This window comes from Agelaius phoeniceus, chromosome 19 (genome assembly GCF_051311805.1).
Source record: "Agelaius phoeniceus isolate bAgePho1 chromosome 19, bAgePho1.hap1, whole genome shotgun sequence".
Lineage (NCBI taxonomy): Eukaryota > Metazoa > Chordata > Aves > Passeriformes > Icteridae > Agelaius > Agelaius phoeniceus.
Window position 1 is genome coordinate 716,947 of NC_135283.1, and position 224,167 is coordinate 941,113.

Below are 224,167 nucleotides of genomic sequence, written 5' to 3' on the forward strand. Positions count from 1 at the left end.
GCATCCTTCATTATAATTAGGTTAGGATGGCTGCCAAAAGGAGCCCGAACGCTGCGCAGCGCCCTGCGGAAGGTCCTGGAAAGATAGCAGGGCTCTGCTCAGGGCTGGGCCAGGGCTCGCTCCCAGCACCCTGGTTTTGGGGTGCCAGGAAGGCCCCAGCACCCACCGTGCCCTGTCTGATTCCAGAGGACACCTCCCTAGAGGAAGATGCAAACCCAAAGCCTGGATGGGGCTGGACCCCCTTTGCCCTGCCCCAGCTCCGCTGGCTCAAGCCCCGCAAATCCCCGCTCCTTCCCTCAGGGAACAGGATGCTTTCTGGAATTTATTTCTTTTTATTACTTCTAAACAAAGAAAGCAACAAAACGGCCCCTTCATCTGCAATGCCGAGGCAGAGCCTGCCCGGGACTCCCCCAGCCGCAGTCGGAGCCCCCTTGTCAGTGCGGAGGGAACGCTGGAGAATGAATTGTCTGGCAAAGGGAGTTCCCAGGAGCTGGCAATCCAGAGGCTCTGGGGATCCGTGTTTCAGTAATCCTGCTCCTTAGGTAGCTGAAATCCACCCAGCCCTGCCTGCCCTGGCCCCAGCCTCTGCCACCCTCTCTCCCTCTCCCCTGGAAGTCCAGGCCAGGTTCCACCTTTACTTTACACCAGATTAAGGAGATCGAATTCCTTTTCACAGGGAGGAACAATCCCGCTGAGATCAGGGTCTCAGCTCCACGACCTTCCACAGGTCCCGTATAAAACTGACCGAGACAGAAAATCTCTGCATGGGCCCCTTTCTTATGCCAGAGCCAAAAAATCTCCCGCGTGGAGCGACACCAGTGGACACAACTGGGCAGCAGAGCCAGGCAGGTGCTTTGATAACCTAAAAATAAAATCTGCAGAGTGGCACCAAAACCTCAGTGAAGTCTCTCTGAATTCAATATTTTACTGAATAAACTGGACGTCCCCATCCCCTCCTCTGCACACAGATCCCCGGCAATATTTATACAGAAATCTGCCTTCTCCAACCCCGAACCTGTTTCCTACACCCCACATCTCCCACACCTCAGGCTGGCAGCAGAGTCCCGCAGGTCCCTGAAACCGGGGCTGCAGGAACACGCAGGGATGTTCCCTCCATCAGTGCAAGGGGTCCCCCAGGCCTCCATCAGTTCAGAGCAGGGAGGTTTCTCCAGCTGGGCCGAGGCATTCCCAGCGCCCCAGCTCCCCGTTCCTTCGGGTATTTCATTCCCTGGAGCTCGGGGCATTGCTGTGAGGTCACCAAGCCCCTCTTAGAGTCCCATCCCTGTCATGTATTGCTCAGAACAGTAATTTGGACTTGGAAACAGCTTCCAAATGTAGGAGCCTGTTTTAAAAGCCAAATGGCTTCGGATGCCCTGTTCGGGGGGCAGGAGGGGCTGGGCAGGAGGGTCTGCTCTGCTCCTGGAGCCGTTTTTCCCTGGATGAGCCCCCGGCAGCATTTCCCAGTCTAAGCTGCCTGCTCCGTCTGCACCCGCCCAAACGAAGCCGTGGTTTCTGTAGGGAAGCACACAAATAAATCAAAGGGTTTGACAGCGCTGCCACCCAGGATCGCCCCTGTTTTCCTGGAATATCTGGGAACCGCGGCGCTGCAGCGCCTGGATCCACCTGCGAGCTCCCGGCAGTGCCTGAGCTGCTCCGGACAGCCCTGGCTCCTCTCCTGGCTGCTGGTGTCCCGCGGCTCCGCTGCAAATAAATCAAATATTACTCACCGAGCTTCCCAGCCCGCCCGCCCTAAAGAAAACATTTTGCAAGAGGAAATATAGTATTCCGGAGGCTTATCTCACTTGGTGGCAATTGTGGGTGTATAATTGAAAACCGAGTTGATCATTAGAGGTTCACAGAGATGCTGAATAGCCCAGTGTTCAGTGGTCTCCGCCAGCCACGGCCAATTTACATTAAAGGCTTGATTCCTTCTCCAGCCCACTTCTCAGCCCCTGGGAAATCTCCTCGGTGCTTATTCCTGTTTGCAAGGACTGTCTAGTGCGAGGGAAGCCTTGCCTGCCTCTGCTGCCCAGGCTGAGCCGCGATGTCCCTCGCTGACCGTGGGCGTTTGCAGGGGATTCAGCATCAACCCCACGGCCAAAACTGAGTCAGGCTTGGCCCGCCGTTCCCTAAACGGTTACGTTTTAATGAAAAATTCCTTCCATTCTTTTTTTTTTTTTTTTTCTTTCCTATGAATGAGAGGAGCCAGAGGTGTGGTCTCCCGGGAACTGAAGAGAAAACTGGATTAGGGGCCAAGGAGCTACAAAGCGATCGGGGAAATTACACTTGTTTGGGAGCAAAGCGTAAATATTAGAGCGACAATAATAACAATAACTGCCTGCCGGGAGCCCCAGAGCTTTAGGGTAGAGGATTAAATGTCATGTGCAAATGTTGTCATCTGTGCTGGCAGAGAGACATCAGTCCGGGAAGAGCCAGAGGTGCCTTTTTCCCTAATTCCCTCGGAGCGGGTCTTTCTCCCCTTTCTCCGCGGTGTTTCTGTGACCCTCCAAGCCAAGCAACGCGAACCGAGTTAGGGATCAGCATCCCTGCACGATCCCTCGCCCTCCCCTTCCCTCTCTCATGGCAAAGGCGCGACCGGCTGATCATTCTGGCATCCCCGCGGCGGCCTTCGGAGCTGCGGGAATTCGGGAATGCCCGGGGCTGGCTCCGCGGCGGCTCAGCTGCCGATAAACCCCTGCAAACGGGTCCGGCACAGCGGAGCTGCTGCTCCCTGCGCTGCGGGACCGGCGCGGGGCTGACCGAGAGTCCCCGGGACGGGAGCGGGGAGAGCCGGGCAGTGCCGGAGGGGCCGCCGGAGCCGTGAGCGGCACAAGCGGCCTCAGCCCCGCTTCAGCCCCGCTTCAGCCCCGCTTCAGCCCCGCGCGGAGCCCGCCGGAGGTGCGGGATGCGGCAGCGGTGCCGGAGCCGGGCCAGGGGAACCGGAGCGGGACCCGCGGCCTCTCCTCGCTCGCTCCGCCCGGCTCCGGCCGCCGCTGCCCCCGAGCGAAGTTTGGGGGGTTTGAGGCGAGCAGCCCGGGCCGCCCGCCGTGCCCGTGTTTAAAAGATCACGGAGATATTTTCACACCTCAAACCGCCGCCCCCCTCTCCCCTCCAGCCCCCATCGCCTTGATTTAGCCCTTGGTAATTAATTTGGCATTTCAGAATAGCTACTGGGCTGGATAATGGCCTCATTCATCTCCCCAGCCTAATCTGAACAGAATCTGGAAGAAAAGCTTTCAGAAAGACAGAAACTGCCATTCGGCAACCGCTCAAAAGAACTGTCACTCCAGGGGAATAAATCGCTCCTGATTATTTCAACCCGGGTCTTCTCTGCTTTTCCAGCCGCTCCCGGTCCCGCCGGGGAACGGCCCCCCGAGAGCCGAGCAGGAGAGGAGCCGCTCGGGCTCTCCCCCTCCCTTCTCCGGGCCCGGGCGGTGCAGGGGGAGGTGGGCGAGCAGCAGCGCATTGTTCCCGGCCAGGAGGACGAGCTCCGGCGCCCGAAGCCATTTGACTTTTAAAACAGGCTCCGAGCGCCGGGGCCGCCTTTCCCGCTGTCCCCGGTGCGGCTGAAATCAAACCCTTCCCGCTTCTCCGGCCCCGGGGCTTCTCCCGGCCCGAACGGGGACGGCTCCGCTCTGCCCCAGCTCGGCCCGGCCGCTCAGGCCCCGGGCCCGCACCTGGGGCCGGCCGCGCTCTCGGGCAGGGACTGGGGACCGGAGATGATGCCCCGGTGTGGGCCCAGCGGTGTTTCGTTCCCGGTGTAGGCTGTAGATGCTCCGGTGCTGGTACCAGCAGTCTGATACTCCTCGGTTCTGGTGCCAGCGAGGCTCCGGCCCCGGTGCTGGTACCGGAGATGTTTCGGCGTCTCACCGGGGCTGACCTGGGCAAGGATCCGTCCCCTCCCGAGGCAGGACAGGGCCGGGACTGACTGGTGCTTCAGGACAGAAAATCAAATTGGAGCTGGGGCCGATCTGTGGAGGGCACGGCCCCGTTCCCCGAGCATCCCCGTTCCATCCTCCCGGGACAGCCCCGGGCCCTGCCCCGAAGGGCCCGGCAGACTCGGGCCCGGGCCCGGCGAGCTGCGCCTCGGTCCCCGCCGAGCTGCTTACATGCATTTAATAGCTCGAGGGCGAGGTAATTAGAGGAGAAAGCCTCGGTAAATCACGTTAATGACCGCAAGAGCCATTACAAACCCCGGGGGTTGTGAAACGCCGAATAAACCCAGCGAGAAGGGCAGGAGGGAGGCGAGAGCCGCAGCCCCGGGAACGCCGGCGGGCAGCGCGGATTCCCGCTCCCGCAAGCGCCGGGAGGTTGTTAAATTAACACCCTGCTAATGGGATTAGGCAGCACCTCGGCTTTGCGGGGCAGCTCCGCGGGGCCAGCTTTCCTTACATTCGCCCCAATTTTCGCCGTGAGGCGGTGAAGGACCGTGCGGGCTTTGAGGGGTGGCCGGGCGACCTTTAGAAACCCTGGCGGATTTTAAAGAAACGCTGAGATTTGAGCCCTGCCCTGCGCACTGGGGCATTCCCGAGCCGCGGCCGGGCCAGCGAGAGCGTCCGGGAGCGTCCGGAGCAACCGGGGCCAAACCCGCACCGAGGGTCCCGGCAGCGGCACCTGCTGCGTCCCGAGCGGGTCCCCGAGTCCCTCCGGGCACAGGAGCTGTCCCCTGTCCCTGTCCCTGTCCCTGTCCCTGTCCCTCCCGTGCCTCCCCGGACGCGGCCGGACCGGGAACCGGCGGCGGCCGCTGCTCCCGGACGCGCGGGGCCGAGGGAAAAGCGCCGGGCGAGTAAAGCGGGGGATCGCAAACGCCGACGGAGATGCTGATGGCGGCACCTGCAGGGTCTGCGGGCCCGAACCTGGGGCTCTGGGCTGCGGATTCCCGTCCCCGGTGTCGCACAGCCGCGGCCGCCGCTCTGGGAGAGCCCGCACGGCCGGAGATGTCCTGGGGCTTCCCCGGGCCTCTGGCCCGGCCTGGCCCCCACGGCCCGGGACAGCTTAGTCCAAATTATCGCCCCTCCCTCCCTGAGGTGCCCTCCCAGAGCTGGACGGGAGCACACACCCCCATCCCAATCCTGCAACCAGGGCCGCGATTCAGGAGTGGGGTTAAAGCTTTCCCCGGGGCTGGGGGATCCCGGGACGCTCACGGACAGTCCCGGAGTGCCGGACTGCGGCCGAGTCCCTGAGTGGCTCGGGGGGACCAGAGGGACCGGAGCTCCCCCAGCCCCGGCCCGGCCGCATCCCCATCCCCATCCCCATCCCCATCCCCATCCCCATCCCCATCCCCGCACTCTCCTCCTCTTCCCCCGGCCATGGAGGCGCCAGGAACGGGACGGAGGGGCCGTTTCCCGGGGAAGAGTTAACAAATCCCGGGAGCGGCGGGGCTGGGGGGCGGCTGGGGGGGTCCGGGGGGAGCGATGGGGGCAGGGAGGCTGCGGAGCCCCGCTGCCCTGCAGGGAAGGCGGTTGCATTGCCAAAGACGCCCCGCTGGGCTAGCAGGCCCGGGAGCAGATTAATCAGGCACTAATTCAATTTACAACAACCACTTTTATTCAGCTCGGTGGCAAGGAATTCAAAGAGGGAGAGGGGCGGGCGGAGGGGAGGAGGCGGAGGCCGGCGCGGGGCTCGCCGCTGCCCGGGCAGCCCCCGTCCCCTCGGGCCGCCCTGCCGCCGCTCTCCGGGGAGGGCACCGCGCCGCCGTGCCAGGGCCCGGCCGCTTGAGTGACACGGCGTGGGCAGCGCTCCGAGAGAGGGCACCTCCGTTGGAAAAATAAAAGTGCCCTTTTAATCAAAGAGGGAGGGAAGGGGGGCGAGCGCGGCGGCCGGGAGCCCAGGCGGGGAAGCTCCGCTCCCTCCCGGGACTCTCTCCGGGGTGTCGGTACCGCCCCCCGGCTGCGCCCCCGGCCGGGATCGCAGCGGAGCCCAGGGGGCAGCGGCCGTCGGGGGCGGCCCCTCGGCACCGGGGGTCCGGGGGGGTGGGAAGGGGAGAGCGGGGCTGGGCCACGGCCCGGTGCGGGACAAGTGCCGCCCTTTAACCCTTTCCTCGCCTTAACGGGACAGCCGACAAACTGCAGAGCGAGGTCGGGGGCGGCAAGAGGCGCCAGGGCAGCCCCTTGTGCCCGGTCTGTGCCGGGGCTGTGATAGAGAGACGGCCCCTCTTCCCCGGGACCAGCCCCCTAAAACCACCTGCCGGGGGTCGCCAGGCCCAGCAGCTCCCGTGCTCTGCTTTCCCCGTTAACCTTCCCCGGCACAGGCTTCCCTGGCCCAGGGCCGGGGGCTGCGGGAGCCCACTCGGGCCGGTGTCCCTTCCCATCCAGCTGAGCGGCCAGTCCCCGTCTGGCCCGGTGGACAGGGGCGGCCAGCAGGGACCGGGTGGGACCCGTCCCCGTCCCGATCCCCCCGGCGTCCCCACAGGTGGGCGTGGGGCTCCTCCGGGCCGCTTCCCCCCGTCCCGCTCCACGCCCACGGAGCATCCCCAGCTGCGGGGCGCGGGCGGCCCCGGCTCCCCCAGCCCCGTCGGGGGCACGGGGGGCGGGGGCAGCGCCAGGACCCTCGCCCGGCTCCTCGGGGCGGCTCGGGAGCCCCGCGCCCATCACGGCGGTGTCGAGGCGGGCTCCGTCCCACTCCCATCCCCCTCCCGCCCTCCCCGAGGCCTGTGCGCGTCTCTGGCTGAGCCGCCAGTGGATGTCGTTGTTCTGTTCCTTGAGCGCGATGTCACTCCTTTAGCATGACCTCAAACGCGGCGGGGGCTGGGACCGCCAGTCATTCTCCGTGCGAGGGCCGGGGCGGGAGGCAGGCGGGACCCAGCCCCGCCGCCAGCCCCACTTTTGTGGTGCCGCCGCCGTCGCGGTCTCCCCTTTCTCCGCGGGGCTGGCCGCGGGGCGGGCGATGCTCCGGGCTCCCTGAGCCGCCGCACCGCGTCCCCGGCCGAGGTGCCCCGCGGAGCGGCGCGGTCGAGCGGCGGCTCCCGGCGCGCCCCGTGTCCCCCGGCCCGCCGTCCCCAGGCCCCGCGGAGGTCGCGCAGGATGCCGCGGAGGGGAGCGGAGGCGCCGCTGGCCCTGCTGCTGGCGGCGGCGTGGCTGGCGCAGCCCCTGCGCGGCGGCTACCACGGCGTGAGCATGTTCGCCGTGCAGAGCGCCCAGCCCGACCCCTGCTACGACGAGCACGGGCTGCCCCGCCGCTGCATCCCCGACTTCGTCAACTCGGCCTTCGGGAAGGAGGTGAAGGTGTCCAGCACCTGCGGGAAGCCGCCGTCGCGGTACTGCGTGGTGACGGAGAAGGGCGAGGAGCAGGTCCGCACCTGCCACCTCTGCAACGCCTCCGACCCCAAGCGCGCCCACCCGCCCTCCTTCCTCACCGACCTCAACAACCCGCACAACCTGACCTGCTGGCAGTCCGACAGCTACGTCCAGTATCCCCACAACGTCACCCTCACCCTGTCCCTCGGCAAGAAATTCGAGGTGACCTACGTCAGCCTGCAGTTCTGCTCGCCGCGCCCCGAGTCCATGGCCATCCACAAGTCCATGGACTACGGCAAGACCTGGGTGCCTTTCCAGTTCTACTCCACGCAGTGCCGCAAGATGTACAACAAGCCGAGCCGCGCCGCCATCACGAAGCAGAACGAGCAGGAGGCGGTGTGCACCGACTCGCACACCGACGTGCGGCCCCTCTCCGGCGGCCTCATCGCCTTCAGCACCCTGGACGGCCGCCCCACCGCCCACGACTTCGACAACTCGCCCGTGCTGCAGGACTGGGTGACGGCCACCGACATCAGGGTGACCTTCAGCCGCCTGCACACCTTCGGCGACGAGAGCGAGGACGACTCCGAGCTGGCCCGCGACTCCTACTTCTACGCCGTGTCCGACCTGCAGGTCGGCGGGCGCTGCAAGTGCAACGGGCACGCGTCGCGCTGCGTCCGGGACCGCGACGACAGCTTGGTGTGCGACTGCAAGCACAACACGGCCGGCCCCGAGTGCGACCGCTGCAAGCCCTTCCACTACGACCGGCCCTGGCAGCGAGCGACGGCCCGGGAGGCCAACGAGTGCGTGGGTGAGTCCCGGCCGCGGGCGCGGACACGGCGGGAGGAGGACGGGGACGGGGCGCGGAGGTCCCCGGAGGGGAGGCGGAGGGAGGGCAGAGCGAAGGAGCCGCGGGGGACGGCAGCGAAAAGCACGGGGACATCCAGGGACACGCCGAGCGGCGCGGGGACGAGCAGGGACACGGAGAACAGAGAGGCGGAGGACACTGAGGTACCGGAGAGTGTAGGGATGAGGACGGGACACCGAGAGACCTCGGAGCGCGGAGCGGGGATGTGAAGGCACTCGGGAGCGCAGGGCATGGGACGCTGAGGTACTCGGGAGCCCGCTGGTGACAACACCGAGGGACCTCCAGGTGCAAAACGGCGGGCACAGGGAGCCTGGGACCACCGGGCAGGGCACAGGAGTTTGGGGCAGGGGTTAGCGAGAGCCGCGGGGCCCTGGGACGGGGACACCGGAGGCAGCCGGCGGCGCAGGACGGGGTTAACGGGGGACTCCGATGAGCAGAGCGAGGGGAAGCTCGGAAACGCGAGGCAGGAAAAACCAAGGAGCTCAGGAGAGGGGATAAGGAGCGTTCAGGATTCCGGGAAAACGCCGTTGGTGTCCGGAGGAGCGGGAAGGGGCCCTGGCTGGCCGGGCAGGGGCTCCCGTCCCGCGCAGGTCCCGGCCGGGGGGCCCGCAGCGCACGGCCCGGGGATCCCGGAGCTCGCAGCAGCCCCGCTCCCCTCCCCGGGACACGGCTCGGAGCCGCCCCAAGCCCGAGAGGCTCCGCGTCTGGGCGGCACCGGCTCCGGCTCCGGGCCGGGCTCTGGCCCTTTGCGGAGAGGGAAGGCGGCCGGGAGCAGGGCAGGGAAACCGGGCAAAGCCCGCAGCTCCGGTCCCGGCATCCTCGGGATGTGCGGGCGGCCCTGGCAGGCGGCGGCGGGGACTTGAAGGAGCCCGAGGGCCAAACGAGAAGCGGGCAGCAGCCGGTTCGTTCCATCTGGAGCGAGAAACGCGCGCCGTGCTGGCTGTCCCGGCCGGAACGGAGCGTCCCTGGCCTCTGCCGGGGTGGACAAGGGTTAAGGGCTCGGGCAGCTCTTGCCCGTGAGTCCCACACATCCCGCCGAACGTTCCCTCCGATCTTCCGCCCCCGCTTCCCAGCGGGATCCCCGCGCGCTGCGCTCCTCTCCTGGCGGTTCCGGGGGCCGGTGCTCAGCCGTGTGCCCGTGGGGACCCGGCCCCGGGCCGGGATGGCCCGGCCTGGGCTCCGCTGCCCGCGCCGGGACCCCCGGGCCCCGTGGAGCGCAGCCCCGGCCCCGCCGCCGCCGCCGCCGCCGCCGCCTTGTTTACACGGAAAACACGGCCCCGTCTTCCAAAATATTTGCAGCTCCGACTATAGGAAAAAACCCTCGCCGAGCGGCCGGGTTTGGCTGCCTTTTTTTTCTTTTTTTTTTTTTTTCCTTTTATTTTGTTTTCTTTCCCTTCTTTTCATTTTTTTATTTTTTTCCCCAAATCACAATCAGATGTGTGCCTTGCAGAGAGCGCAATTTCTTCGTCGGCGTCTTCACCAGGCAGGCACGGCCAGAGCCGCTTATCTGGCCGGGAGCGGGGCCCGGTGGCACCGGGGCACCCGCGGTGGCGGCTCCGGGGCTCCGGCAGCCTCGGGGCGATGCTCGGATCCCGTCGGGACGGGGGAAGCGGCCGCGTCCCGATGCCCGAGGTTGCCGGGGTCAGCTCCGGGTTCGCTTTTCCGCCGTCCCGCTGGTTCCGCTGCCCGGCAGCGCTCGGGCTCGGAGCTCCGCGTTTCGCTTCCGTCCCAGCGCTGTCCTTGCCCAGCAGCGAGGCCGGGGGCAGGAGGGGTCCGGCTCTCCCAGCCTCAGCCCCGCTCCCTGCCTGCAGAGTCGCCGCTATCAGCGATGCCGTAAATTTCGGGGCGGTCTCGGGGTGCTATCGGGCCCCCGGGCTCCTCTGCAGGATTCCCAAATTCTCCTGAAAACGCTTCTGTTCAGTTATTGCGCTGGCGCCGTGCTCCTACCATCCTTCTCCCTTCCAATGTATTTCCAATAAAAGGGAAGCAAGTTCCCAGTTTCCAGTAAAATATGTCACTTTTATGCCAGGCTTTGCATTTCAGACCATGTGCGCTCCTAGCCGCGTCAGACTTCTGCAAACGAAAATCGCTCTGTTTTTTCCTTTTCCACCGGCTTTGCTGGGAAGTGAATGTTTTGCAAGGATGAAGCTACCGTAGAACAATTTTCCGCAGCCCAGTCCCGCCGCTCCTTCCCCGGGGCCGCACCTATCAGTCTGTAAACCCAGCCACGGCCAAACCCCGCGCTGCCCTGCCAAGCCCGCACCGCCCGGAATAATCCCCCAGATAAAGATCACAATAACCCCATTCAACTCCCACCCACTCGCTCCTGACCGTCGGCCCACCCTGGTTTCTGTCCCAAACCCCGAGAGAAAGTCAGGCCCCGGGGCGGGAGCTGCTGCCGGAGCCGCCGCTCGCCCGAGGCTCCTTCCAGGGAGCTCAGGGCACCAGAGCGGCCGTGCTGAGGGAAAGGGGCATCAGCCAAATCAGCCGAGTTCGCATCGAGGAGCGCTGGGAGAACTGGCTGCGGGGTTTTTTTTGGGTTGGTTTCTTTTTTTTATTGAATTTACTTTTTTCCTTTCTGGAAAATCGTTGGGAGTTTTATTTTTCTCTTTCTTTTAATCCAAAGAGAAAAATGATCGAATGTGTCTGCTTTGCTTAAAAATTTGGGAGTTTTCTTTGGTAAGCCCATTCCCCCTGCCAAAACTGAATCTTTGTTCCTATTCATGCTTATTTGGGGCTGAGAAAGAAATGCTCTGGAGTTTCTGACAGAAAGTCAAAATTTCCCATGGGAACGCTTTTTGCCAGCCAGATCGAATTTTTCTTTAGAGCTCCTTGCGAGACCCCAGCGCTGCACGTGGAGAGGACAGGGCTTGTCCCCAGGGGCTGCTCTCCAGGGATCTGCTCCTGCAGAGCTTTCACAGCCTCAGCTTCCCGTCAGCTTTACCTGGCAAGTGTCTGCTCCACGTAGAGCTTGGCCTTGCAGTCCAGCTTTGGCCAGGCGCCCGCGAGGGCTCCAGGGAGGACCGGGCTTGGAGAGGAGCTCGGAGGTCTGTTCTCCATCCCGCCTCTCTCCAGCGCCGCTGGGCCGGCTCTCTGCTCAGTGCTGGTCCAGCCCAAGCCCCCTTCTCCAGCCCAGCCTGTCCTGATGCAGCTTCCAGCTCCCCCAGGAGAGGAATTGCAGCTGGGAAAGGTCTGAAGTGAAACGCGGTCAGAGCTCAGCTGCTGGTGAGCTCGTGTGGACGCAGGAAAACGCAGGCAGGGTCTTTGATCAGATTTAACATCACTAAATTACACGTGCACCATTCCGCAGTTCCTGCAGAGCCGCGCTGTGGTTCGGAGTGCTGGAATGAGCCGGAGCAGCCCCGTCCCTTCACTTTGCCCTTTGCCTCTGCCTGGACAAGGCACGGCTGGCCGGGCCCGGGCTGCATCGCGCTGCCGGGCGCTTGGAGAGCTGCAGGCTCCGCTCCAGCGCGGGCTCTGGAGCCTTTCCCCGGAGCCAGGGGATGCTCCCGGCCCCTGCAGGTGTTCCTGACGTCAGCCTGGCCGCAGGTGCCGGGCCCCGCTCGGCTTCGGCCCTCGGGAGCGTGGAACAAAGCCGGGAGCGAGCGCAGGGCGAGAAAGGAAACACATTGTGCTCCCAGATAGGGGATTTGGCACGGGCAGCGCGGGGCGCCTGGCGCTGGGCAGGCTCTGCCGCGCTGCCCAGCGTTCCCAGGCTGGGATGTGTCTCATGTCACAGCGATTTCCCAGCAAGTTCTTATTCGGCGGAAAGGAAACTTCACCTCCGACAAGGAGCTGAGCAGGGGCTCTGAGAGGAGCGCCCACCGAACGCTCCCAGGGAAAAACTCCCGGCCAGACCTGGGCCCTTGGCACCTCCGTGGTGGTCCGGGGAGGCATTTGCAGGGCAGTGCTCGCTAAAATAGCACACGGGGCCCCTCCACCCTCACCACAGCCAGGGAAACCAGATCCTCCCACACAGCCCTGCTCCCTCAGAGGCACGGGAGGGGTTCCATGCAGGCAGTTCCTGGTGTCCCTTTTAAAATTCAGGTTCTCCCTTTCCTTTACCCTGCATTAATCACCTCCACATCAAAAGCTCTCCCAGCTCCCACCCTGTCTGTGACCATTTTCCCCAGGCACAGTGGGGTACTGGGGAGCCTCATGGGAGAGCTCCTTCCCGTTCTCCTTGGCCTCCAAATGGAAGAAGAAGTCAAGCTGGTGGTGACTTTGGCTCTCTCCCACTGGCCAGGCCCTGCAGGAGTTGCTTGTGAGCCAGTGCCTGTCTGCAGAGTCCAGGCACCCCCGAGTGGGCAGAGCTGGGAGCCAGGGCCAGGCCTGGGCCACCAGGGGCTCCCAGGGGCTCCCAGTGGCTCCCAGGGGCCAGGAAGGGCCCACATCCAGCCAGGAAGGGCTGGGCTGGTGGGAGATGTCCTTTCTCCCTGCTCCTCTCCTGTGGTGGCTCGGGGCTTTGCCAATGGTTTATCCTGAGGGGGACAGAGGGACAGAGGGACAGAGGGACAGAGGGACAGAGGGACGGGCTGCAGCACTGGGGAGTGTGGGTGGCACTGGCAGAGCTGGCAGGGACCTGGTGACACAAGGGCACATCCACTGCTCCCTCAGCTCCCTGGTGGGATGGGAGACAGGCAGAGGAGCAAAGTGGCTTTGCAGATCCCTTTGTGAGGAGAAAAGGAGTCTGAGTGTCCCCGTGTCCACCCTGCTCAGGCTGCTCCAGAGGGATGGGGAAGGTGGCAAACACCCATCCCTTGTGCATGGAGAAACAGCCACACTCCCTGCCTGGGCACAGAGGCTCTGAGCAGGACCAGGCTGCCCCTGCAGGATCCCCAGGGTGCCAGAGAGGATGCCCAGGGTGCCATAGAGGATCCCCAGGGTGCCATAGAGGATCCCCAGGGTCCCAGAGAGGATCCCCAGGGTGCCACAGAGGATCCCCAGGGTCCCAGAGAGGATCCCCAGGGTGCCACAAAGGAACCCCAGGGTCTCACAAAGGAACCCCAGGGTGCCACAGAGGATCCCCAGGGTGCCAGAGAAGATCCCCAGGGTCTCACAAAGGATGCCCAGGGTGCCACAGAGGATGCCCAGGGTCCCACAGAGGATCCCCAGGGTCCCACAGAGGATGCCCAGGGTCCCACAGAGGATCCCCACAGTGTCACCTCCTTTGTCCACCCCAGGCAGGTGCTGGTGCCTGGGTCTGGCAGCACAGCTCAGCTTGGCCTGTGGCTGGATCCAGCCAGGACTCTCAGCTGGTTCTCAGGGTTCTCAGGTGCATTTTGGAGCTGCTCTGTGCTGGTGCTGCCCGTTACCTGCTGATGGTAACAGGAATGCCCATCATGTCTGATGTCCACGTTTGCCCTGGGCCTCAATTTCCCCACGTAAAGGGAGCAAAGGGAGGCTCTGTGAAACCCTTTGGATTTGGGTTCAGAAGGACACCAAGCATTACTGCAGCAGCCTCGTGCCCAGGAAGCTGCAGCTGGGGCAGGTTCCCCAGCAGCTGGAGCAGACCCTGAGGGGGCTGCACTCCTCGTGGCTCCAGGGGCCATCCATGGAGCCCCAGGCCCTTTCCAGCCCCGCCCGGGCAGCTCCCATGGATTGTGCTGCATGGGGAAGCACAGAGCAGGGGTGGCTGTATGGCTGAGCTGATGGGTGCTGTAGCCATAGAAATTCGGGCCCAGGAGCTGCTGAGGCTCCCATTGTAGCCTCCCAAGGGAGCCTCGCATGGGCAGAGCTTTCTCACAGGCTTTTATTCTCAGGAAGCTTAAAGTTAAACTGATTTCCAACAGAAAGGTTTTTACACCAACAAACAAACAAACAAAAAAGCGCAGTTAAGGCTAAAACAAAACCAGGCTTGGCACTCCGGGTTGGACACTTGCCTTCCCTTGAGCTTGTCCACGGCTAATCTCTGCCCTCCTCTTTCTGGGCCAAATCTTGTCATCCTTATTCAGCCTCCGCTGTCCTCGCCTCGCAAAGCCCCTGTGCCTGCCCAGGGGGACGTGCTGCTCTCCAGGGATGGAGCAAAAAGCACCCGAGGGCTCTGGAATCGCCCCCGCCTGTAAAAGCACTCCCAGGATTCTGATTTCTGTCTGGGAGCACTCGGGAACACGAATTTCTGTCCATATTCTTAATTTATCTCCCCTTCACGCTCAGGGATGGGAGATGGATTCTTGTGGCCACGGAGGGTTGATGCCTTTTTGGCCCTTGGTCTGTCCTGCCTCCCTTTTGTGACACCCAGCTTCTTGGCAGTGGTTTTGGAGGCTCTTGTGCTTTTTATGGGACTGCAGCATTTCATTCCAGGGAGTTCCTGGTGTCTCTTACTAAATTTAGGTGATTCCTTTTCTCTACCCTGATTGATCACCCACCTCAAGTGCCTTCACAGCTCCCATCCTGTCTGTGACCCTTCTGTGGCCGGGCTGTGCAAGCAGAGTTTTATTGAGGGTTTCCTGGAGGATTTCAGGGCGCTGTATCCACCTTTTCCTGGGTAGCTCTGGCCCGGCTGCCTGGAGCACAGGAGCCCAGGGCAGGGCTGTGTCCCCAGCACAGGGGGGTTCACAGGATGATTTATCTGCAGCACGTTCCCGATGGCACCGAGCAGATCCATCAGAGAGAAGGGAGGGGTTCGCTGCAGGATCAGCGGCTGCAGAGGGCTCAGAGCCGGCGCTGGGCGCTGGCACAGCCGCATCTGCTCCGGCCCCGGGGCGCCTCCGGAGCCGCGGCTGCCGTTTGGCCTCTGCCGCTGCGAGCAGCAGGGAACGTTTGCTTTGCATGGCCCGAGCTCCCGCCCCGAGCATCCCTGCCAGATCCCCGCTGCTCCCGCACGGAGCGGGCACGGCCCGGCTGGCACGGAGCGGGCATGGAGCGGGCACGGCTCGGGCTGGCATGGAGCGGGATGGCACGGAGCGGGCACGGCTCGGGCTGGCATGGAGCGGGCACGGCCCGGCTGGCACGGAGCGGGCACGGCCTGGCTGGCATGGAGCGGGCACGGAGCGGGCACGGAGCGGGCACGGCCCGGCTGGCACGGAGCGGGCACGGAGCGGGCATGGCCCGGCTGGCACGGAGCAGGCACGGCCCGGCTGGCATGGGAGAGGGCACGGAGCGGGCACGGAGCGGGCACGGCCCAGGCTGGCACGGAGCGGGCATGGCCCGGCTGGCACGGAGCAGGCACGGAGTGGGCACGGCTCGGGCTGGCATGGAGCGGGATGGCACGGAGCGGGCACGGAGCGGGCACGGCTCGGGCTGGCTCTGCTGCCAGGCGGGACAGGGAGAGGCGCCATGTCTGAGCAGGGAGCAGGGATCAGGGACAGGGACAGGGAGGGGACAGGGACAGGGACAGGGACACGGACACGGACACGGACACGGACACGGACACGGACCGGGACAAGGACACGGACACGGACAGGGAGGGGACAGGGACAGGGACAGGGAGGGGACAGGGACACGGACACGGACACGGACACGGACACGGACACTGAGGGGACAGGGACACGGACACGGACACGGACACGGACACGGACACGGACACGGACACGGACACGGACAAGGACAGGGAGAGGGGGACACGGACACGGACTGGGACACGGACACGGACACGGACACGGACACGGACACGGACACTGAGGGGACAGGGACACGGACAGGGACAGGGACAGGGACAGGGACAGGGACACGGACAGGACAGGGACACGGACACGGACAGACACGGACACGGACACGCTGCATCCGCAGCCGGGGCAGCCCCAGCTCTGCCCGCCGCAGACTCATCCCCGCTGACCGCGCTCCAAAGAGTCCGCAGAGCCGGGCCGGGGCTGGCTGGAGTGACAGGCAGGCTTTTAAAAAGATACCTGTGTAATGGATTGCGTTTATAAGGGGATTAGGATGCCCTGGGGACTGATAAAGAGACGGGGAGGCTTTTCCTGCTCTCAGCCAGGGCAGCACGGAGCTCTGGGAGGGAACGGAGTGGAAACGCCGCTCCTGATCCACCCCAGGCAGCTGCAGAGGGACCGGCGGCACGGAGGGGCTCAGCCTCACAAAGTGAGAGTTTGATTTGGGATCAGCAGAAACCAGGGGATCGGTGGTGGCGAGGGGAAAACCCTGTAACCTTTTGGGAGGTACCAAAGAAACGTTCTGAGCCGGGAGAGCACGGGAATGGAGGAGACACCCAGCTCTGCTGGGAGATAGGTTTATGGAAGCGGTTTGTGCTGCTTTCAGTGCAGACTGGAGTTTAAAAACGGATGGAGGGATGTGGGCAGAGGGATTATTTTGTTCTGGGGCTCAGCTGGCACGGGGGGCGTTGACAGCACAAAGGGGGCACAGAACAGGCACCTCCTGCACCACGGGGATGGCAGAGGGCAGAGCAAGCAGCAGGCAGGGAAGGAACCTGGGCTCGTGTCCCACACACAGCTCTGAGACCCTGGAAGGAATCTCCCTGGGCAGGCGTTTCCACAGGCAGAGATTTTCCTCTCCAACCTTTGCAAAGTGTCTCGTGAATGATGGGAGGGTTGAAAATTGTGCCTGCATCCCCCAGCTGGACAGAGCGTTGGAGAGCAGGGAAGGAGCAAGGGTTTATTTCACTCTCTCCTGGAAGTGCAGAGGTTTCCTAATCGTTCCACAGAAAGGCTGGAAGCGCCTCTGGCTCTGCCCAGCGCCTGTTGTCACCCAGGCTGTGGTTGCTGGTGGAGAGGGGTCCCCTCGGGCCGAGGCGGGACTTGGGGGCGCTGCACCGGCAATCACAGCCCCCAGGCCGAGTCCTCTTCCTCTGGGGATGGAGGGGCTGCTAATGGATGAGCCCAGCAGTCCTTGGCCCTCTTCTGCCAGAAATAACCAGCAAAGAGGATTGTGTGGGCAGGTGAGTGGAAATTCCAGCCCAGGCAGGGAGGAGCAACCTTGGAAACCTCTGCTTGAGGGTGAAAGCTTCTGCATCTCCCGTTTGGGGAGAGGATGGAGAGCCCAGGCCTGGACCCAGCACCCCAGATTTCCCCTGGGAAAGGGCAAAAACGCCATGAGGGGCAGGAGCGGGCAGTGCAATGGCACAGGCTGGGAGCAGCCCGGCTCTGTGGGGTTGTTTTACAGCAGATTTGTCCTTTTTGACGCGCTGGGGTGGGAAACTCTCTCTGCCAGCGAGAAATAGGCCCGGATTTGTTGATGGTGCCTCGTGGAGAGGGGACAGCGCTCCCAGTTTGTCATGGCACGGGGGAGGGAAGGAGGGAGGGAGGGAGCGTCCTCCCCGTGTCCCGGGTGGGAATTGGAGGCGGAGCACGGCACGAACGCTGCTGGCTCAGCCGGCCCCGGCTCCGGGCTCGCTGCCACGTCCGTGCGGGCTCCGCGCACTCCCAGCCCCGCCAGGAGCAGCCCAGCTGCTCCCCCGACCCCATCCCCGCGGCCGGTGCGCTCCGAGCTCGGGCCCGGCACGGGAAGATGGATGAGGTGTCCGGGTCACCTTCCCTGCGGTATTTGGGGGCCATCCATCACCCAGAGCCCCGCCAGGCTGCGCGGGGTGATCCCTGCGAGCCGTGCTTGGCTTTGACCAAGGCAGCAATCTCCACTGGAATTATCATTAATTATCCAACAATTAACGCCCCTTAATGCAGCTCTGTGGGTATTTGGGGTGCAGGCTCGGGCAGTCAGAGCAGAGTGGGTGAGGAGAGAATGGACAGCACGTCAGATAGGAAAAGGGGATTTTCACACTCACTGGGGACTGTCCCAGCCCTCGCTTTGCTCTCACAGCCCCAAAAGGACTTTCAGGCTCTAGAGTGTAATTCCTGCCTGCTCAGGAGATGCTCTGGGGAGAGCTGAGCTCTGCGTGCAGGGAGGGGAGGGAGGGGCAGTGCGGGCAGGTGAGACCCAAATCCCCCTGTCCGCAGCCTCCTCTCGGTGCAAAACCTTCCCGGGAGGGCTGGGCCCGGCTCTTCCTGCCCGCTGGCCGCCCCTGCAGGGAGCGATGCCCGAGCAGGAGGAGCCCGGGGGCGCGGCAGAGGCTCCAGGGCGCTGGAAATGGAGCGGGCAGGAGGGAAGGTAAAGGACGGGAAAGGGGGAAAATATCTGGGTGTAAAAATCAGGGTTGTGGTGCACGGGAGCCCCGAAGAGCGTCCTCGGGGTGGGTAAAGCCGCTCCCTCCTGGCGCTGCCTGTTGTTTTCCAGCCCCATCTGACAAACGGCGCAGAGCCAGCTCCGCGTTCTGCCTTCCTCCATCGGCGCGGCCCGTCCCGAGCCGTGGCTGTTCGCTGCCTCATCCCCCCCTTCTGCGAGAGGGAGTCAGTTCTGGTTCATGTTGGAGATCGGAACGTGATTACCGAAAGCCTCGTGAAATTAAATCCCTTCTCTTCAAAGCGGCCGGGGAGGGAGGGAGGGGAGCGTCCCCCCGGCAGCGGCGGTGGCCGGGCGGACATTGAGAGCAGCCCGGTGGCCACAATCGGGCTCTGACAGAGGCACGGCAAATACAAACAGCAGCTTGTGTTTGCACACAAAGGCTCCGCGCCCCGCCGGCCCCGGCCCGGGCTCTGCACCCTCGGCTCTTGGGCAGAAAGTCCTGGGAGGCTTGGAGGGAGGGAAAGGCGGCTGAATATTCAGGGATGAATTGAAGTGTGCAAAGAGCCTTTGGGAAGCTCGCGGTGCAGCGCCTTGGATCAGCTGCCCGCCGGGGCTGGAACGCAACCGCTGCGCTTGAAAGGGCGACTTTCACGCTGAAGCAAAACGGGACAAAGGAAGATAAATGAAACGGGCTCCCGGCAGGGTTTGGTTTGTTTGTTTTTGTAACTCGGCTAATATTCCCGCATTGTTCAGCCCAGCGGCCCAGTGTCTGTCCTTCACACGCTGCTCGTAAATCGGGGCTGGGCGGGCGGCGCAGGCAGCGGGCGGTGCGGGAGGGACCAGCGGGACGGGGATGGGACCAACGGGACAGGGATGGGAACAGCGGGACAGGGATGGGAACAGCGGGACAGGAACGGGACAGGGATGGGACCAACGGGACAGGGATGGGAACAGCGGGACAGGAACGGGAACAGCGGGACAGGAACGGGACAGGGATGGGACCAACGGGACAGGAACGGGACCAGCGGGACAGGAACGGGACCAGCCGGACAAGGATGGGACCAGCGGGACAGGAACGGGACCAGCGGGACAGGGACAAGAACAGCGGGACAGGGATGGGATCAGCGGGACAGGGACAGGGACAGGGACAGGGACAGGGACGGGGACGGGGACAGGGACAGGGACAGGGACGGGGACAGGGACAGGGACAGGGACAGGGACGGGGACAGGGACAGGGACAGGGACGGGGACAGGGACAGGGACGGGGACAGGGACGGGGACAGGGACGAGCGGCTCCGGCCCCGGCCCTGGTGACCGGGGATCGGCCCCTGCGGCTCTTGCGGTGCCGGGAGTTGGGAGCCCGCGGTCGCACCGCGCTGAGCCGGGCAGGGCTGAGCCCGAGCGGGGCTGCTCAGCCCTGGGCACTCCCAGCTGTTCCTGCCATCAGCCAGGGCTGGGTTTGGGCACAGCTCAACATCAGGAGAGCTGTGTCAGGGGGGGCTGTGCACCAGCAGAGCTCTGCTGTCAGTTCATTCCTCAGCTGAGCTGGGCATGTCCTGGTGATTTTTCACTGAGCTGGCAGCAAATCTGACGGGATTTTCCAAGTGGGGACACCCCAGGAAAACCGTGGGGCACTCCAGGCAAACGGTGGTTACCAGCACTGATGTGTTGGCCCTCTCCATCCCATCCATCCCATCCCATCCCATCCCATCCCATCCCATCCCATCCCATCCCATCCCATCCCATCCATCCCATCCCATCCCATCCATCCCATCCCTTCCCATCCCATCCCATCCCATCCCATCCCATCCCATCCCATCCCATCCCATCCATCCCATCCCATCCCATCCCATCCCATCCCATCCCATCCCATTCATCCCATCCCATCCCATCCCATCCATCCCATCCCATCCCATCCCATCCCATCCCATCCCATCCATCCCATCCCATCCCATCCCATCCCATCCCATCCCATCCCATCCCATCCCATCCCATCCCATCCCATCCATCCCATCCCATCCCATCCCATCCCATCCCATCCCATCCCATCCCATCCCCATCCCATCCCATCCCATCCCATCCCATCCATCCCATCCATCCCATCCCATCCATCCCATCCCAAGGAACAGCCCTCATTCCCTCCGTGCTGGGGATGGATCCCTGCGGAGCTCAGAGCCTGCCCAGGGCTGATCCCGGGGGATGGACGTGAATTCGGGATTAGGGATCACAGGATGGACACAGCCAGGTTGATACAGGCGCTCGTTTGATTGTAAGGCTTAGAAGATTCCCAGTGCAAACCTCTTGAAAATTCCCTTTCCCTCCGGATTTTAGGCAAAGCAGGTTTAACACCACAACATTTCTCCAGTGTGAGCTGAGTAAGCAAAATTTAATATTCAGCAGCATGATAGTTTAGCTCAAATCAAAGAGCAAGAGCAGCGTCGCCTTTAAAACATTTGAATAACATTTAATATCCTCTGTAGCATTTACTTTTCACAAGCCTCTGCAAAACCACCAAATACTCGCAGAAATTTGGCAAACTGACTTCTGCACAAATCCAGCCCCCCAGATGAGCCGTTCCTTAGTCTCCACTTCACAAAGTTTCACCCAATCAACAACAACAAAAAAATCCCAACAAAACCCCAGACAGCGCCTCACGTGCTGGGGGCACCAAAGAAATCCCCTGGTTTGGGTGACCAATGAATGTCCCCAGCAATGAAAAGCGAACAATTTGTCGGCAGCCCCTGCACTTGAAAACGAATGATCCAAATTATTCAGCGAGTCTCCCTGGATAGTGAATCCATTGAAAGGGGATCGAGACAGAGTCATAAATTATTCATTACCCCGAAGAGAATGAAATGCATATAATCATAACAATAATAATAACAACAACAATCGTTACACTAATAATAGCAACCAGAGCCCAGGCAGCTCTGCCCGCAGAGCCAGGGAGCCATGAAGGCTCCCAGATTTTATTTTCCATTTATCCCAGCCCCTGTTTAGAGCGGCTGTGTTAAATAAAGGAATGTAAAGTGGGTGGACATTTGGAATAAATGTATTTATCGCCGATAGTTGGGCTCGCTCGCCTCGGCCGGGGCCGATGGACTTTGTGCTCGGGTCCGCGGCAAGGAGCAGCTCCATGAACTCCCACTCATCCCTGGTGATTGCTCCGTGCAATGGATTGCTCCGTGCCCGGGCTGCTTTTAAGGAGCCCTTGGCAGTGGCTGCAGCGAGGCGCGTCCTGTCCCCGTGTCCCTGGAAAATTTATCGGTGTCCTCGGGCTGAAAGGGAAGCGCTGGCCTGACACACATCCCTGGGCTCCGGCTGCTCCTGGCTGCCGTGGGACCTGGGCTGCGGAGCCATTGAGCGGAGAGGCCGCAGCATTTGTCACCCGGCCCGGGTTCCCTGCAGTGGCTGCCCCGCTCCGGAGCCTTTCAGCCCCCGGCAATTCCCGGCAATTCCGCTGCCCTCGGGAGCATCCTTGACTTGGGAGCTCCTTCCAGCAGCCCCGGGGGATTTTCTGCGCGGGGAGCTCTCTGCTGGGCGGTATGGGACGTTCGAACGCATTTCCATGCCCGCACGGCGCTGGAAGGAGCCCGGCTACCCCTTTGGCATGCAAATGAACCCGGGCCGTCCGCAGCGCGGGGCTCGGCCGTGGCACTGGGCCATCCCCGAGTTTCCCACAGGTCACAAGGAGGGCTCGGAGGGGCCCGAGGCTCCTTCCTGAGGCTGCCTCGGAGTTTCCTCCACCTGCTGCTCTCCGGGAGGACGGGGGAGAGCTCCTGCTGTTCCCTGCACGCTGGGAAAAATGGCATTTTAAAGCCAGGGAGCAGCAGGCTGGGCCGGGAAGGGTTAAAGCGCTGGTGGGTCCGGCTCCAGCAGCGTTGGGGCTGCAGGGGGGGCTCAGCACCCACAGGGTTTGGGGGTCAGTGCTGCAGGGGGGGCTCAGCACCCCCCGGGTTTGGGGGGTCAGTGCTGCAGAGGGGGCTGGGTTTGGGGGGTCAGTGCTGCAAAGGGGGCTCAGCACCCCCAGGGCTGGGTTTGGGGGGTCAGTGCTGCAGGGGGGGCTCAGCACCCCCAGGGCTGGGTTTGGGGGGTCAGTGCTGCAGGGGGGGCTCAGCACCCCCAGGGCTGGGTTTGGGGGGTCAGTGCTGCAGGGGGGGCTGGGTTTGGGGGGTCAGCACAGCCAGCCCATGGGGGCATTTTGGACACCAGTGCTGCAATGGCCTCACAGAGCTGGGTTTGGTTCGGTTTTGGTTTTGGTTTGATTGCTGAGTTTATCTGCAGTCAGGCTGAGCTGCCCCAGGAAGGGGTGGGAAGGGGTGGGATGAGGCAGGGCAGGCTCCGGGGCTGGTGCTGAGCCTGGTGCCACCAGCCGGCCTTGGGGACACGTGGGACATGCGGGGCCCTCCCCGTGTCACGGCGGGAGGGCTGAGCTCGCACATCCTCTGCTGCCGGGCAGCTGCAAGGCAGGGAGCAGAAGATGGAGTTCCTGCTGGCATTTTTGTTGGAAGTCGCCTGAGTATTAAGTGGAACACGGTTTTCATTACCAGCTCCGCTTTGGTGCAATAAATCACGAACTAGAAACACACTTCTGGCCTGGATTCTGCCCTCAGCTCTGAGTGGCAGTAACCAGAGGCGAAATCCAGCCTCGGCTTCAGCCTTGCAGCCCATATGGTCACCTTTTGGAATTCATTTCTTCTGGTAATTTCTGTGTAATTAGACAGCACTGAAGGCTGCTTCCTCTCCTGGGCAATGAATGGTGCCGATCTGGTGCCAAAGGTGCCCTTCGCCCCTCACAAACCCGTGAGGAGAGACCAGCTCAGCCTCCGGGGCACAATCGGGACCCTCAGCAAGGGGACCCCGGACACCCCCGGAGCGCTGGGAGGCGATGGGGGCACGGAGCAGCCACGCAGCGCAGAGCCAGCCCTTGCTGCTGGGCTGTACGGAGAGCTCGGGGTGCTGCTGCGAGCCCCAGCTGCCGCCGGAATCTCTGGGAGCCCATCCCGCCGAGCAGGACCCTGTAACTGCAGCAGATGCGCTCCCCCCCTCCCCGGGCAGCAATCTAATTTATATCTCATAAGACAGTTTTATTTGCGGGATTACCGACGGGTTCCGTGCCAGAGAGCCCCGCGGGCTCCGGCCGCTGCCGCACCAGGGGGAGTGCGGCGCTGGGAAGGAGCCTCCTCGTGCTGGGTTATGGGGCCATAAAATTATCCCTGCTAGGAGCCGGCCGCCCTTCCAAAGGAGCCATTGGAACGGAAAACAAAGGCAGCCCCTCGCCCCCCCCGCAGCTTCTGCTCCAACGCCGAGCGTGGACGGGAGGAGAGCGGCAAAGGAGGGTGCGCTGGAGCCGGGCTCTGTGCTGGAGCCGGGCTCAGATGGGGTTTGTTAGAACCGGGCTCAGATGGGGTTTGCTGGAGCCGGGCTCTGTGCTGGAGCCGGGCTCAGATGGGGTTTGTTAGAACCGGGCTCAGATGGAGTTTGCTGGAGCCCGGCTCTGTGTGCTCGGATGCTGCTGCCGGGATCCTTTCTGAGTAATCGGCTCCAGCTCCGAGGGACAGGGGGAGAGCGGGAGGAGGAGGAGGAGGAGGAGGAGGAGGAGGAGGAGAAGCCATTTCTCTCCTCAGCGCTGCTTTCCTCGGGCGGGGATGGAGCCCTGCTCCCCCCGGGTGTTTGGATGGAAGGGCAGCCCTGGCTGATGGATTTGCTCCTGTTCTGCCAGAGGCAGCAGCACAGCCCCGAGCGGGACAGGGAGCAGAGGGGAAGGTGCAGCCTCCAGGAGCGGGACAGGGAGCAGAGGGGAAGGCGCAGCCTCCAGGAGCGGGACAGGGAGCAGAGGGGAAGGCGCAGCCTCCAGGAGCGGGACAGGGAGCAGAGGGGAAGGCGCAGCCTCCAGGAGCGGGAAGGGAGCAGAGGGGAAGGTGCAGCCTCCAGGAGCGGGACAGGGAGCAGAGGGGAAGGCGCAGCCTCCAGGAACGGGACAGGGAGCAGAGGGGAAGGCGCAGCCTCCAGGAACGTGGCTGCCCCGGGTGCTGGGGGGGGCCCTGCAGCCCCTCCTCTGCTCTGGGCTCCCCCAAAGGCAGCCCCAGCAGTTGGGGCTCGGTGGGGCACGGGGCATGCAGCCTCCAGCTTCCCCCAGCTCCAGCTGCTCTCCTGCAGCTGCAGGAGCAGGGATTTCACCTCCCTAGCCGGCTCCTGGGGCCAGGGAGACAAAATGGGCTTTTTGAGTGGTGCCCTAGCCAGGTATAGCCCCCTGCTCTGAGATTGACTCTTGGGAGGAAATTGATAGAGAATTGGGGGGGGAAAGTTTCTTTTTTTTTTTTTTTTTTTTTTTTTTATTTTTGCATGTCCTGTGCATCCGGCTCTGAAAATCAGAAAATCAGACTGATTTGGCCAGGGGTGTGCAGCCGTGTTGGGGGAACATTTCCATCCGTGGGAAGCACCCTGCAGCTCAGTCCCCATCACAGCCGTGCTCAGCTGCTCGTGCTCAGTCCCGGTGTGAGGTGCCAGGCAGGGAAGTGCTCCTCGAGGCACGGGTTGTGACCGGATTGCAGAGGTTGTGAGCACAGCCGGGCACGGTGAGAGCAGCTCGTCCTTGCCCCGGTAGCTGGGGCAGCACCTGCCCTTCCCAGAGAGCTCCCCCACCTTCCCAGCCTCATCTCCCATCTTCCCTCACTCCTTCCTCTCAGGGAAAGCAGGAGCTCAAAGCCTCTCTGGCAAACAGAAAACAATGTCCAAACCCTCCGGGGAGAGAAAACCCCTCTGGTTTCACCCCCCAGCAGCACCCGGAGCTGGGGCTGGGCCGGGCCTGAGCACTCTTGGGGGACACAAAGGGACAGTCCAAGGTCTGTCCCCACCGCAGGGTGGGTGCTGGGGAGGCAGCCCCAGCCTCTAAACAACTCTCCAAGCTCCCAGCCTCCTGAGAGTTTAATTTTTGGGAAGCTTTAACATCCCCAGCTTAGCGAGCTCTGAAAGAAAGGTCAGCTAATCCCTGCGAGCGTCTGAATGAATTCAGGCCCAGAAGTGAGATTACTGAGCAGGGGAGGGGAGGCCAGGGAGCTGCATGGATGCAGGGACCCTTCCCAGAGTCAGGCCTGGCTGGCTAAAGGAATGAGAAATGCACCTTTTATTGCAGTTCCCAGCCCCTCAGCGGGAGGGAGGGGTGGGCAATGCTCCCAGCTCCTCCCCAGCAGCACGGGGTGGTGAAGGGGGGCCCTGAGTGTCCCCATCCATGGAGGGACAGCAGGGACACTGGGGTGTCCTGTGGGCACAGAGCAGCACCCACGGCCTTTGCTCTGGGTGTCAGCTCAAGCATTTAGGGAAAAAAACCCCAAACCCAGGGTCCTCACGTCCCTCTTTGGCTGCTTGGGCTCCAGGTCCGTGTCTGGAGGCACCGAGGTGGCAGCAGGCACCAGGCACAGGGTGGCACTGACAGAACGAGGAATTCAGGGTACTGTGGCCGTGCTGTGGTTGAGGTGGCCTTTGAGGGACACCTGAGCTGTGTCTGGGCTGAGCAGGGTGAGGTGGGCACCGTGCAGGGCTGCAGGGCAGTGCGGGCACCCCCAGCCTCTCTGTGAGCCCCGGGGATGGCACGGCAGCAGCGCTAATGACAGCAGGACAGCAGAGCTAAGGACAGCAGTGCTAAGGACAGCAGGACAGCAGTGCTAAGGACAGCAGTGCTAAGGACAGCAGGACAGCAGTGCTAAGGACAGCAGTGCTAAGGACAGCAGGACAGCAGAGCTAAGGACAGCAGTGCTAAGGACAGCGGAGCTAAGGACAGCAGAGCTAAGGACAGCAGGACAGCAGAGCTAAGGACAGCAGTGCTAAGGACAGCGGAGCTAAGGACAGCAGAGCTAAGGACAGCAGAACAGCAGTGCTAAGGACAGCAGGACAGCAGTGCTAAGGACAGCAGGACAGCAGTGCTAAGGACAGCAGAGCTAAGGACAGCAGAGCTAAGGACAGCAGCGCTAAGGACAGCAGAGCTAAGGACAGCAGGACAGCAGTGCTAAGGACAGCAGGACAGCAGTGCTAAGGACAGCAGTGCTAAGGACAGCAGAGCTAAGGACAGCAGAGCTAAGGACAGCAGGACAGCAGTGCTAAGGACAGCAGAGCTAAGGACAGCAGTGCTAAGGACAGCGGAGCTAAGGACGGGCTCCTCTCCTGCCAGTGCAGGGCCCTCTCCGTGCAGAGCAGAGCCCCTGAGAGCAGCAGGAGCAGGCCATGGCCCGGGTGAGCCATGGTAACCTGGCTGCAGCGTGCCAGCACAGACACCCCGGGCCCAGGCCCCTGCCAGCTCCCCACAGGGGCATTCAGGCCACAGGGGCCTCTCTGCTGGCCCCAGACTCTGCTCTGCACGGCACAATCCTCTCTCTTCTCTCCTGGTAACTGCACAACCGGCAGCTTGCACTTGGAAGGGTTCATCCCACTGCAGAGAGCCGGGGGCTCTCAGCCAGGAGCTGCTGCCCAGGGGTGGCCCTGCACCCTCAGTGCCCAGGGACAGGGGTGGCCCTGCACCCTCAGTGCCCAATGGTGGCCCTGCCCTCTCAGTGCCCAGGGACAGAGGTGGCCCTGCCCTCTCTGTGCCCAATGGTGACCCTGCACCCTCAGTGCCCAGGGACAGGGGTGACCCTGCACCCTCAGTGCCCAGTGGTGGCCCTGCCCTCTCAGTGCCCAGGGACAGAGGTGGCCCTGCCCCAGTGGTGCCCTGGCCCGGCAGGAGGAGCGCAGGGCTGTGCCAGGACTGAGAGCAGGGCACAGCGCTGTCCTTGGCAGGGTGAGAGGGTCCATCCCGTGTCCCTGCTGTCCCCTCGTGTCCCAGCCCTGGCTGAGCCCCCCTGAGCCTCCCCAGCCGCCCCCTCCTCAGCTCCCGCCCCTCCAGACGCTGCCCCCGGCCATTCAGGCTCTCTCCGGATCATTAAACATATTGAGCAACACCAGTCCTGTGACTGGTTAATTAGTAAAGACCTGACTAATTAGTTAATCGTGTTTACGAGCGCTTTGAGAGCGCTCAGTGTCATTATCTGGAGTTCTGAGCGGCCCCGGGTGCCCCTCCCGTCCAGGGCTCCCCAGCCTTTGTCTCTGCTCCCCCGGCCTGGGGCTGGGATGGCAGCTTGGCCCTTCTCCCCTGTCACAGGGGTCCCACACAGCCTCTGGAGGGGTCAGAAAAGCCCCTCACAAGTGTCCCTGCACCCTGGCACACTGAGCTGCTCTTCCAAAGCCACCCCTGGAGGAGGCAGGGCTGGCTCTGCGTGCTCCCCTCACCCCACAGCCCCCTAAGGGACGATCAGCCACGTCCAGCCTGGTTCTCCCTCCCCAGTCCCAAACCCAGCCCCCAGTGCCGTGGACACCTCTGAGCTGGGAGCCTCCCGTTCTTTATGAGAGAAATCAGATTCCCAGAAAAAGGCAAAGGAGAGGAGAGGAGAGGAGAGGAGAGGAGAGGAGAGGAGAGGAGAGGAGAGGAGAGGAGAGGAGAGGAGAGGAGAGGAGAGGAGAGGAGAGGAGAGGAGAGGAGAGGAGAGGAGAGGAGAGGAGAGGAGAGGAGAGGAGAGGAGAGGAGAGGATCTCATCTGCCCAGAGGAACGGGAATGGGGTTTGTTAGTCAGGGAGGGTCTTGGCATCCCTGAAGAATCGCCAAGTCCGATCTCCTTGGGACTGTCCTAATTCATAAAAATGTCATCAGCTCGTTAAGCACCCTCATAAAGAGCCCCAGGCACCCCCTTATCACTGTGGGATCTGCAGGGGAGGCTGCCAGCACCAGCTGCAGACACAGCCACCCCCAGGGAGCACCTCAGCACAGAGGGAATCTGCCTTGGAGCTGCCCCAGAGCTGTAAAATCACCCAGGGCTGCCACAGGAGCAGGGCTGGGCAATGTTTCTGTCCCTGGGAGCTGGCTGAGGTGCACATGGGCACTGACAGTGACTCTGCTGCTGCCTTCACCCCTGCCCTGCTGTCCCAGGCTGCAGCTGGAGCTCCTGGGTTCTGAAAGCTCCCAGAGGCGAGGTCAGGGCCTGCCAGCCCCAGGTGCCCCTCGCCTGAGGGGGGATGCTGCTGCAGGAGCTGCTGGCTGCGAGGGGGAGCAGAATTTCCTACTGGGAATCCTCCCTGCCCTGGGGGCTGCCAGTGAAGGGGCACCAAAAGGGGCACCAAGCAGAATGGCAGTGATAGTGGGGATGGAGCCCAGCTCAGGCTCAGGGACTGGGCTGGCACTGGCCATACTGGTCCAGAGAAGGCCCCTGTGGGTGCAGGGTCCTGCTTCCAATGTGAGCAGCACCAGATTGCCTGGGGGTGCTTGAGTATGGAGCAGGTGGGGTTTATTTTGTAATTTGGGGTTTGGGGTTTCTCTGTCATTTGGGGTTTCTCTGTCATTTGGGGGGTTTCTCTGTCATTTAGGGGATCTGAATCACAATGGGATCCTTGCAGTTCATTTTAGACATGTATCAGTGGTAAGAGTGCTTTAGTGGCTCCCACTTCCACGGGTCACACACCCAGGACATCTCCAGTGGTTTATATGGATTAACTGCTACGGGAGAAGGGCTTAGAGGAGGGTGGGACCATTTGGAGTCTGGAAATTTGATTCTCAGCTGTGCAGCATTGCTGTCCCCATGTGTAAAGGTCAGAAGGGGCCCTGGGCCCTCTGTGGGCTGTGGCCCCAGCTGTTGTCACCCCCAGGAGGGAGCCCAGGGGTTACTGGTGCCTGCAGGAAGGGCAGCAGCACCAGAGCTCAGTTTGGGTCCTTGCACAAGACAAACTTTCCTCCTTGTCCGCCCTCCTGCCCCCCATCCTCCTGTCAGAAGCCGTTTCTGTGCTCTCCTGCAGGCAGGGAACCCCAGGAGCCTTCCCCATCCTCCCACTGCTGGGCTGGGGGAAACTCCTTTCCTGCCAAGTGCTCCTGGGCCAGGCAGGGCCCGGGCCCTGCTCTCAGCCTGGGGGCTGGCATGGTGTCCCTTGGTGTCCCTCGGTGTCCCTCTGTGTCCCTCGGTGTCCCTCTGTGTCCCTCTGTGTCCCTCGGTGTCCCTCGGTGTCCCTTGGTGTCCCTCTGTGTCCCTCGGTGTCCCTCGGTGTCCCTTGGTGTCCCTCGGTGTCCCTCTGTGTCCCTTGGTGTCCCTCTGTGTCCCTCGGTGTCCCTCGGTGTCCCTCGGTGTCCCTCTGTGTCCTTTGGTGTCCCTCTGTGTCCCTCGGTGTCCCTCGGTGTCCCTCTGTGTCCCTTGGTGTCCCTCGGTGTCCCTCTGTGTCCCTCGGTGTCCCTCGGTGTCCCTTGGTGTCCCTCGGTGTCCCTCTGTGTCCCTTGGTGTCCCTTGGTGTCCCTCGGTGTCCCTCTGTGTCCCTCGGTGTCCCTCGGTGTCCCTTGGTGTCCCTCTGTGTCCCTCTGTGTCCCTCAGTGTCCCTCAGTGTCCCTTGGTGTCCCTCTGTGTCCCTCGGTGTCCCTTGGTGTCCCTCGGTGTCCCTCGGTGTCCCTCTGTGTCCCTTGGTGTCCCTTGATGTCCCTCGGTGTCCCTCGGTGTCCCCTGGTGCCAGAGCTGTCCCTGTGCCCCAGCATTCCCAGGCAGAGGAGAGCAGAGGCTGCTCCATCTCTGCCTCAGGCAGGCAGGCAGGGAGGCAAACAGGGCCGCACCTGGGACGTGTCAGGGTTGGTTTTGCAGCCCCACACGGGCAGTGACAGCAGCTCCGTGGGGGCGGGAGCAGGCGCAGCAGGGCAGATTTATGGCTGTGGGTCAGGCCCAGGCTGAGCCAAACCTCCTGCCTAGCATCAGTTTTATGAACAAGATGAAGTGCAGAGCCTCCAGCGCGGGCGCCCTGTGAGAGGGGAAATGCTGGAGAGGAGCAGCAGGGGGTTCTGTGAGGGGCCAGGCTGCCCCTCCCTGCCCTGCTCGGGCTTTGGGGTGCAGGAGCAGCACTGAGCAGCCCCAGCAGCTGCTGGGCCTGGTCCCACAGCCCCAGAGAGCTCACGGGCTGGGAGCCATGAGCGCAGCAGCTGGAGGCTGCAGGAAGCAGGAGGAAAGGGCTCCCCTCGTTCAAACAAAATAAAATTCACAGCAATTCCCAGCCCTGCAGAAGGGAGCAACGCCAGACAGGGAACTGAAACCTCGGAGACAATTCCAAATCCAAATCCAATTCCAATTCCAATTCCAAATCCAAATCCAATTCCAAATCCATCCCCAGTTGGGCATGGGGCAGCCGGGCCAGGGAGATGCTGTGGGCATTGTCACAGTACCACAGGACACCAGGGCCAGGCCAGGGCTTCCCTTCCTGGCCAGACACCCAGACTGAAACTCTTGTAAACTCAGAACCTCATAGAAAAGATGAAGCGAAATTCCTGGAGGCTCCCGGCTCTGCCTGAGATCGGCGTGGGACAGACCTTTGTCCCAGATGTGGTGAGATTGTCACTTCATCACCGTCTGGTACTGAAAGCTGCGTTTCAGCTGGGCTTTGACGGGTAATTGATGGATGATGCAATGGTTGTTCTGCCTGCAGCCTTGTCCTCTTTGGCAATGCCTTTTGATGTCCCTCTTCAAAGGACACATCCTGCCCTTTCCCTGCCAAGGGGTGACCAGGAAAGTCTTGGCAAACACCAGGAAAGTGCCTGTGGTGTTGAGGCTGCTCCTCCTTCGCCCCATCCCGAGGCAGGCGAGGTGAATTTTATTTCTGACACCTTTTCTCTATTGGGGCACATCCCAGGTGAACTGGGGGGGGTCAGTGCAGTCCTTTGCCAGGGGGTGCTGGGTACCCCCACAACGCCCTGGGCAAACAAAGGGCACGGCCCAGTGGCTCTGAGTGAGTCACAAATCCTCCCCTTGGATCCGTGATCTCATGAGAATGCTGTTATTTATTTATTTACTTACTTACTTACTTATTTGTTTCTGTATTTATTTATTGATGGGACTCCAAGGGCTCGATTCATGCAGGATAAAGCCTGTGCAGGAGCTGGTGGCAGCTGCTCCTCTGGAGCTCATGGGGACGTCCCACTGATCCCAGTGGGAGCAGGGCAGAGCTGCAGGGGAAACGCCAGGGCTGGGATGGGATTCCTGTGCTGGGGAGGAACCCAGGCAGCTCCTGCTGCACCAGCTGCAAAGGGCACAGCTCTCCAGGCAGCTCCAGGTGCCCCGAGGCTTCCAGCCACGGTGGGGTTATTTTCCAGGGAAGTCACAGTCAGAGCTCAGCTCCCTCTGCTCCACTCCAGCTTTCACTCTCAGTACTGCTGTGGTGAGCACCAAACACCTTCTGGCTCAGCAGGGCTGCCCAGGACCCTCACCCAGAGCCTGCTCTGGGGCTGACAAGGAGAGCAGGCACGCTGCTGCAGCCCAGGCAGCCAGGCAGGTCAGGGATGCTGCTCCAGCCCAGGCAGGCAGGTCAGTGATGCTGCTCCAACCCAACCAGGCAGGTCAGGGATGCTGCTCCAGCCCAGGCAGGCAGGTCAGGGATGCTGCTCCAACCCAACCAGGCAGGTCAGGGATGCTGCTCCAGCCCAGGCAGGTCAGGGATGCTGCTCCAACCCAACCAGGCAGGTCAGGGATGCTGCTCCAGCCCAGGCAGGTCAGGGATGCTGCTCCAACCCAACCAGGCAGGTCAGTGATGCTGCTCCAGCCCAGGCAGGTCAGGGATGCTGCTCCAACCCAACCAGGCAGGTCAGTGATGCTGCTCCAGCCCAGGCAGGTCAGGGATGCTGCTCCAGCCCAGGCAGGTCAGTGATGCTCCTCCAGCCCAGGCAGGTCAGTGATGCTGCTCCAGCCCAGCCCAGCCCAGGCAGGTCAGGGATGCTGCTCCAGCCCAGGCAGGTCAGTGATGCTGCTCCAGCCCAACCAGGCAGGTCAGTGATGCTGCTCCAGCCCAGCCCAGGCAGGTCAGGGATGCTGCTCCAACCCAACCAGGCAGGTCAGGGATGCTCCCCCAGCCCAGGCAGGCTGGTGAGGACGCTCCTGCAGTGGCTGTGCTGAAGCTTGGGAGCAGCTGCTTGTCCTGCAGCTGGATTTGAGCCTGGCTCTGGCTGGGAGGGCTCCACAGCCCTCAGCAAAGCCCGGCCTGTGCAGGGAATGGGGCAGGAGGAGTCTCTGTCTGGGGAGGGGGGAGCTCCTTGCTGAGCCCTGGAGCCACATCCCAACAGCCCTGGGAGGGGACACGGGGCTGGGGGACACTGCAGGGACATCAGGACTGGCGCAGGAGGGGGCGAATGGACCAGAGGGATCCTGATCCAAGCCAGGTGTAAGGATTCCATCCTCCCAGCACTGTGGGCAGTGGAGCTCCTCACACTGGGATGGATGCAGAGGATGACAGGGGATTTGTGGCTGTGGGGGGAAAGGGGGGGCTCAGATGCTCCATGGACATGGAAGGGGAGCTTGACTCCCCCTTTGTGTTTGTGCTGGCAGGAGAAAACTGAGCAGTGTCTGCACACCTCGGGACTGGAAGGGATTGGGAAGGGACTGGGAAGGGGCTGGGCAGGGATTGGGAAAGGACTGAGAAGGGTTTGGAAAGGATTGGAAGGGACTGGAAGGACTGAAGGGGCGGCAGGCTCAGCCGTGTCCCTCGGGAGCAGAACCCAGAGCGGGTGTGCGGTTTAGCAGAGCCCAGAGCCCGTTCAGCAGAGGAAGCCGTGTCACAGCAGGATGGATCTAAAGGCAGATTACAGGGAATTCCCGGGGCGGCACTGAGCTGCCCAGCCCGGCACTGACGTTCATTCATTCATTCATTCGTTCGTTCGTTCATTGTGCCGCCCGTGCCTGCAGCCCCTGCGCTGTCCCGCAGCCGGTGACACGCTGCCCTTTGATGCACGCACACCAGGGCTCCCCAGGACCCTTTCCCCAGCATTCTGCTGCCGCAGGTTGTCAGGGATGCCCGGAAAGGGCCGGGCTGTGCCGCGGGGTGCCCGGGCTCCGGCAGAGCCGGGTTCAGCACAAGAATAACGCGGCCAGCAGGTGGGACACGGCAACCCCTAATCCCAAATCATTTTTCTTGCCGGCATCCGTTTTCTGTTGGGAACGATGATGGTTGTGGGCAGCAGCAAGGCGTGGGCTCGCCCCTGGGAGAGCGATATTATTCCGCTCCTTTTGTGCCCGGGCCGTGTTTGAATTGGGAAACAAAGCTGAGCAGCTTGTGCCTCCTGTTGGAAGCCTTCCTATCCCGCTGGGGATCCGGGACCTTTTCATCTCAGCCCTGCGCTCCAGAGGCTTCTGCCTCTTCCCATCTTTAAGTCTTTAGTAAATATCAGAAAAGGGAAAATAAAGGCGATCCCCAGGGCTCGGCAGTGTTACCTTCCCTGCATGAAACAGAGCGGGGGGAAAGGAAAACAGATATTTATCCTCATTTTAGCATTTTTCATGTGGAGCTCAAAGAGAATAAATAATACTTGGTCTGATTTTGCAAGCTGGGGACACTGTGGAGCTGGGTGGATTTTCCTCTTTGTGTGAGTGCCCAGATTTTGGGGGGATGCAGACCCTGAGCGAGCCTCGGGAAGGGGAACAAAGCACGGCCAGGCAAATGCCAGCTCGGATGGATGCTCAGTGCCAGGGCAGGCAGAGCTGAGCCCCCCAGAGCCCAGCCCAGCTGCAAACCAGGCTCCCCAAAACTACCAGGGCTCAGGAGGGGAGCAGGCAGGGCAGGGAGGCCGTGTCCTCTAGGGCAGGAAGGGCCATTGCTGCTGAGAAAGGAACAGCTCAAAAACGTCCAGCTCCTCCTCAATAACTGCCTCAGGTTTGATGTGAATGTTTGGAGGGAACTCTTTCCTTTCCATGAAGTTTTGGATTATCTGATGGAAGGCAATTCAAAACAGGACAGGAATATTTCCCTCTTTTTTTTTAATGTTTGAAACCCAAACTTTTGGCTTGGCTTTCGAAACTCCAGATGAAATCATTGAAACCTGAAAGACACCCAAACATGTTTCTAGTACATTTCGATGTTTTTCCTTGGCAAAATGAAAATTTTGCTCCCCCAGCCTGCAAGCCCCCGTGATTTCTGTCTGAGGCTCTCGCTTTGCTCCAGGTCTGACACCCAGGCTGGCCGGGTGGCAAAGGCCAAGCTCAGCTGCCCAGCCCAGGCTCAGTGCCCTGAGCAGTTGCACAATTCCCTGTGGCTCCTCCTGCAGAGGAACTCCACAGGAAGAGACTCCTGGCACACGTTTGGGGGTGGCACTGCTTCCTCTGACTAACCATGCTCACATGTGGTTCATTCCCTGCTCTTTAGTGCTTCCTTTTCCTCCAAAGCCCTTTCCTGGCCAGGTTTGCAGCTGGGCTCATCAGGGCAGCTGCTGTCCCTGGTTCTGCTGTCCCTGGAGGCTCTGCAGGGCCTGGGTGGCCCCAGGGTGGCTCAGGGGACATTGAGAGTGTCCCTTGCCTGCCCCCTGTGCTGTGTCCCCTCTGAGCAGAGAGCTCAGGAGCATTCCTCCCTGCCCAGCAATGCCAGCAGGGTGGGGACAGTCCCCAGAGCCAGGGCAGGAGATGTGAGTGAGGCAGCTCAGGGCTGGGGTCACAGAGAGCACCCAAATCTGCTCCTGCCAGCCTTGGAGCAGTGGGGAGACACAGGAGGGGACAGAGCCACAATCCCACCCCTCCCCAGTGTCCAGGCCTTGGAGCACGAGCCAGAGCCCAAATACACCCCACAAACAGGAGCGTGATTGGGAAAACAGCCCCTTCCCAAGGCAGCCCTGAGGAGCTGCAGGGCCTGAGCTCCCCCAGCTCTGATTTTCTGCTCCCTGGTCAGTGGGGCCAGGCCAGGACCCCTGGTGCAAATACAGGAGCACAAGGAATGAATTCACTGCCCTGGCTGCTTAGAGGAGCTCCCCCAGCTCTGATTTTCAATTCCTCAGTCAGCGGGGCCGGGCCAGGACCCCTGGTGCAAATACAGGAGCACAATTAACCAGTTTGATGCCTTGGCTGCTCAGAAGAGCTCCCAGAGCCACCCCTGGCCTGGAGGGCACAGGAGGCACCTGGGGCTCTCTCCATCACCTGTCCAGGGCTGGCAGTGACAAACACCCCCAGCAGCCCTGCTGGTGACAGAGGAATGCTCTGACTCTGGAGCTGTTCCTGGTGTGGTGGGGCTGATTTAGGGCTTTCCTGCAGGCTGTGAGGGTGAGGGCTGCAGCCAGGAATGCAGCTCCCTGCAGCTTCCCCCAGGGCTCCATCACTGCCCCATTTGCTTTGCTGGGCCTCATTATTTCCAATTTCTGCAGCCCTAATGCCAAAGGAGGCGGTATTCGATGTAATTATTACTCAAAACTTTGAAAACTCAAAGGAGGGAAGATAGCATGAAAGGAGCAAGGAGCAGAGTAACAAGTGTGAATGGTGGCCCTGCCCTGTGGTTTGCCCGTGGCGGGTTTGTTCCACCCATGGGGATGCTGGAGCAGGGAGGTGGCGTGGGCTGCTTTGTTGGTCTCTGTGCTGTCAGAGGGACAGAGTCCCCAGAGTGCAGATCTCCAGAGAAATGTGCCTCCCCTTTGAGAGGCAGCGCACATGCCCAGCTCCCAGCAAAGGACTTTTGTTCTGCTCTGATTTATACAATTCTCTGGGGCCAGCAGAAGTGGCTGTCATGGTTGCAGGGATTACTGGCCAGGGTGGGCTGTGCAGAGTGGTTTGTTCTCTTGGGCACAGAGATCCCTGTCCCCCTGTGCAGGCCCCGGTACCCACCGGGGGTGCTGAGCCCAGGAACAGCCCTGCCAGGGGGTCCCTGTCCCCTCCCAGAGCCACTGAGGGGACACTCCTGCTGGGGCCAAGGCTGGAAGGGGACACTGAGAGTCTCACCCTGAGCAGGGGATGCTGCCAGCAGCTCTGCCTGTGCACCTCAGAGCCTGCCCAGGGCAGCACCAAAGGTATCAGCTGCTCCCCATGGCTCTGGGAGGGATTGGGGTGTCTGGGCTCCAGAAAAACCCATGTGGCTCTGGGAGGGATTGGGGTGTCTGGCTCTGGGGTGGCCCCCATGGCTTTGGGAGGGAATTGGGGTGTCTGGCTGCAGAATAACTCATGTGGCTCTGGAAGGGATTGGGGTGTCTGGCTCCAGGATAGCCCCTGTGGCTGTGGAAGGGAATTGGGGTGTCTGGCTCCAGGATAGCCCATGGCTCTGGAAGGGAATTGGGGTGTCTGGCTCCAGGATAGCCCATGTGGATCTGGAAGGAATTGGGGTGTCTGGCTCCAGGGTGGCTCTGGGAGGGATTGGGGTGTCTGGCTCCAGGGTGGCTCTGGGAGGGAATTGGGGTGTCTGGCTCCAGGGTAGCCCATGGCTGTGGAAGGGAATTGGGGTGTCTGGCTCCAGGATAGCCCCTGTGGCTCTGGGAGGGAATTGGGGTGTCTGGCTCCAGGGTAGCCCATGGCTGTGGAAGGAAATTGGGGTGTCTGGCTCCAGGGTAGCCCACGTGGCCACTGAAGCAGCCTGTGGCTTTCCCCATGGCCACAGTTTGCTCATCCTGTGAGTGCAGCTGGAGCAAGCCCTGTCTGATCTCCATGAGCAGCATCCCCTGCACACCACGGCCCTGGCACAGCCTGGGGTGAGGTTCCTGAGGCAGGGAAAGCCTCTGAGCCTGTTCCTGGTGTCCAGGGCTGTCCCCAGGGCTCCTGAGGAGCTGAGCACAGGGAGGTGGATGTGGCCTGTCCTGTGGAGCCCAGGGGCTCCATTTGTCCATCCAGGGTCACCTACCACCACCAGCAGCAGCACCTCGGTCACTCCAGCAAAGGACAGATGTGCCTCCACTTATCTGCTCCCGGAATTTCTCTGCTTGTTTGTTTTGTTTTCATCCCCTGAGGAGGAGGAGGAGGAGGAGGAGGAGGAGGGTGGTGCCTCCCCACGCCTGGGGCTGGCCACCTCTGAACCCCAGTGCCAGAAGCCCTCTCCATGCTCTATAAATTTTATTGGAATATCTGTTTCTCTTGGGGGAGGGGGTGGTGCTGGTGCATTTCTTTGCTCTGCTCAGGCACCGTGAAAGGGCTCGTTAAACAGCAGCTCCTGGCCCCATGAACCCCTCCAGGCAGGCAGAGGTGACACAGACCGATGGCATTTCCAGCCGGGCTGTCCCCTGGGACCGAGCAGACAGCTTGGACGGGGCCGAGCTTGCTCTTGGCTCCGGGGCTCGTTTGTGGTGGAGGAATGCCTGAGGAGCCAGGGAAGGGCTGTGTCCCCATGAGGACAGGCAGGGTTGGCTCTCCTGGGCTCTGTCCCCATCAGGACAGGCAGGGCTGGCTCTCCTGGGCTCTGTCCCCATGAGGACAGGCAGGGTTGGCTCTCCTGGGCTGTGTCCCCATGAGGACAGGCAGGGCTGGCTCTCCTGGGCTGTGTCCCCTGCAGGACAGGCAGGGTTGGCTCTCCTGGGCTGTGTCCCCATCAGGACAGGCAGGGTTGGCTCTCCTGGGCTGTGTCCCCTGCAGGACAGGCAGGGTTGGCTCTCCTGGGCTGTGTCCCCATCAGGACAGGCAGGGTTGGCTCTCCTGGGCTGTCTCAGGCAGGACAGGCAGGGCTGGCTCTCCTGGGCTCTGTCCCCACCAGGACAGGCAGGGTTGGCTCTCCTGGGCATGCCCTGGGCTGTGTCCCTGCAGGACAGGCAGGGTTGGCTCTCCTGGGCTGTGTCCCTGCAGGACAGGCAGGGTTGGCTCTCCTGGGCTGTGTCCCCATCAGGACAGGCAGGGTTGGCTCTCCTGGGCTGTGTCCCCATCAGGACAGGCAGGGTTGGCTCTCCTGGGCTCTGTCCCCATCAGGACAGGCAGGGTTGGCTCTCCTGGGCTGTGTCCCCATCAGGACAGGCAGGGCTGGCTCTCCTGGGCTCTGTCCCCATCAGGACAGGCAGGGTTGGCTCTCCTGGGCTGTCTCAGGCAGGACAGGCAGGGTTGGCTCTCCTGGGCTCTGTCCCCATCAGGACAGGCAGGGTTGGCTCTCCTGGGCTGTGTCCCTGCAGGACAGGCAGGGTTGGCTCTCCTGGGCATGCCCTGGGCTCTGTCCCCAGGGTCCCCAGCTGCTCCCAGGCTGTGGGAGGGCAGGGAAGGTGAGGGGGCACATCCCAGGTGCTCCCACAGATCCTGTGGCATGGGGCAGTGCTGGCTGAGGGCTCCTCCCCGAGCTCCTGCCTGCTCCAGGCTGTTTTGTTAACCTCGGGCTGCAGCCTGGCCCTGCCAAGGCTCTGATGTTCTTGGACAGCCCTGGGCTGAGGAGACACCTTCCCAAACAAGAGCTGATTAAGGGACTGCCCAGCCCTTGGCTCAGCAGGCACAGCTCCCAGCACACAGCACCGAGGGGGAGCGCCCTGGCTCTGCCACTCCCTGTCCCCAGCACCGAGCTGGAGCTCCCTGGCTCTGCCACTCCCTGTCCCCAGCTCTGCCTGGGCTGAGCACTGCAAACTCCACCTTGTGACAGCGTTCCCAGGGGTCTGAGGATGAGGGAGGAGATGAGGATCTGACTCCATGTTTCACAAGGCTTGATTTATTATTTTATTATAGATATTACATTAAAACTATACCAAAGAATAGAAGAAAGGATTTCATCAGAAGGCTGGCTAAGAATAGAAAAAGAAAGAATGAATAACAAAGGTTGTGTCTGGGACAGAGTCTGAGCCAGCTGGGCTGTGATTGGCCATTAATTAGAAACATCCACATGAGCCCAATCCCAGCTGCACCTGTTGCATTCCACAGCAGCAGATAACCATTGGTTACATTTTGTTCCTGAGGCCTCTCAGCTTCTCAGGAGGAAAAATCCTAAGGAAAGGATTTTCCATAAAACATGCCTGTGGCACCACCTTTTCCAGACCCTTCTCCACCTCTCCTGACCAGCCAGACGTGCCTGGTGGTGCAGGTGCTGGGGTGCAGCCACAGTTTAAGAGCTGTAAGAAGCCCAGGGTAGAAATCCAGTGCTGTGCCATGCTGCAGGACAGCCCCAGCAGTGCAGCTGGAGGCAGGGGGAGCAGGGCTGTTCCCAGGCCGGTCAGGGACGTGCCTGGGGCCACCCAAGGTGTGCAGGATGGAAGGCAGACCCCGCTGAGGGCGTGCCAAGGTGCCTGAGCAGTGCTGGCGTTTCTGCGCTCGCATCCAGCTCTGCGGTGACACCAGGCAGAGTTCCAGCAGCAGAAATTCAGAAATTCCCTGGCCCTGGCAGCTGCCCCTGCCCTCAGCAAACATCCAGCCCCTCCTCAGGCAGGCTCTCACCTCAGCCTGGCCTGGCACCAGCGAGGTGTGCCCGGCCCTGCCTCCACCTTTGCTCCGAGGGTCTCGCTGTGGTGGCCAAGAAACATAAATGCTTGTAATGCTTTGTTGGGCCAGGAGTAAAGGGAGTTTGTGGCAAGAAGGTTCCCATGTTATACAAGTCAGGCAAGGGGAGCTGTGTTTGCACTGGCACAGGGCAGCTGTTTTCACTCCAGCAGAGCCCAGCTCACGGCTGCTTCCTCGCTGAGCTCTTGTTCATCTTGGCCTGAGCAGCTCCAGGTCAGGGAGGCAAAGCTGTGGCTCCTCCGTGGGATGGGAGAGGTGCAAAGGGCAGCACAGGGCCGCCCATGTCCTGCCTGGAGCCGGGAATTGGGGTCAGGAACAGCCCCTGCCAGCCCTGGGCACCAGCACAGGGTCCAGCTCCCAGCCTGGGGTGGGTCCAGCAGCTGCCCCGAGCTCCCAGTCCCAGTCCCAGTCCCAGTCCCAGTCCCAGTCCCTCCCAGCCTGGGAGATCTCTGAGCAGTGTCAGCGCTGCCTCTGGGCACCAATGCCATCCCCCTGGGCATGGCAGGCTCAGGGAGCAGAGCAGCACACCCACAAACTGAACCAGCCGAGGATTAGCCAGAGTTTCCTGTCCTCAGTCTTTGTAGCAGACCTGAGGCTGACCTGAAGAAACGAGACAGAAATGTGATGCTTGGCATAGGGAAGGTTTTGCAGTCCCTGCTGGGTGAACTCTTTCAAGAGGTTCATCATTGACCTTGGGACTGCAGAGATGTCTCAGGGATCAGCTGAGCCCACGGGCTGATGTCTTTCAGCTGAACCTGTGCCTCCCATTTATAGCCACGATGCCCTAAAAGGAGCTTTCCCGGTCAAATGGAGAGCCTCATAAGGCTGCAGAAAAAATCAGATTGAGCTTTGCCAAAAACACGGTGAAAGGCACAGGCTGTGGCAGGAGATGGGCCAGGAGAATTTTCTCCTCGATGTAGTCAAAACAGGGTGGCAAGGGCAGCATCAGCTCTGCCAACGACCCAGGGCAGGGCCTGGTGAACCTTTCCTACCCCTTCCTGAGGGGATGAACAGAGCACAGAGCATGGAGCAGACCCTGTGAAAGGGATGAACAGAGCATGGAGCAGCCCCTGTGCTAAAGGGATGAACAGAGCATGGAGCAGCCCCTGTGCTAGGGATGAACAGAGCACAGATCATGGAGCAGCCCCTGTGCTAAAGGGGATGAACAGAGCACAGCAGAGCAGCCCCTGTGCTAAAGGGATGAACAGAGCATGGAGCAGCCCCTGTGCTAAAGGGATGAACAGAGCACAGCAGAGCAGCCCCTGTGCTAAAGGGATGAACAGAGCATGGAGCAGCCCCTGTGCTAAAGGGATGAACAGAGCACAGCAGAGCTGACGTTGTTTCTGAGCTCTGGATTCATCCAGGGTTTACAGGCACGTTCAGCCCTGACCACTGAGCCGAGCTGAGCTGAGCCGAGCTGAGCCGAGCTGAGCCGAGCTGAGCTGAGCCGAGCTGAGCCGAGCTGAGCCGATCTGAGCCGAGCTGAGCCGAGCTGAGCCGAGCCGAGCTGAGCTGAGCCGAGCTGAGCTGAGCCGAGCTGAGCCGAGCTGAGCCGAGCTGAGCTGAGCTGAGCCGAGCTGAGCCGAGCCGAGCTGAGCCGAGCTGAGCCGAGCCGAGCTGAGCTGAGCTGAGCTGAGCCGAGCTGAGCCGAGCTGAGCCGAGCTGAGCTGAGCTGAGCCAAGCTGAGCTGAGCTGAGCCGAGCTGAGCCGAGCTGAGCCGAGCTGAGCCGAGCTTGGCCCATGAGGGACAGAGGCACCCACCACCGTGGGGGCACAGCTGGGGCTCCCCAGGAGCTGCTGCTGTTCTGCAGAGCAGCTGGGCTGCACAAGCAGCCAGAAAAGCTTCTGTGGGAGAGGCTTTGCACATCAGCCCCTGCTGCAGCCAGGCACTCTGGAGCGCACAGCCTGGCCTCTCCCAGAGCTGCAGGTTGGTTCTGGGGCAGCAAAGGCAGTGGCAAGGCTGCCCCAGGCAGCTCTGGGTGGGCAGGGGGGTGTGGGGTGGGGTCTCCCATCCCAGGACAGCTCAGTGGCCCCAGGGGAGCCAGGAGTGGGCGAGTGCCGGCGGCTCTGGCCAAGCTGGGAACTGCAAAAGCTTTTCTGTCCGGAGGTGGGCTCGAGCTCAAGCCTGCTTCCTTTTCCCTGCCAAAGCATCTGCTGTCCTGCACTCTTCCCTTCCCCCTTCCCTGCAGCATTTCAGGCCATGGAAATGTTTGATGTGATCCCCCCAGCACTGCTCCCTGTGGTTGGATTCGCTGTGGTTTGACATCCCTCCTCTGGCTGCCTTGAGGTGACCTTGGCTTTGCAGTGTCCTTTCACACCGGAAAACCAAAATATTGCATTTCAGCATTGCCCAGACGGGTATTTCCAATGAGCTAACAGGAAAAGGAGCAGTTCTGCACAGCTCCACCACCCCGGCTCTGGGAGCAGCCCCAGCTGGTCCCAAGCTGCTTTAATGATCAATAATTTATTTGGTGGAAGTGTCCCCAGCCAGGTTGGGATCCCGCAGTCCTGGGGCCGGTGGGTCTGGGCCCTGGGGTGATCCCTGCTGTCCAGCTGTGGTCCCTGGTCCAGCTGTGGTCCTGTGCTCCAGCTGTGACCCTGTGCTCCAGCTGTGCAGCATCACCAATGTGACAATGGGGTGTAGGAGCTGTGAATGTGCAGTGTCCAGAGAGGAGCCTCTGAACGGCTCCAGGTGCAGCAGATCCCAAGGGCAGGACCTGAGGTGCCAGCACGGGAGATGCCTGTGAGGGAATCGTCTGTGCTGGCCACCTGGCCACTGCAGGGTGACCCCTGAGGCAGCTGGGGATGGGATGATGCCACTTGCCAGGTCAGACTGGGTTTAAATGCTGCTCTGTGTCTGTGCTATCCCACTGAACCTCTGCCATGCTGGGTGGCACGGCCTGCAGCAGGGTGGGGGCTCCCCTTCCCTTTGACGCCCCTCAAACCCCTCCTGGATCAGGGCTCAGGGGGTTCCTCCTGCTGCTCCTGCCGTGCCCAGCTGGCCCAGGCATGGGGAGCCCACAGCAGGAACCCCTGTGGCCCTCCAGGACAAGGGACAAGCAGGGATCTCCTCCTGGCTGGAGACCTGCAGAATGAGGAACGGCAGGGAAACCACGGGCACAGCAGCACCAGTGCTGGGCTGTGTGTCTGAGCTGCTCAGCACCCTCATCCCAGCAAAGCCAAGGTCCCATGAGCCAGATCAGGCCCTTCCCTGAGCGGGCATTGTGATGGAAAAGCTCCTGAAGGGCCTGTGAAGTCACTGAGCCTGGCTCTGTGGCCATGCTGGAATGCACTAACCAGGAGTTGTTTTGAGGTCAGAAAGGAATAAGTTGTTTGCAGACAATTGATGTTGTTATTAAAAACATCCACGGCACAGAGGAGGGGGAGGGAGGTCCTCTTTCCTGTTTGGGAAATAGTTTTTCACTGCATCCATCAAACGAAAGAATTCTGTATGAAAAATTAATTTAGAGAAAAAAAAATTCTGGGGCACACGCGCCTGAAAATGAACCACAGCAGGATCAGAGGTTTGGCTCAGAGCTACATCCCAGACTCAAAAGCCAGATGAAAACCCAGGACTGCTCCCAGGCTGTTGCTGGAACTGAGGAAATGCAGTTTCCTTCAGAGAAATGCAATCTCCTCTCTGTAACTTTTGGGCAAAATTCAGGAACTGCAGCTGAAGCCCGGAGCAGTCTCCCACTGAGACAGACTCGGTGTGAGCCTGGAGCAGCAGCTGGGCTGCAGGAAAGGGGGGATCACCAACAGAGAGCAGGAAAAACCTCTGCAATGGGGGGACTGGGCTGCCACCCTGCCCCACGCGGGGAATGTCCCAGCAGCTTGTCCAGCCCTGTCCTGCAGCACTGGGATGTCACCTGAGGTGTGACCTGAGCAGAGCCACCTCTCATGGAGCTGTCCCACCAGAGCCAGGCGACCCCTTCAGCATCCTTGGCAGCACCTGGGCGCTGGCACAGGGCAGGCCTGGCACAGCTGTCCCTGCTCCCAGCCACCCTGCAGGGTCACACAGACCATGGGGGGACAGCAGGAAGGACACTCTGGGCAGCAGCCAGCCCCTGCAGCGTCCCTGGCAGGTCAGCTTTGAGCTTTGGGCGTATTTTGGGATGGGAATTGGCGGGCACATGGCTCAGGTCCTGCCCGTGCCCATGGCCCTGCAAGCCCCAGCCCGATCCCTCCTGCAGGGTGGCCAGGGACCAGCACCGCGCCCCCAGGACAGGGGGAGCCTCCCCTCATGGCCTGGGGCTGCCCAGGGCCGCTCCAGGGACACGGTGGCACAGCGCAGTGTCTGCACAGGGCACGTCTCTGAGCATCCTCCTCACCGTGGCCAGCGCTGTGCTCCCACCCTGACTGCCGGGAATGTCTGCAGCTCTGCGGGCCCCTTTGAACCCAGCCAGGGCTGCAGCCTGTGCCGGCAGCCAGCGCTAATTGCCCGTGATCGCTAATTAAAGGGTCCCGATAGAATCTGCCTGGCAGGCACAGGAGCGCGTGGTGGCCCCGGTGTCCCCAGGGCAAGAGAAGGTGGCGCTGGGACACCCAGGGCTCCATCACTCCCTTCCTCCTGCCCTCAGGCGCTGCCAACACCATTGGCTGGTCTGGTCTCTCTGCTGCAGGTGACCCTGGGGACAGCTGGGACCTGGGCTGGTGGCAGTGGCTGCAGGGCCACAGCCCCGTGGAGAACAAGGGGCTCGGAAAATGGGGGTGTTTGGAAAGGGGGCATAGAATCCTGCACTCCCCCAGGGAACCCACTCCTGGGCATTCCAAAATGAAAAGTCAAGGCTTGCCCACAGCTGAAGCAGCCTTTGCTGCCCTGCACAATGTGCAGCTTTTTGTCTCTGGGTGCCCCTGCCAGGCTCCTCTCCCAAGACCTGCCCGGTTTCCAGGAGTGCTGCCCCATCCAGGGATTTCCCATCCTCCTCCTGCAGTCCTGCTGTTCCCCGGCCTCCCTGCCTGGGAGGGAAGAGCAGCAAGGGCCAGGCTGGCCAAGGCAGTGTCCCAGGCATGTGCAGGAGGCCAATCCCAGCAGAAAAGCTGGGAAATCCCTGTGTTTGACCAGCTTTGATCTGCATTAAATCCCTCCGAGACAAACAGCAACAGCCTTCCCGGGGCTGTGTGCTTTGACTTGAAGCCATCAAAGTTTGCCCTGAGCGACCCTGAAAAGTGAGCAGGCAGCTGCAGGCTCCTGGCTGGGCAGGGAGGAGCTGCTGCCGTTCCAGGTGGGTCAGCCTTGCCCGAGGGAGGCTCTGGGGTCACATTTGGACTCAGGACTGAGTAGGTGCCTGCCTGTTTCATCCTCGGTGCCCCACAGCACCTCGGGGTGGAGGCGGGAGCTGTGTCCTCCCAGGGTGTCCTGGCTGCTGGCAGTGTGTCCATACCCACCCACTCCCCCTGGCCTGCACCACCCGGCATTTCTCCACCCAAACACTCCCTTAAGGCAGCCTTGGCTCGGAGTCCCTGCCCTACAGCAGTCCCATGACCCAAAGAGATTTGTGTTTCCAGCCCAGAATTCTTTCAGTAGGAGCCTCACACGTCTGCTATCCACAGCCTTGGGTGCAGGAGCAGGGAGGGATGAGCACACACAGGGAAAGGTGGGCACTCACATGGAGGGATGAGCACAGGTGGAAAAGGATAAACACACACATGGAGGGATGAGCACTCACATGGAGGGATGAGCACACACATGGAGAAATGGGCACACACAGAAAAGGATGAGCACAAATGGAGGGATGAGCACACACAGAAAAGGATGAGCAGACACAGAAAAGGATGAGCACAAATGGAGGGATGAGCACACACACAAGGAGGGATGAGCACCCACGGACAAACACACACAGAAAAGGATGAGCACACACAGAGGGACAAACACACACAGAAAAGGATGAGCACACACAGAGGGACAAACACACACAGAAAAGGATGAGCACACACGGACCATGAGCTCCTGGACATGGTGCATGTGAGGAGCACAGAGCTGCTGAACCAGCCTGGCACCCCCAGCAGCCCAGAGCCATCCTGGGGGAGCTTCCAGCCAGCACAGGCCACGGCTGCTCACTGGGGAGCAGCAGAACAGAGAAATGAGGGGAAACAGAGAAACCCCATGGCAGTCCCAGGAAAGCAAGCAGGGGAGGTGCCCCGTTCCAGGCGGGTGTGACCCTGGGCTGGCAGCTGCTCTCTCCAGGGGAGGATGAGGCCTCAGATGTTCTGGTGCTGGAGTCAGGATGTTGGGCAGTGCAGGATGGTCCATTCCTGCATGGGCTCGTGGTGCTGCACTCTAGGGAGAGCCCACAGGGGATGCTGAGCCCAGCCTGGCCTCCCTGAGCTCACTGAGCCCAGCACTACCACAATCCACATTTCTGCCCAGAGCCTGTTACAGAAAACCATTAACAGTAGCACAGCTGCCCTGATAAGGCAGGATAAGCCTGTCAGCTTTTGATAAAACCCCAATCTCCAGGAAAACAAAACACACCAGTGCCTTGTCGGGGTGCCAGGACCGCCCCGCCTGGCGCGGGGGCAGCAGGGCAGACAGCTCGGGCCAACACCTCCCTGGAATACCCGATAACAACGGGATGTCAGGCTCATCAGCCCGAGTTTTCCTTCCCTTCAGATGCCCCGATAGTGTCCCGGAGATAAGATAGCTCTGTTTACCCAGGGCACGCAGCAGAGCTTTGTCCGCAGCCCCGAAGGTGCGAATATCCCTGAGCAAACACAGCTCTTCACACCTGTGCGGCTTTCCCAAAGCCAGCCCGGGTCCCGGTGGCTGCGGGATGGGAGCTGGGTGCTCACCCTGTCCTCCACCATGACCCGAGCTTGGACTGGGTTGCAGGATTAGCTGAGCTTTAGGGAAGCTTGGAAGCAGAACTAAAACCCATCTCTGCTGAGCTGTCCCAGCTGGAGCTGAGTTTTTATGTCACTCTGCAGATGCACAGACAGTTCTGGCTCCTTCACCCAGAGCTCTCCGCCTTTGTCACAACAAAACCTTCCCAGGGTCCCTCTCCCTACTTCCAGAAAGGGAAACTGAGGCACAAGGGAGTTAGGCCAAGCCTCGGCAGGGCCTTTCCTGCATCCTTGGAGCATCTCCTCTCCAAGGACAGGGCAGCAGTTGCTGAGCCCAGGCTGGGGGGCTCCCGGGGCAGCCCAGGGCTGAGATCTCCACCCCAGGAAGGTGCTGAGCTGCCAACAGCTCCCCTGAGCCAGCTGGGCTCGGACAGAAACCAAAACCCATCCCGAGAGCCCTCATCTGTCAAGCCTGGCTTAGTGTGCGGCACCTCGAGTGGCCAGGCTGAGGTTTGTCACTCATGGGAGCTCCCAAAGCCACCGGGAGCTCCTCAGCCGGGGACAGACACAGGCTGGAGCAGCTCCCAGAGCTGCCAGAAATGGGTCACAAACCGAGGGGACCGTCCCCCTGGAGCCTCCTCCCAGGGCTTGTGTCCATGCTGGGACTTCTGGGAGCTGCCTGCAGGATGAGGCACTTGCCCAGCCCCAGGGGATGCTCTCCAAGGAGATGTCACCCTCTGGCTGGGGATCCCCTGCTCCTCCTGCCACAGGATGTGGGGTCTGCGGGTGTGGATCCACAGCTGCACTGCCGGGGAGGATGAGGCCATGGCATCCTGCAGAGAGGAGGGAAGGCAGCACCGAGCCAGGGCTGGGGACAGGACAAAAGGAGAGGGATGCAGACTCCAGAGGGAAATCGGAAGGATCTGGCCTTCAGAGAGGTGGTTTTAAAAGGAGAATGATGCAGACTCCAGAGGGAGATCTGCAGGATCTGGCCCTCAGAGAGGTGGTTTTGCTGCAGTGGCACCGTGGTGGGGATGCTGCTGGGTTTGGGGAGGGATGATGAGCCCTGGGTTGTGCCCAGCTCGTGCTGGGCTCTGGCAGCAGCCACAGGGTCCCTTCGGAAGCGGGGCTGGCTGGGGCTGGTTTAACAATTCCCCTGGTCCTGCTCCAGAGGAGATTGGGAAATGATCTGGGGTTAAAACAACACATCACGTTCCTGAAGGCTGTTTGTGAGGAGGAGCCCAGCACAGCCCGACCTCACAGAGGCTGAATTGGCAGGGAACGGGCACGGGAGCAGCAGCACTTTGAGCTGGGTCTGCTCTGGGGGAAGCACAGCCTGAGCTGGTTTAAAACTGCCTGCTTTGCTCTCCCCCCTGCCTGGGGGAAACATGGCCAAGATTCCTGGCTCCCTGGGGCACCGATGGAGGCAGAGCTGGGGCTGTTTGTGTCCCTGTCCCTCCCCTGATGGAGGCAGAGCTGGGGCTGTTCTGTTTGTGTCCCTGTCCCTCCCCTGATGGAGGCAGAGCTGAGGCTGTTTGTGTCCCTGTCCTTCCCTTGATGGAGGCAGAGCTGGGGCTGTTTGTGTCCCTGTCCTTCCCCTGATGGAGGCAGAGCTGAGGCTGTTTGTGTCCCTGTCCTTCCCCTGATGGAGGCAGAGCTGAGGCTGTTTGTGTCCCTGTCCCTCCCCTGATGGAGGCAGAGCTGAGGTTGTTTGTGTCCATGTCCTTCCCTTGATGGAGGCAGAGCTGAGGCTGTTCTGTTTGTGTCCATGTCCTTCCCTTGATGGAGGCAGAGCTGAGGCTGTTCTGTTTGTGTCCATGTCCTTCCCTTGATGGAGGCAGAGCTGAGGCTGTTCTGTTTGTGTCCCTGTCCCTCCCCTGATGGAGGCAGAGCTGAGGCTGTTCTGTTTGTGCCCCTGTCCCTCCCTTGATGGAAGCAGAGCTAGGCTGTTCTGTTTGTGTCCCTGTCCTTCTGGGCTGAGCAGTTTTAATCCAGATTTGAAAAGCCTTTGACTCTTTGCCGGGCTGGTTGCGTTATCAGCCTTGTGCATTTTGGGCAACCTTTGCTCTGAATGAGCAAATTCTTTCAGGATCTGTTTTGCTGTGGCTGTAACACTGAGATGGCTGATCCCTCCTGGGGCAGAAATGTAGGAGAGCTCATAGGAAAATGTCCTGGAGGATCACCTGCAGCTTTGGGGTGCTCAGCCCCACCACTGCCCTCCTGTTGAGATGCAGGCTTCTGGTTTTACAGAAACACAAATTAGAGCAAGTTTTACAGAAACTGATGAGAGCAAGCACTTGGGGACTGGATGAGGATTTGGGGATGTGAAAAGCATTCCCTCAACGTGCAGCAGCCCAGAGCTGCCCAGAGCTTGTCAGGCTGGACAAAAGCACCGAGATGTGGGACAGAGAGAGGAGAAATGTCCTGGAAGGCGCCCCAGCCCCAGCAGCTGAGGGAAGCTGCTGCTGAGATCGGGACCAGATAAGAGGGAAACCACAAGGGCAGAGTCTAAGTGGGTAAATTGTTCCCAAGTGGATTCCCCTCCACTCTAAATAAACACTGACACCTCAGGAGCACCTTGGGGCTGGGCTGGGGGCAGAGCAGGGGCTGAGGGCTCTGGGCTGTCCCTGGTAACCCAGGGACTGCAGGGTGAGCTCTCCCACCAGCTCCTGCCTTTGAATGGCGTCTGGATGAGTTACGGGATGCAAACAATTCATTTCAAAGGATTGACAATCTCAGGAGACTGGGCCTGGATGGTGAAATTAAACAAAGCAAGCTGATGACAGGCTGGTATCATCTCCCAGAGTGAAATAAAGGGTTCACTTCTTGACTTTTCCCTTCTTTAAAAAATGAAGAAAAAAAAAAAGTATTAAACTCTTTCCAATTGGAGGTTTATCTACAAACCTTCTGCACAACACCTGGTTTGCAGAGAAAATCTCCTGGTCAAATCTAAATCAAATCCTGGTCAAAGCTTTTGCTGCATGTTTTAAGCTGCACCAGGGGAAGTTTAGGTGAGACATTGAAAAAACTTTGTTGCAAAAAGAGTGGTTGGGCATTGGAATGGGCTGCACATGGAAGTGGTGGAGTCACCATCCCTGGAGGTTAAAAAAGCCTGGATGTGGCACTCAGTGCTTTGTGGTGTAGTGACAAGGTGGTGTTGGGTCACAGGTTGGACTCAATCATCTCCTAGGTCTTTTGCAGCCTTGTTGGTTCTGGAAAACTGTTCCTGCACTGTGCCAGCACTGTGCCAGCAGGACCTGGCTGTGGGAGGAGCAGGACAGACAGGGGACACTGTGCCAGCAGGACCTGGCTGCGGGAGGAGCAGGACAGACAGGGGACACTGTGCCAGCAGGACCTGGCTGCAGTGCAGGACAGACAGGGGACAGGCTCTGCCCATGGCACAGAGCAGCCTGCAGGTGAGGTCCCCTGGAACTCCATCCCAGCACTCAGAGCTGGCTCCTGGTCAGGCTGGCTCCTGGTCAATCAGGCTCCTGGTGAGGCTGAAGGCTCCTGGTGATGCTGGCTCCTGGTCAGGTTGGGTCCTGGTGATGCTGGCTCCTGGTGATGCTGAAGGCTCCTGGTGATGCTGAAGGCTCCTGGTGAGGCTGAAGGCTCCTGGTGATGCTGGCAGCTCCTGCTGATGCTGGCAGCTCCTGGTGAGGCTGAAGGCTGATCCTGGTGAGGCTGAAGGCTCCTGGTGATGCTGGCAGCTCCCAGTGAGGCTGAAGGCTCCTGGTGATGCTGGCAGCTCCTGGTGAGGCTGAAGGCTGATCCTGGTGATGCTGGCAGCTCCTGGTGATGCTGGCAGCTCCCGGTGAGGCTGAAGGCTGATCCTGGTGAGGCTGAAGGCTCCTGGTGATGCTGGCAGCTCCCGGTGAGGCTGAAGGCTGATCCTGGTGATGCTGAAGGCTCCCAGTGATGCTGGCAGCTCCTGGTGATGCTGGCAGCTCCTGGTGATGCTGGCAGCTCCCGGTGAGGCTGAAGGCTGATCCTGGCACAGCCCCAGAGCAGCTCTGGCCGGGAGAAGGCCCCGCTCCGTTCTCAGGGCAGCGCTGTCCCCGCGCAGCGCTCCGAGGAACCGAGGGCAGTTTCCAGCCCATTTCCAGGCACTCGGAGTCCAACCGTGTGTGCTGCACCAGGGCAAGGCCGGCTTTGTGCTCCCATCCTGTGTTGAGTAAGAGGCTTTTGTCTGGGGAGAAAACGCCTTGGGTGAGAGGCTGCCACAAATCCCAGCATTGCAATGCAGCACAACGGGCCTGCGGGTTCCTCCTCCACCCCACGGCTGCTGATGGACCCTCAGCTGCTTGGTGGCTTTGGAGGAGCCCTGCAGGTCACTGGACATGTCCCCCAGCACTCCAGCAGGGAACACAGAGCTCAGCTGGACCTCGAGGGCTGCCAGCAGCTGTGTGCCACGTGTGCTGCCTGGCACTGGGGAGAGCCTCCCTGCCCAGAGATTGTTCAAATCTGGCTCCAAATCCGAATATCTGCGAGCTGTAAATCTCCCAGGAACAAGTCTTGCTCTTGCCCCTCTGATGCTTCCTGTGGGGCCAGAAACTCCATGAGCACAGGCAGGAAACAGCTCGGGAGGTTCTGGTGCTCCAGCCCAGGCTGGAAGCAGCACATGTGGAAGCAGTTATGGAGATCTCTCCCTCCATGAAGTGAATCCAAACCTGGGTCAGACCCCAGTGCAGCAGGTCAAGCTCCCCGTGGGGTGTGTGGCTGTTGGGATCAGCTCCCGTGGCTCACGGGGTGGAGGATGGAGGGGCAGCCTCAGTGCCTGCTGGGCAGAGGCTGCTGGGTGCTCTCCAAAGGCACCTGGAGCTGTTGGGAAGAGTTTTGGTCTCACCACACTGCAGAAAGTTGGTAATTGTGAGTGTTGATAATTAACCCTCAGCAGCTGATCTGACAGCACTTGTGCTTTCCTCTTTGGGGCCTGTTCTGTGAACAGCTCTGGACTTTCTCCCTGGACCTGCTCTGAAAACCAGACAGCACATTTTGGATGAGGCTGTGCCAAGCTGTCCATCTGCTGCCTGCGTTGGATGGGCACTGTTGGATCTGGCTCTGGGTGCTGATGGGCAGCTGGTTCACCAGGACATGCCTGGTTTGCCCCTGTTGTCCCTGGGGTGAGGGCAATCCCAAAACTTTCATGGCTTCAAGCATCTGCCAAGCTCTGCTGCTCAGCATTTGCTTCTCCTCCCCACTGCCAGCCTCTGCTGGAGCTCTCCCTTCCTGCTGCTGGGCCTGGCAATGTCCCTGCAGGGCTCCACGGCACTCCTGGGGTGATGGAGGGAACCTCAGGCAGGAGGGACCAGGGTGGCACTGCCACACTCAGCCCTGAGAACACACCAGCAGCACAGCAATCCCCTGCCCCACCTCCACAGGCCTGGTTTGGGGCTTGGTTTGGGCACTGAAAATCAGATTTTTGGGGAATTCAGCTGCAGAACCCCATCAGCTTGGACCAAATGTGCCCCCATTTTTCAGTGACTGAGAAATGCAGCCAGCCTTGAGCAGCTCATCTTAGAGACAGCAACAGGCACATCCCTAGCAGAGAGCAGTGTTTTTCTTTTTAAGCCTTGGCTTCAAACATAAGGGCAATAGATTTTCTTTAAGGAAATAAATCCCCAAATTTGTTAGGGTTGGCACAGCACAGGATTTTTCGCTCGCCTTGTTTCTCATTTCCAGCTGAATCATTTTAGCAGGGACTTTTCTAGAAACGCTCAGCCTGACTCAGACACCCAGTCTCAAACACTTCATCCCAAACACTGGGTCTGGCTTTTCTTTATGGAAAAGAGAATGGGGGTCTTATCCTTGGCAATCCCAGGCGGGTGTCAATGTTCTGTTAGCAGTGTCAGTGCCACAGAGAGCTGTTACACTTTGCAGAAGCAGCACTGACAGCGGGACATGTTCAGGGCTCTGTCCCTAAGGCATGTGGGGATTTGGGAACTGCCAAAGTGGGAAGTGAAGGGCACTTGGGCTGTGCGGCCTCCCCAGGGAGGCCCTGAGTCACTCTGATGACATCTCCTCCACAGCTTTTCCACAGAAACGCCATTCCTGAGGATTTTCAGGCACGCAGAAGAGTTCAGGTCCCCAGGCCCTTTTGTGCCGAGGGGGAGATGTCCCCAGACTGTCCCTCCCCAGGCTCCTGCTCCCTTGCCCGTCCTGCACTGGCAGTTTGGCTGCTCCTGCTCTCAGGTGGAGCAGGGGCAGAGGCATTTGGGTTGATGAGGAGTGATCAGAGTGTGAGGGGCTCTCTCACCCCAATGGGGGTCCCAGCAAGGCCGGGGCTCTGCCTTTCCTGCGCTCCCCCATCCCCACTGGCTGTTCTGCAGGCCAGCTCTGTGGCTCTGGCCCTGGAGGTGATGCTGGCCACAGCTGCATTTTTGTGGTGTGTGCACACCCTTCCCTCCATCCCTGAGCTCTGACTGGCAGGAAAACCTGGGTCTGGTGCAGCCCTGGTGTCTGCCCCTGGCAGCCACAACACCCCCTCAGATTTCCCCTCTCCTGAGCCACCCCAGCCAACTCCCAGCCTCCTCCTACTCACACTCAGCTGCTCACCCAGATGGATTTTCCTGAGCAAACCTTTTTGTTTGGTGCTGGCCAGCTGGGGCTGGGGTGGGTGGGAGGGCATGGGGATGCTTGTCCTGTGAGCAGAGCTGGATCTGCCCTCATTCCATGGGGCTCCAACCTCCTGGGGCCACATGTGGTGACTCTACTCTGCAGGATTCCACCACTGTTGTTCATCCTTGCTTGGCCATTCTGCTGCAGCAGGCATGGACAGAAACCCCCTCCCAACCTGGGGTCACCCAAACCCTGGGAGAGATCCCTGTGAGGTCACACCAGGCATGGACAGAAACCCCCTCCCAACCTGGGGTCACCCAAACCCCCAGGAGATCCCTGCAGGGCCACACCTGGAATCACTCCTGGGCACAGCCCTGGCAGCCTGTGCTGGACAGGTGGGGCCCAGTGACCTGTGGTGCTGTGAGAGCTCATCCACCACTTCCAGGTTTGTGCCCAGCTGCTCCAAAACCCGAAACCAGTTGGCAGTGGCCTGCAGGGACACTGTAGGGACACCCTCCTGCTGAGGACACCTGCAGGGACACTGTAGGGACACCCTCCTGCTGAGGACACCTGCAGGGACACTGTAGGGACACCCTCCTGCTGTCTCCATGGATTTCTCTCTACGTCCACTGGCTCTGGCTGCTTCACCTCTGCTGTCCCTGTGGCTGTTCCCTTGACCATTGTGGTCCCCTGAAGATATCTCTAGGGATTCTCTGGGAGCAAAGCCCCCCCAAGATGGGCATGGGCAGGGGGTCCCTCTCAGGGACGCTGCATGTCAGGATTTCTCCTGCAAAAGAGAAATAGTGGCTCAGGCTGAGCTAGCAATTTTCTGGGAAAAGAAAACTTGTTTGGGAAAAGGATAATTTTAAGGAGACTGAGACTGTTCATAAATTCAAGTCAAATTTAGAGATTACTTTCAGTCTCTGGATTCTTCCATCCTCCCCTTTTCCTTCCCCCCTCCCCCGAATTATTGTTTGCAAAAATTAAAACAAAATGTTTTGGGGTTTTCGTTTGTTTAAAAAGCAATTTGCATTTTAAAAATTGCCAAAATATAAGCTTTGGGAGGGTGGGGTCTTTTGAAAGGGCAGCATTGTCATTGCTGAATGAAAACCACGGAGAGGAATTCGTCCTGGGAGACGCAGGGCGCTGGGGACGTGGTGGCAGCACAAAGACCACAACCACAGCTCCCAGAGCACAGCCCCAGCCTGTGCCTCCATTCATGGCCCTCCTTTGCTGCTCCCACATGGAAAATCCTGCCCACCTTGACCTCCTGGAGGGATTCATTTGACCAAAATGAGTTTGGTTTTAACACAGAGAAGATTCTGCGATGTTTTCTCCGCCTGGCTCCGAAGCACAGCTTTCCTCTTTCCCTCCCCAGCCTTTCCAGGTTTTGGAACATCTGTGTTTAAATGAAATCTGCTTACCCAGAGCCGGGCCTGGCAGCTCAGGTAGAGATGCTGTGATGGAGCTCTGCACATCTGTGCACAATAAAGTCAGGGAACAAAAGGCTTGTGAGGTCCTTGGCAGAGGAAGGGAAGGAAGAGAGCGGGAGACAGCAGGACTGGGCTCAGTGGAGCCACTGGAGCCAAAACCGTTCCTCGCAGAGCCCTCAGCACCTGGCCAGGTTCTGCTCATAGCTGGGCCTGCAGGGGTGCAGGGGCGTCTTCTCCACCAGGTGCAAAGCAAAGCTTGAGGAACGGACATGATGCCAGTCCTGGGGGGTGATTTTTATTACAGCCCTCAAAGGCGTTCATAGAAAGAAAAAACGGGTTGCTAAAGAGCCACTTGAATTCAGGGAAATTCAAACCAAGAAGCAGTGGCAGAAAATTAAAGCCAGGCCAAGTCATGTTAGGAACAAGGCAAAAGGCTCCAGCACAGCGGGGGATTAACCTCGGGCCGAGCAGAGGGAGGGCGGGAGCCGCTTCCCCAGCGCCTCTGCCCAGGGAAAACGTGCCCAGGGAGCCACAGGCCCCGGGGGCATGCACGGATCTGGAGCGGCACCCAAAACCTCCCCGACCTGCTGCTGGGGCTGGTGGTGTGCCCAGGCAGTGCCCACACTCTGCCCCTCCAGAGAGATCCCACCAGGCATGTCCCAGCCCTGTCCCCACAGGGGCTCTGTGACGCCTGCCTGGGATGTTTCTTGCATCCAGTTCCTGTGTCCCTGTGTGCCATTGTCAGGAGAAAAGGGATGGGGATTTTCCTTCAGTCCTTCCATCCCTGTGTGCCATTGTCAGGAGAAAAGGGATGGGGATTTTCCTTCAGTCCCTCCATCCCTGTGTGCCATTGTCAGGAGAAAAGGGATGGGGATTTTCCTTCAGTCCTTCCATCCCTGTGTGCCATTGTCAGGAGAACTGGGATGGGGATTTTCCTTCAGTCCCTCCATCCCTGTGTGCCATTGTCAGGAGAACTGGGATGAGAATTTTCCTTCTGTCCTTCCATCCCTTTGTGCCATTGTCAGGAGAAATGGCCACTCCAGCCCAGGCCCTCAGGGTGGACACAGGACACGGTAATTGCAATTAAAGCCGTTCTCTCTAAGTTTGGCTCCTTTTGATTGCAGAAACACGTGGATCAGGAGGGGTGGGTGGTGGAAAAGCAGCCAAGTGTATGGGGCAGGGAGGGAATCAGTGCCCAGCTGTTTCCAGCTCTTTCCATGGTGCCCTGGGAGTGGCAGGAGGAGACAGAACCAAGGCTGAGCTGATGGAGCCAAAAAGAAGCTGAGAGGTCCCAGTGGAGGGGTGGCTGTGGCTCCTGGATGCCTGTGGGGAGCTTGAGGGAGGCTGTGCTGGTCATGGAGCAGGGCTGGAGCAGACCATGCCAGAGGCTGTGCTGGTCATGGAGCAGGATGGAGCAGACCATGCCAGAGGCTGTGCTGGTGATGGAGCAGGGCTGGAGCAGACCATGCCAGAGGCTGTGCTGGTGATGGAGCAGGATGGAGCAGACCATGCCAGAGGCTGTGCTGGTGATGGAGCAGGGCTGGAGCAGACCATGCCAGAGGCTGTGCTGGTCATGGAGTGAGGCTGGAGCAGACCATGCCAGAGGCTGTGCTGGTGATGGAGTGAGGCTGGAGCAGACCATGCCAGAGGCTGTGCTGGTCATGGAGCAGTCTGGAGCAGACCATGCCAGAGGCTGTGCTGGTGATGGAGCAGGATGGAGCAGACCATGCCAGAGGCTGTGCTGGTGATGGAGCAGGGCTGGAGCAGACCATGCCAGAGGCTGTGCTGGTCATGGAGTGAGGCTGGAGCAGACCATGCCAGAGGCTGTGCTGGTGATGGAGTGAGGCTGGAGCAGACCATGCCAGAGGCTGTGCTGGTCATGGAGCAGGGCTGGAGCAGACCATGCCAGAGGCTGTGCTGGTGATGGAGCAGGGCTGGAGCAGACCATGCCAGAGGCTGTGCTGGTGATGGAGCAGTCTGGAGCAGACCATGCCAGAGGCTGTGCTGGTGATGGAGCAGTCTGGAGCAGACCATGCCTTCCCCAGCTCACCCTCTGCCTCCCTGGAGGGTTCATCCCCCAAGGCATCCACAGTATTTAGGTCGTTGACTCTGGATGAGGACAGGGTTGGCTGTTTTTAGAAGCTCCTTGCAGCTTCTTGTGAGGTTCAGCTTCTTCCCTACTTCAGGATTTTCCTGTCCCTGGGACACCAATGGAAAACTGATCCTGGGAGCAGAGCTGGGAGGGAGGAGCTCTGCACACTCCACTTATTCCTCCACATTCCTGTGCAGCTCTGCTCTGGTGGCACCAGTGGAAATGTTAGCAAAGTACTCGAGAAAATCCCCGGAGTTCTGTTTTCCTGGCTTTGCAAAAACATTTCTGCTTATCAAGCAACCCAAAGAAATGTGAAGATTTTCACTCACTCTTCGTGTGGGCTCAGCTTTGAATTTTAAAAAGGGATTTGCCAATGCAATCTTGCAAAATACTCCAGTGCCAAGTCCAGCTCTCCTAAAATACAAGTTTTAGGAGGAGGTGAGCTTTCATTCTCCTGGGAAAACATGAATTTCTGACAGATTTGAGGGAGAACTAAGGCTTCTGTGAGGCCATGCTGCTCCCTGGAGAAATGTCCTTTCATGTCGATCAGCAGGGACCAAATCCTGTGGTTTGTGGCACCAAAGGCAGAGCTGCTCCTGAGCCTCAGTGCTTTGAATGATGGAGGTGTGCCCACAACCTACAAGAGCCTTCAGACTGAGGGATTTTAATATTTTTCCTCTGTTTGAGCCGTGCCCAGGGCTGTGCCATGGGTACAGGTGCTGCCTTGGGGTTAGGTGTGGCCAGGAGATCATTCCCTGTGTCCCAGGGAAGGCTCTGCCCGAGGGCAGGAACCAGCCCTGAGTCCTGCACCTCCAGGAAAAGGGTTCAACCTCGCTTGGTCACCTCTGTAAAACAAGGGCTGGGAGCTTCAACCCCCACGTGCTTCCCAAAAGCTTTGCCAGTGCATTCTGCAGGGCAGGAATCACCTCTGAACCCTTTGTGTGGTGGATCCGTGGTGTGGGCCGGGGCTGCTCAGCACGTGTGGGGTGAGGAGGAAGCAGAGCTGAGCAGCTGCTCCAGCAGGGCACAGCAGGCCGCTCTTCCTGAGCTTTCCACGGAGGGGGAAGCCTTGAGGGGGGACACACAAGTGCCTGGTGCGTGCTCCCGTGCTGCTTTCGCTGCTAAAAGCGCAGCTTCAGCACATGTGGGAGCGGGCCAGACCTGAGCCAGCCGTTCCCTCTGGAGGCAGGAGCGCTGCCTCCAGCTCCCTCACGGTTGGGCCCTGGTGGGGAGATGACAAAAGCTCCTGCAGGCTGCTGGGCTCATCCCAGGAGGGCCAAATGGCGGCTCAAAGGCTGGCCCAGCTCTGCGGCAGGAATCTCTGTCCCTCACGCCTGGCAAGGCCGCTCCTGTCACCATCAGCACGTCGGTGGCCGCTGCTCCAGCTCTGCCAGCCCCGCTGGGGACGTGAGGCTGGGCCTGTCCGTGTCAGCCGGGGGAATTGCGATGGCAGAGCACGGAGACAGCGGCTCCATCCTGCTGGGGGCGTGGGGACGGGGGTGCTGCTGCTCTCCCCTGAGCTGTCACGGCGTGCCTCAGCCGGGGATTGCTCCTGAGAAACACTCCCTGGGCTGAAATTTGATAATTAAGCAAATACAGCGTGGCTTTGTGTTGGGAGAGCACCATAAGGTAAACAGGAAGGAATGAGGGATTAAGACGTCTCTGCTCTGAGGGAAGGTGACGAGGCCGGAGCTGTGACACCTCCGTGCCGGGGCGAGGGGCCCAGCTGCGGGCTGGCATGGCACAGCTGCATTGTTCAGGGGTGAAGAGCAAATAAAAGCCACGGGAAAAGAAAACAAGCTATAAAATTCTCAGCAAAGCACAGAGCCCCGGCAACTGCGTCCTGATGGCCCCGTGACAGCTCTGGGGAGAGGCGGGCGAGGGGTCGAGCGTTTGAAGTCCCAAAGTTGTGCTTTGCAAAGGCCCCCTGCTAAAACAGGCCCGGTGTTGACTTTAGGCTGCATATGGTGGAGGAATTGGACAGCTCAGTCACAGCGAGCAAAGCAGGGGGGCGCCTTTTGGAACTTGGCTAAGTGGGTGTCATCCCAGGTGGGATGGGGGATGCAGGGGCAGAAATGAGGATTATCAGCATGGTCAGGGCTGCAGGTGAGTGGCAGAGCCTGCGGTGTGGAAAGCTGAGGGAGAAAGCAGCTAGGAAGGTCTTGGAATGGCATCCAGAGCTCAAAGATGTGTGTATGTCAGAGCTGGGAAACTGGGAAGGTCGGGCAGGTGATGATGGAAAACCCTTCCCACAGGGACCAAGGGGGTTCCCAAGGTGCTGGGAGGTGGGGGTCCCTCAGCAGTTTGGGGACCTTTGCACTGAGCAGTAACAACACAAAGTGAGAGTGGATGGAAAGGGAGATGAGCAGTGCTTCCATGGGGAAAGTGCTTGTGAGAAAGCTGAAGGTGCCACAGGGGTTTGTGTGTCCCAACCATGGATGGTCCCCCATCCTCACAGTCCCCTGTAGCCCCCACTGAGATCAGGGAGAGGCAAACCTGTAGTTAATGCAAGTCAGGGCAGTGAAATGTGGCCTTGGCAACCTCGTCTTGCCCTCCAAAGAGCCGTGAGGGCAATGGCCCATAGCGATGGGCTCACAGGTGAGGATGTGAGTGAGCAGCCGGCCTCCCACAGCCACAGTGCCACCAGGGCCTCCCACCCGTGACAGGGCACCCACAGAGGGGTCGGCAGCAGCTCCCCGGGGTTGGCACCTCCCTGCTGGGGCACAGATGGTGACGTTGTCCCCTCTTTGCCTCTCCCAGCCTGCAACTGCAACCTGCACGCGCGGCGCTGCCGCTTCAACATGGAGCTGTTCAAGCTGTCGGGGCGCAAGAGCGGCGGCGTGTGCCTCAACTGCCGGCACAACACGGCGGGCAGGCACTGCCACTACTGCAAGGAGGGCTTCTACCGCGACCTCAGCAAGCCCATCTCCCACCGCAAGGCCTGCAAAGGTACGGGGTCAGCCGAGGGTGGTGGGAATGCCACAGAGCTGCTTCCCCAGCGCCTCCCGCAGCCCCGCGCCCACAGCTCTGCCACTGGCCCAGCTCCTCCCGCTCCTCCCTCTCCCAAACCCGGCTGAAATTGCTTTTTTTGCTGTTTAGAATGGCTTTTTTTGCTGTTTAGAATGGCTGTTTTTGCTGTTTAGAATTGCTTTTTTTGCTGTTTGGAATGGCTTCCGATGCCCCCACGTTCCCTGCTGTCACCTCTGCAGCCTCCTGGTGAGGACAAGGCCACCCACGTCCCCTGCCATCACCTCTCCCTGCTCTCCCCAGCCTCCTGCTGAGGATGAGCCCGTGGAAATAGAGGTCCTCACTGCTGAGGAGGGCTTCAAATTATTTCAGGGTTTATCACTTAGAAATGGTGCTTCATCTGCTCCTCCCTGGTCATCACCCTGCCAGGGCAGAGGGGCACAGAATCCCAGGTATGGGTGAGATGTAGAATTCAAATCAGCCTCCCCCAAACCCCGTCTCCAGCTCCCACCCTTCAGGCAGAGCTGAGCCCACGCACAGAACTTGTCACTCCTCCGAAAGAGGAGAGAACAGAAAAAGGGGAAACGGGTTTATTTTGAGCTCGGAGTATTTTGAGGTTTCCTCATGTGGCCGTGGAGGCGAGCTGGGATTCAGCTGGGGTGGGAGCAGCAAGAAGAGCAAATCCTGCAAATGAACCCTTTTTACTCTCAGCTGCTGCTGGAAGAGATGGAAATCCTGAACCTGAGGTGCAGTGAGAGGAATCAAGCAAACATTCAAAAGCCAGATTAGAAAATGCTGGGGTTTCCCACAGAAATGCTCAGCTCTTGTCTCTCTAAAGACTCGTTTCAACAAGAAATGGAAAGCTTTTTGCCTTCAGATTGGTATTTTTGGCTGGGAAGTTTGAAGTCTCCAGCATTTTCAATTTTTTTTTTGTTTTTTGTTCCTTACTGAAAGCAGACATCTTTTGCCATAGCAGAAAAGCAATCCCCTTTTCAGACAGTCCTACTCTCCCTTTTGAGCCTTGTAAAAACAATTCCAATGAGATATTTTCTGATATCTCCCAGGTGCTCATTCCTGCTTTTCCCAGCTCACCTCCGGAGCTGTTCCCCTGTCCTGTCTGTCCCTCCTTGCTGTCCCCTGGCCCTTCAGTGTCACTGACAGCGCTGAGTCCTGCCCCAAACCCGGCTGGGTGGCACCTGCAGGTGGGAGACCTCTGCATCGTTCCGTGCCTCAGTTTCCCCAGGCAAGCACTGAGAAGACATCACTGGCCTCTGGAGGTTTTCAGGCTGAGCTCCCCGCTTGCAGGATCATTCTCTCTATTAAATCCTCTTTGCAATTGCTGCCTTCTCCTGCTCTGCCTCCTGGAGCCTCTCCCTCGCTTGAAGCTGGAGATGGCCAAATCTCAGCTCTCCTCCAGGCGGGTTGGTGACAAATCTGCACCCATCAGAGCTGCCAAACGAAGGTTTGTGGTAACTGTGCTGGACACGAGTGTGATTTCCCAGCCCTGAGGCGTTTTGGGGGGGCAAATCCACCACCCCTACAGCAGTGAAATGAATTTCCCCTCAGCATCCCTTTGAAAACTCCTTTTCCCGAGCTCTGTTTGTCACACAGTGGGGTTTATGTTCCCTCTGCTTTTCCCTCCTGACTTGGGGCTTGTGCTGAAATCATTGTTGCAAATGGGCAGATTTAAACCCAATCCTCCCATTTAACAGCTCCAGCCACCTCCCCATTGATAACTACATTCATTTACCATCTCCCCAAACCAACACTCCCAGAGCCTTATCTCCACTGGACGTGGTAAAAATTTAGGAATTAACCATCCTGAGCTCCTGCCACCTCCCTCATCACTGCCTGCACCCAGCAGAACCATATTATTTTCTCTATATTTTCCTCTATAAAACCTGATTCTTTAATCCATCACATCACTCTGATCATGCCCCACACATAATAAATTTAAATAATAGCATCTCAGAGAGCCCTGGTGCCTTGGGAGCTGCTGAGGAGCTCGTGGCTCTCACCCACCCCAGCAAGGTCTCGGCTGATCTCACAGCAAAGGCTCCATGAAAGAGCTGCCAGAGGCATTTTTTCATTAATTCAACTCCATTTATTCAGCCCAAGTGACACATCCAGCTAAGCTGCCTCTCCTGTGCCTTGCATTCCTCATCTCCCACTCTATCCCATGCATGAGGTGCCTCCACTCACAACACATCCAACAGCAGCAAATTAAAGAGGCTGGAGTTGCATTGTTTGAAATGGTTGGTTTGGGTAATTATGCAAAATATGACATTGCAGAAATGCTTGCACAATGTCTCCTTCTTTTTAACTTGGAGCAAAGGAGAATTCCACAAACTTTTGCACGTGTTGCAGGGCAGGGGTGAGGCTCAGGCAGCAAAAGGTGAGCAGAAAGCAGAGCTGGGCAACACGCACAGCTCAGGGCTGCTTGTGTTTCCAACAGCCAAACCTTTAATAGCTGATAAATAAAAGACTTTTCTAATGGTCTGAAGTGGAGATGAGCAGTGCAGGTGAAGGCACAAGGAGCTGGGGTGTAAGGATGGTTTTCCCTGATGCTAACAGTGATCCAGCCATGCCAGGTGCTTTGCTCTGTTTGCTTCCAGTGGTTCTCGTTGCAAAAATGATAAAAGCCTGGAAGTTGTCAGTGGCCAGAGATGCCCTGGGACAGAGCCATGCCAGGCAGGCCGTGGCAAGGAGGCTGCAAACCGCAGGCAAAGGAATCGATGACAGCTGGAGCAGGGACATTACACGGAGTGGCAGTGCTGGGTGTGTGCCAGAGCCTGCCAGGCTGGAGCTGGCCATGCAGGATGTGGCTGCTCGGGGTGGGTGGCCAGGCAGGCCCTGGGACACCAAGCAGGGCTCCCCTGGCATTCCGGGGTCAGACTGCAGCTGGCTCCTGCCCCAGCCCTGGATCCCGGCTGGAGGAGCCCGACGGTGCTGCCGCTCCTCCTCCAGGGGGTGGGTGGGCTCATCCCGGCAGGAGGGGAGCAGGATGGATGCCCTTTGTCCTGGCACACACATCCCACCCCATCCTGGGCACACCCCTGGTGCGGGGCTGGCCCGAGAAGCAACAAAACCCAGGGTATGAGAAATTTCCATGTTCATTTTTCAGACTCGGACAAGGATGAATTGTTCCTCTTTTCTCCCTGGTTTTTGAGAAATCACCAAGAGCTCCCAGCACGCTGAAGCCCCGCTTCCAGCTCCCTCTGCTTTCCCTCTGCTCCAAATGATGTTGCAAGTGAAATTCCACATCTGGGTCCTGCAAACCTCGTCCACCCTGCTCTGTCATGGGCCGCTGTAAATCAGGGCCCTGCTGTTGGTTCTTTTGATTAAACTCCCTCCTGATATTTGCCAGATTATTGGCACTAATGTAATTCCATTGGAGTGGAGAGTCTGCAGGGTTTTATAGCCTGGCTGTAAAGCAGCTCTGCGCTTCGGGGAGAGGCTTTGCACACTTTTTGATGAAAAGATGACAAACGAGACGTGCTCTGAATGCACTTGTGCTGAGGCTGCCAGCACAAACCCCTCGTGCAGGGGCAGGATTTGGCACCTGGAGAGGTCACATCCATCAGGGCTCAGTCTTTTGGGAGGAAATGGGATTGTCTGTGTGCCTGGTGCTGCTGCAGCCTGGGGAGATTTCCAGCTGTGCTGCAGGATTTCATGCCTTGTGCAAACCCCAAAAAGCACTCCCGGCCTCCCTGCCTGTCCTGGCCTGCACCCACCAAGGGTCAAGAGTTGACATTTGCATTTTGGAGGCACTTTGGGCTGGAGCAGAGGGAGGTGAGGGCTGTCCCCATGGGCTCAGCCTCCCGTCCTTGATGTCATGGGTGCACATAAAGGGGTTTTCCCCACTCAGTCTCAGACATTGAGTGAGGCAGAACCCGAACCCCTTTGGCTCTGGGAGAGCCGAGCAGAGCCCCGGTGACAGGGACAGTGGCACCAGTCCCCGTGTCTCTCCAGTGACTATAGAGGGAGCTGCGTGACCAGCTTAGAGCTCAGAGCTCATTCCCTGGAGGCTGGGCCAGGGGAGATGGAACCTCTCTGCTCCTGCTGCGGGGTCCCACTGGGAGGCTGGGGCACAGGAGGTGCCAGGGGGAGCACCCACGGCAGACAGCAGAGCCTGAGGATGGTGGCACTGCCACCAGAGCAGAGCCTGAGGATGGTGGCACTGCCACCAGAACAGAGCCTGAGGATGGTGGCACTGCCCCCAGAGTAGGGTCTGAGGATGGTGGCACTGCCACCAGAACAGAGCCTGAGGATGGTGGCACTGCCCCCAGAACAGAGCCTGAGGATGGTGGCACTGCCAGCAGAGCACAGCCTGAGGATGGTGGCACTGCCACCAGAGTAGGGTCTGAGGATGGTGGCACTGCCACCAGAACAGAGCCTGAGGATGATGGCACTGCCAGCAGAGTAGGTTCTGAGGATGGTGGCACTGCCAGCAGAGGTGTCCCAGTGCTGGTGTCCTGGTGTAGCACAGGGACACCAGTCTGTCCATGGTTCCACTCGTGGTCAGCATCCCTCCAGCCCTGGAGATGTCCCCTGCCAGCACGGTCCCCAGTCCACACCTGGGGGCAGACAAGCTCACAGCTGAGGTGTGCCAGGGACATTGGGATGGCCTGGCTGGATCCCTGCTCCAGGGCCAGCAGTGGTGGCCCCTGCAGGGCTCTGTCCCCAGCCTGAGGGAGATGCTCCCCTCTCCAGGGCTGCCTCATTTTGATGCCCATGTCTCGTCCAGCTCAGTTGTGGTTTTAAGGCAAATTCCAAGGCAATACTTTCCAGGAATTCACCCCAGGGAGTTGTCCTTAACGATCAAACCTGCCTCCCTTCCTTTCCTCCCTTTGCTCCTCCAGGATTGCAGCTGGAGCTGCTGCTGAGGAGAGAGGAGCCAGCCCGTGGTGCTGGCAGGGTTTGGGTTGGGCTCTTGTGTCAGGGCTTGGTCACCTCTGAGGAATCACATTCCTGGAGAAATCCCAAACTTTCCAGGCATTGATCTGCCAAGCACAGACTTCAATTTCTCCCCAGGACTGTGGAGATTCTCTTCCACTGCCACAAGAACGATTTTCTAGCTCCATTTCCATCCTGCATTTGTCAGTGGCTGTGCCCGAGTCACCCTTCCCCACAGCCCCATAATTCCTAATATTGATATTATTGCAAGCCCTGAGAGCTGATTTATGGCTTCTGCATGTACAGCTTGTCATGACAGTCCCAGACACACACAGACCATCAGAGAAGGTTCTGGAAATGCAGCTTTGAGCTGTCCGTGCTCACAGGTCGCTGTGGGAATGTCCTGGGGCAGCACGGGAGGCTCGAGTGCCACCAGTGTCACCTCCTCCATGGCACCACCATGAGCCAGGGCAGACCTGCACTGTTCACCCAGCTGGGCTGGAGGGATCCCAGAGAAAAGAAGGGACAGCAGCATTACTGAAACTCTTACACTCTTCTGAGTTTGCAGAACGAAACCATGGAAAAGCAGTGATTTTTTTGTTCAAGTAGGACTCAAGCTCAACACAAAGCATATCCCAGCCCATGCCAGCTTTTAAAAAATCCATTAAAATCCACATTTTAATGATGGATAAGCAGACACATCAGTTTGGGCAGCCGCCTCTGTGTGAGGCAGAGTGGGCAGAGTTTGCTGAGCTGTGGAATTCAGGGCAGGACGCTGCTGGATCCCTGAGGGGATGGAGGAGGCTGCTCAGAAGGAGCTGGAATCTCCATTCCCACCTGGAAACCACCTCAGCACCTTCAGAGGAGAGACACAGCTCACAGCTGAGTCCCGAATGCATGGCAGATTGTGGATGGCCCAGCTCAATGGGAAAATGTAGACAGCATGATTTCCCAGACCAGAGCCGGCCCTGCATTCCTGAAAAATCACATCCTGGCAATGCTGGTGCCCAGCAGGGGTTTACTGGATGAACTGGGGACCGGCCACCTTCCAAACTGGGGCTTGGATTTGGCTTTCCAGCAGGGAAACATCCAGGAGCAATCCTGGAGGGCAGGTTGGGATGTGGTTTGTCAGAAGTGGTGACACAATAGAGGGGAATTTGCACCCTATTAAGAAAATAAAACCAGACTAAACCCCAGCTCTCCATTGCTGCTCTCAGACTAAGGACAAAAGTTGCTAAATTCACTTGCAAAGCCAGACCTTTGCATATCCACGAGACAGAGGAAAGAAAAGGAATAATTTGCCTTCCCCATGAATGTTTTCCAATAATGGAGATAATTTCCTGCTTCAGAGCAGTTCTCAGGAGTGGAAAGTGCTTCAGGCTCTCAGATCCTGAGAATTAAACCCAAGCTCAGCCCTGCTCATCCCCACACTCTGGTTTTCAGTGTACTAAAGTGAAAAGGGTTTTTGTTTTGTTTTGTTTTTTTTTTTTTCTGGTAGGAAAGGATTTCTTTTCCACTTAAACAGATGCTTCTCCGAGCATCACAAACGAGGGGCTGGGATTTGTGCCCCGGGAGCTCTCACTGGGATTTCTCCCTGCTCTGGGGGTGCTGGGGACTCGCCCCACTGTGGATGCTTTGGTGTCCCATGGGGGCTGTGCACACCAACAGGATCCATTGATCCATTTCTGCAGAGCCTCTCCCTCACCTTCCCCACTGACTCCTTTCCTGAGGCGTGTGGCAACCTCATTATCTCCGAGACTTCTGCTCTGCTGCCAGATTTGATTTTTATTATTAGAAGGAGAATGCACTTGTAGGAACCTCGTTTCCTCCAGAGCCAGGCTAAAAACACATCAGGAAGAGAAAAACTTTGTCTCTCTTTTTTTCCCTTCAATAACAGCATTCCCAACCCACTCCTCCTCGTGCAACATCTCCCAGGAGGGCAGGGGGAGCTGGGCTTGGCTTTAGGTCCATGAGGCCACCATGCCCCACTGAGCTGCTGCTCTTGGCCTGGCCAGAGCTGCCCCTGCAGCTGAATTTTGATGGAAAAATCAAAGGGATCACATCCTCCACAATAAAACCCAAATCTTGCCAGCAAAGTGGGGTGAAGGAAACCCCAGTGCTTCATCTCAGCATCCCTGGCAGCTCCTCCAGCCACGCTGGAAGCGCGTGGGAAGGGGAGCTCTCAGCGGGCAGGGGAAGTTTTAACAGGTTTGGAACAAGGGAATTTTCCAGCATTTGGGGGAGTGCTGCCATAATTGTCCCATTGTGTGTGTCACTAATGCCTGCCCGCAGTGCCCCTGCCCAAAAAGTGGATTTACAGCCGGGGTTCCAAGGCCCCTCCGGATTAGCGGCGACTCCAGCTCAGTGGAGGCTTTGTGGCCCCGTCTGTTCCTTGTTATGGAGAAGACAAAGCCAAGGTCTGATCTGTGAAATTTGGCCCAAACTGCAGGGCACCAAAGCCCTTGGCTCCCCCGAGTGCCAGCCCAGGAGGGGAAATGGGAGAGCCCTGAGAAGTGGTGTGGGAGGAGGGACAGCGGGAGACACCCAGAGATTGTTTGGCTCTGCCCAATAAAAGGAAGAATTCATGTTCTGCTGGCAAGAAACCTTTAAATCTCCAGGAGAATGTGCTGAGGGACACTGAGCACGAACATGATCCTCTGGAGGGCTAAATGCAGCTCCCAGTGCGCAGACAGGCTGAGCAGCTCACGGCAGAGCAGCTCGTGGTTAATATTTAAAGTCATTATTGGTATTCAGAGTCAGCACAGAGACATTTCCACCCCTGCTTGTGCTCTGCAAACCAGCTGGGGCCGGACTGGTGGGTGCACACCCAACTCCAGCTTCTTTTCCCCATCAATTCGGGGATTTGCAGGACGTGCTGCCCGTGCTGGAGATGCTCTGGCAGCGCCAGGGCTCTCCCATCCCCACGGATGGAGGTTTGTCCCGGAGCCAGCACAAACCCCTCCCCAGCGCTCAGGTGCACAGGCTCTGCTCAGGCTTCCCTCATCCACCCACAAATGACCGGGACAGGCACCCAGAGCAAGGAGCTCTGCTTGTTTTGAATTGATTTCCCAAAGACAGGAGGCAAAGCAAAGCTGTGAAAACATCCTGTCCTCTTTGGGACCACCTCAGGGTCACCTCTGGGATGGATTCCAGCTACGGGGGACACTCCAGGAATTCTCACACCTTAAGTTCCCTGGGAAGATGTGTTCAGAGGGAGCAGGATTTAAAGTACCTGAGCTCCTAAAGACAGCGGAGCAGGAAAAAAACAACTCTACAACAAAAAACCTCACTTAAGCAATAATGCCAGAACCACCCCTCTAAATGCTAAACCACAAGGTTAAGTGAGACATGTTTGCTGCATCAGGATGCGTTGTTGAGGCAACAGGAGAATTTAAATTGAATTTGTTTTGACATTTTGACAACAAACCTGGGTTTGTTGCGATTTTTTCCAGCAGAAGTTTTCTGCAGCCACTTTTTTTTTTTTTTTCTCCCGTTGAAGTCTTTGGAGGAAGAAAGGGAAACAACCAAAGGGAGGCAATTTTTGGCCATGATTCTGGAAAAGCATTTTAAAGCCTGGTTAAATATAAATGTGCACCTAAGGCACATTGGCTACCTGGGATTGAATTTGTACTTCAGCCTGAGTGTGATTTCTGAATGCGGGAGCCTTCATCACTGATTATTGCAAATTAAGGGGTTTTTCCCAGTTCAATGCATTGTTGGGTTCCTGCTCAGTCCAGAGGCTGGATCTGGAGCCCTGTGGGGTTTGGGATCCTGGCACATCCAGGGTGACAAGAGGAAATCTGGACACCCTGGCAAATCCAGCCTTTTTTCCTTGTCCTGGCAAAAGGATTTTTCATCACTCTGAAAACTCCCAAGGAAGCAGCTTCCCTGGAAACAGGAAGATGCTAATTCTCCAAAAATGCAGATCTTTTCAGGCACCTTCTCCATAAAGGTCACACTTGAGGGGAGCTGAGCCTGGGGATTTATCCCTGTGTTTACCTTTCCCCACACGTGTGCGGGGCAGGATTAGCGGCTGGGAATGCCTCCTCCCCCGAGCACCAGGGATGCGAAAATATTTGCATTTTTGTCGTGCTATTTGTCAACCTTCAGCGGGGCAGAACCACCTCAGCAAGTTCAACCACCTCAACTAAAAAACCGCGGGGTTGTTTTTTATCCCAAGCACAGCCCCAGGATCCTTCCAGGTGTTTTTTAGCCCCAAACCTGAGCTGAAGCACAGAAAGGTGCCGCTGGCTGGGCTGGGGCGGGCGATGCTCTGCCTCAGCAGGTTTGTACAGAAAATCGGGGCTGGTTCGGAAGCTCCAGACAGAGCCATAAAAGCCCACGGCAGCCGGTTGGGCAGAGCCGGGCCCCGGGGGAAATCTCCTGGCTGCAGGCGGTGAGGAGCTGCCTGGCAGCGCTTATATCCGTATATATATTAATCCCAGCTAATGTAACTACAGATGTTCTCATTCAGAGCCCTATCTAATCCTGTTGGGCCCTTGCCATGGTGTCTCGTAGCAGGAGTTCTACGAGTTAATTACGTGCGGTGCAAAGCAGCGTTTCCTTTTATCGCTGAGAAGGTTGCCTTTTCAAGGCCCTCAATGTCCCTTTGTTGCTGGCTTTGAGGAGCAGTGAAGAGGAGCACCTGTCTGACCTTCCCGGCGCTGTGCATTGCTTGGCAGCCCTCCACCGTCTCTTGGCAAGGCGTTCCCGATCTTTTCCGTGGGTGCTCTCCGTGCCTTTCACTGCGGCTCCCAGCTGAGGACGTGCTATTGATTTCTATAGTGCCCTGATATGAATTCAGAGTTTCTCTCTCCCCCTTTCACAGCACAGCCTCCCATCTTGTGGCTCTTCTGAGCTCCGCTGCAATCAGCCAGATGTTTCATTGAGTCCCACATCTTTTCCTGGAGTGGATGCAGTTAATTGGGACCCTTCAGCGTGGATGAGCCATCCTGTTCCCTCCTTCCACTTATGCCTCCTTCTGCGCTCCGGATTTTGGCTGCTGTCCCCCATCCACTCGGCCGCTGTCTCGCACAGAGCGCCGTGGTCTCCTCACATCTGGAGCAGCCAAGCTCAAGGTGCTCACCTGGGAGTGCTCTCGGCTCCCTGCTTTCCTGCTGGTTATTTTATAGGGGATTCAGCTTCTGGGAGCAGAGGCAGCCCCACTGCTGCCCCCATTGCCCGTTAAAGCCTCCCCATAGATTCCTGCTCCTTGTTTTCTCCTCCACAGCCATGTTTTCAACCAAAAATAACTTCTTTTTCAGTAGGAATTCCTGGTCATCTCTGCCACACACACTCAGCATAAATTTTTCTTAAAGGTTTTTGGAAAAAACCAAAATCCTGAGAGTTATTTCCCTTCCCCCGATGTCCTGTGGGCATTTTTCTTGCTCCAGCATCATCCCCGTTTGCTTCTCGCCCATCTCACCGCACCCTCTGTGGGGCGATCCTTTCAAGCAAGGCATGAGGAAAACCCCTCGTTTTCCTCCTTATCATCGCCGGGATGAGGTCCCGGACACTTTCCTGTCCTGCTCACGGAGCTGCCCTCAGCTCCGGTGCCCCGAGGGCTCTGCTGAATTTCTGCACCTCGGTGCGGGATGAACAAATGCACAAATCCCTGCACCCAGGGAAGGGCAGGGATGAGAGCCAGGCAAGTTCAGGAATGCGAACGTGTTCTGTGAGTGCCAGGGTGCCCATCGGAGATGCCAAAGGGGCGTTTGCAGCTATCACCCCCCCGCTGGCATCCTGGTGCGCACTTCCCTCAGTTTGGGGCTACAGCCCAAAGGAATTTGAACCGGATTGGGAAAATCAGCGTCAAGCACCAGCAGCCCGGCCCTCCGTGGCTGGGGAAGGAGAAGAGCCTGTAATTGCTGGCTGCAAGTGTTTGCACTGGCCGGGGAACGGTAAATTACCTTTAATTGCTCCTAATTGCTGGCGCTGGTTCAGTTTCTCGAGGACAGGGACGGCAAATCCCCATCTGCAGGCACGGGGAGAGCCCCGCCTGCCTCCCCCGGCGGCAGCGCTGAGCGCCCTGGCTCGCGGAGCTTGGGAACCACGGGCTGGGCCCAGGGGACGCTGGGGACAGGTGACACGGGGGGCACAGGTGACACAGAGCCCGTCCCATCACCCAGAGCCGAGGATTTCACCCTCGGCGGGGCAGAGATGGCCGGGATCTCATCCCGGTGAAATCCACGTCCCCGACCCTCTGCCACTCGTGCCCCCTGCAGCCCGGGACACATCACATCACACACGGGGCCACCAGAGACCTCACAGAGCCCGGCCTGGGGGAACCGGAGACAACCTCAGAGAGATTCGGCTCTGAAAATAACCCGGCAGCTCTGGGTGAGCTGCCCGAGCCACTGCCTCAGGAGGGGAGGAAGCAGCAGCATTTCATTGATTGATTGATTGATTGATTTCTGTGCTGTTGATTGATTGATTTCTGTGCTGTCCAGAGAGCGCTCGGTGCTCTCACTGTGGCCTCAAGAGCCTGGGGATCTTACTCATCACCAGGGCTTTTCCCCCTCTTTCCCCTCTTTCCCCTCTTTTCCCTCTTTTCCCTCTTTCCCCTCTTTTCCCTCTTTCCCCTCTTTCCCCTCTTTTCCCTCTTTCCCCTCTTTCCCCTCTTTTCCCTCCTTTCCCTCTTTTCCCTCTTTTCCCTCTTTCCCCTCTTTTCCCTCTTTTCCCTCTTTCCCCTCTTTCCCCTCTTTTCCCTCTTTCCCCTCTTTTCCCTCTTTTCCCTCTTTTCCCTCTTTTCCCTCTTTTCCCTCTTTCCCCTCTTTCCCCTCTTTTCCCTCTTTTCCCTCTTTTCCCTCTTTCCCCTCTTTCCCCTCTTTTCCCTCTTTTCCCGAGCGCTCCCACCGCAATGAGGGCGATCCCCTCACCCGGGGGCTCCTCACAGGATGGGCTCTGCCTGGAGCAGCCCCGGGGGCACACCTGAAACACGAGGCTCTTCTCCCCATCCTCCTGCCCTTTGCCTCTCCTTGGGTAACCCTTCCCTGATTTGCTTATTTTTGTGTTAACTCCTGACTCTCTGCTCTTCTTTGACGCTTTTCTCTCCCGTTCCTCCTTCAGGCCTTCTCTTAACGTGTTTGGATTTCCTCTCTCCCAGCATTACCTGAGCCATTGGGGCTGCAGCGGGAAGGTTTTCCTACCTAAGCATCCCTCTGCTCATCACCAGCCACGCTGATTTCCCGTTAAAACGTTTCCAATCTAAATTAGCTTTAGAAAAGGAGATTTCTGCAGTGGGCAGGTTTGCAAGCAGCCGTTTCCCAGTGGCAGCTCGGGGCAGGGGGGAGAGAGGTACTTTTAATCAAAAACGCCAAATCAGAAGTGTTAGGAAAAGAGGAGGAAAGGAGCAAAGGCTTTGTCGGTCTCTTGAGGGGTTTCTTTCCCTCTCATGTGAAAAATGATTGGGTTTTGGCAAGGCCCTGTCTCTTCCCACCCAGCCCCTCTGGGGCCAGGGCTGGTGGCAGTCTGGAGCTCTGGGATGTCCCCAGGGAGAAGTTGGACATCCCAGAGCAGGGGTGCTCCAGGCACCACCCCAGCCCTGCTGGGCAGGGACCAGCCAGGAGCTGCTGCCCAGGGAGGTCACACTGGGCTGGCTTGGACGGAGCCTCCAGCCAAGCACCAACACTTGGGAACCCAAACCCAGCGTGGGATGTGCTCTGCTGTCCCCAAATGAGGCACATCTGGGCTGTTTGAGAGCCAGGGATGTGCACAACAAACCAAGCAGGACTGCAGGGTCCAGGGAAAGCCCTCTTGGGAGTGGTGTGCCCAGTCTGGGGGCCTTGGGGGGACTGAGCACTGGTGTCCTTGGGGACACTCGCCCTGCCCTGACCCCACTGCAGCCCCTCCAGGACTCAGGCAGTGGGACAGGCTTCCCCCAGCCCCTGTTCCTGGCAGGCAGCTCCCCTGAGGGGCAGGAGCAGAGCGGGATCAGTGCTCCCCAGGGAGGGATTTGGCTGCCTCCTTCCCGGGATGCTGCAGAAGAAAAGGAAAGTTTCCTGCCTGCCTGCCTGTCCCTGCCACGGCTCAGCAGGGGCAGCCCACAGTCTGGCACGGCGCTTGCAGCTCTTAGAAATCAGGGCTGTTAACAAATGTGCGAGGCCGTAATCCTTTTGGAGCACTGATGATAACAAGCCCTGATGCTTTTTGCTTTTTTTTTTTTTTTTTGGCTTTTCTTCTTTTTGCCTTTTTTAAATTTTTCCCCCCCCCCCGCCCCCCATCAAACAGCTGTGCCGGTGAAGTCCCACTGCGGGAAATGAGATGGTGAATGTTTGAATGTTTGAATGTTTTCAAGTGCACTATTTACATCCCCTGCCAAACCCTTCACATCTGCCCGGCTCTGCCGTCAAGGCTGCATCCATCTGGCCGGGAACAGCAGGTCCTCAGCCCGCCTGCATCCATCCATCCATCCATCCATCCATCCATCCACCCATCCCACAAGGGCATTTCCTTCCTGTGCCCGCAGTGCCAGCTGCCAGGGATGCTGCTCGGCGGGGAGGGCTCTGAAAGGACCGCTTTGATTTATCTTGGAGTGCACGTGGGATGAATTCCCGAGCGATTCGATTGCTTCCTGCCTGAGCTGAGGGGTGGCGGGACCCCGCTGCCTTTGTACCTCTGTACCGGCCCTGCCACCGCCCCCGGGGCTTGGGGCTGCTGGCTGGGGGCAGCGGGTGACGCTCCCCTGCCTTTAAATCTTTAAATCCTGCAGACTCCTGACCCCAGCGCTGGTGGGGTGAGCAGCCGGGTCCGTGGGATGCACCCCCACGCTGCCTCCCAGGATTTGCCATCCTGGCCGCGCTTCTGTCCCCGCAGCGGGGCTGTGACAGGGCCACCCCCTCTCCGGCGCTGTCCCCAGCCCCTGTGCCCAACGCCGCGGCTGGTGCGGCTCGTTCCGGGGCTTTGCCGGAGCGCAGAGAGCACGGAGCGGTGCCGGGGCAGCTGCCCCGCTCCCCGTCGATGCCGCACCGCCGCCGTGCCCTGCCCTGACCCCGCTGCCGTGTGTGCCCCGCAGAGTGCGACTGTCACCCCGTGGGTGCCGCCGGCCAGACCTGCAACCAGACCACGGGCCAGTGTCCCTGCAAGGACGGCGTCACCGGCATCACCTGCAACCGCTGCGCCAAGGGCTACCAGCAGAGCCGCTCCCCCATCGCCCCCTGCATAAGTAGGTGGATCTTCCTTCTGTGGGGTAGGGATTTTAACCCTTAAAAACCTGCCGGAGCTGCTGCCCGGGCTGGGCGGTGCCGAAGCGCTCGGGGTGGGGGCTCCCTGGGGACCCCTCTGCTCTGCCCAAACGGGGTCCAAAACCCACAGCGGCTTCCAGCAGCTCTCCTGCCTCCTCGGGGGGGGTCTGTGAGTGCATCTACAGCCAGGTGTGCTGGGAATTCCATTTGGTTTCATGGAACAGAGGCACTCCAAAAGCACATTTATTCAGGGGTGCCACATCAGGGCTGGATGCTAAAGCAGATCACTACAAACACGTTCTTTTCTCCAAAATCAGGCTGTGCTGCACTGGCACAGAGCTCAGACCAGAGGAGCTGCTCCTTTGACTGAGTTTCCATCACATCTGAGAGCCCCTGGGCTGCTGCAGGGGCTCTTGCACTCACACAGCCCTCCCATGGCTGGGTTTACACTTGGCTTCCTTGGGTTTGCTTTTCAATTTGCCTGCCCAAGGCAGGTACAGCTCCCAAAACGCCTCCACTGCAGCCTCTGTTCTGCAAACACCTGGATCCCCTCCCTGTCCCTGCCTGGGAAGGTGGGGCTCAGTCCTGTGCCCCTCTCTGCTGCCCGTGGGGTTTGCTGCTCTTGGACCTTCCAGTGGCTCATGCTCCTCGTGGGACATCCCCACCTGCCCTAACAAAACAGAGCATCAAAATCAGTGTGCCAGGGATGGGAAAGAGGAACTGCTCCCCTAAGGGGCGATTCCCTGATGCTAAAAGGAGAAAAAGGCCCAGCAAGAAAAGTGAAGGTTAAAAGATTCCAGCCTTTGTTGGGGACCCACAGCCTGTTCCCACACCATTGCCCCCCCAGCACAGCCATTGCCAAATTCTGGGGCAGAGACCCTTTCTCCACCTTCTCCTGCTGAGGAAAACAGACATTCCAGGGTGGTTTGGGGCCACTTGAGATTCATTTTTCCCCGTGTTGCAATGGGACAGCAAGAGCCCAAAGCAGAGGCTCGCTGTCCCCAGGACCTCCAGCCGTGGCTCCAGTCTGCTCTGCAGCAAGTGTGCACAAAGGTTTATCATGAATCATTCCCCAGGGCCAGGGGAAAGCAGAGAGCAAATTGTTCCTTGCATCAGCTCCCTCAGGATTCATGGCATTTATAAAGACAGGCCCAGGATTTCAACATGGCCCATCCAGGGTTTGGGGCTGGGCACAGCCACTCTCTCATTTACTGCTGCTGGTAATTCCCTGTTCCCAGGGACTTGTAGCCATGAAAAGAGCACCTTGGGTCTGTGTCAGGCCTGGCTGAGCACCCCCAGCACCCCCAGCTGTGGGATGGTATGCTGGCTCCCAGTGCTGCCTTGTACTGTGTTCCATTGCATGAAGGTGAGCCACCCCAAAAATCACCTGATGCCCTATGAGCTGCTGCCACACGGCCAGCAAACCCTGCCTTGGTGGGTGTTCCCCCCCAGGACTCCAGGAATGCAGGAAGGACATCCAAGGGGAGCATCCTGACAGCTGGGACCGTGCAGCTCCCTCCCTCCCTCCATCCACAGTCCACCCTCCCAGCAAACACAGCCTGGGAATGAGTCTCCAGAGCACGATGTGGTTCCAGCTCTGCAAAGCTGGCCCCAAATCAGAGCCAGGGAGCAGGGAATTGGCACCAGATGTGTTTGTGTTTCCTTTAAATGCGGGAGGCACCCCCTGCACCCCAGCAGAGCTGCAGTGCTGAACCTGCACCCTGCCTCTCACCACGGGAGTGCCAGCACTGCCTCCGAGCTGGTGGCAGCAGCTGCAGGGGACAGCCTAGGGACAGCAGTGACAGGGGCTGGGCACCGTGCAGCAGCACGCAGCCAAAAGCCAGAATGTTCTGTTCAAAGCCCCTTTGTGACAGCTTTGAGGGACCCGGTTCCCCAGTTCCCGCTGTACTGGTCTGGGGGCTCTCGCTGGGAGGGGCAGCTGCAGCGTGGGCAGGGAGCAGCTCTGGGGTTTGCAATAACTTCTCCTTCCTCCTCCTTTGTCTCCTGTGTGTCCCCTGTGCCCCGGCTGTCCCGCAGAGATCCCGGCTGCTCCGCCCACCACGGCCGCCAGCAGCGCCGAGGAGCCCGCAGGTACGTTCCGTTCTGTTCCGTTTGCTTCTTCGCAGGTCTGTTCATTCCATTCCCTTCTTCGCAGGTACGTTCCTTCCATTCCCTTCTTCGCAGGTACGTTCCGTTCTGTTCCGTTTGCTTCTTCGCAGGTCCGTTCGCTCCCTTCTTCGCAGGTTTGTTCATTCCCTTCTTCGCAGGTTTGTTCATTCCCTTCTTCGCAGGTCCGTTCGTTCCGTTCCCCTCTTCTGGAGCGTCTCGGTGCTCAGTGTCACCTCAGCAATCACCTCCCTCGAGATAAATTGCACCGAAGCCATAAATCCAGCTGCTCGTACGGGGACCAGGGGTTTCCTTTGATGCCAAACGTGCTGGAAACACGTGGCTGGCAGCATCCTGAGGGCCGGCTGTTGCCCGGAGGGCAGGGAGGTGCAGGAGGATTTCCTGCCGAACCTGAGAGCGCAGGGGCATTCCCCAGTGCTGGATCTGAGTGGAGGCACAGCTGTCCCCCCGTGTCACCGAGGGACCCCGATGGTGCTGCCCAGGGGATGGCAGCAGGAGCCAGAGGGTCCCTCAAAGGCTGACTTGTGCTGGGCTGCTGCCTGGAGCTTCCCGGGGTATTTGAGCCCCAGCTCTGAAGGACAGGAGGTGGAAAAGCTGTTTACTCCTGTCCCAGTGGTGCAGGAGAGTTCATAAATTAAGGGCTTTGGACTAAAAGTGACAGATGTCACCTTGGATTGATCCCTGAGTTGAGTGCTGTGGCAGGGACTGTCACCCAGGCCCAGGAGCAGGGGACAGCCCTGGAATCTTCAGTCCCAGTGCTGGTGTCCCAGGGGGTGTGTGGGACTGACTGAAGGGACAGCTTTTACCCCTGCAAACACAAAACCCCCTACAAACCAGTGTTGGTGTCCCAGGGGGTGTGTGGGACTGACTGAAGGGACAGCTTTTACCCCTGCAAACACAAAAACCCCTACAAACCAGTGCTGGTGTCCCAGGGGGTGTGTGGGACTGATTGAAGGGACAGCTTTTACCCCTGCAAACACAAAACCCCCTACAAACCAGTGTTGGTGTCCCAGGGGGTGTGTGGGACTGATTGAAGGGACAGCTTTTACCCCTGCAAACACAGCAGCACTCCTGCAGCCTGCCATGGCTGCTCAGGCTCTAAAGCCCAGCTGATAACTGGGAACTGCATGGAGCTGATAACCGAGCACATCCCAGCAGGGCCAGAGCCCTTCCTTAGCTCAGGAGCCCTGGCTGGAGGCTGGGGTGGGTTATCCATGGTCTGGCAGGGATGGGAAATGCCTGCACAGTGCCTTGTGGATCCCTGTGTCCCTGGAGGGCCACATGTCCCCATTCCCTGCCCAGAGGGGTGACCAGGGACCCGGGCATCCCCCCAGGAGCCTTCTCCCAGTGAAAGCCCAGCAAAGGCTGAGCCAAGCTGAGCAATCCATCAGGCCCAGAATCCCATCATAATTCTTCTCGCTGGGATTTTGTTTTGGAGATTTTAAGCACTGCTTTGTCCAAGGAGCTTGAACCCTCCATACTTCATCCCTTTTCCTCAACGGGGAGCATCCAGCAGTGCTGTGTCTTGGCATCTCTCAGCTCCCACCCCCACCCTGCTGAAATCTGGGGGGTTTTTCACAAATCCCTAAATCAGTGTCTGCGGGCCAGAGCTCCCATGCTATGGGAGGAAAAGGGTTTGGAAACAAGATGGGAAAAGCAATTAGTGAGAGGCTTTGAGTGCAGGCAGTTGTGGGAGAGGTGCTGCCCCATTTCCTGTGCTCGTGGCCACGAGGGACAGAAAGTGGCCAAGAGCTGAGGGGCATCAGCCCAACCTGAGCCATTGCAGAGACCACGGGCCAAGCTGGCCTTGGAATGAGGGGTGGGACAATGTCAGCTCTGGTGTGGGGGGTCCTGCCTGGCTCTGCTTTACTCTCAGGGGTCCCAATCAGTTTGGGAAAAGCAGCCAAAAGTGGATTGTTTAGATGAAATGCATCCATGCTCTCCCATGCTGAGAGATTGGAGGAAGAGGAGGGGCTGCTCCTCATCTCTGCTGCCAGGCAAGAGGAGCTTTCCTGGTGCTTTTTTGGTCCCTCTCAGACAGAAGAGACCACAGTGAAAGGGCAAACAAAAATAGCAGTGGGGGGGTTTACAAAGGTTTACAAACCTGCCAGTCAGTCCTTGTCTTATCTGAATCAAATCCAGATTTTCTGGGGAATGATTATCTGAAATGGATGATTTCAGCCAGGGGGCTTAAATAAAACCAGGTGATTGGATTGATGCAGCTCCCCATGGCTTTCCCCTGGAAATCAACCTCTGCAGTTTCAAAACCAAATCTGGCCCTTCCAAATGTCGTTTTGGGCCCTTTTGTTCCTGGCTGGTGGGGAAGAGGCTGGATGTAAGTGCAGGAAAGGGAAAAGCCAGCTCTGAGGGCTCCCTGGCCCTCCCAGACCCAGAGCAGCTCTGGCTGCAGGTTGCAGCTTTCCCTGAGGGCAGAGGAGACCCGAGGCAGAGCTGCTGCGTGCTGTGGTACCCAAATCTCAGCCTGAATCCTCCCCAGGAACCAGGAACTGGGAAACCACCCTCCCTGGTGAGCTGGAGCTTGTTTCAGCACTGACAGGGAGAAAAGCCCGAGCCCTTGGCTGTGTCAGCCGTCGAGAGCCGGGAGCATCCCGAGCCTGGGAACAAAGCCCTGCCCAGCTCCCTGCGGTGCCGGCGGGAGGGGAAATCCTCATTTCATTCAGCCCGGGGTAAAGCCGGGCTCGGCCCGGGAGTCTCCAGCTTTGTGCCCATCCAAAGGAGGAATTCATTCAGCCCTGCCCGGGCTTTCTCTGCCTTGTCCCAGCTGTAAGCGAGGTGATGGATTGGCTGCGTGATTGATTGAGTGATGGATTGATCAGCGGCATCCAGCTCCCTCTGAAAGGTTTCTCATGGTGATCCCAGTGAATGGCTGGGAGCACAATGGGGGAGAGGGGCTTCCAGTGAGCGAGCTCCTGGTCGCTTCAAAACACCTCAGAAAGTCTGAAGGAAAAAACCTAAAACAACCCCCAAAACTGCTGAAATGCAGATAAACTTCATGCACAACAGCACTGTGCTCTCATCATCCCAGTGCTGGGCTTCCTGCAGTCCCACATCCATGCATTCCTCCTTCCCTGCATCCCTCCACTCCCAAAACCCTGCATCCCTCCACTCCCAAATCCCTGCATCCCTCCACTCCCAAATCCCTGCATCCCTCCACTCCCAAAACCCTGCATCCCTCCAGCCCCACATCCCTGCATCCCTCCACTCCCAAAACCCTGCATCCCTCCAGCCCCAAATCCCTGCATCCCTCCACTCCCAAAACCCTGCATCCCTCCACTCCCAAATCCCTGCATCCCTCCAACCCCAAATCCCTGCATCCCTCCACTCCCAAATCCCTGCATCCCTCCACTCCCAAAACCCTGCATCCCTCCACTCCCAAATCCCTGCATCCCTCCAGCCCCAAATCCCTGCATCCCTCCAGCCCCACATCCCTGCATCGCTCCAACCCCACATCCCTGCATCCCTCCACTCCCTCCACCCAAATCCCTCCATTCCTGCATCCCCTTATTCTTTCATCTCCACATCCCTTTATCCCTGGAACCCTTTATCCCCACATCCCACCACAGGCAAGCCTCGAGATTCAGAGTCAGGACTGACAAGTTCCCTCTCCCCACCCTGGGCCATTTCCAGAGGCTGATTCCCCCTGGAGACACGAAGCTCTTGTCCCAGCACCAGCTCCCTGTTTCTGCATCTCTGCTGAACAGAAAACTGTGATTTCCCCCCTGGGCTGGGAGGTGCTGTCAGGCAGGGATTTATGGGGTGCTTGGCTCCCAGGGACAGGCGTTTTCCTAGGAATGTATTTCAGTGTTGGCAGTGGCTCTTGGCAGGGCACCCCTGGATCTGTACCCCACGTCCCCAGCGTGTCCTGGGGATCAACACTGGATAAATCTTATGGGAAGGGATAGGAAATGTGCAGCTCAACACTGGATAAATCCTGCGGGAAGGGACAGGAAATGTGCAGCCAGCCCCGGGAGAGGGCTGAGCAGGGGACAGAGGTGTGGAAGAGCTGTGAAAGCCCGTGTTGGTGGGCAATGTTCCAGTGAGGTGTTTTCCAGTTCACTGCTTGTTTTCCAGTGCAGCGTTTCCAGTGGGTGTCCGGCGCAGCTGGACTGTCCCCAGCAGCCATCTCCTGCTCCCGTTAGACCCGGCAATATCGGGATGTGCCTGTCCTGAACCACCAAAAACCCCTCGGGCCGTTCATCCCCATCCCCAAACCGGCCCAGGCAGCGCCGGGGGCAGGCAGGGAACTCCCCCCGGGCGCTGGGGGGTGCCTGCGGTGGTGCCGGGGACCAGAACTGCCAGGGAGGGACCAAAGGCACCGCAGCCGGGACCGGAGCGGCCGAGGAGCCTGCGAGGACATTGCCGGGATGTGGGGGGACAGCCCGGTCACATCCTGGAGCTGCTGGTCCTGCTGGACCGCTGGGGTTGGGGCTGCGGAGGTGGAAGGGGCTGCGGAGATGGGAAGGGGCTGAGGAGATGGGAAGGGGCTGAGGAGATGGAAGGTGGAAGGGGCTGAGGAGATGGGAAAAAGGGGCTGCAGAGGTGGGAAGAAAGGGCCGCGGAGATGGGAAGGGGCTGCGGAGGTGGAAGACGGAAAGGGGCTGAGGAGGTGGAAGGGGCTGCAGAGGTGGGAAGAAAGGGCCGCGGAGATGGGAAGGGGCTGCGGAGGTGGAAGACGGAAAGGGGCTGAGGAGGTGGAAGGGGCTGCGGAGGTGGAAGGGGCTGAGGAGATGGGAAGGGGCTGCGGAGATGGAAGGGGCTGAGGAGATGGAAGGGGCTGAGGAGATGGAAGGGGCTGAGGAGATGGAAGGGGCTGCGGAGGTGGAAGGGGCTGCGGAGGTGGAAGGGGCTGCGGAGGTGGAAGGGGCTGCGGAGATGGAAGGGGCTGAGGAGATGGAAGGGGCTGAGGAGATGGAAGGGGCTGCGGAGATGGAAGGGGCTGCGGAGATGGAAGGGGCTGCGGAGGTGGAAGGGGCTGAGGAGGTGGAAGGGGCTGAGGAGATGGGAAGAAGGGGCTGCAGAGGTGGGAAGAAAGGGCCGCGGAGATAAGAAGGGGCTGCGGAGGTGGAAGGGGCTGCGGAGGTGGAAGGGGCTGCGGAGGTGGAAGACGGAAAGGGGCTGAGGAGATGGAAGGGGCTGAGGAGATAGGAAGGGGCTGCGGAGGTGGAAGGTGGAAGGGACTGCGGGCTCCGGGAATCCCTCGCTGCCGCTTTCCAGCCGCTCCAGGCGAGAGGCTTTAATCTAATTACATGCTTTATTTGCGCCAATTTGTTTTTCAATCAATCTTGCTCAGCCAGAAGAAAGGAGGCTACTGTGGGCTCATTTGCACCTTCTTGTTCCAAGGGAGAGGTTAATGGCCGTTATCCGCTGGGATCGGCGCTCCCGGCTCCGCCTGCCCGGCAGCTCGGGACCCTCCCGCAGCACGGGCAGCGAGGTCCCAGCCCGGCACGGGGCACTGGGCAGCACCCTCGGGACACGCTGGCTGTGAGGAGCCGCTGCAGGCAGGGCTCGGGATGCTCCCAAGGTGCTCCCAAGGTGGCATCCCGCAGGAAAGGTTTTGTGTGTCCATTGCCAGGGATGGCAGCGGGGTGCCAGGGGAAGGTTTGGGCCTGCAAAGCACCAAAACAAACGCGTGAATACGAGTGGAAATTACTCCTCCCGCCTTCCCTGCCCCGCCGGGGAGCGGCACGGCTCCGTGCTGTGGGGGCTGTGCCTGGCACAGGGCAGGGCTGCCCTCGGTGCCCCCGCACTCCTGTGCTGGTGCCAAGGCTCCTCAGCCCGCTCTGCAGAGCAGAGGATGCTCTGATGCCCAGCAGGTGCCTCTGCCTTGGCAGAGTGGTCACAGTCCCCGCTCAGCCATGGGACAGTGAGGGGCAGCTCATGCACAGAGACCTGACCAGGAACTCTGGGGAGGGAGAGAAAAGGGCAGGAACCCCAAAGCTGTTCAGCACAGCCTCCCCTTGCATTGCAGCAAACCCAAGCAGCCCTGCTGGTCTGCCCTGCCCCACTCCGGGGGTGTCTGGGACCCCAGGCAGACCCCACTCCCGTGTTCTCAGTCCTGCTCTCTGGTAAGAGAATCTCAGATTTAGGATTTGCTATTTGGGGCTGCACCTTCCTTTAGTGGCTCGGTCTGGCTGCACATCCCCACCAGTGACAGCAGGAGATGGGGGCACCCAGACCCCACCTGCAGAGCCCCCAGAGAGCCCAGCCCTGGCAGGGAGGGCAGGACAATGCCCCTCACCCCAGAGCTGCACTCAGCCTGTCAGGGCCAGGGCTCCCTCCTAAGCCACAACACCTCCACCCTGGATCACAGCCCACAAAGGCATTTAGGGCCCTACCTGGGGGAAATCAATAGGAATTTAGCTGCATAAATTCGGATTAGAAATCTGAATCCCCTTGGGGATCTAAGCCTTATATCTGCATTTCCAGTTAGGTACCCAGGCCAAGAAATGTGGCTTTAATCGCTCTATCATGTCAGAATCAAGGGGCCTTTAATTTCCGTTCCCGACATGTGGCTTTTGCAGCAGCTCAGAGCTCAGCTTGGAGCTGAGAGTGCAGCAAGAGGCGCCTGGTGCATGCAGGGCCTTCCCTGCAGCAGCACTCAGCACCCACAGCTCTGCTGCCAGCACCTCCCTCCTGCCCAGCCCCACAGCATCAGCGCCCTGGGCAGAGCGGGATCCATGAACAAATCATGGGCAGAGCGGGATCCATGAACAAATCATGGGATCCATGAACAAATCATGGGATCCATGAACAAATCATGGGCAGAGCGGGATCCATGAACAAATCATGGGATCCATGAACAAATCACGGGATCCATGAACAAATCACAGGATCCATGAACAAATCATGGGATCCATGAACAAATCATGGGATCCATGAACAAATCATGGGATGGGCACTCAGCACCCACAGCTCTGCTGCCAGCACCTCCCTCCTGCCCAGCCCCGCAGCATCAGCGCCCTGGGCAGAGCAGGATCCATGAACAAATCATGGGATCCATGAACAAATCACAGGATCCATGAATAAATCATGAGATCCATGAACAAATCACGGGATCCATGAACAAATCACGGGATCCATGAACAAATCACGGGATCCATGAACAAATCACAGGATCCATGAACAAATCACGGGATCCATGAACAAATCATGGGATCCATGAACAAATCACGGGATCCATGAACAAATCACAGGATCCATGAACAAATCACAGGATCCATGAACAAATCACGGGATCCATGAACAAATCATGGGATCCATGAACAAATCACAGGATCCATGAACAAATCACGGGATCCATGAACAAATCACAGGATCCATGAACAAATCACAGGATCCATGAACAAATCACGGGATCCATGAACAAATCATGGGATCCATGAACAAATCACAGGATCCATGAACAAATCACGGGATCCATGAACAAATCACAGATCCATGAATAAATCATGGGATCCATGAACAAATCATGGGATCCATGAACAAATCACGGGATCCATGAACAAATCATGGGATCCATGAACAAATCACGGGATCCATGAACAAATCATGGGATCCATGAACAAATCACGGGATCCATGAACAAATCATGGGATCCATGAACAAATCATGGGATCCATGAACAAATCATGGGATCCATGAACAAATCACGGGATCCATGAACAAATCACGGGATGGGCACTCAGCACCCTGCAGCTCTCAGCCTCATCACAGCAACCCCAGACAACCCCCGAACCAAAGATGTTTAAACAGAACAAAATTCAACTTTCTGAAAAGAAAGAAAAAAAAAAAAAAAGAAGAAGAAAGAAAGAAAGAAATTAAGTTAAACAAAGAAGGTGTTTAGCTGTGAAAAGTCCCTGCCCAGCCAGAGAATTAGCTCTGTCAAGGGGATGGGCTGAGCTGCAAAGCTGCTGAAGGCTGTGCTGACACGTTTTACTGAGCTGCGAGCGACACGAAGCAGCCACCGCCACCTGCTCCCCCTGCGAGCCAGCGGCTCCAGCGCCTCTGCCGTCCCTCCTGCTCTGCTCATCACGGGGAGCTGCTGCTCCCCCGGCCCGGGGCATGCAGGATGCAGGGCTGGCCCAAAACACACCCAGGGCTGGCTGTGTTTGGGCTCGTGGCTCTGGAACCGGGATTTGCGCTGGAATATCTGTGCAGCTGAGCAAGCCCACAGGAAAGGCTGGGATGTCACCATGGGATTGTCCCAGGGGCTGGGTGCTTCACAAGCGTGGCTGGGCTGGACATGGGCTGAGAGGGGCTCAGACGGTCCTGGGTCTGTTCAGAGCAGGGCCAGCACAGCCCTGGTGCCATGGAGCTGTGCCCAGCAGTGATCAGAGGGCACTGCCCACCTGCTGCAGGGCCAGGAGCTCCCAGGGCAGGGCTCGGTGTCCCTGCACACTCCAGGGCAGGGCTCGGTGTCCCTGCAGCTCCCAGGGCAGGGCTCGGTGTCCCTGCAGGCTCCAGGGCAGGGCTCGGTGTCCCTGCAGCTCCCAGGGCAGGGCTCGGTGTCCCTGCACACTCCAGGACAGGGCTCAGTGTCCCTGCACACTCCAGGACAGGGCTCAGTGTCCCTGCAGGCTCCAGGGCAGGGCTCGGTGTCCCTGCAGGCTCCAGGGCCCTGCCAGTGGCCCGTGGCCCATGGCCAGCAGTGGTGGCAGTGCCATGGGCCCGTGCCAGGCTCCCGCCGGCCGCCCGGGCCAGGCCAGCGTGTCCCAGCAGTGGGGGCCCATTAGAAATGAAATGTTCCCCCTGGGGTATTTTATTTGCACACTTCAGTAGAGTGGACACCAAAAGGCTTTGCTAATGCTTCATGGGCTGCTAATTTCCTCCGTGACCCGCATTGTGGCGGGCTGACCCCGGCCCGAATCTGCCGGCAATGAATGCCAAAGGCTGACACCGGCCCGGGTTAGGGGTGACAATGGGGCCTCTGTGGGCTCCGGGCAGGCTCCAGTGGGAGCTGCAGAACAGCGGGAATTTGTGTGGCTCTCAAAAGCTCTGGGTGGCACAATAAGGGAGGCCCCCGGGTCTCCCAGGAAGACAGAGGCGGCCGGGGAAGCCGGGCCGGGGGAGGCGGAGGAGGCCGGGCTCCTTTGTGAGCAGCTTTCTTTAGAAAGGAAGGGGTTCTCAATGGCCCCATCCCGGCAGATGGATATCACAGGCACGCTGCTTATTCACGGCAGCCCGCGGCTCGGAGCCGCTCCCCTTCCCCCAGCGCTTTCTGCATTTTCAGGCTAATTTGTTTTGTTAATGTTTTCTTGCCCTCCCCCTCTCCCCGCGCAGATTGCGACTCGTACTGCAAAGCCTCCAAGGGGAAGCTGAAGATCAACATGAAGAAGTACTGTAAGAAGGACTATGGTGAGTGTCCCCTGTGCAGGGATGAGCCATGGGCATGGGGGCAGGAGCGTCCCCAGGGGGTGTCCCCAGGGTCACAGCCGTGCAGGTGTGGGACGCCAAACCTCGCCAGGTGTGGAGGGGTCCCTTGGGATGAGCACACCCAAGTGTGGACCCTCGTCTGGGGGCTGTCCCAGCACCTGCAGGAGACTCACATTTCCCAAGCGTTTTCCAGTGTCTTCTGGTTATGATGACACCATGTCCCCTCTCTCAGTGCTGTTATATTGCCACGGCTTTTGAATATTTGAAAATATTTTAAATCCTTTTTGCTGTGGGGATGAGCAGCAAGCAGTTCCCTGTCACCTGTATCCAATCCCCCATAATTCCCAGGAGACTTCAGAGGGTGGTGCAGCCCTGGGACAGCTCACACTGGGTTCTGTTGGAGGTTTGGGTGATGGAGGTTTGAGTGACATTACAACCAAATCTGTTGGAATTTTGTGTGGCACTCACACTCGGATCTGTTGGAGGTTTGGGTGACACTCACACTCAGTTCTATTGGAATTTTGGGTGACACACCTGGCTCTGTTGGAATTTTGGGTCACACACACAGATCTGTTGGAATGTTGGGTGACACTCACACCTGGATCTGTTGGAATTTTGGGTGGCACTCACACATGGTTCTATTGGAGGTTTGGGTGACATTCACACCCAGTTCTGTTGGAATTTTGGGTCACACTCACACTCAATTCTATTTGAATTTTGGGTGACACTCACACCTGGATCTGTTGGAGGTTTGGGTGACATTCACACCCGGTTCTGTTGGAATTCTGGGTGGCACTCACACCCGGATCTGTTGGAGGTTTGGGTGACACTCACACCCGGTTCTGTTGGAATTCTGGGTGGCACTCACACCCGGATCTGTTGGAGGTTTGAATGACACTCACACCCAGTTCTGTTGGAATTTTGGGTCATACTCACACCCGGATCTGTGTAGGGCTGCCCTGTGGGCTGCAGCAGATCCTGGGGAGGTGTGGGTGGCTCTAGAGGGGTCTCAGGCAGGAGATCCCAATGAATAGAGACGAGGTGCCCCTGGAGCAGGGATTAGGGGAGCTGCAAGGAGCTTTTCCCTTCTCTTCTCGCTCAGCATCGCTCCTCAGCTTCACCAGCAAGCCAGAGCCGTGTGCTTGGGCTGGTTCAGGTGCGGGGACACTGTCCCAGTGCTGGCACTGGGGTGCTCCCACCCCACCCTCCTGGCCATGGAAGGGTCCCCCACAGCCCCAGCCAGCCCCACAGCCACGGCAATTTTCTTTTTTGAGAACAAACCGCGCTGCAGAGGCAGCGGGGTGAGCGATGCCGGGGCAGCCCAGGCTTTCACCAGGGCCAGGGAGGGAAGAAAGGGTTGAAAAGGTGCAGGGAGGGATAATAAAGACTTTGGGACTGACACCCCAGCAGGAAGCCAATTAGGAGGCTCTTTTCCTCACCGTTCTGCTGGCACCGCTGGGCTGAATGTCCTAAAAGGCCCTAATTAGCTTGAACAGAGTTCCTTCTCCCGCGGGCTCAATCGGAGCTATCATCCGCCCGCTCCTCAATGGGCCTTTTTAGCTCCCCGCTTCATTCAGCCTTTCAAAGGGGATATTTTCCCTTATTTATTTTTCGTATCTGTTTGTTTTTGTCGGGTTTGTGGTTTTTCTCCTTTTTAGTTTAATTTGGGCTTTTTTCCCCGCGAGATGGGTTTGGGTGCAAATATTTGGAGTGCGACAGGACGGGGGGAGGGCGGGCGGGAGATTCGGGGAGGGGGAGGCAGAAAAGCCTTTTCTGGGATTTTTTGGCTGCGTGGGGGAGCGCAGGGAGAGAGGAGGGGTTTGCTGGGGTGGGGGCACTTAAATCCCGGGGGAGCAGAAGGGATTCGGGCTGAACCCAGCGAGGGTGGGGACTCCCAGAAGGAGAGGGGGTTATCTGATGAGAGCAGGTGATGCTGGTCCAGGTGAGATGTGAACGTCCTGTACTCCCTCAGGGCCACATTTTCTGCTCGATTTTGGGGGTGTTCCAGCTCTCTGTGGGTGTGACTGTGCTAAAGGAAACCTGGAGCTTTTAAATCTCCACTTAGCCCCTGGTGCTGAGCTGCCTGTGCTGCAGCAGGGCTGATCCTGCACGGGTGATGCTGGAACAGTTTTGTACCAGCACTGTGGTCCCGAGCTGGCCCTGCATCCCCGTCCCAGCACTGGGCAGGGAATGAGGCTGAGGAAGAGAATCCTCATCCGAAAGGTGAGATCATCTGCTCACTTTGCCCTTTCTTGGAAAAAAAAAGTAAAAAAATCCTTCCTTCAGTGGAGCCTTCTCTTAGTCACCCCCTTTGTCGAGAGGAGCTTGGCAGGGGCTGCTGGAAAAAAGCAAAATGTGTTTTCAAAAGGCAGCTTGAAAAGAGGGAGGGAGGGGGAGAAAAACCTGAATTCCCCAAAAAAACCCAGGGCAGGGGGGAAGCACCAGCGCTGGCACTCAGAGCCCCTTGCACTGCTGGGAAGGTGGAGAAATCCCATTCCTGGGGCTGAGCAGCCCCTGCTGCAGCCACGTGCTGAGGGAGAGAGCCGGGGCAGAGAGGGTCCCCCAGCAGCAGGGCACACCCAGGGATTAGGGATCATAAATCTCCAATATTAAACCAGTAGGAAATTGGCAACTGGAGCGAGGCAAAGCCGCCGCCAAATAAATTAAAAACTGAAAAAAAGGGGGGAAAAAAATCCCATTTTAACACTTTGCTGCAGTGAGGAGCCAGCCCTTTACATTCCCAAAGCCAGATGGTGTCGGGGTCACCTTTTGCTGCTGGTTGGAATAGAATCCACATGGACCCCAGTCCACTTGTGTGTGCAGTGAGAGGGAGCCAGGCCTTTGGAGAGCCCTGCCTTGGACTGGGACATCTGGGCCTGCCAGGGCTGTGCCCTCCCACCTGGCCAGGTGAAATACCCTCCAGGTGCTCTGTCCTTGGGATCGTACAGGGGCCAGCCCAGCCGTGGTTCCCAAACTCCCACAGACAGGTCTGTGCAGGGAATGTGTGGGATGCTCCAGGATTCCACCACAGCGTGCACAGGTTTGGCCCTGCAGCCCAGCCCTGAGTCAGCCTCAGCAGGGGAGGCCTTGAACTCAGGACATTTATCACAAACAAACCCCAAATGTAAATTTAAAAAGTAATTAAATAATTAGGTTTTCCCCAGCCTCCCTGTTTTCATGGCAGCCTCAGGAGTCTGGGGCCCTGACTCATGATCTCTGAATGCTGCAAGGCACTGCTGTGCTTTCAGCCTTCAGCAGCTGCCCTCAAACGCTGTTTTGAGGCTTTGGGCTGGGTTTTGTTTTTATTAACATCAAACCATCCACCCCTGGGCTTTCATCTCCAGCTTCCAGCCTTTGGGGTTTTCTTGTGGCTGGAGGCTCCCAGCCAGGCCTCGAGGAGCCAGGAGCATCCCTGAGCTCTGGGCATGCAGGAGGGGACCAGGGACCCTCCCTCCCCTGCCCAGCCCGGGGACCACTCTGTCACCTTCTTCTGGCAAAGCACCAAGCTGTGGTGAGGGCTGGAAGGCACCATCCAGGTGGGATTGGTGGGTCAGGAGTGTCAGTGTCAGGTGGGATTAGGTTCCTGGGCAGCCCCTGCCCTCACCAGGCCCCAGCTGTGCCCCAGCTGTGCCCCAGCTGTGCCCCTGCTGTGCCCCTGCTGTCCCCCAGCTGTGCCCCTGCTGTCCCCCAGCTGTGCCCCAGCTGTGCCCCTGCTGTCCCCCTGCTGTCCCCCTGATGTCCCCCTGCTGTCCCCCTGCTGTCCCCCTGCTGTCCCCCAGCTGTGCCCCAGCTGTGCCCCTGCTGTCCCCCTGCTGTCCCCCTGCTGTCCCCCTGCTGTCCCCCTGCTCTCCAGGCCCCTTTGCTGCCTGAGAGCTCCCTGGGGAGCAGAGCAGGCTGCAGGGAAATGAACCTGGACAGCAATCCCTGCATCTCTGGGAGTTTGCTGAAACCAGCCTGGACCAGAGCCCATCCTCACTGAAACCAGTGTCACCAGTGTGAACCAGAGCCCATCCTCACTGAAACCAGTGTGACCAGTGTGAACCAGAGCCCATCCTCACTGAAACCAGTGTCACCAGTGTGGAGCAGAGCCCATCAGTGAAATCAGTGTCACCAGTGTGAACCAGAGCCCATCCTCACTGAAACCAGTGTCACCAGTGTGAACCAGAGCCCATCCTCACTGAAACCAGTGTCACCAGTGTGAACCAGAGCCCATCCTGACTGAAACCAGTGTCACCAGTGTGAACCAGAGCCCATCAGTGAAACCAGTGTCACCAGCTCCAGCTGGAGCAGTGGAAGCTGCAGCTCCTTTGATTTTGTTCTCCCGCTCCCAGGGGACCACAGCAAGGGCAGCACCAGCCCCAGGAGGAACCATCATCCCCTGTCACCTCCCTCCATCTGCTGCCCCAGGGGTTTTGCCAGGGATGCAGAGACAGGGACAGCCTGAGCAGGGCTTCAGTGGAACATGAGCCAGGGGAGAGCAGCTCAGCACAAAGCCCAGCCTGTCACAGGAGGGGGCAGCTGAAGGGAAGCACCAAACCCCAAAGCCAGCTCTGCACTGGGGGGCACAGCTGAGCCAGAGCCCCAAATCAGGACAGGACTGAAACCTCCTGCATGAGAAGGGAGTGTTTAAATCCAGCCTTGATCCTTCAAAAATTCATCCTGGCCCATTTCTGCCTCTCTGCATGTCCTGTGTCCCCTGGGAGATGCTAGTCCCACCTCAGCACTGGAACAGCCAGACAAACACCCCTGGAGCTCGGGAGGAACTGAGCTCAGGAGGAACCGAGCGTCCTGGACACGAAGCTGTGGGCAGAAATCCGGCTGTCAGGGCAGGCAGCTGTGCCTGCCCCAGCCAAGCCTTCCTCAAAGCTTTCACTCCTTCCACTTCATTAATAAAAAGGGAAAAAATAAGAGACAGGGGCCTTGACATTAAAAAAAATACAGACTGTGTGTTTTAGAGCAGAGTTTCCTGTAACCACCTCTCTCCAGTTCCTTTTCATTCATTTTCTCCATTTTGTCAGTGTGGACCCAAGCAGGTCAAAGGTTTAAGCTTTTTTGGAAAGATTTGTTTCCAAAAAATAAAAATTGGCTACTCTTCACATTTTGTTACCTTCACACCAGACAGGGAAATACATGGTCAGAGCTTAGGGTTGTTTTTTTTCCTTTTTTTTTCCTTGTCCCTTTTTTTTTTTAATGAAAGCATCTGGCCTCCATGACACGCTCTGAAAAAAAATACCCCATATATTTTGCAACGTGTTAAAAAGCTGTGCTGGGCTGCAGAGCTCTGCTTCCTCCCAGAGCCTGGAATCACTTGGTTTTAGAGACAGGGGGATGCTCCTCCACCACCAACCCAGGGGAGAAAACGGGACTGTTACAAGGCAAGTGACAGCAGAGTTTTCCCTGAGGTTTCTGGGAGTTTCTTCTCCCTCTGTTAATGTATACAAACAGGATCTGTCTCACTGGGGCAGCTGAGACAGGCAGGTGAATGGGCAGGGGTTTACAGCTCCCAGGGCATGGAGGGAACAGCGGGGAAAAGGGAAAAGTTCTGTGATTTGGCTAAAAAAGCTCTTTGTGGTGGTGCTGCACCAGCCTGTGCAGGGCCTGGCCCCTGCTGCTCTCCCAGCCCGGCCACCCTCACCTGGGGCTTCCCTGGGTCCCTCCTGGTGGGGATTCCTCACCCACAGCTGGCAAACAGAGCCAGGAGGGCTGGGCAGGCCCTGCCTGGGCAAGGCATTTCCTGGGAGCTGATTTTTAGCCCAGGAAAGAGCAAGGGCTGAGGTGTCCCCAGGCCATGGCTACAGAGGGGGTTACACAGCATCAGCCATGGGAAATCATCATAATCCCCATCACTATCACCACCATCAGCATCACCTTGTGCGGGGATCAGGGCTGTGCTCCCACTCCCTCTGGCTGTGGGAGCTGGAGCTCTCCCAGTGCTCTGCCAGGACACCAGGACATCTCCCTGGAGCCCGGAGCTGCCACCCAGCCCTTGCAGAGGTGTTTCAGTGACTCTGCCAGGCTCAGAGCTGGAGAGCATCTCCCAAGCCTGTGGTGCTCTTGGAAGCTCTGCTGGGCCCTCAGATGCAGCAGTGGCTGCTCCTGCTCTTGGGGGGTTGCCTGGGGACAGCGTTTTGGGGCACCCACACCCCCTGGCTGCTGCAAAATCCCTCCTCCTCACACAGCCCATTAGGTAAGGCTTGAAGCCCATTTTCTGCTCACCAGCCCAAGCAATAACACCTTCTCCTCTCTTGCCTGTGTGTTGTTTTTCTCCAGCTGTCCAGATCCACGTCCTGAAAGCAGAGAAGAACGCGGACTGGTGGAAGTTCACGGTGAACATCATCTCCGTCTACAAGCAGGGCAGCAACCGCATCCGGCGCGGCGACCAGACCCTGTGGATCCACTCCAAGGACATCGCCTGCAAGTGCCCCAAGATCAAGCCCATGAAGAAGTATTTGCTGCTGGGCAACAACGAGGACTCTCCCGACCAGAGCGGCATCATTGCGGACAAAACCAGCCTGGTGATCCAGTGGCGGGACACGTGGGCCCGGCGGCTCCGGAAGTTCCAGCAGCGGGAGAAGAAGGGGAAGTGTAAGAAAGCCTAAAGGAGGAGGAGGAGAGGGAGAGACTGACTGTGCATGCTGCTTTGTGTAGAGCTGGGGCGGGCAGGGGCCAGCTGCCAGGGCGGGCTGGGGGGACGGGGGGCAGCGACCATGGCTGGGGGTGCTGGGCTTGCACCTCACATTCCAGGGGAAATGAAACCCAACAGGACTCAACAGAACCCAACAGGACCCAACAGGACCAAAAAAAACCCAACAGAACTCAACAAAACCCAACAGAACTCAACAAAACCCAACAGAACTCAACAGAACTCAACAAAACCCATCAACACCCAACAGAACCCAATAGGACCCAACAGGGCCCAACAGAACTCAACAGAACTCAACAAAATCCATCAACACCCAACAGGACCCAACAGAACCCAACAGGACCCAACAGAAGTCAACAAAACCCATCAAAACCCAACAGAACCCAACAGGACACAACAGAACCCAACAAAGACCAACAGGGTCCAACAAAACCCAACAAAACCCAACAAAACCTGACTGCACACGCAGACAGAGCCCACGAGTGGGGTGCAGGCGTGCAGCACCTGGGGCCCCCCAGCTCCCTCCTGCCCCATTGCTGAAGAACTCAGAGACACCAAACTGCCTTCCAGCTGCCAACATCTGCTGCCTCCAAAGCACGGCATGGGCACATCCACCCCGTAAGAAACTAATCAACAGCACCGCTGGAAATTAACTCCCCATCCCCAAAACACGTACTTGCAACTTAGGCTGACTGAGAGAGCTCTTGTAGAGGAAACTAAACCGAGACTTTTGCTGAGGACAGACCCGAGGATCAGCCCAGGGGGTCCTGGGGGGCTTTGGTGTCCCACAGCCATGGCCACCACCTGGGGTGCCTGGGGCTGTGATGATGCTCTGGGTCCACTGTAGGCACAGCCAAGAGGGGACACTGCTGGTGGGGGATTTCCTGCTGTGCATAACTCTGGGAACGGCTCCGTGCTCAGCCCCCAGCCCTGAGGATGCTGCCCCAACACACTGAAGGAGTGAGAGCCCACAGGGCGCCCTGTCCCCCTCCAGCCACGCACTGACAAGGAGTCTATAACCAGGATCCCCAAGGAAACACCCAGACCTAACAAAAAATGAGTTGGCATCCAGCTCCCACAAAGTGCCCTGAAGATCCTGCCAGTCTCAGTCCTTGAATTCCACTCTGAACCTCCTCCATGGGCTCGGTGCCCTCTGCTGCTGTCAGCACACTAGGAACCCTCAGAAGGTAGAAAATCCCTGCAGGGGACACCAGGGTCCTGGCTGGTCACTGGTTTCACTCCCAAACCCAGAGCAGCTCTGCCCTCACTCCCTCTGGAGCTGCAGCCCCTGACATCCCTGTGAAGGTCTTGGAGACAAAGTGGGGAGCAGAGGGTGCCAGGGACTGTCCCCATGGGCATGGGGCCAGTGCAGAGCCCACACAGGGAAGGGGTCTCAGCCAGGAGCAAGGTGTGACCCACCTGGAGCTCTCCTCCCTCTGCTGGGGGGGGGCATCCAGCCAATTTAAAATTCCCAATTTCCAGTCATGAATGCACTGAGCCCAGTGGAGGCTGCCTCACCTCAGACCGGAGCATCCTCCCCTGGGGCACCCTGTGGGCAGGACTGGACTGGGAGCTGTGAGCCCATGCCAGGCTGCTCCCCTGGCACAGCAGCCCCTGGGGAATGGGGATTTCCAATTCCACCTCATGCAGGGAGAGCAGGAATGGCTGGGCAGGAAGGCAGGGAGGGCAGGACGGTACCTGGAGGAGAAGCAAACATTAGTCGCTATGAAAAGCAAAACCTCCCTGCTATTTTTCCTTTTAGGAAACTTGGAAACATCTCTTTTATGACATTTTCCAGTGGTTTTGCCTTGTTTTATAGCAATTGACAATATTTATATAATGACATAAACCACCATAAAGCAGGGCAGCCATGTAAATAGGTGCAAAGAGGAGGCTCCCGGGGCTGCTGGAGACACCACCCGGAGGGACCCAGCTCTGCTGAGCCTCCCCTGCCACCACAAGGCCCCCAAAATTAATCTGGGTATGAGGAGAAAAATCCCACCCTGGACATCAAGCAGCTTCCCCCACCAAGTCTGTGTTTTCTCCCCTTTCCCAAACCTGGTTTTCCTTATCTCAGAGCTCAAGGAGTGCTGAGGGTTTTGCAGCCAAGGGAAGTGAAGACACCAGGTTCTGAGGGATAAAATCTGACCTCAAGTGTCCAAATGGAGGCTTAAAGCCCTGAAAGAGGGCTTGGATGCTCTCCTGCAGTCACCATCAGCTGCTGCCAGGGTGGGGACAGCACATCCCCAGGCAGCTGGGATGTCCCCAACCCTCAAATGGTGCCTGAAGGTAACAGAATCCAACCCAAAGCCAGTTCTCCACGTGGAGAGCAGGAAGGAAAGGCCAGGGCACCTGGGACTCGGGAACTGCCCATAGCACACCTGGACACCCAAGGCTCACTCCCAGTTTCCACCCTTGTCAAGCACAGCACCCTCCCAGCACAGCTTGGACACTCCAAACCCCCAGGGACACCCTGCAGCCCCTTCCCTGCTCCCACTGCTCCTGGAAGGCCCCCAGCCCCTGATCCCACGGCCCTGGCACAGCCTGGGGGCTCAGAGGGAAATGAGCTGGCACAGCAGCCTGGATGCTGGCACAGGAGGGAAGCCCCCAGACCTGTCCCTCCATCCCTGCTGGAGTTTTGTGCTTTCCATCAGCCCAGGCAAACCAACCTGCACTCCATCCATGGCCCCAGTGCCCTTCATGTGCTCCCAGTAACCCTGGCCTGCTGGAACTGGTGCTGGAACTGGTGCAGCTGGAGCAGCCTCGGCTGGGAGGGCACAGCAGCCCCGTTTCAGGCTCCAGAGGGGCAGCTCCTCCCTGCAGCACCCCTGCTCCAGGACACCTCCATGAGGACACCCCCATGAGGACATCTCCAGGAGGACACCCCCAGGACACCCCCATGAGGACACCCCCAGGAGGACACCCCCATGAGGACACCCCCATGAGGACACCCCCAGGACATCCCCATGAGGACACCCCCATGAGAACACCCCCTGTGCTGCTCCCCCAGAGGCACAGGAGGCCCCCTCAGCACCTGCCCAGCCAGGGGCAGCTCTGGGACACCGACCCCCTTCTGACCAGCAGGGACCCATGGGGACAGGAGTGGCACCCCCAGGGCACAGGGAAGGGGCTGTGGTGCCTGCAGGGAGGCTTTGGAGAGCAGCTGAAATGCCAAAACAATCATCACCGACCGTAGCACCCCACAGAAGTGGCTTGGTCTCGTTTCTGTTTGTCCGTGTGTCCGTGCCCCTCCCGCCCCGCCTCACCCCCTCACAAACCTGTGTTCCTTTTGGGGTTGTTTTATTTTGGTTTTGTTTTTGTTTCTTTTTTGTTGTTTTTTTTTTTTATTATTTCTGTTAATATCTTGAACTGTAAATGTTGTTTAGTTATGACCATGGCAGACTGCTTTGGGCGATGTTTCTTTACAATGCATACTAATATATTATGGTTATTATATATGAATATATTTAATGACACATGAAAAAGTTGTGGATTTTCTTATTGTTTTTCCGAGTTGTTTCTTTTTTTTCCTTTTTTTTTTCCCTTTTGTTTGTTTGTTCGTTAGATTGGCTGTAATTGACCCGAAGGAGCTTGTAACTGTTCAGCACCCCCTCGGTAGGACTAAAGTCAGAAACCAGTTGAATAAACTCTTGTAAACTGTAAAAATCTCCAGGAATTTCTGCTTTTTCCCAGCCCACTGCTCCGTGAGCCTGTGGGACAAGGAGCTGGGCAGGGAGATGATGGTGTCCCCTCCACCCCTGGCTCTGTCAGTGTCCCCGGGCAGGGCTGAGGTGGCACAGCTCAGTTCTGGACTGGCAGTCCCAGCCCTGTCCCTGCCCAGCACCTCCAGGCAGTGGCCACTGGCCTTGGGGACAGCGGTGTCACCGCAGGTGGGTGGCAGGGGGGTCCCCAGCAGCCCTGTGGGCTCAGCTGTGCCCTGCAGTGGGACAGAGCCAAAACCTGGGGACCCTGCCTGGAGCTGGGGACAGCTGGGGACAGCCAAAGTCTGGAGTCAGAACAGCTGCCAGCCCCGCTCTGCCCCATTTCTGTCCCATCCAGAGGCTGCTGAGCAGTGCTGGCCCTTCCTGCCCATCCTGCAGGGCTCCCCCAGCTCCCCCAGCTCCATCCAGGGGCTGCTGAGCAGTGCTGGCCCTTCCTGCCCACCCTGCAGGGCTCCCCCAGCTCCCCCAGCCCCATCCAGGGTCAGTGTGCCCAGAGCTGGTGGCCAGGCAAGGGCTGGTGGCACTGACAGCACACAGAGCTGGAGGCAGGGGGAACTGAGGCACCAAAACACTTCCAGGGACAGAAATCCAGGCAAAAGGGGCTGCCAAGTGCTGGGGTCAGCCCAGCTGACCCGAGCCTTCAGCAGGGCTGGGGATTTATGAACCCAAAACCACAGCGGGGGCGGAAATGTCAGATCTTTATTGCAGGGACAAACGGGTGCCAAGCGCCAGCCCTCTGCTCCCAGGGGCAAATGGGCTCCCAGGATGGAGGTGGCCACTTGTGCAGAGGTGACACGGTGCCTCTGAAGGGGGGAGGCCTTTCCCACGGAGGGCTGGACTGGGGGGGTTTTCCCAGCCTGGTCCCAGCAGCAGAGTGGGAGAGGAACCATCCACACACCCAGCTTAGCCCAGGACCCAGGGAATGGGAAATGCCCAGCAGCAGAGTGGGAGAGGAACCATCCACACACCCAGCTTAGCCCAGGACCCAGGGAATGGGAAATGCCCGGCAGCAGAGTGGGAGAGGAACCATCCACACACCCAGCTCAGCCCAGGACCCAGGGAATGGGAAATGCCCAGCAGCGTGCCAGGATGATTCCAGCTCTCCTGCAGGAGGTGGGGATTTCTCCCAGCGCTGGGACATCCACGTCCTGCCCCCAGCACTGGGATTGTTGCTCTGGAAGCTGCTGAGCTCCTGAGCACGTCCTCCAGGAGAGAGATGAGGAGGTGGCAGGGAAGGCCAAGGCTGGGATGTCTCTGGGCACATTCCAGGAAGATCTTTGCTTGGGAAACCACTCCAGGTTGGCTCCTCCGCTGCTGCTGGGAGCCAAACCCCGGCATCTCTCGTATTTTAACTTTGCTTTTTCTTTAGTGGGGCAGGGAGACAGAAAAGCTTCCCTGCACACAGCAGAGTGCTGCCAAATCCACTGCTTTTTAATCAAATTCCTCACCAACACCACACATTCAATGCTACCTAAAGGGCAAGGCTGAGAGCCCCTTTGTTGGCCACAACAAGCAAGTCCTGCTGTTTCCACCCTTCCCAGGAGCTCACAGGAAAAATGTGCTGGGGGACCCAGTGGGTCAGAAAAGCTTTGAAAGCCTGGGTCAGAACAAGTGCTGTGGAACTCTGACCAGGGTGAGCTTCATGTCCATCCTGCATGTCCTGGGAACTCAAACAAAGCCATCATCCCTCCAGAAGTGGCAGCTTTAATTAGCAGCCCAGAAGTGGCAGTTTTAATTAGCAGCCCAGGCCCGTGGTCTGCTCTGAACAAAGCCCACGCTGCTCTCTGGCTGTCACTGCAGATCCACGGGGCTGCTCCAGAGCAGGCAGTGAAATTCTGCTCCAGGTCTGGGGGCTGCTGCTGAGGAACAGCTCCAGGAGCATTCCCAGCGTCCACAGAGCTGCAGGAATGCAGGGGTTTGGAACCTTTCCTTGCTGGAGCAGCCCTGCCTGAAGCTCCATTGCAAATCTGACATCAGCAATAACTCACAGCCCCTGCCTGTGCTCTTGGAAACCAGAGCACCCCAAAGCAGCCCTGCCCTCCCTGACAGCCCCAAGGTGAAGCATCTCTCCAAGAAAACTGGGCAGGCACAGCCTGGGCTGCCCCTGGAAAGGCTTCAAGGCTTTCCCCAGCAGAGCACAGGGGCAGCTCCAGAGCAGCTCCAGCCTCCAGCTCTGAGTGTTGAGGATGGGCACAGAGCCCTGGCTGAAGCTGGTGGGGGCACAGCTGCATCTCGGGGCCTTTCTCTCCAAGCTCCTCTCTCCTGTCCCTCCCTGGGAGCACCAAGACAGGAAATGTTCTCTGGATGCAGGGGACAGCTCCCACAGCTATCACAGCACCACCCATGGCAGGTGAAGAAGCTCTGAACCCCTGGGATCCCAGTGAGGGCCAGCCCTTGCAAGAGTGACAGATCTGGCACAATTCACACAAAGTCTGACAGAAATTGCTTATTTCCTTCTCCAGACCAGCTCTTAGGACATGGCAGCGTTGGATAAATCATTCATAGACAACACAAGATAGGAGGAAACAATAAAACCCCAGGCAGAGAAACTGTATAGAAATGGATCAGCTTTAATCAGTATTTATTGCTTGCTCTATTAATCCTGAAATCAAACTGACATGTGTAACAAAATAATTATTCTCTTGGCCAGAAGCAAACATGTAATACTTCTTTTTCATTAGTTTTGAAATAGGTAATCCTTCCTCTCAGCTGTAGAAGGGTGTGAGAAGCTGTCAAAGGAAGAGCCAGAGCTCAGTGAGGACATTGACTGTGGTGCATCTCCCAGGGCCAGGCTGGCAGAGCCTCTGGGGAGCACACGAGGGCAGAGCTCTCCACTCTCACAGGCTGGGCTGAGTCCTGCTGCTGGTCAGGTCCCATCTGAGATCAGTAACCCACCAATAACCACCCCTGGAGATCAATAACCCACCAATAACTGTCCCTGGACATCAATAATCCACTAGAAACTGTCCCTGGGGATCAATAACCCACCAATAACCGTCCCTGGGATCAATAACCCACCGAGCCTCCCCCAGGGGCTGAGCACTGACCCAGTCCCTGGTTCTGTGCAGCCCAGGGGCTCCTGCAGGGCTGTCCCTTCCCATCGTGGGAGCACCCAGAGGCAGCCATCCCCAGGCATTCCTGGAGCACAGCATTGTCCCAGAGCAGGGAACGCTGCTGTTCTCCAAAGCACTCCTGGATTTCCCTGCTTGGGGCCCCTGGGGTGTCCGGGGCAGGGCAGCAGCACCAGCTGTGCCCAGGTGCAGGAGAGGCGGCTCCATCCCACAGCTGCAGCTGCCTGAGTGCCACAGGAAGGTGGGAAGAGTGGGATGAAACCCTGTTAGTGGGATGAAACCCTGTTAGTGGGATGAAATCCTGTTAGTGGGATGAAATCCTTTTCCCACTGAAATCCTGCAGATCCCACCGAGCTCCTCGGCCAAGGAGAGCGGGGCTGCCTCAGGCTGCTGCAGTGGGGTCATTCCCAGCTGTGGGTTTGTTCAATCTGCTGCAATGGGGTCATTCCCAGCTGTGGGTTGGTTCAATCTGCTGCAGTGGGGTCATTCCCAGCTGTGGGTTTGTTCAATCTGCTGCAATGGGGTCATTCCCAGCTGTGGCTGCTGCAATGGGGTCATTCCCAGCTGTGGGTTTGTTCAATCTGCTGGGTTCATTCCCAGCTGTTCAATCTGCTGCAGTGGGGTCATTCCCAGCTGTGGGTTTGTTCAATCTCCTGCAGTTTGTTCAATCTGCTGCAATGGGTTCATTCCCAGCTGTGGGTTTGTCCAGGCTGCTGCAATGGGTTCATTCCCAGCTGTGGGTTTGTCCAGGCTGCTGCAGTTTGTTCAATCTGCTGGGGTCATTCCCAGCTGTGGGTTTGTTCAATCTGCTGCAGTGGGGTCATTCCCAGCTGTTCAATCTCCTGCAATGGGGTCATTCCCAGCTGTGGGTTTGTTCAATCTGCTGCAGTGGGGTCATTCCCAGCTGTGGCTGCTGCAATGGGGTCATTCCCAGCTGTGGGTTGGTTCAATCTGCTGCAGTGGGGTCATTCCCAGCTGTGGCTGCTGCAGTGGGGTCATTCCCAGCTGTGGGTTTGTCCAGGCTGCTGCAATGGGTTCATTCCCAGCTGTGGGTTTGTCCAGGCTGCTGCAATGGGTTCATTCCCAGCTGTGGGTTTGTCCAGGCTGCTGCAATGGGTTCATTCCCAGCTGTGGGTTTGTCCAGGCTGCTGCAGTTTGTTCAATCTGCTGGGTTCATTCCCAGCTGTGGGGTTGTCCCAGCGATGGATGGAGCTGATCCCTGCCCTCAGCAGGTCCTGCCCGAGCCCTGGGGCTCCCCTGGAGCAGCTGCCCCAGCAGGGTTGGGGTTACCCCGTGGGCCAGAGCGCGACCACAGCGATGGCGATGAGCAGCAGCACGATCACCACCAGCATCCCTGCAGGGAGAGCAAGGCTCAGGATTTCTGTGATTCAATTCCTCCTCCTCCCCTGCTCACCCCCACAGGCCTGCCCTGGTGACCTGAGCAGACACCTGGACCCAAACCCCACGTTGGCAGAGGGGTTCCTTCTTTTCCTGACCCCACAAATCAGAATTTCCCAGCAGGGCCTGTGGGGCACCTTCCTCCCTGAACATCTGCCACAGAAACATCAAGGGATGTGTTTAACTCACAGCAAGGCCAGCTGAGCTTTGCTAGAATCCCCCTGTACCATCCCACTGGGGCAAAGGATTATTCAGGAGGAAATCCACGCTGCAGCAGGAAATTGTTTCCAACACAAAGTACTCCTGCCTTCAGACAGAACTCAGTGCAGGGCTGGGCTGTCAGGCATGGACCCACCTGGGGGAACAGGGATCATCCCACAGTGCCCTGCCCCACCTGTGCCCCACCCTGCCCCAAACCCACTGATCCCTGCAGAGCTTCATGACAAATGAGATTGTACAAGGTGGGGTCCCTCCCCTCTCCCTAACTCCCCATTTCTCAGCACGAACCCTCCCCTTTCTCTCCCATTCTTTAGAGGAAAGGAAGAAATGTTTCAGTGAGAACACCCTGGATCCACCTCCCAAAGCACCTCCAATAACAAACTCCTCACCCAGCTGGATCCCTGTGCTGGGCACTGGCATCACACCCATGGGCATCCTCCCCTGGGCTTCAATGATCTTTTAATTAAGAGGCTTTTATTTGTGCTCAGTATCTGCTGTGTGCAGTCTCCCTGCCCGAGCTGAGGGAATGCAGAGGGTTCCAAGAGTGGAAAACCTGTCTCTTCCTCTCTCTGCTCACTCAGGACTATTACTCAACCACTTACAGTATTTACAAGTCCAGCTCATGGCAATTAAAAAAGGATGTATTGAAATAAACTCCTCCTTCCAAGCTGGAAAAGTATATTAGACACTGCTTTTTGTAAATAGTGTCATGTTTTCTGTGCAGAAACTGTTCCTCTGCCAGGGGGCCAGGATTTTTTTTCCAGGGAAATAAGAGTTGCCACCAACAGTATTTTTTTTTCTCTTATGCTCAGCTGAAACCATTTGTGATCCCATCCATCCCTGCCCTCTGGCAGTGGGAGCCATTCCCTGGGTCCTGTCCCTCCATCCCTTGTCCCCAGTCCCTCTCCAGCTCTCCTGGAGCCCCTCCAGGCCCTGGAAGGGCTCTGAGCTCTCCCTGGAGCTTCTCCTCTCCAGGCTGAGCAGCCACAACTTCCTCACCCTTTCAGTCTCGAATTTTTTACACCTTAACATACATTTTGGAGTTTTCAACAGAGCCAGAAGCAAATAATTTGCCTAAATAGGGAAGAAGTAAGATCTGATAAAGCTGCCACATTCCCATTCTCTGTTATGTTTTGCACTGGAGGGAGAAGTTTTAGAGGGTGCAAATCCTTCACACAGTTTCAGTGCAGCAGAGTTTATGGACTCCAGCAATTAAGAGACAACCGAGATCGGCAGCTTGGAAAATACTCCCTAGGTGTGAATTACTAATGATACAGGGGGAGTTAATGGGGTGTAATTATTCTCTGACAAGTCCCAAGAAAAACTGCACATAAACCCCAAATTATCCCCAGCAGGAAGAGGGGAAGGTGGGGGCTGATAAAGGATTGCTAATGGGCAGTGCTGGGTGAGGGAAGTGCAGGGCACACTCAGGGCACTGAGAGAGGGGACAGCAAAGTGAAATAAACCTCAGTGCATCCCTGGGAAAGGACTGGAATTAAAAACCTGCAGCCAAAAAGGTCAAGAGCTGTCCTTGTCCCAGCTGAGGTGGGAGAGGCAGAACTACTGAGCCCAGGGACACAGAGCCAGGAGCACAGGGCTGTCCCCAGCACAGGGACACAGAGCCAGGAGCACAGGGCTGTCCCTGCACACACACACAGAGCCAGGAGCACAGGGCTGTCCCTGCACAGGGACACAGAGCCAGGAGCACAGGGCTGTCCCTGCACACACACAGAGCCAGGAGCACAGGGCTGTCCCCAGCACAGGGACAGAGAGCCAGGAGCACAGGGCTGTCCCTGCACAGGGACACAGAACCAGGAGCACAGGGCTGTCCCTGCACACACACAGAGCCAGGAGCACAGGGCTGTCCCTACACACACACAGAGCCAGGAGCACAGGGCTCACACACATCCCCAAGCACCCCTCACACCACCCAGAGCAGCTGCTGCACACATTTCCCCCATGAACCACACAACAGCAGATTAGAAGGATCTGGAGGTTTTAAACCTGGGTGTTTCACATGCTTTCCCCACTAAAGCTGTGGATAGGATCTGACAGGAATTCTGCATTCTGAGGTCCCTGCCTGCTTTGCCTTTTTTTGCTGAAATGCTATGAAATATAAATATTCCCCCTGACAAGCTCAAAGAGAGGTTCAGGAATCAAAGCCATTCTTAAAAAGTCAACAGGAGTCAGAAGAGAACAAAGGAAAGGTTCTCGTGCAAAGGGAAACATTCCAGGAATACAAATCCCAACTGCATCCCAGGGAAAGGTGGGAAGCAGAAATCTCTGTGCAATTACAGAGCAAGTAATCAAGGCAGGCTGCAGTAAATGCCATGCTCCTGAAAATCCCTGTTAGAGGCTCTGGGGCAGTGCTCCAGCTGCTGATCCCAATGCTGATCCAGGGGCTGCTCCAGGGGCTGATCCCATTGCTGATCCCTCACTGCTGATCCAGGGGCTGATCCCAGTGCTGATCCCTCACTGCTGATCCCTCACTGCTGATCCCTCACTGCTGATCCCAATGCTGATCCAGCTGCTGATCCAGCTGCTGATCCAGGGGCTGATCCCAGTGCTGATCCATTGCTGATCCCAGTGCTGATCCAGCTGCTGATCCCTCACTGCTGATCCCATTGCTGATCCCTCACTGCTGATCCCTCACTGCTGATCCCTCACTGCTGATCCATTGCTGATCCCTCACTGCTGATCCATTGCTGATCCCTCACTGCTGATCCCACTGCTGATCCCATTGCTGATCCCTCACTGCTGATCCCTCACTGCTGATCCATTGCTGATCCCTCACTGCTGATATTCCCTCACTGCTGATCCCATTGCTGATCCCTCACTGCTGATCCCTCACTGCTGATATTCCCTCACTGCTGATATTCCCTCACTGGGGACGTTCAGTGAGCCAACACAGCCCAGTGTGGTTGGGTGCTGAATTCAATGCTGGTTTCAGCCCATTCAAAGGATTCTGAGCACGTGCCTGTGTGTGTGGGGCCAGCTCCTGTGCCCTGGCTTCAGAAGCTGCAGGGCTGCACCCAAGCCCATTTCAGCAATGTCCAACTTGCATCTGGCAAACCCCACCCCAGAACTGAGGTGAGCCCATGGCAATGCCCTGCCCTGTGCCTGCAGAGAGGAGCTGAGGGCAGGCACCCTGCACCAAGCCCTGGGCACCCCCAGCACCTGTCAGTGAGTATTTCTGGGAACAGCAGCTCTCCTTGGGGTTTTCCCTGTCTTTCCTGATGATCTGAGTGTAGTGTCACTCCCAGGTTCAACACTGGTGTCTTTTTATAGATGATAAAATAATAATAAATAGCATGGTCAGACTTTAAAGAGCCTGTATAGCATTCCATTATCTGGAAAAGGCAGCTTGGTTTAGGCCAAGGAAGTTATATTCCCACAGAACTGTCTATCCAGAAGTTTATGAATAAGACTTCTTTTATAAGGGACGTGGAGCAGTAACTTTAAACACATAATTGTTGTTTTATAGGGCAGCAGAGAGGCAAGGCAAGGATGGGACCTTCAGCACGAGGCCTGGCTGCTTTCCTCCAGGACTTCTATTTAATATCACAGTTTGAAAGAACCCAAACTTTATCTGCTGCTTCAGTAAGTTAATTTTAAGCCCGTGTTGCCAGATATATGGCAGAAATCCTGCCCAAATCCCCTCAAAGCCCTGCTTTGGGAGGCAGAGAGAACCAGCCTGGAGGCTGGCTCTGAACCCTCTGCACATACCTAAAGCACTACTTTCACATGGCAAGCACCCCAAGAAATCCATCTTGCTGTCCTTTATGTTCCCTGCAGAAGAGCCAAGCCCTTTCTCCCCCCAAAGCCATAAAACCCTTTCCCTCCAACACTTTCCCCGTGCTGGGTATTCCATTTGTGCTGCATTAAGAAGCACTTGAGCAGCAATCCCACGCTATTAAGCTGCCTTGTGTGTGACTCCAGCCCCGTTCCTCCACCTGCAGCTCCGAGCCCACCTCTCTGGAGGTTTTTCCTTTATTAGTTTTGTGACAGCCAAACGTTTTCTTGGGCGAGAGGGCCGGGGAAACGCTCCTCAGCCGCCCGCCCCAGCAACCTGGCCCTTATTGCTTTTGACCTTCCCTTTCAACTGCTCTGCCTGCAGAAATTCAACACTACAATTGTACCTCGCAGCCCTGACATCAAAATCATTGGCAGGTCTCAGAGAAATCAAGAGCAGGCTGCGCCAGGTTATTAAAGGCTCCAAATGTTCATGTGTTTCACTGGGTCTAGAGGAGGGGGAGAAGGCACTCCTCAAAAAAAGCTGAGCTCCTTGGAAACAACAATATTGCATTATTAATTCCTTATTTGGAAGAAAGAACAGCCCAGGTCGTTCCTATGTGAGATGAAAAGGCTCTGGGTCTATGAGTTATTGCACATTTGGAGCTGTTCATGCTGTGCCAGATTAACCCAAAAAAACGATTTATCTGAGGGGAAGGTGCAGACTTTGTTTGTGCACTTTAACTCCTCAGTCAACATTATTTCACACGCCAGAAATTGCATTTTTGTGGGCTTTGGTCACGCCAGGTTGGAGCTGGGATTCCCTCTGGGGCACACAGAGAGTTTGGTGCTAACAGAGGCTCTGCTCAGGGCCTGGAGATCCCTCAGGTCACTGACAGAAGGGTCTGTGGGCAAACAAAGTGGGGCTAAAACCCAGCAGGGTGAGAACCATCCCTACCAGAACTCACACACCAGATCAGCCCAGAAGCAGCGTGGAGGGAGCTCATATCCAAACCCTTCTGCCTTCAGCAACCAAATAACCCCAAACTTTGGGTCCCAAGCGCCATGTGCAGCCTGGCTGAGGGCAGGCAAGTGAGAGAAGTGTTTCTCTAATCCATTATTGTTACCCTTCCGTTTGCTTCTTTGTTCATCTGCTTTTCAATCACAGACCCATGGCAGGTGATGCCCTGAACTGCTTCCAAGCACAACTGCCCCAAAATCCCAAATCCCCTCCAGCAGTGGCACAAGCCCAAGCTCTCCCCAAGCTCAGGGCTTTGCTCCCAGCTCCAGCTGCTGCTCAGGTTTCAGCTGCCCCAAGGCAAGGTCAGCTCCTGCCTTTGGAGGCTTTGGGGTGCCCCATGTGTCTGTGTGTCTGCTGAGCCATTCCTGCTCTGCCCTGGGAACCAGAGCTCAGCAAGGGCAGCTCAAAGGCAGGAGAGTTTCCCATGGAAATGAGGAAATTTAAATTATTTTCCCTTCTGAGCCACCAGAAGTGAAGCTCAGAGACAGATACTTGTTCAGAGCTGAAGACAAGGCAAGAGCACAGCAAGAACTGAACTGTCACAAGTTTCAACTTTCAGAGGAGTCTGTGGGAAAGGGAACACTTGGAGCTAAATTTGTACCTCCTTTAAATAGCAGCAGGTAGCTGGGAGAGGACAGTGGTGGAGAAATGGTTCAGGTACCTCTGAGCCACGGTGGCTGAACCAGAGAGCTTTAGAGGAATCCACACCTGAACACCTCCTGCAAAAACACTGGGAAATAAAACCATTGCCTGGGCTCAGCACTGCATCAGGAGCAGGTGGGAGAGGCAGCAGCTTCCCCAGCCCAAAAACCCCAAATCAACCCAAAACTGGCAAGCTCAACCCACCTCTGCCTGTTCTGAGGGTGGGCTGGGGCAGAGCTGTGCAATCACCCAGCCCCAAGCTGGAAACATCCTCGTGGATTTTCCTTTTGTTCCTCTGAGTGACTCCACAACTTTCCTTGCTTGGCCCCACACCATCCCCAGACTCTTTCCAGCCCCAAAGGTCACTGGCAGATGTGGTCACTGGATTTCTTTGCATGTGCCTTGTTTTTCTTCCCTTTTTTTTTAATTAAACAAGCACACAGCCACAGTTTCCAGCTGTCCTTCCTCCAGACTCCCGGGCATCCTTTCCCTTGCATCAGGGACAGCCAGGAGCAGGAGCAGCTGAGGGATATTCAGCATTTCTGAGCCCAGAGCTGCAGCCTGGAATGGGACCTGTGCAAGTGCCACGCACCTCAATGTGCACCAAAGGTCTCCCAGGAGAAAGGAAACAAAACAGATCAAAGAAGAGCACAAAGGGTCTAAAAATCCCTTATTTCATATGAGGGTCACTCAGCTCACTCCAGCGAGCCCAGCCAAGCCCAAGGTGTCACCTGAACCCTTTTGCTCTGGAAAAACCAGCAGGAAGGGGTGAGAAAGCACAGGTTTGACTGGGATTTCCCCATCTCCAGCAGAAGATATCCCCCAGGCCATGAGCCATGAGGAACAGCAGGGTTTGCCATGAGCTGTGCCATGGAGCTGTGGTGGGGAGAGCAGCTGGGACCAGGGAGTGCAGGAGAGGCAGGGAAAGCTCTCCTGGCAACAGGAAATCCAAGGCGCCTGATGGAAAACCCAGCCAGGTGGGACCTTGGGCAGCAGCAGCCACAGAGCACTGAGGAGATTTCTCACTGCACTCCCAGCCTGGGGATTCAGCTGCAGCCTGGGCCAAGCTCATCCCAGAGCTGGGGCAGTGTCCTGAGGGCTCTCCCACATCCCTGTCTCCATGGACCTTGTCCAGCTCAGCCTCCCTGCCCAGCCCCAGCTCCAGCAGGGGATGCAGCAGCCCAGCCCAGCTGGCAAACTCCAAAGGGTTTTCCTGAAAGGAGGGGTCAAAGCCCAGCCCTGCTACCTGCAGCAGCCTGGGGACAGGCAGAAGCTGTGACAGATGATCTCAGCAGGGAACTGCTGTCCCTGCACCACCAGCCCAGTAAAAACAAATGGGCAAAGAGAAAGAATCAAATGAAAGGGCAGCTCTGCTGGCCTGGCACAGAAGGGACATCTGCCCACGTCCATCTGCCACCAGCCCCACACCCTGGCTTTGTTTTTGGGGGGGTCACTTGTCTGCCATTGTGGCTGCCTGAACTGCCTCCCCAGTTCACCAGGGCCAGACAGGGAAAAAGGTGGGAACGTGGGGAGAAGGAGGAGGCAACCACCAGCTCTGCTCAGATGCATCGCTAAATTGTCCCATCAGGCTCCTCAATCACTTGGGAACGGATTCCCTTTTGCCTCTGCCTTTGTTTTCCACCCTGGCGAGGGCTGGGATCGCTCCCTCCCTGCTTACATGGACATATTACAGCACCAAAATGCTTCCAAAGGGTTTCCAGCATCCCATGAAAAAAATAAACAAGAAATAAAAACAACCCCAGCTCGGCCGAACGAGCGGAACGGCAACAGCAACAACCTCAAAGTTTTACTGATCCATCTGACCCTGCAGGGACAACCTCACCGAGGCACTGAGCAAGGAGAACCTGCACACAGAAAGGTCAGATCGTGTTGCTGTCACTCATTTAAGGCGCATTAAGTGCTCCTGAAGGCTGCTCCATGTGTCTCCGATTTGCCCAAGTGCCCTGCTCACCCAGGAATTGCAGGAACCGCTGGGAATGGGCTCTGCTGGCTGCCCGGGATGCCTGGCTGAGTGCTCGGCAGGGCTGAGATTTCCATACAAATTGCAAAGCTCCTAAATGGCTTCCTCAGCACAGGGCCGGGGGTGGAAACGGGAGAATCTTTAATGATTAGTTCCTTATGGCTCCCACATTCTTGAAGCATATTTCTCGCAGTCCCTGGAACACTCCGGCATTCTTGATTGCAAAATGGCAATAAGTGATTTCCTTTAAAAGCCTCGTCTCTTATTGAAATACTAAAAATACCCCACTAGCCCCACTGCACTGCAGCCTCTCTCTTTCCTGGACAGGCCCCATCAACCCTGATGGATTCTGTTTTGAAGGCAGCAATAAACATTTCAGCATGGGCCGTTCAATCCACTTCATAATAGATCTTGCATTTCCAGTGGAGCCCTCCTAGCACCATAAATCATCTTTACACAGACTTAAGTATGAGAAACTCCAGCTCAAAACCAGCATGGACTTTTTTTCCTCCTTTTTAGAAATTAAGAATGGGCACAAAACAGAATTAAATGTGTGACAACTTTAAACACGAAACCACTGGTGTGACCCTGCAAACCAGGGCTGCTGCAGTGGTCAGAGCCACACTGTGCACTGCTGCTCCAGTCAATCCACTTGACACAAACCTACCCTGGTGGGGTGAAAAACTCAGAGGAACCTCCCTGCACATCCACTCCACCCAAACAAACACGGCTTTCAGGTCTGGGACACTCTGGCTGCTGCTGATTTCCAAAGCCACAGATGAAGATTAATGGCACTGCACGCCTGAGCTGCTTCCACACAGCCAGAACTCCTCGGGTTTCTCCAGTCCATGCAGACTGGAAGCCCAAACTGTTCTCCCCTCTGCTCATGGTGTCTCTCCCCATCTGCTGCAGAGCTTGGAGAAAGCTCAGAGATAATTCCAGGTACACAGCAAGGAGACTCCTGCCTGAGCCAGGGAGGCCAGGGAGCTGCTGAGGGGTCCCACAGCCTGGATTCCCTGGATTCCCACTGGATTCCATGGATTCCCACTGGATTCCCTGGATTCCCACTGTCCTGAGCCTTGGGAGCCCTTGGGAAGGCCAGGGAGCTGCTGAGGGGTCTCACAGCCTGGATTCCCTGGATTCCCACTGGATTCCATGGATTCCCACTGGATTCCCTGGATTCCCAGTGTCCTGAGCCTTGGGGAGCCTTGGGAAGGCCAGGGAGCTGCTGAGGGGTCTCACAGCCTGGATTCCCTGGATTCCCACTGGATTCCCTGGATTCCCACTGGGTTCCCTGGATTCCCACTGGGTTCCCTGGATTCCCAGTGTCCTGAGCCTTGGGAGCCCTTGGGAAGGCCAGGGAGCTGCTGAGGGGTCCCACAGCCTGGATTCCCTGGATTCCCACTGGATTCCCTGGATTCCCAGTGTCCTGAGCCTTGGGAACCTTTGGGAAGGCCAGGGAGCTGCTGAGGGGTCCCACGGCCTGGATTCCCTGGATTCCCACTGGGTTCCCTGGATTCCCAGTGTCCTGAGCCTTGGGGAGCCTTGGGAAGGCCAGGGAGCTGCTGAGGGGTCCCACAGCCTGGATTCCCTGAATGGAGCCTGGATTCCCTGGATTCCCAGTGTCCTGAGCCTTGGGAGCCCTTGGGAAGGCCAGGGAGCTGCTGAGGGGTCCCACAGCCTGGATTCCCTGGATGGAGCCTGGATTCCCTGGATTCCCAGTGTCCTGAGCCTTGGGAGCCCTTGGGAAGGCCAGGGAGCTGCTGAGGGGTCCCACGGCCTGGATTCCCTGGATTCCCACTGGATTCCCTGGATTCCCAGTGTCCTGAGCCTTGGGAGCCCTTGGGAAGGCCAGGGAGCTGCTGAGGGACCCCACAGCCTGGATTCCCTGGGTGGAGCCCAAAGGTGCCCCCACAGCCCCAGCTGCTCTCAGAAAGGCCCTTCCCAGCCCACCAGAGCTGCTTTGGGAAGCCCAGCACAGCAGGGACAGAACCCTGGAGTGGGAAAGGGATTTTCACCTCAAACACAAAAGGCACAAAAGGCAAAAAAGCCTTGATGTCCTCCTGGCTGGATCTTTAAACACTCAGGTGAAACGGCCTTGATTTTAGCACCAACACCCCTTTGGATGCAGTGTTCCAGCCCAGTTTCTGCTGGGTGCAGCCTGCCTGGAGAATTCTTGACACACATACAGCTGTTGTTTTGTTGGGAATTGTGTTTTCACAACTCAAAGAACAGCCCTGCTTTTAGAAACTTGCTCAACCTTTGGCAATTCAGCCTAATCAGCAGAGAAAACTGCAGAAAGCAGCAACCAAATCCTCCTTATTAATACCATTTACAGCTGCTAACAACTCCAAGAACCTTCTAGAAATGCCAAGGGAAACAGGGTGGGTGAAACAATCCCTTGCAAACCACTGAGCCAATATACACAAGAATTGTGATAAGAAATTAGGTTTGACTTGCACAATCACTTTAAAAGTTTTTGGAAAATGGAGTCAGAAGAGCAGGAGGCTGATGAAATAACAGAGTTCAGTAGCAATGCGAAAATTTCGTGCCGATGAAGTGGGGAATTCAATCCTTGCTGAATTCTTGACATCATTTAGATGTTAACAGAAGTTTCTTCTCCAAAAAAAGAAGGCAAGGCATCTTTAAAGCCCACACACAGATCCCTGACTCCTATATGCAGAGTACTACACAGAACTATTTTGGTTTTGGACGACTGCATTGTCTCATGTGTCAGGATGGCTATTTGATTTTCTTTTATTCTTTAATTTCAGCCTCGAGCAGAGCCAAACCTGCACAATTTATGCACGTGCAGTGCAAGAGGTCCCCTCTCATTTTGTGTCAAAAAATAAAAAGAAAAAGAGAAGAGAGAGGAGGAGGGAAAAACCACGGCATCATTTCATCCCTGTGCCTTCCTAAAACCCGAGAAGTTGACGGGCTCCTCGCTCCAGGGCCCTGCTTTGGCTCCCCACAGGACAGACCCGACTGCCCCAGCAGCTGCACGCAGGAAATGAGGAAATCACTGCTGGGAATGGCTGCTGGGAGCCCTGGGAGGAGTGACAGGAACGGGGTGTCACTGTGTCACTGTGTCACTGTGTCATTGTCATTGTGCCACTGTGCCACTGCTGTGTCACTGTCACTGCTGGGAACGGCTGCTGGGAGCCCTGGGAGGAGTGACAGGGTGTCACTGTGTCACTGTGTCACTGTCACTGTGTCACTGCTGGGAACGGCTGCTGGGAGCCCTGGGAGGAGTGACAGGAACGGGGTGTCACCGTGTCACTGTCACTGTGTCACTGTGTCACTGTCACTGTGTCAGTGTCACTGTGTCACTGTCACTGTGTCACTGTCACTGTGTCACTGTCACTGTCACTGTCACTGCTGGGAACGGCTGCTGGGAGCCCTGGGAGGAGTGACAGGGTGTCACTGTGTCACTGTGTCACTGTCACTGTGCCACTGTCACTGTGTCACTGTCACTGTGTCACTGTCACTGTCACTGCTGGGAACGGCTGCTGGGAGCCCTGGGAGGAGTGACAGGGTGTCACTGTGTCACTGTCACTGTGTCACTGTCACTGTCTCAGTGTCACTGTGCCACTGTCACTGCTGGGAACGGCTGCTGGGAGCCCTGGGAGGAGTGACAGGGTGTCACTGTGTCACTGTGTCACTGTGTCACTGTCACTGTGTCACTGTCACTGTGTCACTGCTGGGAACGGCTGCTGGGAGCCCTGGGAGGAGTGACAGGGTGTCACTGTGTCACTGTGTCATTGTCACTGTGTCACTGCTGGGAACGGCTGCTGGGAGCCCTGGCAGGGGTGACAGGAACGGGGTGTCACCGTGTCACTGTCACTGTGTCACTGTATCACTGTCACTGTGTCATTGTCATTGTGCCACTGTGCCACTGCTGTGTCACTGTGTCACTGCTGGGAACGGCTGCTGGGAGCCCTGGGAGGAGTGACAGGAACGGGGTATCACCGTGTCACTGTCACTGTGTCACTGTCACTGTGCCACTGCTGTGTCACTGCTGTGTCACTGTCACTGTGCCACTGTCACTGTCACTGTGTCACTGCTGTGCCACTGTCACTGTCACTGCTGGGAACGGCTGCTGGGAGCCCTGGGAGGAGTGACAGGAACGGGGTATCACCGTGTCACTGTCACTGTGTCACTGTCACTGTGCCACTGCTGTGTCACTGCTGTGTCACTGTCACTGTGCCACTGTCACTGTCACTGTGTCACTGCTGGGAACGGCTGCTGGGAGCCCTGGCAGGGGTGACAGGAACGGGGTGTCACCGTGTCACTGTATCACTGTCACTGTGTCACTGTCACTGTCACTGTGTCACTGTGCCACTGTCACTGTGTCACTGCTGTGTCACTGTGTCACTGTCACTGTGTCATTGTCACTGTGCCACTGTGTCACTGTCACTGTGTCACTGCTGTGTCACTGTGCCACTGTCACTGTATCACTGTCACTGCTGTGTCACTGTGTCACTGTCACTGTGCCACTGCTGGGAACGGTGTGCTGGGAGCCCTGGGAGGAATGACAGGAAGAGGGTGTCACTGTGTCCCTGCTGTGTCACTGCTGTGTCACTGTGTCACCGTGTCACTGTTCTGGGAACAGCGTGCTGGGGACAGCTGGGAGGGGTGACAGGAACAGGGTGTCACTGCTGTGTCACTGTGTCACTGTCACTGTGTCATAGCTCTGTGTCCCCATCCCAGAGGGGATTTCTGCCCAGCAGCCCCAGCAGAGCCCTGGCAGAGCCTGCAGAGAGCAGCATGGGCTGGAACCTTCTCTGTGTCACTACTGTGTCACTGTGTCACTGTGTCACTGTGTCGTTGTGTCCCTGCTGTGTCACCGTGTCACTGTCACTGTGCCACTGCTCTGGGAACAGCATGCTGGGGATACCTGGCAGGGGTAACAGGAGCAGGGTGTCACTGCTGTGTCACTGTGTCACTGCCACATCATTGTGTCACTGTGTCCCTGCTGTCACTGTCACTGTGTCACCGTGTCACTGCCATGTCATTGTGTCACTGTGTCACTGTGTCACTGTGTCACTGTGTCACAGCTCTGCACCCCCAGCAGAGCCCTGGCAGAGCCTGCAGAGAGCAGCACGGGCTGGAACCTTCTCTGGTGCCTCTGGAGTTGTTGTGTCCCACCCCTGGCAGGGCCCAGGGCCAGGCTGGGCAGGGGACAGTGGGAGGTGTCCCTGCCATGGCACGGGTGGCACTGGATGGGCTTTAAGGTCCTTCCCAACCCAAACCACTCTAGGACTGTATATTCTGCATCACATTTTCCTTTCGGAGAACATTTCCCCTTTTCAGCTCCTTAAGGTTATTCCCAGATATGTGTGGGGGCTGACAGAAAAGAAAGATAAATATATAAAATTAAAGGGAAAAAAATATCTGTGTAAAGACTGGAGCCTGTATCAAACAAACAACCAGCATAAAAATACTTGGGAGCCATTAGCTGCCTGATTTACTAATTTCTTTTTTTATTGCTGGAGTCTAATCCTGCAGTAAAATCCACAGAGCTTTTCCCCTCACACTTGCAGGGGGAGAAGAAACCCCCCCAGCAGGGAGGCACAGAAATCTCCCTGGACCATTTGTCTGAGCGCTGCTCTGCCCAAAGCCAGGATGCTCCAGATGCTTTTGAAATAGCTCTGTTTTGATAGAATTACCAGCACTGTCCCTTATTAATCATGTTGCCACTACAGGTCCCTCTGGAGTGTTTGCTTAGCCCAGACTTTTCCAAACTCTTCCAGTTTCCTCTCCATTTATTAAAAGATGACCACAGTTAAAGCAAACCCCTGCTACTACAGAACAGAAGGGAAAATAAGGGGGGAGAGAGGAAAAATCACCTTTAACCATGGCTTTTCCTCTATTCCCAGAAGAACCTCCCCAAAGCACTGGTCTCAGTCTTTGTCTCCCTGGCTGTTTAGGGCAGCATTAGGATTCAAGGAGCACTTCCCTGGATGGTACTGTTTGAGCTGGGATCATTGGGAGAAATTTGGTGCTGGCACAAGCCCTCAGTGCCCGCAGTCCCTGGGCTCCTGAGTGCTGCAGAGCCAGGCTGGAGCGCTCTGCTGGCCGGGAACAGAGCCCTGGCACCCCACAGGACTGGACCTGCTGAGGGCAGGGCCTCCAAACACTCCCCATTCACCAAGGGAACCCACCATGAAGGCAGGGACAGCCCCTGGGCTGGCACAGAAAGGGGAAGCTTAACCCAGCACAGCCCCCACAGTGCCCAGCATGGGAGTGGGGAGTGAGGGCAAAACTGCTGGCATGGAGGGCACTGAGGGCATGGAGGGCACTGCTGGGCATGGAGGGCACTGAAGGGCACTGCTGGGGATGGAGGGCACTGCTGGGATGGAGGGCACTGAGGGCATGGAGGGCATGGAGGGCACTGCTGGGGATGGAGGGCACTGAGGGCATGGAGGGCATGGAGGGCACTGATGGGCACTGCTGGCATGGAGGGCACTGCTGGGATGGAGGGCACTGATGGCATGGAGGGCATGGAGGGCTTTGCTGGGCACTGATGGGCATGGAGGGCACTGATGGGCACTGCTGGGATGGAGGGCACTGCTGGCATGGAGGGCATGGAGGGCACTGCTGGGGATGGAGGGCACTGAGGGCATGGAGGGCACTGAGGGCATGGAGGGCACTGCTGGCATGGAGGGCACTGATGGGCACTGCTGGCATGGAGGGCACTGATGGGATGGAGGGCACTGCTGGGCACTTCTGGGCATTGCTGGGCATTGCTGGGCATGGAGGGCACTGATGGGCACTGCTGGGCACTGCTGGGATGGAGGGCACTGCTAGGCATGGAGGGCACTGCTGGGATGGAGGGCACTTCTGGGGTCCCTGGCAATCCCTGGAGCCCTGCCCTTCCTGGGGTCCCGGGCAATCCCTGGAGCCCTGCCCTTCCCCAGGGCCCTGCTCTGGGGCTGGCAGCACCATGGATGTGGAACTGGCCTGAGCTGACCTCCAGCCCCTGCTCCCATGGAGGCTCCGTGTGTGCCATGGATCAGCCACGGCTGCAGGAGGGTTCTGCTCCTGCCAGTGCCCATTTCCTGCCCCAAATCTGGAGGATGCCATCAGTGTGGGAGGGTTCTGCTCCTGCCAGCTCTGCCATCTCCATTTCCTACCCCAAATCTGGAGGATGCCATGGATCAGCCACGGCTGCAGGAGGGTTCTGCTCCTGCCAGTGCCCATTTCCTACCCCAAATCTGGAGGATGCCATCAGTGTGGGAGGGTTCTGCTCCTGCCAGTGCCCATTTCCCACCCCAGAGCTGAGGATGGGCTCCAAAGGAAAGGATCTGCAGTGCACACAAAATGCTGCCTAGGAAAGCTTCCCACGTGGGCTCTGATTGGGAAGATCCCCATTTATCCCCCAGATTTCACATTGTTTGGAGGACTCTGCTGTCTGCAAAGCATTAACTCCAACCAAGTGATACAATTCTGCTAAAATTACACTCCTAAGCCAGCTATGTCTATCTGAGTCACAGAACAAATATGCCTATGCAATTTCAATAAAACCTGCACAGTTTCTCCAGTGTTCAGCCTCTCTTCCTGCCTCTGCTCCCACCAAGGCAGCACAGGCTGACCACGTATCACAGAGCCCATCTCCCAGCAGGAATTCCACTCACAGGGTTTGGCTTTAGGAGGAGGCAAATTAAAAACAGAGTTGAAGGGATGCTTACCCTTTTATTTTTAGCTCAATCAAGGTCTGGTGGGAGGGAATCCTAATAAAATTTAAAAGGGAGCACTTCTAATGGAGCATCCTTAATTTTATAATGAAGAAGTGGATGCAGTGGTTCGTTTCTGCTTACTAGCAGCTTTTTTAATTTGTTATTTTGATATTGTTCACTGTGGTTTTCATGGCTTTGAGGGGAGGTTTTTAGCAGGACCAGCTGCCAAGAACATCTCCCAGTTAGCTGCTTTGGTCATCAGTCAGTAGCTGCCATTAACACAGCAGTTTCGATCTGCAAATCCAATAATTCCAGAGCTACCAAACATCATTTTCCCTCGAGATTAGTTTTGGTGGAGAAAAACACCCTTTGGAAGGCAAACCAATTTTTTTTTTTTTTATTTTAAGTATTTTAGCTATCAAAACACATGGTGCAGCCTGGACTGGAGCTGCCCATAGCAGCTCTGCTCCTCAGCCAGCCTGGCAGTGAACATGGGAAAGCTGCAGCTCCAGCTGCTCCAATTAACTCCCAGCACCTTCCCCGGAGCCCAGACAATCCCGGGCTGCTTGTCATGCAAACAACCCGGGAGCTGCATTCTCCAGAGCAGCGCAAGTGACTGAGTTAAGGAGATTACTGGGGAAGGAGCCACACTCAGCAGCTTTATGAGACGATTAGACCCTGGGAAATTCACACCCCAAATCCCCGGGCCCTGACAGAGCACATTGATCCCCAGCTCCAGGATCCTCCTCAGTCAGGAACCGCCCTGGCAGCATCAAACATTCCCTTCCCAGTGAGCCTCCACCAGCTCTTCCCCCAGCCAGCCACAGAGGGAGATTCTGCTAAAGATTGTACGAGGGGAGAGGCTGCAGCAGCTCATGTTCAACAGCTGCTCAGAAAGAGCTGCCCTCTGTCACCAGTGGGCTTGGAGCAAGGCTGGGAGCAGCAGCGACACCCAGAGCAGTGCCCAGAGTCCCCCTGGCACCAGCAGTGACACCCAGAGCAGTGCCCAGAGTCCCCCTGGCACCTGGGAGCAGCAATGACACCCAGAGCAGTGCCCAGAGCCCCCCTGGCACCTGGGACCAGCAGCGACACCCAGAGCAGTGCCCAGAGTCCCCCTGGCACCAGCAGTGACACCCAGAGCAGTGCCCAGAGTCCCCTAGCAACAGCAGTGACACCCAGAGCATCACCCAGAGCAGTGCCCAGAGTCCCCTGGCACCTGGCACCAGCAGTGACACCCAGAGCAGTGCCCAGAGCCTCCTGAGCTGGGACCAGCAATGACACCCAGAGCAGTGCCTGGCACAGAGCTGGCACAGGCACTGAGGGTGGCATTCCCTGCCTGCAGAGCTGGCACAGGCACTGAGGGTGGCATTCCCTGCCTGCAGAGCTGGCACAGGCACTGAGGGTGGCATTCCCTGCTGGCAGAGCTGGCACAGGCAATCAGGGTGGCATTCCCTGCCTGCAGAGCTGGCACAGGCACTGAGGGTGGCATTCCCTGCCTGCAGAGCTGGCACAGGCACTGAGGGTGGCATTCCCTGCCTGCAGAGCTGGCACAGGCACTGAGGGTGGCATTCCCTGCCTGCAGAGCTGGCACAGGCACTGAGGGTGGCATTCCCTGCTGGCAGAGCTGGCAGCAATCCTGACTTTTTGCAAACTCATGGCACCATGAGGAGTGACAGGTTCTGGGAGAGGCTGTTCCAGACAGGGCTTGGTGACACTTCAGGGAACAAAGACTCCAAGGTTAACAGGATTATTGTTACTCAGCACTATTATTGCACAGCACTATTATTGCACAGCACTATTCAGCAGCCCCCACGATCTGAAGCTTTACAAACCCCCCTTTTCTGGGTCTATAGAAAGGAAAGGTGTAACCCCCTCACACTAGAGGAGGTGAGCGTGCCAGGAGCTCTCCCTCCTACCTGGGGTATTTTTATCAGAGATGGCTTTAAAAATACTTCTCAAAGAAAGTCTCTTATGCAAGAAGTTAGCTCAGGACTGCTGAGGTGCAGCCTAGCTCCACCAACAGAGACTCCTCCAGCAGGGATGGCCTCACCCTGGTACCAAAGGGACAAAGGGCACAAAGCCCCCTGTGGGCAGCCTGACAGAGGGGCTCATCTGCATGGTGGGACAGCTCTGGAAGGAAAGCACAAGGCTGGGAGAGCTGAGGTTATTCAGCCTGGAGAAGGCTCCAGGGAGAGCTCAGAGCTCCTCCCAGGGCCCCCAGGACAAGGCCTGGAGGGACAGGACACAGGGAATGGCCTGAAGGAGGGTAGGGTTAGCTGGGAAATTAGGAACAAATTGTCCCTGGCAGGGTGGGCAGCCCTGGCACAGGTGCCCAGAGCAGCCCCTGCATCCCTGGCAGTGCCCAAGGCCAGGCTGGACACTGGGGCTGGGAGCACCTGGGACAGGGGAAGGTGTCCCTGGGACAGGGGAAGGTGTCCCTGGGACAGTGGGAGGTGTCCCTGGGACAGGGGAAGGTGACCCTGGGACAGGGGAAGGTGTCCCTGCCATGGCAGGGGTGGCACTGGAAGAGCTTTAAGGTCCCCTTTCCAACCCAAACCCTTCTGTGGTTCTCTGAAGACCCAAGAGCAGAAACCACACATTTCCTGCCTGCCTGGTCCCTATGTCTTTGTTGACTAATGCTGAGTGAAGGCATGAAAAGGAGATGGGGTCCCCCCATCTGGGGCTCTCAGGAGCCAGCCCAAGCACAGGCAGGCACTGAGCAGGGCCCAGCCAAAGCCAGGCTCAGCTCAAGCTGGGCTCTGTGTGCCGGTGCCAAAGCAAGCAGGAAGCAGACTGGAACCTGTGTGCTGCCAATCCCCCTCAGTCACATCCCATAAAAACCCCTGAGTGCCCCCTACAGCCACCACTCCCTCCTGGCAGCTGCCACCTCAACCTGCAGGCGATTCAACACCCACATCCTCCCCAGCTCCCTCTCCTTTCCCTGCACTTTCAGCCTCTCCAGCCCCTTTCCTTCCTCTGCACTTCCAGGCTGTCTCTGGGACAGGAGGGAGGGAGCAAAGGGGCTGCTTGTGAGCCAGGAGCCCTTGCAGGGGCTGTGCTTCACTGCACCCTGCTCCAAAGCAGGAGAGTGTCTGGAGAGCTCCTTAGGAGTTTTTGACTCATTAACATTTCCACCAGGGATCAAAGAATAGATTAAAAATATCTAAGTACAATTCCTGCTATGGAAAAGGAATATAGAAAAAACCTGCCCAGATGCCTTTCCCTGAACCCTGGCATCCCCATCCCATCCCCATCCCCATCCCCATCCCCATCCCCTTCCCATCCCCATTCCCATCCCATCCCCATCCCATCCCCATCCCATCCCATCCCATCCCATCCCATCCCATCCCCATCCCATCCCATCCCCATCCCATCCCCATCCCCATCCCCATCCCCATCCCCTTCCCCATCCCCTTCCCCATCCCATCCCATCCCCATCCCATCCCATCCCCATCCCCTTCCCCATCCCATCCCCATCCCATCCCCATCTCCATCCCCATCCCCATCCCCATCCCATCCCCATCCCATCCCCATCCCATCCCATCCCCATCCCCATCCCATCCCATCCCATCCCCTTCCCCATCCCCATCCCATCCCCATCCCATCCCATCCCCATCCCACCCCCATCCCCATCCCCATCCCCATCCCATCCCCATCCCATCCCATCCCATCCCATCCCATCCCCATCCCATCCCATCCCCATCCCCTTCCCCATCCCATCCCCATCCCATTCCCATCCCATCCCCATCCCCATCCCATCCCCATCCCCATCCCCATCCCCATCCCATCCCCATCCCATCCCATCCCATCCCATCCCCATCCCCATCCCCATCCCCATCCCTGCCAGCCTCATTAGGGATGCCCAGCAACACCCTGCAGACAAAGCCCGGGCAAACAAAGTGTGGGGAGAAGGGGGGAGAAGGGGATTTTTTCCCTTTTTCTGCAAAGAAAGGAGTGTGGAGGAATTCCTCATTCACTGATCTGGAGAATGCATTAATATCCCAAGTGTTGGCACAGCCCCCCGTGCTCGGGGGACCAACAATGACTCCGAGTCTGGGATCTTCAAATAAACCCCCCCTGCTGTCATGGCCACCAGGAAAGAGAATAACAGCAATATTAGCTGACCTTCATCTTGTTGTTTCCCCAGACCTGACTGCTAGACCTCTGTTTGCCTGTTACTAGGATTTCTTGGCTGAAAAATGTGAGCATTTCCTAGACGATAAAGAGGCAGTTTATTAGGTAAATAAACCAGGCCCTAAGCAGCCTCTGCTGCCTGATAATGAGGAGGGAAGGAAGGGCCCAGACCTCCCTGCACCACCTAAAACAACCCCAATCAGGGCTCTCTGGCTACCACCACACGCAGATTTTTCAACAGACAGTTAATGAACAAGAGAAGGTCACTCCAGCCCAGCCAACTTGTGCTCAAAACCATTTGCTGAGAACACTATAGGCCATAAAAATCCCAGCAGGCACTGTCTGTATCCTATAAAACTGTCCCTCCGTGGAAGCAGATAGCAGTTTAAAATAAGAGTGTATTCTTTCAGGCTCCTGACAAAAGAAAGATGTTTACAGAGGAGGGCTGGGAAGGAGAGCCTGGGGACACCCTGCACCATGCCCTGCCTCCCTCAGCCCCAGGAGCCACAGTGACAATCATCATTCATTATCAGGCACACAACGACCCCGGGGTGAGGTGCAAGCCCACAGCACCTCCCTCAAAAAGCTGCTGCAAACTGGAGCCAAGTTTCCCAAGTTTTCCCCATGCACCTCTCAGGTAAATGCAATAACCAGGTGGATTCAGAAAGCATGGCTTGCAAAATGAGGCTTGCACTGAAGCAGAGCCAGTGGCACTGCTTTCCTTGCCAAAAGAGCAATGTTCTGGTGCAGGATTTTTGAATGTTTAGGAGACAAGTATTACACAGGAGCTACTGAGTGTCACAGCCCATCTGTGGTACAACACAGCCTCAGTGCAGCCATGCCCCACGAGCCACAGAGCTCAGAACCCCCAGAATGTCACAGCAAGGCCACTGGCACAGGCTGAGCATCCTGCAGCAGAAGTTTCTGAAGCAGCCAGGCTGCACATTCAGCCCAGATCTGGTTCCTGCCACCAGCACCCGGCTGGGCTCACAAAGAGCTGTGACATTCCAGGGTCACTGCAAACAGCAGCTCCAGGATGGCACAGCAGCTCCAGTGCGAGCCCTGTCACCCTGTGTGACATCCAGCCCCCATCCCCTCCGTGTGACACTGAGCAAGGGGTGCAGAGCCCGCCTGGAGCCTGTGACAGTGACAGGGACATTGAAGGGATCTTCCCCAGGGCTGCACAAAGATCTCGATTTTCACCTCAAGTCAGGACATTTCCTAAAGCAACAGCAGAGCTGACCAATCCCCCACAAGGGCAGGGCTTTCCTACTGCTCTCCCCATGAGGACACTGCTCCTCCAGCCACTGGCACGATGGCAGGAGTCCCACTGCACTTCTGCAAAACAAGAAGCATTTGAGATCCCAGCCCCTGCTGATTTATATCCCCGGGTTCTGCTGGGATCAGCATCCTCCACACATCTCAGAAAGCCCTGAAGAGACAACACAACCACTTGTCCCTAGCAGCCTCATTTCCCCCTGACCACATCCTCCGTGCATTGTTGTGGCCCTGCAGTGCCCGGGGCTGGCCAAGCACAGAATTCCAGATGCTGCCCCTCTCCCTGCCCTGGCCTTGGCAAACACAAAATTCCAGATGCTGCCCCTCTCCCTGCCCTGGCCTTGGCAAGCACAAAATTCCAGATGCTGCCCCTCTCCCTGCCCTGGCCTTGGCAAGCACAAAATTCCAGATGCTGCCCCTCTCCCTGCCCTGGCCTTGGCAAGCACAAAATTCCAGATGCTGCCCCTCTCCCTGCCCTGGCCTTGGCAAGCACAAAATTCCAGATGCTGCCCCTCTCCCTGCCCTGGCAAGCACAGAATTCCAGATGCTGCCCCTCTCCCTGCCCTGCCCTGGGCAAGCACAGAATTCCAGATGCTGCCCCTCTCCCTGCCCTGGCCTTGGCAAGCACAGAATTCCAGATGCTGCCCCTCTCCCTGCCCTGGGCAAACACACAATTCCAGATGCTGGAATGCCCTGCCTGGGCACTGTGTGCTCAGCACGGCTCTGGCTCGGGGGATCCAGGGTAACACCCTCAAGGGAGGCTGAAAAAGGCTCAGCATTCAGGAGCCAAAGATGAAGGCAGAATTTCAGTCTGCAGGAATCACTACAAGCCTTTAACCCAGATGATTTCCCCCCTAATTTGGGTTTGAACATGGCACAAAATCCCCGAGCCTGAGCACCGTTGGATTTCAGCTCCAGATCAGGGAGAGCAATTATTTTGTCATTGAGCATATTAGGAAAGAAAAGGCAGAAGGAGGCAAGTTTGAGCCTCTTTGGTAATGTACAAATTAACACATTTCATCACTGTTTTCAGAAATATAAATTAATGGTTTAATTCTGCAACACGTATCCTTGGAAACCGAGCTGTAAGCAGTCGCGCTGGGATGTTTCACACAATTCCATTTTCTCAATATTGAAACCCAATTAATTGCTTGGCCTTTTGCAGTGACGGGCAGCTTGGGTGAGCAGGGTGCCCAGGGGCTTAGTTCAGCACCAGATTTGCAGGATCCCACTACGTGGGCTGACAACAGCTGCTCTAAATCTCCTGCTAGGTATGAGCAGGCTCTGATGAAGTTCAGTCTGTTTGAACAGCTGCATATGCAAATGTAATTAAGAAGATCTCGATTGCCTTTTGCTCCCCCTCTCCCTGCCTCCTGATGGGGAGGGATGGCATTTCCCTGCTCCAGGCTGCAGCCTCTGCCTGCCTGACACCTCACAGCCCAGGCCCAGAAACGCCACTCTGGGGTGCCCTTAAAGCCAGGAATGAAGGCAGGACTGATGCACCAGGCCCTTCCCCTCACCTGAGCCAGGACAGGTACCCCAATATCAGAGCCAGAGCCAGAGGGGAACTGCAGCACCCACAAAATGTAGGGAAGAAACAGCTCTGAGCATGCCCAGGTCTGACCAACCTGGGCAGGATGGAGGCTCCAGAGCAAACCAAGGCTAATTAGAACAGGAAACCAAAAATTAAAGAGGGGAGAGAACACTGGGAGTGCACTGAGAGGAAATCAGATCACACAGAGCTAACCAGGTTAGTTGGTCAGTCATGAAATTCTTGGACAAAGGAAGTGACAGATCCTACCCACACAGACTTCAGCAAAGTGATGCAGCCCCAGATGGGAAAGCCTGGAATGAAAACCTGGGGATTAGCAGAGCTGGAGGGGCAGGAAACTGGTGAGAGGGGAAGTGGCGTTGAAAGAAGGACCAGAATGGATGGAGGTCACTGGCAGAGCTCCTCCAGGAATGGTCAGCAGGCTGAGCTTATTAAATATTTTTATTAATGACCTTGGCACGAGAAGTGAGTGTGCTAATGACATCTGCTGCTGACACAAAGCTGGAAAGCAGCAGCAGCACACAGGAAAGCTGGGACTGGATGGGGGAAAAAAATGGGAAACTGTGAAGATGAATGGAGAAAGAGTGAAATTCCATGGGAGGGGAGAGGAAGCCACGCTCTGGGGACAAACAATGGTTTTTGCTGGGGGTTGGAAAGAAAATGAACTCGAGTGGAAAATGTTCAAGGGTAAGAAAGGCCCAAGCAAGCAGCTTAAAACCAAAATGACTGAGTCACCAACGTGCTGGACCTGCAGTATTTCCAACAGCCAGAGAAGAGCTGGAGCTGCTGGACAAGCCAGGTTAGAGAAGAGCCAGGTTAGAGCCAGGTTCTGGTTTACAGAAACCCAGAGCAGCCCAAGGATGCTGCACTTGCTTCCTGTGCTTAAACATCCAGAAGGTTTAAGTAGGAAGGAGTGTAAAAAAAAAGACTTGGCAGAAACCAAATTAGTTTAGGAGATGAATATGTGAAGACACTTGTTCAAACAAAGCTGGGAGGGCACACTGAGTGATCTCCAGGACACACACATTTGAGGGGAAAAATGAAAAAAGAGGAAAGAACTATTCAGGACAGCAGAACAAGGGCTGCACGTGGGCATCATGAAGTATCCCTGACAGGTCCAGGCTGGAAATAAGTTTATGACCATTTCAGCCTTGCAATAGGAGTAATGGGGGGGAAAAAACAAGCTTGTTCTCAGAAACTGATCCTGAAGGGATCCTCTGACCCAGAAGGTCCCATCTTTTCCTGCTCAACACACACGGAGCTGACAGCACCAGGACATGCTGTGCTTCCACCTGGGACTCATAGAGTGAATCCAAACCACCTTTTTCTCACAAAAAACCCTGTTTATGGCTGCTTAGGTCCATCCTCTTTCATCAGCTGAATCCATTGCAACGCCTCACACCAGCAAATATTTGAGAAGTGCATACAGTGAGTGTGAGGAGGAGGAGGAGGAGGCAGAGCAAGGCCAGGAGCTGGCTGGAGGGCACAAGGGCACTGCAGGAGTGGGCACCAGGCTGGGGACACTGCCACCAGGCTGGGACACTGCCACCAGGCTGGGGACACTGCCACCAGGCTGGGGACATGGGCACCAGGCTGGGGACACTGCCACCAGGCTGGGGACACTGCCACCAGGCTGGGGACACTGCCACCAGGTTGAGGACACTGCCACCAGGCTGGGGACACTGCCACCAGGCTGGGGACACTGCCACCAGGTTGAGGACACTGCCACCAGGCTGGGACACTGCCACCAGGCTGGGGACACTGCCACCAGGCTGGGACACTGCCACCAGGCTGGGACATGGGCACCAGGCTGGGGACACTGCCACCAGGTTGAGGACACTGCCACCAGGCTTGGACACTGCCACCAGGCTGGGGACACTGCCACCAGGCTGGGACACTGCCACCAGGCTGGGACACGGGCACCAGGCTGGGACACTGCCACCAGGCTGGGGACACGGGCACCAGGCTGGGACACTGCCACCAGGCTGGGACACTGCCACCAGGCTGGGGACATTGCCACCAGGTTGAGGACACTGCCACCAGGCTGGGACATGGGCACCAGGCTGGGACATGGGCACCAGGCTGGGGACATGGGCACCAGGCTGGGGACACGGGCACCAGGCTGGGGACACCCCACCAGGCTGGGACACTGCCACCAGCACAGGAAAACATCCCAGCTGCCAGGCCAAGAGTTGTGATCCCATCAGAGGCTGCACAGGTGACTCAGAGCAGGGCAGCTGTCAGGGCAGCTCTGGGAGGAACAGCAGAGTAACTCCTGCAAGAGTCAGATTGCAGGAAAGGCTGATTTCATGGCAACACAACCAGCTCCTCCTCCCCACTGAGCAAAAAACAAATGGATGGGGACTTGCTCATCTGAACACACAGGAAACGTCAGAGGAACAAACCTGAGCAGCTGCCATCGTAATTTATAAAACAAATTAAATCCATGGCAAAAATAAGCAAAGCTTAGAACAGAGAGATCACAGAACCTGGCAGGAAAAGGCCCCAGCCTGCATGAATCATTATTTTCTAGAGGAAACCTTATATAATCCAAGCTACCCTGTTTTAAAACAAACCAAACCTTCCAAAAACTCCAATGAAAGGGTTCAGCAAAGCTCTGGTTTTCATTCAGGTGTTTTGGCAAGGTTAAAACCAGCATCCCACCTGGTGCAGATTAATCTGCTGGAGTTTCCAGCCTGCCCTCGGCATCCCTGGGCAGGAGGGGGAGCTGAGCCCTCACCTGGGGCCGAGGAGGTGCTGGGATTGCATTGCCATCTGCTGGAACAGGGGGAAACAGGGACAAACTGCTCTGAGCTCCCCAGGCCACAGCTCCTGCCCCGGAGGGATCGGCTGTGCCTGCTCCTCATTCCCATTTATCTGAGAGGGCACAGGGATGCACAGAGGAGAACGAGGTCTGCTGCCCTCAGGCTGCTGGGAAGGGGATGGACACGGGCTCATCCACCACAAATAAAAGCTCCCCCTTTTGTTTTTCTGCTTGTCAGAGTTTCTGTGCTGCTTCCCCAGGAAACAAGAGCAGCAGGAGAACACCAGAGAGGGACTGGGCTGGGACCAGGAGTGCCCAGCTCCCCTCCCCAAAATTCACCCTTCAGCAGGAGCTGAAGCATTTCTGACCCCACACATGGCACAGCTGAGGTGCAGCCACCTCTGTGCAGGTCACATCTGTGGCCTGAGCACCCAAAGCCCCCTTGGCTGCTCCAGACACAAACACTTGAGGATGTTCTATCACAGCCAAAGCCTGGCTTAACCATCCTCTCTACCCATGGTCTTTAGGGAAGGAATCAAACAAAAAATCCCACTGCAAAACTCAAGGATGGGGGAAAGTTACCCCAAAAGCACCAAAGCCCTGTTTCCCCCAGCATCTCCACATTGATTACACTTCAATTTATTTGCAAATTTTTAAATGCAGTTCTTAGGAGGACGTTCTAAGGGTTGAAGTTTCTAATAAAAGCATTTCTTGAGGAATGGTCAGTGGGTGTCACTCTGCAGAAAGCCCTAAAGGTGCCCAGGCTGGCAGAGAGAGGCCAGAGCAGCCCAAGAGCAGCCGTGGTGAGGCTGAGCAGGCAGGACTGTGCACACACAGCCTTTCCTGGAGCAAAGCTGGTACAGCCAGCCTGGCACTTGACTGATGAGCTGTGTGAACACCCTGCTGAAAGCTCAATGCAAATTTCTGAAATCCAAGAAACTTATATGTCCCAGCACCCCTGCTAACGCCCAGCACTCGCTGGGAAGGGGGAAAACAATGCCAGGCACTGTGCAAACATTTGCCTGTGGATGACTGATGATTTTCAACAATAATTTCATAAATGTGGAGGAGGCTGGAGTCCATCCCGTGGTTATCCCCGCACTGCAATCCTGGGAGTGCCCAGTGCCACCAGTGTGGGGCTGCCTGAGGCCACTGGGACACAGCACAGCCTTCCCTGGGCACGGCACAGGGGCTGGCACTGGCAGCAGCTCAGGGACAGCCAGAAAAATGGCCCTGAAAATCAGCTGTGAATGGAACAACCCCCCCAGGACAAGCTGAGGGCTGTGCCAGGCTGAGGGAATGCCCAGGGCACAGCCCCAAGGGCAGCCCTGGGCTCACCAGAGGGCACTGGGAACAGCCCCACAGCTGGAAACGGGGTTTGCATGAGAGGCAGATGTTGAAATATTGATTAAAGCTGGGCTTCACCAGCAATCCTTTGATTTTCTGATGATACTGGCTGCTAACAAAGACACACCCATTAATGCATGACATTCCTGCTTGTAAAACAGGGATTATTCCATTATTGCAGCCAGGGTGCTCTGCTTGTATCCACAGCCCCTGGCTCCAGCACAGGCACTCAGCAGCAGAATAAAAAGACATCACCATTTCAAAAAGGAGGGAAAAACACATTACCAGCCACAGCTGGAGCAGAGGGGAGATTGCTCTGGGGGAGCAAGGGCGAGGGCTGAGCACTCACCCTGCTTCAAATCCAAAGTAAGGCACCAAACCCAGGGAGTTACTGAATTTGATCAATTGAATTTGATCCATTTAAATGACAAACAGGCACTCTGGCAGGGCCCCCTGGCAGGTGCCAGTTTCCTGCTGCTTGGCCTCATTCCAGGGGCAATCCCATGTACAGGGAGGGTATTTCTGATCCCAGTGCACCAGTTCAGCCCAGTGCCAGGACAAGGGTGGAAGGGGATGGGAGGAATGCTGCTGAAGCCTGTGTGCTCAGCATTGCTGCTCCACAGCTCAGGCCAGGGCAGGAGGAAGCAGCCAGCTGAGGCAATTTGGTGTTTGCTTATGCCCAAATTGTTATGCAAACACAGGAAGACCTATGGGAGCAGAGGGAGCAGGCACCAGAGGCTGCACTTCTCACCAAAGCCAAATGTTTTTCAATGTGCAAAGGGTGAGAGAGGTCACCCCCAAGGAATCCAGGCCAGGATCCTCCCAGCCTTCCTTCTCCCATCCTCCTCCTCCTCCTCTGAAATTCCCCAGGCAGCCAGGATGGGCTTTCTGAGTTAAAGAGACAGCCTCATCATCAGGCAACATGCCTGGGGCTGCACTTGCAGGAGGAATCTGAAAATGGGGAGAAATCCCCCCTGGAGCCCTGGGACTGATCCCTGCCCACCCCCACCCAAGCTGGGCTGCCCTGGACTCGTGAGCAAAACGAAGCCACAGGAATTAAGGGGAGACTCCAAAGGCACACAGGGCTACTCAGCATCATTCAAGTGCACTCACTTTTAAATTAAATCCATCTTGCATCAACATCCAAGATCTAAAATAAAAGAGTCAGTCATGAACTCTGCAGTCACGCCTCTAATTCCAGCTGCAGTTGGTACGGGAGAACTCGGAGACAAATGACTCTGACAAGTCAACTTTAACCTCCAGAAGAAGCCACAGGTTTCCATCAGCCTCCATCAAGCAAGCTTTCAAAACCTTATCAGGGATGGAGAGCCAGATAAATCCCTGGAACTGTCAGTGCAGGAAAGATGCTTCACTGCCAGTGTGAGCTGGGGAGCTCTGCAGGCAGAGCCTCACAGCCACAGCCAGGCTGGGACCACCTCAGCCTTGGCTTTCTCTTTACTGAGCCACATAAACCTGATTTCAGCCACTTCTGACTGTGAGTTAAAATTCTATAGAGCACTGTGAGTCTTCTGGCACGATAAAAACCAGACCCAGACATGCTGATCCTGACCTGAACTGGCACCACCTCCCCAGGGACTTCATCCCCCAGTCACTCACTGTCCCCACACAAAGACACTTTCTCCTCCATCCACAGCAGCCTGTCCTGGTCAGAGCTCCAGCCCCCAGCTCTCCATCCAAACCTGCCTGCAGATACCCCTGTCCTTGGCTCTCTGCAGGGGGAGGCCAGCTTAGTTCAGCAGCTTGCACATCACTGCAGGGGTCACCAGGAAGGATTTCATGCCTGGCAGGCTCTAAGTGCTGCTGGGTTAGGAGCTCATTCCTGCAGGACACCCCAGGAATGCCCCTGCAGCCCCACTCCCTGCTGTGCCAGCTTTGTGAGAGCTGGTAGCAAGTTTGTGTACAGCTAATTAACATGCACCGCTCTGATTTCAAACCATTTCTTACAATCAGGACATTGTGCAAGGCTGGAGTCAAATGGCTGAAGGAAATTAACTGCACCAGCACTTCAGCACAGCCAGTCAGAGCTGCTGGGGCTTGTGCCTCGGGGGGGAGCATTGCACAGCAATTAGCAACAGTTAATAGCTGCACATCCTCAGTGAACAACCGCCCTGGGGAGGCCTCAGCTTTGAGCTTTTATATTTTTCAGACTCTGTGCTGGCTAGGTGTGCAGTTCTGAGTTCATGGTGAGGGATGGTGAGCTCTGTACACAGAGCAGGTCCTGCTCCAGCTGGGCACCAAGGACAAATGATCCAAATCTCAGCCCAGGAGCACAAACCCCGTGGGCTGGAGAGAGAAAAACAAGGATGGGACTGGATGGGCTAAAGCTGGAATGGGACAATGAACTGCAAGATGCAAATGGAGCAGAACTGATCCAAGGGAGAGACCCCGTGCCCGGCCGTGCATTTTGGGGCCATTTTGGTTCACCTTGGGTGCAGCCCTGGCTGGGCTCTTGTGCTGCCCAAGGTGGATCCATGGAGGAGATGCTTTGAATAAATCCCTGCTTTATTCTGGAGCTCTGCCCAGCCTCTGCTCCAGCTCAGCCCCCCAGGGCAGCCCTGGCTGGGTGTTTGCCCTGCACCCCATGGTGTCTGTCCTGCACCCCATGGTGTCTGTCCTGCACCCCTGGCTGTCTGTCCTGCGCCCCATGGTGTCTGTCCTGCCCCCCATGGTGTCTGTCCTGCCCCCTGGCTGTCTGTCCTGCACCCCTGGCTGTCTGTCCTGCACCCCTGGCTGTCTGTCCTGCCCCCTGGCTGTCTGTCCTGTGCCCCATGGTGTCTGTCCTGCACCCCTGGCTGTCTGTCCTGCACCCCTGGCTGTCTGTCCTGCACCCCTGGCTGTCTGTCCTGCCCCCTGGCTGTCTGTCCTGTGCCCCATGGTGTCTGTCCTGTGCCCCTGGCTGTCTGTCCTGTGCCCCATGGTGTCTGTCCTGCACCCCATGGTGTCTGTCCTGCCCCCTGGCTGTCTGTCCTGCGCCCCATGGTGTCTGTCCTGCGCCCCATGGTGTCTGTCCTGCACCCCATGGTGTCTGTCCTGCCCCCTGGCTGTCTGTCCTGCCCCCTGGCTGTCTGTCCTGCCCCCTGGCTGTCTGTCCTGCAGCCTCTCCTACCACAGGACGTGGATTTCCTCTCCACTGCCTGCACGTGCCGTGTCTGGCTGCGCAGCCGCCCGTCCGTGCTCTCCACCAGGCTCGTCAGGTCATCGATGATCTCTGGGGAGAGAGGAACAGGAACGTCAAATGTGAGCCCACAGCACCCCTGCCCAAACTCCCTCCTGCTGACAGCCCCAGAATGGAACCAGCTGCATCCCCCAGAGGGACACACCAGGGCTCCCTTCACGGAAAGGTCCAAATCCTGGGAGACAGCACCAGAGACTGCAGATCCAGGGCAGTGCCCCAGTGCTAGAGTGGAGGAGACAGTACAGAGCCTGAAGTGGAGGAAAAAATACAGCCTGAAACAGCAGCACCAGTCTAGGAGGTCGGGGAGGATAGGATGGTGGCAGCCACAGGGCTGAGGGGAACCCAAACCTCTCCTGACACAGCTGCAGCTGTTCCCTCAGGTCCCAGATGTTCATTGTGGAGGGTGTTTATGTCCTCAGTCTTATCAGGGAACAAGCACTGTATCACACAGAGATAAAACCAGGCTGATTGTACACAGAGATAGCAAAAAACACATAAAATTATCAAAGTTCTGCAGCACAAAGGAAATGTCCAAGGCACACAGAGCACGGAGGTTTTGCTCTCCCAGAGAGCTGAGACATTTGAGCACCATCCTTGCAGTGCATGATCCCATCTGCTCCACCAACACTCTGTCATCTCCAGTGAATCCCCATGTAAAATGATACCAGCATCTAAAAAACCCTGGGCTTTGAAAACACACAGCTTTCCTAAAGCCTGAGCTCCTGATTGCTGCCCTGCAGCCCAAACCACCCCTGAATCCCCACGAAGGGAGGGCAGGGGGCAAACTTCAACCACCCCCTGTGTTTAGCAAATATCAACTACCTCGTGTTTTACCAAACATCAACCACCTCGTGTTTTACCAAACATCAACCACTTCCCTTTGTTCTGCCAAACATCAACCACCCCCTGTGCTTAGCAAACATCAACCACCTCGTGTTTTACCAAACATCAACCACTCCCTTGTGTTTTACCAAACATCAACCACTCCCCTGTGTTTTACCAAATATCAACCACTCCCTGTGTTTTACCAAATATCAACCATTCCCCTGTGTTTTACCAAATATCAACCACCCCCCTGTGTTTTACCAAACATCAACCACTTCCCTTTGTTCTGCCAAACATCAACCACTCCCCTGTATTTTACTAAATATCAACCACCTTGTGTTTTACCAAACATCAACCACTCCCTTGTGTTTTACCAAACATCAACCATTCCCCTATGTTTTACCAAACATCAACCACCCCCTGTGTTTAGCAAATATCAACCACCTCGAGTTTTACCAAACATCAACCATTCCCTTGTGTTTTACCAAACATCAACCATTCCCCTGCATTTTACCAAACTTCAACCACCCGCTGTGTTTAGCAAATATCAACCATTCCCCTGTGTTTTACCAAACATCAACCACCCTCTGTGTTTAGCAAATATCAACCATTCCCCTGCATTTTACCAAACATCAACCATTCCCCTGTGTTTTACCAAACATCAACCACCTCGTGTTTTACCAAACATCAACCATTCCCCTGTGTTTTACCAAACATCAACCATTCCCCTGTGTTTTACCAAATATCAACCATTCCCCTGTGTTTCACCAAATATCAACCACTCCCTGTGTTTTACCAAACACCAACCACTCCCCTGTGTTTAGCAAATATCAACCATTCCCCTGTGTTTCACCAAATATCAACCACTCCCTGTGTTTTACCAAACACCAACCACTCCCTGTGTTTTACCAAATATCAACCACTCCCTGTGTTTTACCAAACACCAACCACTCCCCTGTGTTTCACCCTCTGCATCAGACCATGCATCCCCCAGCACTGCTCTATGCCAGACACAAACCCTCCTTATTTCAGAAGCTGTTTGCAATGTTTAAAATTATTGTTCATCAATATTAGGGCGCTCAGTATTGTCCATCCTACACCAACACACATTTTCCCAAGGGATGGGAGGCATTTTGTTTGAGCTCCAAGCTTTGCTCAGTTTGCAGTTCAGATATTCACTCTCCTCCCCCTTCCACCCAACTTTCCCAGGTCTGACATCTGCAAAGCCAACAATATTTTGGGGACACTTTATCTGTCCTGTGTGATTCAGCATACAGGAAGAGCAGGACAATGCTGCCTGCAAGGGCAGGACTGCTCATGTTTGCCTCTCCACCAAAAGAAGTGCTGCAAGTTCCCATCGTTGTCAAGGACAAAGTGATAAGCTTTGGGAAATTGGAGACTTCCCTCTGCCAGCACAGACCAGACCCTCCTTGAAAAACATCCTGGTGAACAAGCTGTAGCTAAATGAGAACAAATGTGAGCAGGAAAATTTTCTGTCATCATTTCAAAGCCCAAGGCACTGCAGTTGGGATTCTGTGTGAGGCCTCTCCTTTCCCATCCCCCTGCCAGGACCCACTGCTGAACCCAAGGGCTGCCCTGGCCATCCTGGAAGAAGCATTTCTCCAGACATATGTACATAAAAAACATGTTCTGTGACACAGTCAGCTTCCAGGGGAGCAGGGCACTTCACCCACAGCACAACAAGCACCCAGCCCTTCGATGTCTCAGCTGGGACCTGGAGAATTCTGGAGGGCTCATGGCAGCACCTGGAGGTCTGAGCAGCTGGAATGGGCAGGAAGCACAAGGAGGTTCTGACCCCACTCCCAGCTGAACCAGAAATCCAGCCCAGAAGAGAAACATCCATCCATCCATCATCCATCCATCATCCATCCATCCATCCATCCATCCATCCATCCATCCATCCATCCATCCATCCATCCATCCATCCACCCATCCATCCCCTGTTGTGGTGACACCCAGGCACAGGGCAGTGCCCAACCTCCCTGTAAACTCAATATTTCTCCCCACTCCAAAGGAAATCCATGTTGGGAAAGGCAGAGTTGAAAATTAGCCCTGGATTTCTAAGGCGGGCACCGAGGAATCCGTGGCTAAGGAATTTCTCAGAGCACTGACCCTCCTCAGGTTCCTTTCCTGACCCACCTGCAGCCCCCCCTGCCCTTCAAGCTGGCAATTCCACGTTCCATCACCTCCCATTCAGCTGGCTATGCAAGGAGCAGGCTAAAAAAGGATGGAGAGAGAGCTGGCAGAGGGAGGGAGCAGACGGGGAAGGCAGGCTGGCTGCTGGTGACCTTCCAAAGGACACTCCTGCAGCACAGCCCTGCAGCCACCACTCAGCCAGGCCTCCCTTCAGGGCAGCAGGATCTTCTCCTTTCAGGGCAGCAGGATCTTCTCCTTTCAGGGCAGCAGGATCTTCTCCTTTCAGGGCAGCAGGATCTTCTCCTTTCAGGGCAGCAGGATCTTCTCCTTTCAGGGCAGCAGGATCTTCTCCCTTCAGGGCAGCAGGATCTTCTCCCTTCAGGGCAGCAGGATCTTCTCCTTTCAGGGCAGCAGGATCTTCTCCCTTCAGGGCAGCAGGATCTTCTCCTTTCAGGGCAGCAGGATCTTCTCCCTTCAGGGCAGCAGGATCTCAAAGCACAAGACAAAACCCAGGGCCCAAGCCCTGAACTCAGAGTCCCTTAAGCACAGCCCAGGTGGGAGAGGTTTGGAGGTCAGTGCTGGAGGAGAGCTGGGCCAGGAGCTGCTCCATCAGCCCAAAGCCACTGTCACAGCTGTGCCCAGTGTGTCCCTGTGCTGCAGTGCCCAAAGCCACTGTCACAGCTGTCCCCACACCTGTCCTGCAGTGCCCAAAGCCACTGTCACAGCTGTGCCCAGTGTGCCCCTGTGCTGCAGTGCCCAAAGCCACTGTCACAGCTGTCCCCAGTGTGTCCCTGTGCTGCAGTGCCCAAAGCCACTGTCACAGCTGTCCCCACTCCTGCCCACGTGTCCTGCAGTGCCCAAAGCCACTGTCACAGCTGTCCCCACACCTGTGCTGCAGTGCCCAAGGCCACTGTCACAGCTGTCCCCACCCTGGCACACGTGTCCTGCAGTGCCCAAAGCCACTGTCACAGCTGTGCCCATTCCTGTCCCTGTGCTGCAGTGCCCAAAGCCACTGTCACAGCTGTCCCCACCCCTGCCCACGTGTCCCTGTGCCCAGGGCCAGCCACCAGCCAGGCAGGAGGTGCTGGAGGCCAGCAGGAGCTCACACTCCCCATGGGAAGTGGTCAGTCCCTGCTGCAGGAAGGCAGAGGCACTTCCAGGTCTCCTCTCCTCCCTCTGCCAGGCCGTGGCTTTTTCTTTTTTAAATCCCTTGGGAAGGGTGACCATCTCCTACCATGCAGTGGAACAGGTTTTGGAGTTCTGCATACATGACTTTACACTAATTGTAAAATCATTGATTGTGGGGGTTGTTTTTTTCTGCTGGTTTTCTTTAAAATGCATAAAAAGTCACATTTGTTTTTGGCAATTCCATCTGTGACCTGCACTCATTCTGTCTGTGGAGTGAGAAACCCAAAAGCCAAACAGAGGAGGCCACGTGAAATTCAGCACTGGAGGAGAGAAGCAGACCTGGGGTTTGGTCAGTTCACAGAGTGGTGCTGCTGACCAAAGGTTTCCCTGGAATTGTTGGGATTTTCTGTGGATTGAAGCTGATGGATCACTCAATGGCATTTATTGATGAGCAATGCACCTGCAGGCCTGTCCCACTGAGTGACAGAGACTCCAGCCAGCCTTAGGAGAGCACAGAGAGCTGAAATCCCAACACAAACCCAATTACAGTGAGGCTGGAGCCCAGAGGAGAGGCCAGGCAGGCTTTCCCTCCCTCCCTCAGGTCCCTGGTGCCTCAGGAGAAGAGCTGGATACCAAAGAAATGAATCACAGAGGGAATGCCAGCCCCTATATGTCCAAACCCCATAATTGCACGGTAATAAGAAAGCAAAGCATTGTTCCAAGTGCCAGGGCTATGAAATGAAGATTGCAACTGATGTAAGCACATCAGAAACCTGAAGAACCTCAGCACCGTGTGCCAGCTGTAATGTCAAGGCAGAGTGAAAAGGGGAAAAATGCAGTAAAAAACACAAAGCCAGGAATCCTAATTTGTCTCCTGGCTGCAGCCATGGCAGGTTTTCACAGCCCCTCTGAGGTGTGCAGCTCCCTGTGCCAAAGGCAACACAGGAGTGCCCTCCTGGGCTTCTGCTCCTCCAGCTGCACCCCAATCCCCTGGGGCTCCCTGCTCCTCAGGGCTGGGACACCACATTCCCTGCTCTGATGGGCTGGGACAGCACATTCCCTGCTCCACAGGGCTGGGACAGCACATTCCCTGCTCCACAGGGCTGGGACACCACATTCCCTGCTCTGATGGGCTGGGACACCACATTCCCTGCTCTACAGGGCTGGGACACCAGCACTGCCTGCTCTGATGGGCTCTGCATTTCAGGCAAACACCAAGATCCCTCCCTGCACCATCCCAAATTTAACTGAGGACATTTAATCTCCTCTTTGGCAGAACTTCCTGTAAGCATTAAAAACCCCAAAAACACAAACTGCTCCAAGGGGTCACACCAACTTGCTCCTCTGAGTTCCAGCTGTCTCACTCTTTGCCTCTCTCAATGAACAAGGGTCCTGATGGCCCTGGAGGGTCCAGAGGCTCTGCTTGGGCTCCTGCTGGGAAAGTGTCAGGATGTGAACTGGAGGCAGCTTTTTGTAATTGCTGCAGGAATTTTCCTGTTACAATTTCTGTTGGGAATTTTGCAGTTCCTACAGGAATATTCCTGTTACAATTTCTGTTGGGAATTTTGTAATTCCTGCAGGAATATTCCTGTTACAATTTTTGTTAGGAATTTTGTAGTTCCTGCAGGAATATTCCTGTTACAATTTCTGTTGGGAATTTTGCAGTTCCTACAGGAATTTTCCTGTTACAATTTCCGTTAGGAATTTTGTAGTTCCTGCAGGAATTTTCCTGTTACAAAGGAGAACCCAGCAGAGGGGATCTCACCTGCAGAGCCTCCCCTGCAGCTCCTCAGGCTCCAGGACATGTCCCACCCTCCCTGTCCCTGCCCTGCTGGCAGAGGGGCCTGGCTGCACAGGGGGCTCTGTCACTGACATCTTCTATGAAAAATCCTTTTGCCAGGGTTTTTCTCTGCTGAGGAGCTGAGAGGCCTCAGGAACGAAATGCAAACAATGGTTATCTGCTGCTGTGGAATGTGGCAGGTGCATCTGGGATTGGTCTCATGTGGTTGTTTCTGCTTGAAGACCAATCACAGTCCAGCTGTGTTGGGACTCTGGCCAGTCACAAGATTTTATTATTCATTCCCTTCCTTGCTAGCCTTCTGATGAAATCCTTTCTTCTATTCTTTAGTGTAGGAATGGAATGGAATGGAATGGAATAGAATAGAACAGAATAGAATGGAATAGAACAGAATAGAACAGAATAGAATGGAATAGAATAGAATGGAATGGAATGGAATGGAATAGACCAGACCCAGCTCAGAACCAGGAGCAGCCCACACCTTCCCCAAGCAAGCCCTCAGGGCTAACACCTGCCAAATCAAGAGGAACCTGTTTGTTCTGCCACAGGGAACCCTGGCACCTGCTCCAAGGACACCTCCGGGCCCCCTGGTCCCGCCCCGCGCCCCCTTCCACGTTGCATTCCCCCTCCTACAATACCTGAGCCTATCTGGGTCACACTTTGTCACCCCCAGGCAGCCCAGGACACTCCACCCTCTCCCAGGCAGGTCCAGGAGCAGCAGATGGTGCCTGGGGAATGCCTGGAGGTGACCCAGAACCATCCAAGGGTGTCAGCTGTGGCAGCCTCAGCGGCTCATCCCCAGCAGCACTGGGGAAACAAACCCTGCTATCAATCCCAGCTCACACAGCTATTAGTTAAGAGTTGTTATTTTAAAAGCACACACTGAGAAGTTTCCCCTTCTCCAGCTGCTTATTTTGTTTGATTCGAACAAAACCCATGGCCATTAATTTTAGCTGTACTTAATTGAATAATTTCTCTGGGGAACAGCTCAGGGACAGTTTCAAGGCAGGCTCTTTCCAAGAGCCATTACCAATTGGCATCTAGCACAGCCCCAGTGTGCCAACCAAAACAGCACTTTTGGATGTTACTGGAACTGCTCTCAGCCCAGATGTGTTGAGAACTCGCAGTGATACAAGGCAGGCAAGAACCATACTCACATGATATGGCACTGCCTTTCTCCCCCATTATCTGCCAGGAGATAAAAGCCTCCTTCATGCAAGTGTTTGAGTGTGAAGCCATTTGTTCCTCCCCTCTGCCCCCAGCCAGTGACCCCTCCTTTCCCTCAGTGTGCTTAAGGCAGTGCAGTCACCTGAGATCAAACAGAGCTTCAGAACAGAAATGTTCCTGTAAGAATCATAAATAAATATATTCCTTTATTTATCATACAGGAACTATGTGAACTATAGTTCATATAGTTCATATAGTTCCTGTATGATAAATAAAGGAACTATAAACATTAGAAATAAATATAAACAAATATTTATATTTATTTATATTTAAATAAGGAACTATAAATAAATAGAAATAAATAGAAATAAATAAAATTAAATAAAATTAAATAAAAATAAAAATAAATAAAAATAAATAAAAATAAAAAATAAATAAAAATAAATATAAATATAAATATAAATAAATATAAATAAATAAAAATAAATAAAAATAAATAAAAATAAATAAAAAATAAATAAAAATAAATAAAAATAAATGCCTCCAGTTCACAGCAGTGGCTGAAGTCCCCAGTGCCACACACCAGGGCTCTGTTCTGGGCTCTCCAAGCTCACAGCACTCACTGGGCTCTCTGCACTTGTCATTAACATTTATTTCTATTCAAACCCCAAATCCAAGTGCCCCAGCACAACCCAAACTTCCAGCACAATCTTCAAGTCATAGGGACAATGCCACCAAATTATTTTCCTACAGACGTGGCTCTGGGAAAAAGCAAGGAAATCCTGCTAATAGATAAAATAGCCATAAAATCTGCATGTCTGGGAAAGCCTGGAGCACTGGGAGGCTGCAAGGCCACTGCCATGGCTCTAACAAATAAATCCCTGCCAAGCCAAACACTTCTCCTGCTTCAATCTGTTTGTGCTCTGCAAACTTACAGCAGAAAATGAAAGCACAGAAGCTGCTTCAGACTCCACATTTGTTTGTTTTCCCTTTATCCAAAATCTAAGCAGGATTTGTTAAAACACTGCCTTCAGAAACTGTTGGTAGCACTCACCCCAGCTTTCCTCTAGCAAGGCTCATTTTCCCCAGGTTTTTACACCATTGCAACCCTTTTCCATAGATATCAACAGCTTTCATTACAAATACACATCACTTGCCACAATTTCCTGAGGTGGTTTAGCAAATCCCCATAAAACACTGTTTTGGCTGCTGAACACCTCAAGCTGAGGTTTCCAGTCCATTTCACAGAGAAAGAAACCAACAAACACCCACAAAAATACCAAAATATCTACAACCAAAACAACCAACACCGAAACAAAAAGACAAAAAGGAAAAACCAACAACCAAAACAACCAATACCACAACAAAAACACAAAAGAAATGTCCAAAAGAGCTATGTTATACCCCATAAAACACTATTTGGCTACTAAACACCTTAAGCTGAGGTTTCCAGTCCATTTCACAAAGCAAAGAAAACCAAAATCCCCACAAAAACACCAAAACAAAAAATATTTTAAAAAAATTAAAAACCAGTGTTACACTCCATGGAGCTGTTGCCACTTTTAAGATCTCCTTGGCAATTCCTGCTCCTACACTTCATGAGAGGTGAACGCACCCCAGGAACATAACACAATCCTTGTGGGTACCAACAAGCCAGGCTTTAGTTCATGGAGGAAAACAGAAAATGCAGCAGTGGGCAGAGCTCCTGACCCACCCTGGTCACCTCCAGCCAGCTCTGCACCAGATAAAAACCAATTAAACCAATTCTCACCAGCTGGCTTGAGCCAGAACCCCAAAGAGAGGCACTCTGGCATTGCTGGGGTGTCCAGCAGGCTGAGCAGGATTTTTAACTCATCCCTGCTGAAATGAAGGAAAACTCAACCCAAAGAGCAGCACCACACCATCCCCAGTGCTCATTGCAAGGCCATGCCCACAAGAATGCCCCACATTTTTCACTTTTAGGAGCTCCAAAGCAGGGAAATTTCACTGCTGCCACAGCCCCTGCAATGGGGAATTATCCAAGAACTGCAGGCTGAGTGCTCTTGGTCTCAGTGCAGATTAAAGGAGATTGGCAAAAACGAGCAGCAATGCTGAGCAGAGGAGCAGGACAGGGGTGATGCTGAGTGCAGGCTCAGAGTGAGGAGCAGGGGTGATGCTGACCCCAGGCTCAGAGTGAGGAGCAGGGGTGATGCTGATTCCAGGCTCAGAGTGAGGAGCAGGGGTGATGCTGATTCCAGGGGCTCACAGTGAGGAGCAGGGGTGATGCTGATTCCATGCTCAGAGTGAGGAGCAGGGGTGATGCTGACCCCAGGCTCAGAGTGAGGAGCAGGGGTGATGCTGATTCCAGGCTCAGAGTGAGGAGCAGGGGTGATGCTGATTCCAGGGGCTCAGAGTGAGGAGCAGGGGTGATGCTGAGTGCAGGCTCAGAGTGAGGAGCAGGGGTGATGCTGATTCCAGGGGCTCAGGGTGAGGAGCAGGGGTGATGCTGAGTGCAGGGGCTCAGAGTGAGGAGCAGGGGTGATGCTGACCCCAGGCTCAGAGTGAGGAGCAGGGGTGATGCTGATTCCAGGCTCAGAGCAGGGGTAATGCTGATTCCAGGGGCTCAGAGTGAGGAGCAGAGGTGATGCTGATTCCAGGGGCTCAGAGTGAGGAGCAGGGGTGATGCTGATTCCAGGGGCTCAGAGTGAGGAGCAGGGGTGATGCTGACCCCAGGCTCAGAGTGAGGAGCAGGGGTGATGCTGAGTGCAGGCTCAGAGTGAGGAGCAGGGGTGATGCTGATTCCAGGGGCTCAGGGTGAGGAGCAGGGGTGATGCTGATTCCATGCTCAGAGTGAGGAGCAGGGGTGATGCTGATTCCAGGCTCAGAGTGAGGAGCAGGGGTGATGCTGATTCCAGGGGCTCAGAGTGAGGAGCAGGGGTGATGCTGAGTGCAGGCTCAGAGTGAGGAGCAGGGGTGATGCTGATTCCATGCTCAGAGTGAGGAGCAGGGGTGATGCTGATTCCAGGCTCAGAGTGAGGAGCAGGGGTGATGCTGATTCCAGGGGCTCAGAGTGAGGAGCAGAGGTGATGCTGATTCCAGGGGCTCAGGGTGAGGAGCAGGGGTGATGCTGATTCCAGGGGCTCACAGTGAGGAGCAGGGGTGATGCTGACCCCAGGCTCAGAGTGAGGAGCAGGGGTGATGCTGATTCCAGGCTCAGAGCAGGGGTGATGCTGATTCCAGGGGCTCAGAGTGAGGAGCAGGGGTGATGCTGATTCCAGGCTCAGAGTGAGGAGCAGGGGTGATGCTGAGTGCAGGCTCAGAGTGAGGAGCAGGGGTGATGCTGATTCCAGGCTCAGAGTGAGGAGCAGGGGTGATGCTGATTCCAGGGGCTCAGGGTGAGGAGCAGGGGTGATGCTGATTCCATGCTCAGAGTGAGGAGCAGGGGTGATGCTGATTCCAGGGGCTCAGAGTGAGGAGCAGGGGTGATGCTGACCCCAGGCTCAGAGTGAGGAGCAGGGGTGATGCTGATTCCAGGGGCTCAGAGTGAGGAGCAGGGGTGATGCTGAGTGCAGGCTCAGAGTGAGGAGCAGGGGTGATGCTGACCCCAGGCTCAGAGTGAGGAGCAGGGGTGATGCTGAGTGCAGGGCTCAGAGTGAGGAGCAGGGGTGATGCTGATTCCAGGGGCTCAGAGTGAGGAGCAGGGGTGATGCTGATTCCAGGCTCAGAGTGAGGAGCAGGGGTGATGCTGACCCCAGGCTCAGAGTGAGGAGCAGGGGTGATGCTGATTCCAGGGGCTCAGAGTGAGGAGCAGGGGTGATGCTGATTCCAGGGGCTCAGAGTGAGGTGTGCCCCCCTCCCTGCACTGTGCCCCTGTCCCCTGGCACACACTCCAGGACCAGCAGCCATCACATCCAGAGGGCTCCTGAGGTGACCAAGCCAGGACAGAGCCCATGCCCTTCTACCCTCACCCTTCAAAGGAAGAGGGGGCTTGGTGTTTCTTTTCCTTCTTCCTTGTTTTGAAATGAAAATGCACTTTAGAGATCCAAGGGGCACGTCCCCCAGCCAGCCCAGCCTGAGCCTACAAACTGTGTCTGCAAAAGTGACCCAGCCACAGTGAGCCCCCCACCATCAGGCAGGAGAGATGCAAAATTCAAGGTAAAACATTCCCAGGCCCAGTCCTGGCTCTGATCATGGGATGGATGCCACCAGCCCCAGAACCCACACAGCTCCTGCAGTGCTGGGAGTGCACACAACCTCCTGAACACCCTCAATGTACAGGCAGGGGAGATGCCACCCTGCAGCCCCTTCCCACGTGTGGCAAACCAGTGACAAGCACAGCAGAAGAGGTCCCCAGGCCAGCAGGAGAGATCTTCCCCACCAGCCCAACCCTTGCACTGGCAGGGGCTCCAGGAAAGTTCCCCAAAACCAGGCTCAGAATGCCCCAACAGCTCTGCCAAGTGCTGAAAGCTGATTGCCCCAGGTCCTGCAGCTCTGCCCATCATCTCTGCACACACCCACAGCTAAACCTCTCCTAAAGCACCTCAGCCTCACCTGGGCACTGAGGCATTGCTGCCCTCTGCTCAGGAGATGTGAGCAGAGGAAAGGCAGAGCCCTGGAGCAGGGGGAGGTCAGGCCTGCAGAACTCGAGTGCCATTTTAATAAACACTGGCCTTGGGCAGCAGCCAGCAGAGCAGCAGAGTGCTCAGCACAAGAGCTTCACGCTGTGGACAGCTGCAGGGCATTATCCTCTTGGATCACAAAGGAGGAGGAAAGCCACTTCAGAATTGGGCTATCAATCACGGGAGGAACCAGCAAACTTGCAAGTGCTTCATGGTTACAGTATTGAAAGCAGCTGATAAAGCTAAGGTCAGCCCAGGCATCTGGGACTAATCTCCAGCTGACACCCCTCATCAAGCTCTACTGGAATCAGTGATAAATTGAGTAAATTAGCAAGAGGAATACATCCCCTAACACATGCTCAGAGCTGGGCACACAGCAGGAGCTGCGTGCCCTGCAGGGATGGCACTCCCTGGATCTCACTGCCATCAGTGTCCTGCCTGCCCAGCCACCTGCCCCGGAGACCGGCAGGCCAAAGGCAGAGAGACATCTCCAGAGCCCAGCAATACAGCTCAAAAATATTCCATTCCCAGCCTGCAGGCATGGAAAAAGTCCTGAGTACTGGGAGAAGTCGTTAAAACAACAGAAAGGGTGCAAGGAGAACTTCCACAGATAACACGACCTCGAGTCCACGCATCCCCAGCAGCCTCGGCCAATGATTTTCTTTCTTCCCACTTCCTTCCACCAAGAGCTGGGCCAACTTTCCACATGCCCTGCCATGGATTTTCTGCAGATGTGGCTGAACTCTGGGTGTTTGGGGTGGCCGTGTGCCCGTGGGTTCTGCAGAGCAGGAGGGGCTGCAGCACAGAGGGAGCCCTGCCCTGTGATTTTCCCTGGGCACAGGGGAAGGACCACAAGGGATTGAGGGTGAATTCACCCAGCTGAGGGGCTGGGGACACCGGGCTGGGGACACCTGTGTGCTGAGCCCTGCCCTGATCCCCACGCTGGGCTCCTGAGCTGCAGGGTGACAAAGCCCAGGGCAGGAAGGAAAGCTCCCCTTATCAAACTGCACAAACATGGGGTTTATCAAACACAGAGATTGCTGGGGCTCCTTGTGCCTCCCCTGCCAGCGTGAGCAGGGCTGCTGCCTCCATGGCTCTCAGTGCATGGGAACGAGGGAGAACAGGACCTGATTCAACACCAAACAACACCTTACTGGACAAAATACATTGCTTCCAGTGAGAAATTAAAGTGAATATATAATACATTCACTTTATATAAAATATATATTATATTATATATATATATTATAATAACATAATATTATAATATATATAATATACATGGCAAAAAATCAACTCCTCGTTCTGTGGGTGTAATCTCAAAGTTGTTTTTTCTGATGACTCAGTTTAGGGCATCCTGCTTTAAAAAAAAGATACACTGATACTACAAAAGGCAGTTTTAGCCCAGGGTTTTCATTTTTTTCCTGATTTTTATCTAGGAAAAACATAAGCCATTTTGGTCATTTGCTAAACCTGCTTTTTTAGCACACTTGTACTCATCTGTTTTTCCACAGCCTGGAATAAAGGCAGAGACCTTTCTGAACAGAACAAATTCCAAATATCTGAGTGTCCAGAACGTGCCTGAGCTCCAGCAAAGTCACTGCTCTGCAGAGGCTTCCTGAGCCCCATCAGAACAGGACACCAACAGGATCAGCAGTCCCAAATAAAGAGCCACAGGCTTTTTACAAGCCCAGTTTTAATAAATGCCAATAAACCCCCTGGTATTTCCTCAGGCAGCTTGAGAATGACCTGCCCTGCAAGGTCTGCCCTCCCTACCTTTGAGGCTATGGTCTCAATTTTAAGACATCTGGTAGTACAGACTCCTCATGTTTGCCCTTCCCATATGGGCAGGGAGAAAGTTCTGGGTGTTTTCATCATTTCTCTGAGAGGACAATGAACTCTTGCTGCATTGTTTCCAACCCAAATAATTCTGAAACCCAAATGGGCATTCAGGGGCAGATGCATTGTACAAATCCTCACCAGCACAAAGGATCACATTCAATGGCTTGGCTGAGGCCATTGTGTTTCTCTCGTTAAAATGATGGTTTGGACATTAAACACCACCATGAAACCCTTCTCCAGTCCAGTCAGGACCTTGTAGCCTGCTCAGACCTTTCCCCTGCAGTGGGGTGAACAAACCTGCACCACCTGGGCCCTCCTCCAGCCCCTGGAACCTGGGATAATTCCACAATCAGGACAACTGCCAGTTTGTCAGCTCAGAAAACAGGAGCCACCATCCTCAGCTGTGAAAATCAGGGAAATGTGGTCCCCTCCAAGGGAGGGCCTGCAGCTGTCCCCACACTCCCCAGGTTTCAGCAGGAGCAAGACCCAAACCACACTTTACCCTGCACTGCTGGCATGGAAATGCAGAATTTGATTATTGGCATCCTGTAAAACCTTGAGAAGCCCCAGTACAGGCAGTGCCAGGTGCTCCAAAAGCCACAGGGAACTCACAGCCTGGCCACTCTCCCAAGTGTCCTGATTTTGAAGTTTCACATCCCCAGCAGTATTTCAAGTATTTCAGATGTTGGGTTCGGGGCCTCAGCCTTAAATTATTTTTTTCAAACCCTCTTAAAATGCATTTAATCCTTTGTTTTCTTTCCGAGGAGAAAGGTTTCACATCTGGACTGTCAACCTGCATTCCAGAGCATTAGCCTGGCAAACCAAAGCAGCTGAGCTGTAAATCTCCCAGCAGAGACCTTGTCATGGAAATCGAACCTCAGCATTCACTTGGGCCCAGCCCGGTGAGAAAGCCAACACAAAAAGCCAAAACAATGCAGACAAGCCTGGAAATGAATCCTGAGAGAGCAAACCAACCTCAGCTAACACCTCAGAGTGGAGCAGCATCACCCACCCGGGTCTGATCCCAAACCGACACCCAGAGCCCACTGAGGGCAGCTCACACAGCTGAATTTGGCCCCATTTCCTACAGCCAGCACCTGATTTCATGAGCAAAATGCAGTTTCCAGCCATGAGAGCCGAGTGCTCAGTGCTGTCAGCTCCCCTGGGCCCCACTCTGCTGTGCACCCGTGTGGGGACACGAGCAGGGAGGCAGAAAGCAACAAGTTGAGCTCCAAAGGTTTCAATTCCTCCAGCCAGATTTCAAGAGAAATCCAAATGCCAGTGCTGCAATATGCAAAACTGATTCAGAGACAAAAGGGTGCAGAACAGTAAAAAAACCAAAAAATCAGAGTATCAAAGTCACCCAGGACAGCAGCATGTTACCAAGTGTCTCAGCTAAGGCCATAAAAAAGCGTTAATGTAACATTTTTTGATCATTGCAGCATATATTTGTTAAGTTTTTAGACTTAAAAGTCAGCTGCTAAGAAGAAATCAATTTCTGCCAATAATTTGTTTCCTTTAGAGGGAAAGAAGTTTTGGAAAAAGACAACCTGAGGTTAATTCAGCTCTGGAACAACCTGGAAGAAAGGCCTGGCTGATGCACAGGAGATGCTGAGCACCAGGCTTGGTTCAGTGCCCTGTCAGCACTCACTTCCCAGATATCCCACAGCCCAACTCCATTATTTCTCATACTTTATATCCCAAAGCACTTGATGAAACCTCCCTTCCTCCCAAACACACAATGCAGGGCTCTGTGTGCTGTGCTCTCAGGATTTTTGGGTTCCTCCAGCTCTGGCTCCCTGTGCCTCAGCCCCCCAGGAATGGATCCATCGCTGCTGAGCACCACAGCTGAGTGCTCCCTTCCCAAACTGCACAAACACTCCCCACAATCAGCTCTGCTGAGCTAACAGAACAACCAGAACCCTCTGCTGCTGCAGGAGATCCAACTGCACAAACACTCCCCACAATCAGCTCTGCTGAATTAACAGCATCACCAGAATGCTCTGCTGCTGCAGGAGATCCAACTGCACAAACATTCCCTACAATCAGCTCTGCTGAATTAACAGGATCACCAGAACCCTCTGCTGCTGCAGGAGATCCAACTGCACAAACAATCCCCACAATCAGCTCTGCTGAGCTAACAGCACAAAACCAGAACCCTCTGCTGCTGCAGGAGACCCCCTCACCTGGGCACCTGGCCCAGCCTGCAGGCACAGGGTCACTCCATCCTCACCTCCTCCTGCAGGAGATCCCCTCACCTGGGCACAGGCACACCTGGCCCCAGCCTGCAGGCACAGGGTCACTCTATCCTCACCCAGTCCCTGCTGGCTGCTCCCTGAACAGGGAGGAAAGCACAGCAAGGCTTTCTCAGGCTGACAGGGTGTGTGTGTGCACCTGGACAGCCAAATCTCAGTGTGGGAGCACCCTGTGATCCCCCACGCTGCTGTCAGCATCCTGGGCCCCCTCAGCACCTTCCTCTGCTCTCACCACCAGCTTTTGGTGCTTCTGTCTCCAAGGCTCCTCCATTCCCTTGGCCACAGGAGGAGATGCTGCTGGAATCAGGGCCAGCCTGAGCCAAGCCCAGGGAGCCACCAGAGCAGCATCCCCAGCGTCTCCTCCTGGGCTGCCACCACCCTGGGGCAGAGCCCCCACCAAAAGGGAGCTCATTTTCTGCTGGCTGCGGGCTGAGGTAATGGCTCTGAGCTTTCACAGGGCACTGCACACTGGCTACAATGCAACCCTTTGAAGTCCAGCAAGAAAAAAAATAAAATAAAGAGGGTTTTGTTGGGTTTGTGTGGGGTTTTTTACCCCCTTTCTTTTTTTTTCTGAAAGATGTGATACAAACCAGCTTGATACACAAATTAGAGGTGATCTCATCAGGCCATTAGGACTAAAGCAAGACCATCACTTGGGAGGGGATGTGCTGGCCAGATAGCCCTGATTGGCCTGTGAGCAGCATTTCTGTGGGGCTACAAATGCAGCCTTCATTACACAGGCAAGGCATGGCTCCCAGCTTTCAATCCAGCCCTGCAAACACATTGAAAAGTGGATTTGGGAGCAGCTCCCAGCCCAGGCACGGAGCAGGGCCAGCCCTGCCACCTCCCAGGATAGAAGGAAATGACCTGCAGACATCACATGCCTGCCTGATTCCCACCAAACACAGCCTGGGACACGGGGCAGGGCCTGGGAGCAGCCAGGAAAGGCACTTGAGAATTCCCCAAGAATGATAAAATGAGGTTTAGAGGCTCTTGCCTTTCATTTCTCATAAACTGGAAGCCCAGCACATCTCTCGAGCTCCTTGGATTTCTTTGTTGTCAAGCTAACAATGCTTGAAAGCGAGGAAAGTCTCATTTCTGGGATGTTTCTGTTTTCAATCCAGCAGCAGAACTATTTATTTTCCTAGCAGTGATGGAATTAAACAATTTGTCTTTGAAAGCTCTCTAAGCCTTCACTGTGACATCCCCCCATCTGCTTTTGAGATTAAGGTACTTTGATTTTTACCAGCTAAAGGTTTATGAACTGCTGTATAAACCCAATTACTCTCATAGTAAATTATGTAAAGCTTACATGTTATTTTTTAAATTTTCCCCCATGGAGTACTCTGGAGATTCAGAACAGGAAAGGCTCACTGAGGCATTCTGAATTAAAAACGTGTAACGGGGAAAGCCACAGAGCTTCCAGAAACTCAGAATAAAAAAGGAAAAAACCTCAACATCATTGAGTGAGGATGAGAGACACCCCAAGAGAGGCTGTTCAGGGGAGGACTGTTAAAAAGCAAGGAAAAAAACCCCTCTATTTCAGTGGGAAGGAGTTCTTTAAAAACAGATTAAGTTTCAGCTGAGGTAGAATTTATTCCTCAGGCGCTCTCTGCCTCTCTTCCTGATTGAAACCAGGGATGGGAGAGATCCTGGTGTGCTCACTTTGGGGAGCAGCAGAAAGCACAGGGTGGGCAGTTTGATTGGAAGGAGAATCCCAACATGGTTTGGGTTGGAAAGGGGACCTCAAAGCTCTTCCAGTGCCACCCCTGCCATGGCAGGGACACCTCCCACTGCCCCAGGGACACCTCCCACTGTCCAGCCTGGCCTTGGGCACTGCCAGGGATCCAGGGCAGCCCCAGCTGTGCCAGGGCCTGCCCACCCTGCCAGGGACAATTCCCAATTCCCAATATCCCATCCATCCCTGCCCTGTGTCACTGAGCCATTCCCTGGTCCTGTCCCTGCATCTCTCAGGCACAGCCACTCCCCATCCTTCCTGTGGGCTCCCTTCAGGCACTGGAAAACTGCAATCAGCTCACCCCAAAGCTTCTGTCCTGCAAGGGGAACATTAACCAGGAGAGAGCCCTGAGAGCACTGACTGCCCCAGCAGAGCACAGAGCCCCAAAGGGAACAGATAACCAGGGTAGAGCCCTGAGAGCACTGACTGCCCCAGCAGAGCACAGAGCCCCAAAGGGAACAATTAACCAGGGGAGAGCCCCGAGAGCACTGACTGCCCCAGCAGAGCACAGAGCCCCAAACTGCTCCTTCCTGCAGGGCTGGGATGTCCCTGGAGCTCAGCAGCCGCCCAAGGATCCCTGCAGGAGGAATGGACAGCCCTGGCACAGCCCTGGGACTGTCCCGTTCGGATTCCTCTCTCCTGGGCTCCAGCCTGCTCCAGGACACAAACCAAGCACTCCAAGGTTTGTTTTGCAGCACAAACTGAGCTGAATGCAGGTCCCTGTTGCACAAGGCCAGGGGCTGTGCCAAACACGCCTCCCTCAGCCCCAGAGCCCCAGGGACCCCCCAGCCCAGCCTCCCTCAGACCCCAATTCGTTCCGGGAGGTGCTGCCCATGCCTCCCCTTTGTCTGCCCTGCTCGCAGGGCTGTTCTAACACAGGAGGGAGCTTTAACAAATCACTGCCGTGGCAGTGTCAAGCTGTCAACATGACCACAAGCCCAGTGTGGTTGTGAAAGGGCTGAGCTGTGAGAGCCTCAAGCCAGGAGCTTGTCAGGAGCCCCAGACCCAGCAGTGCTGGGCAGGAAACCACTGAGCAGCACTGTGCCCTCAATGAACCTGATACAGAGCAGCAGGAAGGAAGAACACTCAAAGATTCCTGAAGAAGAAAATAAAATGCTTCTGAGCTCCAGCCACAGGGAGATTTGAGAGCTGGAATGTCTACAAAGTTTGGTTTAGCTACTTAAACTTTACCAAAAGTGTGAAATAAGCTGTGTTCTACCTGGGAAGGGAATCCCACCTCAGGGAACACTCAGCTGCAGGAGTTTTACAAAGGAGTTTTACAAAGGACCCAGCCCTGGTGTGATGGTGCTCAGGGCAGCTGGGCAGTGACAGCAGCACGCCCAGAACTGCTGCAGGACACACAGACACACTGAAAACATTCAAACACTGCCACCAGAGCAAGGGGAAACAGGAACTGAAAGTGTTAGAGATGGCAAACTAAGAGAGGACTCGCCCTCTTCTTTTATTTTCAGGGGTTTTTCCCTTTTGGAGAAGAGCAGGAAAGTCATTTCCTTACACAAGATGTTTTAATTCACATTTTCCTTCTGACATCTCCTTCACAGGCCCACCAAAACAACCCGGGGGAAAGGTCAGGCACAGCTCTACATTAAGCAGCAGGGAAAAACAAGGCACATCCCACGCTGAGGACACGCTAATGGCCCTTCCGAGTCAACACTTCCCTAATTCACTTTTTAAGACTTTCAGTTGCAAATTTTTTATTCAGCTTTCACAGCACAAATAGCCACAAGAAAGCCACCCAAAGCCCCAACTCGCCGTGTCAGGATTATTTGATATGAAGGTCACTTCCTCCAGCCCCAAACAAACTCCTTCAAACCCATTAAAAGACACAAGGAAAAAGGACAAGGAGCATTTGTATCGATTTTAGGATATGAGACACGGGTCAAACGCCGAGTGCACAAAAATAATTCCTGCTTCTAGAGGAACAGAAAAGCACTAAACACTCAGAGGTGCCCTGTGCTGGCATCTGTGGGGTGCACAGTTAATTTATGAAGACAGATTCATGTGCCCACAGACCCTCCAGCATTAAGGCAATTGTGACCTCTCCAGGTTGGCTGCCAATGTGATAGAGGTCCAAAAGAAATCACCCTGTTCTGCTGGGAAAGAACAATAAATCGGCTTCCTCGAATACAGTGGTTAAAGAATCCGAGTTCCTGACCCTGAATGTTTCCCTAGTAGGATGCTGTGCTGGAGGGAACAATCAGGATGACATTTGCTGAAACGTGGGGGATTTATGGCATAATAGGCTGCACACATGTGCCAAAAGAGAAAAGAAACCCCTTAAATCCGAGCAAATCAAGATTAATTAGCTATTAAAATAGCTGGGAGAGCACGGTGCAGTACAGGTGGTGGAGCACAGCAGCTCCTCTCCCTGCACAGTCACTGCAGTTGTTTGGGGTCACGCCGAGCGTGGATCCGCGAGCGCACTCGCACTGGGAAAAGCCAGGATTGCTTCCCTCTGTCAGCTCCTGCTCCCCGCAGCTCCCCACGTTTGCACCTTCACAAACAAACCTCAGGCAGCCCTTTGATAGGAAGTGCCCCGAAGTGAGGAGGAAAATCCCCTTTTGCCTGGCTTTGATCAGCAGGACAGGCTGAGAGCGCCGGGCTGTTTGGACAAGGCTGCCGCTGTGCTGAGGAGAGGCCACGCTGCTCACAGCCACCTCCCCAGCCCAGAACATCCCCTCCAGCTCTCCCCCTTCCTCCAGCACGGTGCCTTTGTGTTTCCTGGCTGCTAATTGCAATTACAGGTGTCCCAAAGGCTGACAGATCTCATGTCTGAAATGGCAGCGCCGTGCTGGGACCGTGCGCGCCCAGCAGCACAAAGCAAACCCTGCTCCCCAGAAATCCCAGAAATCACAGCAGCACAAAGCAAACCCTGTGAGCAAACCCTGCTCCCCAGGAATCACAGCAGCACAAAACAAACCCTGTGAGCAAACCCTGCTCCCCAGAAATCACAGCAGCACAAAGCAAACCCTGCTCCCCAGAAATCCCAGAAACCACAGCAGCAAAAAGCAAACCCTGCTCCCCAGAAATCACAGCAGCAAAAAGCAAACCCTGCTCCCCAGGAACCACAATAGCAGCAAAAAACAAACCCTGTGAGCAAACCCTGCTCCCCAGGAATCACAGCAGCACAAAGCAAACCCTGCTCCCCAGAAATCCCAGAAATCACAGCAGCAAAAAACAAACCCTGTGAGCAAACCCTGCTCCCTAGGAACCACAGCAGCACAAAGCAAACCCCGTGAGCAAACCCTGCTCCCCAGAAATCACAGCAGCACAAAGCAAACCCTGTGGGCAAACCCTGCTCCCCAGAAACCACAGCAGCCCCACTCCTGTCCCTCCCCACCTCCCCAGCACAAATGCCAACAGGTCAATACCCCACAATCTGCCCACTTTCCCTCCTAATCCTGCTTTTAAGCAAGGCTGTGCTCGCAGGAGATCTCAGCAGTGCATCCCCAAGGTCATGGAGAGCCTGAGGTGGAGCAGCTCCTGCTGGGTTTGTACAAGGAACAGCCAGGGCTGCCCAGGCAGGGGAACCATGAGCCAGGCTCCCTGCACAGCAAACCCACCTGGGCTGTGGTCAGGCAGGACAGCCCCCACAGAGCCCCCTTCCCTCTCCCCCTGCACAGATCTTCACCCCACACTCCTCCATCCAGCTCTCCACGTCCCACACCCTGTAGGAAAACACTTCTTGCAGCCATGGCCTCTGTCCCCAGTGACCCTGAAAAACTGAGCCACATCCCTCCTTCCAGGTGAGGGATCTGCTCCTTCTTCCCTCCAAAATCCTTATTCTGCAAACTACCAAGGGTAAACTACCAAGGGATTTCTTTTCACACCATTTCCAGCAGTTCTCAGGTGCCCAGCAGGCACACAGTTAAACTCACACACATTTCCAGCATTGTGGGGATCCCTTGGTTTGCTGTGCCCAGCAGGCACACAGTTAAACTCAAACTCATTTCCAGCAGCTTTGGGCATCCCTTGGTTTGCTGTGCCCAGCAGGCACACAGTTAAACTCACACACATTTCCAGCATTGTTGGGGATCCCTTGGTTTGCTGTGCCCAGCAGGCACACAGTTAAACTCACACACATTTCCAGCATTGTTGGGGATCCCTTGGTTTGCTGTGCCCAGCAGGCACACAGTTAAACTCATTTCCAGCATTGTGGGCATCCCTTGGTTTGCTCTGCCCAGCAGGCACACAGTTAAACTCAAACTCATTTCCAGCAGCTTTGGGCATCCCTTGGTTTGCTGTGCCCAGCAGGCACACAGTTAAACTCAAACTCATTTCCAGCATTGTTGGGCATCCCTTGGTTTGCTGTGCCCAGCAGGCACACAGTTAAACTCACACACATTTCCAGCATTGTGGGGCATCCCTTGGTTTGCTGTGGCCAGCAGGCACACAGTTAAACTCAAACTCATTTCCAGCATTGTTGGGCATCCCTTGGTTTGCTGTGCCCAGCAGGCACACAGTTAAACTCACACACATTTCCAGCATTGTTGGGGATCCCTTGGTTTGCTGTGCCCAGCAGGCACACAGTTAAACTCACACACATTTCCAGCATTGTGGGCATCCCTTGGTTTGCTGTGCCCAGCAGGCACACAGTTAAACTCATTTCCAGCATTGTTGGGCATCCCTTGGTTTGCTGTGGCCAGCAGGCACACAGTTAAACTCACATTTCCAGCATTGTTGGGGATCCCTTGGTTTGCTGTGCCCAGCAGGCACACAGTTAAACTCACACTCATTTCCAGCATTGTGGGCATCCCTTGGTTTGCTCTGCCCAGCAGGCACACAGTTAAACTCACACTCATTTCCAGCAGCTTTGGGCATCCCTTGGTTTGCTGTGCCCAGCAGGCACACAGTTAAACTCACACACATTTCCAGCATTGTGGGGCATCCCTTGGTTTGCTGTGCCCAGCAGGCACACAGTTAAACTCACACACATTTCCAGGATTGTTGGGGATCCCTTGGTTTGCTGTGCCCAGCCCAGGAACCTGGGACACTGACTGGCCACTGCTCCACACCTACAGCTGGCAGGGAGCCCTCTCCTTAGGTCACCCCTGCCTGGGAAAACTTCAGCTATTGACAGACAAAATAATGAGCACAGGCATTTTTACTGAGCATATTGACCTGTGGAGAGGCACGGACCAGCTGCCACAGGGCACCAAACACTGAAACTTGGGCAGGAGGAAGTGCCTCCTCCCCAGGCCTCTGGAAGCCTCCTTTGATAGAAACTCTTTTCACTCAGCTGTTTCCAGGACATTTGAGCTGTTTGTTAACCTCAGCATCCTCTGCCACTCACCTGGAGAGGGGAGAAGCTCCTGGATCCACTCCTGTAGCTCCTGAGCAAACTGGGACTTGCCTCACTCAGAAAAAGGGGCTGCCCAGCAGAAACCCCCATGTGCACACCCTGACCCCAGCTCACAACACTGCCAGGCAAAATCAGCAGGGAAAAGCTTCCAATCCTCCCCAAAAATCACTTGTGCAATGCTTCCCTGTTCGGGGAAAGATGAAAGGGATGCAGTTAAATCCACCACCACCCCACCACAGAGGACTGGCAGAACACACGCTCAGGGCTTTGCATTTCCCAAAAATCCACCCAGAAGTGAGGGCAGATTGCTCCTGCCCAGCGTGGCAGTGGCAGCACCTTGCCCTGGTTACAGCCTCCTCACTCCAGCACTGACGGACACATTAATTGGAGACAGCTGCAGGGAGAGCTCTCCTAACGACATGATTCATTAGTTTTCATAGATAATTACATCTGCTCATGGCCCCACACTGAATCATTCATTTAGGGAATTTTTGGGGCATTAAATTTAAATGCAGTAATCAGATTTGTTAATCCGTGGGACAAGGCAAACCAAACACAATTTTATTCAGGGGATTGTTTATACTTTCAACATTGACAGGAATTCAGCAGCAGGAAAAAATTAGCAGCACAATGTATGCTCACAAAGGTTAGAAATTATTAATGGTGATCTCCCCCACTCCCCCAGTGCTGCTGACCAGCCTGGGCAGATTTCTTCCTTCTCCTGGACTGCAGGTTCCTTCCCTCAAGCATCTTTGTGCCCTTGCTCAGAATACACCGAGATTTTCTGATGATTTTTTGACAATAGGATCTTTCCATAGAATGAAAGAATGAAAATAATTGGTACTTGGGTTTGCCACTCTCTAGATTCAAAATACAGCTGGTTTTTGATTGTTGGTGTATTATACATTAAACAATCGGTTTCAAGCATGGTTTAGCTGGGTTTATTACTCTGAAATAGCAGCACATATTCACAGATAGAAACCCCAGAAGGATCTGCAGATCCAGGCCAGTTTCCTCCCTATCAAGTCACAAACTTTTTACTGAGCTGAACTCCACTTTAAAAACTGATCATTTTTGCCCATTTTTTTCTGGAAGCTCCTTTGGAATTTTTCATCTCTCAGTTAAAAGAAGAAAAAAAGAAAAGAAAAGTAATTTTCTCATCTGTACTATTTATGGTCGATTCATTCCCATTTTTTCTTGAACCAATATCCTCCTTCAGCTTCACTAGTTTTTTCCCTCCCCAATATTTTACTGCCAAAACATGAACAGAAAGCAAACCATTATCTGCAATCCATCCCCAGCTGGCCAGACTGCACAGCCCAGACACCAGAGCCCTCTCTGTGCTTCCCCACTGACCTCCACAGCCCCACTTCTCCTCTGCACCTCCTTCTCCTCCAATTTATCCTTCTCAAACAAGCAGCAGGAGGCTCAGAGAGCATTTTTCCCAAAGCTGTGTCCAGGTGCAGTGGTTTGTGTGCCACCTGCTCCACCGCATTTTCTCTCCCCATCAAACCAGAAAAGATCAGGTTGGGTTTGGGATGAGCTCAGGATAAGCTCAGGCCATTGCTGCAGCTCAGTGGATCAAGAGCAAACTCAAAGCTTGATCCTCACAGCATTTCATCCCTCCACTCTCATCACACCATCACCTGAACCACCTGAAGAAAACAGGGCAAGAGGAACCTCATGGCACACCCAGGATCCACAGCTGCCAGCAAATCAGCCTCAGAGAGGAGCAGCTCAGGCTCACCAGCACCATCCAGGGAAATGCCCTTTTTGGGGGGCCCAGAAACAAAGGGCAAGGTGAAAACCCTGCCCAAAGCCACCCAGGAGTCCCTGGGCAAGCCAGGAATGGGCAGCAGAGCAGAGCAGAGCTGCCACTGGGTGTGCAGTGTCTGGGGTCTGTGTACAAACCATGAACAGGACAGCACTGCTGGGAACGTGCCTTGAGCTGTTTGATTTTCCAGCCTCAGCCTCATTCCATGGCTATGACAATGGGAAGATGCCAGCAGCTCACATCCCAGGCAGCAGACACAGAACTCAATGTCACAACTCACTTGATGAGTTTTGTGACCAATCCCACAAAGCAAAAGCACATTGACAGTAGCTCCATCCAACCACTGTAAGCACAGGTACCTTTGGTTAAACAATGCTTGCTTATTTCAAATACAATACCTGCTTGTGAGCCTTCAAACACAATGCACAGAGCTCCATTACTGAGCTTAGAACTTCCCAATATCTCACTGGATAAACTTTTCTGCAGCTGAGGGAGTTATTCTAGACAAGCATTAATACACAGACCATTGTTCTATTTGTCCTTTTCTACTTTTTACATGATTTTTCTGCTGCCCAATCTCATGGCTGCTGCTCAGCTCCAATCCCAGTTCTGCTGTCTCTGAGGCTGCCTTTTGCAGCTTTCCCAACCCCTCTGATTTTGTGGATTCCCACATACAGGAGAGAGCACCTTGGATATCACAGCCTGGACTCCTGTGCACTCCCAAGCTGCTGCTGAGAACTGACATGAATGTGCATTAATGTGCAACCTGAGATCTGCTCCTCTGCTGAAGTTGCACCTACGCAGTCGTATTTATTCCTGTTGAGGTTTGGGGAGACAGGGGATTGCTCCATGGAAGCTGGAACAAATTAATATTGCCCTGAGAATTATTATTTTAAGAGAAAGCAGCAGCAGAAGCACAAAGGGAAGCCAACAGCTTCTATTTTCTTTGAGTGAAGTGTCTGACAACACACAGTATATGTGTCAGGATCCATCCCAAAGGCACACAGTGACAAGCTCCTGGTGAGGCTGTTCCTGGACAGCATCCCAGCCCTGCAGCCACATCCCCAGTTCTGCAGGGCTCCCAGAGAGACCCTGGAGGAGCAGCACCCGGCACACTCCTGTCCCTGCAGCCCTTGTTTGTGTAACTGGAGACCTGTCAGGCCCTCTCTGCCTGATTTAAGCTCTGCCAGTGTTAGAGGGAAAACAAAGAACAAAGATGCTGAGCTATCCATCATCCCAGCAGGCCCTGGGGAGCAGCTGCAGGAATGCACTGGCCCAGGGCAGCCTCCCTTCCTGAGCACAGCAGAGCCCTCAGAGAGGAGTTCACCTCTGCTGCTGCCTGGAGAGGCTCCTGGAACAGAGGCTGGACAGTGTTAAAGGGATAAAATTTAATACAGGGATTTATTAAAAGGCCTCAAAGGATGCACCTTGGGCAGTGCAAGAGCCCAGGCAGGGCTGCACCCAAGGTGGGCCCAGGATGGACTCAGAGTCAGGAGTTTTCACCCTTTGATGAGTTCTGCTCCATTTCCACGCTGGGGTTCAGTGCCCAATCCCAGCTCCAGGTGATGCAGTCCCACCCTCCCAGGTTGCTCTCCTCCATTCCCTGCTGTTTGCACTTTTTGGGGCTGAGGCTGCAGCGGTGTCCTTGGTTCTGGGGCTGGAAAAGGATTGTTCTGTGTGCCTGAGCTGGGAGGAGACCTTGCTGACACTTCCTGTGCAGTTCAGAGTCACCCACTAAGGCAGCAGAGAGGCTGGAAAATGAAAGCTCCAACTCGAGGCATCACTTCCAGCCAGGCCAGGGCTCAGGAGCCCCAGGACAGGAGCAGAGACCCTCCCTGAGGAGCTGGGGGTGCTGGAGCTGCTGAGGCTCCCCTGGCGTGCAGCACCAGGGCTGGGCAGCCGCTCTTCCTCCTCCTCCTCCTCCTCCTCCCCTCAGCAGCACTACCTTGTCTTCCAACAGTTGGGCAATTGTCTGCAGAAGCCTAAGAGGGGAAAAACACATTCCTGTGAAACAGCATCACTGCCAGGCCCAGGGCTGCAGGATCATCCAGCCTTGCTGCTGACCCCAGGCTTAAAAAGCACCTTGAAAATAAAACACAGCCATTATTTCAGGCAGTGTTAAAGCAAGAAAAGCAGGGCCCTCTCTTTACAAAGGACACAATGTACCTTTGGGCTTCTAACTCTCCTTTTTCAATGTTCTGTGGGGTTTTTTTCCTCCTGTGCTTCTCTCCTACGTGGAAGGGATGAAGCAATGCTGGGGAGGTGGTGCTGAGGACAGTTTAAGTGTGCATGAGCCGGCTGTTCACTCCAGCTCAGCACTTGTGGGATCACCCCGAGCTCCTTCCTGCAGCAGCCCTTCATGAATTCCAGCTGGAGACTCCTTTTTCTTCCCCCAGGGCCAAAGGGAAACTCACTGATATTTTTCATGTTTAGGATGTGGGGAAGGACACGCAGGAACATTGGAACAGATTAAATTGCTGAATTTCTCATCCCCCCACTCCTCCCCCTTTTTTCCCAGAAGAAGGGAGTTTTCCAACCCCTAGGACAGCCCAGAAGAGCAGAGTGCATGGGAACAGCACCACCAAACCATGGACCAAACCCTCTGAGCAGCACACAGGAGCCACCTCACTCTCACAGCAGCCACCACCAGCTCCACTCCCACCTCAGCTGGTGCTAAAACCATTTCTGCCTTGGGGCAGCAACAGGAATGCCACAGACATCTTCTATGGAAAATCCTTTCCTTGGGATTGTTCCTCCTGAGAAGCTGAGGGGCCTCAGGAACAAAATGTACCCAATGGTTATCTGCTGCTGTGGAATGCAACAGGTGCATCTGGGATTGGCCTCATGTGGTTGTTTCTAATTAATGGCCAATCACAGCCCAGCTGGCTCAGACAGAGAGCTGAGCCACAAACCTTTGTTATCATTCCTTCCTATTCTATTCTTAGCCAGCCTTCTGATGAAATCCTTTCTTCTACTCTTTTAGTATAGTTTTAATGTAATATATATGATAAAATAACAAACCAGCCTTGTGAAGCATGGAGTCAGATCCTCATCTCCCCCCTCACCCTCAGGCCCCAGAGCACACGGGCACAGAGGAAGAGCATCCTCTGCAGCAGGGAGCACAGAGCCACTGGCCCTGCAGCCTGGGGACAGCTTTGGCTCCTCACTCACAGCTTTGGGCAGGGAGAGCTGCTGCCAGCAATGACACATTTTACCCAGGATCTCCTGAGCACAGCTAAATTTGGAGAATTCAGTGTTTATCACCACTGCTTTGATGCAGAGACACCAGAGGATGTGAGGGAGCTTCAGTGGAGCAGCCCTGGCCAGCCCAGGACACTGGGGCAGGATGGAGCTGTGCCTGTGGCTGATTTTCACACAATCCCTGTTAGTGAGAACTTCTGGAGAGCCTCCCCCTTCCAAACCCAAACCTCTCTCTGAGGCAGCAGTGCCAGCCCGTTTATGAGATGTTTTTATCCCGAGCTGAAGGATGGGGTTTGGCTGTGTTTGTGCTTGGCAGTGTCTGTACTTTTGGATGATTTTAGGCAGACAACATCTGCTGCCTTTAATGCCCAGCTGCTCTATTTAATCCCTGTTAAAACTGGTTTTCCCCTTCCAATTTCTTTAAACACTACTAGGAGGCTTGTTTGAAACACATCCCTTGTAAAGGCTCCTGGCAACTCTGAAATGAGAGTTTTCCTTAATCTTCCTGCTACCTTCAGGGGCTAAACTGCTCAGCTGCCACCATCTCACAGTGTGGGTGATGCTAATGAGCTGGAGGGGCAGCCAGGCAGCAGATACCCCAAAATCCCATCCCCTTTCCCTCTGCCCTCACCCCAACAGGGCCTCCTGAGGAGCTCTGACAGAGCTGCAGCCCCCAGGGCCTGCAGGAGAGCCCAGCACCTTCCAGCAAACACTGATGGAGATCTGCTAATTAGGGACCTCCTCACCAGGAGTGTGATGGTATCAAGGGTCCAGCAGGGCCTGGAGAGCAGAGAAAGCTCCTGGGCACTCTGTGCATGGGCCTGGAGAGCAGAGAAAGCTCCTGGGCACTCTGTGCATGGGCTGGAGAGCAGAGAAAGCTCCTGGGCATTCTGTGCATGGGCCTGGAGAGCAGAGAAAGCTCCTGGGCACTCTGTGCATGCACCTGGAGAGCAGAGAAAGCTCCTGGGCACTCTGTGCATGGGTCTGGAGGGCAGAGAAAGCTCCTGGGCATTCTGTGCATGGGCCTGGAGAGCAGAGAAAGCTCCTGGGCACTCTGTGCATGGGCTGGAGAGCAGAGAAAGCTCCTGGGCACTCTGTGCATGGGCCTGGAGAGGACAGAAAGCTCCTGGGCACTCTGTGCATGCACCTGGAGAGCAGAGAAAGCTCCTGGGCATTCTGTGCATGGGCTGGAGAGCAGAGGAAGCTCCTGGGCATTCTATGCATGGGCCTGGAGGGCAGAGAAAGCTCCTGGGCACTCTGTGCACGCACCTGGAGGGCAGAGAAAGCTCCTGGGCATTCTGTGCATGGGCCTGGAGAGGACAGAAAGCTCCTGGGCATTCTGTGCATGCACCTGGAGGGCAGAGGAGGTTCCTGGGCACTCTGTGCATGGGCCTGGAGAGCAGAGAAAGCTCCTGGGCACTCTGTGCACGCACCTGGAGGGCAGAGGAGGTTCCTGGGCACTCTGAGCAGGGACCTGGAGAGCAGAGAAGGTTCCTGGGCCTTCTGTCCTGCCCCAAACTGGGACCTGTGGCCTCGGTGCCTCAGAGCCCACCCATCACTTTTTATCACAAAGGTATCACTTGAATCCCCAGCCTGAGCCTGGAAAAAGGCTGTCAGGCACACATGTTTCACACTAAAGACTGGCCCCAAACCAGCATTTTTCAGCAAACTTGGTCCTGTAAGAGAATTTCCAACAAAATTCTGAGATCAAACAGCCCTGGAGCTGTTTCAGCACAGTGATCCAGGAGCCAAAAGCCAGATTTGATTGTGCCCCTGCACTCTGATGCCAGACACCTCATGGCATGGGACCTCATGTACCTCGTGTGTGATTTATTCCCCTCATGCTGAAGTGTTCCTTGTAAAAGTGCTGGGAGAAAGGAAAGTGGAATTTTGTCTGCTTCCACATCCAAGAGCTGCTCTGCCGTTGTGCTGCAGGATTATTCCAGTCACTGGTGGCTGCAAAGAGCAGCTCAGTGGGAACAACCAGTGACCCCCTCCCTGCCAGAGCCCCTGGGCCCACAGCAAAGGCCTGGCTCAGGCAGCAGGACAGAGCTTCCCACAATACATGGCACACACAGGGCAACACCCACACCAACCTGCTTGGGGATGCACAGGCATGAAACACATTTCACTCCTCAGCAATTCAGACAGAAAGGTTACACCCAAGCTGGCAGGGAAGGTATTTTATAGTAATCTATAGCTTTAATTGTTCCAGCATCATGATTTTATCAATTTTTAAGTGATAAAGGGATGCTCTAAGATAATAGCTTCACCATTTTAGCAGAATGCCACCTTTATGTCGCATTAATTTTGGTTCTGACAGGAAGCACCTGCCCCAGCTTTCCCTCTGCCTCCATCAAGCTACCCTGGCATTAAACAGAAAAAAAAACCTGACACAGCACAGGCCAAAACCCCTCTGTGAAAAATCAGCTCCCACCAACACTGTGGGCACAACCTGGACCTTCAAACTTCCTTAACCTCGAAATGAATGGCAAATCCCCCCCAGAGCTGCAGCACGGGTGGGCTCAGCCCCAGCCCCTGGGAGGGACAAACTGGGACTGGGCAGGGCTGGGCAGCAGCCCCAGCTGGAACAGCCCCACCCAGGCACCCCAAAAGCCAGGGCAGCACCGCCAGGGACTGCACACAAAGGCAGAGAAGCAATCAATGGTGCTCAGGAGAGGAGATGGGAGAGGGGATGAGCCCCTGGAGGTGATGGGAAAAGCAGGAGGATGTGCTGGAGAGCCCTGAGCAGCTCGGGCTGAGCCAGCCCAGTTCAAAGCACTCCTCAGATTCCAGCAATGCCTCAGGAGCACAGCGTGCCCAGGAACGTGGTTTGTGCTCCTCTCCTGAGCTGGAACTGTGCAGCCTCCAGCCCTTCTGGGAAATCCATTAGGAGCCCATGCAGTGCCCAGCAGCCCTGAGTGAGATCACCAAGACCCAGGAGCATCTGCTGCCCTCCAGAGCCTGGGGATCACCTCCTCTCCAGCAGGGCTGCCACAGCAGCTCCTCCTGTGCATGCCCCACAGCCAGGGACACCCTAAAACCTCCCCCACAAACCCTCTGAGAAGGGCAAGGCACAGAGGAAACACTGGAGTCAGAGCCTTCCATGTACACACTGAAGTAGAAACCATCAAGCTGTATTTCACTGCCACAAATAGCAAATATTTAAAAATAAAACGTTATTTTTAGCCCAAGTGGTGCTTAAGGACTGGAGAATAAAACATTGCCCAGAGACAGGGAAATGTCACCACGAGGAAACGCTGAAGCAGCCCTGTCCTGCTCACTGAGCTCAGGGCACACAGAAACCATTTGGGATCCTGGCTCAGACCTTCAAACCCTCCCTGATTCAGCCAAACCTTCCTAACTCAGCCAAAAACCAGAGGAGAACAGGTCAGGTGCAACACCTGGGTGTATCCACAAGGGCAAAATAAATACAATTTATTTATACAATATAACTCACACAGCAGTTTCCTAGCTCCCCTAGCAAAGGCTGCTCTGCACAGGGCACTCCATCCCCTGCCCTTCTTTGCCACGAGCAGGATGGAAATAGAATATAGCTGGATGGGATATGGAACTCCAGCTGCTCCCAGACAGGTGGGGATTGAGCAAAAAGGGGCTGGAAAGGAGAACAGAGCAGGCTTGGCCCTCCCTGCTCCTTTCTGACACATGACAGACATCCTGAGAAAGCAGCCTGGGAAAATAAAGCCCCTTCCACAGTCCCAACTTGAGATTTTCTTGAACGGAGGAAAAGCAAAACGAACATGGAAAAAAATCATCAGCGTTTTGAAATATCTACAATTACAGTTAGGTTTTGTTTTCTTTTCAAACAGCTTAAATCAAATGCCTGAAGAAGCAGATGGGAAACTCTCATGTGCTAAAAGTTGAGGCTTCTACCAGAGCTCTCCATTAGGAGACAAAAGACAAGGATTAGCAAGGAAGATGTTTGAGATCGTAATTCTTATCAAAAAATCCTGAAAGGCTTAAAAGCATTGGAAGCTCATTTCCCCAGCAGCCCTGGTCCCTGGTCAGACAGATGGAGGGAGACAGCTTCCCCCTCCCCAGCACGGCCTGGGCGAGGTAGGGATTGACTAACTGTGGAAAAATCCACATAATTGAGAAGACAAATGTTGAACAGTTATTTTACAGCCTGAACTATTGAAGGAAAAAGGCTGCCCGTGCCAAGGGGCCAGCCAGGCTCATTGTGTGTGAGCAGCCCCGGGCAGCAGCGGGGCTTTCACCCCTGCCAGGTGCAGCCCCAGGGCTGTAAACTGCCCTGGGAGCAGCAAAATCACCCTGGGAGCAGCATCCTCTGCAAACTGCCCTGGGAGCAGCAAATAAACACCCCTGGGAGCAACAAATAAACACCCCAAGGGGAACAGCAGCAAATAAACACCCCTGGGAACAGCAAAATCACCCTGGGAGCAGCTAAAAACACCCTGGGAGCAATAACCTCTGCAAACTGCCCTGGGAGCAGCAAATAAACACCCCTGGGAGCAGCAACAAATAAACACCCCTGGGAGCAGCATCCTCTGCAAACTCCCCTGGGAGCAGCAAAATCACCCCTGGGAGCAGCTAAAAACACCCCTGGGAGCAACAAATAAACACCCCTGGAACAACAAATAAACACCCCATGGGGAACAGCAGCAAAAACACCCCTGGGAACAGCAGCAAAATCACCCCTAGGAACAACAGCTAAAAACACCCCTGGGAGCAACAAATAAACACCCCTGGAACAACAAATAAACACCCCTGGGAACAGCAGCAAAAACACCCCTGGGAGCAGCATCCTCTGCAAACTCCCCTGGGAGCAGCAACTAAAACCAGCCCTGGGAGCGGCAAAACCAGTGCTGGGAGCAGCAGCAGCAGCAGCATCCCTGCATCTCCCCTGCTCACAGCAGCAACACCCAGCCAGCAGCACAAGCCCTGCTGAGCCCCTGGCTGCCCCCCATGCTCTATTTCCAGTCAGCTTTTCTATTTTCAGATTCTGTGCTGCTTTAGAGTGTGGGTCTGAGCTTCCTGTCAGGGGATGTGAGCCCTGCAGGGAGACAAAACAATTGCAGCTCCAGCTGGGCACCAAGGCCAGGTGACAGCACAGGAGAGAAATGTGGATTGAGGAGAGAAAACCAAAAAGGGTGGGACTGCATGGCTAACCCAGCCCAGCAGAGCCTGACAGGCTGTAAGGGATGCAAACCCAGCCTAGCAAAGCCTGACAGGCAGCACAGGGATGCAAACCCAGCCTAGCAAAGCCTGACAGGCTGTAAGGGATGCAAACCCAGCCTAGCAAAGCCTGACAGGCTGTAAGGGATGCAAACCCAGCCCAGTAGAGCCTGACAGGCTGTAAGGGATGGAAACCCAGCCCAGCAGAGCCTGACAGGCTGTAAGGGATGCAAACCCAGCCCAGCAGAGCCTGACAGGCTGTAAGGGAGGGAAACCCAGCCTAGCAAAGCCTGACAGGCAGCACAGGGATGGAAACCCAGCCCAGCAGAGCCTGACAGGCTGTAAGGGATGGAAACCCAGCCTAGCAAAGCCTGACAGGCTGCACAGGGATGCAAACCCAGCCTAACAAAGCCTGACAGGCTGTAAGGGATGCAAACCCAGCCTAACAAAGCCTGACAGGCAGCACAGGGATGCAAACCCAGCCTAGCAAAGCCTGACAGGCAGCACAGGGATACAAACCCAGCCCAGCAGAGCCTGACAGGCTGTAAGGGATGCAAACCCAGCCTAGCAAAGCCTGACAGGCTCTAAGGGAGGCAAACCCAGCCCAGCAGAGCCTGACAGGCTGTAAGGGATGCAAACCCAGCCTAGCAAAGCCTGACAGGCTGTAAGGGATGCAAACCCAGCCTAGCAAAGCCTGACAGGCAGCACAGGGATGCAAACCCAGCCCAGCAGAGCCTGACAGGCTGCACAGGGATGCAAACCCAGCCTAGCAGAGCCTGACAGGCTGCACAGGGATGCAAACCCAGCCCAGCAGAGCCTGACAGGCTGCACAGGGATACAAACCCAGCCTAGCAAAGCCTGACAGGCAGCACAGGGATGCAAACCCAGCCTAGCAAAGCCTGACAGGCTGCACAGGGATACAAACCCAGCCTAGCAAAGCCTGACAGGCTGTAAGGGATGCAAACCCAGCCCAGCAGAGCCTGACAGGCTGTAAGGGATGGAAACCCAGCCTAGCAAAGCCTGACAGGCAGCACAGGGATGCAAACCCAGCCTAGCAAAGCCTGACAGGCTGCACAGGGATGCAAACCCAGCCCAGCAGAGCCTGACAGGCTGTAAGGGATGCAAACCCAGCCTAGCAAAGCCTGACAGGCAGCACAGGGATGCAAACCCAGCCCAGCAGAGCCTGACAGGCAGCACAGGGATGCAAACCCAGCCTAACAAAGCCTGACAGGCAGCACAGGGATGCAAACCCAGCCCAGAAGAGCCTGACAGGCAGCACAGGGATGGAAACCCAGCCCAGCAAAGCCTGACAGGCTGCACAGGGATGGAAACCCAGCCCAGCAAAGCCTGACAGGCAGCACAAGGATCACTGCTCCCTGTTCCTCCCCGTGCTGTCAGCAGCCCTCTGTGAAGCCATGGCCAGGACACCTCACACCTCCTCCTGCTGCTCCAATCATCCAACACTGCTGAAATTGCCCTGAGCCTGAGCTCCAGAGCTCCCTGTGCAGTTCCCATCTGGCTGCAGACACATCTATTCTGCAGTGCCTTCCTTGCTTTTTCCACCTTCCTTTTAAGAATACCAGGAAATTTCACAGATAAATAAACACTGGAAATACTGAAGCAGCAAAGTCTCGTACTTTAAAGGTTAGGAAACACTGTAAATACTTTTTTTTTGGTGTAGCTACCTTTCTCAAAGCAATGCAAATTCAGTGTTTCCATCACCCAGCAGGCAGCACAGGCAGGGTTACTTCCTTGACAGACAGCAAATTTGTTTTATCCTCATCACCCAGCACGAGGCTGCATTCCTGATGGACTGCACACAACTCCAGCTCTGCTCTGGAGCTAAAGCTGCCCCACAGACCCTCCCTGCATGGCCCTCCTGACACAGCTCTGGGTGTGCTCTGACTCTCACAGCTTCCCTGGGACATGAAACACCACTACTGCGAGTCAGATGGAAAACAGGAAAACCAAGTGAAGGTTTGTTCTATAGTGAAGGCTTAGTCTGGATGTTCACTCAAAGAGAGTTTGAAGCTGTCTTTTTTAAAGCCATAAGCAAACCAAATCTGTATTTCTAATCTATTTTGATGTATTTCAGGGCCATGATTTCATGGTGCACTCAGCAGGGCCAGGTTTACAGCTGCACCCAGTGATGTTAAAGGTCTTTCAGCAGGAAATGGTTCCAGATCCCCAATCCCTGCTGGGGGCGGCCCAGGTGATCCCCAGAGCTCCCTCCCAGCCCAGGCATTCCCTGGTTCCCTGCCAAGCCAGGCACCCAGAGGGGAGCACTCCTGGAGAGCTCAGGATGGGCTAAAGCCCAGCCCCTGGGCAGCAGCACGGACAGGTTTGTGCTCTGAGGCCACATTCATCTGCTGCTGCTGCTGCCACAAACCCTCACAAGCCTGGCCCCACGCCCTGCACGCTGTCCCACACCTGGCAGGGACCTTACAGACAGCTCTTGTCACCACAGATGCACAGCTCAGCCCCAGGAGAGATCGAGTCCCGTGCAGAAAATGAGGCAAGACCTGCAGAAAACAGAGGGCAAGGGCTGTAGGACTAAAAATACACCCAAGAAGTGCCATGGAAGCCCAGGTTCGCCAGCTCCCAGCTTCTCAGCCTAAGTATTGCACCACTGAGACCACTCTAGACAAAAAGCAAAGTTAACTTTTCCCCTAGGAAGGGTTAAATCCACTTAAACAATGTGCAATAAAGACAGAGCCGTGCCCCAGTAACGCTGAACTTGTTTCTATTCCATCCAATAATCTCAGGAAGCAAAATTAAAATCTATCTGCACGGTCTGAGGTCACTGGGGCGAGGGATGGTTATTTTAAATCTGAGTATTAGAAACACATGGTCCTCCATGGGGGCTTCCAGCAAAGCTGAACCTGCTGGTGCTCAGCCTTTCCAGGGAATGCTGAACACCTCCAAGGGTCCCAGCAGCCAGGGCTGCCACTCCACAGCATGGAAACAGAAATTGTTTAGACAAGATGATGAACGTTTCTGAAACTTCAGCCTTGAATCATTTCTGATTTACAAACTAATCCTAACCATGATGCATCCCCAGCCCCTGCTCTGAGGCTCAGCACTGCAGCACACCCATACACAGTGCTGATTAATCTGCACCACAGCAAAAATGTTCCCAATAAACAGAAATGTGGAATGACTTCAGCATTTTGCCCTAGCCACGTAAATACCCTTTAGGAGGAGCCCTTCCCTGCCCATGCCCTGCCTGGGCTGCTGCAGCAGGAGCTGAGCACTGCCCTGCACAGGGGATCTCGCTCTGCTGCTGCCTCCAGTAAGGCCTGGCAGCACCAGGGATGTTTTCATCCCTGACTGATGGGGCCAGGACAACTCTCCAGGTGTGTTCAGAGCAGGCAGAACAGGCTCCAGGCTCCCACCTCCATCAGGGTAACCAAAATCTCCCCCAGGCTGAGCTGGGTCCCCCTGCAGGATCCTGTGCCACCCACTGTGACCAGAGGTGACACTGCAACCTTGCTCTGCAGAGCTATTGCAAACAAAAACATCACACCACAATTTCTGGCCGGTCTCAGAAACTTGATTTTGACAAGAAATTGAAAGCGTTACATAACCATATAATTAAAGGATTATGATGAGAGATGGGTTACTTAAAATGATCCTTTCTGGGGAGGAACATCCTGACTGGGCACAGCACTCTCCTGGCCAGGAGAAGGACATGAAGGGTCTGATTTTGCAGCTTATCTACCTATAAACTTATTTATGCTCTGCTGTGAAGTTCAGAGGAGCCGGAAGCAAAAGAGCCCCTCCTGAGCAGAGCAAAGGAATGACCCTGGCAGGGAAAGATGCCAAACAGGGCGAGTTTTGCAAGCTCCCAATATTTACCATCCATCCCAGAGTACTCCATTCTCATGCAAGCATGTCACAATGAGAAAACAACATCTCTATAAGGGTAAAACAAACAGCATTCACAATTTCTGAAAGCATTCTTCCACAATTATTGCACTAGATTAGATTGCCTCATCACCAGGGCCAGAGGCCATTTACACTATTTTCTTTCTTTTTTATTTTTTTTATGGAACAGATGAAAGGATTACAGAAAGTTTTCTGGGGCCAAATTTGGAGCTAATGATGGGAAAATTCTTTTGCTAATCCCCACTGCTAGCAGACTCCTGAGGCTGGAGAAAAACAATGTCTCCTGGTACCCTGCTTCTCTTTTGCTCATCAGTGCAAAAGGCCCAAAACCAGCTTTGAGCAGAGCCATAAAACCTGCAGGGCAGGCTGCAGTGAAAACCTGAGCACAGAACCACTGAGACCCCCACTAAAACGGGGATGTGAGAGCCAAGGATGGGGCTCAGCACAGCCACAGCCACCCCAGCTGTCCCCGGGGCGAATGGGCTGTTCCAGAACGTTCTGTGATGCAGGGATCCCACCTGAGCAGCCCCTGCTGCCTGCAGAGGTGCCTGCAGAGCTGTGGGGCTCAGGCAGGCTGGGGTCACCTGCTGCCACCTGGGACAGGGACAGGGACAGGACTGTGCATGGCACAGCTGCCCCCAGAGCCCAGGGCTGCCCCGGGACAGAGCTCCAGCCCTGCCCTGCCCTCAGCACCGCCAGGCACCTCCTTCCCAAGGGGTTTAACCACTCTGCAGTCACTTAACAGACACAAGGCAATTCACACGTGAGGAGTAAACTTTGCATAACGAATCCCTGGTGCTGAGGCATCTGCAAGGGCACAGCTACCCCAGCTGGCACCAGGGGGCAATGCCCAAATGCCTCTGGGCACCCGGAGAGCCGGGGCTGCCTTGCAATGGGAAAGCAGTGCTGAGGGGCTGAGTATTTCATTTATATATTTGTATATAAATATGAATATATATATTTATATATTCGTATATAAATATGAATGTATTTCATTTCGGGTCAGCACAAGAGTTTCTTTGCAGTGGGATGGCAGTGTGTGTGTGGTCACTAGGCTGAGAGGGGTCGTTCATCTGTCCCCACACGATGGCAGATGAGTCAGTCACTACTAAGAGTGATCAAGGTTCAATACTCTCCACAGCCCCATGCATTGAATTTAGGCTGAATGAATACTTGGATCTATCCTGCCCCATGAGCTACTCAGCTCCACAGACATACATGATCCTTACATTGTCCTTGCCCAGTGTGAGAGGGATAACCATGGAAAACAAAGAAGATATAGGCTGAGGGCAGCCACTATTGCAGTCAGCATGGCCAATTCTTTCTCCCAGCTCCGGTTCAACATTAATATGCTGCTGAAATTGAAATTAAAAATCTAGTTGTGGAGCCTGGAAAATCGGTACCCAGCTCCCCAAAGGCTAATTCATTAATTAATGCACATTATCAGCTGCTCCTGAATGAAGCCAGGCTTTATTTTAACAGCAGGAGAAGCTGCAGAAGGTGGGAACATCCCCAGCAGCCAGGGAAGGGGAAGTGAAGCTTCCCACAGAAAGGGGCTCTGATGGAAAGTCTGAGTGCAGGAAAGAGAAATGTTGAAGCAGCACTTAATGAAGATGAACTTCCCCTGCCTCCCCACAAGGCAGACGATGCCATTATCACTCAGCACCAGGAAGGAAAGGGATTCCAGGGAAGGGGAAATTGCAGGGCAGTTATCCTCATCAGCCTGGGCCAGCAGCACTGACAGGGCTTGGCACAGAGCCTGAGCAAAGTCTGCTCATGGTTAAGCACAGGGCATGAAGTGAGATGTGCACAGGGAAAAGAGCCCCTGGAAAATATTGCTAAGGGCTTCAGCTCCTCCAGGGTGCCAGTGGCAACAAAATGCCTGACCCTATCCCCCCACATCCGCCAAAAAAACCCAGAAAAAGGGATTGCATCGAGCCAGAGGAAACAGGGGAGCTCCACTGGCCTGGCAGGGATGGAGGAAGTGCTGAGTGATCTTCACACCTGGAGAGTCAGGGGATCTGCTCCCAGATCCTCTGGGCAGCTGCAGCCTCTCCTGATTGACTGATCTGCCCCACACCTGAAGAGTCAGGCTGCTCCTAAATCCTCTGGGCAGCTGCAGCCTCTCCTGATCAGTGATCTGCCCCACACCTGGAGAGTCAGGGGATCTGCTCCCAAATCCCCTGGGCAGCTGCAGCCTCTCCTGATCAGTGATCTGCCCCACACCTGGAGAGCCAGGCTGCTGCTAAATCCTCTGGGCAGCTGCAGCCTCTCCTGATCAGTGATCTGTCCCACACCTGGAGAGTCAGGGGATCTGCTCCCAAATCCTCTGGGCAGCTGCAGCCTCTCCTGATCAGTGATCTGCCCCACACCTGGAGAGTCAGGGGATCTGCTCCCAAATCCCCTGGGCAGCTGCAGCCTCTCCTGATGAGTGATCTGCCCCACACCTGGAGAGCAACTCCACTGGGCCCTGGCTCCTCTGCAAGGTGCTCTCCTGGTTCAATGTGACACTGAATTTGAGCCATCTCGCTGCCACAAACCCTCCCCAGCCCAATCTCTGGCAGCAAACAGTGCAGTGCTGCTCCTTCAATCGCTGCCTCAAGACTTCTCCCTTCAGCTAATCAGGAAACACAGAATGACAATGCTCAAGTGAAGCCCTGCCACACATAAAAACTGTCATAAAATGGAAAAAGGCAGAGGATGGAGCACAAGATCCATTCTGTGCTCTGGAGCAGCAACCAGCAATGCCTCTGTTCAGAAGTCAGGCTGGGGGAAACACCCAAGTGCTCTTCATGGGCACAGCCCACAGGGGATGGAGAGGGGCACAGTTAAAGCAGGTGTGAGTGGGCACACTCTGCAATGCCTGGACACAAACCTGCAGTGCCAGCTGCTTGTTCTGTGGGCAGGAGGAGCACGTGTGTGAGGAGAGAAGAAACCAAACCCCAGGTTTACAGAAAAGCGAGGCAAGACCTTGTCCTTACCGTTCTGCTCGTCCAGCTCATTGCCAATCTCCTGCCCCATTTGTTTCTGCCTGGATATGATTGAAGAAAGAGCATCGAGCCCAGCATCTTGTTCTGCACCAGGAAAATATATTAAATTACTTCCAAGAGTTGCTGAAATGCCAGGCTACATAAAATAGGTAGAAGTGAGGGAAAAAAACAACTCTGTGTTTAAAGGGCTAAAATGTATTAAGAAAAACACATGAACACAACATGAAAATTAATCCTTATGGCAACAGTGCTCTTGAAATAATGTGAATGATGGGTAAATAATTTCTCTGCTCTGGCTGGGACATTTTGCTGAGGATCCAAAAAAAAATAAAAAATCCAAGAATTTAACATTTAGCTGTTACTCAATCATAAATGCAGGGGATTTTCTGGCACGCACAGCGAGCTCCAGATTAGCCTTTTTAAATTTTCCAAGCAACTTTTAACATGAATAAAAGAAAACAGGTGATGCAAACGCCAAAGAATTCCAAGAGATTTTGAAAGCTGCAGAGGGTGGGGAGAGCTGAGGGGATGAGGGCAGGGACAGTGTGAGGTGCTGGGGGAAGAACCACATCCCCTGGGCCCTGCAGGGAGCCCCTCAGCCCAAATGTGCAGCTCCCCCTGCCCAGAGCTGCCAGGGTGGCACAGCAGGAGCTGCAGAGGGGCAGTGCCAGGGCACAGCAGTGATGCCCAAATGGGCTGCCCAGGACACCTCCTCTCCAGCAGCCTCCTGCAGGCCCGGTTTAATTGCCTACAATGTAATTAAAAACGCAGCTGAGCCCCTCCTGGCCCATCAGACACCCTCCTGAGCTGCACAGCAGTGGTTCCCAGGCAGAGTGAAGCAGGCTTTTCCTGGAGACTGATTTCATTGCATCACTTCCAGGACTGGAATTGCCTGGGAATGACCTCATCTGCCACCTGACCTCCCCAGGCTGAGCTTTCCCAACACTCCCAAAGCCAGAGACTCCTCATGGGTGCAGAGGGCCAAAATCTGAAGACCCTTTTTGGATTAATTAATTTGGATTAATTAATTTGGAGTTAATTCTTACCTTGTCCCAGTTCAACGAGACCTTTAATGCACCCAGCGAGGCCCCTACAGCCAGGGCAGTTATGTGATCACACTGCACACAAAACCATGAATATGGGCAAAATCAGGACCTCTGAAATTTAATTTAAGAGGTTGCACCCAGATAAGAACATTGCAAGCACAATGCTGCCCCTGCAAACACAGAAAGCAGCTGCCTGGAGCTGCTGTGTTTGACATCTGCAAAGAATAAAACTTCAGCCCAGGCTGGAGTACTGAGGTTCAAACCAAAGCTCCTCTCAGAGTCCCAGAGCTGCTCAAAACAACCAGAAAGGCTCTTGTACCTTCAATGATCCTTCTCTGCTGCTGCCTGAGCTCATCAAAGCCAAGTCCTCTGGTCTCCTCCGATTCTTCCAAGAGCCAGGGGTTGGTGACGCCTCGTTTGGCCCCTCCTGCCATGAGGCTGGACCTGAAAAGAGCCCAGTGAGTGATTCCCACTCCTGGCACACAGCAGCACCCAGGGCTGAGCCCTCTGTGCAGCCCAGCAGGGATCAGCCAAAACAACCCCCAGGAACAAACCCACCCTGCAGGCTGGAAGTGGTAAGGAAGGACAGAATTCATCCTACAGGGATAAACAGACTGTATAAGAAATCCACAGATTGTATAAATGAATAAATAAATATGTATGTATGTATTTATTGTATAAATAAATAAATGTATATATGTATTTATTGTATAAATATATATGTATATATATGTATGCGTATATATATGTATATATATATATGTATGTATATATATATGTATGTATGTCTATATATATATGTATGTATACATATATATATATATAAAAATAAATCCATATAAAATGCTGTTTGCACGTAGAGCACACAGCATTCCTGGGAATACAAATTATTCCTGGGTTTGCTACCTGATCAAAGCACATAAAATACTGCTACAGCCTCAAACAGCAAAAGGATCCACTTGTTAACAGAGATGCAAATCAGATGAGACTTAATTCCCTGCAATGCTGACCAGACCTAAGCAGGAACATTCCTGGGTTTTGGGAACTGAGATGGACACAGCTCCCTCCCTGCATTTCCTAGTCTGGCACCAGCCCGAACGAGAAGCCAGGAGCACACACTCCTAAATGAAAGAGTAATTAAATAATGGGTTTTCTTTTCAAAGAATTATGACTTGAGATTGTTCACATTACAGACACCTCCCTGGTGACCACAGAAAACAAGATTTCCATGTCCAGGGCACATAAATCCAAGCAGTAAAATGAAACCCCACTGAAATATTTCCTCAGTACCAGATTTCTGCTTTCTGCCTTCCAGCCCTTCACAGGTTTCCTTACAGGACAAACCTCAGAGCAGACTGGAGTCCCCTGACCCCAGAAGTGCAGCTCAGCTTTGGGGGAGGCATGGTGAGGCTGCTTCCCCCAAACTGGAGGAAGCTGGAGCAATTCACAAGTTGGAGCTTTGCTTTTTGCTTTCCTTCCTTTCAGCTCTGTATTTCATCCCCATTGTACCTCCTCCCTGCTCTTTCCCAAAGCACTTCCACAAACAACCCAAGAACAGGGAGGGCTTTTAGGATCTCTCAAGCTCCCAATTATTGGAGCTTAGTTTAAAACAATTAGTTATTTTAGTTATACACCCAGACCTACACGAGAACGCTGCCGTTGTTTTGGTGATTTTAACTGGGTTCTTATGGAGCTGCTCTGATCTGCCCAGTGCCCCCCTGTGCTGGGCACCCCTCTGTGGCCAAGCCCGGGGCAGGGGGGCACTGGGGGGCACTGGGGGGGACACTGGGGGACACTGGGGAGGCACTGGGGGACACTGGGGGGACACTGGGGGGGACACTGGGGGCTCCGGGCCCTGCTGGCACTGAAGGCTCCGAGCCCAGCCCAGCCCAGCCCAGGCTCCTGCAGCAATCCCGGGCAGCTGGGGACATCTCCTGGCCGTGGGATGGAGCAGCGCTGCTGGAGAATCGCCCGAGCAGAGCCCGCAGCTCCTCTGCCTGGCCGCGGCAGCGCGGGCACGGCGCTCCGGCCCCAGGCGAAGGAAGAAGGAAAAAAATAAAAAGGGAAAAATAAATAGGAAAAAAAAATAAATAGGAAAAAAAAAATAGGAAAAAAAAATAAATAGGAAAAAGAAAATAAATAGGAAAAAGAAAATAAATAGGAAAAAGAAAATAAATAGGAAAAAAAAAATAAATAGGAAAAAAAAAATAAATAGGAAAAAAAAATAAATAGGAAAAAAAATAAAGAGGAAAAAAAATAAAGAGGAAAAAAAATAAAGAGGAAAAAAAATAAAGAGGAAAAAAATAAAGAGGAAAAAATAAAGAGAAAAAAATAAAGAGAAAAAAATAAAGAGAAAAAAATAAAGAGAAAAAAATAAAGAGAAAAAAATAAAGAGAAAAAAAACAAATATAGGGAGAAAACCAAATATAGAAAAAAATAGAAAAAACAAATATAGAAAAAAAAATATAGGGAAAAAAATATAGGGAGAAAACCAAATATAAAACAAATATAGAAGAAAAAACAAATACAAATACAGAAAAAAACAAAAATATAGGGAAAAATAAATATAGGGAAAAATAAATATAGGAAAAAATAAATATAGGAAAAAATAAATATAGGAAAAAATAAATATAGGAAAAAATAAATATAGGAAAAAATATGGAAAACTCACTTTTAATGCAAGAGGCTCAAAAGCACTTTTTCTAAATCTCAGCATCTCCCTCAACCACCCAGTGATGCTGAAGCCCAAAGCAGAGCCAGCCCTGCTGTGCCATGACCAGCTGGGTGTCCAGGGAGAGGAGCTGGGATTGTTCTGCAGCCCAGCCCTGCCCCTCCATTAAATTCCCATGCATTTCTCAGGGCTGGCAGTCAGGCTGGATCAGACAAACTGACACACCTGGAGTGCAGTTTTCCACAGTGCCCAGCTTCCCTCCCTGCTCTGGGGGATTAAATGGGCCCCTTGATCTCCCAGTGCCACCAGTGGCACCAGTTTGTGACCACGACAGAAGCCTTGCTCTGCTAAAGGTGGAACCAGCACTGCAGCTCTCCCAATTCCCCTCAATTAGAGGGACACAAACCCCAGGTAACCACATCTGCCAGAGCTGTTTAACCAAAGCAAAGGGAACAGAAACCCTCTGCTTGCTAAAAGCAGCACAGCTATTCCTGCCTGCCCCAAAAACAGCCAAGGCAAGCAAATCTGGGACAATTTGTGGCTGTGCCTCTGTCCCTCCCCAGCGCCTGCCCCACTCCTGGGGCTGGGTCATGGCCAGGGTGTGCTGCTCACAATAATCTGTGTGACATGTTTGGTAACTGCCTTCCCCTGCACACAGCCCCACTTCCTCCTGCCCTGCCTGGTGTGAAGATTAAAGCTTATCCAATTAGCCACCCACTGCCTCCACGAGTTAATCAGGCAAATCTGGGGAGCCTCACAGAGCACGGCAGTGTGGGGATGGCTTTTGATGAGGGGAGCAGATTTAACTAATTACAGGGCTCAGCGATGTGCCCGAGCATAAAAGGTGATGGGGTTTAAAATCAGGGAGCTCTGTCACTGCCTAACAAGGGAGGGCTTGTCTTTTGTTTCACTGGTCATTCTGAGAACACCTCCCAAGTAACTTAGATTACTCAAGCAGCACTTACTTCAGGCCACACATCGAGGCTTAGGGCTTTGCAAGACTGATCAGCAAGACTGAGTCTTAAACAAAACCTGGGTCATCTGACAGTTGGGTGGATGATCACTTGAACATTCCCTGAACTGCAGAGGGGCTCTTTGAAGCACCCAGGGCACCCCAGCCTGGCTTCACAGGTCACTCTCCACAGGGGGGCTGCAGGACCGGGGCATTCTCTCACTTACAGTGCTCACTCTGTATTTTTAGGAAGCTCCAAGTTAATAAATAAAACAAATTTCTATACAAATATAGGAATTTGTAAAAAAAAAAAAAATCCATACAAATTTTCTATGTAACAATTTTCTAATAAAAATTAATTTTCTGAAATAGAAATTTTATGAAATAGAAACCCTCTCTATCTCTCCAAAAAACCCATGAGATGCCACACGAGCACAGGCAGCTCCAAATCCCCTCCAGGACCATCCACCTGAGCCATCCCCATCCCTGGATGCTGCAGCTGCAGCCAAGAGGCTCCAGCACAACTGGGAGGGAGGGAGGACACCAGGAAGGGCTTTCAGAGGCGCCTCAACAACTTCTGCTGATCTCATTTCCTTATTTCCTTCTTTTCTTATGTGCCCCCCACAAACAGCAGCCAGATTCCCAAAGGTGTTTGACACCTGAAGCTGGGCACTCATGGATTGGAGCCTGTTTGGCATCAGGTAAAATTCCTGTTTGGGTCCAGGCTGGAATCCCTTCCATCTGTGAGGAAAGGCTTCAACCAGGAAAATGGTGACTGAGGAGAAAAAAAGATTATGGACTCTTCTAAAAAGTACCTGGAGTACCTCTTGCTGAAGGGGCTTTGTGTCCCACAGGCACCAGAATTTGTCTCTATTTCTGAGGAGTTCCAAGAGACACCAAGGAAGGGCAGGAATTCATTGATCCTCTGGTGGCTGACATAGACTCCTCCAGCCTGAGACCTGGCCAGGCAGAAATGGGACTGTTCCCATCCTTCTGTCTCCACAGATGTTTAAATGTTCTAAAAGTCTCACCTGTGGCACCCAGAGGGTCCCCATTCCTGGCTGCTTTCCCCACCCCTGCCTTGGCAATGCAGGGACACCCTGGGGATTCTGCCCTGCTCAGCCCCTGCTCCAACAGCCTGCACAGATCCTCCCCAGGAGGAACAGGGCCAGAAGAGACTGAAAGTGTCAGGAAATCCCCACTGAAGGGAATGGAGCTGGCCCTGCTCGAGGGGGGCACACAAACAGCCCAGCCCTGCCCTGGGAATTCCAGGGGCTCCTTAATTAGGGCTGGAAGGGGCAGGAATGCTGTCCCCAGCCAGGGAGAGTCCTGCAGCAGTTGTCACTTGGGATCAGCCCTGGGAGCATTAAAGCCCAGCCCTGCAGCCCAGAAACAGCTTCAGAGCAGCTTTCACAGGATGTGGAGCTCACTGAGTGCTGAGCAGAGCAAAGCAGCTTAATTCCAGGGCAAAGCTCCCAGCCCCAGGCCCTGCACAGCAAACATGTGATCAGTGGTGCAGGAAGGTTAATGAAAGGAAGGGCTGCTGGCAAGAGCAGGGCCTGGGCACCGTGGGCTGTCACTTCAGGCCTGGATTAGATCTGGAAAAGCAGCACCAGCCAGGCAAGTGTCAGTGCTCAGCTCCATCAAAGCCCAGGTGCTGATTGTTCTAATGCAGGGCAAAGCTGAGAGTCAGCCCCAGGCACATTCCAGGGGGGCTCTGCCACCTCCAAGCTCCCAAAACTGGGCCAGGATCTGCCAGGGGGACCCCGAGCTGGGAACGGCAGCTGAGCCCTGCAGAGCCTGGGGCTCCGTGCCTGGCACCAGCTCCTGCCAGGACCTGCCAGGATCCCCCTGAGATCCCCCCAAGATCCCCCCAAGATCCTCCTGAGATCCCCCCAAGATCCTCCTGAGATCCCCCCAAGCTCCCTCCAAGATCCTCCTGAGATCCCCCCAAGATCCCTCCAAGATCCCTCCAAGATCCTCCTGAGATCCCCCCAAGATCCTCCTGAGATCCCCCCAAGATCCCTCCAAAACCCTTCTGAGATCCTCCTGAGATCCTCCTGAGATCCCTCCAAGATCCTCCTGAGATCCCCCCAAGCTCCCTCCAAGATCCTTCTGAGATCCCCCCAAGATCCCCCCAAGCTCCTTCCAAATTCCTTCCAAGCTCTCTCCCAGCCCCTCCCCTACAGACCCACTCCCAGCCCAGGCTCAGGCAAGAGAGCAAAGTTGGATTTCCTGGCACAAGATCCAGGCCCTGAGGTGTCTCTGCCTGTACCCCTGAAAACCAGACTATGGAAGGGGTGGGAATTCACCAGATGGAATATTTGGCATAGTTTTATCCATTTTTAATAAAAGAAATTAAAAGAGAACTATAAAACATCAAGCCTTGCAGCACTAGCAAATAAATACTCTCTGATGTTATCTTCTGCTGGAAAATACTGGATTCCCTGATCGTTTCTAATGGGGCTTGAAATTATCAAGGGATTTTGGTATTTTCCTCTTGTTTGCCTTCAGTTTTATCTTTCCTATTTCCCAGGCTCTGCAGTGCACTGGTCAATAACTCTGAACTGCACAGAAAGTGTCAGCAAGGTCTCCTCCCAGCTCAGGCACACAGAACAATCCTTTTCCAGCCCCAGAACCAAGGACACCGCTGCAGCCTCAGCCCCAAAAAGTGCAAACAGCAGGGAATGGAGGAGAGCAACCTGGGAGGGTGGGACTGCATCCCCTGGAGCTGGGATTGGGCACTGAACCCCAGCGTGGAAATGGAGCAGAACTCATCAAAGGGTGAAAACTCCTGACTCTGAGTCCATCCTGGGCCCACCTTGGGTGCAGCCCTGCCTGGGCTCTTGCACTGCCCAAGGTGCATCCTTTGAAGGTTTTTTTTAATAAATCCCCACTTTATTCCTTTAACACTGTCCAGCCTCTGTTCCAGGAGCCTCTCCAGGCATCAGGAGAGCTGCCAGGAATGTGCTGTCACTGACAAAACCCCCTCATTTCTGAGCAAATGCCTCCCTTTGGTACCTGCTGGGGCAGATGAGCTCAGCTGTCACCCCAGGTGTCCCCAGAGCTCAGATGCCCGGGGATTTGAGGGGACAGGGCCATACCTGCTCATGTCTGGCTCGGGGCCTTCATTCCTGTAGGATGCCTCCAGCTGCCTGTGCCGTGTCACGAGCTCGTCCACCAAGTTCTGCCTCCTGTCCCCCTCCAGCTGGGTGCTGGTGGCTCTGGGTTAAGGACCAAACTCACATGGCCTCAGAGCTCTCCCCAAGCTCCTCTCAGCCCATCCACTCAAGGATGGGGACACAGAGTGACCAGAGGCAGGCTCTGTCCCAGCAGCCCAGAGTGCCCAGCCCTTCCTGCCCTGACAGTGACAACAGCAGCACAGAGACCCCTCTGTGCCCAAGTGTCCTGCAGAGGGAACCAGGGGAAAGCCAGAGCGTGTGGCAGGGGGGGACAGCACATCCTGCACACACACTCTGCACACATTATACACATCACATTCTGCACAGCACATCCTGCACACACACTCTGCACACATTATACACATCACATCCTGCACAGCACATTCTGCACATAACATTCTGCACAGCACATCCTGCACAGCACATCCCGCACACACACTCTGCACACATTTTACACTGCACATTCTGCACAGCACATCCTGCACAGCACATCCTGCACACACACTCTGCACATCACATTTTACACTGCACATTCTGCACAGCACATCCTGCACAGCACATCCTGCACACACACTCTGCACATCACATTTTACACTGCACATTCTGCACTGCACATCCTGCACAGCACATCCTGCACACACACTCTGCACATCACATTCTGCACAGCACATCCTGCACACACACTCTGCACACACACTCTGCACACATTTTACACATCACATTCTGCACATCACATCCTGCACAGCACATCCTGCACACACACTCTGCACATCACATTTTACACATCACATTCTGCACAGCACATTCTGCCCAGTACGTTCTCCACACCACACTTTGCATGCAATTTGCACATCACATTTTGCACACCACATTTTGCCCAGCACGTTTTGCACAGCACACTCTGCACACACTTTGCACAGCACATTTTCCCACTTTGCACAGCACATTTTCCCACTTTGCACAACACTTTTCACACTTTCCAGGGCACATTTTCCCACTTTGCATAGCACATTTTCCCACTTTGCCCAGCACATTTTCACACTTTGCACAGCACATTTTCCCACTTTGCACACCACATTTTCCCACTTTGCCCAGCACATTTTCCCACTTTGCAGGGCACATTTTCCCACTTTGCCCAGCACATTTTCCCACTCTGCACTCTGCAGGTGCCCCAGCCCGTGGGCAGCTGCTGGCACAGATGCATCTGCCGAGTGGACACCGCCCGCAGCAGCTGCTCCCTCAGCTGCTCGATCTTCTCCCTGAGGCTCTGCAGTGAGGACCTGATGGCCACGTTGACCTGGGGGAACACAGACATTGTCACTGGCCTGCTCTGCCAGATCTGCACCACATCTCATGTAGACATAGCTCGGGTTTGTTGCTGAAATGGCTCCCAAGGTATTAAAAAGGTTTTTTTCCCAGCCCCGTGACAGAAGAAGGAGTCGAGATTTGTCAGTTCTGTTTTTCAAGGTTGTTTATTTTCTCTGATCTATTCCATTCTTTCTCTGACCTGCTGAGGTCTGTCCAGCAGGTTGGGTTGTGGCACACTGACCACCCTTGGGGTGGTGTTGACTTTTTATACTAAGAGCTACCTGTGCTTTATTTACAATAATTTCCCAATACCTATCACCTATGTTAGACAGTCTGTCTCTACCCTAAACCAATCCTGAAGTGTCACCATCACAGCAGAAGATGGAGGACAAAAAGAAGGACAGGACACTCCCAGATTCCTCCATCTTGCCTCCTGAACCCCCAAAATTCTACTTTTTCACCCTGTGACAAATTCACTATCACTCTGCTCAAACTCTTGTGGCTTGTAACTCTTCACACAAAGTTGGGAATTGTTTCCATGGGTTACAATCAAACCCACAGGTGTTTCTGACTCTGTGCCAAGGTCTCTGAGCCCCCGTGAGGGTCTCGAGTCCTCCAGGGCAGCCAGAGCAATGTCCTGGGATCTGACATAAATATTTAACTTTTAGTGCACAGGTGTGAAGGGCTCCACTGCAAGCCCAGAGAGCCTGTTCAGAGCCAGGAGTCACTGCTTGCAAAACAATGGAACAGTTTCACAAACACAACTCTGAGGCATTAATGCTGATGAATATGGAAAGCTGTCTTTCAAGTCTTTACAAACACACTTCTTTATATGGGCAAAACATTTCAGCACATTTTAATATTTTCCAGATAAATTTCCAGCTCTTTCCTCTGATCTTCAGTAAAAGTACAGGCACCAGCTTCTTTTGCCACTGGGTTTCTTCCCCAGCTACCAGGATCAGAGAGGAGGCTGCTACAGGTTCACACATTCCCTGCACTGAACTCCTCCAGACTTGAAACCCAAGACCCCAAAGAAACCCAGATTGTTCCATTTCCCTTCTCAGCAGCACCCAGCTCCCCAGTCCTCTCTCACCACTGAGCAGCCCAAGCCCCAGATGTGTCTGCTCTCAGTAAAATTCAGCCATTCTTGCCTGCTGCAAGCAAACCCCAGGCTGGCAGGAGCCCTCCTGCTTTCCCCCCACCCCTTCCCAACTCAAACTCACATTATCCTGAGTTTGTCCTCCTAGGATGCTATTTCTTTTCATTCCAGTTATGCAGAAAAAAACCACTCAAACTGCAATTAACAATGCAAGTCGTCCTAATTAAGACTTGCTGTGCCTCTTGTTTACAACCTGTGGCTGACAAGGGGCAGCAACCCCAGCTTCTGCATAGGGAACTGGGACCAGAGAGGAAAATCTGCTCTCACTCTCAGCCCTGCCCTCCTGGAGCTCCAGAGCCAGCAGCAGCAGGGCAGGGCTGCCAGACCCTGCCTGAGTGCTCAGGGATGGAGTAGGAGAGCCTGAGAGACTGAACCTGTCAGGGATGGAGCAGGAGAGCCTGAGACACTGAACCTGCCTGGGATGGAGCAGGAGAGCCTGAGAGATGGAACCTGTCAGTGATGGAGCAGGAGAGCCTGAGAGATGGAACCTGTCAGGGATGGAGCAGGAGAGCCTGAGACACTGAACCTGCCTGGGATGGAGCAGGAGAGCCTGAGAGACTGAACCTGTCAGGGATGGAGCAGGAGAGCCTGAGAGACTGAACTGTCAGGGATGGAGCAGGAGAGCCTGAGAGATGGAACCTGCCTGGGATGGAGCAGGAGAGCCTGAGACACTGAACCTGCCTGGGATGGAGCAGGAGAGCCTCAGGAGATGGAACCTGTCAGGGATGGAGCAGGAGAGCCTCAGGAGATGGAACCTGCCTGGGATGGAGCAGGAGAGCCTGAGAGACTGAACTGTCAGGGATGGAGCAGGAGAGCCTGAGAGATGGAACCTGTCAGTGATGGAGCAGGAGAACCTCAGGAGATGGAACCTGCCTGACTGGCTGGGGCTTGCCCTCAAACACCACCAGACACAGCAGAGAGCAGATGCAGCCAGGCTGGGGCAGCCAAAATGCACCTCTGGACCAAAGCACCCAACACCCCCACAGCACCAGATCCAAACCAGCACGGGGGGTCAGAGATCTGGGGAGTGCTGAAGCCTCTGTGGGGCCTCCAGCTCTGCAGTCAGGTAATTAAAGGTAATTAATTTGGTTTGTTCTCAGCTCCAGGTGGAGAATGCTGCATTTGACTGACCCAGAACAGCAACAGAGCACAAAGGTGACATGGCCAAAAAAGTCAGCAAATGCAGCAGCCTGGCCAGGAACTGCATTGAGAGAACAAAAGATTTCCTCTCCTGTACACAAAACTAAGGTAGAAGAAAAGTAGAAACAAATAAACCAGTGGAAGTTTTATGATCAGCTGAACAGAGCAGAGTTCACAGGTAAGTGCTGGATTAAAATCCTTCCTCACAGTTTATTTTTCCATTTTAGATTTTGTGCTCTATTTTTGGCTCAGCAACAAGCAAGAAGTTTGTCAGCCGTGCTAATTGCAAAGTACTACAAAAATAAACCCCTGTTTACATTCTCCCTAAAAGGCCAGTGCTGTACAAAGACATTTCCCTGCATTTCAGCACTCAGGGGGCACAGGACACGCGACTGCTCAGCCATGGGTTTCTCAACAGGCATTTCTGTTATGGAAACACCTCTCTCCTTGTGGGAACCTTGTTTAGAGTAGAATCAAACGCTGCCAAATATTCCCCTTTACCTGTTAATGGATTAAAGGAAGCTGGAAAACACAGGGCACGGGACAAATGATTTTATGGAGAAGTCAGCCACCCCTGCAATGTTTCCATAAAACACAGGCCCGGAGAGTTCCAGCCCCACAAAGGCTCCAAACAGCACCAGCCCCAGTTCCCCTGGGCTTTGGGCTCCTCAGGGGTGGCCCTGATGGCAGGAGAGAACTTTGCCCTCTATAAATACAGACACATTGAGCAGCAACCTTTTTATTGGTCTGCTGATGTTGAGGTGTATCTGTGCAATTCTGATACTTCACCATGCTGAAAGCAGGAATTTAATCTGCTCCTCCAAACTCTCCAAAGGCAGAGAAAATACTGCTCAAATCCCACTTATTTGGGGTTTCTGAGACCCCTTCTCAACTCCTGCTGAAGTGAGGCTGGCATTCAGCAGCACTGATTATTGTGCACAGCCTACACACCCTTCCTCAGAACTTCTTCCAAGGAAACATTTCAAAAATGGCATTTGATTTGAAGAGCTCTCATCAAAGTGAGTGGCCCAGCAGACCCAGTGATCAGGCACTGCATTACAGCCCTGATACAGAGAGGGGGAGAAAAAGCACTGGGGCTTTAATTATGCCAATTGTTATAACTGACCAACTCAGGGCTTACAGCAATTTTCATCTGAACACAGCCAAGGGAGCAGGTAATGACTCAAAGCTGCTCCTGAAGGAAGGGACAAGGCTTGGAGCCACAGGGAAAGCAGACTCCTAAAAACCTTATTTTATTTCTTATTTATTAATTCTTTCTTATTTATTCTTTCTGTTTCTTTATTTCACAGAAAGTGGAAAAACATGGAGAACACAACATTCCTGGGTGAATCCAACTGCTGCTTCTCGTTCCTGTTTAACTCTGGGCTTGTATTTTGATAGAAATGCAGCTAAAAGAAGCCTGCAAGATTGATACTCCCTCTGATCTGCAGCCACTGCAAAAGGCAGGAGCCAGCCCTGGGTGAGGAACATCCCTGTTCAGAGAGAGAGGGAACAGAGCATCTGCTGAGCACCCCTGAGAATGCCAGCCTCTGGGACAGCTCCATCCCAGCATCCCTGAGAATGCCAGCCTCTGGGACAGCTCCATCCCAGCATCCCTGAGAATGCCAGCCTCTGGGACAGCTCCATCCCAGCATCCCTGAGAATCCCAGCCTCTGGGACAGCTCCACCCCAGCATCCCCGAGCCTCTGGGACAGCTCCATCCCAGCATCCCTGAGAATGCCAGCCTCTGGGACAGCTCCATCCCAGCATCCCCCAGCCTCTGGGACAGCTCCATCCCAGCACCCCTGAGAATGCCAGCCTCTGGGACAGCTCCATCCCAGCACCCCTGAGAATGCCAGCCTCTGGGACAGCTCCATCCCAGCATCCCTGAGAATGCCAGCCTCTGGGACAGCTCCATCCCAGCATCCCTGAGAATCCCAGCCTCTGGGACAGCTCCATCCCAGCATCCCTGAGAATCCCATCCTCTGGGACAGCTCCATTCCAGCATCCCTGACTCTCTGGACCAGTTCTATCCCAGCATCCCTGACTCTCCGGACCAGCTCCACCCCAGCATCCCTGACTCTCTGGACCAGCTCCATCCCTCGGGAACAGCCCGGAGCAGGCAGCGGGGCGTGCCCAGCACGGCCGCGGCTCCTCCCCGAACCAGCGCTGCTGCACGCACAGATTCACCGGGGCTGACCCCAAACCACCGGGGAGCCGCTGTTCAACCCCAAACTCCCTTCTCGTTCCCCTTACAGGGCCCTAAAGGGACAGACAGCGGCGCTGGAACACAGCCTTCCCCTGCGGGTGCCGGCAGCGACACCGCCCCAGCCCCGGCCCGCTCCGACCTCTGCCCTGCATCCCGGCGATTCCGCATCCCGGCAATTCCGCATCCCGGCAATTCTACTTCCTATACCGGGAATTCCTCCCCGTTCCCCGGGAATCCCGCCCCATATCCCGGCAATTCCCCCCATATCCCGGCAATTCCGCCCCATATCCCGGCAATGCCGCCCCATATCCCGGCAATTCCCCCCATATCCCGGCAATGCCGCCCCATATCGCGGCAATGCCGCCCCATATCCCGGCAATTCCGCCCCACATCCCGGCAATTCCGCCCCATATCCCGGCAATGCCGCCCCATATCCCGGCAATTCCCCCCATATCTCGGCAATCCCGCCCCATATCGCGGCAATGCCGCCCCATATCCCAGCAATGCCGCCCCATATCGCGGCAATGCCGCCCCATATCCCAGCAATGCCGCCCCATATCGCGGCAATGCCGCCCCATATCCCGACAATGCCGCCCCATATCCCGGCAATGCCGCCCCATATCCCGACAATGCCGCCCCATATCCCGGCAATCCCGCCCTCCCGACACACCGCACCGGCCCCAGCCCCGCCTCGCCCGTCCCTGCCGGGCACCTTGGCCGAGCTCTCCCCGCTCCGCTGGCAGCGGCTCCGCTCCTGCAGCTTCTCGGCGATGTCCTGGGCGAGCTGGCGGGCGGCGGCGAGCAGCGGGAGCCTGCGGGGACCCCAGCGGCTGAGCCCGGGGCCGAGGGATGGGATGGGATGGGATGGGATGGGATGGGATGGGATGGGATGGGATGGGATGGGATGGGATGGGATGGGATGGGATGGGATGGGATGGGATGGGATGGGATGGGATGGGATGAGATGGGGTGGGATGGGATGGGATGGGGATGGGGTGGGATGGGATGGGATGGGGATGGTGATGGGATGGGATGGGATCCGATAGGATCCGATGGGACCCGGCGGTGTAAGCCTCGGGAGGGCAAGGCACAATAGCCCCAAAACACACAGCCAAAAAGCCTGGGACGGGTTCTGGGAAAGGACCCTGGAAGGAAAGGCACAGCACCCCCAAACACACAGCACCCCGAACACACAGCACCCCCGAACACACAGCACCCCGAACACACAGCACCCCTGAACACACAGCACCCCCAAACACACAGCACCCCTGAACACACAGCACCCCGAACACACAGCACCCCCGAACAGACACACGCACACCGGCTTTGGGAAGGCACACCCCGCACAGCCCGGCCCGCCCGGCCCCGCTCCCGCCCGTGCCGGGCCCCGCAGGCTCCGCAGGCTCCGCGGCCCCGGCAGGGCCGGTCCCGGCCCGGTGCTGGCCCGGTCCCGACCCGCACCCCCCGGCCCGGCCCGGCCCGGCGCTCACCAGGGGTCCGGAGCCATCGCGGCCCCGGAACCTTCGCGGCGCTTCCGCCGGATCCGCCCGGACGCGCCGCGCGCAGGCGCCGGGAGGGGACGGAGCGGAAAGGGAAATGGGAGAGGGAACGGGGAGAGGGGAGAGATGGAGGGGAGAGAGGGGAGAGATGGAGAGATAGAGATGGAGAGGGGTACCGGGGTACGGGCCGGGGGAGCGCAGCCGGCCCTAGGGCCTCTGCTGTGCGGGGCAGGGAGCAGAGGGGAGACACGGGTGTTGGGGAAAGAGGGGCAGCATCAGGTGTTCGGGACAGAGAGGAAGAAGGATCGGGTGTTTTGGGGCAGAGGGGCAGGATCAGGTGTTCGGGACAGAGGGACAGATGCAATGTTCGGGGTTTACAGGGACAGATGTGCGGGGATCAGGGACAGATGCAATGTTCGGGGTTTACAGGGACAGACGGACAGATGTGCGGGGATCAGGGACAGATGCAGTGTTCGGGGTTTACAGGGACAGATGCAATGTTCGGGATTTACGGGACAGAGGGGCAGAGGTTCAGTGCCCAGAGGGCGGGCACGGAGCTTTGCAGTACCAGGGGCAGAGGTGCAGGTGTCCGGGGTGTAGAGGTGCACAGTACGAGGTGCAGATGTGTGCAGATGTGCACAGCACAGAACCAGAGCTGTCCCCACTCCTCCCTGCTGCCATAAACCCAACACTGAGCGATGGCACCGGTTCCCTTCTCCAAACCCCCAGCTCTGACCCTGTCCCTGCCCATCCGCAGTGACATCGCTGTCCTCCCTGTCCCCGCCCCGCTCCCGGTGACACTGGCGCTGCTGGCACTGGCGCTGTTTTGGCTGCGGTGGGCGCAGCCCCTCGCTCCAAGCCCTTCCCATCCCTGATCCGCCGGCATTTGGCCTCTCCCTGTGTTTTTGGATGCGATCGGTGACGCAAATCGGGCACAAACCTGAGGAGCAGCTTCGGGGCGCTGCCAGCGAGGCTTTATAGCCCTCGTGACGGGGCCGCTGGGCCTGCTGATAACGGCAGCGATGACGGCAGCGATAAGGACAATCACAACAATGCTGATAACGGTATTGATAACGAGAACCAGCGCATCTCGTCATTCCCGGGGCTGATCCCCGCTCCGCTGCCCCGTTCTTACCACAGCAGAAACAACCCGATTTTAAAGACAAATAAAGATCCTTTAAAAGGTTAGGATGCCTATAAAAGTGCCCGCTAAGTGCAGCCCGAGCTGAGAGCAGCGCTGTGGGACCGGGGCGGTGTCCCGGGAGCCTCTCCAGCTGCTCGAGGCCGCTTTTCCTCCAGCCCAGCCCTTCTGTCGGTGAGCACAGCGCTCATTCTGCAGCTCTGCAGCGCGTTCTGAGGCTGGAACCGATCGGTCCCGAGCATTTCCCGGGGGCACACCGGGAACGCCGGAGCCCCAGGGCCGGGCCGCAGCAGCCGCAGCCCGAGCGGGAGCACGAAGGTTATCCTCGGGAAAATCAAGGCTTCATTTAGTGCCCGTGTTGCTGTTTGATGCTATCTCGGCCCACGGGGTGTTTACAGCCCCCGGCCGGGCCCGGCGCGGAACTGGGGCAGGAAGGGGCGATGCGGGCGCGGAGCCGCTCCACCCCTCGCTGTGTTTACCCCAAATAAACGGCGGGGCCGGGGCCGGCCCGCACCTTAAAAGCGCGGGCAGGTGCGGGGCAGAGGGGACCCGGCAGGGGTGGCCGAGCTGGCAGATGCTGCAGCTGGGGCTCAGCGTGCCCCGCTGCCCCGGGGGCGCGGCCGCCGCCTTCCCCATGGCCGAGCCGGCGGCGGGCGAGGAGCCGGGACCGGGCCCGGGTGAGTGCGGGACCGAGCGGGACCCGCCCATGCCGGGCACGGGGCCGGGTGAGTGCGGGACCGGGGCCGGGGGGTGAGTGCGGGACCGAGCGGGACCCGCCCGTGCCGGGACCGGGCCCGGGTGAGTGCGGGACCGGGGCCGGGGGGTGAGTGCGGGACCGAGCGGGACCCGCCCGTGCCGGGACCGGGGCCGGGTGAGTGCGGGACCGGGGCCGGGGGGTGAGTGCGGGACCGAGCGGGACCCGCCCGTGCCGGGACCGGGGCCGGGTGAGTGCGGGACCGAGCGGGAGCGCAGGGGCTGGGGCACAGCCGGGTCCTGTCCCGAGCCCCCGGCTCGTCCCGGGCCGGGCACAGCCGCAGCCTCCGTTCAGCACCCGGGGCACCGGCGGTCGGCTGGGCTCGGGCCGATGCTTCTCGGTACCCGGGCAGGGCAGCGCCCTGAGAGAGGAATTTGGGGTGAATTTGGGCTGCAAGCAGCCCCTGATCGCCCCCCGGTGTTGTCTCAGCCTGGTTTCTGTGGCCAGGAGCCCCCGGGACTGTGCCGGGGTCAGGCTGTGTCCGGGACAGGAGCCGGCCCGAGCGGCTCCGGATCCAGCAGCTCCTGCCCTGAACCAGGCTGAGCCCGACCCGCTGCTCCCGCTGGCCTTGGGCAGCCGCCAAACTGAGCTGGAGAGCGAGAGCCAGAGCCGGGCCCGGCCCGGGAGCCTCCCGATGTGCCACCACGGGCTGTCCCCGTGTCCCCTCGGCTCGGTGCGAATCCATCCCTGACCCCAGCAGCCGAGCACAGGCACGGTGCAAACACCCGAGGGTTAATGAGTGCGCTAATTGCGGTGTCCCCGGCCGTCGATGAGCGCCCAGCAGAGCTCACCCACGCAGGGACAGCTCCCAGCTCAGCTCTCCCGAGCCCCGGGGAAATGCCGCTCCCGTCCGTCTGTCCAGGCGGAGCTCGGAGCCTGCTCTGCCCAGCGCCGGGCGGGGGCTGCCCGAGCCCTGATCGGGGCCGGGAGCTTTGGGAGCGGGGAAAAGCCCCTCACGGTGTGAGAAGCAGCCCTGATCGGGGCCGGGAGCTTTGGGAGCGGGGAAAAGCCCCTGACGGTGTGAGAAGCAGCCCTGATCGGGGCCGGGAGCTTTGGGAGTGGGGAAAAGCCCCTGACGGTGTGAGAAGCAGCCCTGATCGGGGCCGGGAGCTTTGGGAGAGGGGAAAAGCCGCTCACGGTGTGAGAAGCAGCCCTGACACCCAGCTGGGACCTGGCCCCACGCTGCTCCGGGGCCCGGAGCTGATGGGAGCGGGAGAGGGCAAAGCCTGAAACGCTTCCCTTTGCGGGGGAGAGCAAAGAAACGCAGGACGCGGCTGCGAGACTTCAGAGCGCCCTGAGCCGGGGTGGAACGCCGCTGGTGGGGCCGGGAGAGGCGCTCAATAAAAGCTCCTTGTCCCGCAGAGGGGCTGGGCTCATCCCCGGTCACCATCGTGGTCACGTCCGAGGCCGACACCTGGGACATCGACACCTCCCCGGGCCGGGGCTGCGGGCCCTTCGTGGACTGGGCCAAGATGCCGGAGGCGCAGGGGCCGGCGCGGATCCCGCGGGACGTGCTGGGCCGGCCCCCGAAGGAGCTGAAGCGGCTGGCGAGGGAAGGCTGCTGGGCCGGGAGCCACGCGGGCCGGGCCCGGCTCTACCCCCGCCTCATCCAGCGCGTCTCCTGCCGCCTCGTCACCCCCGACGCGCTCGTGTACCGGGACGTGGCCGGCCGGCTCTTCGGGAAGCGCAGCGTGAGCTCGCACCCGCTGCCCGAGTTCCTGGAGGGCTGCCCCGTGCCCACCTACTGCCTCAGCCCGCACGGCGTCGCGGCCCTGAAGAAGATCCTCATCTGCGTGGGCGCCCTGTTCCCCGACATCACGCACAGCCCGCTGCTGCCGGCGCTGGCGGCGCTGCTGCTGCACTACAGCGAGGACGAGGCCCAGTGCTTCGAGAGCCTCTCGCGCCTCATCGCCAGCAACGCTCCCCACGCCGCCTACATCGACCAGTCCTTCCTGGCCCACCAGGCCTCCTGCATGACCTTCGGGGACCTGGCCAGCAAGCACTGCCCCGCGGCTCACAAGCTCATCGCCGGCGCCGCCGACAACGTGCTCGAGGTCTACTCGGAGTGGCTCTCGTGGCTCTTCCCCGGGCTGCCCTTGGCCTACGCCGTGCGCGTGCTGGACGTGTTCCTGCTGGAGGGCCAGAAGGTCCTGTACCGCATCGCCCTGGCCCTGCTGAAGCAGTTCAGGCTCTCGGCGGCCCCGGCCGGGCCCCAGGGCTCCGACGTCAAGGCCGAGCTGCAGGCTTTCGTCAGGAACATCGCCCAGCACGTCACCGTGGACAAACTCCTGGAGAGAGCCTTCGGCATCCGCCTCTTCTCCCGCAAGGAGATCTGGCTGCTGCACATGGCCAACAGGAAGGCCTTGGTGGAGAGGGGCATCACCGTGGTGCAGAGGAGGTGAGGAGAGCTCTGCGCTCCCAGCTCTGGGGCCGAGCCGGCAAAATGGGAGCTCCTGTGGAGAACTCTGGGGGAGCTGCAGGAACCTCCCACTGCTGTGGCTGTGCTGGGCCCTCGCAGCCCCTGGGGGACCCTGTCAGGGGACACGGCACAGCCAGAGCTGGGGACCCTGTCAGGGGACACGGCACAGCCAGAGCTGGGGACCCTGTCAGGGGACACGGCACAGCCACAGTCAGGGACCCTGTCAGGGGACACGGCCCAGAAGAGCTGGGGGTGTTGGCAGGGAGCTCACGGTGCTCAGGGCAGGGCAGAACCTGCTGCAGGGGCTGTGCCCCATAAAGCACAGGGCCCCAGCCCGTCCTGATGTCTGTCCCCCCCAGGCCGTCCTTCCACCTGGCCGTGGACATGCAGAAGTTCAGCTCCAGCACGGTCACGGCACAGGAGATGCGCCTCGTCTGGTCCTGGCTCCCCGAGCGCTTCTCGCTCTTCCCCCCGCTGCTGCTCTTCTCCACCTGCCAGGACGGCTGCAGCCTGCAGAGGTGAAGCCTCACCTGCCCCGGGGCTGGGGCATGGGGGAACCTGGGCAGGGCTTGGTGCTGGAGGGAGGAGCAGCACAAGTGACCTGGGCACCCCTGGGGCTGCTGGGGACCCTCCTGGGCTCAGCTCGGGGTCCTGAGGGTGGCTGAGGGCAGAGGGCAGAGCCTGGCCCAGGTGGGCACCGGCACCTGGGCACCGCCCGGGGCACAGGGAGCCCTGTGGCTGTGCCAGGCAGGGATGTCCCCTGTGCCACCCTGTGCCAGCACACTGTGAGTGGCCGGGGACAGCCAGCACACCCTGCCCAGGGCTCCAGCTCCCCCCAGCCCAGCCTTGTCCATGCCTGCAGGTTCTACACGTGCTGTGAAGGCTACGAACCCACGGTGCTGCTCATCAAAACCACCGAGGGGGAGGTGAGCGTTGCCAGGCAGGGCTGGGCAAGGGGACCCAGGGCTGGGTGGCCCCCCTGGCACTGCTGGAGCACCCAGGGGCTCTGCTCCCTGTCCTGCCCCGGCCCGGGTCCATCCCAGCTGCCAGGGCAGAACAAACTGCACCTTGGCCACCAGGACACACCTCAGCCGGGGTGCTGGGGAGCCAGGAGGAGAGGGCGAGGGGAGAGAGGCCACGAGTGAGGCTGATCCATGCCCTGAGCTCCCCGTGCTCTCTCCCAGGTGTGTGGGGCCTTTCTCTCCTCGGACTGGGCCGAAAGGAAGAAGAGCGGAGCCACATCGGGCTTTTTTGGGACCGGGGAGTGCTTCGTGTTCACTGTGAGTCACGGTTTGTGTCTGCCTCTGTCCCCTCACTGCTGCCCTGCCAGGCCACGCCGTCCCTTCCCTGCGCCGGGCCCGGAGCCGGGGCAGCAGCAGCAGCGCCTTCCCCCAGGCTCAGCAGGTGTGTCCCGTGCCCAGGTGCGCCCCGAGGCAGAGAGGTACGAGTGGGTGCTCATCCAGAGGCCGGAGCTGGCCAAGGCCGTGCCGCGCTCCCGGCAGCGCTCGCCTTCCCCCGCTCCCGAGGCCCCGCCCGGCTCCTCCCGGGACAGCCCCAGCCCCAAGCACCTGGCCGTGCCCTCGGCGCAGGGCAGAGGCCGCCTGTCCCCGTTCCTGGCCATCAGGCACTTCCTGCTGCCCTCCAAAACCGCCTCCATGTTCATGGCCGGCTCCCGGGACGGCATCGTCATCGGTAAGGGGGGGTCGGTATCGATAAGGGGGGGTCGGTATCGGTAAGGGGGGGTCGGTATCGATAAGGGGGAGTCGGTATCGGTGAGGGGGGGCCGGTATCGATAAGGGGGCGTCAATATCGGTAAGGGGGGGTCGGTATCGATAAGGGGGGGTCAATATCGGTAAGGGGGGGTTGATATCGGTAAGGGGGGGGTCAATATCGGTAAGGGGGGTCGGTATCGATAAGGGGGGGTCGGTATCGGTAAGGGGGGATTGATATGGATAAGGGGGGGGTCGATATCCATAAGGGGGGATCCCTATCAGTAAGGGGGGATTGATATCGATAAGGGGAGGATCCCTATCAGTGAGGGGGGATCCCTATCAATAAAGGGGGATCCCTATCAATAAAGGGGGATCCCTATCAGTAAGGAAGGATCCCTATCAATAAAGGGGGATGGATCCCTATCGATAAGGGGGGATCCCTATCAGCTCCCAGGAGCTCCGGTTGGGGATATCGGGTTAAAGTCCGGGCAGGCGAGGGCAGCTCCCCTTCCCCAGCCCGGGAGCTGCTCCCGAGAGCCCCAGGGGGACCCCAGAGCCCAGGCCCTGCCGGGGTTCGCTGCCCGGGCCCGGAGCGGCCCTGCCCAGCCCTTCCCTGGCTGCGAGGGTGGCCCCGGCCCGGCAGGGCCGGCCCGAGCCCAGCCCGCGCTGCCCTCGCAGGCGGAGGGGGAGGCCAAGCGCTGTCCCTGGACGCCAGCCTGCTGCGGGGACACACGGAGCGCTGCGAGACCTTCGACAACCCCCCGCTCTGCCGGGAGAACTTCCAGGTGCAGCTCCTGGAGGTGTGGGGCTTCCAAAGCGCCTAGGGGCCCTGGGGACACCCCGAGCGCCACCCGCGGGCACGGGCACGGGGACCCTCCCCGCGCTGGCACCCCCGGCCGGGCTGGGGCCACCTGGGCGGCTGCTGCGGAACCCACGGGCCCCTCCACGGCCACAACGGAGCGGAGCAGAACGGAGCAGAACAGAGCGGAGCAGAGCAGAACGGAGCAGTGCAGAACGGAGCAGAGTAGAATGGAGTGGAGCAGAGCAGAACGGAATAGAACGGAGCAGAATGGATCAGCCAGACCGGATCAGAGCAGAATGGATCAGACTGGACCAGATCAGACTGGATCAGACTGGACCAGATCAGATGGCAAAGCCCTGCCACAGTTTGTGGGTGCAGTGACAGCTCTGGGGGGACCCCACGTTTGGGGCTGAGCCTTCTGCTCTGTCCCCAGCCCAGGGCTGGCATGGGGCTGCAGGGCTGGACATGGAGGAGATTCCCCAGTGGGATCACCATGTTGGCCATTTTAACGTGGAATGGGAAGGTTTGGTGTTCTCTGTCAGACACGGGAGGGGTGGAGGCCACAGGGAATCCTCTGGCTGCAGCAGAAGAACCTCACCCGCCCCAAACACACTTTCCTGGATGGGGTCACCTCCCACCCATACCAGCCCTGCAGCCACTCGGGGCAGGAGCTGTGGCTGCCCCGGGGCTGTGCCAGCACTGGCAGGAGGGCACAGCAGGAGCAGCAATGGCAGAGCTCCCATGGGGCCGGGTGGGGCACACCAGGAATGGCTGCAAGCCTCCACAGGGCACCCAGGCACAGCAGGAATGGCTCAGAGCCTCCACAGGGTACCCAGGCACACCAGGAATGGCTCAGAGCCTCCACAGGGTACCCAGGCACAGCAGGAATGGCTCAGAGCCTCCACAGGGTACCCAGGCACAGCAGGAATGGCTCAGAGCCTCCACAGGGTACCCAGGCACAGCAGGAATGGCTGGGAGCCTCCACAGGGTACCCAGGCACAGCAGGAATGGCTCAGAGCCTCCACAGGGTACCCAGGCACACCAGGAATGGCTGGGAGCCTCCACAGGGCACCCAGGCACAGCAGGAATGGCTCAGAGCCTCCACAGGGTATCCAGGCACACCAGGAATGGCTGGGAGCCTCCACAGGGCACCCAGGCACAGCAGGAATGGCTCAGAGCCTCCACAGCATATCCAGGCACACCAGGAATGGCTCTGAGCCTCCACAGGGTACCCAGGCACACCAGGAATGGCTCAGAGCCTCCACAGCATATCCAGGCACACCAGGAATGGGGTGTCTGGGCCAGAGCCACCAGGAGGGGAATCAGCAGGAATGAGAAATGCCCAGGGAAAGGGAATTCCAGCAATGAGAAGTGTGACCACTGACTCATTTACCACCCGCTCAAACAGAGCTGAGCTGGCTCCAAAGGAGGGGAGAGCTGCTCCTGTGACTGATCAGGAAACACCCAGCAAACAGGGCTGGGATGCCAATTAATAAAAAGCAAACATTAATAAAGCGATGTGATCAGCAATTAGTGGAAGCTGATGTCCTCGTTTGTTCAAATGTGTAAATAGCGCCAAGCTGTGATGATCAGGGAGCTTTTTGTGGAATCCCCAGCTCCTGCTCAAAGAAATACCCGCAGGAATGGCTGGGCTCGGGCGGGAGCTGCCGCTGCCCACCGGGAACGAGCCGGGGCCGGGCCAGCCCTGCCAGTGTCCCTGCGGCAGCCGGGTGGCACCAGGACACGGCCCTGGGGACAGCAGCTCCGGGAACCCCCGGGCCAGCCCTGCCCGTGTCCCTGCGGCAGCCGGGTGGCACCAGGACACGGCCCTGGGGACAGCAGCTCCGGGAACCCCCGGGCCAGCCCTGCCCGTGTCCCTGCGGCAGCCGGGTGGCACCAGGACACGGCCCTGGGGACAGCAGCTCTGGGGACCTGAGGCTGGAACTGCGTGAAGAGCTCGGCTTTAATGTGGCATCTTTGTTTTCCACCCAAGCCAGCCTCACGCACGCCCTGCAGGGCACAGGGAATGGGGAAAGCCTGCGGTTCCTCACCCGGCATCCCGAACAGTGAGGAGCTGATGCCATCCCCAGGCGCCGGCAGAAACAGCAGCGGGTTTGCCCAGAGAGGGCGGAGGGCAGGCGGGCACTGCCCTGGCAGGGCTGTGCCACCCACAGCAGGGCACGGGATGGAGCTGAGGGCACTCAGCCCCTTCCCCAGGCCTCCCATCCCGATCCTCGTGGGAATTCCCTGCCGGACACCAGTTCCCGCTGGGATTTACACACAGCTGCTGCTCTCATACAGCCCAGCACGGCTTCCTGGGGTGCAAATCCAGTAACAGCTCGGGTGGAAAAGCCTGGGCAGAGCTGCCGGATGGGCAGGCAAACGCTCAGTGCCCAGGAGCAGCTACCGCAGCCGCAGGAGCCCCGGGCTGGGCAGGCAAACGCCGCCCAAGGCTCAGAGAGCTGTCCCTTGTTAGAAACTCTGCTCCCTTCTCTCCTCGTCTGCCAGAACTCTTGCAGTAAACCCAGGAATTCCCCAGCACGGCACTGCGGCTGCCAGACCGAGGCGCTGCTCTTGTGCTTTTGTGTCCCGTTCCTCCTCTCCCCTTTGCTTCCCCGTGAATTCCCTTCGCCGGGAATTCAGCCCGGTTTGGTCAGGAGTGCCTCAGCAGCGCCCTCGCAGAGCCCGCTCTGCACGGCTCCTGTCCCTGGGCGGGATGGACTGCACATGCCGGGATTGCAAATCCCGAGATTGCAAATCCCATGGACTGCACATCCCGGGACTGCACATCCCATGGACTGCACATCCCAGGATTGCATATGCCGGGATTGAAAATCCCATGGACTGCACATGCCGGGATTGCAAATCCCGAGATTGCAAATCCCAAGGACAGGACATCCCAGGATTGCATATCCTGGGACTGCAAATCCCGAGACTGCAAATCCCATGGACTGCACATCCCATGGACTGCACATCCCAGGATTGCATATGCCGGGATTGCAAATCCCATGGACTGCACATCCCAGGATTGCAAATCCCGAGACTGCAAATCCCATGGACTGCACATCCCAGGATTGCAAATCCCATGGACTGCATATCCCAGAACTGCACATCCCGGGATTGCAAATCCCATGGACTGCACATCCCATGGACTGCACATTCCATGGACTGCACATCCCAGGACTGCACATCCCATGATTGCATTGTGTGGGAGGGATTGCACGTCAGAGGATTGCATTGTGTGGGAGGGATTGCACATCCCATGGACTGCACGCCGAGGCTGGGAAATGCAGGTGGGTGCTGAGTGCTCTGCCTCTGACGTGGCATTTCCAGGAACAGCGGCGGAATTGTCCCGTTTTGGTTTCACCTCCTGTGGTTTGGAGGCATTTGGGAACGCTCCAGCCCCGGGCAGGGTGAGGGGCTCTGCCCCCAGCGCTGCCCCGGAGGATGGGGGCAGGCAGGGAGGGCTGCAGGTCACCGAGGCTGCCCCACAGCTCGGCAGGACAAGGAATGGCTTGGGGCACAATTCCCGCCCCCTCCGTGCCGCATCCAGGCAGAGTTTGCGGCTCCAGAGCCGCAGATGCTCCGCAGCTGTCCCGGAGCCGCCCGGCGGGCAGGAGCCCGGGGCTGGGTCACCGCAGGACACCGAGCAGCCCGTGCTGCTGCATCCCTGTCCAGGGTCCTGCGTGCCTGCAAGGACAAGGAGCCCCTCTGAGCTCAGGCACAGCTCGAACCCGTCCCCAGGCACCGCCCGTGCCTCCCCCGGGGCTGCTGGGGGGATCCGCCCCGCTCTGAGCCCGGGTTCTGCAGGGTTCTGCGGGCAAAGAGGAGCGGAGGGGCTGTCTGAGGTGACACCGGAGCCAATGGGGCTGTCCCCGTGCCCAGGCAGCCTGGCCTGGCTGCTCCGACAGGGAGCATCCCTGCTCCATGCACGGCTGACGGGGAGGAAGGGAATGCATCGGGAACAGCGCAGGTAGAAATCCTCACCGAGGGTGGCATCCTCACCCAGGGCCCGCCGCAGCTCCGAGACATGAGACAGCCGGGGAACATTCACTGCTGCCTCAGTGCGGCAGGAACAGCGCCCAGGTCAGCCCGGGGGAGGCCGGGTCATGTCCATGCACTGCCGGCTCCAGGGCCTGGGGAGGGAAACCAGGGAGTCAGGACAGGGCTCACTGCAGCTCCGGGGGAAAACTCGGGGCTAAACCCCCTCAGCTCAGCTCATTCCCTGCCATGGAGCCCCAAAAGCTGTGCAGGGAGCAGAGGGAGGCTCCAGGCATCCCCAAAGCTGTGCAGGGAGCAGAGGGAGGCTGGTCCAGCTGCCCCTCTGGAAAGCAGAAGCTGCCTGTGAGGGCTGCACCAGTTGTGCTCTGCCCCAGCAGAAAAGGGGCTGAACCTGGCTTTATCTGCTTCCCAAATGCAGTCCTGAGCCCCAGGATGTGGCGAGACTTGGCTATGGGGGTCCAGACAAGGAAAAGACAGAGACTCAACAAGGGAGGACGGTCAGCAGAGTCACATCCTCCATCCTGCTCACACGGGGGATCTTCCTGCCCACCCGCAGGCCCCACGTCCTGCTCAGGGCCGCTCACACTCTCCAGGAGGGCTGAGGCAGCCTCTGCACTGCCCTTGGAGCTGGGCTCGGCTCCTGGAGCTGCCCCCAGCCGGGGCTGAGCGGGCACGGGCACTGCCCGAGGCCAGGGCTGTGTGATCCCCCAGACCCTGCCCGAAGGCAGGAACTGCTCCCAGCTGGGAAAAGGCTCCCAGCAGCTCCAGGGAGACAGGAAACATCTGCATTGTCACAGCTGGCAGGTGCTCTGCAAACACAGGATGTGTCCCTTAAACAGCCCATTTCCCCAGGCCGGTGCTGAGGGGGGCTGTGCTCAGGTGGGAGCCGTGCAGCCCCACCAGCTCTGCTGCAGCTGCACTGGCCCTTCTCCAGCTCATCAGCTCTGCTGCAGCTGCTCCAACTCCTCTCCAACTGCTCCAACTCCATCAGCTCTGCTCCAGCTCCTCTCCAACTGCTCCAGCTCCATCAGCTCCTCCCCAGTCCCACCAGCTCCATCAGCTCTGCTCCAGCTCCTCTCCAGCTCCATCAGCTCCTCCCCAGTCCCACCAGCTCCATCAGCTCTACTCCAGTTGCTCCAGCTCCTCTCCAGCCCCACCAGCTCTGGAGCAGCTCTGGGCAGTCTGGGCTCTGCACTGATTTCCTTCCACGGGGCTGTGGGTGATGATGAGGGGAGTGGAGGGATGGACAGAGGTCCCCAGTGCTCCTGTGTGGGCAGAGACCCCATGGCTGGTGTCCCACAGCACTGGGAGCCCTGCCCAGGCTGCTTTGGGCCACACTGAGACAGCAAAGGCTGGAACAGCCCCTGGACCTGAAATGGTGCATCCCAAGAAGCTCTGCTCTTGCTTCTTCCATGGACTTGCTTTCAGTCTGCAAGGAGCAGAAAATGATTCCACAGCAGGCACCATGCCATGCAGCAAATGTCCCTTTTGTCCCCACAGGCTGTCCCTCTGTCCTTAAAGCCATCTGGGAGCCCCTCAGACAGGGAGGTTTACTTGTGGAACCCCATGGCAAAGGGGAAATGGGATCAGGGAGGTGAATAGCAAAGCCTGACTGAACTCACCACATTTCAGGCTCTGCTCTCCCAGGACCCCTGCAATGGTTAGAAGAGCTTCTGAAGGGGCTGCTCATCTCCTGACAAAGCACAGCTGATCTCTGCACCAAGCACAGGCCAAGCTGCCCTGCTGCTCACCTCACCATGGTGGGACCAGTGTTTGCATCCCTGGGCTTCCCCATCCCATCCCATCCCATCCCATCCCATCCCATCCCATCCCATCCCATCCCATCCCATCCCATCCCATCCCATCCCATCCCATCCCATCCCATCCCATCCCATCCCATCCCATCCCACCCCACCCCACCCCATCCCATCCCATCCCATCCCATCCCATCCCATCCCATCCCATCCCAGCCAGCCCTGAGCATGCCCCAGATCTGAGCTCCCAGCCTGGGTCCCCTGCCCACAGAGGAGGGAGGGATGTGTGGCACATGCAGCTCACCCTCTCCAGAGCTAAATGGAGGCCTCTCAGTGCTGAACTAAATTAACCTTGAAAAATCCATTTCACAAATGACTGCAGCAATTAGCTGCTCTTAATGAGCTGCTTCACTCAGGCTGATGTCTGAAGGTCCTGGAGGAAATCAGAATCTGCTGCTGATGCCCTGACAGCTGATGGCTGATAGGAACTGGCAGCCCCTTCCCACCTGCTTCCCAGGGAGGAATTCCCACATTTGTGCCTCCAGTTTTCTGCACACAGGTTTCTAAGCCCACTCAAAGCTCCTGAGCCCAAAGCTCTGCTGCTGCACCACTGATTGCCAGGGAGAAGGAATGACAGTGATTTTCCATCAGGTGGTGGGGGGGGGACAAAGCATGGAAGCATTTTGGGGTGAAATCCCCAGGGAAAGAGCAAAGGAATTGTGCTGGAGCTGCAGGCAGGTGTGGGGATGTGCAGCAGCTCCCTATGCAGAGGGGCAGCACCCAAACCCTGCCCCAGCTGTGACACCCCAGGGAAGTGCCCAGGGCAGGGCAGTGAGGCCTGGCTGGGCTGGGCTGGCTCAAAGCAGGACCCTGCCCTCCCCAGCTGCTCTCAGGCTGAGCTGCATTGCCACAGGAAATGTCACAGTCGAGATGGCCACAACACACAGAGTGTCACCGTGCAATTCCAGATAGACAGAGTAACATTACATCACTTCAGAAGGCTGCAGCTCTCTGCTCTTCTTGTTCTTCACCCACATGTATGTGGTAGAGAACTGATGTTCCTGCATTGCCCATTGCCACTGAGGCTGGGCCACAGCCCCATCCCAATGACCCCAAACTGTGGGTGACAAAAGCCCTACCCGAGCCCAAAGCTGGCATTTTGCTGCTTGCACTGTTCCACTTTGGTTGGACCAAAGTGATCTCTGGAGATGCCTCTGATTCTCTCCCTGGGTCTCCCTTCTTGCTGTGGCCTCAAGCAAACACTATTAAATCTAATGTGGATTTTTTCATGTGTAGCCTCCTCTTGTGAATGACCTGGACTCAGCACAAAGGCTCTCAATGTTCTGTTTTAAGAGCTATAACCCCATAAACATCTCCTGCAACAAAACCTCAAAACAGCTTAATATTTACCCATTAACCACTGGAAGAGCACCAATGTTTTATTTTATTTCCCTTCCCCAGTGCAGTGTGCTCAGCTCTGAGAGTTCCCTGCCCTGGGCTCACAGCTGGGATGGTCCCTGTGGAACACTGGGCACACAGAAATTCCTGCTAGGCATTCCCTGGGCAGTGCCCCTGCACGTGGCTGTGGGATTTGGGCAAATCTTTTCCCACTGCAGCATCCCTGGCAGTGTCCATCCACAGGCACCACCGCAGGGGCAGCAGGGGAGAAAACACCAAATGGCAGGGGGAGCTCCTTTCTGAAATCCCCAAGGAGCTGTCACCCACAAACCTGAAAGCAGAGTGATCCAAAGCAGCACAGGGCAAACCTGGACGGGACTGAGCCTTGGAATGTGCTGCAGTGTCCAATTTTTGTGCCAGAAGTGTCAGGGAAACAAGGAAAGCTGGGGCAGGATGTTGTAGGGTTTTGCTGAGCCGCACGAAAAAAATGTGTGCAAGGATTTGAAATGTCCCAAGGCAGAATCCAGAACCCACCCCGGCTGTTTTCCCAAAGCTTTGTCATTTCCTGGGCAGTGTCATTAAAGAGGGATTGAAGTCTTCAAACCCACTCCAAACGGGGTAGGTTTTGCAATCCACCCCAGAGATCTTTCTAAGTATTGCTCGTGCTTGGCAGGCAGGAAAAGCACAAATCCTTCCAGGTCTGGCATTTTCTGCTCAGATCTGCTCTTCAGGAGCTGCTTGCCCTTCACTTCCCAGCACATTCCATCCATGGCATGGAGGGATGGCTCTGCCAGGGCACAGGAACGGGCCAAGGGCTCTGGCCATGCCTGGATTACAGAGGGCAGGTAAATCCTCCTGCTTATTCCAGCCCCCCACACCGTGTGTGTGTGTGTGTGTGTGTGCCCCAGCAGAGCTCCCTGCACATTCCTCAGGATTTAATCAGCCTGGGGCTGAGGGGACATTCCCAGGGCAGCCAGGGAGCTGAGGAGAGGAGAGGAGAAGAGAGGAGAGGAGAGGAGAGGAGAGGAGAGGAGAGGAGAGGAGAGGAGAGGAGAGGAGAGGAGAGGAGAGGAGAGGAGAGGAGAGGAGAGGAGAGGAGAGGAACAAATTGTTTTGGGTGCCTGCATGGCCCCAGTTGGGTTATTTATAAAGGCTGAGGTCAGGATCAAACACCCTCAGCTCTGCTGCGTGAGCAAACGGCTCCAGGGCTCTGAGATCAACCTCCAAATACAGCCTGGACATACAGCCTGGAAATACAGCCTGGACATACAGCCTGGTCTAGAGCCTGGTCCTACAGCCTGGTCCCACAGCCTGGTCCCACAGCCTGGTCCCACAGCCTGGTCCCACAGCCTGGTCCCTGGTCCCACAGCCTGGTCCCACAGCCTGGTCCCACAGCCTGGTCCCACAGCCTGGTCCCTGGTCCCACAGCCTGGTCCCACAGCCTGGTCCCTGGTCCCTGATCCCTGGTCCCCAGGAGCCACCCCCAGCCCGGGTTCTGCTCCTGCTGCTCCTGCACAAGGCAGACAGAGCTGGCTCAGAGCAGCTCTCAGTGCCTGGGGCACAGACCTGCCCAGAGCCAGGGGAATTGCACTGCCCAGGTGCTTTCAGCCTGGCTCCCTGCAGCACACAGGGCAGCTGGGCATGAGGGGCAGCCCCAGCCCTGGAGGAGGGCACAGGAGATCCCCATCCCTCCCATGCAGCTGCACCTTGGCTGTTTGTCCATGCCCTGGCTGTGGGAAGGGGCTGCCCCTCATCCCCAGCACCACCCCAGCTCCAGGCAGATCCCCTGATGGATTCTGATCATCCAGAGCCCCAGAGCTCCCCCTTCCCACCCTGCAGCCCTTTGCTGTGCCCAGGAGAATGCAGGTGAGCGTGAGATGGAGCAGAAGCAAAGGTTGCATTAACGCTGCTGACGTTTATCAAGGGCTTGCTCAGCCAGGCCAGCAAACATCAGCAGGGATCTGTGGGAAAAGTGGGATCCTCATGGCAATTCACACTCCAACTGCTGCCTTATCTCCTGCAAGCCTTATCTCATGCAAGCTGGAGCTATTTTCCTTTCAACCCAGTAAAAATGTGTCAGTTTTATATTTATATATTAGGCCACAATCCCATGGGAAATTAATTTGCCCAAGAGCAGAAATGCTGTCATCACAGGCATCAGTCAGTCTGGGAATGGGGATCTCCAGACCAGGCCCTGAAATCAGGGAAATGGCTTAAAATAATAACCACAGGAGGATGTGGGAGACTGAGCAAATTACAGCAGCTCCTTCCTGACTGCAAATGCATTTGAGGCATTTTGTGGTGGATACACAAATGCAGAGCCAGGGGCTCAGTGTGACCCCATCCCTGGGGTTCCTCAGGGGGGAAGGGTCTCACCCACACAAGCCAGGGGATGGGGAGGAAGGGTCCCCATTCTGTCCCTGAATCTCCTGGATGTCCCCACAGGCAGGGACAGGGGCTCCTGGGCATCACCACATCCCCAGCAGCTGTGCCACAGCAGCTCTGGGTGCCTGCAGCGCCCCAGGAGCCTCATCCCACCCTCACAGGGCTCCCACCACAGGCCAGGCAGGTCTGGGAGCCAGAGGGATCCTGCAGGGACAGTGGGTGGGGGACAGGGACCCCTTCCCTTTGGGGCAGCTCTCTGTGGCACTGGCACTGCCTGTCTCTCCTTCCCAGCTTTGCAGATAAATGGCACCTCTTCCTCCAAATCCACGGGCTTCCCTTGAGCCTCAAACTGTTCCTTTAAGCCCCAAAGTGTTCCTTTAAGCCCCAAAGTGTTCATTTAAGCCTCAAAGTGTTCATTTAAGCCCCAAAGTGTTCATTTAAGTCTCAAAGTGTTCGTTTAAGCCTCAAAACCTTCCTGGGAGCTCTTGTCCTCCCCTCCCTGCCCTGGCCATGCGGAGCACACGGGCTGGGCTCGGGCTCTATTATCTCTCCACTTAATAACACACCCGGGCCCTCCAGGTCCCATGAATAATCCCTGTTTTCTCATGGAGACACTCCCACCATTGAAAGCACTCAGGCTGGGCTGGCAGAATCCTGATTTACAGCCAAAAACACCAAAGCCACGCCAGCCTCTTCTTCTCACCGTTTTTTCCCCCTGAAGAGCAAACCCAGTGTGGGCAGCGAAGGGATGGATGCCCATGGGATGGGCAGGGGGGGCTGTGCAGATAAGGGGGCTCTGAGCTGCAGATAAGGGGGCTCTGGGGGCCCTGAGCTGCAGTTTCACACGGGGAGGGAGCCTGGCAGGAGCAGGAGGCTGGAGCAAAGTTGGGAAGCACAGCCCTGAGTGAGCAGCTCCAAGGCTGACGTCAGGACAGCCCTGGCTCTGGCTCCCTCAGCTCATACCTAATTTTCCCATATAAGGCCAAGGAGAGCAATAACTCTCCTGGCAAGCAGATCAATAAAAACAGATGGTGGGCTCACAATTAGAGATTAAGCACATACCAATCCAGAACAAACAGGCCATAAATCATACGTGAAGGAGGGTATTTATAGTTTAGATCACATTCCTTAATTAATTCAAAATGGCCCAGAAAAGAAAATAATACCAAACTGCTCTTTTTCTGCTTTGTTCCGGCCTTGCTTTTGCATTCTTTCCTTGGGGTGCAGGGGCAGCCACGGGACAGAGCGAGGGATGCTCTGGGAGCAGGGCAGGGATCTGGGAGCTGCTGTGCAGCAGAACTGGGGGAGCAGCCAGGCTCTGAGGGCTGCAGCACAGCCAGGCCTGGCTTTGTCTGTGCACTCCTGGGGTGCTGTCTGTGCCCCCCACAGCACATCACCTGTGCAGGGTGGGGTCAGGGAGCCTTGAGGTGAGGGGTCCCACGTGTGACAATCAGCAGGGTCCTGCCAACTGATGGAGGAGGCAGCCAGAGCCTGGAGCTGCCCCTGGGGCTGGGCACACTCCCTGTGCTGCCCACGGGGCTGGGCACACTCCCTGTGCTGCCCATGGGGCTGGGCACACTCCCTGTGCTGCCCACGGGGCTGGGCACACTCCCTGTGCTGCCCTGGGGCTGGGCACACTCCCTGGGGCTGGGCACACTCCCTGTGATGCCCATGGGGCTGGGCACACTCCCAGAGATGCCCATGGGGCTGGGCACACTCCCTGTGCTGCCCATGGGGCTGGGCACACTCCCTGGGGCTGGGCACACTCCCCGTGCTGCCCCTGGGGCTGGGCACACTCCCTGGGACTGGGCACACTCCCTGTGCTGCCCTGGGGCTGGGCACACTCCCTGTGATGCCCATGGGGCTGGGCACACTCCCTGGGGCTGGGCACACTCCCTGTGATGCCCATGGGGCTGGGCACACTCCCTGGGGCTGGGCACACTCCCTGTGATGCCCCTGGGGCTGGGCACACTCCCTGTGCTGCCCTGGGGCTGGGCACACTCCCTGTGATGCCCATGGGGCTGGGCACACTCCCCGTGCTGCCCATGGGGCTGGGCACACTCCCTGTGCTGCCCCCTGCTCCTGTCAGACAGACAGAAATACAGAAATACCAAACGTGTCCCATGCCCAGGAATGGTGACTCCTCCGTGCTCTGGGGGTGGCTGGCCCCTTGCTCCAGGCAGCAGCAGCTCCTATCTGGCTGCTTTCATCTGCTGTGAAATCACTGCAGGAATTCTCCTCTAGCACTTACTCATCCTCCTCCTCCCTCCTGAAAAAAAAAAAAAAAAAAAAAAGCTGTTTTGTCAGTAAACGTGATAAAAATCTGCCCTTCGCGGAGATTCAAGGTGAAGTTAATCAAAATATTTACACAATCCTCACGATAGTGCACTCAGCAGGGCTTTTGTGGTGTCCTGATTGCAGCAGGTGCCCCTGGAGCATCACCCCAGCCTGATCCTGAGCTGGTCCCTGCAGCCCTGGTGCCCAGGGGTGTCACAGCACATGGCACAGCACAGACAGCCACGGTACCCAAAGTGCCACCATGCAATTTCAGAGGGCTTCAACCCATACAGAGCAACGCCACATCACTTCAGAGCTGGGAGAGAGTTTGGGAAAGCTGAGAATCAGCATCTAGAACAAGGCCATCGTTTTGTTTTGCTTTGTTTTGTGTTGTTTTGTTTTGTTGGGGTTTTTCAGGCACTATAAAGAAACCTGTGCTACTTTGCTCCTGGAGATAAGCTTTTCCTGCTCCATTGTTCCAGGCTGTTTTCCTTGATCTGCTCTATTTTTGGCACATACAAGGAGCCCTAACGTCCTTCCCTATCTCTGCGCTCGCTGGAGTTCAGTTTAAAACATTTCTGGCCTTCATCTTAGATTTTCCAGCGCTGAAGCAACACCATCTCTCCTCTAGACCATACTTTTGTCTTATGAATGACCAAGCTTTATGCAGAGGGTGGCAAGAGCCCCAGTGCAGAGGCAGCCGTGCTCCCTGGGGCTCCCCAGCAGTAGCTCTGCACTCCATGCATCCTGCCCGAGCCCAGACAGGGTTTCTGATCCAGCAGAGCAGCATTAGCTCAGCCTCTGGACCTCGCTCCCACACTTCTATCGAATGCTCCAGGAGTGCGTTTGGAGCCTCTAAATCTTCTCCTATTAACAGCCCATTTGCAGATGGAAAAGGTATTTCTGCAGTCCTCAGGGGGCAGTTTGTCAAGCAGGTTTCACTGATATTGGCTCTCTGTGAATACAGACATGAAACATTCTGCTGCTTTCTCCTTCCCTGGGGATGTCTGTGCTCCAGCACAGGCTGGGGCAAGCAGGACCTTTGGGCACTGTCCTGGCTTTCACTGACCACCAGCTCCTGGGGCATTTCCTCATCCATGGGTATCACTGTCCTGGCTCTCACTGACCACCAGCTCCAGGAGCATTTCCTCATCCATGGATTTCACTGTCCTGGCTCTCACTGACCACCAGCTCCAGGGGCATTTCCTCATCCATGGATTTCACTGTCCTGGCTCTCATTGACCATCAGCTCCTGGAGCATTTCCTCAGCCATGGATATCACTGTCCTGGCTCTCACTGACCACCAGCTCCTGGAGCATTTCCTCATCCTCATCCATGGGTATCACTGTCCTGGCTCTCACTGGCCACCAGCTCCTGGGGTATTTCCTCATCCATGGGTATCACTGTCCTGGCTCTCACTGGCCACCAGCTCCTGGGGCATTTCCTCATCCATGGGTATCACTGTCCTGGCTCTCACTGACCACCAGCTCCAGGAGCATTTCCTCATCCTCATCCATGGGTATCACTGTCCTGGCTCTCACTGACCACCAGCTCCAGGAGCATTTCCTCATCCTCATCCATGGGTATCACTGTCCTGGCTCTCACTGACCACCAGCTCCAGGAGCATTTCCTCATCCTCATCCATGGGTATCACTGTCCTGGCTCTCACTGACCACCAGCTCCAGGAGCATTTCCTCATCCTCATCCATGGGTATCACTGTCCTGGCTCTCACTGACCACCAGCTCCTGGGGCATTTCCTCATCCATGGGTATCACTGTCCTGGCTCTCACTGACCACCAGCTCCTGGGGCATTTCCTCACCCATGGATTTCACTGTCCTGGCTCTCACTGACCACCAGCTCCAGGAGCATTTCCTCAGCCATGGATATCACTGTCCTGGCTCTCACTGACCACCAGCTCCAGGAGCATTTCCTCAGCCATGGATATCACTGTCCTGGCTCTCACTGACCACCAGCTCCAGGAGCATTTGCTGCCCTGTGCAGGAGAACACAAGGGAGGTGTCCATGGGGAAATTCCCACTGCAGAGTGAAAGGGGGTCCCAGCTCGCACAGGCTGGCACACAGGAGGTCTCTGTGGCCCCTCTGTGGCGTCCCCTCCCCTGTTCCTTGGGAGCTCCTGATCTTGTCTCCTGGGAGGAGATGCCCAGTGCCCTTTGTGGGCAGGCTGAGCTGGCTGCTGTGGCACTGAGCAGCCACAGTGGGGACACCCAGCCCTGCTGGCATCACAGGGGCTGCTGCCAGACCCTGCCCTTCCAGCCCTTCCTGCACCAGCTGCCCACTCAGGCACAGCGTTCCCATCATGGGTGATTTATTCTGCCCAGCCCTGCAGCCTGAGCCATGGGCACAGCAGCACCACAGGATGCTGGGCTGGAACAGCAAAGCCCCCAAAGCCCAGTGTCCATCTCCAGGGCTGGATGAGCAGGATGCTGGGGAGGTGAGAGCAGAGGGACAAGGACAGCACTGTGCAAAGCCCAGCCATGAGAACACTTGCAGGAGCTCCCTTTCCCTGCCCAGGGCTGCTAATCTCATCCTGGCACAGCCTCCAGCCCCCAGCTTTGCACAAGGGCCACCCACTGCCCAGGAGGGCCCATCACACCCCACAATGGCTCTTTGTTCAGGAGCAGTCTCAGCTCCTGGAAGAAAGGAGTCGGCTCCTTCTTAGTGACTTAAACTCAACAAGCTTGGACAAAGCAGCTGGGTTTGCCTGTGGGGTGATTCAGCAGGATCTGGGATTTATCCCGTTCCTGCTGTGCTGTGCTGGGTGCTGGTCCCCAGAAATGCTCCAAGAGCTCCGTGGTGGCTGCCCTGAGGGGCAGAACCAGAGCCCTGAGAGGGATTTTATCCCTTCACCCTTCCTCCAGCTCCGTGCAGACACCCATCACCCTCCAAAGCACAGAAACTCCTTCAGAGAAGAAGAAAATGAGCCCCAGGAGGCTGAAGTGACCTGTCCATGCTCACCCTGGAATGGGTCCAGGCAGACCTGCAATTATGGGGTGCCCTCTCTCTGTAGGCTGGAGATGAAATGTCAGGATTTGCCCCAATGCCCAAAGGCCTTCCAGTAACGGAGCAGCCCTAATGAGGCAGCAGCAGCAGTGCACTTGGTGTTCAAGGCAGAGAGCTCTCTGAAATCACTGCCATTGCTTCCAGATATTTTTCTTGCTGATCCTGTACTTGTTTCAGAGCTCCCAGGGTGCACCTGCAACGAGTGAAGTGCACTAATTACTGACCTGAAACTGGTTGTGTTTAGGATCCCGAATTCATGCTGCAGGGCCCTTTCAGTTAACTGTAACAGCCTCAATTAATCCTTTATTTGTGGAGAGTCAGCCTGGTGGAAACAAACAGAGGGGAGGAGGAGCTGGGACACTTGGGTTGGGTTCTTTGCTCTCACCTCTGTCCCTGACCCTGGACATGACTTGGCAGAAGAAGCCAGGCCTGGCGGAGGAGATTCCAAGGAGATTTAGGAGATCTGCATCCAGCTCCTGGCTTTGCTGCACATGCTCTGGGTCAAGTAAGGAGCCTCCTTCAGCCCAAACCCTCCAGCAGCTTTTCCACATTTGGGGTGATCAGAGAATCACATCATCATTAGGATGGAAGAGACCCCTGAGATCACCAAGTCCAGCCTGTGACCCATCACCACCTCACCCAGAGCAGGCCCTGGGTGCTCATCCTGTCACTTCCTGAGCACCTCCAGGGCTGACAGATCTCCCTGCTCAGGGATGAGCCATTCTCTGCCTTCCTGGCATTGGGACAGACAGGCTTTGGCCACCCAGCACAGGGCCCTTTGGGTGAGCATCCCACGTGAGCCCTGGGCAGCAGAGCAGAGCTGAGCCAGAGAGGCCTTCCAGGGCTGCCCAGGGGGACAGTGTGTGCTGGGACATCCCAGTGGATGTCCCTGGTGAGGAGGTGCTGGTGGCACCAGCCCAGAGCTGTGTGTGCTCAGGAGCTGCCCCAGTGCCAGGCTGCAGCTCAGGGGAGCAGAGCAGCTCATCCCACATGAAAGCTGCTGCCAGCAGAACCAGAAAATACACTTGTCTCGCCAGCAAGCAGCGAGGCAACACCAAACCAGCCCAGCTGGATAGAAACCAGTCAGGCAGCCCTGCTCAGCCCAGTTAGGCTGGGCTGGGAGCGAGGCACAGGGCAGATTTAGGAAACACTCACCAGGCTCCTTCTCCAGGCTCTGTGAGCACAGCCCTGGGCACGGGGACAGCGCCAGCCCCTGCTCCTGCAGACACAGAGAGTGTCCTGTGCCCTGGGAGCTGCGCCTGCCCTGGGCACTGCAGGGGCTCAGAGTGAGGGCACAGCCAGGGTGGGACAGCAGGAGCATCCTGTGAGTGGGACAGGACTGAGGGACACCTGCACAGCCTGGGTGGGACAGCAGAACCCCTGTGAGTGGGATGGGACTGAGGGACACCTGCACAGCCTGGATGGGACAGCAGAACCCCTGTGAGTGGGACAGGACTGAGGGACACCTGCACAGCCTGGATGGGACAGCAGGAGCATCCTGTGAGTGGGACAGGACTGAGGGACACCTGCACAGCCAGGGTGGGACAGCAGAACCCCTGTGAGTGGTATGGGACTGAGGGACACCTGCACAGCCTGGATGGGACAGCAGGAGCATCCTGTGAGTGGGACAGGACTGAGGGACACCTGCACAGCCTGGATGGGACTGCAGGAACCCCTGTGAGTGGGACAGGACTGAGGGACACCTGCACAGCCAGGCTGGGACAGCAGGAGCATCCTGTGAGTGGGACAGGACTGAGGGACACCTGCACATCCAGGGCAGGACTGAGGGACACCTGCACAGCCTGGATGGGACTGCAGAACCCCTGTGAGTGGTATGGAACTGAGGGACACCTGCACAGCCTGGATGGGACTGCAGAACCCCTGTGAGTGGGACAGGACTGAGGGACACCTGCACAGCCAGGCTGGGACAGCAGAACCCCTGTGAGTGGGACAGGACTGAGGGACACCTGCACAGACTGAATGGGACAGCAGGAGCATCCTGTGAGTGAAACAGGACTGAGGGACACCTGCACAGCCAGGCTGGGACTGCAGGAGCATCCTGTGAGTGGGACGGGACTGAGGGACACCTGCACAGCCAGGGTGGGACAGCAGGACCCCTGTGAGTGGGACAGGACTGAGGGACACCTGCACAGCCAGGGCAGGACTGAGGGACACCTGCACAGCCAGGCTGGGACTGCAGGAGCATCCTGTGAGTGGGACAGGACTGAGGGACACCTGCACGCCCTGCCTGGGTGGAGATGGGTGAGCAGAGCCCCTCACTCACTGCTCTGCTCCTGCTGCACTGAGACTCTTTCCATTTTGCTCCCCATCCAGTGACGCCCAGGAATGGACAGGAACCATTTGGGAGGGTGACTTGTCTCTGGTTGTTGCAGCTCCCCAGGGCTGAATTCTGCAATAGCAGCAATGCCCCTGGAGCTGCCCAGCCGGGATGAAGATGGCCCAAGGGTTTGAGAACAGAGTTACCCCTAAGAATGGGGATGAGCCTCCTCATCACCCCTCCACTGCACTGCTGAGGGGCCCAGGAGCCAAAGGCAGCCCAAAGAAAGGTGTGCTCATGCTGGGAAGGGGGTGGGCCAGGGAACTCCCTGCCGGGGTTGTGTCTGCAGGAGGTTCAGGATTCCAGAAGGCCCTGAAAAAGTGCTTGAGAAGGAGATCTGTGGAGATTTGCTAAACCAACAAACCACACCAGGCTCGGAAAATCTTGCACAACAAAAGAAGTTGGAGGGTGGGGAAGTATCCAGGGGACAACTTGTACCTGGTGATACCAATCTGACTCTTCCCTGGTCACTTCTGCCCACTGTTCCCATTGGATTTCTCATTCCTCCCACTATCAGCCATTAAATCTTCCTCTCCCCACCAAAGGTGGTTTCCAGAAAGAGAAAATGATGGGATTATGGGGGATGACAAAGAGAGAAGTCAAAAGATCAAACCACTTCAACTGGGTGACATGAGCTGGGAGCCAGCTGGCTCAGCAGCGGCTCTGCTTCAGGGGTTATTTCACTTCTTGGTGAGTTTTTTACAAAAATCTGAAAGCCAGAACATTTTCTGTTAAAAAAAAAAAAATTAACAAAGGAAAAATATAGTTTTGTTGGGGACAAAACTATAATGGCAAAGCTTCTGCTCTGCTCTGGAAGTTGGAGATATGGCACAACTGGAGAGGGGAGCGACAGGGCAAAGTGAGAAGGTGAAAATACCCACATCCAGGTGAAAATATTCACCCCCAGGGATCTTCACATGTCCATGTCCCCCAGGTCAGCAAACAGGGGCAGCTCCAAAGCTGGGCTGGGGATGCTGGAGGGAAGCAGGCTCCTCTGCATCCCCTCCCTGGGGAGCACAGCCCCACTCCTGGGGAGCTGGTTCAGATGAACCAGCCCTGAGCATCAGCTATGGCTCTCCTGAGAGTGATTCACACCCCAGCCTTGGCTGGGAGCTGCATAGAGAGGAGACCTGGGGGCCGTGAACCAGGGCAGGGCCACGGGATGGAGCAGGGGGGTGGCACCAGGGACAGAGAGTCACTGACAGCACCGGGGGACTGCTGGGCACAGGGAACCTGGGCTGGGCACAGAGGGGACCTGGGCTGGGCTCAGGGAACCTGGCTGGGCACAGGGAACTTGGACTGGGCTCAGAGAACCTGGGCTGGGCACAGAGGGGACCTGGGCTGGGCTCAGAGAGGACCTGGGCTGGGCACGGGGAACTTGGACTGGGCTCAGAGAACCTGGGCTGGGCTCAGAGGGGACCTGGGCTGGGCACAGAGGGGACCTGGGCTGGGCACAGAGGGGACCTGGGCTGGGGACAGGGGACCTGGGCTGGGCACGGGGAACTTGGGCTGAGCTCAGGGGTCATGGTCTGGGCACAGAGGGGATCGGAGCTGAGCTGTCTGCCAGGGTCTCGCCAAAGGGCACTGCAGGGCCCCTGGCAGGGCTGCCCACAGGTGACAGTGGCAATGGTGAGGTGTTGCCCTGAGTTTTTAAGATTTTCTAAGCCTTCTGATGTCGACATTCTTGTAGCGAACTTTCTCACACACTTTCTGCAAATAACTCATTGTTTTGCATTCTTTTATGGAGGAGGAGAGAGCTGATGGACTGTTGGTTTGTCCAGTGTCATTGGAGAGGTGGCACTGCCACCCTCCAATCCACTGTCACTTTTGGAGAACTATAAATGTTGGAGTCAGATAATAAACTTCCCTTTTTCCTTCACCTTGAGAGCAGCGGTGTGAGCTGGTGTTCCTTTGTGTCCTACAGTGACAGTGAGGTGTGGGGCAGCAGCTCCCGGGATGGGTCCTGGATCAACAGCACCATCACCTCCTCCTCCTCCTCCTCCTCCTCCTCCTCTGCGGCCCATCCCCGGCTGAGCAGGTCAGGGGAGGCTGAGCTGCAGCAGGCCGTGGGGGCTGCTCAGACTTGCCGGGTGCCATTCCCCGGCAGCGGCTCCTCCGAGGAAGCGATTCTGGGCGATGAGGAGCGGTTCCAGGCGATAGGAAGCGATTCCGGCCGATAGGAAGGCGCTGAGCGAGCAGGGCCGGGGCCGGGGCCGGGCGGGCCGCGCCGCTGTGACTCAGCCCTGGCCCCGATCCTGCTGATTTTCCACCCAGGCAGCCCGGAGGGGCAATTCCCGCTGCCGAGGAGGAAGGGCAGGAGCACGGCAGGGATGAAATCAGGTTTTGTGCAGCCTGTCCAGCCCAGCACAGCCCGCGGCCCTCAGCATCCTCCATCCCCGGGGCACAGGGCCTTGCCCTGCTGGAGCGGGGTGGGAGCTGATCCACGCTGTAAAACACGGTGTAAAACACGGTGTAAAACATGGGGTAAAACACGGTGTAAAACACGGTGTAAAACATGGTGTAAAACACGGGTAAAACACGGGTAAAACACGGGTAAAACATGGTGTAAAACATGGTGTAAAACATGGTGCAAACCACGGTGTAAAACATGGTGTAAAACATAGTGTAAAACATGGTGTAAAACACGGTGTAAAACATGGTGTAAAGCATGGTGTAAAACACGGTGTAAAACATGCTGTAAAACACGGTGTAAAACGTGGTGTAAAACACAGTGTAAAACATGGTGTAAAACACGGTGTAAAACACAGTGTAAAACATGGTGTAAAACACAGTGTAAAACATGGTGTAAAACACAGTGTAAAACGTGGTGTAAAACACAGTGTAAAACGTGGTGTAAAACACGGTGTAAAACACACAGGACCACCAGAACCATCAGGACGAAAACTCTTCCACCACCACTGAGTCCAACCTGAGCCCGATCCCCACCTTGCCACCCCCAGGTGTTTCTCGGACACTCCAGGGACCCCACCATGTCCCTGAGGAGCCCTTCCCATGCTTGGCCACCCTTTCTGTGAAGAAATTCTCCCTGAGAAGAATTGCACACATTTCCACTGTGGATATTTGCCCCCAAGGGCTTTCAGGTGTCCACCCTTCACCCACCTGCCCTGCAGTTATTCCCAGCAAACAAACTTCTACAAGCATCAGAAGCCAGATAAAACCAGGCACAAAGCAGCCAGGTCCTGAGCAGCCTCCGGAGCTGCCTCACACCCTGCGGCTCCTGGGGAGCCAAAGAGCTCTGCACCACAGCTCAGCAGCTTGGAAATACTGAAGGGACTTTTTCAGGGCTGAGAGAGAAAAAGCTGATGGCTGGGAGCAAGCCAGAGCTCCCTGGAGCTGTCAGCAATCCCTGTGGGATGGGAGGTTGGAGTGCTCCGGGGCTGCATCCCACTGAGCTGCACAGCACCTGAGTGTGAGACAGGGAGAGATTCCTGTCTGGAGCCACTCCTTTCAACACCAGATCTGGGATATCAGATGGGTTTGAACAGAAGGACAGAGCCGAGGCTCTGGAGGCTGATTTGGCATCAAACACATTTAGAAGTTACGTTCAAAAATGGTGTCAGGCTGGGGTTATGGAGGGGCTCAAACAGCAGAAGTTTGGGTGGGTAATTGTACAAGGTCATTGCTACTCAATTAAACCCAAATGTTACAAATCCAGGAAATTCGGATCTGAGGTTAAGCATCAGGGAATTCCAGGCATGCCAGGAATGCAGAGATCAGGCACCAAACACCTGTAGTAGAACCAGGGAGGGGAGAAATGAGGCAGCCCTGTAAAAGTGGGTTCCACCTAATCCAGCCACATCATTCCCCTGTCCCTGTGGAGCAGGGACAGCACCTCCAGCAAAGCCCAGGAAAAGGGGGGCATGGAATTTGGAATGAACAAATCCATTTTCTCCCAGCTCCTGGCCCGGGCTGTGTGTGGTCCAGCCTGCCTGCACACGTTCCTCCCCCTACACATCCAGCTTTTGGTTATTCCCGAGCAGCAGCAAGGATGTTTTAGGAAACCAGAGAGTCTGAAAAAGGGACTGAAAAAGAGGAAAAAAGTTAATTTTTGTGCCTATGAAGGGAAGGCTGAAAATGTGAACAGCCAGTGTGAGCTGGCAGAGCTGGGGATGGGTGCTCTGAGCCCCGGGGTGCTGCAGGGACCAGCCTGGCTCCGTCTGTGCCCTTTCCCATGGGATTTCCAGGCAGGGATGTGCCCACTGAGGGACAAATGTCTGTGCTGCAGGGACACAGCAGCAGAGCGGGGACTGGCCCAGGGGCAGGCAGTGGGGACAGGGGACAGCTCTGTGCTGGGGACACTGCTGGGGCTGGCGGGGAGCGGGAGCTGCAGCCACAGCCCCGGTGCTGCGGGGCACGGGGGGCTGCAGCCAGGCTCCTCCAGGGACATGGGACAAGCTCCCCAAGGGGGTGAGTGCGTGGAAAGTGAGGGGAAAGTGATGGACTTGAGATAAGGACCGGGAGAGATCCCTCAGCAGATACCACCACGGGCAAACCAGGCTCAAACTGCAGCTATCGAATGAATTCATTGCTGGCAAAATCACAGCAGGAGAACGAGAAGGAGAAGAAAACCTTGGACAGACTTCCCTGGAGCCCAGCCCTGGGGCTGGGGACAGCCACGTCCCCACCTCCTGTGTCACCCGCGGTCTGCAGCCAGCCCTGCCGGCGGCGAGCAGCCGCGGGGACCGCGGGGATCCCCGGTGACAGCGGGGACAGCGGGGACAGCGGGGACAGCTCCCTGCCTGGGGAGGGACCGCGGGGATCCCCGGTGACAGCGGGGACAGCGGGGACAGCTCCCTGCCTGGGGAGGGCACCGCGGAGATCCCCGGGGATCCCCGGTGACAGCACCGTTAACCCCGGTGACAGCACCGTTAACCCCGGTGACAGCACCGTTAACCCCTCCGCAGCCGCGGGGATCCCCGGGGATCCCTGGTGACGGCACCGTTAACCCCTCCGCAGCCGCGGGGATCCCCGGTGACAGCACCGTTAACCCCGGTGACAGCACCGTTAACCCCTCCGCAGCCTCGGGATTCGGTGATCCCCGGTGATAGCACCGTTAACCCCGGTGACAGCCGCAGGGATCCCCGGTGACAGCACCGTTAACCCCGGTGACAGCCGCGGGGATCCCCGGTGACGGCACCGTTAACCCCGGTGACAGCACCGTTAACCCCGGTGACAGCACCGTTAACCCCTCCGCAGCCGCAGGGAACCCCGGTGACAGCACCGTTAACCCCGGTGACAGCACCGTTAACCCCTCCGCAGCCGCGGAGATCCCCGGGGATCCCCGGTGACAGCACCGTTAACGCCGGTGACGGCACCGTTAACCCCTCCGCAGCCGCGGCTCCGCGGGTGGCTGAGCTCGGCAGAGCCGGCGTTGATCACATCGCATTCCGCTTTAATTGCGGCCCGCCTGTGATTCTGGGTGCCTTTTTCCGGCTGATGGAAAATCACAAATATTTATCCCCTCTCTGGCAGCGGCCCTTTATCTTCCCATGTTGTCGCCAGGTTCTCCAGCAGGGAAGGAGGAGTGAGAGCGGGCACTACAGCAGGGTAAAACTGCTGGGGGCAGCTGCCAGCTGCTGCATTCCTGCCAGGACAGGCTGAGGAGGAGCTGGGACACACCAGGTGCTGCCACAGGACCTCCTGCTGTCCCCAGAGCCCGGGAGGAGCAGCTCCGGAGGGAACACCCTGGATGGGGCACAGGAAAACCACAGGGATGGGGTTGGAGCAGCCCCAGGCACGCTGTGCCTGCAGGGCCAGGCTGCAGATGCTGGGAAAGGGGCTGCAGGGGCTCTGATCCTACCCAGGATGGGAAAGGGGCTGCAGGGGCTCTGATCCTACCCAGGATGGGATGGGAAAGGGGCTGCAGGGGCTCTGATCCTGCCCAGGTGGGATGGGAAAGGGGCTGCAGGGGCTCTGATCCTGCCCAGGATGGGAAAGGGGCTGCAGGGACTCTGATCCTGCCTGGGATGGGATGGGAAAGGGGCTGCAGGGGCTCTGATCCTGCCCAGGTGGGATGGGAAAGGGGCTGCAGAGGCTCTGATCCTGCCTGGGATGGGATGGGAAAGGGGCTGCAGGGGCTCTGATCCTGCCTGGGATGGGAAAGGGGCTGCAGGGGCTCTGATCCTGCCCAGGCTGAGATTGTCTCCCAGACATCCTGCAATGTCTTCACTCCTGTCAAGCTCTGCCTTTCTCTCCTCCAGCGCTGGGTCTGGCTGGGAGCCAGGGCCTCTCTAAACGTTACCAGAAGGGCTGGCAGCAGTTCAGCCCTAACTCATTACAGGTCCTGCAGACGTTCAGCTGGGGGTGAAGATTGGCCTCTTTTGGGACCCTGACAGGGAATTTAAATTGAAACGGGAGGATGGAGGGGAAAGAGCCCTATGGAAAATGAAATTCCTGACAAGGATGTGTATATGAAACCCCCACTGGCTGCGTGTCCTGCTGTGAGTCACGAGCTCTGTTCCCCCAGCATGGGCTGCCCTCCTTTGAAATGCTCAGGAGTTGCCTGGATGTGGCACAGTTCCCCCTTTACACACCCTAAACCAGTGGCTTTGCTCCCCCCGGGTATTTCCATGCCCCCAGAGCTGAGAGTGGCCCCTGGGTGCAGTGGCCCAGTGGTTTCTGTCAGTGGTTCCTCCCTGCTTTGCTGCAGGGCTGGAATTAGGGATTCCTTCACCTCAAAGCTCTGCTGGTTCCTCCTGTGCTGTTTCATCTCCTTTGGTGTTCTTTGCACCAAGCAGACCCATCATTGCTCAGCACTACTCAAGCACAGCCCCTGTATGAACACTCCCCCTCTATGCTGATTTCCACACGATTTAACACTGAAAAATCCCTTGACTCTCTGCCCTTCAGGCACAGCAGCACCTGCAGAGGCTGTTCCAGTAGAAAACAACACAGGAAAAGGGCATTTTATTCTCTCTAGAGTCAGGTTTAGCTTCCACCCTGCTGGTGATTGAGTAACAGCACACATATAAAATGACAGCTAAGAAATAATTAATAAATAAACCATGACAAAGAGCTGAGCTACCAAAGACACATTCATTTCAGCCTCTTTAAACCCTGGGGTGTAAATGCACGCACAGGAAGGGAGTCTGTTAAAAATGCAGCCCCAGGATCCTTCAGCAGAGGTGGGGGAAGTCCCATGGCTCCATCTGCAGATGCCCTTCAGATCCTGTGCCTGACAGGCTCATCAGACTGGTGCCACTGGGCTCTGGAGGGCTTGCACAGAGCTGGGAGCAGCCTCTGCTGTGCTGATACACAAATCCCAGCGCCAGGAGCAGCGCCTGAACCCAGCAGGGCTCATCCCTGAGGAGCAGCAGACCCTCCTGCAGTGCCCTCCAGCCAAGGCTAACATCCAGGATAATTCACAGCCTGGTTGTTTGTTTTACAAACAGCCCTTCCAGAGGCTCAGACCCATCTCATCCATCTTAAACAGGTGAGGAAAGGCACGAGTCCAATTGAAAACTCGATCATTGAATCATTTGCAAATCACCTTTGTCTTGTCGTCCTGAAGCTCAGCTGAGCATGGCCTCTGTGGTGCTCTGCCCTCCTCTGTCTGGAGCAGTTATTGAGCAGCATGAGAGCTTCTCCATGCCTCTGGCACAGGCTGTGCCCATGCCAAGGTGGGATTTGGGAATGCTGCCTGCGTGGGAGCAGGGAGTGCTCGTGGAATGGGGAGATGCTCACAGGGACAGGGACAGGGACATGAAAATGTTCCCAGAGGAGCTGGGGAATGACCATGGGGATCAGGTTCTGCTGGTGAGAGGGGTGGGATGCCCATGCTGTGCTCTGGTTCCTGTGCTCTGCCCTTTCACCCCAATGCCACGCTGCAGGAGCTGCACTCTGCATTTCTGCACCCCCCTCTGTGCTACCCAACAGCTCCAGGCTCTGGGCTGTGGTTTTCTCCCACTCCTCCCATGGTAGCATCTGCATTTTCCACCAACAGCGCCATTTTTGGGGTGGGAGGAAGCACTGAAAATGTTCCAGAAGTCCTCCTGTGGCTGAGCTGTCCCTGCTAGGGTTGGTGAGGGGGTGCTCTGCTGCAGCCCTTTGCCAGGGCTGGACTGTGTGAAGGGGAGGCTGAGGCTTTGCCCAGCCAGCCCAGGCAGCTGCTGCAGGTCCCCTTCTGCCAGCTGGGCACAGCTCACTGCACCAGCAAAGGCACTGGAGCCTCATCTGCGTGAGTTCCTGTGCCACCTGCCCAGGGGCACCCTGCCTGGCAGGGCCTGGACTGGGGGCTCTCCAGGGGTCCCTTCCAGCCCTGATGGTGCTGAGATCCTTTGAGGGCTGTGCCTGGGGACAGGAAAAGCTGCAGAGCACATTCCCGGGGTGTGGAGAGGACAGACACTGCCAGCAGGACCCAGTGCTCAGGGCACAACAGGGACACGGCCTCACCCCCACAGGGATGTGCCAGCTCCTCTTCCCCTTGGCACAGGGCCGGGCTGTGCAGTGCCATGAGCCTTTCCCCTGTGAGCTGTGGGCCGTGGGCTGTGTGGGCTGAGCCAGGGTTAACTGCTCCTCACCCTGCTCATCCTCACTGCCCCAGGGCATCTCTCTGCTGGATAAACTGGGATCTGCTGGGATCGATGGCCCAGCCCGGCCAGGGCTGGGTGTATGAGTTACAAACGCACCGAGGCTGATAGCTGAGTATTGGCTGGGTAATTAACCAGCAGGGTTCAGTCAATCATTAAATCCCATTGAGTGAGACTGAATGAGACGGTGCCTGCGGGCTGCCAAGGGAACTCCCTGCTCCACACAGAGCCGGGTGCTGCCACAGGCTGGGAGCAGAAACGGGACTGCAGGGACACTCCCCTGTAGGGACATTCCCCAGGCAGAACTGATCTCCAGCTCGCAGGCACTGCCCTCAGCTGCTGGGCTCGGGGGGACAGGGCTTCCCCAGCTGGCATGAACCTGTGTGTGGAGCTTGGACCCTGCTGCTTTCAAGCCAAAGATGAATAACCACAGAGGAGACTTGTGAAAGTGAATGGGCCCCTTCAGAACATGCTAAAACAAACTGTGTGTGATGGATTGATAACAGAGACCACCTTGATCCCTTCCAGGCACACTTTATCACACCCCTCACAGGGGGGAGCTGGACCAGGACACAGATCCTGCACACCTGTGAGACTGAAAGGCAGTGATTCCCTGGATGGAGAGCGTGAGCTGCAGCAAAAGCCACACTCCAAGGCCACCGTGCCTGTCACAGCCTCTGCTGCACACAGGAGGGTGGCAGCAGCTGGCACATGCTGCTCTCCTGTCCTGAGCTGCTCGAGGTGCAGCCTGGCCCGTACCCCGTGTCCCACAGCAGAGGCTGTGTTTTGCACTCTGGGAGGGTGCAAATCTCCAGGTAAGAACCTCGAGGCCAGCCCTGCAGGCCAGTAAAGGCACGATGAGCCCCAGGGAGGGGCTGGGCAGTGCCGTGGAGCAGGAGCAGGAGCTGGAGCAGGGCTGTGTCCCCGAGCTGCTCGCACAAACTGGGGCCCGGGTGTGCTGTGGTCAGCTGGCTGTGCTCCTGCTGGCCCCCAGGGGCACCCTGAGCTCTCCAGAGCCAGGCAGGAGCTGTGCTGCCAGGCTGCAGCTATAAAAAGCCCCACTGTTGCCTTCCAAGCTGGCGATTCAATAACAAAATGCAGAAGTAATATTAAAGCTGCCTGCTGTGCCAACTGCTGGCTGTCTGCAGCAATAAAAATGCCGTAAATCAGCTCCAATTAAAGAGTGCAGAGCCTAACGGGAGCTGGGAAAACCCCCAGCACACTGGAATTGCCTGGGCAAACCCTGCACGCCATCACTTGCCCCTTGCAGGGCACTGGGGCTGGCCAGGGGTGCAGGGCTGGAGCCTGGCAGGGCAAACACACCTTTGAAGTGTGAGAGGGTTGTGCAGGGTCAGGGCAGCTGGCAGCACCTGTGCCCCTGCCCAAACACGAGGCAGGGCTTGGGAATGCTCCTCTGGGGATTTTTAGGCAGACACAAGCTCTTGTGGTCAGGTCTCGAGGAGCTGAGGTTGCTGCTGGCCCTGGACACTGCTGCTGGTGCTCTGGGCAATGTCCTTGCCTTCTCAGGGGTCCCTGAGGAGCTCACACCTTCTCACGAGGCCAGGAGACATCCCAAATGCATTATTTGCCTTTAGGAATGGGGCCCAGGCTCCCAAGGCACCCCAGCAGCCATCAGATCTCTACTCCTGCTGGAAGGTTCTCCTCTTGTGGATGCTGTCCTCATCAGTTCTTGGCTGTCTGCTCCTCAGAGGGGGCTCTGAAGGGTTTTTCTCCTTTTTGGCACATGTGGGCACTGGAAGAGCAGCTGGGATGTACAGGAGAGGCTTGGTTGGCAGAGAGGTCCCATCCTGTTCCACCAGTGCAGCCCAAGGGCCGGGCAGGGGGCTCGTGTGCCTTGGCACCACTTTGGTGTTTTTGTGTGACAAATGTCAGAGAATCCTGCTGGGATTGCCTGGGTACAAATGGGGCACTTCTTTCCCCATTGGATGGGGCATTATTTCCCCATTGGATGGGGCATTATTTCCCCATTGGATGGGGCATTATTTCCCCATTGGATGGGGCGTTATTTCCCCATTGGATGGGGCACTATTTCCCCATTGGATGGGGCACTATTTCCCCATTGGATGGGGCACTATTTCCCCAATTCATGGGGCATTATCTCCCCATTGGATGGGGCATTATTTCCCCATTGGATGGGTCACTATTTCCCCATTGGATGGAGCATTATTTCCCCATTGGATGGGGCACTATTTCCCCATTGGATGGGGCACTATTTCCCCATTGGATGGGGCACTATTTCCCCATTGGATGGGGCATTATTTCCCCATTGGATGGGGCACTATTTCCCCATTGGATGGGGCATTATTTCCCCATTTCATGGAGCATTATTTCCCCATTGGATGGAGTATTATTTCCCCATTTCTTGGAGCATTTAGCTCCCCCAGCAGTGTGGGCAGAGGGACAGGGGATAGATGGGGCTCCCAGCCAGGGTGGGGGGTGCTGGACCAGGACTGAGCCCTGTCTGTGGCAAATGAAGATACAAACAAACCCCACAGGCACAATGGGAGGAAGGGAACCTTTCCCATTGGAGAATTCTGCATGACAGGCTCATGCTGCTGGCATCCACACACCTAATCCTGCAGTTGTGCTGAGTAAAGGCCAGCTCTGGGCAAGGCTGGGATCCCTGGGGAAATGTGCCCTTTGCAAGTGGGTCCATGGGACACTTCCACCATTTTCTTTATCTAAGTCTGCAAAACTCTAGCTAGCTTGCACTAGGTGATCTTGTGGTGTTCATTCCAGCTTGATTCACCCTCTGATTCTGAGATGCCCAATGAACCTTCCTTCTGGCCTTTCCACTGTGTCATAAGTAAATAATTTCCCTTAAAAACAGCATTGCAAGGGAGGAGTGCTTCAGCAGTGCAGGCTGGTGTACTTGGGGTGAGAATTGAAGGCCCTCAGTCAGACACAGGTACCAGAGCAGCTTCCCAAACCTGCACACGTGGTTTTACGGGACATTTCCCATCCCAGGGCGTGGTGAGCAGGGCAGGGAGGGCAGATCTGACAAATTCCTGCTCCGAGGGGAGAAGGGAGGTTCAGATTTCTGCAAGGGTTTAAGCTGAGATTTGAGAGCGATCCCTCCTTTTCCTTGAGGGAAGAGCCCTGCATGCCAAACCCTCATGCTGAGAGTGGAAGGCAGGCTGTGAAAATCCTGCTCTGCCTTCCCAGCTTCCACTCCTTGCCAGCGATGGGTGGAGAGGAGGAAGCCAGGAGCAGCTGCGCACAAATCCCCCTGCACACCCAGGGGTTGATCCAGCATGGTCTGGGATCCTGGTGCTGCTGGCCTGGGTCAGGGCTGCTGTGGCAGCAGGAGCAGGGCAGGGATTCCTGCCCTGTGCTCGGCACTGCTGAGGGCACAGCCCGAGTGCTGTGCCCAGCTCTGGGCCCTCAGTTTGGGATGGAGGGGCTGGAGCACATCCAGAGGAGGGGAACAAGGCTGGAGAGGGGCTGGGAGCACATCCAGAGGAGGGGAACAAGGCTGGAGAGGGGCTGGGAGCACATCCAGAGGAGGGGAACAAGGCTGGAGAGGGGCTGGGAACACAAACCCTGTGAGGAGCCCCTGAGGGAGCTGGGGGTGCTCAGCCTGGAGCAAAGGAGACTCAGGGGTGCCCCCATCACCCTCACAGCCCCTGAAAGGTGCCTGTGCTCAGCTGGCCCTGGGCTCTTTCTCCAGCAGCACTGACACAACCAGAGCACACAGCCTCCAGCTGCACCAAGGGAAATACAGGTTGGATAGCAGGGAAAAGTGTTTTACAGAAAGGGTGATAAAGTTCTGGAATGGCTGCCCAGGGAGGTGGTGGGGTCCCCATCCCTGGGCATGTTTAACAAAGCCTGGATGTGGCACTGGGGGCCAGGGTTGAGTTGAGCTGTTGGGGCTGGGTTGGACTCGATGGTCTTGAAGGTCTCTCCCAGCCCAGTGATTCTGGGATTCTGTGAATTCTGGGATTCTGTGAATTCTGTGATTCTGTGAATTCTGTGAATTCTGTGATTCCGTGATTCTGTGATTCTGTGAATTCTGTGAATTCTGTGATTCCGTGATTCTGTGAATTCTGTGATTCTGTGAATTCTGTGATTCCGTGATTCTGTGATTCCGTGATTCTGTGAATTCTGTGAATTCTGTGATTCTGTGATTCTGTGATTCTGTGGTTGTGTGACTGTGTGTGTGGGGTGGATCTCAGCCTGTCCTCAGCTCCAGCCCTTCCAGCTCCAGGAGGCTCGGGGTGCTCCATGGAATGCCTTGGCTGCCAGGTGTGCTGGGAGCAATGCAAACCCCAAATCCACCCCTCTCAGCCTGCAGAGGGGCTATTTCTGCTGCTGTGACATCAGGGGCACTGCAGCCTGGCCAGCCAGCCCTTGTGCAATCCCCTCTGGAGAGCAAGGAGCACACTTTCCATTCCTGATTTAGAGAACTTTTAAAACTCTCCAGGACTGAAATATATGCTGGGTGAGACAATGGAGCTGGTGTTTGGTGCTGATCCCTCCTGTTTGGGAACGTTTCCTATTGACACACGAGGTGAAATAAGTGGTGTGGCCCTGGAGGACAGTCTGCTGCAAGAAATAGATGTTAACCTCATCTGACTGCCATTTAGTACAGCTCAGAAAGCTTTGAAACTCAAGCATCAAGCATGAGGCTTGAATTTCCCATTCCTTTCATGCCTCTCACATAGAAACGTTTATTATAAAGCAATTTTCTCGTGGAATAATTTATCTTTTATCCTTACACCTCTCTGTTTTGATCCCACACAACAAAGCAGGCAGTTTGTACAGGAGCAGTTCTGCCTTTTCCTCCACCTTCCTTTGAAGGATCTCAGCGCTGTGTGCCTCAGGTGTGACCTCACCTCTGCCATGGGCACGGTCACATCTCTTCCCTGTGGCCACCCAAAGTCACAGCAGCTCAGGATTTCAACTGGGAAATGAATTCAAATGGATTTTATTTAGGTGTCCCCTTGTCACCACTAGGCTCGAACCTCATTCTGTGCATGAGACCCCTGCATTTAAAGAATCTAAACTCTGGCTCAGAATTGCTCAGGGCTTGGAGTTATGGGGGGACAAATGTGACCCAGAAATCCTGAGGAGTTCTGCTCTGCAGGGGCTCCTGGGGGCCAGACCCAGGTCTGTAACTCTTGGAGATACACCCACAATCTCCCACAGACAGAAAGGGAGGCACCAGAAGTGCCAAACAGCCAAGGAAGGAGAGGTTTTTGCTTATTTGTGGACGCTGCAGGGACATGGGGCAGCACAAACAGCGCTGGGGTGCCAGGGGTGTCTGTCCCTTGCAGAGGTTTGTCCTGCCTGGTGCTGTCCCAGGGGGCCTGGGGAGGGAGGGAACATCACCCAGTGAGGAAAGGAGCTGCACAGGACATGCCACCAGCAGCAAGAGCTCCACATTAGCAACAAATGGAGCATTTTTTGCTCAAATTCTCTGTGCTGTTTCAAACATACCAGGTGCTGCTTCAGGCTCACGTGGTTCTTATGGACCTGCCTGGTCCCAGCTCTGGAACACCCCTGGGACAGGCTCGGCCTCAAGCTTGCCCTGGTAGCCACAGTATCAAGAGACTTCTGTGTAAAGGTACAGGGCCAATGACCAGCTGAGTTTTTATTTAAATAAAAATCCTGTATGGAAGATGTTTCTCTCTGCTTTCTCCAGCCTCTCCTCTTTCCAGTCTCCTGGGTTGGACAGAAATATTATCTTTCCCTCCGTGGGTTAAAGGCATTGAGTGGATTTGGAGAATTCCTTCCTAACAGGAGCTTGGATAAAAATAATTGTGTGATAAAAATAATAACCCAATGCTATACCCTGACACGCTCCACATGGCATCTACAGGATCCTCAAGGATTTTCCATGGAAATAATTTCCTAGAAGAAACTAAACTCCTCAAACAGCTTGTGCCTAGATTAATGTTTTCTGGGTGGTGTTTCTATTTCTCTTTTCAATGGTGCTGAATGTGTAAAAATGGAAGTTTTCTGGAAGCAGGGAGACGTGGAGGTGCTGCCCTGGGGTGTGAGGGTGTCGAGGTTTGGATGCTGCTCCATGCCCAGGCCTTAGCTGCCTTGAGGGGTGACCACAGGTGATGGTGCTGCTCCAGGTGCTGCTCCAGGTGCTGCTCCTGGTGCCCGTGATCTTTCCAAAAGGAGCACAGAACTCATCAGGCTTCTCCATTGGCAAGTTCTGGCACTGCCAGGGAGCGGCTGTTGCTCTGTGAGCACAGCCTGAGTGCCTCATCTCACGGAGACCTGATGGCTGAGCCAGGGAAACGTGGAGATCCTGGGACGTGCCCGTATTTAGGCAACCCAAATCCACGTGGGGTTGCCTCACTCGGTGCCTGGGGCTGCTCGGGGCAGTGGCCACCGAGCTGGAGCTGGAGCTGGGCTGCCCGGGAGTGGCACAGCCCTTGCACAGCCTAACCAGGGGAGGAACCAGTTGAGCCTTTGGGCTTTCATCTGCCTGCGAGTCAACACCCTGAATTTTCGGAGAAACAGGACGTGCAAGACCTCCCACTGCAATGGTAATTACCAGGGAGGCTTTCAGAGAAACCTGGGCGCCAGGAGCTGTGCAGGGCTGATCTGTGTGCAGTGATGGGCTGGGGTGAGCCTGGCACCCCACCTTCACCTGGCTGCCTCCTTTGGGGTGAGCCAGTGATCCCCAGCCCTGTACCAGGAGCCTGGCACCCCCCATTTGTCTGACTGCCTCCTTTGGGGTGAGCCCAGCCCTGTGCCAGGAGCCTGGCACCCCACATTTGGTTGATTGCCTCCTTCTGAACCCTGCAACCCATCCAAAATTTTCAGTTGGATTGTAGAGGCAGGTGTGATTTGAAACACTTCTGTTCCAGATCACAGACGGTCCTGCTTCCCAAGCACGGGGACAAGGGGACACATCCCTGCCCGGGGACAAGGGGACACATCCCTGCACGGGGACAAGGGGACACATCCCTGCCCGGGGACAAGGGGACACATCCCTGCTGCTGTCCCCAGCCCTGCCCGGGATCTCCCAGCTCTGACGCTCCCTCCTGTCGCATCTCCCCGCTCCTCGCCCCGCTCGCAGCCCGGAGGATCCAACACAAATTCCTTCCACTCAAAAGGCTTTAACGCTGAGCCCCTCGCTCGGGGCAGCAGCCCCGGGGCTCCACGGCCGTGCTTCGGGCCGGGGCCGTGCCCACCCCGGGCTGCAGGCGCCGGGCGGGCCCCGGGAGGCTCGGCCAGGGAAGAAGGCTCTGGAAAGGCCGTGGAGCGGGGAAGGTGTCCGGGATGGACGGGAGCGCGGGTGCCCCGCGGGATCCATCCCTGGCAGAGCGCAGCGAGCCCCGGGCCGCTCGGAGGCTCAGCTCCCGCCGCCGCTCCGCATCCCGGCCGAGCCGCGACCGGCGCTGCCCGGCGGGCGAGGGCTCCGGAGCCCCGGGGACACGGCTCAGGAGCGGAGAATGGGAGCCGGGCCAGGCACGGGGCCCGAGCGCTGCGGAGGCGGCCCGGGGACACTCGGCC

At 56.5% G+C, this 224,167-nt stretch overlaps 3 protein-coding genes across 4 annotated transcripts; 2 read left to right on the plus strand and 1 right to left on the minus strand.

The window, feature by feature from the left end:
• The first annotated feature begins 6,789 nt into the window (after positions 1–6,789).
• NTN1 (netrin 1) lies at positions 6,790–91,401 on the plus strand. Its single transcript, XM_054645033.2, has 6 exons — positions 6,790–8,046; positions 58,926–59,114; positions 73,042–73,191; positions 75,248–75,301; positions 84,638–84,712; positions 91,001–91,401. The coding sequence occupies exons 1-6, from the start codon at positions 7,023–7,025 to the stop codon at positions 91,327–91,329; spliced, it is 1,821 nt and encodes a 606-aa protein (XP_054501008.1). The 5' UTR covers positions 6,790–7,022; the 3' UTR covers positions 91,330–91,401.
• A 6,248-nt stretch (positions 91,402–97,649) lies between these two features.
• Positions 97,650–184,188, minus strand: STX8 (syntaxin 8). Its single transcript, XM_054645034.2, has 8 exons — positions 184,108–184,188; positions 183,330–183,429; positions 178,004–178,098; positions 176,724–176,834; positions 170,316–170,440; positions 168,942–169,034; positions 129,041–129,142; positions 97,650–99,520 (listed from the first exon to the last, which is right to left on the minus strand). Exons 1-8 carry the CDS (start codon positions 184,122–184,124, stop codon positions 99,453–99,455), a joined length of 711 nt encoding a protein of 236 aa, XP_054501009.1. The 5' UTR covers positions 184,125–184,188; the 3' UTR covers positions 97,650–99,452.
• Positions 184,189–187,115: 2,927 nt separating this feature from the next.
• On the plus strand, positions 187,116–191,225 carry LOC129128121 (TBC1 domain family member 24-like). 2 transcript variants are annotated; one of them, XM_077188248.1, is made up of 7 exons: positions 187,116–188,409; positions 188,751–188,948; positions 189,293–189,356; positions 189,615–189,710; positions 189,852–189,911; positions 189,957–190,122; positions 190,821–191,225. In XM_077188248.1, exons 1-7 carry the CDS (start codon positions 187,484–187,486, stop codon positions 190,964–190,966), a joined length of 1,656 nt encoding a protein of 551 aa, XP_077044363.1. In that variant the 5' UTR covers positions 187,116–187,483; the 3' UTR covers positions 190,967–191,225. The 2 variants fall into 2 exon arrangements, with proteins under 2 accessions (XP_077044363.1, XP_077044364.1); XM_077188249.1 differs by having other exon boundaries at positions 188,790–188,948.
• Positions 191,226–224,167: the final 32,942 nt, after the last annotated feature.

Coding starts and splice junctions, on each gene's coding strand:
- NTN1 (XM_054645033.2), top strand. CDS start 7,023: ATGCCGCGGAGGGGAGCGGAGGCGCCGCTGGCCCTGCTGCTGGCGGCG. Junction 75,302..84,637: donor CAGCGCCGAGGAGCCCGCAG/GTACGTTCCGTT, acceptor CTCCCCGCGCAG/ATTGCGACTCGTACTGCAAA. Junction 84,713..91,000: donor GTACTGTAAGAAGGACTATG/GTGAGTGTCCCC, acceptor GTTTTTCTCCAG/CTGTCCAGATCCACGTCCTG.
- STX8 (XM_054645034.2), bottom strand. Junction 170,441..176,723: donor CCCGAGCCAGACATGAGCAG/GTATGGCCCTGT, acceptor GGCTCTTTTCAG/GTCCAGCCTCATGGCAGGAG. Junction 169,035..170,315: donor GCAGAGAAGGATCATTGAAG/GTACAAGAGCCT, acceptor TTCCTGGTGCAG/AACAAGATGCTGGGCTCGAT.
- LOC129128121 (XM_077188248.1), top strand. CDS start 187,484: ATGCCGGAGGCGCAGGGGCCGGCGCGGATCCCGCGGGACGTGCTGGGC. Junction 188,949..189,292: donor GACGGCTGCAGCCTGCAGAG/GTGAAGCCTCAC, acceptor CCATGCCTGCAG/GTTCTACACGTGCTGTGAAG. Junction 189,711..189,851: donor GGGAGTGCTTCGTGTTCACT/GTGAGTCACGGT, acceptor TCCCGTGCCCAG/GTGCGCCCCGAGGCAGAGAG.